The sequence below is a fragment of the Melitaea cinxia genome, chromosome 8 (assembly GCF_905220565.1).
Source record: "Melitaea cinxia chromosome 8, ilMelCinx1.1, whole genome shotgun sequence".
NCBI lineage: Eukaryota > Metazoa > Arthropoda > Insecta > Lepidoptera > Nymphalidae > Melitaea > Melitaea cinxia.
In genome coordinates this window covers 9,722,021-9,954,271 of record NC_059401.1, presented here as the reverse complement: position 1 = coordinate 9,954,271, position 232,251 = coordinate 9,722,021, and the positions used below count along the sequence as shown (strand labels likewise).

Here is a 232,251-nt window from a genome sequence, read left to right as displayed (position 1 = left end):
AGAATTAATAAGTTAATTAGCCAAGCAACGAAATGAAGAGTCTTTAATGAAAACATTTAAATATGCTCAGAAAAATACGTTTTGCTTTTGGGTTCCATGACGATTTATTTTTAGTCATATTTATGAAACGTGCAGTTGTTTTGTATTGTGTGTTTCATGGGAATCTGAAATTTGTTCCAATTATAACTATACCTAAACTAGTTTTCAAACGTTTGTTCGATATTTAATTTATGCAAAATACGTTGAGCTAACGTGTGAACTGCTGACAGTAATTAGCCTGGCCGTTTGATTTGGTGACAAATATACTAATTACTCAAAGAGAACAGAAATTCGATCACTTTAATAATAACTTAATTCATAAAACTTATAACATTTCTTTAGTTCATATTTACATACACATATATAACATGTACATAAGTAAATGTAAATAATGTAGGTATAAGAACTTAGGACAATAAAAATTATACGGGTGATCTCACTCCATAAGGCTGTGGTGACAATAATTATTATAAGTGAAAGTGATCATGGTAAGGAATATTCTTTACAGGATATTATAACCTAGTAGAAATATGTAAGTTGCACTTATAATTTTTTTAACTATAACATGTACAGTAACAATATATGCTCTTTTTATAATTTACTAACTTTTAATATCCTTTTTTTTAAGTTGTGAGTATAAAATTAAATAAAAATGATTATTCTCGTAATTATCTCAAAATATATTTTAATAATAAAGAACATTGCGTGATTTTGACCTGTAGTAAACTTTGTGTATATTAGTATTTAAAAGTGTTATAATCGTTAATATAACTAAATTATAATAACCTTGTATTTAAAATACTGATAGGTATTCTTACAAGAAAGAACTGACTGGTCAATTACCGATTAGATTCATCTTTAAGGATTTGCTTTGAAAGTCCTTCAATTCGTAGCTGTAAATGTATTGTCGCTTTATTCGCTGTATTCGTTAGGATGAATGTTTCATCATTAGTTATTCATATTTCACTTTTGTTGAGTCATTTAAGATTACATATTTTAACTGAGGTAGAGCACAGCAGGAAATTTCCTGTTCAAAATATGGAACAGCCCGACTGGGGTAGTGACCTTACAGAAGATCACAGCTAAGTCATACTGTTTTCAAGCAGTATTGTGTTCCTGTTGGTGAATAAGGTGGCCAGGGCTTCGGGGGGGGGGGGGGATTGGGGATGTGGTCGGCAACGCGCTTGCGATGCTTCTGATGTTGCGGGCGTCTTTACTCGCTTACCACCAGGTGAGCCGTACGCTTGTTTGCCGACCTAGTGATATATATACATATAATTATCTCCGCTTCTCATACAATTGATATCAATTTTTTCCCATCTCTGAATTTTTTCTTTTTATATATTTACAGAATGAAGTATGAAAGGTTTGTTTCAGTACAAAACTTATTGTTTGGCCTATTTTGTCTAACATATTAATAATTTTACTATTTGTTTTTAGTTATGTTATTTTTCATCTTTCTTAGATTACGACATGCTGTGTATTTATCACTTATGTATAAATATATATAAAATGTACTTATTTATAAAGTTAGATTCTCATAAATTTAGATCATTACTTATAGTTATAATTAAGAATTACGAAGTGTAGTAAAAGTTAAACTTTATTGACACATTGTCAAAGGCAATGTTAAGTTTCAAACTGGCCTATATCATTTTAATAATGTAAAATACAATAAGGAAATAAGTTAGGTAATAATTAATAGCTAACATAATAGTTACAATAAAAAATATACTATGTATATATACTTATAAAATTAATAAATAAAAAATTAAATTGAGCTTTTGATTGTTACATAGATATCGGACGCAGTAGGTTTATCTGGACTTGGGAAGTACCTGGGTCTTACAGAAGATAAAATTCAAATAACCCTGCTCTTTAGTAGTGTTATGTTTCTATGGTGAATAGGGTAGTCAGAGCTCTTGGAGACGTGTTGTGTAGACAGCGGCACTAGGGTCTGCAACTCTTGGTAGGTCTTCAAAGGCTACGGTGACCGCTTACCGTGGCGAGCCGTACGAATGCTTCCTATGTTTTGATATAAAAAAGTACAATTGAGTATTTAACGCTAAATTACTGGTTTTGTTTTCTATATAACTCAATATTTTTATTACCTTGCTGTTTTGAGAAAATAATTTTGAGTAAATATTCATTTAGTTTAAATGAAATTATAACTATAACTTTAACTATACGACGCCATTACTATAAAATGTTTTACATTAAAATTATTTTTTAATGTAATTAAATTTTTTAATGAATAAAATATGATAAAAATTTGAAAAAAAAGCGTCTGATAGTAAAATGCTAAAACACCCCTTTAAATTAATACAATTATTTTTATTAGTTTTGTCAAGGATGAGTTAGTCAGTAAGTTCTGAAAAAATTTACTCTAAATGTAATACATGTCTTTTATTTTCCCTTCGTCTTTCAAAAGGCTAATATATTGTATTTTAAGGGAAACTGAACTCAATCTATAAATTGTCAACAAACAAGAAGAAAAGTAATATGTACGTACATATTTGGTAACAATTCATTGCCGATTCGCTATTTCGACGGTACAGATGTGGAATTATATTGAACATATAGATAAAGCAGTGAAATTACACCTAAAATAACAATCTTTACAACAAAAATACCATAATTTGTATAAAATGAGAAAAAGTTTAGGAGAAAAGAGAGAGAGAGAGAGAGAGATGAAAACATAGACAAAATGCTGTGCTTTGCTTTTTTGTGCATATAACGTCAGAAAATTATTTTTATTGTTATACTTATTTTTTATCCGTCATTTAAAATTATTAACTTGTGCAACAAGTTTGTTTTCAATTATCTACAGCCTGTATTCGATTAAAATATACCGTTGTAGTACTGTGTGTTGAATGTTATTTACTACTATAGTTTACTGCACTCATAATGTTTTCTATGCGTTATTTAGTTTATTTAAGTTTGAATTGTTATCTCAAAGTGTTAGTGTTTTATTCCATTTTGTAAATAAATCCTAATAAAATGATGATATTATCTTCCCTAATATATGTTTGAAAATTTAACTAGTTGTTTAATTTATTCCCGAGTAAATAAATTTCCAAAAAAAAATATATTAATAAATCAATTTATTGCAAATAAATTAAGTCACAGGAAGTATTATTTCTGACTTCAGATATTAGTTAAAAAATCTTGTAGCTTATGTCAATTTTTTAAAAGTTGTTATAGCTTAAATAAAAAAATCTTTTGTTTGTAAAAAAAGATATTATGACATATTTAGTTCCTTTGAATATTTTATCTCGCTCCGCTTCATCATTATTAAGTCAGAAAAAAATAAATAAACAAACAACGTAAATAAATTGATTTGATATAATTTAATAAATAAATCACAAAATACCAATATAGTATGTACAATGAATAAGAGAAACGAGCTACTTAAAAATAGAAGGTAGGTACTTAAAAATAAAATGGCAGTTAAGACTAATTGTAAGACTCACACTCAAGATCCCAGAGGCATTCGTATGAAACGGCTTAAAGATATTTCTAATAGAAAAATTATAGTTCAACAATAATAATGAGTAGTTGAAGTTAACATTAGTTTCTTTTTTAAAAAAATCTGGTAATGCAGGAGGTGCATTACAATTATAACAAACATTATAATTATAATTACAAACCAAAACATTTAAAACAGTTAATCACACTTAAGTATACCAAAATAATTCTATTAAATTTCTGCCCCAACTTAATATATGGTCATTAAAAAGGCAAGCATAAGCATTTATTTGAGTAAAATTATCATAGATGTAAAGCATATTTGCACCTGCTTAATTAGTTTAAATGTTAGGCGTAGTAATTAGTATAGAAGGACTGACAAGGAAAAGAAATATTGATTTCAACAAATTTTTTGAGTCGTTCTTAATCTTGAGTTACTTATTACTAAGAAGTAAATACCTCGTCAAAAAATTTAAATTTATTTTCATCAATGTTATTGGAGAAGTTAAAGAAATAAATTATTGACCTTGAATTTTTGAAGCGCTGACCGACATTCTAAAACTCAAAAGTAAGCTTAAAATCTGCGCTATTCTAAAACTACTACACCACATATGAGGTAGGAAACATAATCTCTTATTAGCGCTACAAAAAAATCCTGTATCATATTAGCATATTTCAACTATATGGAGTCACAGATCTGACCCTTCGGGATTTTCCGGGGAAGCCTCTTGCGTAGGGAGGATGAGCATTTGTAGTGACGTAGTAAACACCTCTTGCCCTGTAAAAATTTGTGTTTTGTAAATTATGTCGTATAACTATCGCGTATCGTTCACACTTTTGAAATTGAGTAGAATATACCAGTTTTGGCACAATAGATAGAGAACATAGTATTACATTACAATTATTATAAAAACATTTTTTTTATGAATCTGCTAAGGGTGCGTGTGCGCCATCTTGCTTTTTAGACTATTTACCGGAATTTATAGTACCGGAATGGTTGCCACAGTATCAACGCAGGTGAAGTTACAAGAAAGTGAATAAAGCTATAATTGACATTAGTCAGCGTGGGTAGAGGTCTGATAAAATTGGTAAACATTAAAGATTGATTAGTGTGATTAGAACTGGTATAAAATATTTACTTAGGCGTGACATGCTCTCCCATCAACACGTACTCCGTGTCCTTGGGCTCGCACCAGCCGATAAGATACGAGAAGAGGTTTGGACAGGGGCCAGCCCAGAAACCTACGGGACTGTTGATTGATTCAATGAAGTATGGTGTTACTTTGGTGTGATCGCACGATAGAGTTTCTGAAATTTCAAAAAAAATATGATTAGGGGAGACTGGGTACGGTTGTGACAATTGAGGTTTGACCGCCAATAATTTTGTTAATTTACTAGTTAGTTGAGACAAAAATTACTTAAATCGTAGCTTGTATATATGTCCACATAAAAATACTGACATTTTGTCTCAAAATACGTTGTATTAGTTATAGCATCAAATTTGAAAAAAAAAGAAAAGTGTCACAACCGACCACACCCCAAGGACGGTTGTGACAGTGGTTGGGGTCAGTAGTGAGAGACATAAATATTCACAGAATTGGTTTATAATGGCTTTTATTCTTAGAAATGTTTAACATAACACAAAGTACTTTTCTTCTATATAAAGTTTTATAGTTATAAATCAAATTAAATTAAGTCTACTCTTATAATTAATAAGGCACTGCAACATCTGATGTTATTATCACCATCTTCTTTAAAATCATAAAATCAGTCAAAGTGTTAACTAAATTTAAATTACCGGTAACTATAAAACTATTAAACTATTTAACGGTATTATAATAACAGCCATCTCATTCTCATCCCAAGTAGCAGGTCGATTTATGTTGTATTTATTTGTCAGTTCAAAGGCCAGTTTTCGTACCTCTTTTTTAATAAGGCCAAAATATATTTATTTACGCGCAACGTGTGATATATATTCATAATAGCTCTTCTTACTCCTTAGAAAATACTTTATTATGACCTGCATATCCCATGCTGATACTGTTCACATCGTGATTCGCACCGACTTCATCACGTTAACGAATATATCGTAACAACGACATGCGATTAATATTATGCATTTCTGCAGCTCTCCGTATAGAAGTCCCACGTTTTGCTTCATCATAAGCATCCTACAAATATCAATCCGTGCTCTTTTGGTCTTTAGCAAGCGTTTTCTGAGCATCTAAAAGCAAAAACATAAAAAAATATATGTCACAACCGTACCCACTACATTTGTCACAACCGTACCCAACGCATACTTCTGAAAACAATAAAAAACCATGAGTAACCTAAATTATCTACGTAAAAAGTAATCATTGGTAGTTAACTACTAATATTCAATTGATAACAAAAAAATATTTGCTATAGTATATATGTATACCAATAAAAGTAAATAATAAAAGAATCTGAACAAAAAAACTTACTTTTGGCTGCTGAAAAGCAATGCGGCCTCCTGCTTTTTTTTACGTTGGGCACTGGCTAACGCAATACTGGGCAACATGTGTAGACATGCATCGCGCTTCTTTTTTGTCTTACACTCTTCCCCGTATTCCGTATAGTTTCGCGGTTATAACGACTGTCACTACCGTACCCTGGCACAACCGTACCCAGTCTACCCTATACATTTTTCTGATAAACATTTACACTCAATTTTATACATTTCTAGATTAACAAAGTAACTGCTTAAATGAATAAATGTATTTGAATATAACGATAAAATGATAAATTTATTTGCGAAATATTTTTACTTCTTTTATACAAATTCTGAGATTATTAATAATCTCAGAATAACTAATCAGCAGTCATTGCTGAGTAGCATAATGCATCTTAAAAAGCGTGATATTATGTTAGATGATCATAGATAATAATAATGTCCCGTTCCAAAAGCTACACTTTTTGTAGTTTAGTAGCCATTCATTGATTAACAAGGTTTAAAAAATAAAGTTGGACGAGTTTATTATAAGATCATGCAACAGTGACATCTATCGTAAATATAGTAAATTACAACCTATTCTACGACTACTTAAATTTTCCAACGACCCGGGCTATAAAGAAGGCGTGTGAAAGCAATATAGTTTTAATCTATACACAGAGATGGCGCTGTATACGTAACAACTATAAAAGATTATTAACTTACTATTATTACCCACATATTGCAAAAAATAATAAAATAAAAATTTAAATCTGTAATCTGTAAAGATTCTGTCTGTAATAATGAGGTGCCTTACGGAAAATTGTATCATGCGCGCATCCGGGCTGGCTGGAACCACCGTTTACGTAAAAATCAGCGTGGCCGTTGGGACCCCACTGGCCAAGTATGCCTGCACCAGTGTGAAGTATGTCCACAAAAAGAGCGTCAGTGTAATCAAGATCACGTGATCTGTTATTGCCCATATAGAAGAATATTGTTGGATCGAGACCTAAAAATGATAATTTTTATTTACAAAATACCTTTACTGTACGAAAGTTACAGTTATCAACATTGAAATCTAAAGCAGACCTGTCTGGTAAAGTACCCCAACCTTACACCACCAAATGAAACTCTCTCTCTGCTCTTGTGTTGTATTCCTGTGGTGAGTAAGGTAGCCAGAGCTCCTTGGGAGGGTTGAAGTTTGAGTCGGTAACGAGCTGGGTAAAGCTTTAGATTAGGTAAAACCGAATTTCGGGACCGTGGGGGGATGGGGGGGAGAGGGTGGGGAACGCTACCCCTGGTACCACTGTCACACCTCGGAACCCCATGGTTATGGAGATATCCATGGTTAAAGTTTTGAGGTTAAAAGAAGAATTTCGAAAGTTAGAGGGAACGCTTGGCTCCGGCGCTGCGGGAAGTGCAGCCCTTCCGCCCTTGCGTGCGAAAGCACGCTCACTCATGCTCCGTTCCGTTCCGTCCATGTCGCATTCGTTCGCGCGCTTTCGCACGGCGGGCGAGGGCTGCCCTCCCTCCGCGCCTCCGCGGCACAAAAAAAACACTCTAGGGGTAGGACAGACCAAGACCACGTGGACAGTGGGGTGCTGCGATTCGGTTTTGGGTATTTTTCGAATTTCTAAACCTATATTCTAGCACGCAATGTTACTAATTTTATTAGAATATTATGTCTGACGCGTTATTTTGTTTAAAAATGTCGATTTGTCAGTCGTTAAGCGTCAGTTCGTATCGTTTGTTGATCTTGCAATCGAGATCGTTTTTACGTAAATTTGTTCGAAAATAAAATGTGAAAGTTGGTGAATGGAGCATATGAGTGCACTTCCCGCTGCACCGGAGTTAAGGTGGAGTCAGACACGGAGCTCTAAGGTATTGTAATATCTCTGAATCACGTAAAGTTAACCCCAAAACTTCAAACACGATATCTTCGAAACCACGGGGTTTACGCGAAACGCACACTACGGGGGGCTAAAAAACCCACCCTCCCCACCACCCTTTACCCTCCCACCCCCATTTCACCCCATAAATTGGAGGCCACTTAACTAACGAATGACCAATTCTTCTTCTAACCTCAAAACTTTAACCATCGATATCTCCATAACCATGGGGTTCCGAGGTGTGATAGTGGTACCAGGGGTAGTGTTCCCCACCCTCCCCTCCCCCATCTCCCTACGGTCCCGAAATTCGGTTTTACCTAATCTAGATCTTAGCCACGAGCTGTGCTAATCTGTAATGCTCCTGGTGTTACAGGCGTCCCTAGGCTACAGCAACCGATTACATTTTGCTGGGCCGTACGCTTGTTTACCACTCTAGTAGAATAAAACTAGCCTGTTTATAATAATAAATTAAATGTACCAGTGATCCTTCCAAGCTTCCCTTCAGTTAAATGGTTAGCTACAAGACCAAGAATGTGTGCACCGACACTGTAACCAATTGTATGTATCTTTTCTGGCGGAACTGATTTAACTGGGTGGTATTGTATATATTCCACCAGCTGAGTTATACACATGCTTGCAAATCGAGGGGCCCATTCTATCTGAAACAATAAAAATATCCTAAAGATTTTGAAATTTTTCGAACTTTCCCGACCGATTTTCATAAATATTTAACTTAAATAATATTGTGACACGGAATGGAAGATATTGCACAAACCGATAAGCAAATAAGCCTTGTCCACAATGTTAGCACAAAAGCTGATTCTCTGAAAATTATTTATCTAAGCATGTGTTTTTTTTAAACTGAGATGTATATTAATGGTCCTATTTCTTAAAAAACAGAAAGTAGATATTTTTATTTATAATTATATTTTGTTTCCTGAAGAAAACAGTCTGAATCTATTGTTGGGAGTGAAAGTAGCAATGGCATAATGTATACAATGGCATATTGTATGTATACTCAAACTTAAAATTTCAAAATTTATTCATTTTCGGCATCATCAAATAAATTACTTACTTCTGTATCGGAGCCTGAAAAAACACAAGCTGATACGCCCAGACTACAACAAACATTTGTACGGTCTAGAGTCCTAGACAAATGTATTTCATGAGCACCCGCTCAACCGAACCCGCGACAGCCCGCAAAACAAACTTTGTAATAGAAACAATTTTTATGTATAAAATAACAAAAAATCTGTAGCTTGATAAATTGAACGTATATATACATACATGCATATATATACATATTTTTGCACGTATATGTACATATACTAGCTGTCTCCGCAAACGTTGTTTTGCCATATTTATTTATTTACAGAAGAAAAAATATATACAAATTATGTGATAATCAGTGCAGCAAAAACAATTGACATAGTTTAACAGTGCACTGTTTTTCTAAAGTAATAAAACTAAATATTATATACTAATATATATGACATTAAATTATATAAATAATAGATTATACATGTGAATATAAAAGATTATTATAAAATATTAATATAAAAGATTTTAACCCGCTTAACCCCGCCTTCCTTATAACTTAGGGGCATGAAAAATAGATGTTGGCTGATCTTCTAGTCTACCTGATATGCACACAAAATTTCATAAAAATCGGACCAGCCGTTTTGGAGGAGTATTTTAACTAATATTGTGACACGAGAATTTTATATACATATATATGCTTATGCAATTTGTTAATAGAGCATCCGATTCTAAGTGTGAAATAATTGCAAAAAATATTTCATTCCCTAATTTAAATTCAATCAATTATTTAAGAGTGCTTAAGAGTAAGAATAACAACCTGACTGAGACAAGGCTCTTTCACGAGTGTCCCGTAATCCACAATGATAATATTGTAGTTGCCTCGTTTGAAGTAAGCATTTCTCATGTCGGTACTGGGAGACACATTCCTTCCTCCTCCAAATCCATGCACAACTATCTTAGTTGGATGTTTTGGATTAAATTTTGAACGCGTTAATGATTTGTTATCGAGTGTGTCTATTAACTCTCCTTTCTCTTGCGTTGTTCTGGAAATAAAATAAAGTATAAAGTAATTTACCTTCGAATAAAGTAAATGTTTCGTCGAGGTCACGTGCATAAATAATTAACTGTTTATGAATTAAAATGCTAAAATATAAATTTTTATTACATCATTGAAGACAGTTAAGTTTACTGTCCAAACTTACAATGAAAAATTTATTTGTTGTTTCGCTAAGTAGTGAGGTAAAAAGTATTGGCACATATTAAACAGCTTCAGACTTCAAAAAAAGGATGAGGTTACTCAATTTGACCGTATATATATATAATTTTTTTTTATGTATGTTTGGGGATCACTCCATCGTTTATGAACCGATTTTGATAATTGTTTTTTTGTTGGAAAGGAGATATCCCTAGTTTGGTACCATGATAAGGAAACTAGACATCTGATGAAAGGATCCCAGAGAAATCGATGGAAACTCTCGAAAATCCGCATAACTTTTTACTGGGTGTACCGATTTTGATGATTTTTAATTTAATCGAAAGCCGATGTTTATCATGTGGTCACATTTAAATTTTATCGAGATCTGATAACAAGTTTTGTAGTAACTCTTTGATAATGCGTATTTACATGACTATTTTTTCATCTACCAACGCTGTATTACTTTTCGATTCAATTGAAGTCGGTTTTTCTTTGTTTGCCTGCAAACACAATTATTTAAATAATCACAGCAATCAATGTTTCATTCAAATTACTGAAAAGTAGTATTACATTATATCAAATAAACACCCATGGTGTTAACATTCAGTCTTCAGTTTCTGCAGGACATATTTTATAACGTAAATCTGTACAGTTCTATTAATATCTTAAAGTATAATTTGTTTAAATCTATACTAATATTATAAATCTGAAGACTTTGTCTGTTTGTTTGTTAGAACGCGCTAATCTCAGAAACTACTGGTCTGATTCGAAAAATTCTTTCGGTGTTAGATAGCCCATTTATGTGAAGAAGGCTATAAGGCTATTGTTTTTCAAATTAACGCGTGTGAAACCGCGGGGCACAGCTAGTACATTATATACATTGTACGTGTGACATGAAGTGTGTTAATATTACGGTTTTTAAAATTATATGTCATGAACATTGAAAGCAAAAATATACAGTTAAATTAAAAAATGCTATAAAATGTAGAATAAATGTATTTTTATAATAAAATATTTTCATGACGCAATGAAACAATATTATTTTATTTTAATAATTAAAATCAAAATTGACTTGCGAAGTTTAACTGGTATATGTATTTTTGTGTAGCTTCAAGTTTCACAACGGAATCTAAAATATAATTTTTTGCTAACAGATGTGGACCGCGTAAGACATGCCTCTTTTATTTGGGGAAAATCCTCATGGACGCCCTCCGGCGCAAGGCACCAGAGGGTTGTCAGACACTTACTGACTAAAAACCGCCACGTGTTTCCGCCAGCACCATAGTGGGCGTAAGACGTGCCTACGTTTCTACTGTATGTCGTTCATTAGGCGTTATTAAATGTACCATTTAATTAATATAGAATAATAAATTAACGAATGGCAGTTAGTATTTATAACAATAAAATGTAATACAGTAAATTAATTTACTTTAAATTGACTTTTGAAGTGATTTTTCCGTGAAATAATAAAGTAGATTGGTATGACTTGTTAAGATTTGCATGTTTTGATGAATCTCTCTGCATTTCAAAATCTCTTCTGCATTTCAAAGTATACAGAGTTATTTTGATTTGAAACAAATTTTACTAATTCAGTAAATTTCAATTATTTGCAAAAATATAGGCCTGTTTTGTATTATTTTGCGAATGGAATCATATATATTTACAAATTTTAACTTAGAAGAAATAAAAACGAAGTATAAGCTAACCAATACAAAATATTAAAAAACAAACCTAGTGTAAAGATAGTACTGCATGTTTGGATGTGGACATCTGAATGGTGCTGGAATACAAGACCCTGTCTTGAAGAGATCCCTGACTGACTGTGGCTTCTTTTCTTTGCCATTCTTTAATGTATTATCTTCCTGGGACTTCAATCCTGAAATTAAAATACTTTTATCATAAACCTAAATTACGTTAATAATTATGATAAAGAAGAATAAGGCTTAATGTGTGCTACAAAAATAGTGGCAGGAATTATTTACTCAATTTAGCCTTTAGCTGTGCCGGCGGCTTCACGCGTGCGAAACTTTTACATACTTCCTGATAGAAGCTATAGCTATTATTATAGTTCCGCAGCAGTTAAAAAACAAACAAAGCAATAAACCAAGAAATCGTGAATTCGAAAAAAAATACTATATGTGTTCTAATTGAAACTTGTTGTCCGAAATAGAGATATTCGACATATTTCAAAATTATAGCGGCATCATAAGTAAATGAAAATAAAGTTAAATAAATTAAAGTAAAAAACTTTAAAAAAAAAACAAGCTTTTATTTTAAATGCGCTTAAAATAATTCAATAAACTTTTCGTTTAAAACTTTTACACAATTTATATGGTATAAATGATTGATACTCGTAATGTAGGAAAACATAAGATAACTTAATCAGTCATCTTTAAAGTCAGCTATAATACATTTAAAGTACTTAACGTCACTTTATTTTTCTATTTACTCTTAGCAGCACTTTCATATGATACCCATACTGGAGGAAAGCATAAAAAACTTAGTCCTCCATCTATACAGGTCGGCTATATTGGATTTAGAGTAACGTTACTTTATTTTTCGATTTACTCTATCGAAAATTAACAAGTCAGCTTTAAAATGCCGCCATATTGGATTTAGAGTAACGTCACTTCATGTTTTGAGCTGTTTTCAGCAAGCTTTTTCATTTGATATCCATATGCATAAAAATAACTATTCTGCTATCTAGGATGTGGATGCCATGTTAGATTGAAATTGATGGAAACACGCATTGTCATCCAAACTAAACATGTAGGTATACAATATAATTTCACCTCAATTGACTAAAGATATATTCTTCAAAATTGAGTTGCAAGATACCACCCTAACAAACATTCAGACATACATACTTACATACATACGTTATTTTAAAAAGTTACTTTTCGTAACACATTTAAATATTGTGATAATAATACACGAAAAAAAAATACGACATATTCCATATATGACATGATGGCTCGTTGGCGCAACGGTTACAGCCATGGATTGTATCTGTTGAGCTGGCGGTTGCGGGTTCGATCCCCGCACATGACAAACATTTGTATTGGTCATACAGGTGTTTACCGTGGTCTGGGTGTTTGTGCAGTCCTTGTGGGTCTCCCCACCGTGCCTCGGAGAGCATGTTAAGACGTCGGTCCCGGTTGTTATCATGCACACCTGATAGCGATCGTTACTCATAGTAAGGAATATATCTGCCAACCCGCATTGGAGCAGCGTGGTGGATTAAGCTCCGATCCTTCTCCTACATAAATAAATAAATAAATAAATATCTATACAATACACACACGGTCGTCTGTTCCTAAAGTAAGCAACTAAATGCTTGTGTTATAGGTAACAGCCGACTGGTATATAGCTACATATATACTTTTTTTTCGATAAACATACTTATAAATAATACATATATAAATATATAAATAAATATTTATATTACACCCAGACTCGGGGTGGGAATCGAACCCACAACCCTCGGAGCAGAAAGCAGGGTCACTACAAACTGCGCCAACGGGCTAGTCAAACATGGGGAAAGAGGCCTATGCCCAGTAGTGGGATATTACAGGCTGAATCGTATATATGAAATATTCAAACCGATAACTGAAAGAATCACGTATATTTAATAAGCATAAAAAATAAACAATAATTTTGAGCAATAAAAAGCCTTTGTTATCATATTTTCAAAAAGTCACAGTAGGATGAAAGTTAAAGGTTGTTCAAATATTGCGTTAGTGGACCTCTTTCAATATTATGTACCCCGCTGTGTGTTTGTAACATTTAATTGATGGATACAAGCTGTATGCACATTGCATAACTTTTACCTGTCAGGGACATTGGAAAAATAATCACTACACTCAAAAGTAATATTTTTAAACCTACACTAAGTAATGTTTTTACATCTACTGCATAATTTTAAAATAAATACTATTCTTGTTTCTCTTATGTTGAAACTACTTCATACTGTTAGAGTTTGTTACGTATAACTTAGGAAACGACGTTATGACAAAAGAATTATGTATATGTGATTTATGAAATGGTTTAAACATCTTCAACTTGACAAGTTATTTTGGTAAATGTATAGCATTGTTTTAAATCTAAGGAGTCAGACCGTAAAATTGAAGCGAGGATTGCTTTATTCGTGACCACATTCCAACAAAGCCTAATTACTTGTATTTAATTGGCACAATTGAACGGATTTCCTTGATAATGTGTACACGTTATTATGTAAATATGTTTCTACGGAATATTGTAATAAAAATGATAAATTTTGTTATAATAATGATATGACTATAATGATATGACTATACTATAGTGCTGTGTGGCTACGGCACTAAAGAATTTAGCCACCCTCTCTCTTCCCGTAGGTGTCGTAAGAGGCGACTAAGGGATAACAAGGTTCCACAACCACCTTGGAACTTAAGAAGCCGACCGATGGCGGGATAACCATCCAACTGCTGGCTATGAAATACACAGGCCGAAGACGGGCAGCAGCGTCTTCGGTGCGACAAAGCCAGTACTGCGGTCACCAACCCGCCTGCCCAGCGTGGTGACTATGGGCAAAACACATGAGTTCACGTTATTTTTGGCGTAAACTTGTGGAGGCCTATGTCCAGCAGTGGACTGTATAGGCTGTAATGATGAATGATATGACTATACATATATTCGTATGTTCGTTAATTTGGATTTCACTTGTGGTATTGTGTTTTTGATAAAACGTGTCTTGAGATTAAATCTTGATGTTTGTTACCTGAAATAAAAAGTAGTATAAACGCTTGTTTTAAAAAAACATAATGTTTTATTAGTTTGTCAGAAAGGAGTAGTAATGCAGTAAGCAATAAGTACAGTTATAAAATAAAAATAAAAAACTATATAAGTGACATAAAATCTGCGTTGAAATTATTTTAATTCGCAGTATATAAATAGTATTTATGTAAAGAAACCCAGCTACCAATTTTCTTCTTCCTTCTTTAACAATATTTAATTAAACCTGAAGCGAAAATTTTTACTGTTTATTTAAATGAATTTCGTCATCAAGTTTGAGAAACCAATTCGTACAGTACAAGATAAGGCTAGGTCACACAGTTAGTATAATAATAAACCTAGATGTTAGACACAGTTTCACTTGCATTTGATACATATGTAAATATAATTTTAAATTTTTTCTCCATTTTATATAATATCGATATTTTTCGATATTTATCGATAATTTTTCGATTTTATATAATACAGCCTAAAAACAATCTATAATAAATCAATACATTATATAGTTAAAAAAGTAATATAACATAGATAAGTAAATTGTTTGATTTTACCGTTCATTTAAAAAAATGCTTTATTTGATTTCTCATATTTTTCATATTTTAAGATACGATAAATTATTTTAATTTTAATTTGACTCAACTAATTCTTAATAATTCGTTTGACATTTTAAACAGAATTTTCAGATAAAACATAAGGATGATTTATACAAGAACAATAGACGACAACACACACACAAGCGCTGCCACAACAAGCGCTGGTTTGTGGCTGTTGCGCTGGTGGTTGGGGGTTCGATCTCTGCACATGACAAACATTTGTATTGGCCATGCAGATGTTTGCCGTGGTCTTGGTGGTTTTGCCGTCTATGTGGGTCTCCCCACCGTGCCTCGGAGAGCGCGTTAAGCCATCGTCCCCGGTTGTTATCATTGGAGCAGCGTGGTAGATTAAGTTCTGATCCTTCTCCTACATGGGAAAAGAGGCCTAAGCCCAGCAGTGAGATATTACAGGCTGAAGCGTAAGCGATATATAATATATTAATAATAATTGGTCAAACCAGTTTTAATTAAACTCCGGTCTACTATCTACAAGTCGTTAAGACTGGCCTCAGTGTTTCCCAACAAGGTCTTTATGTAAGCTGCATATTATATTAAATATTATATTGAAAAAAACACGCGATGTTATCTATCTAAATGTGATGATGTGTGATTAAGTATTTACAAATTTGTGCAAAAAATAATAATAATATTATTATATACGTAAATATATATAATAGTTTTAAGTTTAGTATAGTAGTAACAGTTTTAATTATGTAATTTTTTAAACAAATCCAGTTTTTTTTAATGAGAGTAAAGACTTGTATGATTTTGTTAATGTATCACTTACATAGTATAAAACAAAGTCGCTTTCTCTGTCCCTGTGTATACTTTAATCTTGAAAACTACGCAACGGATTTTGATGTGGTTTTTTTTTAATAGATAGAGTGATTGAAGAGGAAGGTTTATATGTGTAATACATGCATAATATAATAGAGGAACACAGATAGTTTTTGCAATCGTGCGAAGCAGGGGCGGGTCGCTAGTAAATAATATAAGTTTATTGCCGTAATATATTATGAAACAATATTCCTCACATAATTATTATATCAGTTTTTTAGTGTCACGTCTTATAATAACATGATTATTTTCATTACTAAAGTATTTAAAACGGGGTATTTACCATGTTTTAAAAACATGGTAAAAATCCCGTTTTCAATAATTTTAGTATTAAATGTCACTTGAAAAAACGTTTCTTTTTATGAATACAAAAAAAAAGAAGTTAAGTCAAGGCGTAACGTTAAGTTGGTACTTTGAACTTACAGGTTTGAACTTACAGTTCAAAATTCTTTGAATTTATAATCAATAGTAATATTTTCGAAAGGTATTACTGAAATAAATTTATTAGCCAAAACAAAAAAAAATTGTATACAAACCTTTGTGGATATACTCGAGACAATAATTATAAGTTATTATTTACAGATGTAATGTGGTACATACACTTCTACATTTACATAACAGATATTGGATTATACAAGAATTTAATCATAATACTTCCTCATAATACTATTTTACACTACAAGCTAAACTACATTTAAATTTCTACTTTATCGACTGGCCCGTTGGCGTAGTTAGCGGTAACCCTGCTTAAGATTCTAGTCTCGAGCTTGGTTGCGGTATTAAAGGTTCTTAAAAATATATAAATATAATATGTAGTTCATAAAAGTATATTAGTCGGTTGCTATCTAAAGCAGAAGAATATAACCCTACACACAAAATACTAACAGAAGAATACTTGCCTATTTGGCGACCTAAAGTTTAGCTACTCGTACGTTTGTCTTGGGACAGAGTATCAAATGTATACATTCAACATGCGTTAAACATATAAAACCACGTAACTTTTGTTATCAACAAACTGTCAAACCTATCCATGGAGTAAACATTGTTTGTAGACACTTTACTAAAAAACAATACCATCTAAAAAGAGTTACAATGACGAGAACGGTGACATGAGAAGTTTATGTAATTGCGTATCTGGTTTCCCACACGTATCCGTCACAGTGAGATCTATCTGGAAGTGTAGTCTCTCTTGTAAGAGGTATCATATTTTATTGGTTATCATAGCAAATTGATTATCATTCTAAGTGCGACAGGTCGCCAAACTTTCACTTACGAATAGATTCACTTTTATACCAAACAGTCACAATTTAGTAATAAAAGTAACATAAATTACTTAACAATGAACTTTATTGTTTGTTTCATTCTCGAGACTTAGTTTGAGTTTAAGTTGTGAATACACTAATGTTATCTTGTAAACCTTTTTAGTGTGTAATCTGTCTTTTGCAACTGACAAAATAATAAACTAGTATAAAATTTACAAGCATTAAAGAAAATTACTAGTACATCTGAGTCATTATTAAGTAACCTAATCCATGTTTTATGCAACAAAGGAGTATAGTAGATTAACGGTTTGCGAATGACTGACTGTAAATTAATAAAAGTTAAAACAATCTTATCATACTGTAACATATGTGTACCTCGTCAGGTCTAAATTTGTAGAGTATGGACTTAAATTATAATAGTATATTATAATATTTTCTGTGCCTCCTGTGACAAGTGAAACAAGTCAAAAATCATCATTTTACAGGGAGCAAAATCAAGTTTTCAAAAATTCTTGTTCGTGAACTAATTATTGCAACGTTCAATTTGAGCATTTTCTTTTGTAGAGTAAATTACTCTCTTCTAATCTATATTAAAGTTTTTTTTTTTACTAAATATTTAATTTTGAACGTAGTGTATGAAATTAACTTTTGAGTTGTATCTTTTTTTACAATTATTAAGTGTTAATTATGTGATAAAATATACTTATACAGTTAAATTACTTTACACCTTATAAATTGTCTTTAGGTAAATTCTAGAATAATGATCCTAGTGGAATATTCCTTACACAAAAAATAAAGATATAATCATTTTGATGTTTTTGTCATCACTCTTCTATACATATAATTTACATGAATTTTACCAGTTTACAAAAGTTTTAGTTTCAAAAGGGCATAATTCTATAATATAAATCAATATTCATCAAAAATGTACTGAAAATTAAATGTGTTTAATACAATCGCACTTAAATTACAAAGTACGAAAAGTAACGTTGAATACTTCCAGTGATTCATTACTGACAAATATCTAGTTAGTTTGTATTTTAACTCACGATTTTTTAACAGTTATATCATTGTGAAAAAAAAATCCGTAACTATGGCAGATAGAACAGAAGAACGTGATGTAGACCAAACAATCCGTTAGTTTTTTTCTGATAATGCCCATGTTAAAATCACAAAAAGCGTATAACTCGACTTATAATAATTATTTATTTTTATAGTTTTAATTTGTAAAATGACAATTCGAAGGTGCTCTTTAGGGCTATTTGAATAAAGCTGTTTTTGATTTTAATTTTGATTTTACATCACTCATCATACTCTACACGTTTTAAAGTTAGTACTTTAGTAAAGTAAGTTGTAAAGTTTCTTGCACTATATTTCTATTATTTACATAGAAACAGTCCAAATGGAACAGTACAAATGGAAGAAATCGCTCTTCAGCGATAAGATCGCCTTTGTACATCTTTTATTTTGTAATTACTACTGTTTGTTTATATTTTGGTGTACAATAAAGAATATATTATTATTATTATTATTATAGAAACAGTCCAGTTACAGCTTAGAAGAATAAATGGAAAGTCTAATTTTAAATGGTTGAACCAACCGCCAAAATCTAGCGTCAAGGAATCTAAGACAATAAATTGTTTATTGATAATTGTTTAGCCAAAAATGATATAAGGATTTTTTCCAATGATATATTTTTGAGAAGGTAATAAATAATAAGGTAGTAATCTACTTTTATTACAAAATTGGAAACATCACAAGGTGGAATACTATGTGGGTTTTAAGAGAATAGTACTTTTTATGTCTAACAATTGTACGTTTTTCGTTGTTATTTTTTTGTTAGGAGAAAAGTAGAAATAAAAAAAAGTTTTTGGCATCTTTATAATTAAACAGATAATAAGATAATAGAATAATAAGATAGTTATCTTATCCGTGTATCCGAAAAAAAACAACAAATTATTTACCAGTCCATCATTGCCTTATTTTTATGAAATAATTACATCCATTCAGGCTATAGCCTAGAGCTGTTTTCAACATAAAATTATATCATTCATATGTATATCCAACGAATTAATTTATGAAAAGAATACAGTAAAACGCGTTCAATATTCTTTTGAAATAATAGTATCAGTAATTATGATTGATTTATAAATGTTTGGCGTTGCAGCATATATATTGCGTAAATCTATAAAATCTTAGAAATGATTCGCGATGAGTCATTTTGTAATTAGTATTCATTTTTTGTAGATTTACAAAATAAAACGTGTCAAAAATTAAATAGGACAGCGAGTGCCTTTTATAACTATCATATGCAAGACAACATGTCTATTGTATAATATGTGGTCATGGCTTTATCGTATATAATTATCATGGCCAACTGATTAGTAAGACATAAAATTAAATGGCTCATAAATAATAAAATTTCAATAAATGTTTTAAAATGGCACAACATATTTCATCAAGCCATTGTAGACCAGTGTGGTAAATTACATTAATAACGGCTCTGGTGTAGTGGTGCTAGTAGTCGCCTAAAACATGGACAGTTTGCGGGCTCGATTCACGCTCGGGATTGTTATTTGATTTTTGTACAAATATTTCTTTCCGGTTTGGATGTCTGTCCTTGTGGGTCTCCTTTTCGAAGAGTACATTCAGCCGTCGAAACCGGTTGCTATCATAAATACCTGATAGCGATCTTTACTCATAGTGGGGAACATATATGCCAACCCGTGATGAAGCAGCGTGGTAGTCATCATCATTACAGCCTGTACAGTCCACTGCTGGACATAGGCCTCCACAAGTTTACGCCAAAAATAACGTGAACTCATGTGTTTTGCCCATAGTCACCACGCTGGGCAGGCGGGTTGGTGACCGCAGTACTGGCTTTGTCGCACCGAAGACGCTGCTGCCCGTCTTCGGCCTGTGTATTTCAAAGCCAGCAGTTGGATGGTTATCCCGCCATCGGTCGGCTTCTTAAGTTCCAAGGTGGTTGTGGAACCTTGTTATCCCTTAGTCGCCTCTTACGACACCCACGGGAAGAGAGGGGGTGGCTAAATTCTTTAGTGCCGTAGCCACACAGCACCAGCGTGGTAGATTAAGCTCTAATTCTTCTCCTGGATGGAGAAAAAGGCCTATGCCCAGTTGTAGGATATTACAGGCTGAATGCGTGGTGAATTAGAATTCAACGCTTCTCTTATATAAGTGCAGCCTTTACCCCCATGTGGAAGATGCAGCTCAAAAAGCTAGTTATTAGACCTCGTTAAGTTAGAAAACTATACTCATTCTTTATATACACATTTATGCCTGATATAAGGTATGTTTAAGTAATAAATATAAATTTATATTTATATTAAAGATTGAACCAAAAAAAATGGTAAACAATTTGAATGTATCGAATAGGCATAAGTGCTAACCGCAAATTTGTGAAAGTGGATTGGAGTCAAGGGATGTGAGTATATTTTTACGTTCGTTTTAAAATGAAGTAATTATCGTTCATCTGAGCCTAAGATAAGTAACGTAATACTTGTGCAATACTTATTATACCTATATATATAACATATTTTTCTGATACATATACATAAAAATAATACATATCTGGTAACCCATACAATTATAATTTTAATTAAACTTAGAAAGTATTATTTTCCTTATGGATAGTAAATGTAATTTCAAAATATATAAATTTACAACAAAACTTTTATGAAATGCTCAACATTATCTTGAAATTGAAATACTGCCAAGTTACTAAAGAGATATATGAATATATTGAAGTAAAAATTTCACAAAAATTGCACACAAATTATAATTTAAGATTTAGATAAAAATTATGTTAATGCTAACAGCAAGGATTGCTAAAGACGTGTGAGAAATGCATATTTATATATATTGCTTCATTATTACGAAGGTTTCTTTACGACCTTGCAAATCGAAAACTGGTAGGTATCTACGCCCAGTGGAAAGCACGCGTGGATCAAAATCAACGGTCAATAGCACAAAAAAAAAAATTAAATTCCAGTCAGCTTTAGAGCAATATTGCGGAATACGACTTAATCTGTTGCCTAAATAGGCAAGGAAGGCAAATAGTATGATACAGGCAATCACACAAAAATTTATTACTCATAAACAAAGAATCAAATGCACCCATTCATTTTACTTATTTCTCTATAATAGTCGTTTTTATCGTTCTTTTTAGGGACTTATTAAAAAAAAAACATGTAGAGATAAATACGACTAAATTAATTAATTCAAGGATCCTAAAATTATTGAAATTTATTTTACAAACGAAACGATAACTCAACTTTTTTATAGTTGGAAAAAACGTAATTAAATATAATTATGTTATAATTTACATATTTATAGTTATAATATTAAATATATATTATAAGTTATAAGTAAGGTACTTTAATTGAATCTCTCATTTTTTACAAACGCTTGGCCTTCTTTTAAAACGCGCGATAAAGGTCGAACCCTTAACCATTGTGTTATTGACCTTGTATGAAGCTTATAATTTAGTTTATTTTGTTGTTATAACATTCGTATCTGTAATATATATTACAAATTATTCTTAGGAGGAAAGGTTTGATGTTTTGATTGTTTGTAATGGATACAATCAGTAACTATAGGTCTGATTTAAAAAAAAATCAGCAGGAGAATAATACTACGTTATTCCTAATTGATATAAACTATAGGGAGAAAATAGAATAGCCAAAATCACGAATTTCGCGCGGGTAAAACTGCTAACGGAAAGCTAGTCTGTGATGTATTAAAACACATAAACATATTGCAAAAGTAAACAGCAATATATTACAAAAGTCATTGCTTCACTTTTTAAACGCCTTACTTTGAGAGATAAGTTCAGATTTTTCTAGAAAGTGAATTTTTCGATGTTTTCGATTTTACAAGACAATGTTATGACTAAGGGGTCAGTGAGAACGTTTATACGTTTAGATCGTAGTCTAAGCTAAATTTGGCATTGATTTGCATACGGGATTATATACAATAAAAGTCTAATTTATACAATAAAATTCCGTCAACTCGATATTTACCACGATCAAGTGTAACAAAATGATGGTTATAAAAAACACTCCCGATTTCTATGTGTGTAAAAATAAGGACGAGTGTGTTTTAGACCACTCGACTGAAGTAAAACTTCTTTAGCATATACGAAACGTAACTCCCTCTCTTTCTATCTTCACTAACTTATATCTTCCTCTCAACTTCTGTTCGCCTCGCTCGATCACAGTGATCGTAACGGTCTCGGCACGCGTTCACCAGCTTACTCCCCAAGTCAAGCGTACCTAGAGAAGTTTTACCTCCAAAATTGGGGATGACCTTTGATTTTTGAGCATTCGATATTATTAAATAAAATGTAAGAAAGGGAAACAGATAGACGCTCAAAATATAATTCTGTATTCATTCGCTTATAATATGAGCTGCAAGACTAAATCCAATTACGCAACGAATGTTGGCCGACTAACTTTTGTAACGTAACCTACTCGGAAGTAGGCGCATCGTGTGAAATGCGCGCGCAACGCATCTGGACTGTTTGTTTTTACGCATCATTTCCTTTTAGATTAAATACATATTTTTATTTTATTCTAAAAGTTAGAGCTATTGAAAAATTTTTTTTCTTAATTTTAGGTTTAATACTATGATTAAAAAGTAAATAAAAATTAAATTATGTTAAACGTTTGTTATAAGATAACAAATTAAAAATAGTAAAATTTGTAGTCTGATCTAATATAAATATTTTTTACTTCATTTATACTTCATTAAAATAATTCGGAACAACAAATTCAACAGTTTACAAAAGAAATTAGATTAAAAATTATATTTCTAATAGTAATTTGTTTAAAAGAATTATAATTTACCAGAAAATTGTAGAGCGGATATTCCTAAAATTAAAAGCCACTGTGCTTTAGCCACCATTTTCCATAAAGAGAAAAATATACATTAATAACAAAAAAAAAAAACACAGGTAACACCGCAGAACTTTTACAAGCAAGATTGAATGACTTAAAAAAAAACATCAAAAAATATACATATTAAAAATATTGGAACCACGTGAGGTTCGACACTTTTCGAGACCCTTATACGTCTACCTCGTACGTTCTCTATTAAGTCACTGAGAGCGAAAGTGACTGCATAAACCTTGCCGTGTACTAAGTTCCTCTTGCGAAAACAAAGATATGACAAATTCCATGCAAAGTATATTATTATAACCGCTTCGCCAAATTACTATAATTTATGGAAATATTTCGTATCGTTTCCTAATGACAACGAAATCATAATGAATGTCTCTACGCTGCTTTAATTGTTTCATATTGTGTAGAATGAGTCTATGTACAGTTAAAAGAAATGTCTTCTTTAACAGGAGTGATTGTTAACCGACTTCAAAAATAGGAGGAGTTTCTCAATTCGACTGTTTTTTTTTTTGTGCTGAATGGGTGTACTGATTTTATTAATTATTTTTTCTTAGAAAATTGGTGCATATCATGAAGTTCAATTTCATCAAGATTAGATGAGTAGTGAATTGTCTCAAATAATGCGTATATTTAGTTGGTTTTTTTTTATTTGAGAACAAACACAAATATTTTATTAATACTAAATATTTATTTAAAAACCTTTATATAATTAAATTCAAAAGTTAGTTATAAATAATAATATTGCTAAAAAAATGGGTAAGTTTGTCTATTTTAACTGTATTTTGTATTGTTAAATTTTATGTGTAAAAATAAAGTTAAGTAATAAATAAATCGTGTACCCAATTTTTACTAATACAATAAAAAACCCAAATACAAGTTAAAGGTGATATACACGAACATCGGAACTACTATTATGCAACAGTTCTGTCATTGACAACTATTACCTCAATCTTAATTTGTAAACTTATATAAAAAGTCAAGAACGCTTCTTTGTAATATGAATAATTTATTCATAAAAAGTTGCTTTTTTCTTTTTAAGAATATTTATTACTGTCGCTAACGACACAACGATCCAAATAAATATATAGAGACGCCGTTTCCAGCAGTGTCTATGTATTTGTTTAAAAACGTATAAGTACTCTTATTCGATTCCATTCAAATTCTCTTCAGTCAAAATAACGAAACCATTACATGCATAATTCAGTTGTGAATTATTTGTTTTAACATTTTTTTTTAATATTTTATAAAATTTTATAAATATATTTATATAAAAGAAAATATGTGTTAGGCAGAATCTACCCATATTTGTTGACTCTAGCAAAATTTACAGTATTGAAATATTAATTAAACGATTTTTTTTTTATTTTTATTATTTACATTTTATTAGAAATTTGGATACCCAAGCAGATATTCTAATTATGTCATTCGATTGTTTGATGGTTTGCTGATCTTTTTGTTTTATTTTAGATATTTAAAAGATGACATTTTGATAATATTTGGCGATACATTAATAACATCTTTAAGAATACAAAAAAAAAAAAACATTACACGTGTTTAAAAACGTACGTAATGAGTCACCTAAAACTGTTTACTATAAACATAACTGTCCTTTTCCTGATATAAAACTGGCTACTCAATTAGAGCCAATAACATTTTCATTTAATGGTCCAGATCACGAGATATACCTAATAATGTAATGATTAATATTGTGTCGTTATAAATTACATATTATAATTATATGTACAAATATACGTTATTCGCTCATTTTTATTACCGACTTGGCCATTAGTGCATAAAAATGCCGTCGAATAACCTCTACAATTATTTATAGAAAATGTGCTACGGGACAGATTTTGGTAATCGTTTTAAAATGTAATGGAGAAAGAATGCTTTATCTATTATTCAGTTAAACATAGTCTATATAATTTTGTTTGCTCGCAAACGAAAAAAAAAACCGACTTCAAATACATCGACAAGTAATACAACGTAAATAGACGAAAAAAATTAACAAACGCAACAGTCGTCACTACGATTTTCGAAGGTTTCCCAAGATTTCTCTGGGATTCCATCATCAGATCCTGGTTTCCTTATCATGGTACCACACTTGGGATATCTCCTTTCCAACAAAACAAAAAAAAAAGAATTATAAAATCGGTTCATAAACGACGAAGTTATCCCCGAACATACATAATTCATATATATATATATCAATTGAACCACTTCACCATTCACCATTCAATTGAGTAACTTCCTCCTTTTTTGAGATCGGTTAAAAACACGTTCAGATTCAAAGTAGTGAAATTTTTTAATTTTATAAATTAAAAAAAAATTATAAATGTAAACATGAATAAAATTGTAGAGGAATACTTTATATCTTGTTTATTGTAAGAGTTATATATTAAAGTTACCTCAACTCTACAAAACGTTTAGCGCCTAAAAATATTTGACAATAGTGTTAAACAAAATTCCAGTGATTACGCTAAATACTACTTGCAGGCGGTAGTTACACAACCTTGCGCCACGCTTAAAAGACACTTTAATAATAAATTAGGTATAATGGTTGTTTTGCAACTGCAAATGAGGATGGCTATAAGGATATTGACAAAACTGTAAAGTATAAGTGACGGTCGTTATATCCGCACTGTGTATTGGGTTTACCAGACGATTACCTAACATTGCTGAGCTCCGCTTTTCTTAAACTTTTATAGATATGTTGGAAAAAATATTTTCTACCTCATTTACATTTAAATCTCATCATCATATCAGTTCAAATCGGACCAGGATCGTGATTTGTATGTCCAAATTCATAGCGGATCTACGTCTTCATGAGTGTTTTTTCTTAAAAATAAACAGAGATTAGTGGACTACACTTAAAAGACATTAAATAGATGTTTGATAAAAAAAAAATATTCATATTACATAGAGAGCCGTAACTACAAAATAACAAAACCTTTTATGTCACATAATTTAAATATTTTTAGGTACTATTGAATTATAATATATTCGGTTTTATATTTGAAAATTATATATTAATCCGTGTTTAAAAGGTGAAGGTAAGTTTATTTATCATGTAAATAAAAACAGTTGTGTTTCATCGTAGCAGCTGGTTATTCTCGAAAAGTCGGTTGACCGTTTCACTTTTTATATTACGTCCTTAATTTGTTGCACTGGTATCATAACACTCTGAAGGTGAACCTCTAAACAAAATTGAAATGCGGAACTGAAACACTTTGTATTTAAATAAGTATTTTTTTACTTAATTCCTCCTTTTGATTGAATTGTAATTTGCAATCTCATAATACGTATGCTCAGTATAGTAACAAAAAATTACAACAAACATTAAGAATAAAACAAATAAAACTTACTTTATTTTATTTTAATAGGCAAAATAATATAGTTGTGTGACTGACATCTGACGCAGTGGAGGGTAGGTAATATATTACAGTGCAGTTAAGATGAGGGATGAGCTGAGATGTGTTGAATATAAATTGTGCTGAGCTGAGTTGTGTTCAGCTGCTATATAAATGTATTCTTTACAAAGGAGCATTACGTTACTTTATATAAGTAAAACTAAACAAAAAGTAAGTCGTAAGTAAAGTAAAGTTAAAGTAAATAATAATAAGTTTAAGGTATCATAAGTTTTGCACACGTACTTCAAAGAAATATAATTTTGTTTCCTAGAAAGTTTATTTTGTTATTTTTTTTTAATTCTACTTGTCCACTAATTGTATTTTTTTTTGGTTATGGAAGGAGTTTTGTATAATAATATATACTCAGTGTAAATTCATTACCATAAATCATCTATTTTGCATTACTGAAATAAAAGTAGGTACTATTTAGTTTTAATTATTGAACTAAGAAAACTTTACAGATATAATATGTATCATAGTATTGTTAGCATTAATTATTTATTTAAAAAAAACTTGGTTTATAACTGACCAGTATTCAAAATTCGATACTCACTTTTTGACAAGTGATTTATATATATTTCGACATCTTTAAGAAATTTTACATAACTGAACTTGTATTGGATGATATTGTTATTAAGTTGGTATCTTTTCAGTTTTTAAGGGGAAACCCATCAAGTGTCGTAATATTATGTTCCTACTACCACAATGAGTATCTGAAACTTATACTTTTTTTAAAGCTAGCAATGAAGCAATTAATAAGGTAATTTATTTATTTATTTACACTTTCGCACACTAATACAAGGTTTTAATAGCATAACAAATGAAATATAAAAATAAAATTTGCATCAGCTGCAACAGGCGGCCTTATCGCTAATACAGCGATCTCTTCCAAGCAACCTTTCTTCCAGGCAAATCTGGACCCAATCAGGAAATCCCATCTCATCCTGATCAGGTCCAGACCAATCATCTGCGTCACATGACTTATCTAGTCCTGATCAGGCATGCCTGGTCCGGTCCTTCTAAGGAAGACGAAAAAATTTCTACTCGGAAAAAGAAATTTCTTTTAGGATAAGTAATTCATTCAGCCAAATTCATAGTAGTCAGTCAATTCAATTAGGTAAAAAAAATACGGACCAATCAATACTCTAGAGTCATTTGAAATACCTATGTATCTATTTGTATATGTCTATTCTTTCGTTATGATTTTGAAAGAAGTCCTTGCATATATATACATTTGCCCTAAATATAACAAACTTAAACTAACGCATAGTAGTAGGTCAATGTTCAACTTTCTTAAGTTTTACTCGTTACTTATTAATATAACTTATCTGGTGCCTTAATTCCGTTTGTTGCGGGTTCGATTTCCACTCGGTAAAGATATTTGTATTTAATCAAATATTTTGTTTCTAGCCTTGGTGTCTATACTTGTAGGTCTCCTCACCGTGTCTGGGAGTGCACGTAAAGCAGTCAATTTCATTTATTATCATACACAATCGATAGCGACTCATACAAGAGAATACATCCGCCAACCCATAGTGGAGCAACTGGTAGATTAAGCTGTAAATGCTTTCTTACATAGAGAATGAGACTTATCATATGCGCAGCAGTGGCTTGTTATAGGTTAACAATCAAACAATCACTAATAAAGTATATATGCAATATTTTTCAAACATTATTTATTTTTATTTCAAATACAAATCAACAAAATTTACTATTTGTGGTAACTTCTTCAAAAATAGCCTCTGTCCGTATTTTGAGGGCCGCGAGCATAGGGCGGCTCCGAGTTAGTACTAAAGAAGTATAAGCCTGTAGTGCTGAAAAAAAGTTAAATTTGATTATCTTTAAAAATTAATTTAATCTTAAAGCTTTAACCAAAAATTAATCGCAATGTCTAACTACTCTATCAAATATTTTAATAAAAATTTATACGTTTTATTTAAAGATAAATACATTATATGTAACAATAATATGAATACAATGAATAACTAAATATTTTTAAATACGGATACATAAAAATTTGCAGTGCCTGACAATAAATATTAGCAAATGTATGACACAACACTATTTCTATACAATGATTGCAGGCAGAGTCGTTTATACATTTCGAAAATTAATGAAAACTTAATATAGTACGAGAACCGCGATAAAGAATATATACCATCATGCATGTAATGAAAAGGCTCCAGTACATATGCAGGATAATACATATATCGTCATGTATCTGATAGGTTGCCTCATGAAGTCGCGTCCATACAACGATAATCTATACATCTATATAAATAAATAAAACTGGAGTGTCTGCTTAAACATAACGAAATCATTCGTTCAATAGATTTTACTTCTCAAATTTTTTTCATTCCGCGGGCTTTATATATATATATATATATATATATATATATATATATATATATATATATATAACGGGGGCCTAATATATACATGACAGGACTTTCGCTGGCAGATAGCTGATGTAATATGGAATAATTTAGGCTTCTTTTATTTTAGAAATTTATTTATTTTATAACTCTGCTGACTGAAAAATAACTCTTTACAGTTCGCAAGTAATTAATAAAGTAAATTAATTAAGAAGGCAAGTTAGTTCTGTAGAAACCTTTCTGTCATTGTACATTATAACTGGGCTTACGCGCTCATTGGACGGCTTATGGAGAAACTAACTTAACTTCTTCATTTTTTAAATTAATTAAATAATTAACGTTGGCTGGGCCTGATTTCATAAGACCCAGATCATATATTAAACATAAAAGAGCTTACAATATTTTACGCAATGAAATTACAACCTATATATGTTTGTGTTGTGTGTTTGTGTATTTCTAGTTTTTAGTCTAGGATTAAAACAAAATCGAATAGGGTTAATTCTGACTTAATATGGGTACTTTGTAAAGTGCTGTGTGGCTACGGCACCAAAGAATATAGCCACCCCCTCTCTTCCCGTGGGTGTCGTAAGAGGCGACTAAGGGATAACAAGGTTCTACTACCACCTTGGAACTTAAGAAGCCGACCGATGGCGGGATAACCATCTAACCTCTGGCTTTGAAATACACAGGCCGAAGACGGGCAGCAGCGTCTTAGGTGCGACAGGGCCAGCCCTGCGGTCACCAACGCGCCTGCCCAGCGTGGTGACTATGGGCAACACACATGAGTTCACGCATTTTTGGCGTGAACTTGTGGAGGCCTATGTCCAGCAGTGGACTGCAATAGGCTGAAATGATGATGATGATGATGGTGACTTTGTAAAAGAAAAGAACAACTGCATTTCAAACAAAGTAAACCTGCAATAAATAAAGGTATTTTAAATGTTTCCTTACTTTTTCGGAGTATACTCGCCATAGATAACCTCCTCATTAGACGTTAAGCTACACCACCCTATCACATAGGCTATCCACGATGAGCACTTGGTTGCGTAGAACCCAATATCCGTTATGATTGATTCTGCGTAATAGAGTGGAGCCCGTGCGTGATCACAGCTAGACTTCGCTATACAACACAAATATATTATTATATTTATATAATTTTATTTGCTATGACTAGTAATACAACGTAGTCAGGTAAATACGCGTTATCAAAGATTAATCAAAAAGTTGTAGTCAGATCTCAATGAAATTTAAATGTAACTACTTAATAAACACCAGCTTTCGATTAAATTAAAAATCATCAACCAATATATAACCTGTATAGTGCATTTATAGGAACTCTTATACATACGTCATATTTTCTATATTATAAATTATATTTTAGTAATTATTAGAAGCTAGCATAAGATATTTATGATTTTTGTGTAATTTTGGTAGCTATGGGAATTTGTCATAAAGTATTGTATAATTCATAGCACTAGGTTTGGGTGTTCACTATCGATCCACTTTTTGCTCAATGCGTTTGACAGTTCTTAAGACAGGACGACGTCTGACCGGTCATCTTGTACAAATATTATTGTAACTTTTCGATGCATCACATTTTGTTAGTCGTAAAATCATTTTGACTAGACCAATCCGATCTAATTATGACCTATCAAGCCAATAAGAAAACAATCTCAACGTTTGTTTACAACTATCATTCCATTAACGAGCAATTTTATTAAAATAAATATGTAATATACGGAATCGGTACACCCAGTAAAAAGTTATGCGGTATAATACAACGTAGGTCGACGAAAAAATAGTTAAGTAAAAACATGTTATTAGATATAACTTATAGTCAGGGGTACCACTGCAACTTCTGTCGAAAGTTGTATTGTGGTATACGGGTATGCGACCCCGGCTTCCCGAGCTGCTACTGTCTCTGGCCCCCTCCCGTCGAGAAGTAGTATCCCCACTGAAAGTCTGCTTCGGCGAGGGTGGCAACCCAATGTAGATATTGCGAAGGGGTTTGGTACACTCGGCGATTCAGCAAGGCAAGGTGGATGGCCTAGGGCGACGGCAGAGGGCGTATAGTTACCGTCGGCCAGACACATCATCCGACCTCTTCCACAGTCGTATCGGTTCACCGTTCCACTGAATTAGGGAGGGGGAGGACGAGTGTGTGCGCCTGCGTATGCGCGAACGCTCGCGCACCTTAATATATCCTGCGCAGTTGACTGCTTCCGATTCATGGACTCCGTGTACGCTAAGTCCTATGGCGATGGGTTGAGGTAGAGAGGTCCGGCGGGATGCGAGCCGGGCTTTGTCTGATACCTACACATAGGCGGCCCCAGGGGCGTGAATACACGTCCTGGTCGCCTTCGCATTGCAAGTATGGGACGACAATGCGAACTCGGCAGCACCTGGGGTGACAGAGCAGCCCTATTTAGGGAGGCACTGCTCTCCTCGCTCAGCCGAGGAGGGGGCTAGAAAAGGTGCCCTAAAAAAAGGCTCGTCCCAACCCGGAAAGTGGTAGTAACCGCGGCTGCCACTGCATCAATCTAATTCGTGGTCGACGTAACAGAAAGAGTAAAACAATCATGAAACCGCCTACCATGATATTTGGCGCGTGGAATGTAAGAACGCTCATTGACCGAGATGGCAACGCCTGCCCCGAACGCAAAACCGCTATAGTAGCTCGTGAACTTCTTCGTTATAATGTCGATGTGGCTGCACTCAGCGAAACACATCTCGCTGATGAAGGAGAGCTGGTGGAGGTTGGAGGCGGTTACACTTTCTTCTGGAAGGGTACCCCTTCATCTGAACCTCGTAGGTCTGGGGTAGGATTTGCCATCAAAACTCAATTAACAAAGCGACTTCATGAATGTCCTGTGCACATCACGGACCGCGTTACCACGCTGCGCCTTCACCTGGACTCGGACAACTACCTTAATGTCATCAGTGTTTATGCACCAACGCTGGACAAGTCTGATGACATCAAGGACAAATTCTATGAGGAATTATCTCAATGCCTTAACAACATCAACAGCGAAGAGCAGATATTGCTGCTAGGCGATTTCAATGCCAGAGTTGGCCGAGACTATGAGGCTTGGCCTGGAGTTCTGGGCAGACATGGAGTCGGCAACATGAACAGCAATGGTCAGTTGCTGCTCAGTCTATGTGCTCAATACGACCTTGCGATATCGAACACTATGTTTCGGCTTGCCGCTAAGCACAAGACAACCTGGATGCACCCGCGGTCTAAACACTGGCATTTGATAGACTACGCCATCATACGGCAACGAGATATCAGTCAAGTACAAGTCACCCGTGTTATGAGAGGTGCGCACTGTTGGACTGACCATCGACTCATTGTCACCAAGCTAAGACTCCGCCTCCGCCGGCCTCGTAGATCCATAGAGAAAAAGCCTGTGTGTTTAAACGTGGATAGGCTAAAGTGCTGCGAGGCTAGAAAACAATATGCCGAAGCCTTATTGGGAAATCTGTTGCCTGCTAATGAGACGGATGATGTCAGTGCTGCTTGGGGAGCTATGTCTAGTCATATTATGGAAACCGCGTTAGCTACATTGGGCACCAAAGACCGGCGTAGTGAAGACTGGTTCGATGACAACAATGAGGCTCTCCGGGCAGCACTCGACAAACATCGGGAACTCTTGCGACAGCACAGTAGAAGAGGCGGAAACATTGCGGCGGTCAAAGCGAGTGACCAAGAATTGCGCAAGCTGTCTCGTCAGATAAAAGATAAGTGGTGGCGTGACAAAGCTTGTCAAATGCAGTGGCTTGCTGACACTAATCAGCTTCGGGAGTTTTACTGCGAATTGCGAAAGCTGCTTGGTATTTCCTGCCGAGCAAAAGTACCTCTGAGGTCTTTAGACAGTTCACACCTCCTCACTAGCAAGGAGGAAGTATTAAAACGCTGGGCTGAACACTTTAACACTCTGTTCAACGTGGATCGATCAGCGGATCTGCGAAACATCAGCTTAATGCCTCAACTCCCTTTATCTATCGAGCTAGATGAGCCACTGACGTTCGACGAGGTTGTCACCGCCATCAGACAGCAGAAAAATAAGCGGGCAGCTGGCATTGACCATATACCAAGCGAGCTGTTGAAGTACGGCGGTAAGGATTTGCACACGTCTCTTTGGAAACTGTTTGTCCGAATGTGGGCGGAGGAGCGAGTCCCAGACGATTTCAAATTGTCTCGTATTAGTGCCCTTTACAAGAACCGGGGCGATCGTTCTGACTGTAGTTCATATCGCGGTATTTCAATATTATCTGCTCCTGGGAAGGTCTTTGCCAGAGTTCTATTGAACCGCCTAAGGGACTTATCAGAAAGGATCCTGCCTGAAACCCAGTTTGGCTTCCGACCTAACCGAGGCACATGTGAAGCTATTTTCTCGGTGCGTCAACTTCAGGAGAAAAGCAGAGAACAGGGACGTCAGCTGTATCTCTGCTTTGTTGACTTGGAGAAAGCATTCGACAGTGTGCCTCGCGAAGCCCTCTGGATAGTACTGGGAAAGCTAGGATGCACAGAGAAGTTTGTGAGACTTCTGCGACTCCTGCATAACAATATGCAGTGCTGCGTCTCCGTAGATGGCGAACAGTCCGACTTTTTTCCCGTTACTTGTGGGGTAAAGCAAGGGTGTGTCCTAGCACCCACACTGTTCGCCCTATACTTTGCAGTAGTAGTCAAGGAGATCCTACAAGCTGTTTCTGAAGGAGTTCGCATTCGCTTTCGCACTGATGGCAGTCTTTTCAACTTAGCTAGACTTAAGGCGCGCACCAAAGTCTCTTATGCATTGATCACAGAGATCATGTACGCCGATGACCTGTGCTTTTTGGCAGAATCCCCAGACGGCCTGCAACAGCTGATGTCCGCTTTCCACCAAGCATGTTGCAAATTCGGCCTAAAGATCAACGTTAAAAAGACGGAAGTAATGTCTCTAGACATCCATGGTCGGGAGACACTGACCATTAAGCTTGGTGAGGATGTGCTGAAACAGGTCGATAAATTTCGTTATCTGGGGAACACTATAACAGCTAATTGTGACCTTGATGCCGAGATCAACAGCAGGATAAGTGCTGCAGCTGCAACATTTGGAAAGCTGTGTTCCAAGGTCTTCTGCTCGCATGACCTTAAGCTGGCTACTAAGATCTCGGTTTATATGTCGATCGTGCTGCCAAACCTTCTCTACTCTTCCGAGACCTGGTGTGTGTATCGTCGTCATATACGCACTCTCGATCGATTCCACCTTAAATGCCTGCGCACCATCATGAAGATCAGATGGTCCGATCGGGTACGTAATACCGAAGTTCTAAGACGGGCCAATGTTGGTGGCATTGAGGCATATTTGATGCGTCGCCAACTTCGGTGGTGCGGTCATGTATCACGGATGTCGGAGGAGAGAGTGGCGAAGCGCATCTTTTACTCTGAGCTGGAGGAAGGCCAGCGAAAGCATGGTGGACAACTCCTCAGATACAAAGATGTTCTGAAACGTCACATGAAAAGATGCAATATAGAGCCCTCTCGATGGGAGAGTTTGGCAGCACAGCGACCGGAATGGCGCGAGATCGTGAGGGAGCGTACTGGTGAATTTGAGGAGCAGCGACTAGCTGACCTCGACGCCAAGCGCGATGAGCTCAGGGACCGTCCACTCGCCGCCATTCACTTTAACTATGAGAGCGGTAAGCTCACTTGCCCACTTTGTGCAAGGGAGTTTACTGCAAAAATCGGCTATATAAGCCATCTCCGTGCGCACCAGCGCCTAGCCCTGTAAGGGGTCGAAGTGGTCGCCATGGCCGAAATTCGGTCGGATACATACATAGATATAACTCGAAAAGTAGTTGTTAGATCTCAAATAAATTTAAATGAGACCAAATGACACACACCACCTTTCGATTAAAAAAAATGTTGTCGAAATCGGTCCACCCAGTCAAAACTTTTGAAGGAACATACATTAAAAAAATACAATCGAATAGAGAACCTTCTCCTTTTTTGGAAGTCGGTTAAAAACAAGACGCTGATTTTTTGAAAAGACGATTCCTTGTGTCTTTTGATGTAGCCTATCTTACTTAGAATATGTATTTTCATTAGATTACTTAGCGCTTTATAACGCACAACATATTTTGCTTTATGATTATAATCTCGTACAGTTTACCAAAATATTGATACTAATCACATGAATTTCACACGTTTAAAACGTTAATTAACTAGTCTTTCTTACTACTGCGATTAAAAATCTACTTACGCAAAAAAAAAATGATGCAGATTAAGTAACTATAAAAACTTCATCATTATCATCATTACAGCCTATACAGTCCACTGCTGGACATAGGCCTCCACAAGTTTACACCAGAAATAACGTGAACTCATGTGTTTTGCCCGTAGTCACCACGCTGGGCAGGCGGGTTGGTGACCGCATGGCTGGCTTTGTCGCACCGAAGACGCTGCTGCCCGTCTTCGGCCTGTGTATTTCAAAGCCAGCAGTTGGATGGTTATCCCGCCACCGGTCGGCTTTTTAAGTTCCAAGGTGGTAGCGAAACTGTGTTATCCCTTAGTCGCCTCTTACGACACCCACGGGAAGAGAGGGGGTGGCTATATTCTTTAGTACCGTAGCCACACAGTACATAAAAACTTAAATTATCCTTATTATATAAAATACTTTCAAATTCGTTTAAAATAATTCTAATAATTTATACATAAGTGTTTCGTATTACTTTCTCAATTAAATATTCAAATTCGTAGATACCAATAATTTTTTAAAATTAGTGTTGTTTGGACGACCGCTCTAGCGTAATGGTGTGTGTGTGCCGTGTCAGCGGTACCTAAACACCGACGGTCGCGGGTTCGATTCCCGCTTGGAGTGGATATTTGTGTTTATACAAATATTATTTTATTTCCGGTCTGGTTTTTTAGTCCATGTGAGTCGGCCTAGGTTGTTATCATGTACACCTGATAGCGATCGTTGCGGACATAATTATGTCCGTCAACCCGCATTGGAGCAGCGTGGTGGATTGAGCTCTAATCCTTCGCCTACATGGGAAAAGAGGCCTATACCCAGCATATTACAGGGATATTACAGGGATATTATAGAGATATTACAGGCTGAAGCGAAGCCGTAGTATTATTTGTATTGTATTCAAATAAATATTCAACGAATATAAATATTTTTACATAGACGAGTTTTTGTGGTATTTAATTTTTACTTAGAGTGGCATACTTTTTTCTGTCTACGTTAAGAGATAACTTACTTTGATTTTCAGTAGACATACAACCAGGTTGCATAATTCCTCCGTTAGGGTAAAAATCTGCGTGACCACTTGCTTCAAATTTTCCTTTTGCTAATGCATTAGTATGAAGAACGTCAACGAATTGTGCATCAGATGAATCCAATTTTCTCGTTTTGTTTATCGTTGCAAATAAAGGCAACGCGGGATCAAGCCCTAAAAATTAGTTACATAATACAAATTCTGCTACAATACTATCTACTCCATTTCTTGTTGTATATTATTATTACATTTTTTATATAATTATGTATATTATTATTATATATTTTTTATTGTGCTCAAACAACTTTAATGATTAAAAAATTAAATTAAATTTAATTAATAATTAATCCTTAATTATTACTTTTTAATTTGATTAAATAATTAGATTTAAAAAAAATATTCTTAATTTTTTGATCACAGCTAAATAATATTGTTCTCAAGTACTGTTGTTTTCCTGTGGTAAGTAAGGTAGTCAGAGCTCTAGGGAAGAGTAAGGGGTCGGAAACTTTGTCGGAACTTGGAACTCTTGGCGTTGCATACGTCCACAGGATGCGGTACCTGCTTACGATCAGGAGGACTATAGACTTGTTTCCCACTTTTTTAATATAAAAAAAACAAGTGTCGTTGAGAGCGCATTTTTAGTTTTTATACTTAACATAAAATTAGTTGTGAAATAATTTGTACTTCATTTAAGTGTCTTTGAAGTTTCTATGATGAGCATTTGGTTAATAACCTTCTGAGTTGTTAAGATGTTTTGTAAGAAAAAAAAAATTTTTTTTTTGATTAGTCAGTGAGCAAGAAACGGGTTTAAGTCTATGTAGCCTCATTTCACATTACATTTGCTGTAATCCTGAGTGTAAGTAAAAAAAGTTATTCATATATAGAAATAGAAACAAATGTTCTGTAAACCAATATTCTGACAAATGTACATTATTTTAATTTAGCTTACCAGAAATTCTGTCAAGTTTTCCAGATTTCAAATATGTAGCAACTTGACCGGCTGTTTGTCCGCCGAGACTGAATCCTATAATATGAAACTGTGGCAGCTTAAATCCATAGTTCTGAACCAACTCGTCAATTAACTGGGCTAGACACATTCCTACCAATTCAGTGTTTTGGGCAGCTTGTATGTAACAAGGTTCCAGGGCTAACTTGTTGTAGTCTACAGATATTATATTGTAGTCACAACATTCCATGTATGCTGAAATATTTTTGTTTTAAATTATTTGTAAACTATATGATAGAGGCATATATACACCTGTTTGATAATGTTTTAGCTATAACTATTTTTTTAAATTTTTTTTTCAAATTTCGAAAACTTACAGCTAATTAAATAATTATAAAAAAACCAAACATTTTCTGCCAATAACAAGTTTTCACAGCTAGTATTAATGAATATAATTAGTATTAATGCATGTTATGTTATCATGGTTACATTTACAGTAAAATAACAATACAATAAAAATAAGTTGGTATGAGATAGAAAATAGTACGAAAATAATTATATACAAAAGCCAAGAATACACCACTTTTGAAATAAATCGAAAAAATCGTTACACATCGGCCTTTTTAATCATGTTACACTCATGTTAAGGAGATCAATATCGACCCTCCGACACGCCACATTGAACAGATGATGATGATGACATGGTGAGAACGACTAGCTCTGATCAAATATTAATTTCTGCTCTGCCTATAGATACTACGGTTGCCAGGAGTGTAAAGAAGATCATGTTTTAGTAACAGAGTTTATGGAACGTGCAGTCTAATTTTGTTAACCAGCTCAGCTACATCCTTCGACCCATTTGCAATATTAAATAAAAAGGAAATATCCGCTATTATTCTTTGCTGTAAAAAGTGAGTAAGTGGAACTTTCGGCATCGGTTGAAATAATCCGCCAAATATGTTTTGAAACGATATTGTATAAACCTTAAGAACTATTTTTGAATATTTTCTAAATGTAAGATATAGATTTTATAATTAGGATCCCACACCTGAGAAGCATATTCGAGGTGACTACGGATAAAAGCGCAATACAAAATTTAGACAATTTTAATGTTTCTAAAATCTTTCGATATCCTAATAATGTAAATTAAATACAAATACACGTTTCAAACGTAGTTAGTAAGGCTAATGCCTCATTAGCCTTACTAACTACGTTTGAAACGTGTGCATCAAATAAAAGCTTTGAGTCGTATGCCAACCCAAGATCCCGATGGGATTAACTCTAGTTATTGCAATACCAGATAATGTTTATTAGTTTATAACTCGGTATTTTTAGTAAATCGTTTTTTTTTTTTTTGGAACTCATATTTAAATATTAATTAAAATATGGATACTATTTTTTTACCGACAATGATAAAAAATATAAATAAATATAAAAAATCAAAAATAAAAAAATAATTAAAAAGTAATAATGACAAAATATGAATAGTATTTTTTAATTTTACATACATTATTAAATAAAAAATAACGAGTGCAACTAGAAAAAAAAAGAATTAAATTCTAATCGACCGAGAATTTGAACCATGGTCCTTTCGATCACGACCGGTCGATTTCCCACCTGAGCTATTACAACTTTACTGACAGTTGCGAAATTTACCTTCGTATTCTAACGATATTTCTTTTTGTCTAAAAACTGGGATAAAACGAAATTTCCTAAAAATTAATTAAAATCCTACCTAGATTTATTTATCTCCCCCGAAATTCCCTGCATACTAAATTTCATGAAAATCGTTGGAGCCGTTTCCGAGATTCAAATTATATACATACATATATACAAGAATTACTCATTTAATAGTATAAGATATAATGCTATCGTCGTTTAAAGATTTTATACTATTCGTCTAAGTGACAATTAAAAACCATATATCAATTACAATTTCAAAAAAATTCAAGATAAAAAAAAATATTCATCAATTTTTTAAATTAAAAATACAAATAATAATTACCTGGCCTTATTTCCGTATTAGGTGAATAATCTTTATATCCTGTATATCCATGTATAAGAACCTTAACTGGACTGTTTTCAACCCATGGCGCTGTAATAATAGAATCTGGGTCGGAAACTGTTAGTTCATGAGGAGTATCTCTGTTGGCCCTAAATAGAATTACAAATAAAATTTAAGTAATTAAAAACCGTGTAAATTTTTCACCAATGTCTACTATATGTTTACGGTTAATTAAATAAAGATAAATAAATTCGGTTAAGGAGTTCGTGAACTAAATAAGATATTTAATTTTTTACAATATGTTAAATGTCAACAAATTTTGCAATTTCGCTATTTTTCTCACCAGCTCCACTTTATTCAGCGTCACCTTGGAGAGTACGCAATATCTTCTTCAATTAATTAATTTAAACGGATTATCGTTTTGAAATGTGTGTGTCTTTTTGAAGTTGATCAAGAATAGGTTAAGGTTATATTATAGCTATAAATACTGCAAAGATAATAATAAGGTTGCCTTATCAAAAATTCAAAAACTATATAGTATATAAAACTTACTTTAAACAGAGATATTTATTATTGAAATAAAACTTCTTTATGCACGTTTGAGTTGGGGAGTAAGCTGTAGAATGCGTGACGAGAGCGTTACGAAAGGTGTGATCGGGCGAGGAGAGCAGAAGTTGAGAGCGAGATATAAAGTAGTGAAGATAGAAAAAGAGAGATAGTTACGTTTTGTATATTACTGTAGGGGCAACTAAAGGAGTTTTAATTCAGTCGTGTGGTCTAAAGCACACTCGTTTTTTTTTTTAATAAATTGCTTAGAATAATTTAGAATTACCTGGTGTATAGCCAAAACGTTATATTTTCATTCGGGCAAACTAAAGGCGGAACTACACATTCTTCAAATAACCCAAATGCACTTGCTGAAAGATGAAAAAATATTAGTTTACTATGTAACACTTCTTTTTGTATATATATATATATATATATGTTGTGATATATACTGTAATCGTAAGTATATCACTATACATCAATGTATATGCGAATAAAATATCCCGTAAAACAGTCGTAATAAAATAAAAATAAATAAACGCTTCACACCCAACGACCCTAGTAGGATTTTTGCCTGTTTTGGGGATCCGGAACAGGCAATGCTGTGACCGCTGCGCCAACGCGTCGTCAAATACAAGTTAGAAATAGAAATTAAAATAGAAATAGGAAAAAAAATAGAAATTGAAATTGAATAGAAATTGACTATGATAATTGATACAATCTATCTAAATAAATAAAAATGGATTATAGAAATTTGTGTACGCGCATAACTTCCGAATTACGGCACAAAATTAAATAATTCTTTTTTTTGTGATCATTATTGTCAAGAGAGTTCCTTAAGACCCACGAAAGTTTTTAATCTTAAAAAAATATTTTTTTTTTTTACTATTACCTTTTGACAGAATGTAGTCAGTCCGGATAGCTATTAATTTAATATAAATACTTAATACATTTTAAATCACGTTTTTTAAAAATGTCTGTCGTTTCCGAATAATTAAAATACTTGTCATATTATAATAAAATAATTATATTATACATTTATATTTTATGAACAATTTTTTTAAAAACTCTTTTACAAATATTGTAGCTCGACTAAAGGAAATAATGATGTTCATATACTTACAAATACACAAAAGGAAAGCAGCAAATACTTTAACTGACATTTTTAAGAAAAAATAATGGCTCTATTTATTTGTAATAATAAAAAATAATTATTGAAATAAAAAAATAGCAGTTAAAAATTTAAATTTTTTTGGCAAAGGTCTGCTTTATAGAAAATTCTTAATAAGACTGCTGTCACATAAATGTTATCACCAACACAAAAACTTCCCATAATTTTGTGCTTAGTTATAAGAAGGGTAACCTCGTAAATTTAATCTGCTCTAATTACACTCGTACCTCTATTTTTTTTTAATAAATAGTACAGATAATAGTTTTTATTGCCTATTTAGATAATTATTATTTTACTTCTCAAAAAAAATTATCGTGTTAATAGTTCTGAAATGGTGTGAGAAGAATGACTGATGTGTGGATTTTTTATTTAAAGATATATATAAACTTAATACATGCATAAATCGACATGACATAAATACATTAAAATTACGGAAATAACATTACAAAGTAAATAAATATTTGTACAGATATAGTAAAACCTTCAGTAATAAAACTTATAAGCAGACTGGAATTTGTCTTTGTATAAGATAAGCAAATAATAATACAAAGTAAGACAATAATACTATGAATCAGACACGATAGCGATCGTTACTTCCGGTGGACAAACTACCTACCAACCCGCAGTGGTGGAATGTGGTTATATTAAGCTTCTAAATAGAGAAAAAGTCCCTCGACTAGCAGTGGGATGTCACGGGCTGGATCAATCATCAATTAATACTAAGCATTGTTTTTATATATCATTTCTTATTTATTATTACAATATTACATTAAAATAAAAAAGAACAATATCAAAAAATGTAGGTTTAATAATGGAAAAAATTCTTCATAGTTTCGCTGTTCCAAATTATGTAAATATTACCGGTATTAGTAACCGTACAAGCCTATATTGCCATCTTATCGCAGTAATGCACACCAACACACATTTGCGTTGTTCCCTTTATAATTAGTCTTAGGGCCCCAATTGATAATGAAATGTGACAACTTGACAATATCCCAAGTCAGAAAGGAAGTAAAACGTGAACGTGTTTTCGGTATTAATTGTGATTCTGTAATTTAACTACTTAATAGATATACGTTCATGAGTATATAAAAATAATAATATCTAAATTTTATAACAGTCTTTATTGAGGAAGAAACCGCAAAATACATCTAGTCTACACTGTATGTTTGTGTTATACGAAACAGTTGTGATACTACATTATTGACTTTAAAAAAAAAATATAATCTGTAGTCTGTGTTTCCTGAAAGCTATGACCTGGGGATCTTTAAGTCGCGAGTGAATAGGCTACTTCTAGGCAAGCGTGCTCCATCTTAGACCGCATTTTCACTTATCATCAGGTGAAATAGCGGTCAAACGCACGCCTATCTATGTATAAAAAAAAAAAAAAAATAATCGACGAAGCTCCTTGGTTTGACAATATATAAGCAATTCCAAAGAAAAATAATTCATAGAATAAAAATACAATATCGGTTCACGAATGGCGTGAACAATGGCTTTAAAGTCGATTAAAAGGAGTGTGTGAGTATTTATCTACAGCTATCCTATTTGTTCCTTAAAGTTGAAGTGAACCGTTAAAAATACCCAAAAAAATAAACAAATCTGCAAACATAAATGGAGAGAACACAAGAAAATGCAACTAACTAGATTGTGTAAAATCTACAGTTCCACAGGATGAACTACATCTTTATATTATAAATTATATTTTAGCCATTTATTCACTTACCTTGGGAACTTAGCATATTTATGGTAAAATGTCCGTATATGAGGAACACAACCAAAAATATTGATTTGTCCATTATGGAATTTTTGGGACACAGTTAAAAAAGATTTATATAATTCTAAGTGAATAGGTATGTATAATATTGTGCATTCTACCATATATTAGCATGACTACAATAATAATTCAAGAAGGCGAATGAAGGCGATAACGATATTATACCATTCGATGCGGAAAATGATTATACCTATATAGTATATATATATATATATATACTACAATAAGATATAACAATTTTTTTATATGTTTGCTTTGTAAATATGTATAACATTGTAATTTTCATTAGAAACTAGCTGACCCGACGACTTTCCTGCCCTGTGATGCAATCTGTGAAACGTGTAAGAATGAAAAAATAATCGTAACATTTTCAAATTTTAGTTCTTTTCTTAATTATTTAATTCTCAAGAACCTTCTACAAAGTATTCTTTTTATTTTTTATTTTATAGTTACTAACAATAAACATATAAGGGGCCATCTACATCACACACATATATTTACGTAAGCCGAATTTTAGTAATTTTAAGCCCCTCCTCCTCCTTATCAGCGAAAGTCACCAAAATCCTATCCACCCCCCCCCCCCTATGATTACTTAAACATTGGTACATTTTTAAATCTATTCAGGTTTTTTTCACACAGTTAGTATTGCAATATTTATAGACAAATAATATTTGCTTAAAATAAAACCTACTAAATTTTGAAAAATAAAAGGAAACAAGAAATAATAAATAAATATTGCTGATGTAACCATTGTCTAACACCCCCTCCCCCCATGCCATCAAAAATAATCCAAAAACAGAATCCATTCAATAAACAGCAGAACACATTTGGCAATTAATTTTTAATTTTTAGCTGACATCTAAAAAAGGAGGAAGTTCTTAATTCGATTGTATTTTTTTTTTGTATGTAACCTAAACTAACTTTTGACTACGTGGACCAATTTCGATAATTTTTTTTAATCGAATTGTATTGCGTTAGGTATATGATCCCATTGAAATTTAATTGAGATTTGACAATAATTTTCGAGTTACGTATATCTAATAATGCGTATTTGCTTGACTATTTTTTCGTGTCCCTACGTTGTATTACTTGTCGATGTACCTAATTGAACTCGTTTTTTTTTTTAGTTTGCGAGCAAACAAAATTATCTAGATATATAAATAAATATTTATGCATTCAAATAAAAAGTTTTCGATCGCTACTATTCTTTTAATTACGTTTACAAAAGCTTTTGTAGGTATATACAATGATTCTGAAATCTGTAACTTCTAAACTAAATAACCTTTTTCCTTGATGTATTTACTAAAGAGTATTTAAAATATGTTACAAATAAAGAAGTAATGAAATCGAACTATGTGGTCAGTAAAAACAAACAACTTTGTCAGCAGTCGATGTTGCGCCGCCAATTTGTATGTAATGCATTCTTGTTACGCTACGGTGTCGGGTATACTCACAATAATTCATTTTTTATATCATAAAAGTGACGAACAAGCGTATGGTTCGCCTGATAATAAGCGGATTCCGTAGCCTATAATAGGGCACTTATAAGTATGAGGTTTCTATAAGTTTGAGGTTTTCCCCAGACAGGCTGTTCGAATTTTTCAACAAGATAGTTCCTGATGTGTCCCTACCTCAATGAAAATCAAATTTTACTCATATTTTTATGATTAAATAAAGTTATCTATACCAATAAATAAAATCGGAGTGTCTGTTTGTAATATTAAAATAACCGTTTTTTACTTAATGCATATGTATACGATACATATACCAAAATAACAATTTTTACAATTTTTGTCCGTCTGTCTGTCTGTCTGTCTGTTTGTTCCGGCTAATCTCTGAAACGCCTAGACCGATTTGGACGGAACTTTCACTGGCAGATAGCTGATATAGTAAGGAGTAACTTGGGCTACTTTTATTTTATAACACTGCGAACTGAACAATAACTTTTTTAATGTCACTGAACAATACAACAACACAACTTTTTTGAATTGTCAGTAAAATTGCTTCTATGGGTCATTTGTTACCTGAAATAAAAATTTTTTTTTTTTTTTTATAGCTTCCCAGATAGACAGTAGGCACACATAATTATAACAAATAATAAATTGTTGTGTATATGTTCAGAACTTGGGCTTACAAAATGTTGTTATATTGACAGACAGTAGAAGTGAATTGCAACATCATAAAGGGTATAGTTTAGGGAAAAGAGGTTTACCTATAGCCTATAATATAATAAGCAAATTGTACCAATTTCAATATATTAATGTCAATGTAATTTTACAATGGGTGCCGTCCCATATCGGCATCAGTGGAAATGAGGAGGCTGACCGATTAGCTAAGGAAGGGATAAAGTCAGGAAAAGAAATTAATATACTACCAGATTATTCAGAAGTTCTAGTTAAATACAAAAAAGATATTTATGGTATTTGGAAAGAACATTTCGATGAAATATCCAAAATTAAAGGAATTTGGTATCGCACGATTCAAAGTCAGCCTCCTCCCGTGCCCTGGTTTAACCATTACAAAATAAGTAGATTTTATATTATAATAGCTCATCGTCTTAGGTCGGGACATATTCCATCAAAAAGTTTTGGATTCCTTATGAAAAAAATTGGCTCTCCTAATTGTGATACATGTGGAACTAAAGAAGATTTATATCACTTGTTGATGGAATGTATCAAATTGCAGACTCAGAGACAAGTATTGTTTAGGAACTTAAAACTTTGTTCGTTCAATGTTGGGGCAGTGCAAAGTATTCTAGCGGATCCCTTATCAGAATCTGTTAGAATGATTTTTGATTTTTATAAATTATCCTTTGTTTGATTAATGTAACTAGATTTTAGTAATTGAGGTATTTTTGTTTAAGTTTTTTGTGCGTGTTCCGATTATTTTGTAAAAGTTTTAATGGGATTGGCGTGTCCTTGTAGGACAAAAGTCCCTAAAATCAATAAAAGAAAAAAAAAATTGTTGTATATATGCTCGGTATATAATTGTGTTTACAGACAAACGAAAAAAAAACCGACTTCAATTACATCGACAGGTAATACAACGTAGATCGACGAAAAAATAGTCAAGCAACTACGCGTTATCAAAGATTACTCAAAAAGTAGTTATCAGATCTCGATAAAATTTAAATGTGACCACATAATGAATATCAGCTTTTCATTAAATTAAAAATTATCAAAATCGGTACACCCAGTAAAAAGTTATTGCAGATTTTCGAGAGTTTCCCTCGATTTCTCTAGGACCCCATCATCAGATCCTGGTTTCCTTATCATGGTACTAAACTAGGGATATCTTCTTTCTAAGAAAAAAAGAATTATCCAAATCGGTATATCCACTAGAAAGTTATGTGGTATAATACAACGTAGGTCGACGAAAAAAGCGTCAAGTAAAAACGCATTATTAGATATAACTCGAAAATTAGTTGTTAGATCTCAAATAAATTTAAATAGGACCAATTAACACACACCGCCTTTCGATTTAAAAAAAAAATTGTCGAAATCGGTCCACCCGGTCAAAAGTTCTGATGTAACATACATTAAAAAAAAAATACAGTCGAATTGAGAACCTCCTCCTTTTTTGGAAGTCGGTTAAAAACAAAAAGAAACATTCTCATATATATATATATATATATATATATATATATATATATATATATATATATATATATATATATTGCTAGCGAATATTTTCCATAACGATACGATCCACACTATTAAATGGATACGCACTGTGAAGCTGCGTGGTGAGTTTAGTCCTAACCTTTGTACCACATGGAAAAGATTCTGTAGTTTAGTTGTAATGTAAAATATCTGTTCCGAGTAGGAATGTAACTCGTGACTGCTCGCGTTATCGCGGCTACTCGCACCTTTAGACATTAACTGATCTACTTCGCTGAAATTCTGTTTTTTTTCTCAGCGGCGACGTAGTTCACATTAATTTTCATCTTCATGTCTTTAACGGTCGGTTTTTCGGTCGATAAGATAATACATATATCGATATATATTTCATTTCATATACAGTTCAATAAAATAACTAAAAGGATATATTATTATAATACCTAACTTAGCCGTTTTGTCTATACGTGGTTTTCATAAGGTTATTTTGGTAGGTACCTGATTATCAATAATTAATTAAATGAATATATTACACCAATGCCACTTAATCGTTTGTAGCACGAAGGTCATAGCGCGACATATACCTCGGCTCATTTGATAGTGATAATAACACGAAGGTAAGCATAGTTGCTTAACTAAATGTATTTAATCAGGATTTCATCGAAATTTCAGGAAAAGGAGTTGGAGGATTCATTATAGTTGTTTGTGAATCATTATATCAAATATCGTTAGATTTGCTTTTTTTAACCGACTTCAAAACAGGAGGAGGTTACTCAATTTGACCATATATATAATGTGTGTTCGGGGATAACTTCGTCGTTTATGAAACAGATTTTGATAATTCTTTTTTTGTTGGAAAGGAGATATCCCTGGTACCATACCAACCGATTTTGATAATTTTAATTTAATCGAAAGCCGGTGTTCAGCATGTTGTCACATTTAAATTTCATCGAGATCTGATTACAACTTTTGGAGTAATCTTTGATAATGCGTATTTACTTGACTAATTTTTCGTCTACCTACGTTATATTACTTGCCGATATAATTGAAGTCGGTTTTTTTTCATTTGCCTGCAAACACAATTATTTTTATTTTAGCTCTGTGCGTGTACGTACGTAGGTATAGATAGTACCTATACCTATGTATTATAGTAATTGTGTTTGCTCGCAAACGAAAAAAAATCCGACTTCAGTTACATCGACAAGTAATATATGATACCGGTTTAAAGCTTTTTATTTCAATAGTCGGTGCCTGGGAGGAGTCGCGGGTTGCCTTGAGAAATTCTGTGTTTTGTCCAAGGCATTTGACTGTGTTCATCATGACACATTAATCATAAGACTTAGTCACTATGGCATTAAAAATACCACACTAAAGCTTCTGAGCTCTTACCTTAACTAAGGTCAAAGAACTCAGAGGGTGAAGTAAGCGATATTATGTCGTCTAGGTCTTTTGTACTGAAGGTGCGATTATGGGTCCATTTACATTTTTAAAATACATAAACGACCTACCATATTTCGTTGAGAAGAATCATGAGATTGTATTGTTTGCTGATGATACCTAATTAATTTTTAAATTGCGCAGACAAGAAAACAAACTATGACGATGTGAACAATGCTGTCTCTAAAGTGGTGCACTGGTTTAGTATAAATAACAGTAAAAAAAAAACTAATTGTAAGAAATTTCCAGCAACTAAAGTTAAGCAAGCTGATATGCGGTCAGAACCCAATGATGATAAACTAAATTTTGCTGATTCAACCGTGTTTCTTGGAATCACCACTGATTATAAGTTGCATTGGGGACCGCATATCTATCGACTGACGGATAGACTGAGTTCCGCAGCTTACACCTTTAAGAGAATACGATTATTAACGGATGTCAATGCAGCTAGATTAGTGTATTTCAGCTACTAATTACCATCGTTTTATGTCCTATGTTATGCTATGGGGCAATGCGGCTGATATATTAAGGTGTCCCTTCTAGAGATAATTTTTTTTTTCGATTTTTGAAATGCATATTTCTTTTTAAACTACCTAGACTTACTCAAGTATAAAGTTTTGTTTTCCTACGTCAAAAACAACCCGTGCCAACTTGTCTCTGAAGATTTTGGAAATTGCTATTTTTTCACCCATTTTGTTGTTTTTTTTTTTATATCACTAGGTCGGGAAACAAGCGTACGGCTCACCTGATGGTAAGAGATTACCGTAGCTTATAGACGCCTGCAACAGCAGAAGCATCGCAAGCGCGTTGCCGACCCAATCCCCAATTCCCCCAGGAGCTCTGGTCACCTTACTCACCAACAAGAATATAATACTGCTTGAAAACAGTATTACTTAGCTGTGATCTTCTGTAAGGTCGAGGTATACTACCCCAGTCGGGCTGCTCCATATTTTGAGCAGGAAATTCCTACTGTGCCTTACCTCAGTAATTATTATTATTATGTACCTAAGACAATTGAAATATTGTTAATTTTCTATAAAAAAAAATCATAAATAATAGGGTCTTATTTATTAAAAGAAGATAAAGTTAAAAGAAGGTCTATTTTACAGTCAGGAAACACTAATTCAATTCTCTTGCACAAAATGTAGGAAAATTAAGCAATACGTTTGTTTTTCTTTTGGAGCAATCAAACCATTAAAATCTTGTATAAATGTTACGGCTATTTTAGGTGTATCGTTAACTTTTAAAATAACTTTTCTTTTTATCTCTAACTAGGCAACATCTTCCTTCCATGTAGAAACGGATCTCTGGAAGTAGTTGTCATTATTTCTAAGCGAGAAAATAAACTTATATTGACCGACACAAAATCACTTAATAATTTTGTGCAAAATACATTTATTATCAGAGAAAACAGTATAAAAACAATACTCGTTTTTACTTAATAAATTCGATGGAATTTATCTCTTCCCAAAATCACATGAACTTGTAAACTATCTTTGTAATTTGCAACGAGGTCCAGAACCCCCAAACGTGATGTATTTTTTTTTAGAATTATTAAGACTCGTACATCCTTAGGCACTTTAAGATTAAGTTTTTTTAATTATTTTTTAACCGACTTCCAAAAAAGGAGGAGGTTCCCAATTCGACTGTAATTTTTTTTTTTTTATGTATGTTACATCAGAACTTTTGACCGGGTAGACCGATTTCGACAAATTTTGTTTTAATCGAAAGGTGGTGTGTGCTAATTGGTCCCATTTAAATTTATTTGAGATCTAACAACTACTTTTCGAGTTATATCTAATAATGCGTTTTTACTTGACGCTTGTTTCGTCGACCTACGTTGTATTATACCGCATAACTTTTTACTGGATGTACCGATTTTGATATTTCTTTTTTCGTTGGAAAGGGGATATTCCTAGTTTGGTACCGTGATAAGAAAAAAAGGTTCTGATGATGGGATCCCAGAGAAATCGAGGGAAACTCTCGAAAATCCGTAATAACTTTTTACTGGTAATTTAATCGAAAGCTGATGTTTATCACGTGGTCACATATAAATTTTATCGAGATCTGATAACTACTTTTTGAGTAATCTTTCATAATGCGTAGTTGCTCGACTATTTTTTCGTCGATCTACGTTGTATTACTTGTCGATGTAATTGAAGTCGGTTTTTTTTTCGTTTGCGAGCAAACACAATTATTACCTTTTAAGGGCAACTCAGGTTATTGTGTAGGGTTTTTTTTTTAATTTTTAATTTAATTTTTATTTTATCCTTTTTATAGGTACACTTATTATAATGTAGATTTTGTATCTTTAGCAAAATTACAAAGATTGAGATGTAGTAGTTGATACTTTTACTTGACAATTGTATTTCCATGTCCCAATTTTTTGACACCATAACCATAACTTTAAAACAGATTTTCACCAATTTTCTCATCAAACGAAATCTAAAACTATTGATTAAGTCATTAATATTCTTTTTTAGTGCTCTTTCATTTGATACAGCATTAAGATAGATTCACAGGCATTCAGTGTTTTTTTTTTAAATATTTTTCATTTATTTTTATTATTAATTTTGTATCTGCTATTTCATTTGGTACTTGGGTAAATTTACTGACTTTCGGATTTCCATCCTCATTTTCTCCCCACCACATATATTTGCAGATATTGGGTATTTTCCCCACTTTTACCCCCAGAGTATTTTCAGGGCTCAACTGATTTTCATTGTACCCATTATATTGTAATGTGCACGTGATGCGCTTTTATTTGAGACCTCACTAGATTATATTTGCAGACATTCGGTTATTCTTCCCCACTTTTACCCCCCACAACTTTTAAACGACTAAACTGATTTTCATCGAACATATCTAAAACACTCGCCCGTAACTCACCTTTCATACGAAAAAAAAAACAAATTGAAATCGCTTCATCCGTTTGCGAGCTACGGAGACACAGATAGGCAGACAGATAGACAGACATACAGACACGTCAAGCTTAACGAACTACTATGTACATATATGAACTACATATTGTATCTTCTGTTGTTTGTCCTTAATAAATAAATAAATATATATACATGGTGAATACAAACAATTCACATAAGAGAAGATCGTATCCGCGTCCTGATGCGTAACAACCAATAGCTGTCATCACTGTGCCAACTCGTAGTCTAATACAAGTTTAATTGAAAGGAAATACTACATCTTATACCTTGTAAGAAAAAAAGGGCATTGCCTATATAAATTACATAAAAGGAGATTATAATACCACATGTGTAGTGACAAGTAGTATGAATGAGGTAAAAATTTATTTCTAAGTGTTTAAGGAGCAAATGAACAAAACTAAGACCTATGTGTTTCAAAATAAAAGCTTTGAAAAATAAGGGACACCCTTATATATATATATATATCGTGGTACGCAAAGAATTTCTGAGGAAGAAGTTCAAAGATATCAATATCCTGACCTTTGTACCAGTAAATTTATGAAAATATTATGTACTAGCGGACCCGACAGACTTCGTTCCTTTAAAAAAGATTTGGAATGTGGCAGTTTTTTGGTCCTACCTATTTTATCATCATTACAGCCTATACAGTCCACTGCTGGACATAGGCCTCCACAAGTTTACGCCAAAAATAACGTGAACTCATGTGTTTTGCCCATAGTCACCACGCTGGGCAGGCGGGTTGGTGACCGCAGTACTGGCTTTGTCGCACCGAAGACGCTGCTGCCCGTCTTCGGCCTGTGTATTTCAAAGCCAGCAGTTGGATGGTTATACCGCCATCGGTCGGCTTCTTAAGTTCCAAGGTGGTTGTGGAACCTTGTTATCCCTTAGTCGCCTCTTACGACACCCATGGGAAGAGAGGGGGTGGCTAAATTCTTTAGTGCCGTAGCCACACAGCACATTATTATTTCACCTATTTTATAGTCGGCGCAAAAAATTCTCCTGAACAGAACCGTCACCCTAATGATAGGGTGGTGTGTGAGGTTCAGCTCGGGTGACCAAGGTATCTTCGCTTCCACGAACTTTGGTCGCCCTTCTGTGACCCACTTAAAAACCCCGACTGAGATGTCTACTAGAGGGCTTCAAACTGAGTGGCGAACTTAGGGTTCAGACCTGATTGGAAAATAATCTAAAGGGACAGAGGGAACCTAAAGGTGACAAATATTCAAAAATTGTGTGCCTTAATGACATAGCATAGAGTTAGAGCGGTTATTAACCACCGTGACTGTATTTAAAAGTGACGCAAGTTATGTATATCACAGAACGCGCGACGCATCGTGCCCGATCGCGCCGATTCGGCCTGATCGTGACGTAATAATAAATAAATAATTAAAGATAATAAAACCCTTTTTTAACCGACTTCCAAAAAAGGAGGAGGTTCTCAATTCGACTGTATTTTTTTTTTTTTTTTTATGTATGTTACATCAGAACTTTTGACCGGTTGGACCGATTTCGACAAATTTTGTTTTAATCGAAAGGTGGTGTGTGCCAATTGGTCCCATATAAATTTATTTGAGATCTAACAACTACTTTTCGAGTTATATCTAATAATGTGTTTTTACTTGACGCTTTTTTCGTCGACCTACGTTGTATTATACCGCATAACTTTCTACTGGATGTATCGATTTTGATAATCCTTTTTTTTGTTGGAAAGAGGATATCTCTAGTTTGGTACCGTGATAAGGAAACCAGGGTCTGATGATGGGATCCTAGAGGAATCGAGGGAAACTATCAAAAATCCGTAATAACTTTTTACTGGGTGTACCGATTTTGATAATTTTTAATTTAATCGAAAGCTGATGTTTATCATGTGGTCACATATAAATTTTATCGAGATCTGATAACTACTTTTTGAGTAATCTTTGATAACGCATAGTTGCTTGACTATTTTTTCGTCAATCTACGTTGTATTACTTGTCGATGTAATTGAAGTCGGTTTTTTTTTCGTTTGCGAGCAAACATAATTTTTATTTACGCGATTTGTTTGACAGATGTAATGACATGAAAACTAATGCATTTTATGTCGCGTGCCGAAACTAAAACAAAAGAAATAATATCGCGAAGCTAACCAAAATAAAGATCAGTACTAATGATCTATAGCTCTTACATTTTTTGACTATTCAATTTGGTAGGATTCGCGATATTATCACTTTTGTTGAGTTTCGGAACGCGATATTAGATAGTCCAACGCGAACACGCACACTTTTTTTAAAGAAATGATTAAATTTGAACTTTGTGCAGCGATAATAAAGTGCAAATTGACTCTTTGACGTTAGAGATACACCTACATTGCTTAGACAACAGTGAGTGTTTGTAATTTAATATGAACTTTATTGCTGCGTTTTAATCTTTCTACCTTTACAGAAGTTAAAAAAAACCACTAAGCAAATTTTATGTAAGCGAGCTTATTAAGATATCAATGAATAAATACCCTAACGATGAAAAGGCATGGGATCTAATTAGGCTTGACCAGGCTATTTCTTTATCCCTCCCTGTCATTAGATATAGTTCCAAATATTGTAAGCAGGTGGCACGTGGCGATTGGCTGTCTTGTCCTGGTCATTTTATAGTCCTACTGTGAATTTCGTTTTTTTTTTTTTGTATAACGGCCTTAAATTTGGAAAAGAGTACCGAGTTTTTTTCCTTCGGTTTTTTTTTCCTTTCGGTAAACACTAGGATTGATTAGGTTAAGTATTTTTTTGTAATATTTAATGAAGCCTATGACATAATAAAAAGGGATGTCTACCGAGACATTAGACGTTAGCTACCATGAGTCATTAATTCATTATTTTGAAATGTAGATTTTTTTATGACATTGGTTAAGTGTGTGTATGGGGAAATAAATAATACCATTTCATTCATTTCATTTCATAAGGTTAAATAAGGTTTCATAAGGTAAGGTTTCGTAATAATAATAACAAGTAATCTATACAAATAAATAAAATTGGAGTGTCTGTTTGTAATATTAAAATAACCGCCTTTTACTAAATTCACATGTATGTATACACAGTATATATACCAAAATAACATTTTTTATCATTTTTTCTTTCTGATTGACTGTCTGTCTGTCTGTTTGTTTCGGCTAATCTCTGGAATGGCTGGAGCGATTTTGACGTGACTTTCATTGTAATAAGGAGTAACTTAGACTACTTTTATTTTAGATTTTTATTTTTATATCATAACTCTTCATACTGGACAATAACTATTTTGTTAAATTTTTCGCACAATGAAGTCGCGGGCACAGCTAGTTGATAATAATATAAGGTTTGAATCATCATGTCTTGGTATAAAATAAAAAAACAAAATCATTTAATTCTGTTTATTATTTACATATAAAACTATTTAATCAGTCCGTAAGTTAGAAAAGAAGACACATTTGGCACGTTGTTTACAAATAATATGGCTATTACAAAATTGCATTATAGCACCCAAATTATAGTCTGTTTAGTTTAAAGTACCTACAGATAAATACACACAGACATTTTAAAAATTAATTTAATGTTGTGTAAAAATTTAAAACTCTAGTATTCTAAGTGAATAGTTACAAAATTTATAAAGAAACTATAATTGCAATCATTACGAATTTAATTTTTATAACAATTATAAATTTTACTGTCATTAATTTTATACTGTCTTCTTAAGAGGTTTAAACAACTTATCAATTATTCCATAGTCTTATGATATTAATATCTACACAATATTCGACAATTATACACAATGAGGTTCATGATATTAACTCATTTAAAATAAATGCTTAATTATATCCTATACATTCAACAAAATATGGCAAGAAGAAGGAAATTATATGGACCTTGATACAAGATCCAAACAACTTTGTACAATATTTTTAAATCTAAATATTAGAGTATTTACAATGATAACATCGTTTTAATCTAAACGTATTCCTCGGACGGTTTCGGTGTTCCATTTGGAAGCCTCAGCGAGGATGACATTCGCCCATTTACTGAATCAGGCAGCTCAGCAATATCTTTGAAAACGCCAATCATACTTTCGAAATTTGGTCCCCATAGGTAGTCCCATCCTAATGGGGCTGGCGACCCATTGGCCTGTCTATACAAAGCTGAACTTACGTGTGGAGCTAGGTCATCATCTGAAGCAACAAGAGTACTCAACGAACCTCGAAATGAAGAATCAAAACTTTCATAGGGCAGGATAGGTTTCTTATTATTATTTCCACTTGTAGCATTTGGTCTTCTTACATCTTCTGGTTTATCAGCACTAATACTATTGTTATCATATTCTATTTCAGAACAGGTAAAACTATCGTTTCCACTTTCATCATCCGAGCCGGTAGAGCTCCTATTGTCAACAGGCGGTGAGTGATGTCTATGAGACATATGGTGTCCAACACTTCCAACTCGAGGCGCTTCACTTGAGCTTGAAACGGCGTCAAGTGTTGATACTAGACTGGAAGTTCGTTGTCTAGCATTCATCCTTTCAATTTCTTCTGCTGTAAGACCAGAACCTACAGATACAACCTGTGAAACCTGTGGCGTAGCACTAGGAGTTTTTCTTCCAGCAGATGAACTTTGCCCACTTAACTGTGACATAACAGGACTATTTAAGCTCCGTTCACTATTACTATGTAACGCATCTTTACCCACGCCACCTGAACTAGAGGTTGTAGCCAAAAGCGCACTTTGAAGCGGTTTTCCTGATATATCATGAAGAGTTAGTATTCTTGGCTGTTGACTTAATTCACTGCTTGGTGATAATCTGGCTAATGGTGTGGTCTGATGTTGCCTTGCTTGAGGAGGATGTTGTGATGTCTGGGAAAGAACTCGAGGTGGATAGGCACTTGGGTGGTGTGGAGAATGTCTATGCTGAGGAGTTTGATGTTTATGGTGATATCCAGCAATTGGCGGAGGTGTCGCTTTATATTTCCTCACGCCACTAGCTTCACGGAATCCTTTATAATGATAAACAATGTCTATATCGGAAGGTGCTATTGAACTTGCATTTTCTAGATCATAATGTTCGGGTACTTCAGAATTAATATCCAATCCATTTGGGTGGTCATGAGTATGATGAGAATTATTTGATGAAGGAGGTGGTAAAGGATGGTGGTCTTCTCTAATGGCTGGACTTTTACCGACAACTTCGCGTTCTATAATATCAGGTCGCTGAGGTCTTGGAGCATCTAAGTTCATTATTTCTCGATCTTTGTATTTTTTCGAAAGTAATTCAGGTCCAACAATGTGGCCAACGTTACGCATTATATCTGCATTATCATTAATATAACTATTAAGACTAGTTTCATTATTGTGGGCATTTCTGTTCATTATGCTGTCATTCGTTCCAGCTATTAAATTAGGTGCGTTGAGCATGGCTGGACCTCCATTCTGTTTTGTATGTACCATATTACTTTTTCCAACCGTGACTGTATCTTTTTCTTTCTTTTGCTTACGTAGCCGAAATACAACAAAAGATACAAAAATGGCCACAATTAGTACTATGAAGAACGATATGACAAGAGTGATCCCTATACTTAAAGGGTCTGGATTTTGAGCTATTCCAACACCAAATGCACTATGGCAACCAGTGAGAATCTTTCCTGTTTTTATTACTTCTTTGAAAATGCTTCCATTACCTACAAACGGCTGGACCTCCTTATTAATAGTAAAATTAGCTATGCATCCTTCAAACTTATTAGAAGCTGAAATAAATTCTGCTTTAATGCCACCTAAAGATATAGTTGTTAGATAAGGATCTAGAAAATCATGAACCCCAGCAGTATCTAATTCCTCTCCAACATTTTTACTATCCACTATTAATCTTATACTACGGCCATGAGCTATTAATGTTATGTTGTGCCAATTCCCATCAGCAACATCGACTTGCTCAGTTTGACTCATATTTACCATAGCATTTTGCTTAGAAATGTAACTCACTTTTCCTCTCAATAACTCTATTAGCGTATAGTATTTGTCAGTAGCAGCATAAAACAAAACTCCATCCTTTTTGTGTGTTTTAAAGAAAAATGACAAAAATTTGACAGGATTATTAGATCTATTTATCTTTCCTATTCCTTTTACAGTTTTTCTATCCCATATTGTACTTCCACCATAAAAAGAATCGAGTAATTGCATTCTCCTATGTTTTTCTGAAATTACATACGATATAAATCCATTTTCACTTATAGAGACACTTTGGAGTGAATTTGAGCAGTCAGGTGAAATTAAACTATTGTCACATTTACAATAATGAGTTTTCCAGGTGTCAAAACATTCTCCAGTACCACATATATCTTCTTTATAGCATGCTCCTTTCTCTTTTCGCCCACAATAAGGCTCAACGCCGCGTGATTTTAAGGGATTTGTTAAATTCAACACACGTCCATTTATTGTTATACTATGCATACATCCAACAAAGTCATCGGAATGAATTTGTCCTGGTCTTTCTAAAACTGGGTCAGCCTTATGAAGTCCACCTATCAACAGCGGTTCGTTATTGAAGTTTAACGTTCTGAAATCATAAAAATAACAACTTGAAATATTGTATTCTAAAAAATTGTATCCTATATTTTTTTAATGTTTAATATATATAGTTAAAATATTTTCACTATCATTTATTAGGTACAAAATATATTTTTTTATGTATTTTCTTACCCTGCTTGTCCTGTGTCATCGTCGTAACAAGAATCATCTCCAGGATCACAATCCGTACAAACATCACCATGGTCAGTACAAGAAGCTATACTAAGTGATATAACACGACCATTTCTTGTGGCCGTTAATTTGTACCAATTTCCATCAGCAAGATTTTTATCAGTGTTCATTAAAGCTACAGATGTTATAGAAGTTCGTGCTCCCCCGAAGGAAAAGACTGGCTTGCCACCGAGCAATTCTATTGCAATAAAGTCTGATCTGCCTCCAGTTTGTGCACCATAATTATATAATAGTAAAGCATCTGACTTAGTAGTTGCAAATATAATAGTTATATCATTTGTTGATGCATCTAAAGCAGGAAACTGCATAAAAGACAAATCGTTAAAACCAAATGTTGAACTATCACAATGTGTACCATATCGACCGTTCGTGCAGCTACATCTGTATCCAGGCTTAAGACTTATGCAAATTCCTCCGTGCATACACGGGTTAGGTCTACAAGAATCTACTAAAGCTTCACATTGGTTACCACGGTAACCTGGACGACATAAACAGAAGAAAGAATTTCTATCCGTGCTTTCCTTACATGAACCACCATTTTTGCATGGATTGCTACTACAAACATCGTCTCTTTCTAACTCACAAGTTTTGCCTTCACGCCTTGATGGACACGAGCATACAAAATCATGACCTTGCTTGCGACATTGTCCACCGAACTGACATGGGTTAGGTGAACAAGGATCCTGTCGTTTTTCACAATTGTTGCCTATAAATCTTTCGGTACAGTGACAAATATAATCGTGACGTACAAGGGGTGATGATAATATTAATGTAGCACTTTCAGTAATTTTTGTACCTTCCAATACATTGATTGAGTCTGTACAAATGCCGTCATTTTGACACTGATGAGTAGCGCAAGGATAATACGGTATTATAACTTGTCTTTTTAATACTTTGCGAATTTCTGACTCTTTTGATTTAATATAATACTGAGTGTTTTCTTTTTTCCAGACAGAACTTGCATCTCTAATGGCTATTGTTAGGTATATATTTTCTTTTACTTCATTTATACTATAGAGATAAATATTTTCTTTATTTTTTATCCCATCTCTTAAAATTTCTAATAATATTCTGTAGTAATGTGTTAGAAAATCTGAAGATGTCATATTTGATATACTCATTGTTACTGATTGTTCGACAGTGTTATTATCGAATGAAAAGTACTCAACACTTATCGACGATATAACTTCCCTATGTATACCATCATTACCAGATACTGAAAATGAATAACCCTGTCCAGGTTTTATAGCGTTTGTATATAGATCACATCCTCTTCTTATACTAAATATCGATAGCGTGCTATCAGACAGGTCTTTAATAATTTTGCATTTGTAATCGCCTACAATATCTAGATCGTTAGGTTTCACGTCTGCTATTTTTCCTGATGGTATTTCATTGTTAAACGCATGAACCAAAACGTGAACAGATCTGGGGGTGGGAGGATTGTCATTTCTATCTAATACTTTTATTCGTATTGTGTAGTTGGAATACATGACTGGTGTACCACTATCTTCAATTTGAATTTTAACATCTAAATGTGGTGTTATTTCCCTATCGATTTTTTTCGTGGTTTGTAGAACTCCACTATGCTTGTGAACTTTAACATAGCTTTCATGTTTACCCCCAACAATAGTATATGAAAACGGTGCACCGTTTGGTGGTAAATCTGGATCTTTTGCAGATAGTGTTGTGATACTTGTATTAGGTGGTTCATTTTCATATACAGCTCCATCGAAATTATCGATATCGAAGACAGGTCCGTTATCATTTATATCTGTTAAAGTTATTTTAACTGTAGTCATACCTGTTTGTGGTGGTGTACCTGTATCAATAGCACCAATAACAAGTGAGTATACCGGTAAAGTTTCTCTATCTAATTTTTTCGCAACTTCAATTTCTCCACTCTGTGGGTCAATTTTAAAACTTTGATTTGTATTTCCTTCTATTATAGAGAAACTGAATTGATTATTTTGGGGTCGTACATCTTTATCAATCGCCTTAACTTGTATAACTTCTTGACCAATACTAGCACCTTCTGAAATCGTTGCCTCGTAATAATGCCGTAGGAATTCTGGCGGATCGTTACCGTCTTGTATAGATATTATAACTTGCGCCTCATCTGTATCATTTCCATGTATGCCTCCCGAATTCTTTGCCAATACTGTTAATACAACTCTATTCTGTGTTTCTCTGTCTAAATATCTAGCAACTCTTATTACTCCTGTCTGCGAATTAATACTAAATCCTTTATCGTTACTAGACCCGACAAATAGGTAGTAAATTATACCATCCTCCCCATTATCCTGGTCAGTAGCTTGAATAACACCAACGTTTGCTCCTACTTCAGCTGACTCTGAGACATCGAAGTGAAAAACAGGTTGAATAAACCTAGGATAGTACTCGTTTACACCAGTTATATGTACAATTACTTCAGTTGTATTTCTCATAACAGTATCAGGATTTTCAGCCATTATTTCTAAATTATAAACAGATTTTTCTTCATAATCAAAAACCTCATTAGAAAAAATTTCACCAGTGTTTTGATCTATATGAAATAATGACATCATTTCTGTTTTTTGTATATGATATTTTATAATGGCATTCTTAGGAGAATCAATATCCACCGCCTGCACTTTGAAAATAAAACTTTTTATGGGTGAATTTTCTGGTAAATAAGCGATGTATTTTGATTGATTAAACTGAGGAGCGTTATCATTTATGTCTGTTAAAATTATTGTTACAGTAGCCGTTGTTTCTTTTGGTTTAAATCCTAGATCCTTAGCGGTGATATTCAGGCGGTATTCCTGAATTTCATCGTAGTCTAGAGGACGTAAAATACTTATTGTACCGGAGACTGGATCTACGTAAAACTCTTTACCCTCATTGCCTGATGTAATAGTATATCGCACGATACCATTGGGACCTTCATCTTCATCATTTGCATTCAGTGTTAAAATAGATGAGCCAGTAGGTTCGTTTTCTGGCACGATTACTTGATAACTTAACGCAGTGAATCTAGGACTATAAATATTTTCACCTGTGACGACAAAGGTCAGTTTTGTTTCATCAGATTGTGGAGGAACTCCACGATCAACGGCTTTTACTTCAAGGTCATAATATTGGCCAGTGTAATAAAATTGTTTACTTACAACTATCCATCCATTTTCTTTGTCTACTGAAAAGTAATTTGTTCCATTGCCACCTATGATCAAATACTCAATTTTAGCATTAATTCCAAAGTCTAATGTATCTTCTGCCACGAGCCTAATAATTTTTTCACCAAGTGTAGCATCTTGAGGTACAGGTATCATTTTTTCATGATCTTTAAACTTCGGTTTATTGTTATTGGCATCCACAACATTGATAGTTACCAAACATTCTGATGACATTGGTGGTTTTCCATTATCAGTTGCTACAACAATGACAGAGTATGTATTCTCGGGCGACGAATTCACTGATGTAGAGGTTCTTTTATAATTCATTATAAATTTGCTTAGTATTTCTCCAGTAGCTGGATCTATTGTAAAAAGGTCAGAAGTTTGTTGTAAAGAGTAAGATATAATAGAATTAGGACCTTGTTTGTCTTTATCTATAGCTATTACTTGACCAACAAAACTGTTCTTATTTTGTAATTCTGGGAAGTTAAAACTGTAATAAGAATATTCAAATTCCGGTGCATTATCATTTTGATCTTGTATTGTGATTGTTAGAGGAGTTTCTGATCTCCAGGCTCCATCAATAGCTGCAACTTTTAAAATATATTCATCCTGTAATTCTCTATCTAAAGATCGTGCGACAGTGACATTGCCAGTAATAGGGTCTATGACAAAATTTTCACCAGGGTTGTCAACAAAACTGTAAGTAGCATTAGCATTTGACCCTATGTCCAAATCAGAACTGGTAACTCTTATAACAAATGATCCGATTTCAGCATTTTCTGTAACGTTAACACTGAAGAGTCGTGTAAATCTTGGCGGATTGTCATTTTTATCTAGTACAGATACAAGCACTGTCGATGTTCCTATTAGTTGTGGTACACCATGGTCAACAGCTTCAACTAAAATTTCGTAAAAAGGTATTGATTCTCTGTCTAGTGCAATATTTGTAAAAATTTCTCCACTTTCAGAATCAATTACAAAAGTTTCTTCATAATCATTAACAAGTCGAAAAGATATTCGTCCATTTTCATTAGAATCATCATCATGTGCTTCTATTTTTATTACAGATTGAGGAGGAGATTCTTCTTCGGGAACTGTTGCATTATACAATGCATTTTCTATGACAGGTGCGTTGTCATTAGAGTCGGTAACTTTGATTTCAATTTCGATAAAAGATTTTAGGGGTGGATTGTCAGAATCTTTAACCTCAAACCAAACTTCATATAACGGCATCGTTTCGTAATCAAGACCTTTACCTGTTATGAAAATTTCTCCACTCATTGGCTCTACTCTTAAAGCATCACCGACATTACCTCCAGCCACAGAATATTGTAACAAACCCGTAGGTCTTTTCTTTGGTGATGTTGCAGAAAGTCTTGTTACTAATACACCTTCAGGTGTGTCTTCGGAAAATGAAAAGGTTAATTTATTATTTACTGTAAATTTCGGGAAATTTTTTCCAGATTTTGGAATCAAAATTAGCTCTGTTGAACTTTGTCTTGATGGTATTCCACTATCAGTTGCTACTATCACTAGATTAAATGTAGACAGATTTTTATCTTTATATTTTAACAGGTTTTCTTTTGCTTTAATAACTCCTGTGTCTTTATTTATACTAAATAAACTTTGGTGATCACCTTTCAAATCGTAATTTATTTTCTTATTAAGACCAATGTCGATATCTTTTGCTTTCACACCGAAAATAAAATCCCCAGGCATGGTGCGTTCAGAAATATAAACTTCATACATCGTTTGTGGAAATGATGGAGTATTATCATTTTCGTCTTCTACTATAATAGTAAGATTAGCAGTTGCAGTTCTAGGGTCTGTGGTTGACGAATCTTGAGCCATAATTATCAAATAGTAAGTGTCCGAGTCTTCTCTGTCTAATGTTGCGTTTGTTGAAATTTCACCAGTTACAGGGTCAATTTTAAAGCGTTCTGATTTATCACCCAGAAGACTGTATCTTATTTTTGCATTATTTCCAAAATCTTTATCAACTGCTTTTGGATGTAATATAACGGTATCAGGAGGTAAGTTCTCTTTAACGCTTGTCTTATAACTTTGTCTTTGAAAATCAGGACTATTGTCATTTACATCTTGAACTACAATTTTTACAGTACCCGATCCGGTAAGTGGTGGTGAACCTGTAAAATAGAAAAAAAATTAAGATTTTTTATTATACTCATAGATTGTTTATGGTATGTTTATTATAAAAAAATTAAATATTAACGGCAAAATTATTTCAAATGATACAATTACATCTACTTATACGAAACAAATTTCGTTTCTAAGATATATCAACTTCAAGTACACAATAATATAATATAAAAAATACCTGTATCCATTGCAACAAGAGAAAGTGTATATTCTTCCTGAGCTTCGCGATCTAATGTTCTTAGTAATGATATCTGTCCAGAAGAAGCATTAATTTTGAAAATATCGCCGTCGCCTTCTTTAATGAAGTATCGAACTTGGTTATTAAATGGTGGTGAATCAGCATCATAGGCGTGAACTTTTAAGATATATCCCCCATTTGGTGGAATAACATTTTCCATTACATAAGCTAAGTAAGGTGAATCTAAAAACGTAGGTGGATTGTCGTTTATATCTTGAATAGATATCGATAATTCAGCTGTATCAAATTTTACATCGTCTTTAGAGCAATCTTCTGCTTTTATTAACAAAACGTAACGAGATTTTCTTTCAAAGTTTAAGTTTTTTGCTACTCGAACAATACCAGTATCTTCACTTATACTAAAATCTCTATTTTCATCCCCAGATGCTATAGAATATCTTACCCTTCCGTTAGCATCTTCATCAATATCCGTTGCCGAAACCTAAAACAAAAAACATAGAAGTAACCAGCATTACAATTGCAAATTAAAATATACTATATAAAATAAACATAGCATTTGCTTTCTAAGCTAGACGCTGACACTATAATTTCAATAATTTTGTTCAAGTATAACTAAGCATTCAAAATTTATACAATCGAAAATATTTCAGCATTTATTTAGATTATTATTAGATTACGACTACGGAAAAGATTACTTAAAAGTGATTGAACTCTAATTATGTATATATAATACTAGCTGACCCGGCAAACGTTGTCTTGCCGCTAAACGCTATTAAGAAATAGGGGTTGGTGGTAGAAGGGTGAAAATTTAGGGTTGTATGTATTTTTTAATGTTGTATCATAAAAAAATAGAAATTAAAAATTTTGTCTAAAAAATAAAAAATAAAAATTTAGGGGTGGACTACCCCTAATATTTAGGGGGATGAAAAATAGATGTTGGCCGATTCTCATAGATACCGGATAAGCACAAAAAATTTCATCAAAATCAGTCAAGCCGTTTCGGAGGAGTATGGCAACGAAAACTGTGACACGAGAATTTTATATATTAGATAAAATGTAACTTACTTGTAACACGCTCGCTCCAATGCTCGCATTTTCAGGGACTGAAGCACTGTATTGTTTCGGATCAAACACCGGACTGTTATCATTTTCATCGAGAATTTTTATATAAATTTTGGCTTTAGTGGTATTAGGTGGATCTCCTCGATCTTTCGCCGTGATAGATATCGTATAATTTGATTTTTGTTCTCTATCGAGCTTTCCTGTTGCCCGTAGAACTCCATCTACATTTCCTAATGTGAAATATCCATTTACATCTGGACTTGAAACCATAAAATATTCCACATATCCGTTACGACCTTCATCCTTGTCAATCGCCTTTATCGTCATAATAACAGTGTTGAGAGGAATGTTTTCAGAAATAGCAGTTCTTGCCGGGGAAGTAAATTCAGGAGCCATGTCATTCACATCTTTCAACTGTATTGTTACCTGAAAATAAACGTATATAAAATTCAAAAAAAAATCTTTTTTCCTTTTTTTTCTAATCGCACTCGTGATTTTTTATTTAAATAACAAATAAGCATATTATTATTATTATTATGACGGTAAGATCGATAAATATTATTCATATTTCATCAGTATGTATGTAATTTGTATTTAAATAAAATTTCCAAAAAAACACGATTTACCAAAAAAAAACCAAGCTAAGCTTGGTCATCCAAGTACTATTAAATAATATACTACTGATTTCGAATACACTTTGTATGTTGTGTTGTTGACACTACGCGTCATAAATTTATTTATCATCGAGCAATCGCACATACAGTTCTGTTACCATAATCAAGTTACCATAGTTTTCCAGAAATGAAGTATAACCACTCTCTTTTCTGGTTCTACCTAATTAACCAAGATCAAATAGATCTACATAAATGAAAATACATAAACATCATATACGACTAAAATAGCATCAAAAGTGTTACTACACTGTTTTTTAGACAAAAGGATCATTTTTATGAAAATAGTAGCTGGGCCCGCGACTTCGTCTGCGTGGAATTTAACAAAATAGTTATTGTTCAGTTCGCAGTTATAAAATAAAAAACAATCTAAAATAAAAGTAGCCTATAGTTACTCCTTATTACATCAGCTGTCTGCCAGTGAAAGTCCCGTCAAAATTGGTCCAACCGTTTCAGAGATTAGCCAGAACAAACCGACAGACAGACAAAAATTGTAAAAAAAAGTTATTTTGGTATATGTACTGTGTATACATAAATATGAATTAGTAAAAAGCGGTTATTTTAATATTACAAACCGACACTCCAATTTTATTTATCTGTATATAGATTAATGATTAGTTACTTTTTTGACAAAACCATAAAATAAACTTTAGAGTAAGCTTGAAAAAACTTGATACCCATAAAAATTGATTTGCTTGTTGAGCAACATTAAACCTATGTTTATTATTTCTTAGACTATACATATTTTTTTAAATATATAAACTAGGTCGCTAAACAAGCGTAAGGCTCAACTGGTGGTAAGCGATTACCGTAGTCTATAAACGCTTGCAACACCAGAAGCATCGCAAAAGCTTTGCCGACCCTATCCCCAATCTCCATCCAGGAGCTCGGGTCACCTCACTTACCACAAAAACATAACAACTGCAACTGCTTGCAGACAGTATTATTTAACTGTAATTATTTAACTGCGATTCGTAAGTCGAGATATTTGTTTCTCGCTTTTCCGAATATGTTATTTCTTACCTGGACAGTCGATGATAGCTGCGGCTCAGGCGGTTTAGCTAAATCTTTAGCTGTAACTATCAAATTGTATAATGGGAGTGTTTCTCGATCAAGTGACTTTGCAGTAAAGATTGTTCCGTTTGGTGAAATTGTAAAGTCGTGGTTTTCATCCCCAGATGATATGGTATATACCAGTTTCCCATTTAGCCCTAGAATAAAATTAATAAAATATTATTCGAGAATCTCTAATTGGTAATTCCTTATTATAATGTTTTTGTACTAGTAAAATCTGGCCTTGGTTTTCTTTAATCATCTATTAACAAATTCATATGAACATTTTTTTTTCGACGCCGCGTTGGCGCATACGCCGCGTTGGCGCAACGGTTACAGCCATGGATTGTACTCGTTGCGCTGGCGGTAACGGGTTCGATCCCCGCACATGACAAACATTTGTATTGGCCATACAGGTGTTTGCCGTGGTCTGGGTGTTTGTGCAGTCCTTGTGGGTCTCCTCACCGTGCCTCGGAGAGCACGTTAAGCCGTCGGTCCCGGTTGTTATCATGTACACCTGATAGCGATCGTTACTCATAGTACTCATAGTCATACATGGGGAAAGAGGCCTATGCCCAGTAGTGGGATATTATAGGCTGAAGCGTATGAACATTTTTATCCAGACCTTAAAGTCCTTTAACATATACTAAACAATAATGACATTGTATGTTTTAAATATTTGTTGATAAATACTCGAATTAGTGCATTGCTTTTCGGCTCATTTCTATTTGTCGAGGATATTTAACTACGTAATTTTATAACTGAAAGTAGTATTTAAGCGGTTTTATAAAAATACTTAAGAATCGATAATCATAAGTAAATAAATTTTATCATACCTGAATCCATGTCAGTTGCACTAACAGTGACTACCGACGTACCTATTGGCACATCTTCGAGAATTTCATTAGAGAAACTCATGGGATCAAAAATTGGTGCATTGTCGTTCAGGTCGATGACATTAATGTAGACTGTTACAGTGCCGGACAAAGATGGATGGCCATTGTCCTGGGCTTGAGCAACGAGTATATAGTGCTGAGTCTGTAAATATATAATTAAAGGTTAATTACAAGAGAAGTCTAGCACATAAACTAAATGTTTTATCACTTGTGTGACTAATGTGATGAATCATTAGAAGCATTACGACATTATACTAGAATTTTTTTAAGTAACTTGTCTGTTATTTATAACGACATAATTTTAATTAAAATGATATAAGCACTATGTACTTTAGCATAACTAGAGTTTCCCATTGGCGACATACGATTAAGTATATCTCACAGAATTAAAATAACAGTTTCCAAAAAAATTGGGCTTACAACCTTTAATAACAAAATATACAAGTTCAAACTATAGGAGATTAATATCTAAAGAATTTGTCCGACATTCAGTTTTTCCATATAATAGGTCACTAAAGCTTTCCAACTATGACAAGCCCCTTCATTCGCGGATCGTGAAGCGAAATGCTTGTTTAAAAAACAGCCAGTGGTCTCGGAATCCGGCTCTTGAATGTTTTGCCGACGGCCGCTTTGTCAGACATTGTTCAGGCCTTAATTTCGATGGCGGACCGAGTGGGCAAATGCCGAATATGATGCGCGACGCCAAAAAACTGTACCGGGATGAAATTAGCAGCTCTCTAGCGAGGTACGCGGAATTGGCGGGCGGTCGAGAAAATGAATGTACAGCGAATTGTTTTTACTAATTAGCGAAGTCGGTCGATGTGATAAAGAACTAACGAAACAAATTACCACCTTTTGTCTACTTTAAGGCAAACGTTACTATTTTAATATCATAACTTTGTAAAATACTTGCTAGAGTTTTAATAATATGTTTGTCAGTGTTTTTTCTTACAAAATCGACATTAAATGGTATACTCGTAATTTTCTCGGCAGAAACGTTTAGTTTGCCGCGCTTGTGGTACCTAAGACAGGTTTTCTTGAATAGCGGAACTACCTAATACCACGCATAGACCTACTTATGGGAATATCTGGATACTTCACAACACATTGTGACCTATGAATCCTAATAAAAAAAATATATTTATAAAGCATACTCTTTGCAAAATATTACCTAATTAAAGCTTTTAAAGTCTTAAATGAATTATTTAATTAGCTGGAAATAGCAAAAACTTTAACGTGATTACATTAACAGAAGTTTTAATCTCATATGTCCATACTGCTATTATAACAGCTAGAAAAATAACGACTTGTATGTAATTTAAATGTGACTTGTGTTTAATATTCGTTACAATTAGTAAAAATTAAATTAGATATCATAAAAACCTTCAATATTACATGTTAAATTATAGATACATCTATAGAATAAAATAAAACGAGGTAAACCGAATTAAAAAAAGCAATGACTATGACTGGATGACGCGTTGACAAATTTAATATTGCTAGCGCTCCCAGCACTGGGTGTTGCGCTATCAAGTTTGATCCCCGATTATGGCAAACGAAATGCATACCATGTAGATTTTGCCGTGGTTTGGGCGTTTGTGTTTTCCCAGACCCTCCACAGGAGTAAATTCTAGTGCGGGTCGTTGAGCGTGAGGGTTTTTGTTTATTTTTGTTTTTTATTCTCATTAGTATTATAACTATTTGAGGCGCAATTTTAATTGCGCTATGGTTATATTATTATTAAAAAAATAGAAATATAAAATCCACCTGCATGCTTATGAGGAATATTGTGGTCGATATTTTAACCACTGCCACGAGGGTATTTACAAATATATGTGATTGGATTTATTTATTATAACATATAAAAGCAGACAATAACTACATACATATAACTATAATATTGTTAATTTTTAAGAAACTCTTTAAAGCAAGACTTATTATTCTCTATATACAGGGAAACTTTGGAAATAGGGTATAATCAAAGAGTGTGTGCTGAAACTTGTTCGGTGCTGCATTTATTGAACCGACTTTATATATTTCTTTTGGGCTGATGGAGATTACTATCCAGTCCTTGAGGACGATTGGCTTTGACTTATTTAATTATGACTAGCTTCAAGGAAGGGGCAATTCGCTGAATTAAGGAAACATCTGTTAACATATAGTACAGCCGACTATCCATGGTATACTACTGAATTATTCTGATATATCGGCACAATAAAATGGGTAGCAGCTCGACCCAAATCTTAAGTTAAAATATTTAAATTCGATGTTGTAATATGTACAAAAATAATATATTAATCATCATCATCATCATCACTTCAGCCTAATCTAGTCCATTGCTGGACATATCATCATCATCATTACAGCCTATACAGTCCACTGCTGGACATAGGCCTCCACAAGCTTACGCAAAAATAACGTAAACTCATGTGTTTTGCCCATAGTCACCACGCTGGGCAGGCGGGTTGGTGACCGCAGCATATATTAATACATGAAGCAAAACTTTGTAAACCTTTCTACGAAAATTGCGTGGAGGAAAGAGTATAAATTTTCGCACACTTAAAGTTAATATAGAGAAGGAGTGCAGAATGCTACTATTTTTTTTAATTATGCATAAAAAATACGTTAAAACAATAATAAAAAAAACATTACGCACACTACCGTGTATTTGACACATATACGCATATGTATATATACACACACACACACACACGCGTACACACACACATCAGCCTATCGCAGTCCACTGTTAGACATAGACCTCCACAAGTTCGCGCCAAAAATGGCGTGAACTCCTGTGTTTTGCCCATAGTCACCACGCTGGGCAGGCGGGTTGGTGACCGCAGGGTTGGCTTTGTCGCACCGAAGAGGCTGCTGCCCGTCTTCGGCCTGTGTATTTGGAAACCAGCAGTTGTAACCGGCCATATCAGCTTTTTAAGTTCCAAGGTGGTAGTAAAACTGTGTTATCCCTTAGTCGCCTCTTACGATACCTACGGAAAGAGGGGGATGGAAGATAGGGAATTGTACAAAGAGTTGATAAAGAAGTTGCATGGAATTTACAAACTATATATTATATAAAAAGTATATATACTACACGATACACAAACATATATAAACATAATATAGTATACATATATACTACACATCTAATGATTATCTAGACAATCTAACATTTTAAATAACTTTCGTTCTTTTCGTTTTAAATTCGACGCAAATTTTTATTTCGAAACATGTTAAATATTAAAATTAGTCTTTTACGGTTCGCAGGAAAGTCGCAGTTTGTCCACTTTCCTGCGAACCGTCAAAGAATACTTATAACAAATGGACACAACGATAAATAATTAAAATTATTATTTGCATTTTCCTTAATTTTCTCACGTCCCTAATAGCATAACAGACTATCGTTCTGGTTTAGATGTTTGTCTTTGCGTGTCTCCCAACTGTGTTTCAGAGAACATGCTAAGCCGTCTCGGTAACTATCATAAACATGTGATAATCTTTATCAGTTACTTGCCACAACAAGCGAAATAGAATTACCGCTAACCCGCAATAAAACAGCGTATCGTATTAAGCCCCAATCCTTCTATGGAATACTTACAGGATGTTTAAGTAAGTACGAATCAATAATTGAAGATGACAAATTAGTTGACTGACTCGGTAATAGCATTATGCATTTATTTCAGATTTAATAAATGAACCGACCTTCACAATAAATACAGTATAAAAAACAGTATACAGACAACTCGGTCATTTTACCGAGCTTATATTAAAAACCCGCTCTAGGGCATCTTCGCCCTTCGTCTCTGAATTGCACATTTTACCTACAACATGCAATATTTTACGCGGCTCGTAATAAATTTTACATATCCGTACCTCCTTTCTACACCGAAAAGTATTTGACTCTTTTCCCAAAAGTCACTGACTTTGAATGTTATCAAACACCTACTTATGACTACTAAACTCATGTGTTGTACTAATTCACGCAAGGGTCTTACGACGGTATCGATTACGAATAATTGATAGGAAAACATAAACAAATTATTTCATTTTTAATACCTAAAACTTAAAATGTTAATAAAATTAAAATGATTGTTTGATTTGAACATTTTGATTTTACAATCTAGTTTAATTTCTCTGTGGGCTTATGTAGTTTATTATTAAAGGTTCTAGAAGTGATCGATTGATTTTGAGAGTGAGATTTTACATAGTTTATTTAAACTGTTAGAATAAATATTTTAGACCAAGTATCTTTTGGAACGTTACGTCTCGTCGTGCTATAGAACTACTTGAGCGGTCATCGCCCTGCCTTAGATCTATGTTAAGATAATTGTATCAACCGCAAGAACAAGCACACGGAGTATCATCAAACAGACGATGATTCTTTAAAGTTACTACGAAATAAACAATCGATTATTTCGATACACTATTTAATTTAATTTGTTCATCATTTTTAATACACATGAAATTATTATTTATTTCGTAGACATTTGATTCGGGTAAATGGGAAAATATATTATACATGAATGCGAAATTACTCGTAATAGAGAAGTTTAAATATTAAATATACAGAGCAATTCTTCCGATCGTCAATTTCCTTGGTCATGGCGAAAGATAATCATCTATAGCAACAGTATGAAACGGCTCTTCATGTACCTAGAAGAAGTGGTCAACGCCCTGTCTTGAATTTTGTGGCGGAAAATTCATAACCTCTAGGCACACCATAATAACGCTAGATGCACGTTTCTCCCTCGAAAAGTAGCACGAGAAGATTCTCGAACAAAGAGCGTATTCACAAACGAAGGATATACACGAGCATCCTGATTGGTTGATAATTATGTAGACTGAATATACAATATCATTAGTAACCAGGTATTTTACGACTTTTTATTTGTATCAAATACAAATTAATTGGATATATAGATATACAATTTAGTTTCTTATAGTAAGCTTGTTTCTTTTTTATACATAATTATTTTATGTTTTACGTATGTTAATTTAATATTTGTGTTTAAGGTAATAGCCGACTGATGTACAAATTTATATTTTTTTAATAAATATATTACATAATATGTATACATATTACATCCAGCCTTGGGGCGTGAACACACCTATAACCTTGATATAGAAGGAGAATCGTTGCTAACTGCGCCAACGAGCCAAACAATTTGTTTATCCTCTGTCTTAAAAATCGAGTCAGTAATAACTTAACAGTAATAACACATTGTTAGATACTGGGTTTGAAATAATAAACTTGTGCGCTTTTAAGACAATATTAGCGTTTAAAAAACGATTTGAAATTAGATAAACTATATTAACGATTGGAGGAGCAGATTCAAAATTTTAAATTTTTAAAAGGGTATGACGACAGTCATTGCGAAAGCCGCTGATTGGTCGAATTTGCATCCCCACGACCCTCAATGTTGCCAAGTAGTTTGGACACACATATTGACAGTTACACGTACATCGTAATAAAAACAAAGAACGACATCCCTAAGACCTGCGCTTCACAACCATGTTTTGTGTTAAATAACATTTTTGCTATTTTGATATCTGATAACATGCTGTTGAGTAATAAAGTGTTTAATTACACTAAACTATCTTGCCTTACAATATGTAACTAACGCAGTAATTTGTTTTGAGTAAAACAAGAATAATCAAATCAATAAAAAGTTTTTTAGTAATTTCGTCGCAATTTAACAATTAAATAAATTATAGATTTTGTACAAACAATCCAAAATTTCAAGCTTTGGATACACCTGTTGCACATTTTAGTGAAGTACAATTTAACTAATATAGAAACGTAACATGTAAGGACCAGCGCGAAACACCTAGTTGTGTTGAAATAAAGCTTACCTCTTCATAGTCAAGTCTCGCTGTCAATGTAAATATTCCGGTCTGTGGATTCAGTGAAAAAACATCGTTAGCCCAGTCCGATATGACAGTATAGATCAGCTGAGCATTAGGCCCGGAGTCCAAGTCTATAGCAGATACGGTTCCTACCACGGAACCTCTTGCAGCATTCTCTGGTATGGCAAATGAATAAGAGCTCTCCTCGAAGACGGGTGGATTGTCGTTTGTATCCGTTACCTAGATTATAATAACAATATTAATTACATTGATAAAATTATCATATACGCCAAAATAATTTTCGTCATAACATAATTTTGAGCAAAATTTTCATCTATTGTGAGTATACAATAATCAAAGATTACTTTTTGAAAGCTATACGTAATTAAATAATAATGAACTAAATAATAATTTTATTATTAGCTTGGAACTTGATAAAATATTAAATTATAAGATATGTAGACATTATAGTCATTAATCTGGTACGAAATACACTTAAAAAAGTAATAGCTTTCTGTTTGGCAAATATTAAGTAAGTATGCCGTTTATGTTATTTTCCTTTTACAAAGTAAAGTCAGTATTCTAAATACTTAAGCTAATTGACTAACCTGAACAACAACTGTGACATCAGTAAACTGCACTCCATCATCAGCTCTAATAACCACCTGGTATTCCAATATTGTCTCCCGGTCAAGTGGTTCTTTGAGCGTTAACTGTCCGCTTTTGGCATCTAACGCGAAGGGCGTAGATTCTTCGGAGTGTATACTGTAGGTGATAGTTCCTATGGTATCTGGATCTTCAGCGATAATCGTCGCAATAAGTTGTCCAGGCGCCAAGTCTTCCGATGCGTAATATGCCGGTGGAATGTTTTTAAATTCCGGTGGACTATCATTCTTGTCTAAAATAACGACTTCCACCTGCAAAAGAAAAAATATATACATATGATAATTTGTCGAAAACGTCTTCGAAAAATACAAAGTTGCTATTGAAACAATAACGTATTTAACCAAGCAACAACTTTAATAAAACAGTTCGCAGTGAGGACGGCTGATGTTTTATTTATAAAACTGGCAGAAAATCCACCACTTTAACACAGTATAAGAACACGACAAAATTAATAATTCTAAAAATGCAGCCTCCGAGAGCTCCTTTGACAAATGTTTGCCTCTACTGACTGACAGAATGATAAAATACACTTAAAGTTATTTCGTGTTGTAGATTGAAATATAATTGACACAAAAAATTACGAAAGAAATGTATATATATAGGACACAACTTTAATTTTCGCAAATATGTGTAACTAGTTTACAAATGCGGATTATTATGTTTATTTTGCTCGTTTTAAGAAATAACACACACTTTCGTAAAATTATTGCATTTTAACACATAGAAAACATGTGTGATAAGTTATATATAGAATTGCTATTTCTGTATTTGAAGTCGCATGTTAAAAATTATTCTGATAAAAATAGAAGAATTAAAATGATTTTGTAAGCGAAATTGTACAAACTTGTTACAAATATATTCGTTAATAACATAGACGTGTATACATTTCAACCTCGGTTCAGAGATCAAGTAGATAAGATATCTTATATACCTACATAGTCAAAGGCGAGCTTTACAAATGCAACCGATGGACGTTTACAAAAAGCTATTCGAACAAAACTCGACAATTCAACAAAGGAAAAGGAGCGAAAGACTTAAAACTAACCATAGTTTCGTCATCCGAACGCTGAAGCACGAAGAATTTAGAACACAATGATCGGACCCGTCACAGATAAGAACCGATTGTCAAAAGTTCCCTGCCCTTGACGAGGAGAAGCTGCATTTGTTATGATGACTCAATCTTTTCTTTGTGTTCGTACGAGGGTGCCTTCTAAAAAAACGTACTTAGAAATACCACTAGACGCCTACGATGTTTACGTAAGAGAAGCAGCAATTAACGTTGATTGTGTGACGGTGTCAGACGAGGAAATAAATTGAAATGTGTTAATAAAATTTATTGTTCAATATGTGAAAGCTTGGGAAAATTAAAAGTTGATTGTAAACGTTATTACAAGCGCTTTATTGGTATTACTGTACAAATTCTCAGCGTATGTATTAATTTGTGAACATAAAAGAGTACGGAAATGATAAAAACTAATTGTATTAAAGGAACGTGTGTGGTTAGGTCAGGGAACGGAGAATACTTTTCAAACAAAGTTTACCAAAATGATAAAACATATTCATTGTCTCGGTGTATTCACTCACCAAGAAAGTATTAGTGTAGGATAAAAATTAAATTTATTAATAAGAAAGCATGTAAGACGTTCGTCGTTTGTTGGACCCCCGACAGTACTCGTAAATGTTTGAAATAATCGATTAAGGGAAGAGAAATGACAAGACGTCGCTTTTGTTGGTACGTCGATTAATCAAGTTTCGATAATTGATAGAGGTTCGCCACTAGATTAATAATAAAATATCGACGTTTGTTTTAACCTACCATTAAATAATGATTCATACATTTGAAACTTACATAATGATTGTAATAAAAATGTGGATCCCTATCATAATATTAATGATCATTGAAAAGATTGATTACTAATTTTAATACAAAACTTGTCAAACGATTAGTCTATACAAAATAAAATAAAATTGGAGTGTCTGTAAATAATAAAATAACCGCTTAAAAGTAACATCTTTTACAATTTTTGTGTGTCTGTCTGTCTGTCTGTTTGTTCCCGCTAATCTCTGAAACAGCTGTACCGATTTTGACGGCACTTTCACTGGCAGATAACTGATGTAATAAAGAGTAACATAGGCTACATTTATTTTAAAAGTTTATTCATTTTATAACTATGCGAACTGAAAAATAACTTTTTTATTAAATCCCACGTGGACGAATTCACGGGCTCAGCTAGTATTATATATTTTACAAATAAATTAGTCAACGTTTAAGTAGAACGTAACGGAATAATTTTTGTCATCAATAATTCAAAATTAGAAACATAATTAAGGAACTGTTGCATATTGTAAATTATTAACTGTTTATTTCTTATTACCGATTAAGCTCCTGCGATCGCTTTGAAGTCTAAAAAATGACCTTACAATTTTGTCGTTTTGCTAACATGCGATGTATATTCGGACATCAATCATTCTAGTCATTTACCTTCAAAATTTTGACGTCACGCCTTGATTGCCTCTTCCCATTTTTATAAATATAATTTTACCTTGCAACTTAAACTTCAAAGGTTATTTAGTTACTATGGTGATCGCAAAGTAATTTATCATTTGCCAAAATTGATTGTGATTTTAATAGAAAGTACTCCCAATTTGAGCTCCAGCAGGTTTAATCCTCGATGCCTCTTGCAGAGTCATCAATCGAACTACATAATTTGGCAATGCTATTTTACCTTAGAAAAATGTAACTAATCAGACTTATTAATTTGAATTAGACAAAAGTTTATACTTTAATCATACAATTAGATTTCGAACCGATTCGAAGAGTATTGAAGAGTATTGATTGATTGAAGAGATTGATTATTCAAGTTTTCTGTATATTTTCTCAGGACAATTTTCTCTGATCGAGACTTAAATAATTGCTTGGCTAAATAATGTAAGTATGATAAGTAATCCCAAGAGCTGAAAGGCTGTGAACAGATATGGTGGCAACGTTTAGGGTTAGCCTCTATGTTTAGAGTTCCTCGTGACCGCAGCACGACCGCTATACCCTCAGAACTTCACACAAATATGTACGCCTTACAAAGTTTACGGCAGATGCGGTAATTCTTTCCTTCCATTGTTGTAATACGATGTTAAGGATTCAAGTTCAAGGACCAACGTAAAATGAGAAATAAATATATTTGCATGAATTATGTGCCATAGAGGGCAACACGTCCACTCGTTTACGATCAGAAATATTTCAATAGCACTTAAGTTTTTTTTATTGTTACTACCTATAACACGTTAATAATGATATTTATACTTATTTATTCGAATTTATGAGTAAAAGAAAAGTTTTATTGGTAATTCAATTTTTATGTACCTAAACTAATTGTAGTTTTAAAGCTACATTTATAAAACCTTTTTTATTATACATTTTAATATTTTATTTTGTATATTGTGTAAATATTGTGTAGAGTAATTAATTAATTCATTACATAATACGAAGTAGGTATCGTAACAATGCAGTTTTTTAAACTATGAGTGCGTGTATGCGTATCGTTGTGACCATTAGTATTCGGGTGCGCGCACTACGCCCACACGGACCATCAATATCCAACAAATATGCTTAAAATATGCACAAAAGTACGACGAAATAAAGTGCATCGATAAGGAGCAACGCAATTTTCATCGCCTAAAGCACTGTTATCGACCGTTTGGCCCTATGTTTACCAAAACCTTGGAACGTCATATTAATGATCGATCAATGATACCGATATCAGAAAATTACAGAAAAAATTTTAAACGTAAAATTTAATTTAAAATATATTTAAATATTTTTTTAAAAATTTTGTCTTAAATGTTGATCTCTGACCGGACATCTGCTGCTTGGGTTACAGATATTATTACAGGCAAAAATGTTTCTTTTGAAACGTATTGAAATTTTAATTCTTATTGAGTCTGGCTTATAACCGCTCGCTCTGGTGTGGCTTTGGCGGAAATTCCTTTAATTCTGAAGGAAGGAGCCAGATATTGATATTTGTGCAAATATTTATTTATGTTTTGTGAGAACGAGTAGAGTTAGTTAAGCCGTCATTACTATCACAGGAACCGTTACGCTTGAACGGTAAGTTATTATAATTATCCCTATTGAGTAGGAGAGTGAGACATTAAGAGAGTGATAGAAAATGACAAAATAGTTACTACTCATAGCCTACATATGCATATACTTCAATTTTACACTTACTGTAACTGTAACGTAACTACTACAAAGAAAAATAAATGTGTGAGTTTTTTTTATATTATATACTTGTCATTTTATTTTATTTACTACTCAAACGGGCCATTTCAGTACCTATAAATCTAGGAAAATACAAAAAGCTTCAAGTAAATATTTGTCTTATCTTATTTCACCTATTTAAATAAAATTATGAACCAATACGGAAGGCGTTTATAAAAAAATCGTTTTCAATGCATACAATTTCGATACACTTTTTTTTTCCAATAAAATCTGTCCTTTCTGTGGTATATGATTTCGTATAATGCTTATCATTAGGGTTTATGTAGGATGATGCCCCGGAGGCAGACACGCAAGCAGACTCAATTTCTCCTAAATTTGCAACCCGAAGGCATTATCTTCGTATTACCGCTTGATCGATAGTATAATTTCAATATAACAACTATTTCACGAGATTCCGTAAACGTGCTAAATATTTCAAATAACGTTAGAATTATAAAAGTCATAGATTGTTCACGTAAAAGTCAAAATTCTTATAATGATATACCTAGAAATAAACTGTAACTGTGGTTTCTAATGATAGCAGTCAGTCCGTCCAATGCTTAAGTTAAACGAATAGCAGGAAACCTTCTAATATCTCGCCGTAAACAATATTCACGGTCTCCCGGCGAATAAATGAAGTACACGAACGAAAATCACGAACTCAGAATTTTTCAACGTCGTCCTCGGATCGAGATCTGCGCGGGCGCAGCGGCGAATACAAAGCGACTAACGATTAACGAACTAAAACCAAATGAGAGCATGTCATTTTTATTTTAGGCTGTTTGTTAACTGACTCCGATAACATAAAAAGACCATAATACTTATCTTCCCGAAATTTATCACACTGAGTGAGTACCGAATATATAAATATTAAGTTGAGATATTAGTATTTCGGCGAACGATTAGGTGCTCGTTATAGCAATTATACCAACATAGATTTCAGCAATAACGTACGTAGGTGTATAGAATATAAATTATGATACTGCAAATGATAATAACCTTTCACAACGTGAAATCTATCGATGACTCACTGTTAAAGAATTATAATAAACTTACATTTCATCTGCCTTATTTAGAACTATCGGATTATCTATAAATATCGAATGATCTCGGCGAAAACAATAGCAATAATAACAAAAGAATTACAAAGTTCGCTGCCAAAATGGCTCTATCGATCGCAGGTGGTAAAGGTTCTAGCGATCGGTGGGCGATATCGCCGTTGATATAAGACCGCCGCCCCGCCCCGCGCGGTGTCGCAACTCGCTCGCCGATTTCGGTCAGCCCGTCGGTCATCTCTAACGATGGAACGATAATTAAGATCGGACGTCAGCATTATTTACGCCCGCAGCGTCCCGCCGATCCGAGCGAGTCGGTCACGACTCCTTCCTTGTCAGGCAACACTATTGTTGCTTACTCGTGTCCAGCTCGACTAAGCATTAGAATTCATATTTTTAACTTTATCCACAATGTTATATTAAGATTTACAATTATTTTTTACTTCACTCGAAGTTATATTTTATAAACATATTCAAAATTTTATGATAAAATAAAATATGTTAGAATATAATTTATTTTCACTTTTGTAGCTCTTCTGCTATTTTTCTCGGTCTCATTTTTTCTAATTAACTTTTTTAAACTTCTTTTTATGAATTTGTTTTAAGTAATGATTACGATAAACAATTTGATGAGAAGTAAAATATATGAGTATATATAAATTATATGCCATCCACTAGAGAGTCTTTTGTTTGTCTGTAGATTTTACAGGCTATTACATTACAGAACAGTACGTACCCGGAATAATAAGGGTTTAATACCAATTTAAGCTCTATGTTTTTTTGGAAAAAAGTTTTTTGTTTAGTTATTTAAATCGTTAATGTAAACATGTTTTTATTTTTATTTTTATTTATTATAGTCTGTATGTCTATACATTGCTACACTAAGAATTGTGAATGACTGATAAGTTTATGCTACGAGCTACAACACAGTATACTTTTTTCCCGAAATTCAGCACGGTTCTCTTTAAGCAGGGGATGAAAGTTAAAATATTGATCTACATGTTTATATATAATTAACGCGTAGTCCAAATTTATCCATTATACTTGCTAAAACAAGGTTTTTTTTAATTGCCATTCAAATTGTAAATGCTACTCAACTGTAATTACTGTGTGGCTACGGTACTAAAGAATTTAGCCACCCCCTCTCTTCCCGTGGGTGTCGTAAGAGGCGACTAAGGGATAACAAGGTTCCACAACCATCTTGGAACTTAAGAAGCCGACCGATGGCGGGATAACCATCCAACTGCTGGCTTTGAAATACACAGGCCGAAGACGGGCAGCAGCGTCTTCGGTGCGACAAAACCAGTACTGCGGTCACCAACCCGCCTGCCCAGCGTGGTGACTATGGGCAAAACACATGAGTTCACGTTATTTTTGACGTAAACTTGTGGAGGCCTATGTCCAGCAGTGGACTGTATAGGCTGTAATGATGACTCAACGTTTATTGCTTATAACTTCAAAAATTACAGACATCATACCTCTCGGTATTAAATACAAATAAGTTTAAAACTAAAATTTACAGAAACCCTTGAACATACCGCTTATCTGAAACTAGTGCTCTTCTTTTATCTTATAGACTTATCTTCTTAAATATAAAATTCTCGTGTCACAGCGTTAGTTACAATACTCCTCCGAAACGGCTGGTCTGATTTTTATGAAATTCGGTGTCCATATCGGGTAGGTCTGAGAATCGGCCAACATCTATTTTTCATATCCTCTAATCTCCTAAGTTATAAGGGAGGTGGGATTAAGAGGGTTAATAACATATATGGCAAACAAAGAAGCCGACCGATGGCGGGATACCCATCTGACCGCTGTCTTTGAAACACACAGGCCGAAGACGGGCAGCAGCGTCTTAGGTGCGACAAAGCCAACCCTGCGGTCACTAACGCGCCTGCTCAGCGTGGTGACTATGGGCAACACACATGAGTTCACGCATTTTTGGCGCGAACTTGTGGAGGCCTATGTCCAGCTATGGACTGCAATAGACTGGAATGATGATGATGATAATGATGGAAAAACAAAGTTTGCGGGGTCATCTAGTTATTTATAAAAGACATAGAAATAGCAATAAAAGTTGCGGATACAGCTAGTCACGCATTAAAAATTCACGTATATTAAACCACTTCCAATGATGGCAGTTGGTAAAAATATATTTTTATTCGAAATAAGTTTTTAATTTGCTACTCATTAAAGTTAATTTGTTCGATGATTATTATAATTGTCTTTAACGAATCGTATACCTACGTCACAAACAATCAATCAAGAAATGCGGTGTCATTATACTTCAAACAAGGAAAGTGTAAACACATCGTTGTGTATTTAAAATTTCACTTTAAAATTACTGAAATAATTTTTATGTAAAAAATCAGAATTCTCGACTCTTGTCGTAATTAAAAACAATTTCGTTTTACATTTTCTCTTTATATACGTTACATATTGTACCAATTTATTGATCTAGATCGATTAAAAGGTGACTTGAAGACCATCTGTACCTACTTGTAAATATTAATTAGGTAGTCACATTTTCACATTTAAGATATCGGATAGGATATTCAATATGCTTTTTTTGAAACATTATTATAATTATTTAAACTTACTAAATCAATTAATATTCACTATCTTAATTTCACGTAATAATAACAGCTACCTTAAGAATAATAGTTAACTTTATTGTCTTTGTTTCAAAATATGTATAAACACACACACACACACACACACACACACACACACGCACACAAACCGGAGATATTGTATACGGTACATATTATAATATGGTAAACGTCTTCGCAGTACAGAACAGTTCAGAATGTTAATTGAGTGCAGAGAAGAAGCAAATCGCTACAAAGCAGCGTATCTAATCATCGGTCAGTATTCCCACGAATTGCGTATAACCCTCGTCCAAGGTAATAGATATGTATCTACGCGTAAATTGAATAATAAATACCTTTTTCGTAGTGGCGGGTATCGTGACAGCGTTGAAATTAATGCTTTATCTAAATGCTAACTAGTTTCAGGTTATTACTCATTCGAGACTTAGTTATGGCGCTTTGTTTAGGCTCGAGGAACGTTTGTACGTGCAACCGCGACAACGAAAAGCAATATCTAAGAAATGGCGTCAAGCTTGGTTTGATAATTTTAAGTCTTTTCAACGCCTTTTTTTAAACCATAAAATAAACTGATATTAAGGGTATTCTTAATTATATAATTGATTTTTCTACTTGTATATGTGGTATATAATAATAACAATATATGATATTTTTACACAGTCCGTTGTTCTTTGACAGGAGCTTACCCATGATTATATAACTGATTTGGCGCCAAATAACGAATCACTGTTTTCTGTTTCGTAACAAACTAAATGGGGTGTTTAGGTAGATAATGGAATATAGACATTGTTAATGAAAGCACAAATCTTAGAATTTCTTCTATTTAGTCAATGTTTGAAATAATGCTTAAGAAATGTAATTTATTGATTAACTACGCTACGAAAATACTACCAAAATTAAAAAAAAAGAAATAACCATAAATGTCAGCTAATCTGATGGGTATCAAAACTTAACGAAGCGCGGAAAAAACTGCGTGAAACTGCTAATTTATAATATATATTACCTTGGTGTGTGATTTTGGCAAGATTGTATTTAATTTATGTTTAACAAAGTTTTACTTAACAATTCCCAGATAAAACGGCCGTATGCATAAATTACTTATCATAAAACTACTTACTTTCTTGTTAAAATCGTTTACACCGTAAGTTGAATCAAACAGTAAGTTAATTATTAAAGTTAGAAAGATTTTTAATATTAAAAAGTTATTACTCGAATTATAAAGTCTGTCGATGTTTACATAATACGAAATTTAAAAAAAAATCCCTTTGAATCTTATATTCGTCTTATAAAGTCTACTTCATAAGCTACTACCTAGATTCAGTAGCGGCTCAGGCCTATGTATCGCCCGTGGGCAACGAAATGAATTCGATATTTTTCTTCCGTTATAAATGTCAACAACATCTATCTATTTTGAAACATTTATATACTTTGCACTTTTGCATGCGACTCTCGGCGCCCCTCCAAAGCTCGACGACCGGCTGCAATCCTCTTATACTACGAGTATAAGGGGCACCCCCTGCTTAAATATCAGAATATCTATTGTTAATATAACTATTTTGCTTCTAAGTGATTCTATAATAGCGCTGTTAGTTTATAGCTAGAAGAAACTAAAGGTTTGTTTACCTACATAAGCGAGGGATTAGAACGAACCCAACCTTACTTCAATATGGATTGGCACGTAAACTTCAAGTAACAATAACCAGGACCTATGACTCCTTGATCCCCTAGGCAAAGTGTGTTGACCCACTGCACAAACACATGTAAGTATAAATACAAATATCCTCCTCAGGGTCAGGTCAGTGTCCTTTTTTATGTAAGTACTTTTTTAATAATTTAATTTTATACGACACACAGATATAGTTTTTTATAAATTTTAACAAACATACATACATAATAGTGTTTTGTTATCTAAAGCTTTATTTATTTTCAAATATCCTACGAATATTATAAACGCGAAAGTTTGTTTGTATGAATGTATGGATGTTTGTTTCTCTTTCACCTAAATACTAACGAATGGATTTTAATGAAAGTTTACATTAATACGATTATAGCTTAATACATTATCCTACTAATATTCGCTTCAGCCTGTAATATCCCACTACTGGGCATAGGCCTCTTTTCCCCATGTAGGAGAAGGATCAGAGCTTAATCCACCACGCTGCTCCAATGCGGGTTGGCGGATATATTCCCTACTATGAGTAACGATCGCTATCAGGTGTACATGATAACAACCGGGACCGACGGCTTAACGTGCTCTCCGAGGCACGGTGGGGAGACCCCCAAGGACTGCACAAACACCCAGACCACGGCAAACACCTGTATGGTCAATACAAATGTTTGTCATGTGCGGGGATCGAACCCGCAACCGCCTGCGCAACGGGTAGAATCCATGGCTGTAACCGTTGCGCCAACGCGGCGTCATCCTACTAATATTATAAACGCGAAAATTTGTATGTATGAATGTTTGTTCTTCTTTCATGCAAAAACCACCGAATTTATTTTAATGAAAGATTACAATAATATAGCTTATACATTAGAATAACTTACTGGCTATAATTTTAAAAGATAGTTTGTGAATTTTCCAAAATATAACGATAATTTTCAAGTAAGTCGGAAAAAAATCTGCAATCTGCGATTCTGGCGTACGCTGCAAAATCTGTAGAGTTTACACGTATATAATACATAAGAAAAATCTTTATCTTAATTAGTCTTACAAAAAAGTCCGCGACGGCATATATCTACTTTTTATGAGTAAGCCATTATCGCAAAAACAGTGAACCATAAATACCTACAATAAAAAATGATAATATATTTCTAATGGACATTTGCTAGTAACAAATTGATTTTTATGTCGCAGAACCAATCTTGATGAATTTTGGTATAAAGATAGATATTGAGAAGATAATACGCTACTCGAAGTACTTACTAATTCTGCGCAGACGAAGTCGCGGGTATTAGCTAGTCTTATTATATACGTTTTAAAATTCCTACAAGCCTTACCGAAAGCCATCAATATTGGGCTAATTTGGACAGCTACTAATGGAGTCCGGTTCACGATAAAAAAATTATCAAACGACAATGCAAAGCCATTAGGTGATTAAATAGGTATTGCTTATTAAATTTGTTTTATAATCATTGTTAGTCGTGATCTTTAAACAATTCTCTTTTTTAAGGAACTAAATACTGCACGATGAAAAGTATAGGTACCTTAATTGTTAAATTTATCTTTCCTGACTATATTTTAAGTCAATGATTTTGTATTAGTAAATTCAATCTTAAATTATCTTAACAAGTAGTAGCGTGAAAGTTATAGCCTATAACTTTCTTGTATGTTCATACTTTTAAAAGCAAATCTAAACACTCAGAGTTGGCACACAAAACCACTTAAACAATAAAATTTAGTATTTAATACTCTTTAGTTTTATAATATAAAATGTGAAACTATGACTATGACTAACTAAACTATGACTAACTATGACTATATACTAAAATATTTAAAATTTAACCTATTCAATATATTTTCTATAAGCAATTGATTTTGGAGATTTTTAGAGTTTCGTTAAAATTCTCTCAGCAAGGAGAATGTTATCGAGTCTAAGGCACACAATGGGAGCAAGATCGTTGTCTCGGACAGGCCACGACGGTTGCAGCGGGTTCGATTCCCGTTCGGCGAAAACCAGGTTAACGTACGGATCTTATAAACCACCTTTATTTGCTTTATGTGAGTTATTTACACCAGAGCTTATTACATACGATTTATATATTACAGAAATTTTTAAATTATTTAGATTAAAAATTTACGCAAATTACTATTTATCTCATTCGTTTTAAAATGTGCCAAAATTTAAGGCAGAGTCATAAAAAATTCCCCCTAAAGTACCTTATAAATTTCATGTGCATACATTCGAAGTTCATTATCGTGCCCTAAGCTTAATCGAACGACTAAAAATTGATGAGACGTCACTGAGAAAATAATTCACACACTTGTTTTAAGAGCCGAAAATAAAGGTTGTTACACATGAACGAACCAAATTATGTCAACGATTTAAAATTTTAAAAGTTTTACCATCGAGGAAAAGGCAAATTCTATCTATTTAAATCGTCGTTAATTACAGTTGCTATAAATTATTACATTCTTTGGAGACATTATACTAAAATCTACTCCGAGGCGTCTATTTTTATTCTCTATTCAAACGCAAATATGTGCGAAACACGTTTAACTACCTAATAAAACAGTGCTTTAAATTGAATAAGTAAAAAAGAAAACAGGCCTTAGAAAGAACACAACTTAATTAGAATTCTATTTTCTAGAACAAGATCTTCAAGCGAATATTATAAATTTTTCATAATGATACATCTTTTTCGGATTTTATCGCGGTTTATTAAGTTTTTTTAGTGACATTTCGGATCCTTTAGAGCAACCACGGTCCTCCCGTAACCGCGTACACATTAGAAAACAATTATATTTTTTTAAATTGTTTAATTAGTTGTTAGGTACATAAGAAGAATATCTTTGCGTATACTAAAATAGTATTGCATTTGATTTGCATATTTTGAGCTACTTATTATTATTCCGGTATCTAATAGACTGATATTATATATCTTTTAGCATTTCATAGTACCTTTATTAAAGAATTTTATAAGTCTTCATAACATCGCACTACAACTCAAGCGCAGTAACCACAAACATTAACTAGAATGGCAGGCAGCTAAAAATCACAGGTAGTTTATATCTATGTCTTTAAGCTAGAATAAATGTAATATCCTCAAGATTATGAGCTGTATCTTTTATAACTAGGCCAACCAGATGTATAATTGAAAGACTATATTACCTCACTCCAATAGTCTGAACAGGACTTAATTCTGCGTATTATATTACCTAAGGGCTTAAGCCAGTTCATTAAGGATCGTTCAATCATTTGTTAAGGGAAGGTAAAGAATTTTCTAAAGCCTTTTTATTTTTTTGTGTTTGCCATTCGTTTTTGAATGTACAAAACGCGCTCACAATTAGATATATAATATTCGTGTGTATACATGTCTGTAGTTAACTATATTACTCATTAGTGCCCTTTATTAAGGTTATCAATTATACATTGACATTTTTTAATTTAATTCTGTTACGATTTCTAGAAAAACATAACAAAATTAACAACTCGTACATTACTTTTGAGGTAGTTTATTAAATTGACTTCTAGATCAGAATATAATATTAAAATGTTATAAATTATATCTAAATTAAAATAATACATCTAAATTAATATAAGTTTAAAATTATATCCTATATTTTAAAACATTACATTTTTACATTTTAAAACATGTACAATCTTGATAGTGTAAATTCTTGTTTTTTTTTTTTTATTTGTTTTAAATGGTTTTTCAACTTTCTTGGTTATTATAATTTCAAAAAATATTAAAATGGTCTTCTGTTTTGTACAATTGTACCTAGTGTGACTGTGATTGTAAAAGGATCGTTATCTTTTGAAATGTGTTTAAGTCACGATTTGTGAGCCAGATAGTTTATTTTCTTGAGAAAGTAGGTACTATACAATTTTTTTGATACAAAATTTTTTATATGTCTTTTTACTTCGAAAAACTAATCAGTACGAATGACAAATTGTTAACTTCATTGAACTAATTTAGATTTTTGATCCAAAATTGATACATTATATTGACTAAAGAAAAAATATTAACAGTAGGTAAGTAACAAGTTTTAAATACGACTGTATTATTGTGATGACAGATATCTTATTTCTTGAGTGATTTTTTTTTTAGTATTGAGATGAGAAGGAAAAAAAATAAAAATAAAGTATCAAAACAAATACATATTATTACACTAGAACAGATTGATCAAAAAATTAGTACACGTTCATTTTTAATCTTTCGCAAACAAACATGTTAAATGAAATTTGCAAACCTCGTTGTAATGTAAAAAAGAGAATTTGTAAAACGAAAGAAAAAGGCTGTCGATTGAGACAAATGTTACTTATTTTTACAAGATAAAAAAATTGGATAATTACTTTTTATACGTTACCAAAACTTAAGTAAAATATAGCCGTAAAGGTTTTACGATCGTTCTGAGCATTAAAAGTAACAACTTTATCCACTAACCTTATCTACAATCAATTTTTACTTATTGACTGGTCTCTGGACCCACTTCAATATCTACTTATAAATGAAACCAGTTGTATGCGAGTTAAGTCTTTAAATTAGGGATCCTCATTCCGCAAATACTAATTAAACGCTTAAACTTTACTATAAATAACCTAAGCTTCATGATTTATAATTAAATTGTTTCATTGATTCAGCCTATAACATCCCACTGCTGACATATAATTTGTTCTCCATTATGGTATTTTAAGAGAATAATAAATAACAGTAATTTGTTAAACAATTTTCATAAAAAACTTTGACAAAATTAAGCCTTATATATTTTAAAGTAAGGCATTTACTATTGCAGTAATATTACTTAAGCAAATGTAAAAATTTCCACTTTTTTATTTTATAAAATTAAAACTGCGGAATTCCGAACGAATATATAAGTACCAATAATGTAATGTGAACGTCCCAATCATAGAGATCAACATTTTTATATTAATTTTCGCACGCTCTTTGCACGACGCATAAAACTTTATTTCTTAGTAGCTACAAATGTATCCTCCCTTGAAGGTGTCACATTATTTTTCTCATTTTACGATATTTCAGATATCTACTGTCTTTTAGTAGGTATATTTCGTATTAAATGCACAAATATTATCGCCATTAAAGAGTTTGCTTAAAATATATGTTTATAAACTTTCTCAAAAAATTTGTAATGTATTAGAATAAATAATAAATCTCATTGAAAAAGTATTGATAAGCCTTATATACCTACCTATATTTCTAAGTATATAAATCAAACACAAAAACAATAATGTTGTCCACAATTCGATAAATTTTGGATTGGTACGATAGCATTAGCTTAATTAATCATTTTATTGTTCGATAAGCAACTAAACTGGCTACATTTTTTTGGTTCTCTTTAAAAATTACTAGTAAGAGAACAGTTAATAGTAATACTTTAACCAAACGCAAATTAATCTAGACTCTAAAAAAGTAATCGTACATAAAATGTTAACTTTATTTATTACATATTCGATGATTTACAAGGCAAGAAATACCAAAGGTAAAAAATTAAACAAAAGCCTGTAAAAACTGTCATAAAAGGAGAAGCGTGCGTTTTTAGTTTTATTACCACCATGTCACAGGATAGCCGGCCATTAAAACGAAATCTTTTAATGACTCGAACTGGTAAATTAAAAAAAAAAATACTTAAATTTACATAATTTACGATAAATCATGAAATAATTTGTTTAATAAAATTTTAATAAGATTGAAAATATAATAATAATAATATACACTACATGTACACGCAGCTTAACCATTTGAAAACTATGTAGATTCTAGACTATAGGAATCGTTAATTTATGAATACACTAGCTGACACCGCAAACGTTATTTTGCCATATTATGTTATTAACTCTCTTAATCCCCCCCCCCTTATAAGTTAGGGGTATGAAAAATAGATGTTGGCCGATTCTCAGACCTACCCGATATGCCCACAAAATTTCATAAAAATCGGTCCAGCCGTTTCGGAGGAGTATGGTAACTAACATTGTGACACGAGAACTTTATATATAAAAATATACGGATTTACGACTTGTCAAGAGAAGTGTTTAGGTACAGTATGAAGTATACCTCTACCGTAATACTACACAAACAGTCCATGTCGCATGGGTTTTTTATGCGCTGTTTTTATTACATAACATACTATTTTTTCAGACTCATTTACACAAAAATACAAGTAAGTATTTCAAAATGAATTATAATTTGATTTAAGTGCTACTTTTTAACATCTATATAATCATTTGATTAAGTTTAAAAACATATGTTTATTTATTCCCTTCACTTCTATATATCATAAACTTTAACCATAAAATTAACAACGTATATTGATTTTTTAATATAAAAATTGCATGAAACGTAAATGTTTCACATACTCAACCTTAAAATTTAACGTCCCGATTATAATAAATTTATATCGAAAACAAATATAACTACGATGGTAAATATATTGAAATAGTAGGTAGAGTCATAGAGGAATAGTGGTTAAATTTTGAAGGTAGCCCACAAATCCATAGCTTCGTTCAAGAGTGTGACGGCTACATGGGTTCATTAGCGCTATCACACGGAGAAGCCCAACAGATATTGTATGCGAGCTTTATCTCTTGAAGCTTTTAGCTCAGAGATTTCTGTTCAGATGTGTAAATTTCAAGCTGACAGGTAGTATCGGCGGACTTAAATAGACCGTTTATCACTGCGAGCTACTTAATCGTTTTTGTACCAACTTAAAAATAACGTCCCTTTCAAGCATCCATTTGTTAAATACAAAAAATGAGTTAAAAGTTACTTTATATTTTTTCCACATATTTTAATAAGAACTTCTAAACTGGTTTACTTTAAGACAGCTAAAATTAAAATTTTTAAAACGATGATGAAACTTCAATCAAGAAAAATACAAATCGCATAAGTTTGGTTGTTTTTGTTTATCTCAGCCTATTGCAGTCCACTGCTGGACATAGGCCTCCCCAAGTTCGCGCCAGAGATCCCAGTTTTCCATCATCATCCATTTCATCCAGCCTACACCGGCAATCAAATTGTTTTTCTTGTTTATTTTTTATTATGTAGTTAATCGTAAATCACTTATTTAAAAAAATATTGTAAATAATCTAACAACAAGGGTTTTCGTAGTTAAAACGTGGCTAGTTAGCATGTTATTTATTTCGTTCTCTCCTATTCTTATATCTTATTTTGTCAGTTGGCAGTCAATTGTTTCGCCTTGATTTATGTAAATTAATTTAAATTACTGATAGATAACGAATTGTGCTCAGAGTGTGTCTAGGCGCTTTAGTGATTACCATTTATCACTTAAATGTGGTGGACATTAAAACATTTAAATAATATTAAAGATATAATAAGTATAATAATATATTACAAGCTCTTCCAATTGTTTCTGAAACACAACATTCACAAATACAAGAAATTGGATTAAAAACATGTAAAGTAATAAATTTCAAAACTTAATTTTACTATAAATTTTTAATACTCATTAAAAATCTTTATTTTAAGAAACCTTGTAAGTATATCAGAATAAAAATATAAATATCTTTTAGCTATATTGATAATCTGTAAGTAACAGGCTCTAATCTATAATAATATATATAAAAGCGAAAGGTCACTCACTCATCACGAAATCTCCGAAACTATTACACCTACAAACTTGAAATTTGGCAGGTAGGTTCCTTATAAGACATAGCCATCCGCTAAGAACGGATTTTACGAAACTCGACCCCTAAGGATGTAAAACGGGGGTTCGAAGTTTGTATGAAAGTCCTATGTTTTTAAAGTAAGAGACTTGAAATTTAAAATGTAAGCTCTATAGATGGTGAAAAGGTGTCCAAATAATGTATCTTTAGAAATTAACTCCCTTTTGAGGTTAAAACGGGGGATGGTAAGCTGTCTCACTCATCACGAAATCTCCGAAACTATAATAGCTACAAACTTAAAATTTGGCTGGAAGGCTCCATATAGAGCGTAGACATCTGCTAAGAACGGGTTTTACGAAATTCGACCCCTAAGGGGGTAAAAAGGGGGTTGGAAGTTTGTATGAAAGTTCTATGTTTTTGAAGTATGAGACTAGAAATTTAAAATGTACGCTCTTTAGATAGTGAGAAGGTGTCCAAATAATGTATCTTTAAAAATCAACTCCTTTTTGGGGTTAAAACGGGGAATGGTAGGTTGACTCCCTTATTACGAAATCTCCGAAACTATAACAGCTAAAAACTTGAAATTTGGCAAGTAGGTTCCTTATAGGGCGTAAACATCCGCTAAAAGCTGATTTTATGAAACTCGACCCTTAAAGGGATAAAACGGGGGTTGGAAGTTTGTATGAAAGTCCTATGTCTTTAAAGTAAGAGACTTGAAATTTTAAATGTATGCTCTATAGATGGTAGAAAGGTGACCAAATAATGTACCTTTAGAAATCAACTCTCTTTTGGAGTTAAAACGGGAGATGGTAGGTTGACACACTCATCACGAAACCTCCGAAACTATAACAGCTACAAACTTGAAATTTGGCAGATAGGTTCCTTATGGGGCGTAAACATCCGCTAAGAACTGATTTTACGAAAACCGACTCCTAAGGGGATAAAACGGGGGTTGGAAGTTTGTATGAAAGCCTTATGTTTTTGAAGTAAGAGACTTGAAATTTTAAATGTATGCTCTATAGATGGTGAGGAGGTGTCCAAATAATGCATCGTAATCTATATATATAAAACAGAAAGGCCATTGACTCTTTCATCACGAGAACTCAAAAACCGCTGGATGGTCTATCCATCCAGGTTGGACAAAGATAAAGTTTGGCAGGGATGTAGATTATAGTTAGCAGACGTCCGCTAAGAACGGATTTTACGATACTCCATCGCTAAGGGGGTTTAATTTGGGTTGATAGTTTGTAGGAAACATATACAGCCTGAAAATAAAACCAAAAACGTGGTGTGTAGAGAGGTTTTATAAAAATAACTATTAAATTATACTAAATTGTGCCTTTTAAAAAGTTACTCAGTTTGATAAGCATTTCAAGTGACTGAAATAAAAAAATAATTTGCGTTAAACATCTTAATAGTAATATATATATCTTCATAACCACGAGGACGTAATCGCGGGCAACAGTTAGTGTATTATAAACAAAGTCCCCAAAAGTGTATGTGATCGATTCGCTCAAAATTTACTGAACGGATTTTCATGCGGTTTCACTATTGTAGAGGGCTCCACCATTGGCAAGAGGAAGGTTTACGGAACGGCTAAGCCGATTTTGATGAGAGTTTCACTGGAAGTTTGCCGGCAAAACTTTGTGGCACATTAATTTCAACGCGGGCGAAGCCGCGGGCACAGCTAGTCTATAATATATATAAACGCGAAAGGTCACTCATCACGAAATCTCCAAAACTATAACACCTAAAAACTTGAAATTTGGCAGGTAGGCTCCTTATAAGACGTAAGCATCCGCTAAGAACGGATTTTATGAAAAACGACCCCTAAGGGGGTAAAACGGGGGTTGGAATTTTGTATGAAAGTCCTATGTTTTTGAAGTAAGACGCTTGAAATATAAAATGTATGCTCTATAGATGGTGAGAAGGTGTCTAAATAATGTATATTTAGAAATCAACTCCCTTTTGGGGTTAAAACGAGGGATGGTAGTTTGACTCACTCATCACGAAATCTGCGAAACTATAACGCATACAAGGTTGAAATTTGGCAGATAGGCTCCTTATAGGGCGTAAACAGCCGCTAAGAATGGATTTTACAAATCTCGATCCCTAAGGGGGTAAAACGGGTTTGGTAGTTTGCATAAAAGTCCTATGTTTTTGAAGTAAGAGACTTGAAATTTAAAATGTATGCTCTATAGATGGTGAGAAGGTGTGTAAATAATGTATCTTTAGAAAACAACCCCATTTTTGGGGTTAAAACGGGGGATGGTAGGTTGACTCACTCATCACGAAATCTCCAAAACTATAAAACCTAAAATCTTGAAATTTGGCAGGTAGGCTCCTTATAAGACGTAGGCATCCGCTAAGAACGGTTTTTATGAAACTCGACCCCTAAAGGGGTAAAACGGGGGTCGGAAATTTGTATGAAAGTCCTATGTTTTTGAAGTAAGAGACTTGAAATTTAAAATGTATACTTTATAGATGGTGAGGAGGTATGCAAATAATGTATCTTTAGAAATCAACTCTCTTTCGGGGTTAAAACGGGGGATGGTAGGTTGACTCACTCATCACGAAATTTCTGAAACTATAACACCTACAAGCTTAAAATTTGGCAAGTAGGCTCCTTATAGGGCTTAGACATCCGCTTAGAACGGATTTTACGAAACTCGACCCCTAAAGGGGTAAAACGGGGGTTGGAAATTTGTATGAAAGTCCTTTGTTTTTAGAGTAAGAGACTTGAAAATTAAAATGTAAGCTCTATAGATGGTAAAAAGGTGTCCAAATAATGTACCTTTAAAAATCAACTCCCTTTTCCAACTCCCTTTTGGGGTTAAAACGGGGGATGATAGGTTGACCCACTCATCACGAAATCTTCGAAACTATAACACCTACAAACTTGAAATTTAGCGGGTAGGCTCCTTATAGGGCGTAGACATTCGCTAAGAACGTGTTTTACGAAATACGACCCCTAAGGGGGTAAAACGGGGGTTGGAAGTTTAAAGTTGGAAGTTGGAATATAAAAGTCCTATGTTTTTGAAGAAAGAGATTTGAAATTGAAAATGTATGCTCTACAGATGGTAGAAAGGTGACCAAATAATGCATCGTAATCTATATATATAAAAGAGAAAGGTAACTAACTCACTCATCACGAGAACTCAAAAACCGCTGGATGGTCTATCCATCCAGGTTGGATAAAGATAAAATTTTGCAGGGAGGTAGATTATAGTTAGCAGAGTCCGCTAAAAACGGATTTTACGATATTCCACCGCTAAGGGGGTTTAATTAGGGTTGATAGTTTGTATAAAACATATACAACCCGGAAAATAGAACTAAAAATGTAGTTTATAGAGAGGTTTTATAAAAATAACTATTAAATTACACTAAATTGTGCATTTTAAAAAGTTACTCAGTTTGATAAGCATTTCAAGTGACTGAAATAAAAAGATAATTTGCGTTAAACATCTTAATAGTAATGCATATCTTCATAACCACGTGGACGTAGTCGCGGGCAACAGTTAGTGTATTATAAAACAAAGTGCCCAAAAGTGTATGTGATCCTTTCGCTAAAAACTACTGAACGAATTTTCATGCGGTTTCACCATTGGAGAGAAGGCTCCACCATTGGCAAGAAGAAGGTTTACGGAACGGTTAAGCCGATTTTCATGAGAGTTTCACTGGAAGTTTGCCGGGAAAACTTTCTGACACACTAATTTCAACGCGGGCGAAGCCGCGGGCACAGCTAGTCAATTTATAAATTGTCGTAAAATATACGTATTTGTTTATAATTTATTATTATTATTTTTTATATAAAGACGAAATAACCGAGAACCAATATAGTCCGAGACTAATAATTAAATTCAGACCAAAAGGACATGAACACATTGCTCGCTGTCGCATGCACCCGTTGCGTTGCGAATGAAACCGCGATGCGGCGCGTAAAACTGTCACGATAAGAATCGATTGGAAAGATAGCAATCGACTGGATCGACTCGTCCGTAAGACAGTTGCCCGACATCCCGACCAGCGTTCTGTCTATTAATGGAAAACCTTAATGAAATGAACGTAAAATCGATACTCGTTTGCGAAATTAACTCGTTAATATTCATGTTACATTAATGAACATCGATATTTATGGCGTAAATAACATGTAGAGACTTTTGTTTGTTTTTTCTAGCACGGTTGCTCTGTAATGTAAATATATGTTTAATAATTATTAAGTGCTGTGTGGCTACGGCACTAAAGAATTTAGCCACCCCCTCTCTTCCCGTGGGTGGCGACTAAGGGATAACAAGGTTCCACAACCACCTTGGAACTTAAGAAGCCGACCGATGGCGGGATAACCATCCAACTGCTGGCTTTGAAATACACAGGCCGAAGACGGGCAGCAGCGTCTTCGGTGCGAAAAAAAGCCAGTACTGCGGTCACCAACCCGCCTGCCCAGCGTGGTGACTATGGGCAAAACACATGAGTTCACGTTATTTTTGGCGTAAACTTGTGGAGGCCTATGTCCAGCAGTGGACTGTATAGGCTGTAATGATGAATTATTAAACATATATTAACGATTATAATCGTTCAACAATTTATTACCATTTTTTAATTAAAGAGTATTCTTCATATCTGAATATAATAATTCGGTTAGTAGTAATCGTGATAACTTTTATTTTACGCGCTTTATATATTATCTAGTATCTACAAACTTTCAGATAAGTTTGAATTTTCAATATTAAAGATATGTGAAAAATAATATTCTTTGTACATTAAATTTCTCAGAACTACAGTAATTTTAAAGGAATTTTGAACTAAGTTTCATTTTATTCAAGACATTACCGAGATGTACCTTAATAAGTCTATTCGATACCATGAACTTAAAGAGCCACTTATAATACATACGCATATAAGTGCCAGTAACAATCGTCGCAGGAGTCGGTCGTTCACACGGACTCTGCCCAATTTATGGACTTTTTTCCCAGGTGTAATGTTACGGCTATAAAATTCAGTTTTTGTTAGCGGGGCTCATGCTCGCTAGATCTCCCGTCGCGAGATATGTTGATTTACGTTTAACGCGCGTGACCTCTCGTTGAAGCCGATCATAGACTCGATAGACGATTCCAACTCGAACCGAAGATATCGGCACATCGCCACTCGTGCCGATATATCTTGGGAAATATTTTGCAGTGTATAGCCCTCCCTGCCGGCCATTCGGACCGAGATTGCTAGATTTCTTTGTGCTTCACACGATTCAGTTACTGTAATAGAAACTACCATCCAAATATCATCAATTTCAACTTTGGCGATATTTGCGCTTTGATCAAATCTCTTCCAACTCTAATGGCTAAGTTATTTAAAATAATTTACTGTTTCTGATAACAAAGATTTAAGATAATTTATGTAAGCATTTATGGAGCATGTCTGTTTTGTTTATTACAATTTAGTTTCTTCCTTTCTTTTTTAATTTTAATAATAATAATAATAATACACTTTATTGTACACCAAAACAGAAATAATACATATCAAAGAAAGAAAGAAAATATTGACAATATATTCATTAGGTACAAAGGGCGGCCTTATCGCTAAAAAGCGATCTCTTCCAGGCAACCTTAGGGCAAAGGAAATGGTCTAGCGTCAGCATAGGTGTACAAGTTACAACAAATTTATTATAAATATTCAAACAATTAAACATATACATACATACACACATACATACATACTACATACTATAATAGATACATACATACATACATATATACCCACGTACATGCATACATACATATAAATACATATATGTATACATTATAATTATGAATTACTTGTTTATTGTTGAGTTTGAAGAAAATGCTTCCAAACAGTCTTTTTAAAAAGTGCAGGTGTTTGTACACGTCTGATATTCAAGGGCAAGGTATTCCATAGGCGAAAGGCTTGAACTGTAAAAGATTTGTCATAAAAGGAAGAGGAGTGAGAAGGAATTTCAAGAAGAAAATTACTGTCAGAACGAAGACAGCGTTCGTGAGAATCACCAAGGAATTTGAAACGTTCTTTCAGATAGGAAGGGGTAAAGGGATTAAATAAAATGGAGTAAAGTAGGGTAAGGATATAAGTATTCCTGCGAAGGCGAATTGGGAGCCACTTGAGTTTTTTGCGAAATTCCGAAATATGGTCATATTTGCGTAGTCCAAAGATAAATCTTATACATACATTCTGAATGCGCTCAAGCTTATTAAGCTGCTCCTCTGTAATGTCAAGATAGTAAGTATCAGCATAATCAAGAATTGGTAATAGGAGACTATGTGCAAGAGCAATTTTAGTAGGAATGGGCAGAAGATTACGCAATCTGCGGAGAGACCCAACCGAAGCGAACAGTCTGCGACTAATTTCACATATTTGAGGACCCCAAGAGAGATGTTGTTCAAAGATAACACCTAAATTTCTCACGCTTTCGCTATATGGAATGGTGAATCCATTAAATGTAACAGGAGATAGCTCAGATTTATCAATGCGGCTGAGCAGTCTGGAGCTTCCTATAATAATAGCTTTCGTTTTATTTGGATTTATATTTAGGCCATAGGCTTTACTCCATTTACCAATGGCTAAAAGGTCATTGTTTATACGCGGTACACACTGAGATAAGTTATGAACAGTGGAGTGAGAGTATATCTGGAGATCATCTGCATAGAGGTGGTAGAAAGAAGATATTACATTACAGATAGAGTTTATAAATATTGAAAACAAAAGAGGGGAGAGCACGCCACCTTGCGGGACACCGGTATTGACCATTGACCAATTGGAGTATGAGTCATTCAATTTAACTCGCTGCCGGCGACCCTGCAAGTAACTAAGAAACCAATCAGCAACCTCAGGAGATATGTTAAGAAAACGTAAAATATCACATAGTATATCAAAGTCCACGGTATTAAAGGCGTTACTAAAATCGAGTAACGTTAATACCGTGACCTGTTGGTTTTCCATATTTGATCGTATATCATCAGTTATTTTTACAAGCGCAGTAGTCGTACTGTGACCTGGACGAAAACCGGATTGCATGGGATTCAACAGACGGTGTTTCAAAAGGAAACTGCTGAGCTGTTGATGCACAAGCCGTTCGAGTGCTTTGGACAGAAAAGGGAGGATGGAAATAGGACGATATTCGGATAAGGACGACGGATTAGTTTTTTTTGGGAGAGGTACAATTTCAGCATCTTTCCACATCGATGGGAAAGTGCAGGTAGAGATGGAAGTATTAAAAATGGATGTGATTACCGGTGTTAGTATATCAAGGAGAGGAATGATCATTTTCCGACTAATGCTATCAGAACCAACGGAATTTGAAGTTATTGCTAATATATTCTTCTTAACATCACATTCAGAAAACTGATCAAGAAAGAAAATGGGAGAATCAGGAACTGACAAAGCTGAAAGTTGATTTCTTGTATGGGCTTTAGTTGCACTATCTATGGCAACAGACGAAGAGAAGTGGAGATTTAACTCGTCAAGATTAAGATTTTGAGAACTATTATCCAGACGCGCTTTGCCAATTCCAAGAGATTTAAGAAAATTCCAGACTTTGCTAGAATCTTCTTCTTCGATGACAGATTTGTGGATATGGCGACGATGTGCATCTCTACACACCCTATTACAGTGATTCCGAGCCTTTACGTATACCTCTCTATTAGCCTCACTGTTATTCAGTCTGTACCGCGACTTAGCACGAACTTTTTTTTCCTGCAATTTTTTAATTTCGGGTGTAATCCATGGGGCAGGTAGATTTTTTATTCTTACTGGTCGAATGGGTGCGTGAATATCGTAAAGTTGTGTAAGCAGAGAGCTGAAAACAGCTACCTGGCTGTCAATTGTACCTGCATCGTAAACCGCAGTCCAATCAATCTCAGCTGCATCCCTCCGCAGTTGTTCCACATCCATTCCACCAAAACTACGCTGCAGAAGAATTCTTGATTTAAGCTTAGGAGGTTTGATTTTGTAGGATAGATATAATAAATCGTGGTAAGAAAAAGCATCAGCAGCACATTGACCATGTTTTTCAACATGGTCAATGGAAGAAACAATAATTAGATTTACTAATCTAAATTCTTATTGAAGTATCCTCATATTTCCATTCGTTTCATCCGGTAATATCCACTGGAGAAGGATCAGAGCTTAATCCACCACGCTGTTCCAATGCGGGTTGGCGGATATATTAATTACTGTACGTAACGATCACTATCAGGTGTCATTGATAACAACCGAGACCGACGGCTTAACGTGCTCTTCGAGGCACGGTGGAGAGACATACAAGAACCACCCAAACACCTAGACCACGGCAAACATATGTATGGCCAATACAAATGTTTGTCATGTGCGGGGATCTGAGAGTGCTGTGACCGTATTTTCATACACGTCTTATATATTCTTTAGTATAAATTATATTACAAAATTAGGACTATTTTAAACTTTTAAAAGGATTTTACGATTATCCATTACGGTTTCACTCGTGGTAGCTCGGTAGTAGGTACATAGTACCTTATACGTGTCACATACTTGTAGTACCGCTTGAAGGTTAAACTCAAAAGAAATTATAATCATTATTTTAAAATACAGCAAAATTTCATAAAAGCAGATTCTTTAACATTTAGCGGAGGTAGCTTCCTAAATGTCTTTCTTGCTTAACTAATATGTCATGTTTTTTTAACATACGTGTGTGTATGTCGTCTTTTGATACGGTAAGCAACTTAATGCTTGTATTACAAAAATATATATAAATAAATGTATTTGTGACTACAAACTGTGCCAACGGGCTAGTCTTAGTATTAATAATATAATACTAGCGTAAATTTCTACAATTAAATCAAAATATTTAGATTACTGCTATCTATGTGGTCATACAATATTATTACGTTAAGTATATCAGCTAGTATTGTTATCAAAAGTTAGCATAAAACAAAATAATATAAAACTTACTAAAAACTGTGTTTTAATACATTTTATTAAAAGACTTGATGATTTTAGTAATTGGAGGTCATTACCATCCCAACGAGTTCAGCAACACTAATTGGGTAACATGGGACCTACAAGCTTACAATCTGTTCAAACCGAATACTAGCGTACTCGTATATTTGTTTGAATTAGCATGAACCGTAACAATGAATTATTGTATGGTAATAACGAACAGATTACATTAAAGCTGGGTTAATATACAACCTTTAAATATGAAATGATTTCATATAAACTTGTTATCTTCGATAGAGTTATCGTACATATCGTAAATTTCCAGAAATTACTTCAATCAAATAATCGAGTCTCTATTTATGTTTGTAAATATATATCCACTTAAAACTCATCTGCAGTTGTCAGTCAGTTTCTGTTAGTTAGCGTGATGCGATAAGAAAATGCAAATGTTTTAATGTCCTCGGAATCGGTATCAAAGTTGCTCAGGATGCGCACTTGCCGACAAGATAAGGACCATAATTTCGTCCTAAGTGTTTCGTACAAATAGCTTGAATAATTGCCTAAAATGAAAATAACTACTACTATAAATTCCTTTTCAGAATTCAAACTTTATTTTATGTTTGTTTAATATTCTAAATTAATATTTTAAGAGAAAATGCAAAAGTTGATATATTTCATTCAAATATTTATTAAGTATATATATTGTACACACACACACACACACACACACACACATATATATATAATATTTAATACAGAAAAATGTTTAAAAAAATACATAAGTGTAGAGGTACAAGAGTCTATTTGCTTAGTAAACTATTTCATTTAAATATAACCTGAAAATATCAAACATTTCCATTAACCCAATAAAATGGACACAATAACGTTCGACGTCTTCCGGGATGCAAGCAAATTAAACTCTGCACTGGTTGCACAACCCGCCACCCAACTAGTTGCTACCCGACGTCCTAGCAAGGGACAATTGAGCGATTTGTCAAGTACGGTATTGGGTAACCAGTCGCAACCGTCAATACGAAAATCGATGAGATGAAATTCGCGCTCCTACTCGTTCATTTCTCTGCGTGTTACACGGGTCCGCAAACATGTCAAATTCAACGAGTAATGGATATATTACAGTTGATAGCAGTCGAAGATCTACACGTGGGTCGAAGCCCGCAAGAATAGCGAGCCTTATGCAAGATATATCTACAAGGGACAATGGACGAGGAATACTCGGAAAACAAGCTTTTTGGGGATTTATTGGATAGATTTTATGTGGGATGGATTTGCTTTTCTTGAATCTACCGCCTACTATATGACCTAGAGGTAATATTTGCCACAAATCTCAAAATCATTTGTTATTGTTTCTCTTGAAATTCAAAATATCAAAATGATTTTATTTGAAACTAGCTGACCCGGCGAACTTCGTATCGCCTAACACAAACTTTATCGTATGGTATTAAAGTTCGAATTGACTTTTAAGTATTATCACAAATCTTTTGTATGGGAGTATAGAAAAGTGTTGTTTTTAGACTTTTTCAGGAATTTTTTTTTTTTTTTTAGAATTTTTCTCTCCGTAAGAACCATCCTCGTACTTCAAGGAATATTTTAAAAAAAGAATTAGCGAAATCGGTCCAACCGTTCTCGAGTTTTGCGCTTAGCAACACATTCAGCGACTCATTTTTATATTATAGAAGATAACTATACAATAAGTTAGAGTTGTTTTTTAATGTGGTACTCGTATACAATATTTAATCGTCTTATTAATCGTTTATTATCACATCAAATTATTTCAATTATTGAATAACGAAATATGTATGTTAAAGGACGTAACAAGGCTTTTCTGTCGACTAATTAAAATTAATATATTTAACCGCTCTTCGTTAGGTGCACGGCATCAATTCTCTATGACCCGCCTCGACCCCAGTGAACTAGTGCTTCCCACCCGACACTACCTGTTACTATGTCGAGACCGATGGTTGCTTCGCTTTGTCATCTGTTTATACCGTTCAAGCAAAGGCTAAGTCGTTTATACCATGCCAATATCATGTTGCTTTCATTTTATAGAGATATCAATGTCACGTATGTTCCAGTACTGAATCATATTTCATGGTCGTAGGCGTCATAGGGCTTCATTTTAAAAATGAAAAAGCGCGGATAGTTTTACATCAATAGAAAATTTTACTCGAATTATTTTTATCCTGCGAGATCCATTTCAATACAGATTTTAAAAACTCATCAAATACTCTAAATTATTATCGCGTTGAACTACCTTTTAATAAATAATATCAAACTTTTCCTCTAAGTAATTTTTCCTAATTAAATTTTAACGTTGTTTATAAAGAATCGTTTACACATACAACGATCGAACAACATACATATATTTACACCTATCCCAATCGCTTAGTACATGCGCACCAAACACGCCACCTCAATTAAGCAGTAAAATATTCTTAAACAACAATGACGTACAATCATTATCACAATAGCGGTATTCTCATCCAAATTAATTTAGGAATAAACTCACGCGATCCTCTAAAGAATATCTCGTTAAATAATAAAAAGTACTCAGGTGCTAATGAATCCGAGATTTCTAAACTAAGGCTTAATGGTTTATAACCCCTTGGCTCGTGTGCTCGAAGCCTGGCTAACGGTGGATTCGCCCACTCTAGGTGTCGCCCGACTGCGCCGCCATCCGTCCCTATGTACCGACGATTTACGAGACATCGCCTACTTTATTGGGTAAAGCGATTCACATAAATCCACAAAGAACATCACTGAGTATATTTTTAACAGAGTAGTTTATTTTCGTTATATTCAAATTGCTCTAATACACATATTAAGTCGACGTTTTATCAGCGAGCAATTTAAAGTCTATTAATCTTTTGAAACAGGAACGCGCCGTATCTTTGGTCTACTATTTATTATGTCTAAAAAACTGAATGAATTATTTCATCTACATATATAAAAATGAATGTTTGTCTGTATGTCCTTTATAGAATCGTAAAGAAGCAAAGTGTTGTGCATGAGCCCACAAAGGTTTCTGAGTTGGTACAATCAAAAAAATGTATGTTATTTATTTTACTTTGACATTTTGTTATTTTGTATCATATAGAAAGTTAACAAAAACATAATTTAGTAAAGATTAAAGATATATAACTTATTAAGTTCACCACAAGTACAGTTATTTGCTAACCTACAATCTGGAAGGTTGACTGACAGAACAGACACGGAGGCCGGCATCACACGCACGCAGGCTAAGCTAAGACACATCCGTTAGGCATTGAGCCCTGCGGATGCCAGGAATCTGACTAGATATCATCTGCGTTCGGATCACACCAGCTTTGACCTGAGTCATATAAGGAATATAATATACAAGGAATCGATTCAGTTTACATGTACAAATAAAATGTTGCGTAGTAAATATTTAACTTGAAATGTTCTACCTTATATAATTATATTAAAGTGTCAAGAAAAATTTACTATCTTCTCAGATCTTTATCCTCGAATGCGTAATACAATTTAAGCTATAAATAATTTAGTTGTAGTAGTTATTAATATTTATAATTAAAATTCAAATGAGGCAAGATATATTTGCTATGTTTCGTTTAACGTGACATTATAATTATATTTATGCCTCCTGTTTAAAACCGTCACACAAATCTGTCTTCTCTGTCATGTAGAAAAAGTCACATGATATCTTAATCTCGATCATAGATCATAACTTTCTAATCAGGTCAAGTAACGTTCAAGTTTACAAACTAGTTAAAGAACGGATGTTTCTTGTTGAAAGAAGCCAAGAAGCAGTCCTACTGATTAAATTTAAATCTGAGACATTATTTACTGTCTATAAACTTCCGTGCATCACATTCTATAGCAAATTATAGACTAGCTTGGCGAAGACCAACCCCCGTTGCATGTAGGTCGTAATAAAAAAGAGAAAAATAAAGTTTGATATTTCTTAATATTTTTTTAAATTTAAATCGTTTGGATTAATTTTTAGGCATTTCTTTCAACTTATGAATTTTACTGTAATATTTATTACATTTTAATCCCTCTCATATATAATAAAAATGGAACAGTCCAGTTTTATCAAGCTATGTGTTAGAAATATATTCTACCGATTAAATAACATAATACAAATATTAAATAGTCGTGAAATATTTCATATTCTTATAGATGACACTGCAACGCTTTTATATTGAATATTAATTATAAATTATTATAATAAGTAATCCATTGATCTTTTAAAAAGTTTAAAAGGTTTTAAATATCTTAATGTTTAACAAAACACATTTTATAGAAGCGATCAGTAGGTACTCGTAACATAGTCAAGACAAGATCATAACGTGTATAATTGAGCGCACGATATCACGGATCACAAGTTTAGTATCTCTCGTAAGTGTTCAATTACCGTATGCCTTATCTAATCTCTACTAACATTATACAGTTTAACTTTACAAATAAAGGAAATAATCTATCGGTACCATAGTTGTCTCCAATTTCAAAAGTCAATTAAATACTGATCGATGCTTGTCTCTGGATCTCAAATTATTATTTTAATCGTGTTTTTAACGACGTGACAGGATTTATCGCTTCGTTCAACGTTCCCCGTGCACTACGCACGCAATGCCGATGCTTAAGATGAAAAAAAAAAACACTTGTGGTTGGTAAGTGTATGGCAAACTTTTCTCTTAATAGGTATTAAATTACAATTCCTGCGAGGGAAAAGAATATAAGACGACATCGGGGAAAAGAATGGTAAGAACTTTATTCACATTAACTCTTTGGAAGTTCATTTGCATGTCTAAACATGTATTGGTTTTTCATTCTTAATGTGTGTAAAATAACTAAGAATAAAATGATGTTCCTGCTACTTTGAAACCTGTCACAGAAAGTATATAAATAAAGTTGTAATGGCTATTGCATGACCACTTCCCCTGAAGAGCGAATACTTTATTAGTATTTTTATTGACATGGTTTCAGGCCTTATTTAGAAAGACTTGCTTAGAATTTCCTTGACATAGCAAAATACACGAAGTTTAACAACTTTTTGTCTCAGGACATAACACACATTAAATTGCTAATTAATCGCTTAAGGTTATAAAAAGCCATTGATATAACTATCGATCTAATACAGTATCGTTACATGTATTACATGTTTGTTTACATTGTTATTCTTTTTGTAGTTTTTTTTTATTTTGCTGTGTGGTTACGGTAGTTAGAATATAGTCACTTCCTCTCTTCCCGTCGGTGTCGTAAGAGGCGACTAAGGGATAACACAGTTCCATTACCACCTTGGAAGCTAAAAAGCCGAACGATGGCGGGATAACCATCTAACTGCTGACTTTGAAATACACAGGTCAGAGACGGGCAGCAGCGTCTTCGATGTGACAAAGCCAGCCCTGCGGTCGCCAACCCGCCTGCCCAGCGTGATGATTATGGGCAAAACACACGAGTTCAGGCCATTTTTGGCGCTAACTTGAGGAGACTTATGTCCAGCAGTGGACTGTATTAGGCTGAAGTGATTACATTGTTATTCTAAAATAGTTATTGTTAGTGTTGCTTAAGATTGAATAAAAGCATAGAAATAAGAATTTCGTCACAGTTGTACTGGTACTGCCAGTTTTCTATGTTACACGGCAAACCACTTTGAATACAATAACTGAGTAATGAAACTCTGTCATTAGTATCACGATCAGAACATGTACATAATCTTAATATAACCCAAGTACGTATTGAATACAGGTATGTGTGTACATTAAGAGGTAATATGTATTATGTACTTACTACGTCCCATTTTTGTTACATCAATATTATATGACATTTATGAAGCTGTTTTAGAACACAATCTCACAATAAACACAATTTGATCCTAACTAGTATTACCAGAAGGGAATGTTTAAAGCTTACAATACTAACTGTAAAATATGCAGAAGAAAGTAATTATGTATATATACGTGCAATACGTATACAAGAAACAAAGTGTAGCTGTGTGTATCTACGAATAAAAAAAAACAAACAACAACAAAATGTTTTAAAGCAAGGAATAAGACAAGAATGTGAATTAAAATTTAATTAAGGAATTTAAGAGTCGAACCAAATGTGTATGGCGTAAGATGTAAGTAAACCCTTATATATTTCTAAGCGAACAGACAAGTAAACGTGAAAAAAAATATTCAGTATCTGAAACTAGAAACATGATTGTGTTTAATTGTTTATGTAATACACAAACTCAGCGAATGCACGTGTTTAGTAGACGATCAAGTTTATTTAATTGAAGTTTAACATCCTAAGACCGCTTTATTATAGTATGGTGCGCGTGCCATGCTGGCGCCGCCTACATACTAGCAGTTGCGGGTTCGATTCCCGCTCGGAGTGAAAATTTGTGTTTATACAAATATTTTTTTTCGGTCTGGGTGTCTGTCCTTGTATGTCTCCCCACCGTTCCTCGAAGAGCACGTTAACCAGTCGGTTCTAATAACTATAATAAATACCTGATAGCGATCGTTACTCATAGTTGGAAATATATCCGCCAACCCGCAGTGGAGCAGCGTGGTGGATTAATTAATTATAAATTAGTCATCAGCTATTTGAGGACAAAAAACTTCAGGTTTTTACACAATAACTATGCTATATCTTTCCCTTTTCTACTAAAGATAGCACTATATTCTTAATAAACTACAAATTGTATGTTAAATATTACCCAGTAAATCTGTACAAGTAAGGTTTCTTTTTTGACTTTCATACTAAACGATATTAAACCTACAGGAAGCAAAACTAACAGGCGTGATTAATTTGCAAGTTTACCAGGAGGTCTGATAGTATAGACAGGCTGTAAGTGTAGCCTGCAGGCGGCCTAGACTGTTGGAAATCAGTCTTGTTTAGATTAGAAAGTTATACGCTCATACATACCTATACTTATTTCTTAACTTAACATTTATCGATAAATAATGAAAATAGCTAGTGTTGCCCAAATTCAGTCTTGGTCTTGCAGTCTTGGTCTTGTTCTTGCGTTTTTGCAAGACCAAGACCAAGAACAAGACCGCGTATTTTTAGCAAGACCAAGACCAAGACTGACCGTGCAAGACTTGAGCAAGAACAAGACATAGCCTGCAAGACTCTTGCGTCTTGCAGCTAGGACTTAGCGCTATTTCACTGAGTAGTTAGGTGTAACAGTTCGGTGTATAGGTAGGTACGCTTAGGAATTCTATGAGACGCAAAAAACTGTATCAAAGAATATGAAAAACTGGACCTATGCGCATTACGACTAATACCATAAACATAGCGAATAAAAAAATATCTATTAAAATCAAACTGAGTGCATGCATAGTTATGTTTTAACCATCGGCACTTTGATAATGCGGCATCAAAGGTTTTGTACTTACTTCTCAAAGAAATTTGCCGCTTTTCGGAAGTACATGGTTATGATACACGCGCCGGCGGCTTCTTTTGAAATCTAAAACAATCGTTGCCGCCACGCCGAAATCATAACATTTGACACTATTTGATTGCCGCCATAGGGCGTAGGTATACTCATGCAAAATAATTTCGAATTTTAAGAGTACCTACAGGTGTTTATTCAAATAAATGATAAATCGTAAAACTCTTTTATTAAATTTCTTATAAGTTGAGGGTTCAATCTCTTTCTAGACAGATAAGTATTGTTCTTTAAAATACAGTCAAGTTATTGTAATTAATTTGTTTTTTTACATGTTTTAGCAAATGTAAGCTTATAAATCATAAATGTTTATTAAGAAACAGTTACTTCCATGGAAAACGACATATAGGTCAGTTGATTTTTCGAATTTCTTATCAAATCTTCAGTTATTTATTAATCTGCTTGATCTTTACTATGGCTATGTTAATTCAAACTCACAATGTTCCAATTCTAATACGTTTTTCTAAGATTTAAAGTAAACTTTAATAAATAGTAATAGACTAATAGGTAATTGCAAGACTTGCAAGACTCTTGCTGCAAGACCAAGACCAAGACCAAGACTGGGAGCGCAAGACCAAGACCAAGACCAAGACCAGGTGTATTGGCGCAAGACCAAGACCAAGACTGGCTAAGTCTCGTCTTGTTCTTGCATTTGGGCAACACTAAAAATAGCATAAAAATATTAAAAAAAAAAAAAAAAAAATTAAACAAAAGAAGGATAAACAAAATTGTTATGTGTTATATTTACCACAAATCTGTAAGAAATAAATTTTATGGTATTTTTTTATTCAAAATTTATTACAAAAAAAAATAGCGTGAAATATTTAATATTTCAACTAACAACTTCTAACGTCTCAATTTAAAGTGACGATGAATCAGTATATAACAAATAGACAATAAACTCGCTCACGGCAATGGGAACAGCTATTACCAATAAGAATTTCCTGGCCGCCATCTTCGTTCACGACTTTGTCCACCACGAAATAATAAAAACCAATATAACTCTGAATTTGATCGTAAAAATAACTTTACGTTATTTAATGTAAGTCTAAAAGAATTTTATAATTTATAATTATATGCAAATGAAGACAAATCACAATAAAATCCAAAGTATCTCAGGAATTGTATAGCAGTAGAATCAAGCAAGCTTATCTACGACACAATCTAAAATGTTAACATCATCTAAAGACCAATGGTATTTTATTTTGGGATAAATGTAAACTACATAATTATGAAGAAAAAAAAATATAAAATCGACCCAATACAAAAATATTTAAAATGCAAATTTAATTATGTAATATTTTAAGAGGCAAATCGACAAAATGTTACACTATACACATAAAAATGACACGACTTTGGAATTTCATTTTGCGACTACAATAATAATAACAGTAATCTCGACACGTTATTCTGATAAAAGGCTCAAGTATTTATAAATACACGTGATAAAACCGGACGTTACTGCACATCTTCCTTCATAAAGTTTTATTGAAAATCTGATATTCCTACCTTAATGTCAACGTCCCGACAATTACAGTGCTGTGAGAAAGTGAACCTTCAGGAATTAGGATAACTTTTTTGATTTGAATATTGAGATTTTGAGACAAATTGGGTTTCACCTAATACTTAATCATTGTGTCGTTACCGAATCGGATACTTCAGCTAACATAATTCTCGTAAAAAGTCCGGTACTCACTTTTATTTATATAAATACATTTAAGATCACAAGTTGATAATACAAAAATAATATAAATCAAATCTATTACATAAACGCTTACAAAAAATATTCAAGAGGTTAACCATCTGCATAAATTACATAAATTAAATAAGCAAATTAAATAGGTGGAGCAGGTAGATATTATCTTAATCTGGATAATTCTGATTCATTTTGAGCCACGATAACCTAACAATGTCATGTTCCATAGTATTCGTAACTCCACTGTGAAGATATTCTGTGTCCGCGATAGCATCAGACTCCCCGTTGCCTTATTGATAAGGTTTCCATACTTCCCGTGTATGCTGGAATGCTTCTGAGTTTATTTAATGTAATTTATATGAAGGTACAGGGATATCTCGAAGGGAAATTTATAACAACGCACGCGTATAACAATCGTGTGTTATATGATAACGAGTATATTGATATTTATTACATAAATGTACTTGGATATATTGATTTCCTTTTTGCTTTTTATCCGATGATTTGTTGTTTTCGATTATCATCAATATAGACATATATAATTTTGTTTTGAATATGCGTTTTATAGTATGAATAAAAATACTTAAAAAACTTGTTAATGCATAGGCTAACGTAATACATATTAATGTTAAAGTAAAAGAATAAAAAAACATGTAAAACGTTTAATATACATTTAAATACAGATAGATTGATAACATATCGACAGCCTTATTGCTTACAAATTTCATGAAACCTAACATGCATCCTTTGTTTTTTTAACAAACAAAGGAGCCTTTGGTTACGGGTCAAACAATAGCAAATAATAACCATGAGAAACTTATACGGCAATACATCAAATTATAAAATAGCCACCACAAATTGAAACGGTTATGATGGGCAGAATAGATTCGCTCGAGGTCGAGGCGACATCACGAAGCGAGCTGAGGTTAAAGTGCGCTTAGCTGATAGTTGTGAATTCACCCGATACAATGGCCAATTTCTTGATGGATTTTACCGTAAACTGAGCTCTTTAATCATAATCTACTTTCATAACTTCTAGGAACAACTACTTTAAATTAAAATTAATGCTCTCTAAGATATTTCAAGAGGACTATTCCAAACCGTTCTATGGATAATTTTTTTTTATTAGGTATACAGTATATGACTGATATGAATACTTCGGCCACATCATGAGAAACTCTAAGTACCAGCTGCTTTGACTTATTATCCAGGGCAAGATCCAGGGCAAGCGCAGTGTGGGTCGTAGAAGAACATCTTGGCTAAAAAATCTACGCCAATGGTTTGGGAAAAGCACCCGTTCGTTATTCAGGGCTGCGGTATCAAGGATACAAGTTGCCAAAATGATCGCCGAACTTCGTGAGAAGATGGCACTTTAAGAAGAAGAAGATACAGTATATTCATTGTTAGTACACATATGACATCATCACTATCAAAAGTAATAACTACAGCGCTTGTATATATAATTGTGTTTTTCTCGCAAACGAAAAAAGCCGACTTCAATTACATAGACAAGTAATACAACGTAAGTAGACGAAAAAAAAATAACAAACGCACTATAGTCGTCACTACGATTTTCGAGAGTTTTCCTCAATTTCTCTGGGATCCCATGATCAGATCCTGCTTTCTATATCATGGTACAACACTTGAGATATCTCCTTTCCAAATAGAAAAGAATTGTCAAAATCGGTTCATAGACGACGAAGTTATCCCCGAACATACATAATATATATACGGTCGAATTGAGTAACTTCCTCTTTTTTTGAAGTCGGTTAAAAATATATCTTATTACTATTTACCAAAACTTCTAAAATCTTTAAATCATCTCAAAATTGTTGGTGTATTCATCATAGCTTTATAGAATTCGGACACACCAATTTCAGTTAAACCACGTTGGCGTTACCATAATTAGCAACGTCTCATTAAGTTTACAGCACAATACGTAGCCTATTTATATTTACTAAACATAATCTATCATCTTTAGAAAGTTTTTTGTCAATCGAATTAGAACTACGGTTCGAACAAATAGAGAACTTTCTTTCTACAATAATACAACAGTGGATGATATAGTTGTTCGTAGTGTAATTAAATCTATTGAGTAAGCAAATAATCATAACTTGACCTCCGTGTACCTGAGCCTTCATGTTAGTGTTTAACCTTTAATTGTCTCTAAATCTAGAACAATGTGTGCCTGACTTAGCAACAAACAATAAATCTATCCAAATGCGCTATAACTAAGTACAATAAAATTGTTCTACAAGCGCTCTGGAGAACCTTTACCCTGCAACAGTCTTTGGATAAACCATTATTGTACTAACTTTACGGTGACTTCGTAAATTTAACGCAATTTAATAAGGAATAGCGTTTGATAGTATTATGAAATTACAAGGTGTAACATAATAGCATAATTCCGATTTTCCTTAAATGTATTGGTAACGAAATCAATGAAAAAACATTTAGAAAATTAAGTTTTTCGATATGCTATAATGAATATACATATTCGTTATAAGTTTGGTCGGGACGTCCTTCGTGTGAGCCTTGTTAAATAAAATTGTATAGAGCAACGCAACAATTCGACACAGAGCCGACTGGGTCTGGGATCACAAAGCTTTCTCATTAAACCGTCAACGTTCCAAACCGTGACACTAAAAGTCATTCCGAAGAAAAAAAATCCCGAGCCCGTTTTGTTACATTTCTTGACGCTCGGAAAAAGAGCACAAAAGATTTTTCTTTGGTGAAGCGTGACTGCGGTAATTAAGTGGCGAGTAAGCGATCGTGTTGACGAAATTTTCGGTTAAAATGATAAATTCAAATGTTTTAATAAAGCTTGAGATTAATTTTTCATATCAATATTTTAAAACGACCGAAGTTCGATCGTTTCCTACCGCATTGTAAATATATACCGCATTGTATATAATATATGTCTGCATTTGTTATGAAAATATTGCACAAACTATTTTAAAAAATGCTACAAACAAACTCATTTGGCATAAAATTTGGCTCTTAATAAGTTGCTTCCAATTTAAAACCAAAATTATTTTTAAGTCCACTGTCTCTCAGAAGAGGGGACCCGTCGGGGGCCAGATTATAAATCATAAATGCCACGTTAGCCTCGCCAGACGGCTGGCTCGTATCGAAATTATCGCCCGCAAGCCTCGCGTAAAATATACAAAACAGTTTCAGGTTACCGCATCAAATATTTCTCCAAGACGTTTAAAATAAACTACTCTGACTCATTAACTCATACCAGTTCCTTCTTAGAATTGCATAGGAAACGGGTAAACTATCTGTTGAGCTTTCTGTTACACGTGTTTACTAAAAATATTGGACAGTAATTATATTTTTAAAATCACATAAAAGTATAAAAAATATTTTATATTTTATGTATTACATCATTTTTTGATATCTTAAAATATACTTATCATTTTATTAATTTAAGATTTGATTGAATGATTTTATTAAGCCAAAGATTTAATCAAATATCCCTTTTAATACAGTTATATACAATACTAGCTGACCCCGCAAACGTTGTTTTGCCCTTGGCTAATTTTCAAACCTACCCGATATGTACACAAAATTTCATAGAAAACAGTCCAGCCGTTTCGGAGGATTATTGTAACTAACGTTGTAACCCGAAAATTTTATATATTAGATTTTACACTGAATTTTTTGTTCAATTACAATAAAATATAGCCTATGTCACACCTGAATAGTGTAGCTTTCTGTTAGTGATAGTATTTTCATGATCGGATCAGTATTTGCGAAGATTACTGTTAGGGCTTTGTTAGATTTAACAAATCAGTAATTTAATCGATTCAGCCTGTAACATCCCACTTCTTAACATAGGCTGGGGGTTGGCGGATAAATTCCCTGCTATGAGTAACAATCGCTATTAGTTACATATGGTAACAACCGAGACCTACAGCTGAACTTACTCTCCGAAGTACCGTGGGAAGATCCAAGGAGGAGACAAGGACAGACTTCCAAACCAGAAAGACATATTTGTACAAATACAAATATTCACACCAAGTGGGAATCAAATCCGCAATTTGTTGCTGTTTAGACCTCTACTTACACCACCAATATAACAATTATGTAATTTATGATAAAACCTGACTTTATTTGTTTCAAAGGAATAATTTTTCAGTCTGAATAGTATTTGCGCTCAGATTCAAAATTTTACAACCAGAAGACTGCCTCTTTGTCTAATATAGAGAAAATAACCTCTACGCAATCTCATAATATTATTAGTAATATAATGTTTACAAAAAATTAAAAGCTCACGATAATATGTTTACATTGCATTCAAGACATTTAGCCTTTATATTAAGGTAAACAAACCTTAATAAAAACGAAACAGACAAAAAGCACATCAAAATTTTTTAACATTAGTTGAGTATGATTCAATATTATATGTCACATACAACTTAAGCTATACATCCAAGTGGTAATTATGTGTCAAAATGTTACTTGCTTGCTTAAGAATGATGATATAAAATTAATATTGGGGTCACGCGTTGCAACGAAGACTCGTATCGGCGCACGGCGTCAGCACTTATCCTTGTAGCTATCATATGTAACAAATACTTTAGTGTGTAAGTAAATATTGTATTCTGCACGAAGTTTATCCTAATAGGATACTTAATTAATACTAAACTTTAAAAAATGGAAATATTGGTTTGTTGATCTAATTTTAAACTATTGTAATCTTCTGTGACTAAAGATATTGTATAAAATAATAATTTTCGTTTTGTAAGACAATAACTATATACATTAATATTAGTTTTGTTATTCAATAAATAATGTCAAACATGTAAAATGATCGTGCACATCGAAACCATGTCTTGTGTGGGCTAGAATAGGACCATATAAATAACAGCCTTCATTGTTCTGAAGGGTTCATGATAAATGAATTGAGTTTTTAAAATCCTGTTTAGATCGAGTAGAATCGTTTGTGCCAAAATGTTTGATAAATCTTGAACATCGAATCGCCTAAACGGAAAAACCTGAATGCTTAACGACTTGCAATTATAGGCTAAGTAAAGCTATTTAGATAACATAAAAATATTTGTTAAGTTTAAAATAAGGCTATCTGATTCCAAACTTGTTTTAAATTAAAGAGCGCGATACGCGACGATGCAACGGAAGATGTGCCTTATGTGGACCATGTAGATGTAGTATTTCTTTACACGTTCCTTTACAATTGAACTTTATTATAATATATTTTATTAATGTGGCATGAAATATCCAAAAATCGTGTTTAATGGAGAAACTATTGACTATAATATAGAGAATAAACAATAAACAGAATACTATTAAAATACTCGGACGATTGTCTGTCACCGAGGCCTTGCCATATATCGTTCAGAAATAGTAAAAACGATTTCAGATCTTTGTGACAGTAATCTTGCTTGCAAAAAACAACTTCCATGCACCTCCAATTACAAACCATCTACGGTAAGCCTACGTGCCTAACATTACTACAGGATAAAATCTTCTTCTATAAAGTTTATTCACCTAAACTAAACGATAATTATTTACATGGTTTATATCGTGGTAGGGCTTAATTATATCGTCAGAGAAAGGTATGTGAAATTCAATGAATGTAAAAAATGTATGAATAATGTGTACGGTATCTAAGTGTTTCAAAATACCTAATGGCTAAAGAGTAAAATGTTGTAATTATATCAAAAGCGTCTTTAATCCGTCCGTTTGTCCAAGAACAGTTCTAGATGACTGCCGCATGCCAGTTCGAGATTGACTAGTAGCTGAACGTTTAGCCAAGGGCGATCTCGAGTTAGCTGATCTAACTCAGGCTAGAGTACAATGGAATAAAACTTTTGCTCTCAGTAAATTCAAATTCTATTTGTTTGTTAAATGTTTCGTGATTACGTTTTGCCGATTTTACATAAGATGGACATTTCTTTTAAAAGCTACATTTTACGAAACAGATATTTTTTTGCATTGTGACGTATTTATTCCATATAAATATTGTAATATAAATGTTTCTATTCATTTCTTCCTATCTTTCTTAATCCTCTTTGCACTTTATTTTCTTTCCTTACCATTAAACGAATCAAGCTTACGAATTGTACTGTACCTGAAAAAAATAAAAATAAAATTATTAGTCAAATTACACGTTTAGAATTGTATCGAATGTTACTACTAAAATAAATAAATTGACCGAGTTAACATATAATTCGGCCCAACACGAAAAAAGATAATAACAACGTTCACACATTAAACGGAGCCCGCCTAAACTGCCAAAACCCATCATTACACAAATGTATTTGCCGTTAGGCCACAACCACATAAGTCACATTTATCGCCACATCAAAAAGCAATCAAGCGACAAAACTTAGGTCGAGTCATCCAGTCCGAAGGAACTTGACGAATATCTTTGAAACGCATTAATCGATTTGAGAGGGGCAACGGGAAACCTCGGCCTTAACATAAATTACAGAGCTCTATAAAAACATGGACATCGGGAGCAAAGACTGAAATTTATTAGGAATGTTAAAATATGTCGGATCTAATATTAACATTGTTAATAATTATAATAACTTTAAAATACGAGTGCCACGGAAAATATTTTTTACCTAATTTGTACCTACTTGGACATTAATAATTAATAAATAAAAATAACGTAAATTCGAAACACGCTTAATACATATTTATCGAAGATTATGCGTACTTTTTACGACAAAAACATTGCGATGTATAAAAATTGTGATATAAATAAAACACATTCATGTTTGAGTCTATAATAAACGCGATTACGATTCACGTACTTAGAACCACTCCCGCGCATCCTTTTAGTTTGCCCCAGACACCCCCCGCTGCTACGAGAAATATGTTACCTGCCGCCTGATCGAGGAAACAAACACTAAAGTATTGACGAGGCTATAAATTTCAAAAATGACCCTACATTCTGATTAAAAAACAAATTTAAGCGTCCGACGTGGTTGAGATTTAAGTGTCTTATTTTATGTTGCTCGTGTACGATTTCATTTTATTGAATTTAACATAATCTCGCATCATCGTCATTTAACGCCTTTAAATCTAAATGTCAAGAGCGGTCAATGTTTTGATGGTAATTCACCTAGGTATATCATATATTTGGATATCAATATTGACGCTTTTCACACACTAGCATGTTCATACCATATATTTATATATATACCATATCATACATACCATATGTTTTATAAAATATTTAATGTGTCAGTCGTCAAACAATCTCGCTTATTGTATAAACTGAAATAAAAGACTGTCCTTGTGGTTGCGGCTTATAAACCGAGAACATTGTAATCAAACTGCATACGTATTCATTTATATCAATTGTTTTGTTTTATAATTTGATTACTTGTAAAATAAAATCCATAAACATAAACCATTAAGCAGAACATATAACAATTAATAGACCTATAGGCTACAGGTGTTTTAAACCTAATCGTTTTATCTTTCAAGTGTTGGGTGAAATGTTTTTCACTCCTCAAAAATTAAAAATTAATATTATTAACTATCAATAACTTTATTTAATGTTAATGTAAAAAGCGTAAAACCATTTATGTCATATGATAAAGACTCACTAATGATGCAGATAGAATGCTGTAGTTAACATCGTTCTAAAATATTTAAATCATAATAAATATTAAACTAAGAGTTATTTGAGACAATGTACGACGTCCAGTTAAAGCCGGAAGGCCGTGCTTGTTACTCTTGGCAGCCTACATTAGGTCTACTTGAACACTAAACAACTTTTAACTACCAGTTTTCCATACTGAGTATTGCCTATAACCAAATCTTTATAACAAACATCTTCAAGTACTTGTCATCTATCTATCTATAATATATAAAAGCGAAAGGTCACTCACTCATCACGAAATCTCCGAAACTATAACACCCACCAACTTGAAATTTGGCACGTAGACTCCTTATAGGACGTAGATATCCGCTAAGAACGGATTTTACGAAACTCGACCCCTAAGAGGGTAAAACGGGGGTTGCAAGTTTGTATGAAAGTCCTATGTTTTTAAAGTAAGAGACTTGAAATTTAAAATGTATGCACTATAAATGATGAGAAGGTGTTCAAATAATGTATCTTTGGAAATCAACTCCTTTTTGGGGTTAAAACGGGGGATGGTAGGTTGACTCACTCATCACGAAATCTTCGAAACTATAACACTTACAAACTTGAAATTTGGCAGGAAGGCTCCTTATAGGGCGTAGACATCCGCTAAGAACGGATTTTACGAAACTCGACCCCTAAGAGGGTAAAACGGGGGTTGCAAGTTTGTATGAAAGTCCTATGTTTTTAAAGTAAGAGACTTGAAATTTAAAATGTATGCTCTATAAATGATGAGAAGGTGTTCAAATAATGTATCTTTAGAAATCAACTCCTTTTTGGGGTTAAAACGGGGGATGGTAAGTTGACTCACTCATCACGAAATCTTCGAAACTATAACACCTACAAACTTGAAATTTGGCAGGAAGGCTCCTTATAGGGCGTAGACATCCGCTAAGAGCGGTTTTTATGAAACTCGACCCCTAAGGGGGTAAAACGGAGGCTGGAAGTTTGTATGATAGTCCAGTGTTTTTGAAGTAAGAGCCTTGAAATTCAAAATGTATGCTCTATAGATGGTGAGGAGGTGTCCAAATAATGCATCGTAATCTATATATATAAAAGAGAAAGGTCACTAACTCACTCATGACGAGAACTTAAAAACCGCTAGATGGTCCATCCATCCAGGATGGACAAAGATGAAAATTGGCAGGGAGGTAGATCATAGTTAGTATACGTCCGCTAAAAACGGATTCGGTCGGTTTAAAGGAAAATAACTAAACATTTATATTGATCACTTATACCTAAGTAGTGCAAAATAAATATTTTTTACAATACCTAACCTGTACGATACTAGAATAATTTTTTATTTACCCCTGTCGTCACGAAGTCACGGAGGAGCGTGCGTTACACTTTTCCGTGGCATATATTTACGTAGAACCATATGCAGTATATTTTAAACATATTTATACTACAATACTATATTATTACTACATTATTTCACACCACAATTCTAACGAATTCAACGAACTATTTTGTTCGACGCGACGCGCACCTCACGCGGACGTCGTCGCGGGCAACAGTTACGAGTAGTGTATTATAAAATAAAGTCCCCCAAAAGTGTATGTGATCGTTTCCCTCAAAATGTACTGAACGGACTTTCATGCGGTTTCACTAATGGAGAGAGAGCTTCAAGAGGAAGGTTTATGGAACGGCAAAGCCGATTTTGATTAGAGTTTCACTGGAAGTTTGCCGGGAAAATTTTGTGACATACTGACTCAACGCGGGCGAAGCCGCGGGCATAGCTAGTACTTTCATAAAATATTTTGTTATAACATATTTTTGTATGCAACTGTTTTTGTTACATTACAATAGGTAACAATTTTCATATAATTTTCTTCCACGTGTTCATTAATATATATCTCTCTCTCTTAAATCTTTAAATTTAAAAAAAAATAATTAAGCCTGATCGAAGAAGGCATAGATAACTGAATTACTATGTATATTGTATGTGTGTTATATACAAGCTATGATGGTATGGTGGATAAAATATGTGAATATTGAAACGGAACGGAAGCTAGATGGTCGCGGCTTGACATAGGCGCCATTTCAACTGCTAATTTTTGTTTTGAAAATTTATCTAGTGCAATGCGATAAAGAAAAACGTAATTTTACTTGGGTAACCACTATAGTGAAGCAGTGAGCTAAATTAAGATCTAACTCTACATCTTTATAGAGAAAAGGTATTTGGAGTAGTGGGATATTAACAGACTTTTACACTTTAGGATTTTTCGGCTAAATTACGATATGAAGACTGCATGGAAAAATTTCTTCACTAGGACAACAAATTAAATCATTTTATTTTAAGAATATTTAAAGCATAACATTGATATTGTAAGTAATATAATTAACTTTTAATGCCAATATTTCAAATGCTTTATAGATTTAAGACATTAAAATAATATGATAAAATTAAAATAATACAAATAAAACGCTCAAGAAAAAACTAGCTGAGTTATAAAATGTTTATTGCTTTTCTTCCACTTGACCAAGGGGTCATGGACCTCATACATTTTTATTCCGTTTTTTTTTTTAATTCAACAAAATATATACGTCTGATTACAATTATAAAAATTTATTAATACAAATCAACGTTTATTTGTCACAGTTATCGAAAATGACAAAATAATCGATCTTGAGTGACACCCCACTCCTTTGGTTTACTTTTTAATGTGATCACTTGTTAAATTTTAAAACATAGTTCGATAAAATTGCTTATATCTCTATGTGATCTGTTGTGATTTAAATATCGCAAGTTTGGAGCTCAGCAAAAATTTTCTTTGTTGGAAATCCCAATATTTATTTACTAAAACGTGTTATTTTTCTATAGTATGCTGTTGTCTTATTTCTTTCTGATCTAGTTTGTACTTGGACTAATTCCAATGTAACTCTTGTGTAGAACAAACATACAAAAATATTATAACACAGATTCTTGAAGTATAACTTCTTTACTCACGCTTGACTTGGGGAGAAAGCTGGTGAGTGCGTGACGAGAACGTTACGGAAAGTGTGATCGGGTGAGGCGAACGGGAGTTAAGAGGGAGATATAACTTAGTGATGATGGAAAAAGAGAGTTACGTTTCGTGAGTTTTACTTTAGTCCTGTAGTATACAGCACTCGTTTATTTTGACTCAAAAGTTTCCATCATTAATTTAATTAATTAATATCTTAAATAACAGAATTAACGGCAATTTAAACATGTATTTTGCCATGCCCTATAAATATACTTAATACGTATTTAATTGGAAATAGGATTTGGCCTGTAACTTAATAATAATATTATTATATTATTTAGGTACTTATATAACACAAACTCAACATAACTTAAGACAAATTTTCTTTATTTTCTAAAAATAAAAAATATTTTGATCCATCTTTAAATAACGACTTAATTACTTTTACAACATTAACTATAAATTGGAGCTATGTGTGTATTTTTTAATATGAAACATAATTTACGCGCGCAGTAAAATTCGTCCGTTTTTATTGCTTTTTTAAATTAATAAATCGAATAAAATGTATCTCGTCGACTTCGCAGTATTGCTTATTTCTAACGACCTAAAATAATTGGAAATCCGTTTACTGTAAGCTCTATAAATTATCAGTTAAAGCTATAAGTAATTCGCCTGTCATGCTCTGACCTCGGTTCAAATTTGTACAACAATATAGCTGTACTAGAACTTGCGCGTAACTCAAAACACGCTACTGGCGCCGGGCCTAATTGAAAATAGCAAGTAGCGTCCCTAGGTTTAGTGTATTAATTAAAATTAAAGATTCTCGTCTCCCCCCACTTACGCTCGGTATCCACTTGTCCGCTACCATTTTGTACCTGCTCACGTTCGCTCAAACCAATACAAACTAAACATTCAGACTATGTTTTAAAGACTAAATTTCAATAACGAATTTATTGAAGACGCTTCTACGAAATACAGGTGTAACGTAATGATGTAAGGTTCATTTCAATTTGGCAAATAATGAGTAACAATATAAAATCAAACAAGGCGCGTAGTTAATAATTTATTGATATAAGACATGCAAAGCCCATAAAGTTTCCAATGGCACACGTCTCGGTCTCTTTAATTTGTAAATCGTTAGTATAAAGCGGGCAGTACTAGGTCTGTTTAAATTAAGATTTTACTTAGTACTAATAAAGTAATTTCGAAATTGTCATTTCATTTACCTCGAATCTTAAATGTTACAAATTTTTTAAGTGTTTAAAACAATTAACGTAATATTCTTTATTATATCGGACAAAATGATATTTTATTACCTCGTTAATTATACACCATAACTTTAATTAATAAATGACTGTTTTATCGCATCAAGTTTTAATATCAATTACGTACATAGTTAAATATAAGCTAAATAAAATGTAACATACATACACGGGTAACAATAACGCTTACAAGTAGGTATTTATTATTCTTCCAATATAGTATGATTTAATATATAAATGTGATAATAGAACTTAATAAAAATTTACTGAATAAACAACCAGTCAACCATAACTAAGCGTAACAGCATAAGTGTCTCAAACAATAGTCATAACTGTTGAACAAACAAAAGTTAGCGTTCGACGCTCAGGCGTTAGGTCGAAACCGACGGGGCGGTGCGACCAGAGAATGTTAGAAAAACTTATAGAAAATGACAAGCGAGTGACAAGGACAGACAGATGTGAAACGTAGAAAAGACAAGGACAGATAGAAAACTCGTTCGCCAGCATTCCGCCGCATGGTGGATTTAGGAACGGGGGCAGCGCGATACGATTAGGCGGTTATGCCTTGTTATTTTTAAACTTTCAAGATGTTATTTTGTAGCGGAAGATGATTTTCTGCTACCATAAGAGCGTTATTTTTTAATATAAACGCCATAAAGTTGTTATTACGCAATTATTACAGTTTAAAACTGTAATTTATAAATCTGTATAAAGAATGTCTTAATCGTGGAGGGCACTAATGATTTAAAAAGGTTTATTAAGAGAAAATCTAGTTAAAATAATATGTACGGTGATGGTCTGTTTAATGTTTTAATGGCGTTTTATTAAAAAGTTTTACTACACACTAGTTATAGTATCAGCTACGTTCGTGTTTCTTTTATTTAATCTTCTTGATATATAAAAGAGCGGTTGTCTGAATATCGATCTCTTGAATTTTTATAACACAAATAATGAATACATTTGGAGATTACCATATATGATGAACATAGCTGTAAAACCTAGGTATGTATGTATGGGTAAGTGAGTGTTGTTTTCTATTTTATTCATCTTAATATAATTATATAAATTACGCCTCAAGTTGTTTGTCCGCGATGGGCTCCTAAACTACTTAATCGATTTTAGTTAAATTTGCACACCGTGTGCAGTTTGATCCAACTTGAAAGATAGGCTATATTTTATTTTGATATATGTAATTATCATATTTAAAAAATAAGGTCATACGAAGTTCGCCAGGTCAGGAAGTAAGAATATGTGTCAAAACATTAAAAAATTTACATTTTTAAAATATGTATGTTTAACACAAAAAATTGCTATCTAAAAATATATATGCAATAAGTAAATCAAAATTTTTATTAGTTTTTTTATTCACAATATTTCTGTTTGATTTACAAACTAAAAAAAATTTTTTAAGGTTTAAAATTTCATTCAACTCAAATGTTGCTGAATGTATCGATCTTAAGTTTTAACTTAGTCATTTACTATTTTCATTATTTACGTACGTCATTTTTTTCTTTATATACGAAGTAATAAAAAACGAGTAAAACTTACGAAACGTAACTTTCTTTTCGCTAACTCATATCACATTCTCAACTTCCTTTCGCCACTCCCAATCACACTTTTTGTAACGCTCTCGTTAAGCCCTCTGCTGTTCACTCCCCAAATCAAGCGTGCGTAAAGAAGCTTTACTTCAAAAATATTTTAAAATAATATATTTGTCATAACTGAATACCATTTATAAATTTTCAATATGACAAAAATATTCCTTCGTAAGAGTAAAGCAACCAGTATTTATATCTGATTTTTATACAATTTTGTAAAAGCCGAAACAGTGGGCCCCACACGCATGCGAGGTGTCCGATTGCTTGTCGTGTAACGTTACTGGAGTGAAACGAACCTCGCTACGACAAGTTATGACACAACAACAAACGCCGACACATATGATAAAGACTTTCTTTATTTTTGATATGTACTCCTGCTGTTAGGGAGTGATCGTTGGGTGAGATAGATTTAATAAATACCACTGGCTCGCTACAGTATACAATAAAGTTTTAATTGTAAATCGTTTAAAGAAATATGGGTATTTATTTGTTTTAAGGAGGTAGTTATAAAAATATTTGAATGTTTATAGTTTGTTGTATTTGTACTCGTATTGCACACCTAAAACGTAGTGGAAACATACTTCTATAATGTAGATACTTTATTCTACGTCACTGTGTTAGCTCTAAGCCAAAAGTGTCACGCTAAATGGTCCTAAGTACCTATCTCAATTTTTTTGTGATGGTTCTAAAAACTAGTATAACAATCTGTATAACTTATATCTCCATTAACCTTTTATGATTTAAGATCGAACTCCAAACCGCCAGCCCAACATCCAGTTACTGTGACCGCTATGCTAATCCGTTATCAAAAAATTAAGATAGTAGAGTGTGGAAATCAAACCGTTCTACATTTGACCAAAACTTTTTATTTGAGACAAACTCGTCAAATAAATCTAATTCTGTATATAGTTGAAGTAAAACTCGATACCTACCAAATCTACTCAAAACTAAAAAAGTTCTGCACCAGAAAAGCTCCCTTCCTTCTTTTAAAACAGTAGTCAATAAGTTTTGACAAGCCTGTTGGCGCAGTTTTTAGTAGCCTTGCTTTCTGTTCCACAGCTTGCGGGCTCGATTCTCGCTTGAGTCTTGGTGTAATATGTGTATTTATATATTTATATATGCATTATTTTTATGTATATTAATAAAAAAATAATAATTATAACAGTCGGCTTTTACCTGTAACACATTACAACAACAAGCATTAAGTTGCTTACTATGGGAACTGACGACTGTGTGTGTAAGTTATAAGATATTTATTATTTATTTTTTTATTTATTATTTATCCATGATTCTGGTATACAGATCTCTTTACCCACTAAGATTATAGATACAAGCTAAATCCGCGTGTTGCACTATGAAGGACGTATATGTTTCAGAATATTTTTCGAGCCTTGAAGGTTTTTTTTTCACTGGCTAGCACACAAAGAGTTTTCAAGTGAAAATCTACTATTTTTAAAACCATAAAATTAGGCATGAGTATTAGATATAGGGATGATATACCATATGCTGGGAGAAAATTGGACGTAATCGCAGAAAAAAAACGGTATTTGATTGCTCCTACTACTTAAACAACATTTTTTCTAACATTACTTATGACTAATATACAAGGAATACTAAAATCTATATACACTCTACTGAGAGCTATGAAAACATTTGAGTTGGTGACCAAGAGGCTCTGAAAATAAGACGAAAAGCCCTTGCTAATGATAATGTATGCCCTTGATAATGTGTGAAACGAACATTATAAAAATATTGATGCTAAGCTAACCAGACAATAAAAATACTGTGGTTTGGGAATCAAAAACACTGATCGGAAACAATTTATGAAATTATTACTAAATCTGGCGTAGACTTAAAATATCTAAATAAATAAATAATAAATATCATAGGTACCTATAACACACACACGGTCGTCTGTTCCTATGGTAAGCAACTTAATGCTTTTGTTACAGGTAACAGCGACTGTTATAACTATTATTTTGATAAATATATATAGAAATAATACATATATAAATATATAAATACAAATATTATATTACACCCAGATTCAAGCGGGAATCGAAACCGCAACCCGCGGCACAGAAAGCAGGGTCACTACAAACTGCGCCAACGGGCTAGTCGACTAGACTAGATCTAAAGAAAGAATAAAATAAACACAACAAAGAAAAAATAAAATTGTTTAAAAATCAACCTCTCCCTAATGCTTACAACTCTTTTAGGTTTTCCACTAACCTACACAATAACAGAGGGATAGAGGAAGTATTTCTATAAGTAATAAATACTTATGAACAATTTCCTATTTTGTCTGTCATTATTATTGGCTTCTATAAACACGGTCAATAGTCTAACGTGGTATAAGTCACTATCACGATTTAGCAAAGAGCAGAATTAAATCAATGCACGTAACTCTAGACTTTTATCTTAAAACTTGTTTTAAAAATAATAGGAAAAATTCTTGATCGAATTACAAAAGAGTATTTTAGAATGCAATCTTATTCAACGGTCAGTATAAAACGCAATGAGCCTTTGTGTTTACGTCAATTAAACTCTTACAATTCACTTGTATGGTTTAAAACAACGAAAGTGAGAAATAAGTCGCTATTTGAAACTAGTATTTCAAAATGTGTTAATGAGCTTAAGTTTAATGAAAATTCTCAGTTCTGAAATTAATAAAACATTATATAATTTAATAATGTGCTTAACAAAACATAGAGCGTTTTAATACAGGTATTATTTTGTTGTATTTAAAAATCAAAAATATCTTTACTCCAGTAGATTGCAAAAGAACATTTAGACGTTATGGCGTACATGTTAGTATTTAATTATTTACTAACATTTAAAGTAAGGCTGCCGCCAAATCGCTGTATATTCGCCAGAAAAGAACCGAAAAGAAGAACTCAAAACTTACACGTTTTAAATTTTGTTGTTATGTTGAAAATTTGTTTGTTCTCGTCATTTAAGCAAGTGAAGTTGAATTTCTTAAATAAAGTCAATTACAAAATGAGCAACATGTAAGAGAAAAAAAAAGTAACGTTGACCTACCATTACTGTTTTCAAGACTACATGGATATTAAAGAAGAAAATCATTTTTTTTTTCTTGTAACGTATACCTACCTATTCTAAAGAGTCAGACTATATAAATTTCACGTGACTAGCCTTAATAGTTTAGGTTCGGCATATCAGTTAGTCTTTCAGAACCTGTTTTTTAACTCCCGTTAAAAATAAAACCGTTTTGAATTTGACGTGTTTATCTCTTAATCTGCGAATCAGTGTATTAGTTTTTTAGTATCATCGCTCAGTAACAAAATAACCGATTTTGATGTTTTTTTAATCTGAAAAGTGATTTTGTCGAAAATATTCTTGCATAGTTTTCTAACTAATAGGTTATACCGTTTGAACTTCATCAGCTATATTCGACTAAGATCTAGACTAGGTAAAACCGAATTAGAAAAACCGAATTATGGGGTTTTTGGGTGTGGAGGGTGGAGGGTGTAGGGGAATCTATACAAGGTAACACTGTCACATCTCAAAACCCCATGGTTATGGAGATCCATGGTTAAAGTTTTGAGGTTAGAAGAAGAATTTAAAGCTATTATAATACCTTTGAGCTCGTACTGTTTGCATTGTGTGACAAATCGACACTTTTAAACAAAATAACGCGTCAGACATAATATTCTAACAAAATTAGTAACATTGCGTGCTAGAATATAGGTTTAAATTCGAAAAATACCCAAAACCGAATCGGAGCACCCCACTGTCCACGTGGTCTTGGTCTGTCCTACCCCTAGAGTGTTTTTTTTTGTGCCGCGGAGGCGCGGAGGGCGTTCCTCTAACTTTCGAAATTCTTCTTCTAACCTCAAAACTTTAACCATGGATATCTCCATAACCATGGGGTTCTGAGGTGTGACAGTGGTACCAGGGGTAGTGTTCCCCACCCTCTCCCCCCCCCTTTCCCCCCACGGTCCCGAAATTCGGTTTTACCTAATCTAAAGCTTTACCCTATATTCTAATCTGCGAGGGTATCTACACAATTGCACAGATTCTATTTATTGTACACTAGCTGCTGCCCGCGACGTCGTCTGCGTGAACACTATACAGCACCAAAAATACCTACGATTGTACCTTTTAAAATAAAAATCATTTAGCCGTTTCTACTTTACATTTCATATCTACAGAAAAATCTCATAGATGGCGCTGCTTTAAAATTGTCTTGTCTACTTATATTCATTTAATTATGTTTATCGGCTTAGTTACTTATATTGCGTGATTTTTATAGTGTGAAGCTAGCTTATATAACATGATTATTAACTTAATAACAACAACATTCAAACATGCGTCGTTAGATTATACGTTACAGAATGCATTGAGGAAATTAAGGTTCACTGCTCGTTCCCGGTAGGTGATAGCATGATAATATTTAGCCTATATGTTGACCCAACTTTTTAATAATATTCGTGCAAAATTTGAAGTAAATCCATGCGGTACTTTTTGAGTTTATCCCGGACATAGATACAGACAAACAGACAAAACTATATTTTTGGCTTCGGTATCGATTGTAGATCACACCCCAAGTATTCTTTTAAAAAAATATTCAATGTACAGTTTTGACTTTCCTACCATTTTATTATATGTATAGATACACATTTATTGTGCTTTGATATCAGAATATATTTAACAAACATACCTATTATTTTTTACTTGTAACATATAATTGATTAATTGATGGATTAATGGCTTTCAGTTGTGCCAGTAAAGCACGATTGATTCCGCTAATGTCATGTAGAATGGAGAAAATACGAATCACATTTAATCTGTGGTGTTGAGATAAAAGTCTCAATTTAATTTTGAAAACAGACAAAATAGACTAAAATGAAATATTTATTTCGCCATAAAGTTATTATACTAGATCGTTCAATAAGTCCCGAGACTAACCTGGAAATGGCGCATATATTAAAAACTCTTTTGATTTTTAAAAAGTACTGGCTATCAATACAAGAATATGTGTCAAATTTTTAAAAATGGAACAATAAAATTATTGATTTTGAAACATTTACGTGACGCTACGGTTGTAATTTCGATACAATGGAAAAAACGAGTTTCGCGTGTTGATAAAACATTGTTTTTTAATGGGAAAAAATACCGTTGAAGCACAGCAATGGCTTATAAAATGTTATGCAGGATCAGCTCCCTCTAAAGCAACCATTTGTCGGTGGTATGCCGACTTCAAACGCAGTCGCATGGACACCAATGATGGGGAACGCTCAGGTCGTCCAAATGAAGCAGTGACTCAACAAAATATTAACCAAGTCCTCAAAATCGTATTGGAAGATCGGAAGGTAAAAGTGCGAGAGATAGCCGAGATAGTGAAGATTTCAGCTGGTAGTGTTTTCACTATTTTACATAAAAATTTGGCCATGAAAAAGCTTTTTTCTAAGTGGGTGCCGCGTTTGCTTACAACTAATCAAAAGGAACAACGTATCAATGATTCAGAGCGATGTTTGGCGCTGATGAATCATAATAAAAAGGATTTTTTACGTCGGTATGTAACAATGGATGAAACCTGGATATACCATTTCACTCCGGAATCCAATCGGCAGGCAGCGTCCAAAGACTCAGAAATCGGCCGGTAAGGTTATGGCGTCTATATTTTGGGATGCGCATGGAATACTTTTCATCGACTACCTTGAAAAGGGGCAAAATATAAATAGTTACTGTTACATGTGCTTATTGGAGCGATTGAAGTACGAAATTGCGGATAAACGGCCTCACATGAACAAAAAGAAAGTGGTGTTTCACCAGGACAACGCGCCTTGTCACAAGTCCGTGAGAACGATGGCCAAAATTAACGAATTGGGCTTCGAATTGCTTCCTTATCCCCCTTATTCGCCAGACTTGGCCCCCAGCGATTACTGGCTGTTTGCAGACCTCAAAAAAATGCTTCAGGGTAAGAAATTTGACTCAAATAGTGAAGTTATCGCAGCAATGGAGGCTTATTTTGAAGCCAAAGACAAATCGTTCTACACACATGGGATAGAAAAGTTAGAAAAGCGTTGGAGGACTGTATCGCTCTTGGAGGAGACTATGTTGATGAATAAAAATTAATTTTATAAAAAAGACCTTTTTTTAGTACTTAGTCTCGGGACTTATTGAACCACGTGTTACACACTATAACTGGGAGGTTGGGCACAGCAGGAAATTTCCTGCACAAAATATCGAGCAGCCCGACTAGGCAAGTACCTCAACCATAATACAGAAGATGACAACTAAATAATACTGTTTTCAAGCAGTCTTGTGTTCCTGTTGGTCAGTAAGGTGACCGAGTTCCTAGGGGGAATCAGGGATAGGGTCGGTAACGCGCTTGCGATGCTTCTGGTATTGCAGACGTTTATAAGTTACGGTAATCGCTAACCATCAGGAGACCCGTACGCTTGTTTGCCGACCTAGATATATAAAAAAAAAAGAACGTCAAAAAAAAGTAGATATCTATATTCTCAAAAACAAAAAGTCGGGTAGCAAAAACATTAATCAATTAAAAAATTGCTTGATCTAAACATTAGGTAGCAGGTACATTACAAAATTAGGTAATGTACCTAATGCTTATTATTTTCATCATAGATTAATTTCAATTATAAGAAGTAGGTATATATTTCTACTGATATCAGTCATGTCGAGTACTACAATATGAATGAAAGTGAAGATAGATATACTCTGTTCAACTATATTATAGCGAGGAGTATGGAGGTGATACGAAGCAAACGAACCTGTGTCAGGAAGATCAACCTAAATGGAATAGCACTACACGCTGAACTGTGTGTATCTTTATATTTTTCTGACATAATGTTTCTAAGTATGTTAATGAAACTCAATTTAATTATTGATTGAAACCTAAAACAGAAGACACTTCACCACTAACGTTGAAGTAAGTGAAACTGCGAAACTCAACAAGTTTAAAATATTTTAAAATTACTAGTCTGTGCCTTAACTATACCTTCAATTATACTCATTTATTCAAGAACTTACTAAATGACGACGTCGAGCTTACCATAAGATCGAGTAATCGCACGTTTTGTGTTATAACATGAAATATTAAAATGCTCGTCAGGACTCAGATCGATGATTGAGTGGACTCGACCCTCAAGCAATGATGTTGGTATTAAGAAAAATAGTATTTTTCCAAAGAATATTTTAATTAGTTGAACTTTTCAGAAATACTACGGATGAAACATGAAATTTTAGGATGACGTTATTATCCTTTATATTTTGTCTTTTTACAACTACTAGTGGTCGCCAGTCGAAATTCGACCATAATTAATTTAAATAATAGGTACGTTTAAACATTATTAAGATTCTATTTGACAATGATTTTACTTCTATAATAATAAACAAAAGAGTAAGTATATATGCGTGTGTCAAATACGTGGTAGTGTGGGTAATGTTTTTTTTTTATTGATTTGATGTATTTTTATGCATAATTTTACAAAAGTATTAGCATTCTGCACTCGTTCTCCATACATATAAACTATAAGTGTTCGTAAAAAGAGGTACTGAGCTTTTGCTTCACGGATATAGAAGAAAAAAAAAATATAGAAGAAGATGTCACAAATTAATTACTGTATAATATTTTAAATTTACGTTTCCAAAGTTGTACCTTTTATTTTCGTTAAAGTAACACGTTTCTTAATATGAATCAATACAATTGTAAAAATACTAAAAATATCATAATAAATCATTTTTTTTACTATTTAGTGTTTCTAAGCTTTTTTTACGAAATGTCGAAGTCTAGCCGCGAAGTAGTAAAATATAGCGCTGTATACGATAACAAGGCTAGAGATAATACAAACGTTTTTGTACTCAGTAGCAGCTCTCTTAGATCAATACAATAGCATAAAGTAGCCAGTTATGAAGCAGGCATACGCTGTGAGAACCCGCCCCGCAACCGGTTTGTAGCTTAACGTTTTTTGTAGAAAAAGTCATCCATCGTTAAACAGAAAAAATAAAAATATTTTCAAATTTTGATTTGGTTTACGACCCGCTACGATATAATTAACGTACAAACATATTTTTTTAGGGATTGTCAAAGCCGTTTTCGTTTAGAAATATTTAAAAAAACAGATCTCGAATTATTGATACACTGCGAACAACCGATACATAAATGCCAGAAAAAGAAAAATCGAATATCGTATAAAATCGTATCTGCAGATAAGGGCGGCGACGACGCGACCATGCCGCGTAGCCCACGGCTGCCTCTCAATATTTCATGAAAAAGCCGATTTATATGCGCGCTCCAGCAAACTTTAATGTGCACTGTATGTAATTACTATTTAAAAGAAAATCATGGAGATACGCGCATGACTGTACAAAAAGTCTATGTAATGAAATTTAACTACACATAGGAATACATATATGTCATACGAATGATTTAACTTTATTATTTAGCTACCTTTTACTTTTACCTTATTTAAAATAAATATTTTAAATTAAAGTGTAAAACGTAAATCATTTATGTATATATACTATAAATGAAACAGACCCCAAGCTATCCATTGTGATCATGTGTTTTCGTTTTTCGCGGAATTTATAACATCAGGATCAAAATTAGATAGTAAAAAATGTCTTTCAACCTTGAAATAAATCTATATATTAATGTTGTCAAATAAAATCAAATATAAAATTATGCCTAAAACATTACATTATTCTTATTAGAAACAAATGATTTTGTAATTACTTAGATCCAAAGTGTTAATATTTTATGATAATTTCGTCCTAGTTTTAAATCATGGCTACATCGCCATGAAACTAGCAATGGTCTCACTAAGATGTCAACCACATCAATTAGCATATAATAATGATAATGTGGTCAATACATTCCACTACAGAACGTTCATTGCATATACATATATTAGTATCTAAGTCGTTTGAAAACTGTAAACTGTAAAGTCGGTTGTGTATGTAAACAATTTGATTTACCTACTAAATGGAAAATATGTCTGTAGTAATATTAAAAAAAATTAATTAGTATTAGTCTTTCAACTGGTCAAAACGCTCATCTGCTAAATATTCGTCAAAATATTTTAAGAGCCTACATTTATTTGTAAACATTAACAGTGTAAAATGAATGTTAATTATTTAAAACCCTTGATCGTTATATGAATAGATATTAAAATAACATACGAAATCCTGATAAATATCAAATATACATTTTTTTTGTAATTGTCAATGACTTATACGTATGATGTCAAACAGATTACTTCTTATTCGACAGGTAGGTACCCCTACTTGTCACTCCAAACATTTTTATCTGATTAATGCATGTACCACAAATGAGTTCCTTCATGTTAGCGGCCGTTACTCGGGTTCACTTTAGATATACATCAGAGAATGCGCATTCTGTTCTTATGAAAATAAAATATTTTGTCCTTGACTTTAAATATTAACATAAAGCCTATAACGTAAAGGTTAACTAAGTGACGAACATGTACACTTTATTTAGCAAAAAATTAATGACATTCACCAAATTATACCCCTTTTAATATAACGCAAACATTATATTAAAATTATATTAATGTTTCAAATGTAGCTAAAGCTAAACAACTTTTAACTATATCTATGTCTGTATATATTAAAATAAGTTTCTTGCAATCTAAAACTAAACGATAACAAAAAAATGAATAAAATTCTTTTTAATTTAAACTTCACAATTTATTGAGTAACTCAAAAGAATTAAAATAAATCGGTTTATTTTTTACATAATTATGTTTCGGAACAAAACACTGTTTACGAGTGTTATGATACAAGTACTCAAGGTCTTAAACAAATATAACCTTTGTAAAATTATTTTATTATCACCCAGTTTTATAATATTTTAATACATCCGTTTTAGTAGTTATCAGTTTGTCAGACGTACTCTATCTACGGCAGCGTCTGATCGATCGCTGGTGCGCGGCTACTCTGACTTGCTTATGATGCTTCCTTCATTTCCGTTTTCTTTCACTATTTTAATCAAAAATGTCATACTTCTATCAGTTACATCGTCTATATATTGGTAGAATGATTTCGAAACAATTATAAATGTAGGTATAATTAATATTCATCTACGCGTTTTTTTTAAATATTGATTTAAAAATAGGTTTTAGTGATGGCTTTTTACTTATTATAAAAAGTTATGTTAAGCGCGTTAATTTTTAATATCAATAAATCATTATCTTGTATTAATTGTTAATTTAAATATTAATCCGATAGGTAGCCACCGAGTTGACAGTCTAGCAAACCTGATTGAAACAAAAAACTATTGCTTATGCACATACCTGTCTTTTAGTTAAGCTCGAAGGTGAGATGGTATCTATAAGAATAGGTAAGAAACGGGTACACAAAAACTTGAACGCCTCTTATAAATCCTACACAGCGAACCGGCTACAATGGAGCGTGTCAGATTAAAAGATGAATGATTTTAATTTCTGCCTTCCTTGGACCTTGGAATTCAATGTGCTCTTATTCCCAGTGTATATAAGAAAGAGGGCAAATATTGCGGTGGTTTAACTTTTTCTATACATTTGCTGTGTGGTTATGGTTGCTGTGTAGTTACGGCAGTAAGAATATAAAGCTACCCCATCTCTTCCCGTGGGTGTCGTAAGAGGCGACTAAGGGATAACACAGTTCCACTACCACCTTGGAACTTAAAAAGCCAACCGATGGCACGATAACCATCCAACTGCTGGCTTTGAAATAGACAGGCCAAGACAGAGAGCAGCATCATCTGTGCGACAAAGCCAGCCCTGCGGTCACCAACCCGCCTACCCAGCGTGGTGACTATGGGCAAAACACATGAGTTTACGCCTTTTTGGCGCGAACTTGTGGAGGCCTATGTCCAGCAGTGGACTATATCAGGCTGAAGTTATGATGATACACACCTAGGAATGGATTGGAAAGTAATTGCTATTTACAGAAATAACATTTTAATGCATTAAGCTTAGAGTTAGTGAACTAAACTACCAACAGCCTACTAAAGCAAGAGTGTCGGATATCCAACTGTTAGCCAAACGAACACGTAGTGATAGCAAAAAAAAGGTATTTTCATGTATTTCTAGTCGCTAACTTTCATCACTATTACGAAATACTTTACAAATTTTGCTTTTTATCAATGATATTGGTAATATAAAAACGTGGTTTATTTGTTTCAAATGTGTGTTTTATCTGATTTTAAATAATATTTAGGTTAGTATTAGATGATATGCATATAATTTTATGTTAAAATATTAGCATATCATGCATCATCATTCACTTCAGCCTACCGCAGTCCACTGCTGGACATAGGCCTCCACAAGTTCACGCCGAACTCATGTGTTTTGCCCATAGTCACCACGCTGGGCAGGCAGGTTGGTGTCCGCAGGGTTGGCTATGTCGCGCCGAAGACGTTGCTGCCTTATAATTTTAAAGTACTTTTAAAATACTTTTGGTATATGATAATGGTGACGAAAAAAGTTTTGTTAATTTTTTTAATTTTAAGTGGTGTTAAATTATTTTATTAGATGTAATACATAAAGACGAATACAATAAGACGTCTAATGATTCACCATTAACGTTTACTCTAGTAATTGGCACTAGGCTTAGCCCATCCATCTTTTCCGACCGTACAAGTGCAATCCCGAACAATGGCTGCTAATAATAAGGAACGTCGTATTTATGAGCATACGTGCCCTCAGAGCTGAGACGAGCAAGCTCTATTGTACTCAGACCTCCTATGATTATTTCAATCGCTTGCATTTTTTCACTAAGGGACCTTTTTACGTTTACATTTTATGATCTAAAAATGAAAAAACACATATTTTATAACTTACACAATTATTAAATAGGTACTTGACGAAGATTTATTAAGCTGAATTCCGTTATAAAGTAATACCGTTTGTAAAAAATAACATCCGCATGAATGATTTTATTTAAAAATTCCTAATTTAGTTTTCAAAATAAGAAAATAAAGTACTATGTGTGTATTTTATTATTTTAAGTTAATATAGTTAAAATAGTGATGTTTAAATTATATATAGGTATGTACAGTGATAAAAAAATGTACATAATTGTCATTACGTAAAAATAATAACAACGGCAGGTTCGCAAGTTTTATTACGACTTCAGATATACGAGTATATGTACATATGCCAAAAATATCTGAAACGATATAATTTAGTGTTATTAACACAAAACTAACCTTAGTCCGTAATCAAATACGCCTACAATTGCATAAATTCCGAAATTCGCGTAATACAAGAGTGAAACTCTTAACTAGTAGTAGATTTGCTAAATTCAGCCTACACGGTGACCTAAATACGCGAGCGCCTGCGCACACAGCAACCGCCAATCACGAGCCTCCATTCGAATAACGAACTGGCGCCAGTGTATCTATCTATAAAGGTATTAAAATTAGATTTCTAGGTAACCGTACTAATTTAAGATGCCCTTTATATTTGTCTATTAATAAGTGACGGGAGCTGCGAATATTGAATCGTAGAGTATTAAATGTTTGTGTTGTTGTAGGTTATGGGTTAACTATAAAATATCTACTGTTTCTACCATCTTCAAAAGTTTATTGATGTTGTAATATCAACCGCACCGATTGATTCCTCCTTCGTATCTTCTCGATTCTATCGTGATATTCGCAAAATTATCCGTGGTACTTTGACACTGTTGAAAGCTTGATCTGAATGAATTGTACAGAACAATTAAGATTTTATTTGAATTGTGAACAGTACATTTCCCATTTTAATGTTAAAAAATCATAATTTATTGTTAACAGTGTCGCAACTTTGACAAATTTAACGATATACGATTTTATACGCGTTCATATTATTTAAGGCTTTAAAGCTGTATTTGTAAAACATGTGCAATTTACAAAATTATCTATTCCATGTAAAGTGATTATTCATGCACATTTATAACGAAGTATGTAATTGCAAGACTAGTTTAGCTGTCGGCTTGTCTTGCGTATCAATTGATTTAAGCGCTTGAATAACATTTTTGTACGGTCGATATGTACAGCTTCTAAATTGTTTCACCATCGCTAATATTTACATAATATAAATTTTTTTTATTAAATTGTATAACCATTTGTGTGTATAGATATGATTGTGATAGTATGTAGACATTTTTACACGAATTATTACAACTGCACTTTCTGCATCACTACTACTTATAAGGATTCTTTTAAGAACCATTTTCTTTATATACTAACAGTACTAAACTGACAACAAAGTCTAACTGGTGCTGATACGCGAACGAAAACGTTTTCATACAATTTTAAGTTAATAAACAAATATTTCCTAATATTTTCCATATGACGTTACGTTTGTCAAAATATTTAAACTATTTTTCTACTACGCAACAATTTTTTAACCGACTTCAAGAAAAGGAAGTTCTCATGTTAACTGTATTTTTCTAAATATATGTGTGACATTAGAACTTTTGATTGGTTGGACTGATTTCGATGACTTTTTTTAATCGAAAGGTGGTGCGTATCATGTCGTCCCAGTTATCGAGATCTGACAAGTACTTTTTGAGTAATCTCTAATAATGCGTATTAGAAGCTTGACCATTTTTTCATCGACCGTCATTGTAATATCACCTCATAACTTTTTGTTGGGTGGACCGATTCCGATGATTTATTGGATGATTTTTTAATCGATAGCTGGTGCTTGTCGCGTAGTCTCATTTAAATTTCATCGAGATCTGAATGAGTAGTGAGTACTTTTTGAGTAATCTTTGATAATGCGTATTTACTTGACTATTTTTTCGTCTACCTACGTTGTATTACTTGTCGATATTATTGAAGTCAATTTTTTTTTCTTTTGCGAGAAAACATTATTATTTTCGCGTTCTAGGTACATTAATACAAAGTAAAGCTGAAAAGTACAATTGACTAAGCGTGGTTCTCCAACTACAACAACAGCTATGTTTTTTTTTACAAACGCATCACTTATATATGGATCGTGTTTCTGGTAAAAATATATTTTTTTTTAGTTTGATGTGGATGTATCGATTGCGTTGATTTATAGGTCGAATTTTGTTTAAAAATTATGTAGTTTATATATTAGTATATGTTACATATTTATAAGCATAATATATTAATTGTATACTTTAGAACATAAAAAAAGTAATCGTAATTAAATCATTATTTACAAATATCCACGAAGGGGTATCGTACCAGTGACCGATCCCTACACGAGAACAGTTGTCGGTTGGTGTATAATATTTTTAGTGAATTTAAAAGTAAATATTTTTATAATATTAGTAGTACGACATATCTCAGATAATAAAAACACAGAAGGTGTAATAATGGTGTAACGGTATTGACCATAAAACTTTACCTTACCTACTGTTAACCTTTCTATGGCATCAAACTGTTTACAGTTGCAAAGAATAGAGTAAATGATCGTTTTTATGTATTTTACTTATATATTATAAGGGGCACAATTATTAAACTAAGTAAACATAATATAAGTACTTCTTGAAAATATAAAAACGTTTAAAATATCAATCTATACTGAAACCCGAAAACGTAATTAAACAAAAAAGAAACAATAAAACATATAATTTTATAAGGAAATCGTTACATTACCTACTAGCAAAATATTATAAGCTTTCTTTGGCTATAGATAATATTAAGCGGAAAAAAGATAAAACGCACAAACGGACCTTATACGACTGCGCCATATACTCGTAATTACGCTTCATTTCTGGCTTTTGTTGCGTACATAATAAATTCGGCTTTTATTGCTTTAAGAGTTTTATATTTTATAAAATGAAAATTGATGCCTTAATGTTTTTTAAGTTAAATAAATTAGTCAGCCTTTTTTTATTGGGTAACTGTCAAATACGTTCTCAAGTGCAAATCAAGAAAAATAGTTAACACGAGTTTAATAAATCAAAAAAGATATACATATTTAACATGTAACGATCGTCTGTTTCTAAGGTAACTTTATACTTACGTTTTAGGTAACAGCCGACTCATTAAATTGATTATAAATAAATAAATATAATACCTATGTATGAATTGTACCTACTACTACCTACACAAATATTCGAGAAGTTATCAATTCTAATAATGGGCGTTTAATGGAATTCACGTTAATGACTTTCTGTTTATTCTGGAAATATAAATTTTCATATATATGAAAACATACCATTCGACAGTAACCGTTTATTAGTAGCCTAGACATTGACATTTATGGTTGTAGTTCCTTTATAGTGTGACTTCTGCATAATAGCATAATGTACATGTTTAATGACTTAAGCATTATTAATGTCCATCAATGGTATATCTATTTTTTCTCTTGATAACATTAGCAAAGGTATGCACAAAATTGTGCATGCATGTACAAAAGTATAAAATATAATCTCGTTTGCATATAATTTATTGACATGTTTAAAAAAAGGGTTGTTTCCTCATGCCCTCCTCCCACGCTGCGTAATTTGAATGCATGTTTTCGTGATATTTTACAAAATATTTAAAACCCGACCCGTGTCATGATAATTAATTATGCTGTTGCAAGTATGCAAAAGAAAAGAAATATTATAAGCTTGACTTCATAGGAATTCATTAATATTATAAATGTTCCCGAATTATCAGGTCTAAATGAAAACGTGACCGATGTCTCGTAAAATAAACGGTTTATTATTTTATTCTAATTAGCAACTTCTAATATAATAATAATAATTAGATAAATAACATTAAACTAAAAAAACCTTAAGTATATATATATATATATATATATATATATATATATATATATATATATATATATATATATACATAATATAATAATTAAAAAATATTATTAAAAGGAGTCCCTTTAGGCAAGGTTCCGAAGATACTGGCAGCGTTCCCCCTTTGAATAGCTAGACTAATTCTTTGTCCGAAGTAGCTGCCAGCTCTTCGGTCTCCTGTGACGTCGAATAACCTTTTCGATATTTCCTTAAAAAGTGTTATAGCACTAGGACCCCACGGACCAAGGGTCTCGACACCGAATGGGATAAAATCATATTCGGAGCCTAGACCCCTGTATTTGTCTGCTTTTGTTTTTTCCGCCGCTTCACAAGCCGCACCAGCTCTGTTGTTGGTTCCATGTAGATGGGAAGGGGCCAGCGTGTCTGAACAGGTTGCATCCCATACCAGCACCCGGCCCCTCTTCCATGGAATCAAACTCATACCGTCCGGTCTCTTGCCATCGTCTCTTGCAATACCAGTCGGCTCAAGTAGACTTGGCACGTTGACGGTGGCAAGGGACCGGCGTATGATATCGTTAAGTGCGGCATGTCTCGAGAAGCGGCCTGCACTTTTTAGGCATGACAGACCGTGATGTCCTAGCTTGTCGACATCACTGCCACAGGGACATTTATGAGGAGCGCAGACCGGAACCCCAAGCCGTAGACAGGTTGCGATTCGGAACGTGTCAGGCTCAAGAAATGTTCCTGTATTTGTCGAAGGGTACGCGTGAAGCCAGTAGCCGGCCTCATGCGTACCCACGGCCAAAAGCCTAGCACGCGCCGAGCCTGTACTACAGCTTAAAAGATTTTCATAAGTCAATTTGCAGTTTATGTCGTCCCAGCTCCTCTGTGAATTTGGAGAAACTGGAAAATTTTGACCTGGGCATGCAATTAAGAAAGCGTTTCTAGCTTCTTCCAAACCAGCAATCTCAAAGTTTGAAGGGGATGCCCTTAAAATTTTACTTATTAGATTTGCTGAACTATGGACAGAAGATAGAAAGGCTGGTAAAGCGACACTGGAAATTTTGCGAATCCCTAAACCACCATAACGGATAGGTAGGGATGCTTGGGTCCAAGATTGCTCGTTCAGTTGTATATTAAGAATCGATTCTAAGCTAATTTTGATTAAGTCGTCTACTTGTGTTAAAAGATCTGGGTGATTCCAAAAGGATCAGCAACGGAGCGCATACGTAAATTTAGGGACGAAAAGACAATATTTTAGGATGCAAAGTGCATAATATGGACTAATTTCAAGGAGACGGTCAACTGAATTTTGAAATTTAGTGAATGAATTATTAATATATTCAGAAATACATTCATCAAAAATTGGAGAAACTAAAAGGTAAAGGGAATTATTGTTAACTATTTTAATATTTGGAGCCAAAATATTAAATTTTTGTTTTACGTCATTTAAATTTAAGTCGCAGTTATTTATAAAAAGTTCGCATTTGCTAAAATTAAGTTCCAAACCAATGGCTTCAAATTTATTTTTGATTAAAAAAAAGTCCGAAAACACAGTATCCACATCACCTCCTAGGGTTCCGTCGTCCAAATACCAGACGTTGAATTTTGAATTTAGATTTTTAATTATCGGATTTATAGCTAAACTAAAAATTGCAGGCCCAAGGGGATCACCCTGTTGACAACCTACTTCCGAGGACAGTTCATTAGAACGATATAATAATTTTGTTGGGTCAGCGTAACTGAGAAAAAGATAATTGTATACTTCCGGTATATGCTGTTTTATTTCTGTCAGCAGGGTATCCCTATTTACCGAATTGAAAGCATTTTTGACGTCAATTTTGAGCAACACGTCAGGTCGGTCGTAAGTTAGGAAAGAGCGTAAGGCATGGACGGCTGCCTCATAGCCTCCTTTTACACCGAAGCCTAACTGTACGGGTTCAAATTCCGAATTTAATTTTGGTAAAATATGTCTAACAGCAATTTTGGAGGCCAGACGTCGAAGTGTTGATCCAACAGCAATCGGTCTCACCCCTCCGTCCTTTTTGGTGAGGGCGATGAGGTTCGCGCCGAAAAGAATGGGAACAATTTCTGGATTGACATTACCGGAATACATAAAATTGATTAATTTAGTGATCGAATTTACAAGTTGCTCACCTGCATCACCCACAGAATGCGATGTTAGGTCTTTCAAATGTTGGGGTGAGATTCCATCTAAACCTGCAGCCGAACCTGGTTTAAAAGATAAAATGGCACCCGTAACATCTTTGTTTTGAATTTGAAGGCATTCTTGCCTTGCTGTTGGTGGGTCTAGAAAAAATAGGTTTACTGGAGCTGGAGGGTGTTTTGTCCGTAAGGCCTGAAGGGTGTCAGGGGTATCTGGTGATAGCACGTCGTTGGAGAACAAAAGGCGAGCGGCACCTTTGAGATCTCCGTCACAGATTTTGTTTTCGATGACTTTGTTGCGATTACGAGGGCATCACGCTTGATTGGAGGTGCGGGAGAAGGCGAGGAGCTTACAGCACAGTTATTTTTAATCTTTTGTGTCAACGATAAATTCAGTTCATCAGTTTTTATTATATGTAATGTGCCAGTCTTGAGTACAATTGCTAATGTAACATTTCTGGATTAATTGTGACAAATGCTTAGCAACTGTTATTCGAGCTCCTCGAGGAATTCTTTTAGCTATGGGTATACTATTTTTCAAATGGCTGAGATATGTGTGGAAAGGAGTTGCATCGTTGGCTACATAAGTAGGCGCACGTGGAATAATGGGATGGATGTCTGAAGGTGAACTATTTTGGCTACATTTCCTGTGTGTTTTTGTAGTATGTATTTTGAGGCCTTTCAATGATTTGAATTTCTTGTTGCACTGTGTACATGTATGGGTCATGTTCGACGTGCCATCACAAGATTGGGTCACGGACTGCATTTAAAACATTTAAATACATTCATAAAAAAAAGGAATAACTTAAAAACAAATTAAAAAAACACAATAAAGTAACTTAAAATAAACAACGATTAAAAATAAAAATAATAAGTCTAAGTTAAAATATGACGGCTGCTTGTTTAAATAACCAGGAGCGTCACAGAAAGGTCTTGAAATTGGACGCAGTGGGAGAGACTGATGGCGGCCTTAGCAACCGCATTTGAGCTTTCACAACACATTAGCTTACAGACATTAATTTGTAAAAAAATAAACTGATACATAATAAAAGAAACATTACCAAAATAATTTAAATTATGTTGCAAACCATACAAAGAAAATCATTAATATCTAACAGTCAGCATACTTATTATAACATATATACTTATATGTACTTCAGCAATATTCTCTTCCAAATGCATACGCTTTGTAAATAAATCCCACACGGCTAGTGACAAAACCCCTCGATCCGGAAAAACATTCTTAGGTCAGAAAATATATTGCTGTCGCTTAAGCAAAAGTAGATTCGATATTTCAAACCGTGGTTAAGTTATTGGCCGTTATTAATAACGAACCTTTCCTAACTTAATCTGACTTGAAAGCATTGAGTCGCGCGTCGCGTAGGCAATGTATTGTTCTGATAGCGAATGGAATGGTGGACGTAGGTACCTTATCTACGCATTATACTTTAAGACCGCTTATTACACTCACAAAATATACCCGCTATGAGATATACAACAATTTAGAGTGAGAAATTATTTCTTCATCGCTTACGGATAAAGCAATTATGACAGTATATTTTTCTATTATTTTAATTGAATATATCATAACCAAAACATACACGGCTTATTCTCTAAATGTTTTAATAGAGATAAGTGGCACTTTTATAGAAAATTTTCAAAACATTTGTATATTATTAACCTTCAAAATATATTTAAAGGTTATAAATGAACTCCAATAACAAGTAAGTACTTACTTTTTTATATTAAGAGAATAGTCGTAAAAATAATAATTTATATTAAATCAAAATATTAATTGTACAAAATGGTGGTCTTCGCACAATATACATTTGAAAATAAATAAAAAAGAAACCTAAGTCAATTGTTCCTCGTTAGCGAGGCTTCGGTCGTAGTTTACTTCTAAAGAATCGAAGTATCTCTTCAGACTTAGCGCTGTGTCATTGCTCGACTGGTACGTAGACGTGAATAGAATAGGTGATTTTCAACAAATCATTAAAATATTCATTAATGATTAAAGTAATTTTAATTTGCTTTTACGCAACAATGTTGTAATAATTTTGAGATAACGTTAATAGGTATAAAATGTATATATGTGTATTTATAATTTTATTATATTATTTAAAAAATACGAGTACATTGCAAAACGTAATTAAACACATATAGATATTTATGTCAGAAAACATTAGAAGAAATTACGAAAATCATAATAATAACAAAAATATTGCTATCGTCCCTACTCCTTGTAGTTGTATCTTTTAGAGTTTTTGTGCGTTGCTACGTGAATTCGAACGATTGAGTGGCCATAGGCTGGCGTGTGGGCAGTGGAGGACTATTGAGTATTTCTCTTTTTTTCTGCGTGCGGGCTTCGTGGTACTCATGCCGGCACCGTCACTATGGACCCACATACTTCCAATTTGCCTTTCTAACAATAATATTTGATAAAATTAAATATACGAATTAGTCCGTTTTTTTTTTTCTACGCGTTATTTATTCGAAATTTAAATTCAACATTTTTTAAATTACATTTAAAACATCCTATTCACAATTTGATATTGAATAATAAATCAAAAAACTTATTCATGAACAATTTTTACGTCTGTTTTTATTTTACGACACCTGACTTTACAGATTCTAAAACACCTAGAAATACAAAATATTCGAGCGAGCTATAAAAATCACCTCAAGTGCACTAAGTGAGATAGCAAGTATCTCGGCGATTAGTCAAGAGACATCGGAAAACCGAAGCGCACCCTTATCGCGGACCTGGCTGTTTTAAGCCGAGAACAAAGTACCCACTTTATGTGACGTTCTCACGTCTGGATTATACTCGTAATTTTTACGAGCAATAAAACTTTAACTATACACAATCTCGTTTTAAAAACAAGATATAATGTTGGCTATAGAATTTTTATGCTAACTACCAAGACCTCCGAAATATTTGCATAACTTGTCATTTAAACATATAAATATATGAAACAAATAACTTATTGTGTATTGAAAGAGCCGCGAAAATTGATTAAAATTAATATAAAATGTGTTATTTATTGTACGTTATAACGCTCTAGTGTAAGGTTTCAACCACGTCCGTTCGTAAACCTAAATAAAATCAATTATGTACTATACTGTTGAATGTCATCATTAATACCGCAATACTGCTATTGGTTTCCAACTTCGATCAGATGTAACAGCTGTAACACAGTTTCATCAAAATTAGCTCTGATGTAATGAAGATTAGATTTAAAATTGAATCGGTTATATTATTTAAGACATCACATTTCTCGTGTTTCGTAAACAGTATTTATTTTTGTGTGAGTCAAAATTCTTGTTAGAAACAACTGTTGAAACGGAACTGGTTTTGAATTTTTATCTCATATAAATATGTAGATGCTAACGCCCCCGAGGAGATCACTTGTTGGAGACTTAAATGTTGCCTCGCATCGAATCATGTGATATTTTGTATCTTTATCAACCTGTGGAATGTTTGTTTTATGTCTTTTAAATGATTGGATCTCGGATTACAGAATATTAATAATGAAAAAAATATATATGTTCCATATAAACATAATATCTATCTGATGATACCTATACGATGTAAAGAATATACATTATAATTTTATTTTATTTATAAAATCCTCGAGCAACAGCTTTAGTAATTAGACTTTTAAGGTCTATAGCTTTACTGAATGACAGCTTACACCACCACATATCAAAACACAAGCGTTCTATAAAATTTGAGCAACCTAATAACTTCTTGTATCAATAGGTATAAGGAATTATGTATAATATTACATGCTTGGTTTTACAAATTGCATACAATAAGATAATAGATTCCAAAAACGTTTGCCTACCCAAGTTTTCGCTCTCAATTAGTTGCCGTAACAAGCGCTTATTTATAATGTACACTTTGTATGGCGCTTCCTATATCAATTACGAAAATAGCAAAAGAAAATAATTCCACAGTACAAAATTGATCGATATCTATAACGTTAAGTAGATAAGTTTTTTAATTAGCTTTTCTACGTTGAGCCTTCATAATTAAGTAATAGGACCGCATACGAATATACGAATTTATATCAGTTTTTTTTTGTGCTGTCAACTCGTAATCGCCGCATAATATACACATATTAAATTAGTTACAAAAACTTTTCGATTTTATTTTTCCTTGAAGCGATAAACAAATAAGCGTAACTTTCTTTAAAATAACAACAAAATATTTATACGAGTATAAAAAACTTTGTCTAACTAGGAGTTTTATAAAGTAATATTTTCGTATAAAAGTTAAGTGTATTCCAAAAATTATCGAAGTTAAAACTCGCATATTGACAGATAAGCGCTCTGATTTTGTTTAACAAGTCCTCCCCGTATATTGTAATTTATGACAGGGACATTGGATAATATATTTACATTTTAGCATATTAAATTGAATTTAACTTTTTGTACGCTATTCGATAAAAATTATAACCACTATAAAATTAAGATATTCCGAAATGAGCTCTAAGTTTGATAGCAATCAGTATTCTGAACTCATGAGGCAGTGAGAACGAATTAAGGGCAACATGTTGTGATACGACGGAGAACAATAGAAAGGGTACCGCACAAAAACAAGCACGCAAGCACAAATACAGGCCGATTCCCGAAACATACCTGTGCTTGGCTGACTGGGGGATATTAATTAGTAATTGTAGGGTGACACCGTTTTCCTAAAACGTAAGAAAGTAATTTAATTATTGCACAGTTTTACTAGACATTAACTAGTAAAATCACTATCACTCTAAAAATTGCAAAACTTTTAACATTTATACAAAGAATCGCTAAACAATTTACGTATGTAAGCATATCATTGAATTAAATTAATGCATTTACTACGTAAATTCACGCAGAACGATTAAATATTTGTGTCCGAGAAATTATCATTAATGATGGTTCTCCTAATTAGCGAAAAAGTGTCGCCACATTGACGAGGCACCAGAAAAGGATGCCCGAATGTATTCGGGCATTGGCCGCCGAGAAACTCAAAAAACTGTTTAAAAATCACTCGCTCCGCCCCAAGTACGCCCAGCGAGTGTAGCACACTTATGATTTATCGTTAAGACGACATCCCGCCTTTCGCACTAACTACCCGGCTTCCGTCCCGTTAATTATGTTCCTATATAACGTCTTCGCTAAATCTTAAGATGCGAAGATTCGTCATCGCTCATCGTCTGTTTAAATCAAAGTTAGAAGACAAAAATGAACCTTTGATTATTATTGACGTTTAAATTACGTCTTCATAAAAGACGTTACGACGACTGCTCTTTATTTTATAATAGGAAATGATATGAAAAATATTTGCGGATCATAACTAACGTTATTTATTGATTTTCTCTAAATATGTATATTTTGACTTAATTAGTGATGTCATCGAAAATTTAACTTATGCCAACGTAATTTACAATAGCCTAACATAATTTATTACTATGCCTATCAACTGCTAAAATGAATAATAATTGGTATTGTTGTAGTGAAAGTATGTAGGTAAATAACTGATTCGGAAAAAAGTAAGTATTTTTATTACATAATGCTACAAATATATGACCTAACCTGTATCTACTTTTGATCATGTTAATATTTTTTTATAGATTTTTGTAAATATTGTTAATAATTACTATTTAAACCAGCCCTGCGGTCACCAACCCACCTGCCCAGTGTAGTGACTATGGGCAAAACACATGAGTTCGCGTCATTTTTGGTACAAACTTGGGGAGGCCTATGTCAAGCAGTGGACTGTAATAGGCTGAAGTAATTATGATGATGATGATGACTATTTAATTGTTAATTTTATATGAAAAACTGTATGACGGTCAAACTATAGACAACAAAATACTGTATCTGAACGTATCATTTTGATGGTCTTTAAGTATTTTAATAGGTTTACTACTACTCTACAGTTCACAATAGCTCAACTTAAATAATGAAAGAATAATGAAGTTTAAAATAAAAATACGAGATAAAAGAGACCTAAGCTTTTTGTTGAAACGCAACCAAAACGTCCCATTTCGACAAAAGGCTTTCAAAATGAATGTCGTTATTGTACTGTTAGGGATTTAAATTTTATAACTACGGTACGAATGCGTGCAAAGTATTTCCATGTATCCACTGCTTAGCTAACTTGTCACGCATCAAGGACGTGAATCAGACGTATTTGGAATAATTTGAAAGTGGCCACTGACAGTTCTCACGCTATTGGCATTCGTAGTTGTAGATGAATGAAGAATATAGAATGTACCATCCTCATAATAAATGCGCCTTTTACGCCATTTAAACTGTTTAATGTATCTTGAATATTCTGCTCCACTTAGTTTTATAACATGGTTTCATAGCAAAGTAAATCTATACTGCAGAAAATCGAAATTATGCATAAATTATTTTTTAATAAAATGTGTATTTATCAAACGTTAAATATGAACGACATATAAAATGTTTTATTTTTACGTAGGTATAATTACATAGCACTGATAAAAAGTTCTACTAAAAGATACTCACAATACATATAAATATAATAGTTAGTAGGTGTAAGTAAGATCCAAATACGAAACACTTGAACCCAATCAGTTAAACTAATAGAGAATTTATCCGTGACAAATTGGTCAGTTAGCTGGCGCTCGGTGCGCTGAATAAATTAGCTACAAGCTTTAGAAAAAAACTTGTAACTCCGTCTGTTGTGACAGAACGTAGAGATTAAAGGGGCCGTAGTTACCAAGCGAACCGTTTAAACGATGCCTCTGTACGATACGAATTGAAACGTAAAATCAGTGGATAGGTGCAATCAAACAATTTTCCTAATTAATCTTTTGACAATTTTATATGCACAAAATGCTAATTTGCTGAGTATTTTTTTATACTGATCTATCATGAAGCTTCAATATTCAGGAGTCGATACATAAATATATTTACAAGTAAATTTAAAATTAACGCAACAGCAGGTACATAATTTTAATGAGGGAAATATTGTGGTATTGTAGTACTCAATTTTATTCCTTTATGATATCGTTTCATGTTTAATGCTAGTGCATAAAACAGTCGGCCGTTGTCTGCGAAGATAGGAAATGGTATGAGAATCAATATAAATAAATTGCCCAATAGAAACGCCTAAGGAACATAGTACGCAACTGGCTCTAGATCAGATATCATAATTCAACATGGAACATATCAATTAAAATAGTTATTAAGGCCCCGCTTGTCGCCAAATACACTCAGATAAGTCTATATTTGAACATCTTAAAATCGTTAGTTCAGCTCAATTTAGGAAATCTTATGCTTTATTACGTGAGCTTCTACATAAATATATATGCAAAATATATATATATATATATATATATATATATATATATATATATATATATATATATATATATATATATATATATATATATATATATCGCCACCTCAATAGTGAAATGTCACTGTCTTATCTTATCTTATCTTATACTATTAAACAAGCAATTCTTGTATACATATATATATAGAATCTGAATCACGGAAACGGCTCCAACGATTTTCATAAAATTTAGTATACAGGAGATTTCGGGGAAGATAAAATAAATCTAGCTAGGATTCATTTTTAGAAAATGTCGTTTTATTCCAGTTTTTAGACAATGAAAAAATGGCTACAATATCGTTAGAATACGAAGGTAAATTTCGTACGTGTCAATAAAGTTGTAATAGCTCAGGGAAATCGGCCGGTTGCGATCGACCGAAAAGATTACGGTTCAAATCCTCAAAATTCCAGATCGATTATTGTTTTTTCCCTTTTTTTCTAATTGCAATCGTTATTTTTTATTTAAATAGCCAGTTCTTATTTTTCATTATTATGTTTTTAAAATCGAAATACATTATTCATATTTTATCATTATTATTTCTTAATTTTTTTTTAAATCTAATACCTATATAAAATTCTCGTGTTGCGGTGTTTATAGTTAAACTCCTCCGAAACGGCTTGACCGATTCTCATAAAAATTTGTGTGCATATTGGGTAAGTCTGAGAATCGAACCACATCTATTTTTCATCCTCCTAAATGTTAAGGGTAGTCTACCCCTAATTTTTACTTTATTTTTTATTTTTCGATAAATTATTTATTTTTTATTTTATTTGGCGTTAATAAATACATACAACCCAAATTGTCATCCTTCTACCACCAACCCCTATTTTTAAATAGCGTTTAGCGGCAAGACAACGTTTGCCGAGTCAGCTAGTTTATTTATATTTTTTATTATTGTCGCTAAAAAAATATAATTCATATTTTATAAATGTGTAATTCGTATTTTTGGCTTCGGTATCGATTGTAGATCACACCCCAAGTATTCTTTTAAAAAAATATTCAATGTACAGTTTTGACTTTCCTACCATTTTATTATATTTATATATATCTATATACGGTCGAATTGAGTAACCTCCTCCTTTTTTGAAGTCGGTTAACAATTAGTTCCATTAACTATGAAATGAAAATAGATTGATTTATCTATATAAAAACAAAGCTATAAATTCATATAAAGAACACGCACACTTTAGAATGTATGAACTATCATAAATCGCGGTTATATTTACGATATCTTGTTGTGATTTACAGCGACAATGTCATTACATCCCTAAGAACTGTCGCTGACTCCAGGCATCTTTTCAAACTATAGCTTGGCCAGCAATAGAGACCAAGCCAACCTACTAAATAAAATATACGGCCTATTAGCCCCCAATTCAATTTGTAATTTAGGCATAACTAATCTCACGTGCTTATCAACCGATCCCAAATTATAATAATGTGCAGACTTGCATGCACCTTCACACTGATTAGGAACCTGATTAATCTATCGCCCGATAGAATGTTTACGGTCTGCAAAAGCTGTTATAGATAAAAAGCAGCTGGCTGAGTAATGTTAATAATGTTAATACTCCTTATCTATACTAATATTATAAAGTTTTGAGCTATTATAAAGCTCTTGAGTTTGTTTGTTTGCTTGAATGTGCTAATCTCAGGAATTATTGGTCCAATTCAAAAATTCTTTCAGTTTTAGATAGCCCATTTACCATTATATAATTTATATAACGCGCCTGAAACCGCGGGGCACACCTAGTATTATGGTACAAATAAAGATTTTTGAAAATTTAATGTTATGCATGTGTATGTGAGCGTTATTTATTATCGATTCAAGGTTTCAAAAAGTCAGTATAATGTAAGCAGTAAAAACGTAACCGAACAGGTAAAAGTTAACTCATATTAATTTTTAAACTACGAAAATTACTTGAATTCGTCTTTAAATTCTTGATAATTGCTTAAAACTTACACACAACACTCAAAAATAACAAATCATACATATACAAGGATAAATAGATTTATAGTTAGACATGTCACTATTTTGACCTGTGGGTAAGAAGAACTTGTAAGAATATTATAAATATTCCGCTATATTTATGAGACAAGAGAGCAAATGCACAAAAAACATATAATGAAACTGACGGCTGTTTCTAAGTATTAAATCGCTTCAGCCTGTAATATCCTACTACTGGGCATAGGCCTCTTTCCCCATGTAGGAAAAGGATCAGAGCTTAATCCACCACGCTGCTCCAATGCCGGTTGGCGGATATATTCCTTACTATGAGTAACGATCGCTATCAGGTGTGTGGCTGTGGACGCCGCGTTGGCGCAGCGGTCACAGCCATGGATTGTACATGTTGCGCTGGCGGTTGCGGGTCCGATCCCGCACATGACAAACATTTGTATTGGCCATACAGGTGTTTGCCGTGGTCTGGGTGTTTGTGCAGTCCTAGTGGGTCTCCCCACCGTGCCTCGGAGAGCACATTAAGCCGTCGGTCCCGGTCGTTATCAAGTATTAAATAATAGATTTGAAATGCATTACCTGAACTCGTCACATGCACGAGAAAACGTGTTACATCTTAGAAAAATTATATACATCTAACCGAGCCATAGCATTGTGGCCAAATTTAATTTCTTCTACTTAACGGGACTTACTTTGGCCTAATTTAGGTACAACACAAAATAACTTGCATTAAATACCTATAAACTATTGTAAAAAAGAATTTAAAATCATTGACGATATCGTTTATACACCTACCACTATCTTATCTCTACTAGGAAAGGTAGAGTACCTGCACTCTACCGATTGTACACTGTTTTAGTTAAATTCTATAGTGATAGTTTTGCTAACTCACAAACATAAACAGTTTGTTATATTATGTTCCAAATATTAAGTTAAGTAACATCCATCATTCTTACTTATCTATAATTTTAATACAATTTACATTTTTTGAAGAATCATGTGATGTTACTTCAAGTGCGATATAATAATACCAGCGAGGTCGCAAGGTTATCTTGAAGTACTTGAGATCGTTGTCAGACCCCATAAGTGCCGATGCACTAAAATGGCATGCAAGACGAGATCGCGCCTCAGTACGAAGGAATAAATAATCGTAACTCACGTAATTATATAGGCATTCATGGTGATTAGTACGTTAGAAGCTTCGTGATTGACCAAAAATGTATTACTGATTATCGGCATCTTGATTTATTGCACAAATGTGATAAACTTAGTGGTTTTATTTATGTATTTGCTTCTGTATTTACATTACATTACTACATTTGTACTTGAAATATCCCAAAATATGTCGTCTACGTTTGTCTTAGAAAAAATCTGAAATTTGCCTAATGTTGTTTTTCCTAATAGTTCGAACTATGTTTTAAAAAATGATTCTTGGAAAATTAATATATTTTGATAAATCCAAAAGAGGTTTATGACTTCATTCTAATAATAAGTCTTATAATATCAACACGTATATTTTTTAATCACGGATAAATTAGATAAAATAATAGACGTACTTACATACTTTAAGAATAATGAATCAAATTTTTGTTGAAAAAGGGATTACAAATATTTTGGAGATTGATAATTTTTGTTTATTAAAGACTTGATTTAAGTATTTTACATAACACTAAAAATTTTATACAATTGAAATTATCACATTAAAATTAATTAAAGCGCAAAGAATCTCTTATAAAGAGTGTTCAAAGCGTTAGGAAACTTTTTACATCATTATTACCTTTGAAATACCCATATTAAGAGATAAAATATCTCGTTTGAATCAATAGTAGTAAATTTTCATACATATTACTTTTAGTGCTCATTAAAAATAATTTATAGTTATGTACATCCAGGTTGTCCCAAGACAGGTATCCTCGTAACAATTTAAAATCGTAATTACCAATATATACACATATATTGTTCTATTTGAGAAAAAAACAACAAAAGTATCACAATCAAACCGTGAAATCATATTCAAGTATCAAAGTCGTGAATTTTATTAGTAAAAGATTTTGATTTTATTCGTTTTTCGTTTTTGTCGTTGTTGTAACATCCTTAAAATAGGACGACGAAAGAACGAATTTATTTCTGGTTGTATGTACCTATTATTTTATTCTCTAACAAATGAAACTCACTAGACTGGTTTTTTATTTATTAACTACAGTGATCGTGGTATCCAGTCAAACTTCTGTGTATAACTCAACATTGTACTAATCTGATATTGAAAACGACCGAACTAGTAAAGAAGAGTTTGACGTACTGTTCACTATGGGAGCCGATCTTATCTCGGCGCGGGCTCACCGTCGTCGTCCTGTCTTATTCGTTGGCGGCCATAAGCTTAGATTTAAAGGCAGCTTCAGTAACTCAAAGAGACCATGCCCGTTTATCGTGATAAATTGAACTGAAGCGCCGCATCACAATCTATATAAAACGAATATCGTACACGAAATCGGAAAGGACCTATGTATGTTTACATCCTTATCGTGACTATCCCTATATCGCGTGGTCATTTAGATCATAAAACAATAGAACAGTTGCAACCAAGAGAATGCGATGTGCAGTTATGCAAATAGTAGAGGTCGCGACCGAAGCATGAATATTGATACAGCATTGTCGAGATTGCAGATTTCCCCGGCGATAGCCTGAGCTCCTACTTTCTATGAACACGATTCAGAAATGAATTATCCAAAACAGATTATTCAACGATAGAATTAGATCTGACTAAGCATTATCGAGTATCGAGAAAAGACATAAAAACAGAAGAAGAAAAAACAAAACACACTATATACTCACACACGTTATTCTTGTTAAGTTCTATACAAAAAATTAAGCACAGAATCGTTCCGCAATATTTTAGTATAATACGAATAACATAAATGCACCGAGGAATGGCCATGCAGTCACAATGGTCGGTTCGCCTAAGAAATGGCTTCAAAAACGTATATAACTTCGTCAAATGGTCATAAAATGAGACCCGTTTTATGGCGCACCTTTATAGCCGCGGGGTGCGTAAGGATGGACGGCGGATGCCACGTCTCATTTGGCCTCGAAGTTGGGTACATCACTAGTCTCGACCGGTCCGCTCAGGAATGAATAACGAAAGAATTCCGATTTCTAAGATCCATATTTATTAAAAATAGGACAATAACAAAATTTTCTGTAAATGTACAATAAACGTAGTCTAATAGATAATATTAAACATATCTAAGCAAATAAAATACTTACTTACTTATATTAGAACCTACATAAAAATTAATAAAAGGGCGAAAAAAAACCTATTAATGAAACAATGTGTCTTTGTTTAATACTTAATTTTTAAAATATTGTATAACATTTTGTTTATATAACTAGCCACAAATTATATTATTAATATATATACAAATTTTCTATATATACGTTAAACATAATATATTGTTTCTTGGTAACGAATTCCTACTTCAATATTTATTCAGTAATTTGAGCTTTATGCAAATAAAATTTCAAGTATTTGAAATTATTATTCATCATTTGAATCGGAATGTGTCAAGAGACATTTAAAACGAGTCAAATAAAACGTTAAGATATTTTTAAAATAAAGTTTTAGCACAGTATAGGCAATAAATGAGCGGATACAGATATCAAAGTGGTGCGCTACAATAACAACAACTAACAATCGACTGACAGCGGTAATTCTAAATCGTAATAAAATAGTAGTGTTTCATCGATGCAATTTAAAGAAATTTTCATGTATAAATTGTTTTGATTTAGTGTTGGCTGGGACTTAAACTCATAATTATTTATAGTTTAAATGAAGTCGTGTCGTAAATGTTCGACTTGATTTATTTACGAAGCTATACTTGTCAAAGAAGTCGAATTCGTTAAGAGGCTCCTAGTAATTATTAGCGTAATTTAAATCATCTAACGATTTGTTAATAAAATAAATATTAAAACTTTTATCATAATAAAGATTTAATAGACTTCCATACCGCACGACGCTGCGCCACCTTTACGGCTTTGATAATTACAAAAACATATGTAGTTTACATAGTTCATGTGCCGTCCTCTACCATTATATAAATTTAATTTTACTTCTTTTAAAGGTTCTACTACCTTTTCTAATATTGTGTACTGCATTTTTTAATATTTACTAAATACCTATTCGATTACAAAGAATGTCACGCAAAACTACTCAGGAATGACGTCATGCATGCCAAACGTATCAATGATAAAAACGACTACCTATGTTGGCAATTCTACCTGTAACAGGTAACGGGTATTTGAATGAAGGAAGTAAAAAATGGTTCAGTACGGTTCATAACATGTTATATTTTTATTTACTGCTTATTTTGTAATAGGAATATTATTTCAACTACCAATTAAGAATTATAAATACTTTTCTAACATATTTGAACTACAGTAATTAACTTTTTTTCACGAAATTATTGCAGACAGCTTATACTTAATCAATGAAAATATTGATTTTTTTTTTGAACTAATTCCATTTTAAACAAATTTTATTCAATACTTGTCAAATTACCTATTTGTCGAAACTTGATGCTTTTTTTCATCAACTCACTGTAACGAAATACACAATTTTTCAAATCGGGATTGAATACCCTAGACCCTCGACTAGTAGACTAAACTAGAATGATGGCTTATAGGTATGCTGAATTCATCTTTTCCATCTAAAAGTAAGTCAATACATCATATTAGATTATAGTTTTTTTTTTCAATCTCCGACAGTTCTACTTTATAGAGAAAGGAGCTTTGATAAGACAAAGACAACATGAATAATTGCTCATAAATATGTATACCCTTTGATTACAATGTTGGCCCAAAGTTTATCGACCAAATTTGATACCCGTGAAATTATACCCACTTAGACGAAACGGTTGAAAAATACTAAATATTAAAAAAAGATTAAACAGACGCAAACATTATTACCATTATTACTTATTTTTGGAAACTTGAGCACGAATCTTTAAGAGTGTTGTTACTTTAAAATAAAAATGTTTATAAGTAAGTACAGTATCAATTTCAAGTACTAAAGTGTGGTGTTACAGGCACTTTGAGAGGTCGGTAGGCATAGTTACATATGATAGCAAAGATATATACCCTTGTGTTTCACTTTATCCCTCGGAAAGCACGGCAGTGTTCGTGGAAAGTGGCTATGATGCGTTTTCGGTGAGTTCTGATTTTTTAAATATCTTATATAATATAATATAGAATAAGCATCGCCGCGCATGCTTATTCTGATAGCCATCGCATGACGCCGCGTTGGTGCAACGGTTACTGCCATGGATTATACCTATTGCGCTGGCGATTGCGGGTTCCATCCCCGCACATGACTAACATTTGTATTGGCCATACAGGTGTTTGCCGTGGTCTGGGTGTTTGTGCAGTCCTTGTGGGTCTCCCCACCGTACCTCAGAAAGCACGTTAAGCCGTCGGTACCGGTTGTTATCATGTACACCTGATAGCGATCGTTACTCATAGTAGGGAATATATCCGCCAACCCGCATTGGAGCAGCGTGGTGAATTAAGCTCTGATCCTTCCTAGTGGGATATTACAGGCTGAAGCGGAATAACCATCTACCAAAAAAATTGAGCTTCTTGATAAAGAGGCTTCCTGGGTTTGATGAACCAGATATTGTAAGGGAAGAAATTTAAGCGGAAGGTAATTAAACCAGCAAATTTTGTCACATCTGTCCTTCAAAACTAAAGCGCAAAACTGCTTACAAATGTGACTCTATTGTATGAAACCAACCAACAAAGTTGGAACTCTTATATTCTACTTAATTTGAAGGGTTCCGTACCTCAATAGGAAAAAACGGAACCCTTATAGGATCACTTCGTTGTCCGTCTGTCTGTCAAGCCCTTTTCTCAGGAACGCGTGGAGGTATAAAGCTAAAATTTATATTAATAACTTAAGTCCCTTGGAATTGTAAAAAAAATTAAACTTCTAAAACAACGCAATCAAAAGATACAGCCATATATGCTGCAAATTTTCGCACTCGCAACTGAATCAAAACCTACAGAGTGCTTTCCGTGAGCTCAGAATCTTGGAATTTGGAACGAAGGAACGTCTTATAGCACAGATAAAGGAAAAATGTTCAGCTACATCATATCATAAAAGTATCCTCGGTGCGCGAGTCCGACTCGCACTTGGCCGACTTTTTCAAATAATGCGTGAATAAATTTAAATAATTTACCAAATTAACCGTTACACGAAGAATCGTTTTCACGGCAACTTTGCCACGTTTATCAAACACACTACACCTTTTAATCTAAACTATTTCCATAGGTCCAATATAAATGATTGGAATATTTTGACAACGTATTAGAAACATAAATATCGTGATTATATTTATAGTCTGAAAAAAATAACGGCAAATGGTATACGTGGGCGTAAGATTCTTAACATTTCACTAGAGCCATTTACATTTTACAACTTTTATCGATGTACCTAAACGAGATTTTGCCGCGAAAGGCGAGAATCGACGCGTCCTCCATATGGCTTATACATTTTATCGAATGACCTCAAGTGTTAAGGAGCTAATTAAAGTTGTTCTTCAGTGTTTACTCCTTAATAGATATATTGTAAAATTTATTAATTTCACTTTTTTTTCTAAAAAAAACTTAACTTCTTGCAACATCGATGACGGTTTGGGGCTACGATTTTCGCTCGGGATGGATATTTATTTATTTATTTATTAGGTTTACAATTAATTCTTACACAAAAATACATCTTTACAAAATTCATTATTTAACTTAGAACAAAGTGTACAATAATATATCTGTAAATACCGCGATATTTGTATTTATACAAATATTTCTTTACGGTTTCGATATCTGTCCTTGTGGGTCTCCCCATCAAGTATCGGAGAGCATGTAAGGCTATCGGTTACGAAAAGTGTAATCGAGCGAGGGAAACGGAAGTTGAGAGGGAGATATATAAGTTAGTGAAGATAGTAAGAGAGAGAGTTACGTTTCGTAAGCCTTACTTCAGTCGTGTAGTCTAAATCACACTCGTTTTTGAAGTAAACCCTCTTTACCCACACACTTGACTTGGGGTGTAAGCTGGTGAATGCGTGACAAGAGCGTTACAAAAGTAATATTTATTGTAATGTAATAAAAATCTCTTAAAAATAAATAAAAAGTAACTATCATCTGTTAAATTGGTTATCAAATAAAGCAGTGTTGCTAACTCATCTTTGTGAACCTTAAAAAAACACGCATTTCTTAACATTTGTATGTAGAAAAATATATCATAAAAATTCTAAATTACGACGTCATGGTTCACCCATCAAAATTAAATTATAATTTCCTATCCTATCATTCGTTAAGCAATCTAACCCCATTTTAAGTATTACAACTATTTAATATTATTTAGCAAAATATTTTACTAGGTAAAAATTATACTGTAGGTATACTGACGTAATCACTATAAAGTCATATTGTGTCGTTTCAATGTAGCATTTAATTAATATAAGAAATGTTTAAATCAATTCCGTAGTTTCAAAGTATATTGATTATTTAAACAAAGAAGATCTTTATAATTATTAATACCTTTATAATATTAAAATACCTAAGTAAGTTATGCTAGCGTTTAGCTGGCATATAAAGTTAATCCGATTACCAGTTACGATGTTCAGTAGTTATTTAGATCGTAAGCATAAAACTAAGAAGTTCAATAATTAATTCAGTACTCATTATTTAGTGCAGCAGAGCCTAAAGGCAAGATGCCTATTTCCTATGCAACATGGCTATTGAAAATCTCGCATCGGCACGAACGCTAAAACATTGTAAATGCATGTATTAACTCATTTATTAAGGCGGGCTTTTAATTTAAATGTGGTGCACAGCCACCATAAAATTGTTTTATTTATATTTAATACAAAGGACAATATTTAAAAATATGTATAATATATTGAACTATTATTACTAGTAATAATAAGTCAATGGTATAATATCATATTCTCGTATTGAAATTTTAAAATAATAGTTATAAAACCTCTTATTATATTCACAGAATAAAAATAATCTTGACAAATATATTAATCCTGTTTTGTTTTTCCCATAAATTGTTAGGCCGTTATTTTAAATTTAATGTATAAAAATTAAATTTAAGTTTTATCGAAACTTTCCACATTAATTATGTATAAGTATTCCATAAAGATCTTTGGGTTTTTTTCTCAAACAACTAAATGATCATGATTTCAGCCAATTGCAGTCCGCTGCTGGACTGACGGCAATACATATTGGCACTACACGAAAGTAGCGTTATTCTTTATATTGTTTTTACAATTGTTACCTATTCTGGATATAATAGTAAATTTATAAAAAATTGTTGTTAACCTGTAATATAAAAAATTGTTATAAAATTGTAAAGTTGTCCAATAAAGAATTTATTATTATTATTATTTGTACTTGTCTAACAGTTATTCCAGTTCCCTCGCTATGGGTCTTATACTCGCAAAAATTATTATTTGGTACAAATACCTTGTTTTTAAATAAAAAAAACCTACAATACTAAGAACTGAAGACTATTAAATCTACTATACTATGAACCGAAGGCTTAATTACTGTTATATTTTGTTTTCATTTAAGCGTTATAAAGTTGTAATGTATCTACGTAGTTCTCGCGGTGAAATCATTTTTTTTTAATTTTAATAAAATTTATATTATTGTAGAGGATAATAATTACTTTAATTATAATTTATCTAAAATCAACCGAAAAAAAGATTCTTAGATTAATGATAATAATGATAAGAAGTATCAAAAACCTTCATATCATTGTTAACCGTGAGATTAAAAAAAGCGTAGCCTTTATAGTTAAATAGATTTGCATGCGAAATTTTGAATTTTTTACGAGAAACTTTAGTTATGAATAAATTCGAAATAATGTGTACTCAAGAGTTAAATTGAGGGCAAACTAAACATTCACTTCATAACAAAGAATTACCCACGCTTCGTGTTTGTAAAAGTATATTGCCGATACGTATCAACTAAAACGAATAGATAATCAATTATGTGTAAGATTAAAACTCAATCGTTATTTAGTAAGCACATGTAATCGAGATCGAATCTGCACGCTCATTATGGCTCAAATTTTAGGTATATACAATGAGACATTAAATCATATACAGCCGTAATGCGACGGAGGAGTGTCGGGTACAGAATTAAAATGCAATAATATATCCGGCTTGCTGTAATACTGGCCTGTCTCAGACCTCGGGAGATTATCGCAAAGTATTTATTTATCCACCGTTCCCTCGGGAGGTTAGATAGCATCAGGGAATCAATTTTACGCTGAAACGTCGCGGAGGCGTAAGGTTTGCGAGCCCTAAGTTACAGGTGGCAGTAATGCCCATATAATAGCTTTGAGCAACCTAAAACCTTCCTGCGATGAAGCGTTGACTGTCGTAAAGGAGTTCTTAAATAGCGATTTTCTTTACACTAACGAGCAGTAAATGAGATGTAATAAAAAAACTTTAGTTATGAATAAATGTTTTTTTAGTTTGTTAAATACTAGACGTCCCACACGGTTCCAACCATTTATTGTTGATTTGATATTTAAGGCTGCTATTACGACAAAATTCATTAAGTTTTACAGCATATTTTAGTGACACTTTTAATAATATGGTTTCTAAAAATAAAAAAATAAATAAGTATTATTAGTTCGACACAGCTTTAAATTGTATTGCATGCAAACAACTCTTTCCTCTCTTTGTTATATTTAAAGGGCAGCCAAACTAGTTGATTCTTAAAAAGTAGCGACAATTATAATTTCAAACGGAAATATTAATATCCGCATTTAAATTAAATTTCTTTAACTTTCACTCTTAGTAATTCTGAGTACATTTACATTACCTACAAGATAACTCGTACTCATTGATCGAACGGAATTTACGAGAAAAAATATATATTGAAAGCTATTAAATAGCTTTGCATACTAATTAATTTTTTTAAGTTAATTTACAACGTGCACAGATATTACGTTACATTTGTATTTTATTGTAACGATTGTTAAAGAGGGTTTTTTTGTATTAACTGACAATTATATTGTATTCACACATTCCGCCACATTGTCCAACTACTTTGCATTAATGTAATAAATATGTAAATATTTTTTTTATAATAACATATTTATCATCCTTAGCAATATAATAAAGTATGTTATTTATGATACTTTTTTGTGTATATGTACTTCGATATTAAAGATAAATAAGAGTAAATAAATGCTTCAACTTAAAATAGAGGCGAAGTTAGAGAGAAAAGAGAGATGGATTCAAATTATTATAACACATATTTAGTATCAAAATATGACTCAAAGAAATCAATCAATTAAAAATAATATTATTATATGAGACACTGCTAAAATATCACATACATAAAATTATATACTATGACTAAAACTTATTTATAATTTTGTGGCCGATAAAAATACACAATTTAAACGAATACACATGAAATCCTACAGTGTTGTCAAATATATGTTTATTTGTATAGTTTTAATAAAACAAATATAAAATTCGTAGAACTAATAAAAATTACTTACATACTTAAAGTTCTAAATGTGCGCACTGTATCGCAACTTGTCGTACGCTGCAATGAATCGCGAAAGCGGTATAAATTAAAACGGACCAGATACTGCTCTATTGAATCGACGTCTTTGCCTCTCACGCGATTCATAGATCCTTAATCTAAAACTTCCTAAGCGTTAAACAGCTCTATCAGTACGAACGCAAGCGAAGTCCGCGGACCGAAAACATCGACTGCCCTCCCATTTAATTAAATGAACACTCTACGTCCTAAATAATCCCTTGATATAAGGTAACCAGATAAAATACACGACAGGTACAAGCCTCTTTCTACTAAACTCCCATCACGCCTTCACCAATGATACACAAATCATAATAAACTTCTTATGACTTTGAACTGTATGCATTACGCTTTCGTACTCGTGCCTGGCAATACATAAACATCAATGTATGACATAGAAAGCATCAAACCAAGTAGGAACCGGTTTAGCTTCACATGGACACACACATATAAACGTCCAATTAAACAAGATCTGTGATAATCCATAATACGCAACCCCGGTCAAGACTTAGTGAACGGTGTCCAGGGGCATGGGAGATCACGCAACATTGGTCTCTACAATCACCAGTGATAAGAAAGAGGCACAGTAGACTATTCGAGAACAAATCTATTATAGCGTTGTGATTGGTATTGGAAAATTATAAACACGCAAATTTAAATAAAAATTGTGTACTTGTATGCCATAACGTATATAAATTAAATAATTGAAAATCTTTGTGATACAAAATATTAATAGCTTTACAGAACATCAAACACGTAGTAGGTATAAATGTAATAATTCGTGTTGACGAAATTATAAAACTAAATTATTATTCATTTAAATTAGGAACTCCTTTTCTTAGATATTTTCAAAAACAGAAAATCGGAACGCACTTCAACTAACAGATCGAGGACGCGATCGACTCTCTCTCCAAGACGAATGGATTTCTAATTTGATCGCACGACTGAGCTGAGCTAATTGTGATAACATTCGATTATCTTGAAAATCTGCAAAAATTGTGTGTTGAATCGCAATAACTGATCCCTGAATTTTTTTTTGGAATGTAAATCTAGCGATGTGAAAATTTTGTGTATGGAGACTAAGTCAAAATTAGCGCTGCAGAATTAGGTATATTAAGCAATAATAATAACTAGTGGTCGCCCAGTGGTCAAAATTCTACCATAATTAATTTAAATCATAAGTTTGAACATTATTAAGCTTCCGTTGTCAAAAACTATGCTTCTATAATTATTATAAATAAACAAAAGAGTATATATGCGTGAGTGTGTCAAATACAATGTGTGGGTATTTGTTTTTTTTTTATTATTGACTTAATATATTTTTAATGCATAATTTTAAGAAAATATTAGCATTCTACACTGCTTCTCTATATAAAGTATAAGTGTGCGAAATTTCATACTCTTCCGTCAGCCAAATTTTTATAAAAAAGGATACAAAGTTTTTACTTCACGTATTAATATATAGATTATTATTTATAAATGTAACTTTGTTTACTTTATTTAAATAATAACTTTTTACCTGGATGATAAGATCATAATGCCCTTATTCTTTATCCTACACAAAGACGAAAAGTATTAGGTGACTACTAAGTGACTTTTTTCTCGATAAGGCTTTTAAGGGACGTGCCACCCAAATTCGTTATCAATTACGCCTCAGAACGCATTAGACGACATAACGTAGGTTGAAATGCCGATTTAAGTTTTTTTTAACATACAAGTTCGTTCCAACCAATAAATTTGTTGATAAAAACAAAAGATGTTAATAAGTTTTTAATTCTACGAGAGTATATCGTCAATTTAGGAATAATCCATATTCTTGATGTTTTGTAGGACATGATAATGTTTTTATTATAAAACTATTTTATAAAATAAAAATATATATGTTTTAAATAATATAAAACTGCTAGATTTTTTTAACTATTAAGCATTCATAAATAAATTTATGTAAAATACCTGTTACTAAATAATTATTACAATTAAAACCTTCTTCTACTAATACACATTCCTTATCATAATGTCTATTGCAGCTAAGAAAAAAATACTAAAATGTATAATTAATAAAGCAATCGAATCTTGGAGAAGCAAAACACTTCTATACGCTAGGCAAAGGCACAGACACTAGACTATTAGTATTGGCGTGAAATAATGAAAGCTATTTCACAGTATAACGTAACTTGTACGTTCATTAAGGCGAGTGTCGATGCCCGCGCCGGCGGGAGCACGTTGCATAAATCAGAGGAGGGAATGCAGTGCGGCGCCCTAATGCGCTTTCGATGTCAGATGATAGTCACCCTCTACTCGCACTGACTTCAACCGACATATTTTCATACCATCATAATATAAAAAATTAGTCACTTCTTGTCAGTTTAATTTTTTTTGTTTGCTAATTTCTTGATATAAAATAAATTAGTAATAAGTGCTAGCGTCAGATGTAAAATTTTTATCAAACTGATTATCATATCGATTATCAAATTGTTAGATCGATAAATACCTCATAAAAAATATAATTCCTAGACATTAAATGGTACTAATAAAATTCCGTTAGATCCGGGCAATTGAATCGAAATTAATTTATATATAATATGTTGTACTTAACAGACTGTACAGAATGTTCGTGTATTATAATTATAAATGACAACAGTTGAATATTAATCCATCATGCAGCTTATTTCTTGGTGGTATAATTGTTTTTGATAGCAAACGAAAAAAGCCGACTTCAATTACATCAACAAGTAATACAACGTAAGTAAACGAACGAAATTAACAAACGTCACTACGATTTTCGAAGGTCAACCTCGATTTATCTGGGATGCCATCATCCTGGTCATCCTGGTCTCCTTATCATCTAACAAAAAAAAAAGATCATCAAAATCGGATCAAAAAAAATTCACAAACGACGAAACTATCCGCGAACACGAAGCTATATACGAGTATATATATGTGTGCATGAGACATTATTAAGAGATATGAAATAGAAGTGAAAGCCAAAATATTTTTAGAATTTATGGTTGTTGGCCTGTCTGTGTCTTTGTTCCAGCATTAAGAATGAATCTTTTTTTTTATGTCACTAGGTCGGCAAACAAGCGTACGGCTCACCTGATGGTAAGCGATTACCGTAGCTTATAGACACCTGCAACACCAGAAGCATCGCAAGCGCGTTGCCGACCCAATCCCCAATCCCCCAGGAGCTCTGGTCACCTTACTCACCAACAGGAACACAATACTGCTTGAAAACAGTATTATTTTTAACCGACTTCCAAAAAAGGAGGAGGTTCTCAATTCGACTGTATTTTTTTTTTTTTTTTTTTTATGTATGTTACATCAGAACTTTTGACCGGGTAGACCGATTTCGACAAATTTTGTTTTAATCGAAAAGTGGTGTGTGCCAATTGGTCCCATTTAAATTTATTTGAGATCTAACAACTAGTTTTCGAGCTACATCTAATAATGCGTTTTTACTTGACGCTTTTTTCGTCGATCTTCGTTGTATTATACCGCATAACTTTCTACTGGATGTACCGATTTTGATAATTCTTTTTTTGTTGGAAAGGGGATATCTTTAGTTTGTTACCATGATAAGGAAACCAGGATTTGATGATGGGACCCCAGAGAAATCGAGGGAAACTCTCGAAAATCCGTAATAACTTTTTACTGGGTGTACCGATTTTGATAATTTTTAATTTAATCGAAAGCTGATGTTTATCATGTGGTCATATATAAATTTTATCGAGATCTGATAAATACTTTTTGAGGAATCTTTGATAACGCGTAGTTGCTTGACTATTTTTTCGTCGATCTACGTTGTATTACTTGTCGATGTAATTGAAGTCGGTTTTTTTTTCGTTTGCGAGCAAACACAATTATGCTGTGATCTTGTGTATGGTCGAGGTACTACCCCAGTCGGCTGCTCCATATTTTGAGCAGGAAATTCCTACTGTGCCCTACCAATCTGGTATAGGTTTTATCTTAATACACCATAAAACACATAATGAATTATTGCTCTACAAACAATTGTAGTGAAAATTTTATTCCATTTTCCACACTAACAAAAACACGGTTAAAGCCAAGTTTCTATGTATTCTATAATCTATCTATTCTATAATGTATAATTATTTTTATCTCTACTTAGCTAGGCTGTGCGTTTTCTTTGACTCATACTTATAACTAGCTGTGATCCGTGGTTTCACCTGCGTTAATTTAAGAATCCAAAACAAAAAGATTTTTTCACTTCTATTGTAATCGTATGTTTTACAGATATAAATTCAGTTTAAATTTAATTATACCTACGTACAGAAGAAACGTAGCTCATTGATTATAAAACAAGTCACTTTTAACTTAACTAAATAGGTTTTAGGATATATTTTTTTTAAAGTAAAAATAATACAAATAGTAATTCCAGTTTTTTTTAAACTTTCGGGATTAATTTTTTTTATGGGAACGCAACTCGATAGAACAAAAATTTTACATCGTTTGTTTGTGTTTTGCTATTGTGTAAATAACTAGATATATGTACTTGAAAAAAAATGTTTCGAAATCACTGATAGACAATTTTATTTATATGTTAGATAATACATAATTTATACACATAAAATAGGTATTTGACATAAAAACTAATTTCTAAAACAAAACTAAGCTGAGCTCAAAATTAAAAGTTTTTTTTAAGATCTATTTTTATAAGCTCACGGACGAAATATCAAATGTAATTCATTATAGAAATAAAAAAAATATATATTTATTTAACGATTTGTCGAGCCGCTTACAAGTGATGATTTTTTTCATAAATTCAATTAGTTTTCTGCCACGGCTTTACCCGCGTGGATTTTTTGACTGTACCGTTTTCTCACATTAAACTATACCATACGTTGCTCAGTGATAACATAGTATTATATTTGTAAAATAATTTCAAAACTTAACCTTTAATTTTTCTGTACAATCATAATAAATAAGTAAAAAATTAAATCTTTTCCTTCTAAATATTTGACCTATGTATACTTGAATCGCAAGTATATTATATTTATGAAAACCTCAACATTTACAAGTATAATTGTGTAAGAAGCAGTATTATAACATTAAATTATTAATATTTTTTGCTTTTAGTAAAAATCTTGATCTTATAGATATAGTCGTACATTCTTTATATCTAGAACGTTTGAATATTGCAATCAGCCATAGAGTCAGTCGTTGCTGCAGTTCTATCTCCAGTCTAAAGACATCATCTATATTATTAATAATATTAATTATCGGATTTATACGGTAATTATAAATTAAATGATGGTCTACTTTAAAAAATGAATAAAATTAATGACTGTATTATAATAGAAATCGATTTTAAAATAACGCTTGTGGTCGTGAAACTGAAAATGCCATATCATTTCAAGTTCACTATTATTCAGTTTTTTATAAGTATAACCTACTTATGTATTTGGTAGGTATAATAAAATTTTCTAACAAATAATATAGAATATTAGTTGCTGAAACAAAAAAAAAAAAAAAAACATTTTTAAACAACACTCCATAAATATGACTTGAAGTTGACAAAAATAATGTAATACAGAAACGAAAACAATATTCGTATATCAGGGATATATCGAGTATTATAAAAACAAATCGATAATTTGAAATAAAATATCTTTCTCATATGGCGTAACAGTCCTAATGTGCGAAAAAAAACACCTTTATATCAAAATAAATGTGTATTAAGAATGACACTTAGCACTTAACGGTCAATAACCTCCGAAGTCGATGTGTATTTAAAGGTATAAACGAATAAACTTCGGAGTGTTATTGAAATCTTAAATTTTTGATACTTTTACGTTATTTTATGAAACGAAACAAATAAAAGTTGTCTTCTAGCTTATATTTTACGAAATGATAGCATTCGAAAAGGCGATATCTGAAGAAAATGTATTAAATCACGCTAAAAGTTTGTCCACGTGACCTAAAGTAAACTCATCATAATATAACTTCTTGTAGAAATACATGTCACAGAATCTAAGAATATTATTTATTCTAGAACTAATAAAACTGTTTTTATTTAAATGGAAAAACATTTATCATTTTAGACTTATTATGAATTATTACGACACTGACTCCGATTTTAATTTATAAAGAATACCTACCTGAAATGTATTTACACTTTTTATTTCTAAAATTAGAAACCATTCATTTTATCATATTCTAGTTACTAAATTTATTGCTGTGGTATTTAATAAATATTTATAACTATATTAAAAATCTAAAAGTAGAGAAAAATTGAAGCCAGAAATGTTAGTACCAAAATCAATAACAAACAAATAAATAAAGTTTTATGACCGATTGTCATGACACATCATTTACTTTATCTCAAACGTTTTAAGATTTTTTTTTAAACTAGGTATTTTTTAATGTTTTCTTTATTTTAAAATGATGTACTTTTAATATCAAACCAGAAGTGTAAAACTGCTATAGCGTTTTGTTAATTTATGTTACCTTTTATTTTTGGTAAATATTTGCATTACACGAAATGAATTACAAACAAAATTCATGTCTCACTTAATCTTCAGAAGGTTTCAGAACGAATGTTGTGATATCGTTGCGAGACACAGCTTATCGTTAATTTAGAGTCTCCGATTAGAGTCCGCAAGCCGACGTACGCTAACGAGCATTCGTTTTAAATTTATTTTTATTTTAACAACAGTACGGTGCCGATGTTTTGTCTTCTACCGACGATTGTGCAAAGTTAATTGGATTGCCTGCTTTAAAATAAGTAAGTAAAGGGTACCTCGACATCCATAGTACATAACATTGGTATTTAATCTCAAGATCTGTCCAAAGAATCTACTTTTTGAAACACTTTTAATAATTTAATTTATACACTAACAATTATAATTGAATAGAATATATACCTTAGTTTTCGTTGATTTCAGCGGGGAACTCGAAGATACAGCACAAATTTCAACTTCATATCTATCAACGCCAGCTTCTCTGTCCAATGAAATTGCAGTTGACAAGATCCCTAATGAGGAATCTATGTCAAATAATCTGTCCACTTGTTTGTTATCACCAGTCACATTCACTATATAATACTCTAATCCCCCTTTATAGTTATTAGTTAAATTCAACACAGGCGTTCCAGCTGGTTCATTTTCAGACACACTAATAGATCCTACATTTGTCCATGTTATGTCTTCTAGTTCCATTCCACCCATTATAACACTCACGTAAGTTTCCGTACTTTTCTGCTCACTTAACACAGCTTCGTCCGTTGCTTTAATGACAAGATTCCATCTTGCGTCCGGGACCACGGGAGGGTATCGCAACGTTAATGCACCATTGCTTCTATGTAAATCGAATATATCGTTACTACCATGAATTAATTTATAAGTAACCAATCCGTTCGTTCCCGAGTCGAGATCACGAGCCAAAACGTTCATAATGAATATTCCATGACTCATACTTCGACCTAATCTTGCAGAATTAATTACAGCAGCATTCATCGAAACAAAGATAGGTGCATTGTCATTTATATCTTCTACAATAACAGTCACTAGTTTTTCAGCAGATAATCTTGCAAAAGGTGGTTCGGCTCTGTCATAAGCTACAACGGTAATTCTAAATGTGTCAATGCTTTCTCTATCAATGGGTAATAAAGTATGTATGACACCTGTAATATTATTAATTGCAAAATGCCTTCTACTATCATTTGGATCCTGGTGTGTAATTGAGTAGTACACTTTACCATTCAAACCAGAATCGGGATCTTCGGCTGTTACTGTAACAATAGGAGTATGAGTCGGAATTCCTTCTCTTATTTGTCTAACAATAGCAGTATTAGTAAATACTGGTGCATTATCATTTGCGTCAATGACGTTTACTATAAACGAAATACTCGATGAAAGACTAGGATTTCCATTATCTGTAGCAGTTATATTCAATACATAAGAAGTTAAGTCCTCGTAATCTAAATGCTTATGTAGAAAGAGCTCTCCAGAATAGCTATCAATAAAAAATGTTTCTTTCCTATTTCCCGAAGAAATAGAAAATTGCAATTCCTTATTTATACCTAAGTCAGCATCAGTTGCGTGAAATTGTATAATTTTCTTATTTATTGGTTCCGTTTCTATAACTGAAACTTTCATTTGCGTCTGAGTAAATAACGGCACATTGTCATTTTCATCAAGTACATCTACACTTATTGTCGTACTAGAAGAAAGACGTACGTCTTGACCGGAGTCATGCGCCAATATTGTAAGTAGATAACGATCAACGGATTCACGATCTAAAGGTTTGTTAATAAATAGTTGACCAGTAGCTTCATCTAGCATGAATTTGCCCATATCATCTCCTCCTATTAATTTATAATATATATCTCCATTAAGACCTTCATCGGCATCTGAAGAATAAACTCTCATAATAGAAGCTCCTACCGCAGTACCTTCAGAAACCTCAACGGCATATGGAGTTCGCACGAATATAGGTGCGTTATCATTGACATCCGTAATGTATATGGTTACTCTTACGGAGTCTGACAACTGAACCTTACCGTTATCACTAACTGTAACCGTTAATGTTATATAATTTTGACCAGAATTCTGAGCTAAGTTTTCTCTATCAAAAGATTTTAATGTTTTAATGAAACCATTCCTCGAGTCTATTCTAAAGTCATTTTGAGCAATAGGTAAACTGAATGTCAGTTCTGCATTACGCCCTATGTCTTTGTCTGTTGCTGTCAATTTACCAACAAAAGTATCAGGAGGCTCGTTTTCTTTAATTTTGAATATAAATGTTGTATTGGTAAACTGTGGACTGTTATCGTTTTCGTCTAAAACGTGAATAACAATCGGAACTTGTGACGATCTTGGTGGTTTGCCATAATCAGACGCTGTTATAGTTAACGAATAATAATCTTTTTCTTCCCTATCAAGTGGATTTTTTACATAAAGATAACCATCAGGAAAAATCCCAAATTTTCCATCCATATTTCCTTCAGTGATTGAATACGATATTCTACCATTTGGCCCCAAATCAGCATCTGAAGCGGATATTGAAAAGAACCTAGTATTGACTAATGTCGACTCTAACAAAGAGGTTTCGTAGGATGTATGATCAAATACGGGAGTATGATCATTTACATCTTCTATAATAGCAGTAATCGTATGTTTTGTAGCAAGAACAGGTCTACCAGCATCAGAAGCTGTAACTTCGACGGATAAAACAGTACCAGGTTCACTTGTTAAAGCTCTATTCAAATATATTACACCCGTCGTCTCAGATATTTTAAAACTATCATCAGGGTTGTAACTTAAAGCGTAAGAAATAGTCCGATTAGATCCTGAGTCACGATCAGTGGCCCTGGCAAAATACACCTCCTGTCCTACTGCCATATTTTCTGGAATGCGAACATCATCTTTTCCTTCAATAAAATATGGGTAATTATCATTTATGTCCAACACCGAAATATTTACAGTCGTAAAACCAAAAGCTTGTCCACTTTTAGCCATAATTTTCAAATGATAGGTCATTTTATCTTCACGATCAACGTTGGATTCGGTTGTTATTGTTCCAGCCTTTTCATCTATTTTAAAAACATGTTTTTGATCTCCTTCCATTATATAATACGATACTGACTCAATTAATGTTCTTGTAGTAACTTTACCAACAAAACGACCGTGTTGAAACTTTGTATTTCCTTCATCTTCAACTATTTTGAAGTTGTAACCATTATATCCTTCAAATTCCAGACTTTTCCAGTGCGAAGTTTTAATTATATCAATAAATGCATCTTCCACAGCTCGTCTATTACCTTTGTCTTTACACGATATGCGCAAAGAATACAGTTCTTTCGGTGAATTACGCAAGTCTTTTTGTAAGATAATATTACCAGTTATTGGTTCAATATCAAAATATCCGTCACCTCCACTTTCAAGCTTGTATACGACTTTCGCATTTTCACCTTCATCTAAATCAATTGCATTTACTTTGAGTATCTTCGATCCAAGAATTGCGTCTTCTCTTATACTTTCAAAATATCTTTGAGGGTAAAATACAGGATCATTGTCATTTGCATCAAGAACTTTAAGAAATACTGTTGCTGTTGATGACTGCGGTGGATATCCTTGATCTTTAGCAATCACTTGAATTTCATATAATGGTATTTTTTCTCTATCTAATTCTGTAGCAGCGCTTAATTGACCCGTTATAGCGTCTAATGTAAAAGTGTTTGGATATTTTCTCTCTACACTAGGTGATAAATAGTATGACACTGAACCGTTGGTTCCTTGATCGTAGTCGGAAGCAGTTATTATAAGTATTTCTTTCAGAGGTTTGATATTTTCTTGAAGAGTTGCATTAATTTGTGTTTGTGGAAAAGACGGTGCTTCATCGTTCTCATCTAATATTGTAATTTTTAATCTAGTATAAGCCCATTTAGGATTTGGCCCACCGTCTCTTGCTGACACATTTAATTCAACTGTTCCTTGAATTTCTCTATCCAAAGCGGTTCTTGTTGTTACCAAACCAGTAAAATGATCAATTAAAAACCATTGTTGTTGATTTCCATCATAAAAATCATAATAAATTTCAGCGTTTACACCAGAATCTTCATCAGTAGCTGTTATACCAGCTACATAAGTTCCAGAAGGTGCAAGTTCACTTAATACCGTTGAATATTCTGATTTTTCAAATACTGGTTCGTGATCATTTACATCATTAACATGAATTACAAGGAACGAAGTAGCAGTCCGTGCAGGTATACCTTTATCAGTAGCAACAACTGTTAAATTGTATTTACTTATTTCTTCCCTATCTAAAATGCCATTTACATGAACAATGTAAACGCTACTAGAGTTTTCTAATCGAAAGTGATTTAATTCATTTCCTGCTACGATACTCACACTTGTTCTACCATTTAGACCTGCATCTAAATCGGTAACTGTAATGGCAGCTACCAATGATCCATTTTTTGCATTTTCATCAACAGTAGCAAAACTCGCTGTTGGTGGCACATAAGTAAAAGTAATAACCGGATCATGATCATTTGCGTCTATAAGATTAACGGTGACATACGTTCTTGCATCTTGGCGTGGAATCCCATGATCCTTTGCTATAACGGTTAGCACACAAGTCATATTACACGTTGTATTACTACAATACTTTGGACAATTAAGTTTTTTAACCGTTGTTATTACACCGGATTCAGGGTCAACTGCAAATTGTTTTTCGGTCTCCGTTACTTCATAGGTTATTTTACTATTGTCACCTAAATCACTATCTGTAGCAGTTACTTTTAAAACTGTTGTTCCCGGGGGTACACTTTCATTAAGTGATACAGAGAAGTCACTCTGATCAAAAATAGGAGGATTATCATTAACGTCCAAAATAGAAACGTTTACTTGAAGATATCCATATTTCGGTGGATTTCCACCATCGCGCGCTGATATGTTCAAAATATAAAAATCTGTGGTTTCTCTATCCAGCTTTCCCGTAGTTTCTAAATGCAAATAAGAAGTTTGCCCACTCGGGTTAACTGTTAGATTTAAACGAAATTTTTCGTCGTTATCACCATCTACTATTCTGTAATCATTAGCAATGCCATTTTCACCCAAGTCCTTGTCGGTAGCAGCGTCTAACAATAACTTAGTACCCGGAGCCGCACTTTCGGAAAACGCTACAGCTATTACGGGTTCTGGGAATTCTGGATAATTATCGTTTACGTCCGTTACACGAAGTCTCACTTCAATAGGATAGGTGGGATGACTCGAAAGAACAACAAACGCATAACGATCTACATTTTCGCGATCGAGAACTAAATTCGTCTTTATCTCTCCCGACATCGGATCAAGAATAAACTCTTTTGGTGGTTCATTAAAGCGATACGTAAAGCCGGGTTTTGTAGGGATTCTTCCGACAATAGTTCCAATAGGCTGAGCCTCGGGTACACGAAGGTCTACACCGGTGTCGACGGCACGAGACTGCATCTGTTCGGCGGCGGCGCTAGCGCCCGCGCCGGTAAGCAGCGCCAGCGCGACCAGCACCACGTGCCACCGCCCCATCCTGGTCATGACACTGATGATAACATTGCAAGATTAGTTCTCCTGCAGCGAAAGTAACCCGTGACGAAACCGCTTATTGTGTCCCGTTCGCGCAGTGTCGCGCACTCGCTCGTTTCAGGTATGCAACATGGCCGCGACGACCTGCGCGAGCACGAATATCTCACAGAAAGTACGACCCGACGTTGCGCCTACGCCGTCACATTCATTCGTAAACACACGTGACACTCACTATCTGCACCAGTTACAGACTTAAAATTGTTTTGTAACAATCGAAGTAAACTAAACAAACAGTATGTAAACAACTCTTATCAAATAAAGATATCACAATATATAAACACAATCCTTTTAAGTTATTCTAACTGGGTTATGTATAAACCGCAACGATAACAACCTGCAAGTTGCGTCGCGTTCGACACGGTACTGGCGGGCGAAGGTTCTTTTGACGCCCCGCGACCCGCCCTGCTCCGCGGCGATCTTTCCCCGCAGCCTTAAAAGCTCGTGGCTGTAGGATGATGATGCTAAGATAATGGCCGCCCAAGGTACTATTTATATCATTACTTAATATAACTTATAATATCATAACTAAAATATTTAATATGTATGTTCACAATTTATTTTGATATTTATATATCATTTCATACTAAAAACCCATTTTATTTAACTTTCTCGAAAGCTCATTATAAATATTTAATTTTTTTGATTAAAAAAAAGAAAAGTAATTAATGTGTACATATGTACATCAAAACATTTGTAACATTCCTAGCAAAAATGTACAGCACAAAAGACTAATGTGCGCGTTGATGTCTTTTAAATCATGTTTAAAATTATAAAATAAAAACTTCATTGAATTTGTGTTGTTGAACTTTATTGAAGTTGTTTGGTGTGGATTTTAAAAATGTTGAAATATTATTGTTATTTTATGGTAAAAATCTTAATATTTCGATAAAACATTATAGTAACATAACTTATCCTACAGATGAGCGTTATTATACCATTTTATAAATATTTATCAGGACAAAATTATAAACAGTAAATACAAAATTTAAGTAAACTATTTTCTAACTTTCATATGTGTATGATATACGTACATATACATTAAAAACAAACTAATTGATAAAAGTAGAAACTTTGCTAAAGCTCCATCTACAGCAAACTTAAGCTCGGTATCAAGACTATGACGTGAAGCGTATCGTTGAATTAAGCTTCTCTTAGTACTTAAAATCTAATACAGAAGCCTGACAATAGATGGCGTCACTGCAAACATTTAAAAATATTACGAGTAGTCATTTTTTTTAGTTTTGTCTAAAGCCATAGTATAAATTATTATCATATTCTTACATTACGTTAAAAATTATAATAATAATGATAATTAAATGAAAAATTATGAAACAACAAATAAAAAATAAGCCAATGAAAGGAAACGACAAATATATTTAGGAGAGTTTTCTAATACGTAGCATTCATTTAAAGGCTTTTGTTTTAACCAAAAGTCGACTATTTATTCATGGATACGTTAATCAATGGATCTTCAGTATGCATAAGGGCTCCTTTGGGCGGCTAAAAATAGACATGTACTGTACTGTCTATATTTTCATTTGAAACACTTGTTGCTGAAAAGATTTGACGTCACTTCCCCATTCCACTGCTAGCAGCTTCGGCTAGGGGGGTTTGCCCCCCTGCGGGACGTTCTGACGTAAGGACCTATCCTCATGAATGGAAAGAGTCCTATACTTAGCTGGCTTGCGTTTCATATCAAAAAAGCACATTTCCACCTCCTACGTCATTTTAACTGAATCTACCTACACTATTACTATTTATTATTATAACGAATTAAATAATAACAAATATAATTTTTATGAATTACTAAAACATAATAACTTATAATTAGTCTACAATTTCTGTAACACAGTTCATTAATGAAACCGAAGCAATGTTATTATAACATTAATTTACAATAAAGTAATGAAATAATATTAAGGAATGTTGTTCACTTACGTAAAGATACTCTTTTCGAGTCTCGTTTCAATATTCATTTCATAAATATATATTTTAATTAATTTATCACAAACAATAGAAACAATGCCAATGAGTTTTTTTCAAAGTCGTTATTTATTTTTGCGATATAGAGAAGCACAAGAGATACTTATATCTCAGAAAAGCACAAATACCGTATTTTTTATTAATAGAAACAGCTACCTCCTACGCTGTTAAACTATGACTGTACAGCTGTGTGTGGGTGTGTATGTGTGTAAATTCAGAGCCAATAGGAAAATGAAGCACACTATTACATAACAAACAGACGTGTATTGAAAACTTCCAATTGAGAAGACGTCACAAAGAAAAATCAATTAATGTGGATCTGAAAGCGTCTTCAATTGACTCGCTGTAATAGTAAAGCTATTTTTAGTATTTCTTTCTTTGTTATACGAGTCTACATCGAGCTAAATAACAGATAACAGTTTTAATATTGTATTATTTTTTCTTCTTCTTCTTCTTCAGGGTTAATGGCTTTTAAATATGTATAAAATAAGATAACTGATATTATCAAAAAAATATGAGATGGCTTTAAGAACACTTATAAGATATATTATTGGAATATTGTTGGAATATTATAGGAAGATTATAGGAATTTTAGTACACCTACACGTATTTAATTTAGAAAGTATTTTTATCCTTATGTTTTCACCTTGCTTCAAACGAATAATAACGATACTTATTGTCTAGAAAGATACTTATATTCAATATAGACTTCTGTTATGTATTAGTAGTAGTCAATAAAATAATATTAAACAAGTCGGTGACGTTTATCAAATAACTTTAATTTTACAATTTTCTTTCCTCAAGAGCATTAGCAAAAGTTTATGGAAATAGTCATGGCCTAAATTTTGCAATACTGAGTAAAGTTTCAAGAAGGTATTTTTAAGATTATGAAACCCAGGTATCAATTTTACTAGATATTGACCTGCAACGACGTCGCTGGGGCGCCAGGCGGTCATCGACCTCTTATTTAGTACTTCCGCTACCGAAGTTGATAATGCACTTCTACTGTTACGTCTATAACATATCGCGACTTAACCCTCTTCCGACCTGCGCTATGGTGTATCAATAACACAAATACGTAAACGTCACTTTAACTCGCATTAACAACTTCAAGCATCACGGTTTTATTTTCATCAAAGGTTCACGTACTCGTATAATCATAATATATATCAATACATATAATAAAAATGTAATAATTAATCTATATATTAATACGTGAAGCAAAAACATTACATTAAATCAATGAAAAAGCATTACACACACGCATATACTCTTTTGTTTAACAATGTTCATACTTATAATTTAAATTAATTATGTTTGAATTTCAACCACTGGATGACCACTAGTATATACTTATAATTGTTTTAACATTGACAAATTAATTTTGTCATCATCAGCATGTCAGAAGACATCTATTGTTGTACAATTGTCGAAATTATGTTATGTATAAAATATCACAAAGGGTCATAAAATATTAACACAATATTTCAATCAATTTTCATGTTGCTACACAGTAATCTGCGTCTAACTTTATCAAAAATTAATTTTATAAATGCGCAGAGTACGGATGTCGCTTATTACAACGTTATGAATATGTAATGAAATTTATTATCTAAATACGTAAAGATAACGCGTAGTGTTATCTTATTATTTGTCGAATTTATATTTTTGATTACTGGTTAGAGTCGATATGTGGGTCGTAGCCGGACATTTTTTTACACCTTTACAAAAAACAGTTTTAATTCGGATGGGTAACTGACTCCTGAATTTATTAGATTAAAACAGAAAAACTTTTAATCTTCAGTCTTTTAGTGTAGCTTTATTCAACCGTCAAGGACCAGAAAGTTATATTATATATTATTAGATTCTATACTGTATTTTCGACTCCTAACTGGGTTCCTTCAAATAGGGTATTCTGCAGGAGTTATCGATCACGTTCCACGTAAAAAAAAGAATGGTACTTTTAAAAATTTTACTTGGTCTTAATATAAGAGCTACTCTGGCAAGGTTCTTATGCATAACCGTCCAATACTATTTTTCTTAGCCCTAAAAAACTTCGATAAATTGAAATATCAATAGTAACTGCCACATACAACTAAAGAACCGCAAATGGAAACGAATTCTTTTTCTCGTAGGAGGTTTTCATTGAAAATTGTAGTCGTGCTTACGCGCTCACGAGAGGTATCATGAAAAATGAGTCTATTAAAGCTGCTCGTCTATTTAAACAAAGTCAAATAAAAAAAATGGGCAAAAAAAATTCTACGCGGAACATGATATCTATTACACCTACAGAACCCTCCATTTGATGGAACGCAGTTAGGAGTCGAACACCTTATGTACCTTCATATAATCTATAAATTACATTATATTAATATGTTCCATTCTATATTTAAATTCATTACATATATACTACTGTACTAAAATATTTCTATTTTTAAAATTGCACAGATTACACGTGTAGTTATAAAACCTTTATAAAAATAGTTTCCTCCTGTTTCTTATTACGAAGTTCTTATATAGTCACCAACAGGTAAAATCATTAATTAGTTAAACACTGCATTGTTTTGTACTATGTCGCATTGAAATAATGTTTACTACGATAATTTAATGTAAAAGTAAACTATACCTCACATTGAATTGATTTTATGAAATCGCTGAAAACACTTTTTAGTACGTGAAATCTATTTTAAGGCCCTTTATTTTTTGAAAAACAGGCTATATCTACGTCTCACACACCCGTGAATAGTAAACACTTAGAGCATAAAAACACCATCAATTGTACTGCTATCTAAAGAAATGGAGGGCACCAGAGGATATTAATTACCTATACGAAAATGATTGAATAGTGATAACCTCCAACAAACAAATTTTTAAACCTTTTATTTTTAACCTTTTGCGATCACCAAACGAAGTAGTAAGTAAGTAATGAGGTCTTTTTCTCGTAAACAACCCTCTATACAAATAAACATAAGTTGATACAAACATGTAAATATAATCCTTTAATACTTTCATAAATTATATTTCTGTTATTACCTAGTCATCTTTAATCACTCAGTGTAACTAAAGTACATTCTATAAGGATTTAGGTAAAAACAGTATATAATAACAATAATACTAAGAATTAATCTGATGCCCCTTGATTTATGAAACATTTTTAGGCCGTCATCATACCATCAAGGATATGTCAGAAGGACAAGGACATGACACATGTATAATGTAAACACCATTATCCTTATTTAGAGTAGAAGGTCGATTCTCAGTAGGGTTTCAACAGGCTGTTAAATTTTGGTAACATTGTCTAAAAGTGTTAAATATTAATAATTTAAATCATATATCACTATCGCAGACACAGTTGTGTCTGTATGTAGCTGTGTAGAAATTTAAAAAAAAAATGGTTTACACTTAAACATCATAATGACGCAAATAAAGTTGTAAAGGAGTTATCAGTACCGATAAACCTATACTTAAAATAAATTCATTTAGTGTCTTCATAATGTGTAACTGTAAAATATTAAATTTTCCGATATATTAATGTTAAAAAATATATGAAATACTTTTTTAAAATTAATTTATCATTTTATAGGTACTTGATTCTATAATTTGATTGCATGTTTTTAATTTGTATTTTTTTTCAAGTATTCTATGTCACAAGAGTAGCCCGAAAAATCAAAAAAGTAACATTTACTACTATTAGCATTACGTACTAACAAAAATACACTTATTCAACAGATACGACTATCTTTAACAATACATCGACAAAAATCGTGCTGTTTAGTAAGATGAATAATCTGTGGGCGCGATCGATAGTCATGTAGCGGGAGCTGAGAATGGGAAACACCACCCAGCCACCTCCGTAGGGTGTACGCAGGGTGGTTCATTGAGAACGTGTGGGCGGCGCGTGGGCGACTAGCTTATAAAGGACTGCGACCCGCCCTGTCGTCACAGTCGTGCCCTGAACCTACTTTACGAAGGATCATTGTGCAAAATGTGCATTGTAAACTCTGGACTCAGGTAAGTTATTGTAATATAAAGCTTAAATTCATAATCAATTTAACATTTATCAGTCACTTAAATAATTCGAAAGTAATAAATAAAATATGTTGCATATAATAATTTCTTATATAACAACATTACTACTTTATTTCTTTATTATTCGAATGATTTAGAATATAAAAAAATTTATAACTCATTATAATTAATTGTAGGATGTGGATAGTTTTGCTTTGCTATCTGTTGGCACAAGCAAAAACCTATCCACTGCAAGGATGGCCTATGTACGCTCAGACTCCAAGGGAATATTCTGAAGACGATTACTATTATGCCCCAAAAATTCAGTACTACTACGACGCTCCAGCTGTAAACGTAGCTGAAGTATACGGTCAAGTTCCTTACACATATTATTATGACCCATATGATCACTTTGCAAATGAGGCGCCGCAGAAACAAGAAGATCGCTTAGCCACTTTACCTATCGGTCAAGAGACATGGTTTGAAAGTGAATCAACACCTCGGTGGAAATCAAATAATATGGATGATGTCAATGCAGCTTTCCTAGACAATTTAATTCTTACACAAATGGCTCAAGATGCACAAAGGAGACGAGAAAATGCTCGAGCTGCCTTTTCAAATATTGACTATGAAGAAAAAGAAAACGAAGATGAAGATGTCCGAGAACTAAAGGCCCTGGCCGAAAAACCACATTACCATGTACCTAAAACTGTTCCTAAAATTGAAGATGACGATTATTCCGAAGATTATAGTGACTCTTTTATAAACTGGAATGGAAATAAACGAAGTGTAACAACTCCAGCTCCCGAAAGTAGTACAGAGGAAGTAAAAGATATCAACAAAGAAGTAGTAATGCCCCGTCCAGCGCAGACCTCTCACAATCATAAAACCCATCATTCCGATAAAGATAAAATTAATTTTCCCTTCTACAACACGATTACAAAGTTTCTCGAAAAACAAGGCCATGTAAGTACCTACTTTCTGACGAATTAAGAAACATACGCTAACTACATTTTATTTATTTCTTTACTTATTTTATAGTTTAAAACATTACGTTCATTTAGAGATTGCGGAACCCCGATGTCTAAAAATAACTTGGCCGGGTTGGGGGTGGTGGGTGACACGCACTCTAAGGTCGGGTCAATCGGGTAGTGCGGGATGCGGGGAATTTCTATCAGCTAAATATACTTTACTTAATAAAATATGTTAAGTACTATTTTGTTAAATAAAAAGTTTATTTTCAGGAAAGTTTGAAAGCACGAAGAATTGACAAACGGTTTGTCGCTGGTGATTCCGATCTTGTACTGGAACTTCGAGGACTGAAACATCGTATCGCAACTTAAATTGATGTATTTGTTTACCGCCAACTAATATGAGACTGAGTATTATTTTAGAATTGTAAATTTATGGCAACAGCGACCTGAAAATATCCTAACGAGAAAAGGCGACTTAAAATGAAAAAAAAAGGAATAGTTCTTGTCTATAAAAATGTACTTATCATACAGCTATATTTTAGACGTTAACAACGACTAAATTAAATAGTTTTTTGCCGCCCATCTAAAATAATATATATTTATTTTACTTGCAATAACAATCTTGTTTCAAGAAAATCAATTGTTGCTGACTGGATTTCTATAAAATAAGTAATCGATTTAATATTTATAGTTACTCCAATCTTTTTCGATTCTTTACTAATTTTGATAAAGTTTCGTAGTTAATATGCAAGTGAACGTACAAAATGTGACTATAATAACGATTTCCGAATACTTGTGTACCTATCAATTAGGAAGATGGTAATTTTTCGAGTGAATCTTGTTGAGATGTTTTCCTTCAATCGGCAGCTAACGAGTCGCACAAACTTTTGTGCATTTGTAAATATTAGGTATCGTTCTTTTAAGACTTAGATAGAGAAGAAATACATCTAATTTGTATGTTTTGAAAATGAATGCGTACTTGTTTTTACTGTGTATAATAATTAGTAATGTTTTCTTTGCTACGATATTTTCAAACTGGAGGTAAAATCCATTAAGATGCGACTTCTGTACACTAATTTATAAGATAACTTTGATTCTTAAAATATATAAGTAACTTGATCTTTCTTATCAATTAACAATATTTTTAAAAACATATTTAAATTTGTAATATATTACTCAAATAATCGACAGATAACTTTCTTCCGAATTGTTTCAAGCTATTTATTTCTATCGAGTATACTATATACAGGTGCTATTTTTATTTTGTTAGTTTTCGGTCTAATCTGACAATACAGTACATCTTTTTGCAAAGCAAAAGTTTAAATATTGTATACTTTTATAATAGTAAGGAAAAAATGATTCTCTCGGGAAGCAGAGGATTAGGTGATATTTTAGCTTTACAGCTTCTTAACTAATGTTTGTATAACAACCGGTCTATGAGACCCTTGTGAAAGTTTATTATGAATTTAGCTACTCTATGATTTATTTTTCAAGAATTGTCATGTTAATTTAGCATTTGTCTTTAAAATCCAATTTCCAATTTCCTTGTCGTGCTAAAATCACTTCATAAATGTTTTTTTAATAAAATCGATAAATTAAATGAAAATTATCTTTGTAAAGTACATATCTGTTAATAATAAAGTCAAATTAATTTCCATATTTGTATAAAGAATTCAAAATTCAAACTAAATGCATAAAATTGTTTTATAATTGTCTCAGTAAAATATTGTTAGTATTACTTACATTCTTACCTTAATGAATCGTCGTTAAAATATAATAATCCCTCTTCTTTATTACATCTACTTTTTTGTAAAATAATTGTTATTTTGAAGATTAAGGTACTGCATTAAGGTAGATAGATAATAAATATCAAAACTTCGCAAATGATGTATTCTATACAAGCCTATTGTTTAGATGACTATTGCGTAAAAATTTTGGGCTCAAAATATCACTTTACATACACGACTATCCGTATATATTTTATAGAGATTTATTAGCATATTTTTCGTTTATCTTAAAATAATTATAATATCTTATATCAACGGATACAAGTTAAAAATAGAGAAAGAATGTAAAAGTAAACAATGTATCAAAAAAAAAAAAAAAAAATAAAAAAGTATATTCATGATATAACAGTTGTTTTATTGTTATTTTCTCAATTCACATGACTACAATTCACGCAATACTTTGTTATTATATTATTTACCATATCTGCCTTGTTAAAAATAGAATTAATATAAAGTCTAAATTGAAGATATAGAATCCTACTTTCTGAAATTGACCTCTACGAGTTGGTAATAGTAAGAAATGATAAGGGCCTAAATTATATGCAAAAAAGTTGTGTCAAAAACTATGACAAAAAAAAGAATTAAAACTTTTCGAAAATATATCTATTATAGAACCATAACTTAAGGATTTTAAATGAGTTACAACAATATCAAAAATAGCTTAAAGGTATTTTTATGATTTGGTGCAATTCGGACAGATTTGTGAGAAAATTTTCAAAAGCTTTTTTTCAACACTCACAAGAATCTACCAAGAATATAAACTATTTATGTGATTTATACAAAATTATACGCATTAGATAAATATATATCGACTAATGAAAATCTGTACTTCTGATGGTAATGAAAACTGTGGATGTGGATGACGGGGGATGGGGGAATCAGGTTTTATTCACGTCTAGATCGCGCAAGGTTTTAAAGACCTCTTTTTATCATATAGAACCTTAAAACATATACAAGGGTTAAATATAATATCACATAAAAATAAATAAAAAATTCAGTACCTTTATTTTTATTGCAATACAGTCACCTTCATAGCTGAAGGTAATAGATGATAATGAAAGTGAGGGCAGTGAATTTTCAAAGCTGTTTTTGATTTTACTCGGCAATTAATCGATTAACGTAAATAATAATAATTATGAACATAAATATACGAATTACAAATACTTCGAGACCAAAACTATAAAAAAAAACTATAACTACTTAACATGAACAATCTGCTGTAGGTAATGAAATCGAAATTGGTTGAAGCACATAGTTGACGATCTTTTTTAAGCGTCGCGAAAAAACTGACGCCCATTTGTTGTTGCTGGCAAACTGACTGGCAAGTGAGCAGGCGGCAGGGGGCGCAAGAACTGGTTACGATGCATATACAGTCTAATTTTTGATATTTCAAGCCAGGCTGAAGGCAATGAAATATTTTTTCGGATAAATTGTTTTTATCACAGTGTATTTAAATAATAACAATATAACAACTAGTCAGATCATAATTAAATTTCTTATTCTGTACTTGAAGATCCTCAAGTAACAATACGCAGCATAAACTTCGTATAATTAATAATAATTTGTTTAACCTAACTCGTCGCAAAAAAGACACTGAAGGTAATGAACTTTGAGCAACTACAATATTAATTTCAGTCAGTAACCCGTCATGATTATTTTAATTCCACGTGGCAGAAATAGTTAAATAGCCCGTTTATATATATAAAAAATATTTGTGGGGTCCTAGGATGTTCAGATTGGCCAAAAAATTCATGGACATGCGATTTGCATGAAATCATAGAAATACTCCAAACACTGAATAATTTCGGTGACAACGCTTTGACGAGACGAATGATTGCGAAATTGGTACACTACCACACAACAGTGCCATATTATATAACTGTTATGTTACCAGAATTATTGTTCAATGGTTCGATCATTAACTTCAGAATGGATGTTTTTGACAGCTAAAGTAAAAGTGCTACAAATGTAGGTTTCATTATAATTTTCCGATGACTGTATATGTACTATAGAAATTAATAATTTATAATAAAAATCCGAATAAAAGTTTATAGTCTAACCATTACGCTTCATCCGTTAAGCCAGCACTCATAGTAGGGAATATATCCAGCAACCCGCTTTGGAGCAGCATGGTGGGTTAAGCTCTGATCCTTCTCCTACATGGAGAAAGAAGCCTATGCCCAGCAGTGGACTGCGATAGGCTGAAGTGATGATGATGATGATGATGATGATGATGACGACGTAATGACTGCTCTTTGCGATTTGACCCGCTTAAATTCTGTGGGAATTGTGGGATCAATACGAAACCTGTAGGTACTTATATCTATCAATGTAAATTTATCATAGGACCCATAGTATCATCCATCCATCTGTGTGTTGAACCAGTAGTTATATTTTTCCAAACTAGTGTTACAACTTAAATTTTTATATTGAAGGAGGAATTATTATTCACTTATGTAAATTATTTTAATGAATTCAAGATATATTATTTTTATCATATGATTTATGTTAAATACACTATAATAATTAATTGAATATTAATTGAATATAACTATTATCTTTATACTAATACGTGAAGCAAAAACTTTGTTCCCCTTTTTACGAAAATTGCGCTGACGAAGGAACATAAAATTTCGGACACTTATCTATACTAATATTATAAAGCTGAAGAATTTGTTTGTTTGTTTGAACGCGCTAATCTCAGAAACTACTGGTCCGATTTGAAAAATTCTTTTAGTGTTAGATAGCCCATTTATCGAGGAAGGCTATATATCATCACGCTAAGACCAAAAGGAGCGGAGCATCAATGAAGAATGTTTCAAAATCGGGGGTTCTTGTTTCCTTTTTAGAGCTTCCGCTGCGTGTGCTGTGAAAACAGCAAAATTCATGTATGACAGAATTGACCTTCTTTAAACGTTCTAAATAAAAGTCCGCGACAGTATATATCTATCTTTTAAGGTTGGCTCACTATAAACTTTTTTATGCTAACCAAGTTTGTTCTAAAATAATGCATATTTTGCGAAGATGTTTTTATAAACATGATATTAATTCTTATCTAAATAAATACGTTATTAATCACAAGTATTTAATTTAAAACAAAATAGCCCTTACATAATTCGATTTCAATGAGTATCTCAGGAGATATCGCAGTTTTAAAATAACATCGCAGCAAAATAATGATCAAGTATTGCGCGCGTAACTGTTCCACGCGGACGAAGTCGCGCGCAGAAGCTAGCAGTATATATAGAGAAGGAGTGCAGAATGGTAATTTTTTTTTTTTAATTACGCATTATAAATACATTAAATCAATAAAAATAACATAATTAACAATTAAAATGAAAAAAATATATATTAAAATGAACAGAAATTAAAAAAAAAAAAAAAACAAAAATGGTAGATCTATATACCAGTAGAAAGCTAGTTATACTTATATTTATTGAATTGCGATTAGAGACATCTCTAATTCCACGGAATAAATAATATTATTATTAGTCATAGCGCCAGTAATATTATAATTTATCGCTATTGAAATTCGATTAGTAAATTTATTTAATAAAATAAATAAATAAACGCTTCACACTCAACGGCCCCCAGTAGGATTTTCTCCTGTGTCGGGGATCCGGAAACACATACAAAACACAAGTAAAAACGCCCAGACCATGATAATCGTCTACATACTAGATCGTTCAATAAGTCCCGAGACTAACTATCAATACAAGAATATGTGTCAAATTTTTAAAAAATGGAACAATAAAATTATTGATTTTGAAACATTTAAGTGACGCTACGGTTGTAATTTCGATACAATGGAAAAAAACGAGTTTCGCGTGTTGATAAAACATTGTTTTTTAATGGGAAAAAATACCGTTGAAGCACAGCAATGGCTTATAAAATTTTATGCAGGATCAGCTCCCTCTAAAGCAACCATTTGTCGGTGGTATGCCGACTTCAAACGCGGTCGCATGGACACCAATGATGGGGAACGCTCAGGTCGTCCAAATGAAGCAGTGACTCAACAAAATATTAACCAAGTCCTCAAAATCGTATTGGAAGATCGGAAGGTAAAAGTGCGAGAGATAGCCGAGATAGTGAAGATTTCAGCTGGTAGGGTTTTCATTATGTTACATAAAAATTTGGCCATGAAAAAGCTTTTTTCTAAGTGGGTGCCGCGTTTGCTTACAACTAATCAAAAGGAACAACGTATCAATGATTAAGAGCGATGTTTGGCGCTGATGAATCATAATAAAAAAGATTTTTTACGTCGGTATGTAACAATGGATGAAACTTGGATATACCATTTCACTCCGGAATCCAATCGGCAGGCAGCGGAGTGGAGAGCGGCTGGTGAAAGCCGCCCGAAGCGTCCAAAGACTCAGAAATCGGCCGGTAAGGTTATGGCGTCTATATTTTGGGATGCGCATGGAATACTTTTCATCGACTACCTTGAAAAGGGGCAAAATATAAATAGTGACTGTTACATGTGCTTATTGGAGCGATTGAAGTACGAAATTGCGGATAAACGGCCTCACATGAACAAAAAAAAAGTGGTGTTTCACCAGGACAACGCGCTTTGTCACAAGTCCGTGAGAACGATGGCCAAAATTAACGAATTGGGCTTCGAATTGCTTCCTCATCCCCCTTATTCGCCAGACTTTGCCCCCAGCGATTACTGGTTGTTTGCAGACCTCAAAAAAATGCTTCAGGGTAAGAAATTTGACTCAAATAGTGAAGTTATCGCAGCAACGGAGGCTTATTTTGAAGCCAAAGACAAATCGTTCTACACACATGGGATAGAAATGTTAGAAAAGCGTTGGAGGGACTGTATCGCTCTTGGAGGAGACTATGTTGATGAATAAAAATTAATTTTATAAAAACGACCTTTTTTTAGTACTTAGTCTCGGGACTTATTGAACCACGTGTTATACTATGGACAATAAAAACGTTTGTCACACACACTCACAGACACACACACAGATTTCCACAGTCCAGACTTCCAGGAGTTCGCGCCAAAAATTTCGTGAACTCGTGTGTTTTACCCATAGTCACAACGCTGGGCAGGCGGGTTGGTGACCGCAGGGCTGGCTTTGTCGCACCGAAAACGCTGCTGCCTGTCTTCGGCCAGTGTATTTGAAAACCAGCAGTTGGATGACTCCTCCACTATCGGTCGGCTTTTTAAGTTCCAAGGTTGTAGTGGAACTGTGTAATCCCTTAGTCGCCTCTTACGACACTCCCGGGAAGAGAAGGGGTGGCAATATTCTTTGCTGCCGTAACCACACAGTCACTTTTAAAATATATATGATTATGTCCTATTTGTGCGAAACTCCTTGCTATAGGGCAGTCTGGAAGAAATCGCTGTTAACTGATCTGTTAAGACCGCTCTACACATGTTTGGTTCCCTAAGTATATGTAATGCATTATTGGCATTCATGTGATGTGAAAAATATGTTGTAAGTATTGATTTTTAATATTTATAGGGCTATTTTCCCTACCTCATAAACTACTTTTGCAATTACACCAAACTCTAGAAAATGTTTAAATAAGCATTTATTTTGTTGAGAATAAAAGGAATCCACTTAACCTATGACCTTTTAACAGAAAAGCAATTTCGAAGAAAAGTACGCCTACGCAGTACCTTTTTTCGACGTTATTCTAACTTTAATCAATAATAGCCGAAGCCTTAAAATCTTTTATGTTAAATATGTTTAATAAAATATTAATGTTAAGGTTTTTTTTAAAAGGCCATTGACATTTTTTTCGTTTGGTAATATTTTTTAATATTTAATTACTGTAAGATACTAATTGTAATAATAATAACCCAATTATCCGAAAATGGCGAAATTTTTTCTATAATAGTTGAGAATAATATAAAAGATAGCAATAAAAATGTATTAATGACAGCAATAAGACGCATTATTCGTTTATAGACAACTATTTATGAAACTACCATTTTTTTCAAACCTTTTGTATTGTTCATATATTATTCATATATGTATATCTATTGTATATTAAATAAACAGATGAAAACTGTAAATCAATAAGTAAGAATGACAAGATTTAAAAACTTGTTTGGATACATAACACGAATATAAGAGATTTTTTTTTGAAAAAAAAATTGAGTATTGTCGTATAACATAATTATATGTCATATTATAAGTCTTTAGTGCTGTGTACCTAAATTACGTACAATTTTTGTTGTTGTTTTACCAAAGCAACAACATAAATTATACCACATTTTTTGTGCTTAGAATTGTAAATTGAGATAACTGTGATGTTACATCATATACTAACAGCAAAAATTTTAAAAACAGTTTTAATTCTAGTTTCCAAAATTTATTATTAAAATAGTGCAAATAAATCGTTTCTCTCTCTATTCTCGATATTGCTTTGTGCATAGATCAAGTAAAAAAAGGTAGATAACGCACCTAGAACAGAAAACTGAAGCCACTTTTTTAAAGATGTGTGAGTGAGTGAAGTGTTGACACCTTTTAAAAAAAGTCCCTAAAATTTTTATTAAACAATTAATTTAATATAGGTAAAATGGGTATGTGAAAATAAAAACATGTTTATAGTTTTAAATAAATTTACTAAAAATAAAACAAAAAATCGGTAGAATAATAAAAAAATATATTCGTAAGATAATCGTATGAATGGACACTTTCTATCCCCTCTGTTTATTTGTTTTCAGTTTGCAGTCGGTTTTTTTTTAACTATTTTTCTTAAACCTAGAATCCTTTATGTTGTATAAGTTTTTTAAATTTTTGTCGCTTAGAACTCAGAGTCATCGTCATTGTTTGCATTTTACTAATATGATGTAGTCTTATGTTCAAATATTTTTCAATCCAAGACTTCGACCTGCGTCCACACCGTTTCAACATGCAGAGAACGCCCTAATCGAGTTCCTGGCCATAATAAAGGCAAACCGCGAGGTAAGCCTGGCCACCTGCAAAAAGATCATGCAGGCCTACCAGTACGATCACCAAAGGCTACTGGAGGTGGAACTCGAGGAAGCCGAAGCAGCCATATACAACAGCAAAACCCGACAAATACTCAAGGGCAAGATGTCGGGTAGGTATATGGCTGCATATAACACCACAGCAGGTTTTGTGAGCGCGGTCGAGTCTGAGGGGAGTGACGAGGAGTCTCAAACCTTCGACACACCTGAAGGGGACCCGGTGGTGGTAGTGGCCAGATGCACGAAAGTAATGCTGGGCGACCGGATGCTGCGGATGGCGAAAACCATCTCGGGCGACCGGGAAGCCGGTTTACCGTCCGTGACCTGGGGGCTACCATCGCTGGAGTGGATAAACGGTGTACCGGGATGCGGTAAGACAACTCGCATAGTCAGGGACTTCGATGAGGACACGGAGGTCGTGATTACGACCACAGTCGAGGCGGCCAAAGACCTAAAGGAAAAACTGGCGCACCGCTATGGCAACAAGGCCAAGCAAAAGGTGCGCACTATGGCATCCGTGCTGGTAAATGGTTTCCGTGAGGGCTCAAAAATCAAACGCCTAACGGTGGACGAAGCCCTCATGAACCATTTCGGAGCCATAGTAATGGCCGCCCGACTATCGGGAGCAGAGAAGGTAGTCCTCATTGGAGATATAAATCAGCTGCCGTACATCGACAGGGACAACCTGTTCGAAATGCGGTACCGCAGACCAAACCTGTTAACAACCATCTCATGTGAGTTGTCATGCACGCATCGTAACCCCAAAGACGTCGCCTTTGCCATCAGTGAGGTTTACAAGACCGTGTACAGCTCAAGCACAAAGATCCGATCTTTGCGAGTGGAGAGCCTCACGGGCGCGCGCATTCCTGTAGGAAGGGACCGGACCTTGTACCTGGTCTTTACGCAAGAGGAGAAGAGATTGCTGACTGACCAGGGATACGGGTCTGGTGAGGGATCGCGCGTCTTAACCATCCATGAGGCGCAGGGCCAGACCTATGAGGACGTCGTTGTCCTCCAGACGAAGACAAGGAGGCTCAAGATTCACGACAGCGTCTCGCACGCTGTAGTCGCGGTGACTAGGCATACCAACACCTGTGTCTATTACACCGACGACCGTGACGACGCAATTGGTCGCTTTGTGACGAAGGCAGCGGAAACTTCTGAAAAAGACATCCTCGAGCACAGCCTCAGGATGGCGATTCACCACAGGGATGCCGCCGTCATTGAGGGTGTGCTCGAAATGTTAAAATTGTAGCACACCTTACTTGTAGGAATAAATTGTATAAGGAAAAAACTTAGGAGTAAGAAAAAAAAAAAAAAAAAAAAAAAAAAAAAAAAAAAAAAAAAATACTAATAATAACATAGGTTAAGTGTATATTGTAAGTAGGCCAAGTAGGCCATAAGTGTACATATACGTTAGCTAGACAATAAGTGTACATATATTATAGATAGCAAGTAAGTGTATATATAAACATAGATAATAATAATTATTATAATAGTGACAACAATAATTAAAGTAAGGCGTAATATAATTCTATGTCTTTTTGCATGTAAGATATCAATTAAGTTTAGCATAATTTTGGTCGGTGGACTCACGTCTGCATTAGGGATACTAAGATAGAATAATTAGGTCTCTTAGTGTAAGCTGCAGTAGTGTAACAAGTAAACGATCAGTAATAAAACTAAAAATCGGAATAACAAAAGCATGGGCACTTTAAGCCTGTGGACATAACTTTATTTAAAAAAAAAAAAAAAATATTTTTCAATCACTAATCGTATTAAATTGACTTTATGCGCATGGCCAGCATAATCGTGGTCATTTTCTCAGTCTTACAGCCGCTACCCATTCACCTCTTATTAAAATATTCGTTGGAAACCTAAAACCATGAAATTTGATAGTAAAATATGGGTACCTAGTTTACTCAAAAATTGTAAAAAGTTAAAACATAAAACAAACGAGTTAATAATTCATAAATATATTTTGATTTTTTTATTTTCAATTTATGTAACATAAAATAACACGAGAAAAAAAACAATAATTATGTCTACTTTTTACTTAATTATTTTTCTGATTGCGTACAATTTACTTACCCACATTTTGGGGTATTGAAAAAAAGAACTACTGGCAACACTCCCGTGGTACGTCATTTCGTGACATTGAAATTATAAGTTCCGAATAACCTCAATATTATTTTGGAATAACAATAAATTTAAAGTTTTATATGTACTTACGTGTGAAACGATATTCCTTCAGATTTTTTGTTTACTTTGGTATTGTTTTTGCACCATTTAATCACACAAGACGGCATTTTATAAGCAAAGTTACTGTATGAAGTCTCGTGACATACTAACGAAAATGAGCGTAGTTTGATGCATATGTGTGCGTGAGCGCGTGTATTTACTTGAAGGAGCCGAGTTTTGTGGCTTCACTAACAACAAAGGCCGCGCATTATCTACTTTTTTTTACTATTACTATGGCTTTGTGTAAATAATTTTCTAAAGATATGATTGATCTATTTGATTTTGTGGTATGTGTCACTGATGACAGCTGTACTGAATTGACAACACGAAGTTTCTAGCTTGTGAAAAGTCATAACATTGGAAATTTTCAAAATAGAGCTAATAAAATGTATTATATATTTAAATATGTTTTAAATAATTATAAATAACCATAGAAACTACAATATAATCAGTGAAAAATAATATAAATAAGTGTATACCTTTAATACTGCTGCTTTTAAATTGAACACTAAGTGAAATGAGTACTTAAAATTCCCGTTACTCCAAGCTACATTCCACGTCAGAATATTATTTTAACTTTATAAAGATGCGTAGATCTAAAGGATATCAGGATTTGGATGAAAATGTGGGCGATTCTCGTATACCATCTACCTCTATGCCTCCTCCACAGGAAATTGAAATGGCCTCAGTATCGGTGGTCCCTGATGGTATATTTTTAATTTTTTGCTTTACACGTATTTAAACTGAACAAAAAAAAAAAATTTTATTTAAGATGAATAAAGTAAAACATATAAAGTCATGTTCTTTTTATATAAGATATAAAAAAGAAAAAATTCTAATGTCATAAACAAATAAAAACTGCTCTCATATTCATTAAGAATTACTTAATCATTTAATCTGTCAAGATTTCTAATTTACTAAATAATTTAAAAAAAATTGTCATCACAGATACATTTACGGTAACACAAGCTGTAAATGCATTGGGATTTGGCTGGTTTCAAGTGAAATTATCTTTATACACGGGTCTTTGCTGGATGGCTGATTCAATGGAAATGACAATATTAAGCATACTCTCACCAGCTCTTCATTGTGAATGGAATATAAGCAAGTAAGTTTAACAAGATTAGTATTACTACGGTATAAATACATTTTGTTTTCTTATTTAACATATTATGTATTAGATAATATGTTAAACACCATCGTGGACATTAATATGGCTGGTTTTCCACTTTTATGAGATATAAAATAAAATATAATATTTCGGCCAAAAAATGAAACTCTACCGGTGTCTGTGTTTCCGGAAAGCTACAATCTGAGGATCTTTAAGTTGCAAGTGAATAGACTACTTCTAGGTAAGCATGCTCTACCCTAGACCGCATTCTCACTTAGCATCAGGTGAAATAGTGGTCAAACGCAAGCTTATCAAATTATTAAAAAAAAATTATATACTTTTTTTACGAGTACTGTATGTAAGATGTAGTTTAAATAATTAATTTATATACTTCACATACTGTTTCTGTTATCAATATTTTCTCTATTGATTGAGATTGTATGTAAGAGATCACTTTTAGTGACAAGACGACCTTTGAACTTTTTTTAAGTTAGAATATTGTTATTTTTCTTGATGTCACTTTAAAATGTGCAATAAAGTATTAAATAAATATATCAATAAAACTACGTTGTATGTGCCATAATTTTTCTTCATGAAGTAATAATTACTTGATAGTGAAATATTTAATAAATTTTATCAATTTCCATGAAACTGAGATCTATTTTCTTTTTATAATGTTAGTTTGAATTAAGAAAAGAAAAAAAAAAATCAATAAAATTTTTGTTACAGATATCAACAAGCTTTGACAACGACAATTGTATTTATGGGTATGATGCTGAGTTCAACATTTTGGGGCAACATCAGTGACCGGTATGGTAGAAAAACTGTAAGTAATAAGACTATACATATATAAAACTGAAAAGATTTTTTGTTCTTTTGTTTGATTACACTAATCTCGGGAACAACTGGCTCATATTGAAAATGTCTTTTGGTGTTGGATAGCCCATTTACCCAGGAAGGCTATAGGCTGTATAATATATATTTTTTTGTGTTTACTATTTAAGTATTTTTTTAATAAAAATATATATAATTATTGTTTCAGGCTCTTAGTATGTGTGGAGTATTATTATTTTACTATGGACTACTGAGTTCAATTGCTCCAAATTTTCTCTGGTTACTGTTTTTAAGGGGCCTTGTAGGATTTGCAATAGGCTGTGTTCCACAGTCGTAAGTATACATTTTTATTACTATTATAAAGCTGCTGTTTATCAGTTTTGATCTGCTAATATATAGTCTAACCCTAGGCTAGAAGGACTGCTTGTATAAAGTGCCACTATCATCTATAATAAAAAAATTCATAAAAAATAACAAAGGTCAACATATTCTAATATGATTTATTATGCTTGCAAAGAATTTACATAAATAGTTATTAAACATATAAATATTAATATACAAAGACTATCTTATCACTAAGTAGAGTTTTCTTCCAAACTACCTTTAGTCTGTTGTGAAAAGAAAAGTCACATTGTGTGTTACTGTTACCTGCATAACATATGAATTTGATATTATAACCAGAATAATCATATGATATGCTTAAGGAACGTCTCTTTCGTGCAGTAAATCCACGGGTAATATTAGAAAAAGACTTTGTTGTCTATTATTCACAATACATAGTCTGCCTAATATCCTAGTAATTCTATACAGACATTTTAGTTAAAATTTAGCTACATGACAACTACCGTATTATTCTATAAATATGTAGTTTTAATACTCTTTAGTAAAGAAATTTTATAATTATTGTATTTAATTATGTGCATTACTTAATATAATATGTATGACCAAGCCTTTTTTTATTTATTTTAGGGTCACCTTGTATGCTGAATTTTTACCTACAAAACAAAGAGCAAAGTGTGTAGTTCTTCTTGATGTAAGTATAAATTTGTAATAAAGTAGTCAAGTTAACAAAAAATATATATATATGAATAGGAATAAAAATTTTGTATTTACATATTTTTTATCTGTTTTTAAACCAATATAATTATATATTATATTATTCATTATTTTTGTAATTAATTTTTATCTGTAAGTGTTTGTTTTTCAATTTGCAGTGTTTCTGGGCTCTCGGTGCGTGTCTGGAAGTGGCTTTGGCTCTGGTTGTTATGCCAACCCTGGGCGTACATTGGCTACTGGCATTGTCAACAGTGCCACTACTTATATTTGCTCTTATTTGTCCTGTAAGTAACTATGTAGATTTCTAAATGTTTTACTGTATGAGTAAGTAACACAACTTCTCATCTAACACGTTTTATTTAAGCCTAAAATATTGACAAAAATTTGATATGGCAACATTACAATTATGTCACAGGTTATTGTATCATATATTGCTTAGTTAGTGGAAGAAACAAAAAGACAGTTTCAAAATTTAGTCATAAAAATATATTTAGTTGAAATTTAGTTTTACAAGTTCTTAAAATGAGCATCGCAGTTGTCATGTACAACTATTTCTTGATACATACATAAATAACAATTTCCAAAGAAAATATACTATGTATGTAAACAAATATATATTATGGTATTAAATTGCAAGTATCAAACTGAGTTGTAAAAGAAATATTGGTAACTATGGGATACCAAAGTATTTTTTTTTATAGTTCTAGCGCCTTCGTGTTTCAGCCTGTAAAATGAACACAGTTATTTTTTAAGTAATTAACAAAAAAATTGTTACACTATAAAAAATTAACTATACACTACAAAGATTTTTTTTTAAATGAAAGTCTAAAAGTAGAGATTTTTTTTTCATAATTCTTTCAAATATTAATATGAGGACATTTTCCAATATGGTAATGTAATATTAATAATTCCATCCAAACATAATGATACTTTTTTTTTTTAACTTTGCAGTCAGCACATGGATTTTAATTTAAGAGGTAATTAATTAATTAATTTCATGAACGGCAACACTGACAGTTGAAATTATAAGTTATTTCTGCACATTAATGAATTATAAGACAGAAATATGACTTAATTTAATTTGTATTTCTTAAACAATTTATATACTGAATAAGATTTCGACCAAATAAGGGGATACAATACCTCAGCTCAAATCCAGATTCCACCCGCACTGACGCACATGAGAATTGAGAGCGCTTGGTTGTTCATCGCGCGAATTATATGTATTTTCTCCCCACAAACATTATCAATAATTGTTCCGGCAACGTGAACGAACGAACGAAACTTCGGGAGCGAACAATAATTATTTTTTAAAAAACGCAACATATAAAATGTTCTTCATACTTATTTCAATTACCATGCTTAATCTCAAGGCCATAACTTCTATATTTACTGAGATATTAAGGTTTTAATACAAAAATAGAGGTAACTTTGCGATTTTTTTTTATCGAGAAAATTTTATGGAATCGTGTTTTCGAAACATATGAAAGATAGTTTATATCCTGAACTTTACCATACATAAATTTCAAACTTAAATATACAGTAGTTTGTAAGATATTGACATCCTGCCGAGTGGAAAATAAGCAATTCGAGGTAACAACCACTCTTAATTATTTCAAAAAACTAATAAATTGTACTTTCATTAATCCTCCAATCCTGCTTAGAACTATTTTCTATCAGAGGCTTAAAACTTCCTTAGTTTTAAACCTAAAAATTTGTAGAAATTTCGAATAATAATTTTGCTGAGTGTTCGAATACGTACTCGGACGAAAAACCAAACAGCAAGGAAATATTTCAGCACAGTTTGTACAACTGTACAACATTTTATCGTCAGAACTGAGTATTTTTGGGAAAGCTTAAACATTTACGTTCTAGAAGTACTTGTATATCTTACTTAAAATCTGCTGTTTTATTTATTGGTCTTAATTACCTACATACATCAAAAAATATACAATTTGTAAATACAAACAAATATGTATGGAAAAGGCGGCCTCATCAACAAAAGCATTTTGTATATCTAATTATCTATTTCCAATAACCTTTATTAACGTCTAATTAGGTACACCAGAAAACTGTCAATAATTTGAATTTCACGTTATTCGCAAGCAACTTGTTTACGCAACGTAAATAGTTAAAAAATATCAAGAAATAAATATAAACTAGGGTCGCGCAGGTCCCCACACCTAACTAAAGGTTAACATTAAATTAAGGAAAAGAATTGGGCTCAAAAAAGAAAATGAAACATAACAGTTTTTCATATTAACAAATAAAATACTTATATAGTTTTACCTTTTTATACCGTCCGTGTGTGTGTCCGTACGTGTTCCAATACCACATGTCTTCAAACTTTCCAACTTCAAAGTTGTAGACAAGGCTAGTTTAATAATAACAACGAAATCACATTGCAGTGGCTTCCAGAATCTGCTCGTTTCCATGTAGCGAGTGGTCAACCAGATAAAGCTTTAGCGACACTTGAACAGGTAAACATTCTGCGTCCCTTTGGCTTTCTTTTTGTAGTTTAGTTTAAAAAATATATTTGTGCCGATGAAAAGTTCATTAAAGGGAGACGAAATGGATAAGACACAATTATTACAAGACATTAACTGTCTTTTCTAGTTTCATTAAATAGTTATGTCAAACCAAATTAATCCGCAACGTTGCTTCAATGGCTGTTGGCAATATACGATTATATATTTCAGAATTTATTTTGAATCATGCCAATGTCATAGTATTAACCTCCACTATTTGGAATTGAATTTAAATACAAATGTATTATTTGATAATTCTAAAGTGCTTATTAAACTTCCAAAATATTAAATAAAATAACTAAAAATAAAAAACTTCTTAAAAAACAAGTTTTTATTTAAATACGTTAAAAAGAATAAATTAAACTTTCCTTTATACTTATACTGTCAACATATCATTACACATTCATTACACAATTTATATGATAATATATAGCTATGCCCGCGACTTCGACTGCGTGTAATTTAACAAAATAGCTATTGTTCACTTCGCAGTTATATAATAAAAAAAAAACTAGAATAAAAGTAGCCTAAGTTACTGCTTATTACATCAGCTATCTGCCATTGAAGGTCAGGTCAAAATCGGTCCAGCCGTTTCAGAGATTAGCGGGAACAAACAGACAGACCGACAGACAAAAATTGTAAAAAATGTTATTTTGGTATATGTACCGTGTATACATCCATATGCATTTAGTAAAAAGCGGTTATTTTAATATTACAAACAGACACTCCAGTTTTATTTAAGTACTAGTACTTACTTAGTTTGAAAGATTTAAAAATTAAAATCAATCAGATGAAGTTATTTAATTTCCTTTTTATCTACATACGTAAATCTATATATTTTCATTTGATACTCATCTTGTAGGGTGGCATAAAAAACTTAGTCTGTAATCTTTAGAAATCCGCCATTTTGAATTTAGAATTACATCACTTTATTTTTTGAGTTACTCTCACCAAGCCCGTACATTTGATATCCATATGCATTAAAAATAACTACTCGCCATCTTGAGTGTGGACGCCATATTGGATTTAGAATGACGTCACATAGCTAACCTGCATTGTGGTCCAAACTAAATGTGTACAAATTTTAAGCTCAATCGGGTAAAGATACATGCTTCAAAATTTAGTTTCAAATTAAGTTAAATAAAAGCTTTTAAAAATGAATATAATAATTTTCAGATAGACTTATACATATACTTTAAAAGCACTTAAATTGCATTTTACAAAGTATATAACATTCTTTAATAATTTGGATTTGTAACTATTACCGATTCGTAATATTTTGCTGTGACAAATCACTACAAAAAGTTACTTTTTTATCATTTAATACATTACTCACTAATTATAAACTCAGTCATAAACTATTTGTCTCTTTTAGTACTGAGATTATTTGGTATTAAATTATTAATTCAAATATTCATTCCGAGTATTATTGTAAATTTATAAAATTGTATCTTTTAGATAGCACAAGATAATGGTCGCCCAATGTTGCTTGGTCGACTCGTGTGTGATGATTCTGTCGGCATCGGGCAGCGAGGGCGACTGAAGCATCTCCTTATTCCACAATTGAGGAACACCAGTCTATTGCTTTGGATTATATGGTTTGTTAAATACAAAACTAAATTGTTTTATACTGTTTTGATTTGTTTCAGTCTGTAACGTCCCAATTAGGTATTGCAATCCGGTAAACCGGATCCAGTATTTCGGTGAATTCGGCATCATTTTGCACTTACCGGATCCGGTGACCGGATGTATACACCGGGGAATACCCCTTAAAATAAACAGATATTAAAGTTTCAGATAATTTCGCAGGGATCTATCGCTGACGGAATTTAAATCTTGTGCTATGAGATTATATTTTTCCCAATCAAATAACACAAGTTTTGCGCATGCTTTATTTTTTTATAGTACTCAGAATTCGTAATAGTAACTAATAAAATTAATGTTAATTATTAATTCATTGTAATGAGTAACGTAAAGAACTCATTATAGTAAGTACAGCAAGTAGTAAGTAGGTACTTTGACATTTCCTTTATAATTAAGTATCTGTAATTGAAGCTAAAGGATAATCCTGAAAATTTAATATCTTTAACCACATCATATTCATAACATAACATTAGTATCCATATCCGTATCCGATGCTAATATATTTACTATACCAAAGAAAAAGTCATACGACTAGAACTGAAAAAAAATCTTAATAATATTTAACCTAATAATAAGAGATAGAGTGAAACTTTTGCATAAAAAAGTAGATCTTCCTGATCTAAAACAATCACTACAAAATTTGAACATTACTGGAAGAATTCAAATGAAATAATCCAGTTCTTTGAACGATGTGTTCAAAATTGAACTTTACGTGAGGAAAACGAATCGTTTTTTTGAATAAAACAACTCAGCTTAATTCGACAACTAAAGAAGTTGAAAAATCCTTTACACTTAATATTTATAACTCTCCTAGAAGTTGATTTAAATATCTTTAGCCTTTGATTTGAAAAACAATTTGTTATGAAACTGATATTTTCAATATTTAAAACAAACCTTTTTAAATTTGTCTTAAATCAGTATAAAAGATTATTTCATATAACGTACTGATTTTTACGCTTCATTACCGGTCTACTTATGTTGGAATGAAAAAGAAAAGTTAGGTTATTATGGTTTGATCAATCCGGTCCGGATCCGGCTAGATTCGGCCGGATTGAAAACGATACCGGATTGTAATACGTAGTCCCAATACTGAGCAAAGGCATTTTATCCTGTATTTATTTTATATATTTATTTATAACAGCACAATTTTACAAATCATTTATTCATATTTTAAGCCTATGGGTGCAAACATAAATCCTAAAAAGTTTTTCAGTACACCCGGAATATATGAGAAGGGTTGGAGCTTAATGCTTAACCGCACTGCTCAACTGGGAGCTAACTGATATGTAATAATAATTGGCCTAAGACTAGTAACGATTGTTATCAGGTATATTTGTATCATCATAATATGTCCGTTTACAGAGAAGCAGTTCTTATGCTTATATTTTTTGAACTTATGCGATACTATTATAAAAAAAATATTCACTCTTAGAAAGAAACATTTCTCTTTTTATATCGCCATAATCACGGGCGCATTCTTGCAGCCGTTTGCTAAAGTGCAATCGAGAACTCAAAATGACAGACAAAAAATACCCCGTTCTGCATATAAAGCAAGCGAGGCTGACCTCGCGATTTCACCCGAGTTATTTCCGATCCCGTGGAAATATCGGGATAAAAAGTAGCCTATGTGTCGTTCTAGATCTCCAGCTATCTACGTACAAAATTTCATTACAATCAGTTTAGTACTTTTTTGATAAAGGAGTGACAAACATATATACTAGAATATTCATCCATCCTTTCAAACTCGCATTTTTGCAAGTTTTTATTTAACTTACAATGTATGTATATGTATGTAAGTTTGTTCTGGTAAAATCTTGCAACTCAATTTTGAAGCAGATATCCTCAACCAATTGAGCTAAAATTTTGTATACAACTTCAATTTGGATGACAATGCATGGTTATCTTTGTGACGCCATTCTAAATCCAAAATGGCGGCATATGCAAGATGGCGGACTAGATATTTTTAATGCACTTCTACAATATGGGTATCAAATGAAAGGGCTTGGTAAGAATAATTCGTATAAAGTGACGTCAGTCTAAATCCAATATGGCAGACTAACTATTTTAGTTCAGTCACAATAACAGCTTTTGTTTAAATAATTATATTCAAATACGGGTTAAATCAATATTGGTATCATGATATTAATCCATTTCCATTTAAATGATCCAGGTCGGACTTATCGTTTAGAAGTTTTGACGGACATTTTGTACGTAAGAAAAGTGACACAGTTTGAATAAATTTCCCTATAAACGCTTCAGCCTGTAATATCCCACTACTGGGCATAAGCCTCTTTCCCCATGTAGGAGAAGGATCAGAGCTTAGTCCACCACGTCGCTCCAATGCGGGTTGGCGAATATATTTCCTACTATGAGTAACGATCGCTATCAGGTAACAACCGGGCCCTACGGCTTAATGTGCTCTCCGAGGCACGGTGGGGAGACCCACAAAGACTGCACAAACACCCAGATCACGGCAAACACCTGTATGGCCAATACAAATGTTTGTCATGTGCGGGAATCGAACCCGTAACTGCCAGCACAACAAGTACAATCCATGGCTGTAACCGTTGCGCCAACTTCCCTATGCTGTCTAATAATAAATACAAATTAAACAATGTTTTCGTAAAATAATCGATTTTAAATTTGTAACTATAACTACTAAATTGTTTTAAATTAACCGGCTAACAACCTTGCAACAATAATGCATTGAATGAGATGAACAGACTGAGAAACGTGTCCAGCGATAACTAAAAAGTCAAAGATAAATCAAAAGTAAAAACCTTTTTAAAAAAACAAGCTTTTATTTAAAATGCGCTTAAATGAAAAAAAAAATTACTTTAAAACTTTTACTATCTACTTATAAAGTCATTACATAATTTATATGATATAAAAGCTTGTCGCGAGATTTACTTATAAACAAGTGAATTAAATAACTTGATGTGATTGATTCTTACTATAAAAATTTTCCTACCTGCCTGTACGCGATTAATAGTGCTCTCAAACAACTTCAAAACAACAAGGCGCCGGGTGATGACGGAATCACAACTAAGCTTTTGAGAGCGGGTGGTAAGCTAGTACTCAAGGTTCTCCATAGGTTCTTTTGTCGTTTTTTGACAATTTATAAATTAAAACGAACTATTTATGTTACATTTAACTAATATTTGCACACCGAAAATCGGTAGAATATGTTGGCTAACTATTAAATTTGACAACCTGTGTACCATATTCTGGTAAAATAAATAAATAATAATTATTATTATTATTAAAGTCGCTCAGCGGGCGATGGAGAGGGCAATGCTCAGTATTTCCCTACGCGATAGATTAAGAAATGAGGAGATCCGTTGGAGAACCAAGATAACCGACATTTCTCGAAGGATCGCACAGCTAAAGTGGCAATGGGCAGGGTAAGGTAAGGGCACATTGCTTGAAGGACTGGCGGCCAATAGGGCGGAAAGGTTCTCGAGTGGCGACCGCGTACCGGGCGCTGCAACGTTGGCCGGTCCACGAGGTGGACCGACGATCTGGTCAGGGTCGCGGGAAGCCGCTGGATGCGTGCTGCGCAGGACCGATCGTCGTGGAAAACATAGGGGAGGCTTATGCTCAGTAGTAGGCGTCCGTGAGCATGATGATGATGATAAAATTTTCAAACTGAGGAAATACCTACTCAAATTTCGCGACAAGTTTTTATATCATACTAGCTGACTCGGCAAACGTTGTCTTGCTAAACGCTATTTAAAAATAGGGGTTGGTGGTAGAAGAGTGAAAATATAGGGTTGTATGTATTTTCAACGCCAAATCATAATAAAATAAAAAATAAATAATTTATCTAAAAATTCGAAAAAAAAATTTGAGGTGGACTACCCTTAACATTTAGGGGGATGAAAATAGATGTTATTCGATTCTCAGACCTACCTAATATGACCTACTCAAAATTTCATGAGAATAATCAGACCTACACAAAATTTCATGAGAATCGGTCAAGCCGTTTCGGAGGAGTTTAACTACAAACACCGCGACACGAGAATTTTTTATATTATAGCACGGACGCGGAGCACGAAGAATTTCGTACAATGACCTTATTGCCTACTGCCAGTGGTTCTCAAAATTTTTATATAAAAGCTTCGTAAGCTTTAAAAAATCGGTAGAGTTTAGAATTTGGGATGTCTTAGAACTCGTTTTTTGCACACTACACTAAATACTACTACGCTGTCTGTCCGTGGATCGGTCTAGTCACAGAATAAAATATTTTTTGTTTAATCATAGAAAAGAACCTATATATATACTCGTATATTACTATATGTAAAATTTGGTGGCTATTATATTATATACTTTGTATATGCAAAAAAAATCTTAGATCTGTAGCTGTGTGAATAATTGTGTTTGCTCGCAAACGAAAAAAAAAAACCGACTTCAATTACATCGACGAGTAATACAACGTAGATCGACGAAAAAATAATCAAGTAACTACGCGTTATCAAAGATTACTCAAAAAGGGGTTATCAGATCTCGATAAAAGTTATATGTGACCATATGATAAACATCAGCTTTCGATTAAATTAAAAATTATCAAAATAGGTACACCCAGTAAAAAGTTATTGCGGATTTCTGAGAGTTTCCCTCGATTTCTCTGGGATCCCATCATTAGATCCTGGTTTCCTTATCATGGTACCAAACTAGGGATATCCTCTTTCCAACAAAAAGAGAATTATTAAAATCGGTCCATCCAGAAAGTTATGCAGTATAATACAACGTAGGTCAACGAAAAAAGCGTCAAGTAAAAACGCATTACACCACCACCTTTCGATTAAAAGAAAATTTGCCGAAATCGCTCCACCCAATGAAAAGTTCTGAAGTAACATACCTAAAAAAAATACACTCGAATTGAGAACCTCCTCCTTGTTTGGAAGTCGGTTAATAAAGACACCAATAAACACATTCGCATTTAATATAAGTATTGTTAACTTTTGAGTTAAATAAAAAATGATGAATCTTGTGACTTAAATTTGGTAAAAAAAAATTTATACGCGAGCGACAAAGACAAAAGATGAGGGGTCAATGTACGAAATTCGTCGTGCTCCGCGTCCGTGTTATAGTTAAATTATGTAATGACTTTATAAGTAGATAGTAAAATTTTTAAAGTAAAAATTTATTTTTTTCATTTTAGCGCATTCAAATAAAAGCTTATTTTTTAAAAAGGTTTTTTACTTTTAATTAATTAATATTCGCAGCGTTAGTGACCATGGAAGCTTAGAAATTATGAACTCATACTATCTTTATACAGGATGTCATGCGCATTCTGCTATTACGGGTTGGTTTTGATGACGACTGAGTTGTTCGAGACAGACTCTGGTGGGGGTGATAAGTCCTGCGCCGCGGACTGCCGACCTCTGCAGACCACTGATTATATGGACTTGCTATGGACTACGTTGGCTGAATTTCCAGGTGAGTTATCATTAGCAGAAAGTTATGGTCTAAAACTTTCGGTTCTTTGTTTACATTTTGTCTCAAGTCCAATGTAATAGACTTATTTAATGTCTAAAATGTGTGTTTAATAATTTTTTTGACTTACAATTTTCAGGTATATTTGCCACGATATTTATTATAGAAAAGTTTGGTCGAAAGAAGACAATGGCCTTCCAGTTCGTCATATTCGCTGTCTGCGTCTGCGTTTTAATTTATAACGGAAAGTAAGTTTGAAACACTTGAATCTTTTTTATTTCTATTCTATTCAATTCAATTTTTAACCGACTTCCAAAAAAGGAGGTTCTATATTCGATTGTATTTTCTTTAAGTATGATTTTTTTAATTGAAAGGTGGTGCATATCATGTGGTCTTATTTAAATTGAATTGCGATCTAACAAGTACTTTTCGAGTTATATCTAAAAATGCACATTTAATTTTTTTTTTCTTCGTTGTATGACTTGTTTATGTAATTGAAGTCGGTTTTTTTTTTCGTTAGCAAGCAAACAATTATCAACTTTAAAAGTCGGTTTTAAAAGGAGTTATTTTATTTATTTATATTTAATAGTTGACTCGGGAGACCTATGCCCAGTGTTTGGACTGCAATAGACTGAACTGACTGACTGACTGATTTGAGTGATATAGATTTTTTATATTTCCTTCGTGACAATAAAAAATAAAAAAAAGAAGATTGTCCAATCTGGTGCAGCCGTTCGGAAGTCAGACGATTAGGCATTTCGGCGATTGGTTTTTATTTATATATAGATCATTCATTCCAAACAAGCACAAATATGTTCGAAAAATTACGTTTGCCTTGAATCATGATTTCTAAACAATGAAAAGAACAAGTTCTGCTGACTTAAGAATCTTTTTTTATTTTTTTCAGTCGAACATTTTTGACTTGCGTTCTGTTCTTGGCACGCGGTATCATCGCGGGACTATTTCAAGCAGCTTATGTTTACACACCTGAGGTGAGATTTTTTTTCTTTCTTTTATGATATATTTTAAAGGAATCCTTAGATAATTAAATTAGCATTAAACTAAAAATTAAAATAAAGGCACTAGTAATTAAATTCTTATAATTCTTAGGTAAAATTACTCATATATCTCTCAGAGCTGAATGGGGTGCGATGAAATTAAATAGTGTATAACTATATTTCTTAAGTTTACCTCACTTTTTAATGTGAATGTGTTTTATTTAGCGGTGCTGTCTTTTTCTTGGATTTTTTTCCAAAATCTTGTACAATTAAATACCTCTGAGTATTTCTGGCTCTCTAAATTTTCATGAAATACACTAATGAAAATACAGCAGGGAAACAAAAATGTTGAATTATGAAAACGTTACAATAATCCTAATTTGACGACGTGTTGGTGTAGCTTCTGGGCGTTTGTGACTTTCTGCATGTGTATTGTGTGTTTCCGGACCCCCGACACAGGAGTCCTACGGGGGGCCGTTTAGTGTGAAGCGTTTATTTATATTATATAATTCTTTGTAGGTGTATCCAACAGCATTGAGATCGACCGCAGTCGGCGCTTGCAGTGGAGTTGCGAGACTTGGGGCAATGATAACTCCGTATGTAGCTCAGGTGAGACAATAAATTGACAATGTATAATTTTAGGGTATCATTTATCACTTAATCTCTTAACACTTTCTCTTCTTCACCGACCTCTGCGCCAACGCGTCGTCTACATCAAGGATTCGTCTTATGAAACGTTACAATTATTTAATCTTCATTGTAGAAAATGAAATGTATAACAGGCAGTCTTGTAGCTATTGTAGCTAAAAGTTGAGAAGATAATGTGAAATCACTTATTATATATGCTTTGAGTGTAAGTTTATAAACTTCCGCGGTCACAACGAACACTTGATTCTACGGGATTTACCGCTATTGTTATTATGAAACGCCCGATATTTCGGCGACGTTGCAGCCGCCATGATTTTAAAAGGGCTCAAGTGTAAGGGTTAATGGGGGATATATATCGATTTAGCTATGTCTATATGGATATGTAGGTACTCTATTATAGGTATACTACATCCCACTGCTGGGCATAGACCAGTTTTTCCATTTAGGAGAAGAATCGGAGCTAATATCCACTGCGTGTTAGCGGATATATTCCCTACTATGAATAAAGATCGCTACCATGTGTATATGATACATAAATACGAAAGCTGCCACTTGTCGTGTCATCGTGTGTCCCATTTAGTGAGGTTGTGACCCAGACTTGACGAATAGCCTTCGTGCTGTCCTTAATAATGAGCATTGTGCTATATCTGTTGATGTAAATCAAAGTTTTTTTTTTTTGTTTAGAACAAACTCATAAATATCTTTATTATGTTTGTTACAGGTGTTACTAAAGAACTCGATAACCATAGCAACGGCGGTATACTCGGTAGCTGCTTTAGCGGCTGCCGCGGCTTGTCTTGCGCTTCCCATCGAGACAAAGGGACGAGAGATGAAAGACAATATCACTGTTACCACTTAACATTTACTGTTCCTGCATATCTATAATTCTATACTAAACTGAACTAGTCCCGTTTTTATTTATTCGAGTTCTAATCGTCAGATTGTTATCTATGAACTGTGACGTTTTTAATAGGTCCCTTACTAGTGAGGTTACTTAAAAGTTTTAGCAACAACCTTATATTAAAAGAGTTCGTTTAAATATGTTATTTAAAAAAAAAAAACACTTTTCTAGCAATCTCAATATTTGTTACTTTTTTTTATAATGGGGCCTCTTGGTTAAGGAAGGTTAGTGTTATACAACTTTGCCGTAATGATCGACGGAATGAAACAAAACTACGATACTGACTAGTTTCGAAATTGATACGAATGAGGAGACGAGGAGACATGTCTAGTGCGTAGCAAAAATACTATTCGCGGTATAATTTTCGAATTTTTTGACAGATTTCATTTAAGATTTCTTATTAAGACGCTTTACAGAGGATTAAATTAATTTCCTTTTAAACCAACTCTGATATAATATGAATTCCTTAAAAACGTTGATTTGGTCATAATTTCAAAATTAGCTTATTACAAATGAGTTGGATATGAATAGTTATGAAAATTACTTATGAAAATTCCTTAATTAGATTTGTATTATTTTTTTATGGTTTTATAATTTTTAGCACATTTGTAAAAGCACATTTGTTAGCACTTATCAGTACTGTTTTCATTTATTATAAAAACGTACTTAACTAAATAATAGTCTGTCTTATTTGTTTAATTTTAAAACGCACGGGCCTAAGTTATATGTAAACAAATTCTATGGGGTGGCACAATTAAATATCACAGCAGCACTATTTAGGAGAAGGCACTAAGTTACACTATTAAAAATGTATGACTAACCGAATTAATATTATAAATAATAATTTTCAGAAATAACCGTAATGTACAGATTGACACATAAATTGACTAGTCTAGATTAAGAAAAAAAAAAAATAACACAAAGGATAACTTTATGGAAGATGAAATCTCTAATATTCTGAGTGTCATCATAACTTCTAGTACTTAATTTATATTATGGTTTGCATAAGCAAATAAACATTATGAATGAAGTGACTTCGAATTTCAAGTTCTTAAGAAATAAATATACCTCAGTTTGAAACCCAAGGGCTTGTTTCACCGGCTGTGTACAATTTTTATCCTGCACATAACTTACAATAGACTTTAACAGCGAGAGATAGAATAGGCCATTAGGATCTTTTTAACTTCAATTAATAAATAAGAACTTTTAGATTCAGAATTGCGAATAAAAATTACACATTAACAAACTGGAATTCGATGGTGTAAAAGAAAAATATAAACTTTTATATGTTGGATATCGCCATATGTGAAATAGCGTTGACGGGTTGACGGCAACCGGTGTATATGTTAAATACCAGTAATGGCAACAGACGCTAAATATTCTATTTTATATATTGATGCTCCTGCGTATATAAGCTATTAGGGTCACATACTTGGTGCATGCACCATGTGCCTTATGTACCTACGCAAAACATTCATATTTTCTTTTAATAACATTTTTGAATTATAACAGAAAGTTGGAAATGGATTAAAAATATTTAAAGCGTAAAACTTAGTGTTAACAAATCATGTATTTTATTTTATAATATTTTATATAAGTTTATATACGTACTACTTTGTAAATATTTTCTCAATGTTTATAGCAACGCTTTCGTACAGTACGTAGTCTACAGCGTTTTAATAAGGGATCGGAAAGTAATCAGATTAAAATATATAATGTACTTATTTAAAATAAATAAACTGTTTTACAATTATTTATCGAATAATAATTTAATATAATTCATTTAAATATTTTAAAAGGATGAAATAAAATGTTGTCATTAACAAATATTTTTAATCTGTATTGAAACAGTGCATGACGTCATTTGTAGCATTGGGCGCGTTCCACTAAACGTCCGCAACGCCCGCATCATGTTTTCACCACGCCGCCCTATTGCGAGCACACAGCTGACGCCTGACATTTAACAGCGCCTAAATATGCATTCCACTAATAAAATTCGCCCACAACTCCCGTAGCGTTTTTTACGATAGTGGAAGGGCAATTTTAGCGGTCGTGATCGATGGCGTTGTAGGCTTTAGGTTGAACGCGCCCATTGTTATTACCACAAATGACGTCACTATTAACCAGTACGGTCACTATAGGTTGTGTTATCTGGATCTGATGTGTATGTATTTCAACTGAGGTAGGGCACAGCAGGAATTTCCTGCTCAAAATATGGAGCAGCCCGACTGGGGTAGTACCTCGACCTTACAGAAGATCACAGCAAAATAATACTGTTTTCAAGCAGTATTGTGTTCCTGTTGGTGAGTAAGGTGACCAGAGCTCCTGGGGGATTGGGGATTGGGTCGGCAACGCGCTTGAGATGCTTCTGGTGTTGCAGGCGTCTATAAGCTACGGTTATCGCTTACCATCAGGTGAGCCGTACGCTTGTTTGTTGACCTAGTGACATAAAAAAAAAAAAAAAAAAATATTTTCAGGGTTTTTTTAGGGACAGTTGAATGTGATGCTTTCACTTGTTTATTGATTTTTAATAGTATTTAATTATTTATTATTATAATCTATGGCCAAAGCGGTATTATTCTATTAACATTATATAATTTAAATTATATTATTTAGTATAAGCACAGCGTTTAAAGTGAACACGACATTCATGATATTTTTACTTAATATATAATAATTATTTATAGCATAGGTATAAATGTTATTTAAATATATTGGGTGCTATTTTGTAAAGTTTTTAGGTACACCAAAAGAGTACCTCTTAAATGTATGACATAGGTACACATGTATAAAAAATTGTAATATTTTATTATATTAATACATTATGTGTATGTTAAAATTTTAAGATTCTTTTATATAGCTGATATTATATGTTGTTTGATTTATTTAGTCTATTTATTTTTTATTTTTTTAATATGAGAGCTCACATACATATATTATTGATAACTTTAAAATAAACACACCGGCATATTTAGCGGAACACAAAAAAGGTCCATAATTAAAAAAAAAAATATGGTTTTATTTTAAAATCTACTTACTACACTTCTTTTGTTATTTAAAGTTTCATTTGTTTTTCTTAAAATGAGATCACATTAAGAACAGATTTTACGAGTAAAGGCTATTTGTGAAAAACGGTACATTTTTGAACTTTTCATGTAACCGGGAAAAGTGAAAATTAATATTAAAATAACAATTAATTAAATTAGAAAAATGGTGATTAGTATTGCGTATTTCCTCTACGTGCTCTTATTAAAGTTTCTACCCGTCTAAGCACACTGAGAATGATGTTATCGACGGTCTCCTGGGATAGTCTCCGCCATTCCTCAACTACGGCGATTTGCAGTTTACCCACGTTGGCAGGAGCTGCAATTCTGGACTTAACTTTCTTTTCAGCAAGTCCCAAACGTGTTCTATTGGGTTCATATCTGGTGATCTCGCCGGCCACTCCATAACAGTGATATTCATTTCATTAAGATAAGCTTGAATTACCCGAGCGGTATGCGGCCGAGGTTTATCCTGCATAAAAACAAAATCGTCACCGATATATACAAACGGCAAACGGTACGACATTTTCTGCTAAAACTTCTCTGATATAGGAGTCTGCAGTCAGACTCCCTCTGTCAATCACTACCAAGTCTGTGCGAGCTACTAAACAAATGCCCGCCCAAACCATTATTGATCCACCACCGTATGCAGCTGTAGTTTCAAAATTTGTCTGAATGTATCGTTCTCCTTTGCGTCTGTATATTCTTTGCCTGCCGTCAATTTGATTTAAGAGCATTCTGCACTCATCACTAAACAATACCTTACTCCATTGGTCTGCGTTCCAAAGTCGATGTTCCTGAGCAAAAGTTAACCTGTTTCTACGATGATTTACCTCGAGCCTTGGAGCCTTGGCGGGCACAAATGAACCCAAACCAGCTTCTTCGAACCTTCTTCGTACCGTACGCTCACTTACGGTTACACCCCGCACTGCTTCTAACTCATGTCGGGCTTGGACGGCTGTCAAACGGGGGTTCCTACGTACACGAAGCCGAATGAAACGATCATCCCTACTCGAAGTGCGTCTTTTTCTGCCTTGTCCTGCTCTTTTCACATAAGTACCGGTCTCCCTGAACCGTTGGATACTGCGATGGATCGTTGAAACTGGTCGACGAAGATCTCTGGATATCACTCTGTAGGTACCATTTCTTTGCATTTCGAGTGCCCTGGCAATCTCCGTTGGGGCTAAGTCAGGCATAATTCAGTCCTCAACTCCAGAAAGATACGCGATTAAAAAAAAACTAACAAAAAACAGTATTTCAATGAAATTTTAAATCTAACTCAGAAGGAAGAAATACTCGAAGTTCGCTCCATATAAGGTGTATTTGAATAAAATTAAAACAATTGCATAAAATGTGATGTTCAGGTGTTTTCTTAATTTGAAAATATTGCTTTTTAAATTAAATGACGTATAAACCAGCCAGCAACCTTATATGATACTGATATCAAATCTTTATTTTAGGTTCCGCTAAATATGCCGGTGTGTGTATTTTTATTAAACTATTTCCTGTAACGACAGCGTTTTAATAAATAGTTCATAATTTGTGAATAATTTGTATAAAAATGCAATATTACAAAATTTAAAACTATCACAATTATACAGTTAGGTACCTACATATGTACATACATATATACCTACGTATCCGCTCTATTGTCAAACTCTGTCAGGGCCTGGCGGCCCATCGCCCCATCGCAACACGATGCCGTAGTACAGTGCGCTGCGCGCAACTTGACAGTTGATATTTTGCAGTTAGCCGGCGCCGTGTTGTTTTACGGTGAGGACGCCGTGCCGTGGACATGGGGCTGAGCCCTGACAGTTGATATTTCGCAAGTTGTGTATAAAACAAAATAACAAGAACCGTGTGCTGTGGATATTTAACAAAATAATTTTCAGCCCTTTACATACCTAAATCCAAATTCCATCAAGCCGATGTCACAGAATTTAAACAATATTCAAAAATACTCTACAAATCTATACAAATAAATAAAATAAGAGTATCTGTTTGTAATATTAAAATTAACTGTCACTCACTGAAATATCAACTATCAAGTTGCGCGCGGAGCACCGTCCACGGCGCCGTGCTACGGCACGACGCCGTCGCCGTAAAACAGCACGGTGCCGTGCCGTGGACATGGGGCCGGGCCCTATAACTCACGATGATTAAAAAATGTATAATAAAATTTGTTATTTCTTGATATATTTAAATCTTGAAACGAATGTACTTAACTTCTACAACGAATAGGTATATTAAATAAATGTATTTTTTAACGCTTATAATAAAGAAATATCTAGTGTAAATAAATAAATACATAGTGTGTATCTTTGAAAGATTATTATCAAATTTTCTTTATCTATTAACGTAGAATGTACCTAAATACACATTGAACATGTCTATTTTCAGGAATTTATTAAGAAAACATCAAAATCGTATCTTACAATTTTATCTTGGACCAAAGGTAGTCCTTACCGAGGGATAGGTATCTACTTATCAAATGAATGTGTGTTTATCAGTATTCATAGCTTAATTTCGATTGTGATAATTTTTTGTTTTTCCTCTTTATTTATTACTTAAGTCAGTTTTTTATTTATAACAATTATTTGACGATTTAGAGTTAGTGCTTCTATTATTATTGGTATTTTATTGCTGTTACTAATATATCCTCATTGCTTGCTAATTGTTAAACCTTATCAGAGTCGAAGTGTAAAGAATTAATTACCTAATTTTCATAGATAAACATTATTGAATACCTACTTGCGATTTTAAGTTTAGCGTGTATATGTGTTTTGGCCAATCAGACAGGTGCGGACGTCGACATAGAATAGATATGGCAAAGATATCGGTGATTCTTTACTCATATAGTCGTACTTGATTGTTATTTTCGATCTTCTTTCTCTCGAGTGTGGGTTATATCCGTAGATTATTGATTTGATTGACTGATTCAGCCTGTAACAACCGCTTGCTTAGCATAGGCCTTTCTCCATGTAGGAGAAAAGCCCTTAATCCACCCCTCTGCTCCACTGCGTTTCATTAAGTTTATTCTTATTATAGTAATGCACTTTTTCAATTATTATTATGGTATGGTTTCATGAAATGAATGCATAGCAATTAATTCTCAACTAAAACTTAGCTTGGGAGAGCGCTGAAAACAGCACTCTCCCAACTTAAGATAAAATTCTAACTGCGCACTTGTCGCTAATTGAATAAGATAGCAATCGTAACGCTGTGTACAAACGGCTTTTATAAATACTTTTTTTGTTTTTAGGTCCGCAGCCTAAAAGTATACAAGGTAGATATTTTTTAAACAGTAGTTTCTGCTATATAGAACAAAACCTTTTTAAATCTATAATTTGGATGGTATGTCACTCCCCAATTTATTTTAGTGAATCCTTTTTAATGACAGAATGTATATATATAATACACATTGCTTTCCTTTTTTGTTCAACACACGTAATAATCTTATGCGAACGACGAAAGTTCTAACATACTTAAACTGTTTCTTAAAATACTTATAAATCACTTTTCTTCATTATAATAATGCGATAAGTATAAAATATGTATTTAATGATTATACCTATTTGTAACATGTTTGTAAATTTAACTTTGTAAATACATCTCATATACCTAATTTTTTTTTTATATTAAAAAAAACTAAAACCAAATGAAGTTAATGAGTAATTTACAATTATTAAATATATTTGTTATAGTAGCTTAAGCACAATTTATAAAGAAACAATAAACGCACAGCTTTATGAACGAATGATGTTTGTTTTTTGTCCTTTCTAAATACACTATGCTTATGTGAAAACGTAAGATCTAACTGTAAAATACGAAGTTGTTTAAAACCTTTAATAAAAGAGCCGTCAATAATTTACTGCAAAAAATATTACCTACCTTTTCTAGATAAATAGTTAAATAAATAAACAAATTGTCAATCTAAACATATTTATTTACTTATTTTAACACAGATTTCTTGAAAGTCGTTCTTATCCAATCACTGCACAGAACATGAACACATACATCACTAGAAAATATGATATTAACATTAGTTAACATAATATCTATCGAACTTTTGATAATTAGAATATAATTAATCCGAGTAATATTATTTTATATTAAGTTCTGCGCCATTGCAGCCACATGTAACTTTTGTCAGAGAAAATTTACGAAATTTGCAAAAAAAAACATACTTATATAATAAAAATTATATTTTGAGGTGAAATTGTCAATTATTTAAAAATAAATAATATATTTGAATATATTTAGTGTAGTTAGCTTTTATTACTACCAATGATGGTAATATTCGTTAATATTTATGATTTAAATAAACCTTAATTTCACAGAACTGTTACTACAATTTTATTTATAATTTACTTATAATAAATAGGAATACTGGCTAAGCTTTTTTCTTCTGAAATACAATCCCATTATATATATATACACATCAAACTACGCATAGCCTCCTTTAACACTAAATTAGGTACTTAATATTAATCCTAATCTCAAAAATACAAACTTATTTTAGTGTCTTAAGGTGCTAACCTAGTGTTCATTCTGCCTATTCCAATATTTTCAGATTAACCTATTTGAACTTGACAGCATACCGTAAGACAATTTGGTGGTGTCATGGGATTTATAATTTTAAATTCATTAAAAATAGTATTCCTACAATTCATTTAAAAAAAAACAAGTATTTAAACAGTCACTTCTTGTTATGACTTACTATTAGGGATAACCAAGGCCCATTTTGTTTGTAAGAGATATAATTATTTAGTTATTTAGAAATATACAAGATGAAAGTATATCCCACATTAAATCAACATTTACTTTCAGTAACTGAGTACAAAATGAGATCAAATTTACCATATAAGAAGAGTAATAATATTTCATTACTACATTTCAAAATTAAATACTTTTTCTTAAATACAAGGGACATCTTATTAAAAAACGGTGGGAATCTTGTCATCACTTACAAAATTTTAATAAGTGTTTTAGTTATAACATGTTAATACGCAGGCTTTAATTTTTTAGAACTAAGTCATATTTTTTGTTTACTATTCACATTATACAAAAGTAATGTATACCTTTCAGCTGCAACAAACTGTGATGATAGTAATCAATCTTACATTAATACACGTAACTTATAAACTAGTGCGTCACATACATATCTTTTGTTGGAAAGTAAAATAGCTTTTATATATTCCAGGCGCTGTACAAGTCTAATATTACTAACATCTGTTGTGTTGAAGACATAAATCTTGTAAATTACAAGATATTTCATTCAATATGAAAATGTCAAAATTAAAACTTGAACAGCTATTAAAATACATAGTAATTATTTTGTTTTTTTTTTACTATGTGTTTTTTTTTATAATTTGTACTAATGCCCAGTCCTTTATTTTGTTAATAAATGTAATTTTTAATCATCATCTAATTCAATAACAATTGGCTCTACATTATCAGTAGCTTTAGCATATTCTTCTTTCAGTTGAGTTAATAATGAGCATTTTGGTATTTTAAGTTCTTCTGCTTCATCTACTAAAAGTTTTAATTTTTGTAGTCTACCAATATCTGGTGCAGTTGGCAGTAAAATATTCTTTGTCTCAGTCATCCATTTGTCAAAGCTATTGACTCTAAAATCGATTGTTTGTAACATTATATGCAGTTCATCCATATCATATCGGTAAAATAATGTTTTTTTACTTAATAGACATTGGCAAAATTCATCAGAACTAGCATGTTGTAGACATGCCATATGTTTGCAGTCAGCACACGATACAGAAGATAAAAAGCAAGTTGTCTTACAAATTTCACACAGTCTTTCATCATCACCTAATAACTCAAAAGCAGTCCTGCGTACATTTTTTAACCCCTTCTTGGCAATAAGAGCTCTTAAGCGACCTTCTTCTTCAGTTGCGTGCACTAGTTCCTTTTGTGTTTCTAAAGCAGTTTCTAAGTCTAGGCGGTCGCCTTCTAATGCCATCTTGCATATAAGTTCATCATGTGAAAATACACAAAACCGTTTCAAATTTTTATAATGCATTATACAATCACGTCCAATTTTAAGCCAATCGGGAGGAGCAAAGTTAACAGCTTCAGCAAAATTATAACCTTGATTGAATCCCGCATGATATGCTCTAGGAAATGTAACTACAAATTCACCGGCATGTTGATCTGTCCTATATATTGGAACTCCAGCTGCCATTAATATATTGGGATTCATTATTGTGACTAATTGATGTAGCAAATCAGGTTGAGATTTAAACAGATCTGGTGCTGCTGCTTTCATAGCATTTTCTAAAAGCTCTGCTCCATTTCCAGGTACTCCATACCAAGTTTTTGCTTCACCCCAGTGCAAATAATTTATTGAATAGCTCCAATGGTCTTCATTATGCCAACAAAATGCAGAGAAACACATACCCACGTACATCCAGGGAACAGTCATTCCCGAAATATCTGCATTAATGAATCTTAAAACAGAACCATCTAATACTGGCAAGTTGTTTAAATTCCACCCCGAGTCGACATATTCTTGATCTCCAGGGTATAAATTAAGCGAGGATTTGGTTGGAAAGCCTGAACCATGATCCATGGAATGCAAGTCTGCACCATATTCTACTGTAACATCCTCTTCTACTGAAGATATGATCCTCCAAAACTCTTTTTCAACTACATTGGTAGGCACTAAATGACCTGACATTCCAAAATAGTCAGACTTAAATTTATCGGCCATTTCACCAAATTGTTGCAAAGTATATTCTCTTTCTGCTTGAGCAAATCCAAAGGCCTCTGCTGGCTTATGAACTTCTTCAGCAATGCAACAAGGACAACGCCAATCTCCATCTGGGACTACATTGAGAGGAGGCTTTAAACAGAATGTGTGGTATGTGTCTGAACAACCATTACATATAAGTAGTAAATCATCTCTATGATCTTTCTGACAAATAGCACATATGTATATTGCTAATGGATCTAAGTCATATCGAGGTCTCTTTCTAGATTTTGTTATATCAAACTCTTCATCATTCAGCCCGGGCATTTTAGGACCAGGGCCATAACAAGCTAATTTTCTTAATTCTCTATTTCGTTTAATTTCCTCAAAATCAATTTTTAATTTTGAACCAGTAACATCAGGTTTGATATCTGAACCAGTTTTTGCTTTTTTTATGCTTGTATGGGGTCTCTCATCATTAGCATATTCATTCTGTATTTTGGTTATAGATTCTATTGATATTTCTTTAAAAAGATTTTTCCCGTTTTCACATTCTTCTTTAGTTTCAGTTTTCGTGTCAACTTTTTTTACGGTTTTTAAAATATCTGCTTTACTTTTTTCAAATATCTCATATGGAAGAAGAATCTTTTCATAGTTACTTTTAAGAAAATTCATTGTTATTGTGCTCTGACTGTAACCCATTGTTGTAGCGATCTTTCGCCATTTTTTAGGATTATTACAATTTTCAAAGCCCCCTTCTTCATCTACCCAAAATTTTAAGCAATACAAATCCAATGTTTTATTTTCAATCATTGGAATTTTTAAAGGTGATCCTTGTAAATCCCAAAATTTTAAAATTTTTTCGAGAAACAAAAGTTTTAGGCGTGTGATGGCTTCCAACTCATTTACTTTTTGAATCCGTGGAACGAATTTTAACTTATCTACGTCTAATGAAAATGGTGGCTGCCAACGAGCAGGTGGTTTGATTTTACAAATCCCTGTTAATTCTGCAACGGGACGTATTTTGGCGATATATCCTAGAGGATCCATGAATTCTTCAGGTGTAGGCTCAAATATGGGCGCCTCCGGTGGAGGAGTGAAAGTAAATTCAGCACTTTTTTGCATTGCATTTTTCTGGATATTTTTGCTATCCATTTTTATAACAACTACATTAATAATAATCTCAAAGTCTAATATAGTTTACTATTTTAATAAACCACGATTTAAAAATCACTAATGCCTACGTGACCTCTTGCCATGTGTAAATGGCTCCTTATATTACAAAGATCGGGAAACTATACATAGGATCGTCGACTTCGTTGACGAAAATGAATCATTTTGTAACTAATGCACTCAACACATTCGTAGTTCCATAATTTTAGTTTTTCACGTAATTCTTAAAACGCACGAATGTCGTATCATAAAAACACTACTATCAACCATCACAATATACTAGGCGAAAACGACATGCAACTAATCTCTATCAGTAAGCAGTATTAAACCTGCGACTGCCTCACGCAATACAAGTCACAACAGAAACAAATTTTTACATCACTGCGCGGTCTCAGACATCCTGCTCTTACACATAGATGTCGTCATGTCGTTTGTTTTATGCCAGTATGCCATTCAGATACGCAGTCGCCCGGCGGTTTCATTGGTTATTTTCATTTCGACATAAATTAAAATGTAATTTTTGTTATGTTGGTAATACTAATCAATTAAAATTACAAAAACTCTAAAATTTGAAACGCTAGGTCAAGATGCGCTAGGTAGTAATTCAAATGAGCTACTAGGTATTAATGAAAGTAACCTACTATATGTTATAAAAGTAAATTACAAATCTTCAACATTTTTCATGTTTAGATTATCAGTGTTAGGGATTCACATTATTTTTTTTAAATTAATAATGCTATAAAAAGGAAGTGTGTTTGTGTGAAATTCTACAAAAAGAAACTTTTGAAAAAAAAACCGGCCAAGTGCGAGTCGGACTCGCACACCGAGGGCTGTAGCCTGTACCGTACCCTGTAGGTTTTGATTTTATGGCTGTATATTTTGATTGCGTGGGCTTAGAAGCTTAATTTTTTCACGGCTCCAAGGAACGGTACTAGTAAGACTTTGAGTATTTAATAAGAATTTCAGCTCGATACCCTCCACGCATTCCTGAGAAAAAGTGTCTTGACACACAGACGGAATACAAAGTGATTCTATAAGGGTTCCATTTTTTCCTTTTGAGGTACGGAACCCTAAAAAGATTATTTACTTTTATCAGTCGTGCGTGATTAATCAGTTTTAAAGAAGGAGTTGGTTGTTTGTGCGTCTGTGTGTACTTTTTCAACCGACTTCATAAAAAGGAGGACTAAAGAAGATTTTTTTTTTATAATTTACCTCAAAGCTTTGGTTGTCTCATTTTAATTTGAGTTATCCACAATATTGTGATATATACTCAGTGGCGTGGCTACAAAGGGACAAGGTGGGGCAGTGCCCCGGGGCGCCTAAGTTCTCAGGGGGCCCCTCGGACTCTGACTTACAAATTATAAATTAAACAAATGAAAATTTCTCCCACGTTCAGAATATTAATGAACCAAATTCCATAAATGCGAATTTAATAATGGTAACTTATCTGAAAAGTTACAGAGGAATTCCCAACAAGTGTCGAACATCTGTGTTTAAAATTTGGAGGTAACTCCCGTCACCAGCACGTTTCAACTAGATGATATACTGATCTGATCTGAGATTCTGATCTAACAAGCATTTTTCGACTTATATGTAGTAATGCATATTTACTTACTTGACTATTTTTTCGTCGACCTAGGTAGGCAGACGAGGGGCGTGGTGCAAGGTTTGTTCGCATCAAGCGAGTCCCTGAATCAATATGATCCACGATTGAATTATTTTTTTAACCGACTTCCAAAAAAGGAGGAGGTTCTCAATTCGATTGTATTTTATTAATGTATGTTACATCAGAACTTTTGACTGGGTGGACTGATGTGGATCAATTTTGTTTTAATTGAAAGGTGTTGCATGTCATTTGGTCGCATTTAAATTTAATTGAAATCTGACAAGTACTTTAAGAGTTAGAACTATCTAATAATACGTATTACTTGACTATTTTTTCGTCGACCTACGTATGTATTAAATTGTATTGTATGTATTAAACCGCATAACTTTTCGGTACGGACTTTTTTGTAGTCCTATGAAAGAAGAGACTGCTTATTATTTAAGACTGCTTATTTAACTCCTAATTCTTTAATAATTATCGTCATATTACAATCATTTTACAAAAATCTTTAAAGATTATACACATAAATCTTCAGTATTACAGTCTTTGGATGTGTAAAAACCGCATAAAAATTTGTCCAGTAATTTTCAAATTTATCGCGAACAGGCAGGCAAACTGACGTGTGGAAGGATTTTATTTAATATCTTTATATATTATTCACATTTCAGTGACTGACAAAGAACATATATCACGTGGCGTACCCCAGGGCAGCATATTGAGACTCACACTCTTCCTTATTTATATAAACCAATTATGTAACTTTAATATTGATAACTGCTCGATATTTACATACGCTGACGACACTGCCTTACTGGTTTCTGGCAATAGTTTTGAAGCTACCAAGAGCCATATCATAAATGGTATGGAGGTCGTTATGGGATGCCTTTGTGATAATCGTCTAACGCTAAATTTGGATAAGACACATTATTAGATATATAGAGAGACGTGCATTTCTTGATGACATCACAATGCACTCCTGTAAGCAGAATTCAAATCCATGCGGATGCAAAACTCTTAAAACAGTAAGCGTTGTCAAATATTTGGGAGTAACTTTGGGGACTTGATTGGCATGTCCATGTAAATAATATCACAATGAGAGTTCGGGGACTGATTTATGTTTTTAAAAATCTCAGCAATTTAGCTAATAGTGACACCCTTTTCTTGGTCTACCGTCGGGGATGTCAATCAATTGTGTTTTACTGTATATCAGTTTGGCGTTGTGCTTATAAGTCTTCTCGCTTACACTCGAGCGTACTCAACGAGCTATCCTGAACGTCATAACACGACAAAAGCGAACATACCCAACTGACCAACTTTACTCTGAATGTACCGTTAGACAGTTAGTCGTTATTCGTTTGACACTTCGTAAGCATTCCTCATCGCCTTTTTTAACCGACTTCCAAAAAAGGAGGAGGTTCTCAATTCGACTGTATTTTTTTTATTACGTATGTTACATCAGAGCTTTTGACCGGGTGGACCGATTTCGACAATTTTTTTTTAATCGAAAGGTGGTGTGCGTCAATTGGTCCCATTTAAATTTATTTGAAATCTAACAACTACTTTTCGAGTTATATCTAATAATGCGTTTTTACTTGACGCTTTTTTCGTCGACCTACGTTCTATTATACCGAATAACTTTCTACTGGATGTACCGATTTTGATAATTCTTTTTTTGTTAGAAAGGGGATATCCCTAGTTTGGTACCATGATGAGGAAACCAGGATCTGATGATGGGATCCCAGAGAAATCGAGGGAAACTCTCGAAAATCCGCAATAACTTTTTACTGGGTGTACCGATTTTGATAATTTTTAATTTAATCGAAAGCTGATGTTTATCATGTGGTCACATATAAATTTTATCGAGATCTGATAACTACTTTTTGAGTAATCTTTGATAACGCGTAGTTACTTGACTATTTTTTCGTCGATCTACGTTGTATTACTTGTCGATGTAATTGAAGTCGGTTTTTTTTTCGTTTGCGAGCAAACACTATTATTACAAGTTTCTGTTCAGTCTTAATCAAAAAGAATATACACTTCAGCCTGTAATATCCCACTACTGGGCATAGGCCTCTTTCCCCATGTAGGAGAAGGATCAGAGCTTAATCCACCACGCTGCTCCAATGCGGGTTGGCGGATATATTCCCTACTATGAGTAACGATCGCTATCAGGTGTACATGATAGCAACCGGGACCAACGGCTTAACGTGGTCTCCGAGGCACGGTGGGGAGACTCACAAGGACTGCACAAACACCCAGACCATGGCAAACAGCTGTATGGCCAATACAAATGTTTGTCATGTGCGGGGATTGAACCCGCAACCGCCAGCGTAACAGGTACAATCCATGGCTGTGACAGTTGCGCCAACGCGGTGTCAAAAAGAATATAGCTTCCGTCAATTCCATAGACTAGATATCGTACATCGTGGGTTAGTAACCAAAGTGGGGCCTTAAGTTCCAAAGTATACCATAATATTGACAGGATTATACGATTATACATGTTTATACACTTACCTACAAAAAGGTCAAACAGGCTGTTCAGAACTTTCTAGTTTCTACTTACATTGAACTACAGTGATACCGAGGAACTGCTTAAATGTAAACATTTGAAATCTGTGTCTTTGTCCCCTCTGATCAGTGGTTTAACCCGATCCCTAGACTGGCAGGGCTGGCAAGGGCGGCACATACATACAACGCACACACACACACACACACACACACACACACACACGCACACACACACACACACACACACACACACGCACACGCACACACACACACACATACACACACACAGTCACACTTTCATTCAAAAAAAAATCGTTCAACTCGCAGAGTTACAAAATATAAATATTACTACAATAAAAGTTGCCTAGGTTAGTATGTACATCAGCTGTCTGCCAGTGAAAGTCCCATCAAAATCGGTCCAGATGTTTCAGAGAATAGCCGGAATAAACAGACAGACAGACAGAAAAAATTGTAAAAAATGTCATTTGGTGTACCGTCTATACATCCATATGCATTTAGAAAAGAAGCGGTTATTTTAATATTACAACATCTTCCAATTATATTTATTTGTATAGATAATAAAAAAAGCATTTACAAACATCCTTGCAGCATTATAAAAACTAAAAAATGAAATAAATAAATAAATAACAATTTATAGAAATTAAAACTAATATATTGTCATAACCTCCAGTTAGAGAAAGTCGGATAAGCAGTCGGTCCTGACGGCCGTGTGTTCACAATTAGGTACCAAATAATATTAAAATAACCGCTTTTTACTAAATGCATAAGTATGTATGCACGATAAATATAACAAAATAACATTTTTTACAATTTCTGTCTGTCTGTTTGTTTGTTCCGGCTAATCTCTAAAACGGCTGGATTGATTTTGACGGGACTTTCACTGGCAGATAGCTGATATAGTAAGGAGTAACTTAGGCTACTTTTATTTTAGAAATTTATTTATTTTATAACTCTGCGAACTGAACAATAACTTTTTTGTTAAATACTATTATACGCGGACGAAGTCGCGGACACAGCTAGTATATGTTGTTTTAAAATTTATCCCCAATAGGGAAAGGCAAAGGACTATAATCCATACAGCCTAGTCTGAATTTGTAAGTTTCGTTCTGATATATCAAAAGGCCAGAGCCAAGTCTGAAGTAACTTTATTGTTCTTCTGATTCGATGACTGGTAGAGTAAGGCCGAAGCCAAGTCTGTAATCACAGCTAGTATATATATTATATAATCATGCGATAAACATACGGTATTACTAGTCTGTGGTTGAGTGTCAAATAATGTTCTTTCCATGTTCGTTCTAACCTATATTATCACCTATTATTAAAAGAATTATTAATACATGAAAAACAAATAAATATAGTTATTGTAATTGTTTGGTTTTTTACAATATGAATACATTTCGCTGCTGTTTACGAATAAATTATTTAAGTCAATATCAACAAATACGACTGATCCATAGAATAAGAGGTAAACCTCCAATATACAGCAGAACGATTAAAGAGAGATTAGATGAGTTAAACTTTAAAGACGAATTGTATACAACGAGAGTGGACATAGGGCTCCCGCTGGCAAAGTAAGTCTCGTGACTCTCATACCGAGCTTTTCCGTTTATGTTAAAATGTAAATTAATAAAATAGTTTATTTATTTATATATACTAACTGACCTGGTGAACTTCGTACGGCCTTATTTTTTTTTTAAATATAATAATTACATATATCAAAATAAAATATAGCCTATCTTTCAAGTTGGATTAAACTGCAAATGGTGTGCAAATTTGACTAAAATCAGTTTAGTTTAAGAGTATCGCGGACAAACAACGTGCCGCGTAAATTATAGGTATATATTAAGATTTAAAAACATAAAATTAATATTTCGTAGAAAAACATCATCTAAAGCCCGCAAAGAGCGTTTGGAACATTCGAAATCTGTAAAAAGTAACAAAAACTTGGAAGAGTTAGCCCGAAAATGTATGTTGGAAATTGATTTGGAACAATCTAAGAAGGACTGGCTCCATTCATTGGGTCCTGTTCATAAAAAACAGATAGCTGATCATTATGGTGTGTTCGAACATCTCTATGGTGAAGGTTTTTTTATACCTCAATTGAATTTGGAAATATTTTATGACATAAAGGATGATACTTGTTTACCTGTCTATTATGGTAACATAATTAAGCCTGCTGAGGCACTCAATAGTCCTCTTGTGTCTTATGAATCTGATGGGAATACTCTGTGGACCCTCGCTTTAAGTAATCTTGATGGGCATCTGACTGAAAATGATAAGGAGTATGTACACTGGTTGGTAGCTAATATTCCCAGTAATTCCATTGAAAAGGGTGATGTAATTGCCAATTATTTGCAACCATTTCCATTAAAAGGCACAGGCTATCATAGATATGTCTTTGTATTATACAAGCAGGATGGAAGGATTTCATATGACATACCTCTAAGTAAGTTTTTATTTTTATAATGTTGTCTATAATTTTCTTTAGTGAAGAATTTAAGTTAGTTATATATTTGTAAAAATTACTAATTACAAAGTCACTTCCCGCTGTCTATATGCTTAGATCTTTAAAACTATGCAATGCATTTTGATGCGGTTTTCTTAAGTAAATAGAGTGATTACAGAGGAAGGTTTATATGTATAATACATGAATAATACAGTAGACGAATACTGATGGTTTTTGAAACTGTTTAAAGGTGGGGCAGGTCACTAGTAAGATATAAATTTAATAACAAAATTAAAGGACTGTCTTTTCATATGTCAGTTTTGTGCTATATTTGTTTCGTTGTTAAAAAAATAAAAATACATGACATTGGCTAAATTATCTGAACTATGTTGACCCTAGTTAAAGCAAATAAATCCAATTACAATAAGTAGAAATAACATAAATAATAAACAAATACAATGTATCATTATATATTACTTTCAGTAACATCATCATCAAGTCTAGAAGAAAGAACATTTAGTACCAGAGATTGGTATCAAAAATATCAAGATAGTATTACTCCAGTGGGTCTCGCCTTCTACCAAAGTGATTGGGATCCAACTGTTAAAGAGTTCTTTCATAAAACTTTAAATCTAAAGGAACCAAGTAAGCTTACAATTTTTTGTATCCAGAATTATTACTGTAACCCATACGTCACCAGCAGGGGTTGCGTCCCCTTGTGGGCACTGGAAGCTTTTCGTGAGGGCAGTAGCCGGCCAAAGGAAAATGAGGGGTGTTATGATAGTCAAGGGGGCAATTGCAGCATACCTACCTATTTATGAAAAGATATGTAGAAAACAACGGCACAGCGGTTTGTGGCAGCACTGGTTTGTGGCTGTTGCATTGGTGGTTGTGGATTTGATCCCCGCACATGGAAAACCTCTGTATTAACCATACAGATGTTTGCGTGGTCTGGGTGTTTGTGCTTGTGTATTGTGTGTGTTCCCAGACCCCCAAACAGCAGACAATCCCTACTGGGGTCCGTTGAGTGTGAAGCATTTATTTATTTATAACATTCCTATTTTTAAAGAATGTACACAAAAAGCGAAGTCATATAAAGCATTATCAAATAAAGAGGCAGATATTTTTAATGTTAAGACATCTAATATATAAAATTCTCGTGTCGCGGTGTTTGTAGTTAAAATCCTCTGAAATGGCTTGACCGATTCTCATGAAATTTTGTGTGCATATTGGGTAGGTCTGAGAATCAACATCTATTTTTCATCCCCCTAAATGTTAAGGGTAGTCCACCCTTATTTTTTTTTAAATATTTAGATAAATTATTTATTGTTTATTTTATTATTATGATTTGGCGTTGAAAAATACATACAACCCTAAATTTTCACCCTTCTACCACCAACCCCTATTTTTAAATAGCGTTTAGCGGCAAGACAACTTTTGCGCCGAGTCAGCTAGTTTTACTATATAAATATGCTTTGTTCCAGTTTACGAATATGACTTCCCAGACCCGTATATAAGACCTCAAGAGTGGTATCCACGAAGGAAACCGTTTAACTTGTACATGGACAAATACAGAGATCCAAAACAAATCAACAAAGAATATTTATTACGTAAACTGAAAAATGAAGATCCATTCAAGGCTCCTCCACCTCCACTAAGGTTCCCTAATGCTCATCCATTTCCAAAGAGCATGCCATCATGGTTGAAACTGCATGAGAAAAAGATAAGACTAAAATGGGGAAGAGTCAATGATGTTTAGATCAGTATAATAGAAATAATTAAATTGGATATTTATCAATGTAAATACTTTTTTATTTTATTATAACATTACCATTATTTTCTCTGGGGCATTCCACGCGAATTACCTAATTATCTAATATAGGCACTTACACTAGGGCGTTCCTGCTGGTTACTCGACACTTTAATGACTAATAACTCGATAATTAAACAATATACTATTATAATATTACACATGTGTATATAGGGCATATATAGGTATAACATATTCGAAAATTACTAAAATCGGAAACATCGACATTTTTTAGTTGTCCGCTTCGCGTGGATTGCCCCCATGGATAGTCAGTTTGGTTACTTTGCTCATAAACAAATGGTCTAAGATCCCACTGCAAATTAGTGCATGCATCGAGGATTTGCTAAAAACCAATTTTTCATGTATATTTATTATTAACAGAATATATATCGATCAGGTTGCTTATCAAAATGTAGCCACTAGTATTTTTAATTAAATTTTTGTAATAATAATGCCGCAACTGTTCAGTTGAGAACACTAGCATTCGATGCACGCGTAACGACTTACTATTCTGTTTGCTCGCAAACGAAAAAAAAAAACCGTCTTCAATTTATTATAAAAGTGGTTATTAGATTTCGATCAAATTTAAATGGGACCGCAAGACAAGCACCAGCTTTCGATTAAGCTTAGATAGAAAAAGCGTAACAGTAAATTGGCACTGCCCTCTAGTGGATAATACAGGTAGCTCACAACGGTATACGATAGTTCGAACCGAAAATAACACAATCTCTCGTTACGACAACGACGCGTACGCATCGTTACATAAATACACGTTTAAACCATTTTCAACTGCCAGAAATGCTTATTTGCGACCAAATTTAATGAGGCAACATATATAATAATAGAAAAAAAAAATAGCTTTAATTTGATATATAAATCATAACGTTCGTTATGAACGTATAAACGTATCGAAATCGTACCTGGATGAGAGGTGCGGCCAGGTGCACAACGGCAGCCGTGATTTTTCAGGATCTTTATATATATATATATATATATATATATATATATATATATATATATATATATATATATTGCCGTGATGTAGATGATAATTTATTTAAAAAACAAGTGAACGAAATTTTTTAACAAAAATCAATTAACAAAAATTTAATTAAAAATACTAGTGGCTACATTTTGATAGGCAACCTGGTCGATATATATTCTCCTAGTCATAAATATACACAAAAATTTGGTTTTTGGCAAAACCTCGATGCGTGCACTAATTTGCAGTGGGATCTCATACCAAAAGTTTGTTTAACATTTCTAAAGAAATACAAAATTTGATTCACATTCACGAAAAATTCTTTCTTTCATTGTAAAAAAGTGCTATAAAAAAGGTCTATACGCGGGTAGTAAAACCTTTGACCATGGCATTACCTTTTGAGCTCTTACCAATTGTCATTAGGAAATCGAGCTAATAAATGGTTCTCATTTTGCCAGAGCTGTATCAGATTCAATTTTTGAAATGTTTGTCCATCTTGAGTTACCAGTTTAGGCACTTTCATTTATAGCCAAGAGTTGTATGTTGGTTTAAATATGAGCAAAATTGTTGATGACATGTAGGAGGCTATTCCTTGTAAGAACAATTTCAGAGTTTCATATTTTAAAACAATATTATCTGATAGTTATTCTATACAGTTTTAATAGATCTAAGACAGTTTTAGACATTTAATAAAACATCAATATTCATTTTTGGTGTTTAATTACTAGCAAAATAAAGTACACATTGCTATTATAATAGTTTCTGACGCCGAAATTAAAAAAAAAACCACTCCCAAAAAGTGATCAATATACATTACATAAACTTTTTAAACTATAGATCTAATTTTGATTAAAAAAAAATATTTTTCATTATGTAATTATACATATCAATAAATGCATTAAATCGTTAAATACGAAACATTAATGTAAAATTAAATACATATTCCAGCTTAAAACGAAAATTTAGAAATATGGATATAATTACTTATATGCTGGCATATTGATGGGATAGACCAAATAATTTCAAAACAACTGAGTAATTGTCAAAAATTAAAATTGTTTTTGATAATAACATTATCAATCCATCCTTCTAATAGGAGAATTATTAAATTTTTATTTCAATATCAATGAACTATAAAACATATTAAATTTTAATGGGTGTTCAAATTAATTGTGATTGAAAATAGATATATAATTCTAATCCAAACCAACATCGTCATCAGCATTCTTAGCACCAGTTGGGGGAGCACCACCTCCAAAACCTGTAAAATTATAACAATAACAAGACATTGACTATGACCAAATTTAATTATTGCCTGGTTCTACAACTATTCCTGTTTTAAAAATAATTTAAAACTAAAACAACAGTAAAAGTAGTCTTAACTTTTACTGTTGTTTAATATTTAACCGACTTCAAAAAAGGAGGTTACTCAATTCGACTTTATATATATGTATATATATATTACATACATACATGTTCGGGGATAACTTCGTCGTTTATGAACTGATTTTGATAATTCTTTTTTTGTTGGAAAGGAGATATCCCAAGTGTGGTACCATGATAAGGAAAACAGGATCTGATGATGGAATCCCAGATAAATCGAGATAAACCCTCGAAAATCGTAGTGACGACTAGTGCGTTTGTTAATTTTTTTCGTCTACTTAAGTAGTATTTGCGTTTGCGAGCAAACACAATTATTATAATAATTTCTTTCAACATTATAAATACGTCCAGAGTCCAAGTAGGGCTATCTTAGATAAGAGATGCGACATGACATAACGGCTTAAGTCCAAGTGCACAACACGCAACAACTTACACAATAACGGAAACTTAAGATATAATGATTTCTAAAATGTTGCACAGTGTAACTACGTTTTTTGCTCATTTAACAAAGATGGATCATAAAATTAAGCATATAATACAAACAGTTGTTATAAATTCCATTGTCAAAGATGTCTAGCAGGCTACTAATTATCACATAACTCATAAGCAAGATATCAGTAATTTAACGTCAATTGTACTGAAAATTGCATTTGCCATGGAGGCATTCGAACATCGGCAACTATGGAACCATCTGATCTGGGTGTCGGTCCTTGTGAGTCTCTCCACTGTGCGTTAGAGAGCATGTTAAACTGGTCAGTAGCGGTTGTTATCATATATGTCTGGTAGCAATTATTAGTCAACTGAGGAACACAGCAGGAAATTTCCTGCTCAAAATATGGAGCAGTCCGACTGTGGTATTCCTGTTACCTGGACCTCAGACTTCTGTAGGATAACAGCTAAATAATACTGTTTTCAAGCAGTGTAGTGTTTCTGTTGGTAAGGGGAGCTCCTGGGGGGAAAGGGGATAGGGTCGTCTATAAGCTACGATAATCGCTTACCATCAGGTGAGCCGCTTGTTTGATAACTATATATAAAAAAAGTCATATTGGGGAATATATCCACCAACCCGCAGTGGAGCAGTTTGGAGGATTAAGCTCGGACGTTTTTCATATGGAGATATGGAGAAAGCAGCATATTATGCCCAGCAGTAGGATGTTATAGGCTAAATCTGTTAATTAATTCATATCAACGAAGGGTCAGTTGCATTACCTCCAAATCCACCTGGTGCAGCACCACCTCCCATTCCAAATTTACTTTTCAACAACTCTAATGCAGCAAGTACTTTGGGATTGTTTTGGTACTTTACAAAATTGGCAGGATTTGAAGACACATCGTAGAATGCAGCTGATGTCTCTGGATCCTAAAAATATTAAATAAATACATATAAATAAAAGAATCAATAAAACGAAAATTTTTAAACATTTCATTAATAAGCTTACATACTCTTAAATATCTTGACTAAATCAAATGTGTACATATTAAAAAATGTAATCAGACAACTCACAAATGAAATCGAAAGGAATCTAGTATAAATATTTTTTTACCTTTAAAGCAGCAAAAAGATCAGGATCAGAGAGTAGTTTGTAGAAATCAGCAGAATCAAAGGATCCCATTCCAGGGGGACCTCCTGAACGGAAACCAGGTTGAGATTGCGACTGCGACTGTGCTTGTGCCTGTTCTTCAGCAGCTTTAGCACGAGCCTCTTGAGCTTTACGAGCTCTATGTAGTTTTTCACGGTGCTAAAAGCAATGTTACAACATATAAAACCAAAATTTTATATATAAAAAAAATGATTATACACCTTATTTGTGTAAAGTTTTATATTACTGATGAAGTAACAGTTTTTTAACAAGTGTTACTTATAAAGAAATATTATACCTATCATTATTGTATCTGAAATATTACAAGATTCCTGATGTGATAATTGTGATTGCTTGCAAGTGAAATGAAATAAAAATATTTGTTTTGCCATAAGATGATTACACACACTTCATGATTCAACCTGTAACATCTGAATGCTGGGCTTAGGCCTCTTTCTCCATGTGGGAGAAGGATTGGAGATTAGTCCACCATGCTGCTTCACTGCAGGTTGTCGGATATATTTCCTATTATGAGTAACAATCTCTATCAGGTATGTATGATATCAACCAGAACCGATGGCTTTACGTGCTTTCCGAGAAACGGTGGGAAGACCCACATGGGCAGACATCGAAACCAGAAAGAAATATTTGAACAAATACAAATACAAATATCCATCCTGAGTGGGAATCGAACCCGTAATACGTCGGTGTGCGCACGCCGCACGCACACTCGCACGCACGCACGCACGCACACTTAACGGCAAAAAAGTCATTTTAGCTACCAATTTTAAAATTGCTATAAATATTTGTTAGGTACATTACAAACTTAGGTAATGTTTTGTGTAATAAATAACAATATTTTTAATTTGTAACCTTCTAATATGTAAACTATTATAGTAGTTACAATAGTTGTATAAATACCAGGATAAGTGGGTTCAAGTTTATAACTTTATAATATTAGTAGATAATATTTTAGTAGTTAATAATTTCTATATGAAAAAAAAAATTCTGTGGCTATCTGTTTTTCATAAGAAAATTAATATATGACAAACAATTTACCTCTTTTTCTTCTTTTTTACGTTGAACACTAAGTTTGTGTTGACGAAGTTTCTCAGCATTAGGTTTTACTAAAGAAAACCATTCATTGGCTTGATCATCGTAATCAATTTTAAGTGACTCGCAAAGGTCGTGCGATGCTTCTTCAAACTTGCCCAGAAGACTGAAAATTATTGAAATTTTATAAAAATTATTTGTAGGGATTTTTTTAAATTCAGAGCAACATCTAGTAAAAATATTCTATACTAACATTATAAAGCTAACTTATACTACATAAAACTAATAAGCAAATTATAACAAAAAAACATTTTCTCAAATGATACAGCATACTTTTGGAGCAATCTGACTGGGAAAATAACAATAATAATAATATTCTTTATTGTACACCAAAATACAAACAAACAGAGTAGTAACTAAAAAAAGATGTACAAAGGCATTCTCATAGCTGAAGAGCGATTTCTTCCAGATAGTCTTTAGGTACAGGACACAATATAGTAGCGACAGATAGGAAGTGTACAAATATGAAGATTCCAAGGATGAATGATAATAGTGTTTAATAGATTCAATAATACATATGCATACACATAAATACATACAAATATCCATACATAAATAAATGCTTCATTAGACCTTGCTTAAAACAGGATGAGGTAGGAGCATGTCTTATTGGAAGGGGAAGAGAATTCCGAAAGCGGACAGCTTTAGCAGTGAAGGAATTAGAATAGAGAGAGGATGTATGAGAAGGAATTTTTAGAAGTAAATTGGAGTCAGATCTAAGGGAACATTCATGGGAATTGCAAAGATAAGTAAACCAACAATGCGATGCATAATTGATATATATTAAGATATACCTATAAGCACGTCCCCTAAATTTGTATGCAGCTGCACTGTCACAATTGAGCTCCAAGGCCTTTGTACAGTCCTTGATGCAGGCATGTAGCTTATTCTGTTTAAGGAATACCTGAAAACATAGTCAATTGTTAATGACTAAGTTACAAATTATCATAATTTACATAATAAATTTTCATGTGAATCTTGAAATTAAGTGTATGTTTAAGGTTAAAATTATCTTTCCATTATTGTATATGAAAACTGTGTTTTATATATGATAATATGTATGTTAGTTTTTATAGTTTTTATACATACACGATACAATCACCTGCTTAATAATCGCATGATATAAGTGCATAAACAGGAATACGAAACAAATATGTTGGAGTTCCGGAATTACAAACAAAATGTGTTTTAACAAAAATCTGTATTAGTACTATAAAAAATTAGAAGGAGCAGGGATTAAACTTAAGATTACTAGTACTACTACATCTGTGCTAGGCATTGTGACCAAATTATTCATTCAATTAGAATGCATGAACAAAACTAAATTATATTATCAAAGATTCTATTTACCATATGGGCCAAAATAGTAAAAAATACATTTCGATGTTTTAAGAAGTGGTAAGTATTAATAAAATGAAGATGGATAAAACATCATTTTCTAATACCTGTCCTCTCTTAGCGAATAGTAAAGCACTTTGTGAATTTAGCTTTATTGCTTCTGTGTAAAGAGCTATAGCTTCATCATATTTTTGTTCAGAGAAAGCTTGCATAGCTTCAGACCTCTTCTGATCTGATAGATCTCGGTCTTCATCTGTCACTTCTTTTGAATCATCTCCCATGTCTTGATTGGCCTCAGATGTGTCGGCAATGACACCTGCAAAAACAAGTGAGTAGTTTTGATGAAAAAATTTGCTTTTTTACTATTTATAAAATATTCAGCATAAAAAATTGTTTGCATTTTTATTCTTATTTTAGTAATATTTTGTGAAATTTGCTATGTTTTAAAGATATCATAGACGCAGAGTGACAAACAAACCTTAAAAAACATTTTATAAAATAGTTATTTAAATGTTTTTATGTGACATTTTTAATCAGGTATTAATTATTCAATGGTTAGTATTAATACAAAATGTTTACAAACATACCTTCCATATCAAGTTCTACATCAGACTCAGGTTCCGATTCTTCTTCTGTCGACATTTCAGCCTTAACATCAGCATTAGCACTTGAACTATTGAAAAACAACATTAAAAATATATTCTCAAATAAAAAAAAATTGATATTCAAGAAATATATTGTCCATAAATACGCACTTATCCCCTGATGCTGCAAACTCTTTATTTTCTTGAGCAACCTCAGGTAAAATGACTCCGAGTGTTACTAAATAATCTCTAAAGAACGACAACTTCGGATGTTGTAAAATTTGCGGCTGTGCTTTGCATATTTCAACGAAAGCTTTTAATTGCGATAACTGTTCCTCGTTAAATGGGCAACTCATTATTGATATCGGTTATTCTGCCGGTAAATAATACATGATAATTAGTCGTTATCAAGAGTAAATATAACAAATGATTTGATATATACTTTACATTTATTGTTGATTCTCAAAAGTGTACTTACTTTTTTGTAACAAAAGACAATAACTTCAAGAAAATTCCCGAAGTATGCAATACGGCATACGCTAATAACTATTCTTAAATTCTTTCAAGAATTCTCTTTCATGCATTCAGTTTGACATTATAATGTGTTGCTAGTTGCTACTTCACAGCATTTTAGTTAACAATTAAAACTTCATACTGTAAAACGAAGTGAAAAACGATATATAAGAAAAAATATATAAAATCTGTAAGTATTATAGATAATATATGCATAATACACCTACACGTTTTTACATTTTTAATTTTCATTTGAATTCCTCTTACATCGAGAGAAAAACTT

General features: G+C 33.0%; 8 protein-coding genes and 1 long non-coding RNA gene across 9 annotated transcripts; 3 read left to right on the top strand and 6 right to left on the bottom strand.

The window, feature by feature from the left end:
* Window positions 1-3,370: 3,370 nt before the first annotated feature.
* LOC123655967 (phospholipase A1 member A-like) lies at window positions 3,371-23,628 on the bottom strand. The gene is made up of 7 exons (XM_045591701.1): window positions 23,414-23,628; window positions 11,816-11,960; window positions 9,707-9,932; window positions 8,327-8,507; window positions 6,777-6,968; window positions 4,647-4,815; window positions 3,371-4,285 (listed from the first exon to the last, which is right to left on the bottom strand). Exons 1-7 carry the CDS (start codon window positions 23,469-23,471, stop codon window positions 4,183-4,185), a joined length of 1,074 nt encoding a protein of 357 aa, XP_045447657.1. The 5' UTR covers window positions 23,472-23,628; the 3' UTR covers window positions 3,371-4,182.
* A 4,908-nt stretch (window positions 23,629-28,536) lies between these two features.
* Window positions 28,537-42,988, bottom strand: LOC123655999 (inactive pancreatic lipase-related protein 1-like). Its single transcript, XM_045591722.1, has 7 exons — window positions 42,916-42,988; window positions 40,305-40,389; window positions 39,473-39,621; window positions 37,471-37,722; window positions 36,504-36,695; window positions 30,204-30,372; window positions 28,537-28,691 (listed from the first exon to the last, which is right to left on the bottom strand). The coding sequence occupies exons 1-7, from the start codon at window positions 42,986-42,988 to the stop codon at window positions 28,607-28,609; spliced, it is 1,005 nt and encodes a 334-aa protein (XP_045447678.1). The 3' UTR covers window positions 28,537-28,606.
* Window positions 42,989-54,599: 11,611 nt separating this feature from the next.
* Window positions 54,600-172,006, bottom strand: LOC123655917 (cadherin-related tumor suppressor). Its single transcript, XM_045591659.1, has 9 exons — window positions 166,853-172,006; window positions 73,363-73,671; window positions 72,761-72,994; window positions 66,848-67,049; window positions 65,982-66,169; window positions 64,291-64,713; window positions 63,205-63,706; window positions 57,649-63,013; window positions 54,600-57,505 (listed from the first exon to the last, which is right to left on the bottom strand). Exons 1-9 carry the CDS (start codon window positions 172,004-172,006, stop codon window positions 54,913-54,915), a joined length of 14,970 nt encoding a protein of 4,989 aa, XP_045447615.1. The 3' UTR covers window positions 54,600-54,912.
* Window positions 114,560-120,199, bottom strand: LOC123655919. The gene is made up of 2 exons (XR_006743468.1): window positions 120,135-120,199; window positions 114,560-114,815 (listed from the first exon to the last, which is right to left on the bottom strand). It is a non-coding gene; the product is annotated as an uncharacterized LOC123655919 (long non-coding RNA).
* A 5,978-nt stretch (window positions 172,007-177,984) lies between the features above and the next one.
* On the top strand, window positions 177,985-179,525 carry LOC123655918. Its single transcript, XM_045591660.1, has 3 exons — window positions 177,985-178,048; window positions 178,243-179,011; window positions 179,290-179,525. Exons 1-3 carry the CDS (start codon window positions 178,023-178,025, stop codon window positions 179,386-179,388), a joined length of 894 nt encoding a protein of 297 aa, XP_045447616.1. The 5' UTR covers window positions 177,985-178,022; the 3' UTR covers window positions 179,389-179,525.
* An 11,049-nt stretch (window positions 179,526-190,574) lies between these two features.
* On the top strand, window positions 190,575-205,338 carry LOC123655611 (synaptic vesicle 2-related protein). Its single transcript, XM_045591375.1, has 13 exons — window positions 190,575-190,706; window positions 190,948-191,107; window positions 191,840-191,936; window positions 192,153-192,277; window positions 192,914-192,977; window positions 193,159-193,284; window positions 195,409-195,480; window positions 196,987-197,126; window positions 202,454-202,614; window positions 202,751-202,859; window positions 203,519-203,603; window positions 204,129-204,218; window positions 204,979-205,338. Exons 1-13 carry the CDS (start codon window positions 190,586-190,588, stop codon window positions 205,114-205,116), a joined length of 1,488 nt encoding a protein of 495 aa, XP_045447331.1. The 5' UTR covers window positions 190,575-190,585; the 3' UTR covers window positions 205,117-205,338.
* Window positions 205,339-212,127: 6,789 nt separating this feature from the next.
* Window positions 212,128-216,445, bottom strand: LOC123655610 (lysine-specific demethylase lid-like). The gene has a single exon (XM_045591374.1). It carries the CDS (start codon window positions 216,064-216,066, stop codon window positions 213,619-213,621), a length of 2,448 nt encoding a protein of 815 aa, XP_045447330.1. The 5' UTR covers window positions 216,067-216,445; the 3' UTR covers window positions 212,128-213,618.
* A 5,029-nt stretch (window positions 216,446-221,474) lies between these two features.
* LOC123655993 (39S ribosomal protein L38, mitochondrial) lies at window positions 221,475-224,469 on the top strand. The gene is made up of 4 exons (XM_045591716.1): window positions 221,475-221,790; window positions 222,097-222,665; window positions 223,149-223,310; window positions 224,150-224,469. Exons 1-4 carry the CDS (start codon window positions 221,606-221,608, stop codon window positions 224,422-224,424), a joined length of 1,191 nt encoding a protein of 396 aa, XP_045447672.1. The 5' UTR covers window positions 221,475-221,605; the 3' UTR covers window positions 224,425-224,469.
* A 1,691-nt stretch (window positions 224,470-226,160) lies between these two features.
* LOC123655496 (putative protein FAM10A4) lies at window positions 226,161-232,048 on the bottom strand. Its single transcript, XM_045591274.1, has 9 exons — window positions 231,934-232,048; window positions 231,627-231,828; window positions 231,459-231,544; window positions 230,979-231,187; window positions 230,328-230,437; window positions 229,480-229,639; window positions 228,385-228,579; window positions 228,050-228,200; window positions 226,161-226,718 (listed from the first exon to the last, which is right to left on the bottom strand). Exons 2-9 carry the CDS (start codon window positions 231,809-231,811, stop codon window positions 226,654-226,656), a joined length of 1,161 nt encoding a protein of 386 aa, XP_045447230.1. The 5' UTR covers window positions 231,812-231,828; window positions 231,934-232,048; the 3' UTR covers window positions 226,161-226,653.
* Window positions 232,049-232,251: the final 203 nt, after the last annotated feature.

Coding starts and splice junctions, on each gene's coding strand:
- LOC123655967 (XM_045591701.1), bottom strand. CDS start 23,471: ATGGTGGCTAAAGCACAGTGGCTTTTAATTTTAGGAATATCCGCTCTA. Junction 9,933..11,815: donor CAGTACTATCTTTACACTAG/GTTTGTTTTTTA, acceptor TTTTATTTCCAG/AACAACGCAAGAGAAAGGAG. Junction 8,508..9,706: donor AAGAGCCTTGTCTCAGTCAG/GTTGTTATTCTT, acceptor TTATTGTTTCAG/ATAGAATGGGCCCCTCGATT.
- LOC123655999 (XM_045591722.1), bottom strand. CDS start 42,988: ATGGACAAATCAATATTTTTGGTTGTGTTCCTCATATACGGACATTTT. Junction 40,390..42,915: donor AAATATGCTAAGTTCCCAAG/GTAAGTGAATAA, acceptor TTCATCTTTCAG/CAAGTGCATTTGGGTTATTT. Junction 28,692..30,203: donor GGCGAGTATACTCCGAAAAA/GTAAGGAAACAT, acceptor ACTTTTTTTCAG/CACTACAGGCTTATACTTCT.
- LOC123655917 (XM_045591659.1), bottom strand. CDS start 172,006: ATGACCAGGATGGGGCGGTGGCACGTGGTGCTGGTCGCGCTGGCGCTG. Junction 63,707..64,290: donor TTGGAGCGAGCGTGTTACAA/GTAAGTTACATT, acceptor TTTTTGTTTTAG/GTTTCGGCAACGGATATTGA. Junction 63,014..63,204: donor TCTTGTTGCAATGGATACAG/GTATTTTTTATA, acceptor TCTATTTTACAG/GTTCACCACCACTTACCGGA.
- LOC123655918 (XM_045591660.1), top strand. CDS start 178,023: ATGTGCATTGTAAACTCTGGACTCAG. Junction 178,049..178,242: donor ATTGTAAACTCTGGACTCAG/GTAAGTTATTGT, acceptor AATTAATTGTAG/GATGTGGATAGTTTTGCTTT. Junction 179,012..179,289: donor TTCTCGAAAAACAAGGCCAT/GTAAGTACCTAC, acceptor GTTTATTTTCAG/GAAAGTTTGAAAGCACGAAG.
- LOC123655611 (XM_045591375.1), top strand. CDS start 190,586: ATGCGTAGATCTAAAGGATATCAGGATTTGGATGAAAATGTGGGCGAT. Junction 192,278..192,913: donor ATAGGCTGTGTTCCACAGTC/GTAAGTATACAT, acceptor TATTTATTTTAG/GGTCACCTTGTATGCTGAAT. Junction 203,604..204,128: donor CTTATGTTTACACACCTGAG/GTGAGATTTTTT, acceptor AATTCTTTGTAG/GTGTATCCAACAGCATTGAG.
- LOC123655610 (XM_045591374.1), bottom strand. CDS start 216,066: ATGGATAGCAAAAATATCCAGAAAAATGCAATGCAAAAAAGTGCTGAA.
- LOC123655993 (XM_045591716.1), top strand. CDS start 221,606: ATGAATACATTTCGCTGCTGTTTACGAATAAATTATTTAAGTCAATAT. Junction 222,666..223,148: donor TTCATATGACATACCTCTAA/GTAAGTTTTTAT, acceptor TATTACTTTCAG/TAACATCATCATCAAGTCTA. Junction 223,311..224,149: donor TTTAAATCTAAAGGAACCAA/GTAAGCTTACAA, acceptor GCTTTGTTCCAG/TTTACGAATATGACTTCCCA.
- LOC123655496 (XM_045591274.1), bottom strand. CDS start 231,811: ATGAGTTGCCCATTTAACGAGGAACAGTTATCGCAATTAAAAGCTTTC. Junction 231,545..231,626: donor TTTGCAGCATCAGGGGATAA/GTGCGTATTTAT, acceptor GTTTTTCAATAG/TTCAAGTGCTAATGCTGATG. Junction 226,719..228,049: donor TGCACCAGGTGGATTTGGAG/GTAATGCAACTG, acceptor ATAATTTTACAG/GTTTTGGAGGTGGTGCTCCC.